At 41.0% G+C, this 256150-nt stretch overlaps 3 protein-coding genes across 11 annotated transcripts in view; 2 read left to right on the top strand and 1 right to left on the bottom strand.

The window, feature by feature from the left end:
- LOC120563773 (pleckstrin homology domain-containing family A member 7-like) overlaps window positions 1-120584 on the top strand; it is a 155569-nt gene extending 34985 nt beyond the window's left edge. For 2 of the 4 annotated variants that reach the window (XM_039808177.1, XM_039808178.1), the window contains 24 exons: window positions 46861-46944; window positions 68331-68448; window positions 78924-79028; window positions 81201-81273; window positions 84250-84350; window positions 92999-93180; window positions 95546-96094; window positions 96588-97134; window positions 98299-98382; window positions 101308-101361; window positions 102815-102880; window positions 104370-104450; window positions 105228-105377; window positions 105787-105888; window positions 106360-106471; window positions 106896-107026; window positions 107180-107374; window positions 108569-108665; window positions 109270-109367; window positions 110670-110933; window positions 114302-114475; window positions 115749-115882; window positions 116185-116318; window positions 120073-120584. In XM_039808177.1, coding sequence (XP_039664111.1) covers window positions 46861-46944; window positions 68331-68448; window positions 78924-79028; window positions 81201-81273; window positions 84250-84350; window positions 92999-93180; window positions 95546-96094; window positions 96588-97134; window positions 98299-98382; window positions 101308-101361; window positions 102815-102880; window positions 104370-104450; window positions 105228-105377; window positions 105787-105888; window positions 106360-106471; window positions 106896-107026; window positions 107180-107374; window positions 108569-108665; window positions 109270-109367; window positions 110670-110933; window positions 114302-114475; window positions 115749-115882; window positions 116185-116318; window positions 120073-120095 — 3658 coding nt within the window. In that variant the 3' untranslated portion in view covers window positions 120096-120584. Of the gene's footprint in view, window positions 1-7704; window positions 8073-34181; window positions 34201-46860; window positions 46945-68330; window positions 68449-78923; window positions 79029-81200; window positions 81274-84249; window positions 84351-92998; window positions 93181-95545; window positions 96095-96587; window positions 97135-98298; window positions 98383-101307; window positions 101362-102814; window positions 102881-104369; window positions 104451-105227; window positions 105378-105786; window positions 105889-106359; window positions 106472-106895; window positions 107027-107179; window positions 107375-108568; window positions 108666-109269; window positions 109368-110669; window positions 110934-114301; window positions 114476-115748; window positions 115883-116184; window positions 116319-120072 lie in introns of those variants that run through there. The other 2 variants (XM_039808179.1, XM_039808180.1) reach the window with 2 other exon arrangements.
- A 7995-nt stretch (window positions 120585-128579) lies between these two features.
- Window positions 128580-133118, bottom strand: c8h11orf58 (chromosome 8 C11orf58 homolog). The gene is made up of 5 exons (XM_039808049.1): window positions 132934-133118; window positions 131348-131431; window positions 131125-131185; window positions 130793-130902; window positions 128580-129208 (listed from the first exon to the last, which is right to left on the bottom strand). The coding sequence occupies exons 1-5, from the start codon at window positions 132985-132987 to the stop codon at window positions 128990-128992; spliced, it is 528 nt and encodes a 175-aa protein (XP_039663983.1). The 5' UTR covers window positions 132988-133118; the 3' UTR covers window positions 128580-128989.
- A 1841-nt stretch (window positions 133119-134959) lies between these two features.
- Window positions 134960-249688, top strand: LOC120563691 (transcription factor SOX-6-like). Of its 6 annotated transcripts, none has more exons than XM_039808046.1 (17): window positions 134960-135287; window positions 152176-152245; window positions 175245-175466; window positions 178308-178518; window positions 195689-195712; window positions 196504-196593; window positions 206871-207043; window positions 209112-209180; window positions 217556-217676; window positions 218945-219027; window positions 227615-227761; window positions 229662-229839; window positions 232153-232361; window positions 240407-240515; window positions 241678-241848; window positions 244119-244332; window positions 246536-249688. In XM_039808046.1, exons 3-17 carry the CDS (start codon window positions 175248-175250, stop codon window positions 246879-246881), a joined length of 2364 nt encoding a protein of 787 aa, XP_039663980.1. In that variant the 5' UTR covers window positions 134960-135287; window positions 152176-152245; window positions 175245-175247; the 3' UTR covers window positions 246882-249688. The 6 variants fall into 6 exon arrangements, with proteins under 6 accessions (XP_039663980.1, XP_039663977.1, XP_039663981.1 ...); XM_039808043.1 differs by having other exon boundaries at window positions 227612-227761; XM_039808044.1 differs by lacking the exon at window positions 134960-135287 and adding an exon at window positions 136538-136844 and having other exon boundaries at window positions 227612-227761.
- Window positions 249689-256150: the final 6462 nt, after the last annotated feature.

Raw genomic sequence — 256150 nt, 5'->3', positions numbered from 1 at the left:
CTATTTACTGCCAAATCTTTCAACAGGATCATTAGTTTCATTCTGTGTGGTGGATTTTGCATGCCTTGCATACCAATAGATTGTGTGTGTGTGTGTGTGTGTGTGTGTGTGTGTGTGTGTGTCTGTGGCTTGTAGTTAGTACTGCCATTAATCTAGAGCTGAACAAGACATATTTTTAAAATGAAAATTGCAGTGTGAAAGAGCAAATTTTCAAATTGCGGTTTTAGATGGCAGGTGTTCATTTCTACCTGTTGAAATGATTTCTGTCGGCAAATTACGTAGGTCAAGTGAAGCCAGTTAAGTTGGTCACACTACAAACTACAACTCTGGTTAGTATGCTTTATGCATGCTGGTGTGGGGACCTAAAACCTGGCCGATGATGGTTTCCTCAAGATTCAAGACTCTTGGGTAACTCCATCACTAAAAAAAAAAAAAAAAAAGAGTGTCTTTTGCTGTTAGAAATAATCTTTCTTCAGATAAACGATCTAGTGGACCCAACCATGGCAGTTTCAGATCACTAATTAGCTGCTAACTAGCTAGGTAGTTATCAAGTTTGACTCAATAACGGAGAGCTGGTAGATAGTGAGCAGTAGTGGGCAGTGTTGGGAAGGATACTTTCAAAACATATTTCGTTACAGAATACAGAATACATGCCCACAAATGTAATTTGTAACATATTCCGTTACTTACTCAATCTGAGTAACGTATTCTGAATACTTGGATTACTTCAGGATTACTTCCACATTGAATTGCGTTTTATAAGTGTAGGAACGCAGCTATCACATCCAGCTTACTAAACAGGCCTATAATGGTGTGTTCTTTTTATTCCAACTAGCTGAATGTGTACCTGAACAAGCAGATAATTGTATTGGTAGTCCCGAACTGCATACTACAAAAATCTAACCGCAGTCTTGCTACCACGAGCTAATTTTAGCTAACGTTAGTTAGCATGTCAAACGGGGCTAGTCAGTCTTTAAACGGCTCTGGAGCTAGTAAATCAGCACGTAGGAGAATGTAAAGTCGCACGTCAATGTTAAAATAGCAAGGTGACCAGTAAAACTACAGCAGACGACTACACCTGGCTAATTAAAAAAATAGCTTACTTTAAGATGCTTCTTCAGGTTGGAGGTGGAGTAATTTGGACGCTGAAAGGAGGTTGGTTGCACTGCACAGTTATATTTCATTCTTTGAAATTTCCAAGATAGAAACGTATTCCTACCCTGGCTCTGTCATGCCGGTTCCGACTCCATTGTGACTGATCACGCAAATAGCTATTTTTTTCGATTTCATATCGGGGCTTCTGGAAAATGCATAGAGTTGCCTTAATTTATTCAGAGTGAATAAACTCGTGAAACAGATAAGTATCGTCATGTAATCCATTGACTTCAACAATGTAACTGTATTCTAAATACCAACTATTTAAATTGTAACTGTAACGGAATACAGTTACTCATAATTTGTATTCTGAATACGTAACGCCGTTACATGTATTCCGTTACTCCCCAACACTGGTAGTGGGAATCTCACTGTTGCAGTTTAAATTCTTTAACCTAAAAGCTCTGAAACGGGGCCTTTTTAGAAGATGCCTGTCCTGTTAGTCGGTGAAGCTAACATTAGCTCAAACTGCTAAAGTATAGAGCTGTCAACTGTCATCAGTCAAATGTCATCAGTCAGATATCAAAGCTTTTTCATAATCACATATGACTCAACAGCAGGTTGCCGTTATTACCGTATGTGGACAACTATGTAGCCAATTAGATTATTATAGAAATTATTGATGACAATTTGTGAATTGAAAATAGGAAGGCACATATTTTCCCCAAACCATTCTGCTCTACTTTACCCCGTCTGGTCCATTAATGACATGTGGCATTCAGGGCAGTAGCTAAAATATCTAAAATATGTTTTCTCATTTTCTCTTCATATTCTTTTGATTTGATTATGCAAAGACATGCGCTTCAGGCTGTGGGAATCTCAGTTTGACTCCTGTTGTTCAGCACCAAGGCATGCCTTGAAGAAAGTGTCTTTGCTTTCCTCTTAAATCTGGGTCTGATCCAAAATATAAAAGAATTCTTCTAATTGTGGTATCATTTTCTAGCTCGTGAGATGGAGAGATGCGAGGCCTCAAGGCATGATGAAAGGAAGCTCAGGGGAGATGTATTAATAGTTGTGTGTGTGTGTGTGTGTGTGTGTGTGTGTGTGAAGATTGAAGAATCTGGATCAAAAAAACCCTAGGGATATACACACACACACACACACACACACACATGGATACACAGTCGTAATTGCGTCATTCAAGCTCGCAAAGCTTCTCCCAAGACAGATAAGCACGCTCTTAAATGATGTGAGCGAGATGATCCTCGTACACATTTAAATGGGTATAGGAAGCTCCCTCGACGGACTCTTGAAAAGACTTTGTTTTGACAAATTTTTCACATCTAATCCGTCTGTTTTTCATCTTGAGACAGCTTGCAACTGGTGATTTTGAATTGCCGATTCTCCCTGATTTCCGACCAGCTGTACGATTGATCAAGTCCTCCGGAGAAAACTTAATATGGAGTGACACCAGGCAGTGACTGAACACAGGCGAGGTGGAGGAAATGAGGGATCTAGAGATTGCGAGAATGTGTCTGATATTAGAACGAGAGAAAGTGTGTGCGTGGGAGAAAGCGCCAAAAAAAAAAAAAAAAAGAGGCCAAAATTGAACATGCACTTGGCAACTTTTGAATATGGTTGTAATTGTCAAATTTTTGCTGACCTAAACTAATTGTCATATTCTTAGCAACTGGGACGGGTAGTAATAAGGCTTACTGAGGTATATCTTAATCTAAAAGAGATGGAAAGGGTGCAGGTGAGTGTTGTTTTCAAGGATTTTCAGAAACATGGGCTCAGATGTGACCTCGACAGAAGGCAAAAGGAGATTGAAGTGTGTTAGGTGTGTGTGTGTGTGTGTGGGGGCTATGAAAGGGTTTAGGCTGTAAAAGTCTGATAAGCCGAAACACAGGCCAAATCACACTCCTGCCATCTCACCCACTGACACAATGATTCAACACAGCTGTCAATGGCCTGCAAGACGTCAACCGCTGTGTGTGTGTGTGTGTGTGTGTGTGTGTGTGTGTGTGTGTGTGTGTGTGTGTGTGTGTGTGTGTGTGTGTGCTGTACGTCCATATATATTTGTGTATTTGTACAATAATGGCCATCTGTGTGTGTGTGTGTCTCTCATCTGCACATGGATATATTCGTGAATGCGTATGCAAAAATCTTTTCATTTCTACCTTACATCTGTGCGTCAGTGAGGCTGTGCAGAAGATAGTCCACCTCTCGTGTTTGTGTGTTTGTGCGGGGGTGGATAGGCGAGCAAAGGTGCAGCCAGTCCACCTGCCTCTTCAAACAAGGAGAGTAAAGACAGAGACAGAGGATGAAGAAAGGGAAGGAGCCGGGTCCCCTGTGTTTCCCATCCCTGATTAGATTGTGCTGGAATTAAATTTCCCAACAAAAACAAACAGCAAGAGACAGACAGGCCCACCTCCTTCCCTCCCACCGCCTCTGTTCTTTTTATGTCTCCCAATTCCTCGCCACCTACCTCTCCTCCCTCCCTCCCTCCCTCCCTCCCTCCCTCCCCACCACTCTTTTTCCTTCTTTTTTTTATCTCTTTCTTCGCTCTCACCAAGGCAAAGAAGCCTGATGTAACCAGCCAATTAAACCACAGATGAGGAAGTTTCTTCAGGCTGTGTGAATAGATTCAAGTCTGTATGATGTCAGAGGTCACCAGGAAGGCATGCGCGACTCCTCACACAACACATTTCTTTTTGGAGAAATGTGTCTGATCGGGTTTAAAACCCAAATATGTTCTGTTTACTGTCAGATATGACAAAAAAGGCAGCCATTTCTAACATTTGAGAAGCAAAACCCAGAGACCATTTTTTTTTTTTTTATTAAACACAATTAGTTGATTATCAAATTACAGTAGTTGCTGAATATCTTTCTGTCTATCAACTAATCAACTAATCATTTCAGCACTAGAAGCAACTTCTACCAAAGAGTAAAATGTGAGTTCAAACAACAAGCTCAGGTGAAAGAAAAGTTACCCTGTTAATCATTTCATGACTCCTACTGTAGCTCGGTAGCCACTTTGTAAAGGGACTCTGGCTTTTTGTGTTCTTTACCAGTAATTGCTTGTCACATTAATACATTAATCGTGATGATGTGAATTTATCCTGTTCTTGTCACTTTAACTTCTGTGTGGTTTGAATTCCTAAAATAAAATTAAAATATCTCAAGTGAAAGCTTCAAATGCAGCAGGACCTCGCTACCTCAGTAAATCTGTTCTCTGTTCCATTAAATTAGTTGAATTCTGCCTGGAGTGGACACTTATCAGAACTGCCAGTTGCTTTTTGATAGCCGGGGAAAGTTTGTTTAGTGGGTGATAAACGCCATAAACAAACGTGACCAAACATTCCCTATCTGCGTTGGTGTTTTTTCCCATGGCCGATCAGAAACCGGCTCTTGCAAATGTGAATGTCGCAGCCTTGTGAAATGAGCTTCCTCTCGTTAGGATGAGCGATTTTCACTTCACACGGGACAGTGATGCAAGATGATAGTAAGAGCGTCATAACAGCGTGTAAAATGTCATAAATGAATGAGTATACACAGCCCAATCGGTGAACATTTTCCTCTCCATGTATTATCTGATGTCCACCTCCTGCACCAATAAACAACTTTTTTTTTAATCAACTTGTCAGGGTTGGGGAAGTGAAAATCCCTTTAGTGAATACAAAAAGAAAACAAGTACTCATGAGCTAATCCAGCTCCCTGTGGGAACTCGCTTTTTACATCAGATTACACATCTGTCTGGAGTTTTGACCCGAAGCTGTCATTTTGCCAGCTTGGCGGCTGTGTCACCAGCCTTTCCCCGGGTGCATTGGAGTCACCCTTACAGCCGGGGCACGCCTGCTGCCCTGCTTAGTAGGGCAGTGGAGTAGTCCAGCTCGCCTGGGAGACCGCACATCTCTGTTTAGCTGCCTGCACAGAGGTGACCTCTCACCTGCAGGCTCCATGTGCTGATTGGGAGGTTTGAGTCAGACTGTGGGCTGCTGCTGTGAATAACCTGCTGTTCACTAAAAAAAACACTGTCTGTGTCTGATTTTAGCTCTCCTTTCCATGGGCGATTTTAGATCCTTTTTAGGGGGGCTCAAGCCCCCCCCCCCCTCCTTTCTTTTTTTTAATCAATTTTGGTGCTTCAAGTGAGAGTTTGCGAACCCGTCTGTTAGTGACAGAGGACAAACAATTACAGGTTCAAAGGGCTTGAAACAGGTTTAATATCCTGTGTCGCCGATGCTATGCACCTGTAACCCAGTCAAGGAAAAGGGTCAACAGAAACATAGTGTTGGCCAATCAGAGGAGGTTGTGCCATACTCCTGCCTTTTGCTGAGTCTCTATCTGATCTGTCAGAGGGAGAGCAGGAGTCCGGTTGGAAAGTTTAACCTTGGTAGTCCCCAGAGAAGAAGTTGGTAATTTCATAGCGCAGATTAGAATCCAAATTGAAACGTAACCAACTATCTCTTGGTAGTCCCGCGGACGTACAGGAAAATGAGAGGGGATCGCTCTTTTGCGGCCGTTGCTCCCAGGCTGTGGAATAGTTTACCTCCTTATATTAGGGAATGTTCCTCTCTTATAGAGTTTAAACGACATTTGAAAGCTTACTTTTTCACTCTGGCTTTTGATCATCTATGAGTGCTGTGTTAATGATGTGATAGGATTTTAGTAGTATTTACTAGTGGCAAGGTCCAGAATTTAAATGTTTGAAGATTGTTTTATTTTATTTCTTGTACAGCACTGTGGTCAACTTTTGTTGTATTAATATGTGCTTTATAAATAAATTGAACATAAAATTGCTGAATGTTAGAACATTGTGTCAAATCGGTCATTATCACTGTGACTTATAAAGTGTCAGGTTTAGTTCCATCATAGTGTTAATAGTGTAAAAAAGTTGTTCAATAGCTAGCTCAGAGATTATCGGCTAATTAATTTACTGATTTAGCAGGGGTAGTTAACACTTTTGCATGCACTGTGTCACATTCTCATTAGGGGCTGAGCCCCCCTAAAGGTGTGATCCTGGAATTGCCCCTGCTCCTTTCTGTTTATCTTTCTCATCCCATCAGTCCTTTCTATAACTTTTCTCACTTGTATTACTTCAGTCTCTTAATCTTTCAGCTTTTTCCACGGGGGCTGTGTTTACATGCACTCAATAATGTCCTATGTATATATCCAAAGCGGAAATCATTCATTGATAAAAGCAAGAATGCCAAGCGTTATCAAGTTCCAGCCTCTTAATTGTGAGGAGTTGACGTAGTGATAGTGAAATAAATGAATGTTTTTGGACTTTAAACCGTTGGTTGGACAGATCATACAAACTATTATACAAATACATAACTTCAGACAAAACTCCTTGGCAAATATAAAACTGAAATTTCATGGAATTGTTTAAACGGTAACATAATATAATGATATTATCACATATGATTCCATTGAAAGAGCGTGAATAACAAAACCCAACCATCGTGACATTATTAAGCTCGAGAGAACACGCTCGATCTCAGCCCAGCCCTACCCCTTCACGAATTATTCATACAGTTCCTCAAGAAATACTTTAATGTACGGTATATACATATTCTTTCAGGCCTCTGTTTATATAAAACCAGAGTATTCTACATACTTCCTTGTGACTACAAAACCATAGTTAACTACAATCGTAATTGTCCTGGCAAAGCTGAGGTAAAGGAGTTTACATGGGCTGTGTCAGGTTTGCATTCAGGTCTGAAATTACACCGTAATCACATTTTGTGTGTGCATGTAAACACATCAGGGTCTCTCATTCCACACACACTCTCTCTCTCTCTCTCTCTCTCTCTCTCTCTCTCTCTCTCTCTCCTCCCTCCTTCCCTCTCGTCCTCTCATCGGTGTGTATCCTGCCAGACAAGCATGAGGCGGGAAAAGGAATGCAGCTCCACTCTGTTTACCTCTTCCTCGTTTTCACGCTCTCTCGCTCCTGATACATTCGCTGTCTCTCTCTCTGCCACCCCCCTCTTCTCTCTCTCTTTCTCTCTCTCGTTTTCTGCGAGTATGCTCAGTCATTCAGCGCCGTGCACCGCTGTTGTTTCGTGAGGGTGGAGAGCCGGTGGGAAGCCTGTGATTGGGGAAATAAGCGCCTGTGCCGGAGTCGGCTACCTCAGAGACAAACTAGGTACAGCGGAGGAATGCAGGGGCTGTGGATTTTAACCTGCTCATGTTAAGAAGAGAGGGATTTGTGGGGCCTGTGAACTTTGGAGAGAATGCACTGCACGTGTGAAAGACATAAACAGAGCATCAGGGATTGCTGGAGAAACGGAGGTCTCTGAATTCTTATCTTGGACACCATCTGATAGATCTGCACCTGAGAGGTCGAAAAACCCTGCGAGTGCGAGTTAAATCATTGTGATGTGAGTTGGAGACACATATTACGCATGATTTAACAGGCAAAAAGATACAGCTCAGCAAGGTTAACCTCAAAGACATCTGTTATACATGTTTTCACCTGAGACCCGAGGGAAATGACTGTCTCAAGGCAGGAATAAAGGAGTAACCTGTGATGTCAGACTTCACCTGGGGCAGTCGTCTGAGACTCTGCTGAAAAGCTGTGGGGAGAGGGGGGGCGAAGGGGGGGGCAGCAGCAGACTTCATATCCAGGTGTGTAAACCACACCGGACTTGACTCACCTGACATCATCCCTTCTCTGTTTTGAGTTCAGCCCCTCACCTCATCTTCTCAGTAATCCCTGCTCTCCCAACTCGCCGCCACCTCTCGTTTCCTCCCCACGGAGCCACTCGAGGAGCGAGAGTAGCGACGCTGATTAATGTGACTCCCAGCAGCCCGCGTCTGATTCCACGGCACCAGAAATAGAAAGCCGAAAGTAACAGCGGCGGCACTTGTGAACTGTCATCACGTCGGAACAAGAGAAGCACCATGTGGAATCAATCTGGATACTGCAGTCACATACCTCACCATGGATATCCCTTCTACCACGCACCCTGCAGGTACGCTATCACAAACTGTGCGTAACTCGTATAAGTCGCTTACTTTTGCTTATAGGTCTCGAGTCTCCTGAAGTTTTCACCGTTTTTGCACATTGTGTCTGTGTATTTACCACGTTTACCATGCCGATGAAAGTGATTCGACCTGCTGTTTTTTTTTGTTTTTTTTGCCATTCGGGACAGTTGTTGGTCCAGTGAGGCTGATTTTGATGCATCCTCGTTCGTTATTAAGTAAGCCAAGGTGTTCTTATTCTTTCCCAAAGCAGAGGTTGTGACCAAACCGGTTTGTCAGGAATGTTTGTTTGGTGAACACTTCAACAGAACCAGGAAACTGGTTTTTCCTGTGCAGAATGATAGCAGGTAGTGAATAGGCAGGTTTACTGGTCAATGGGACAATATAGTGGCAGACAGGAGTGCTGAACTAAGCTGTGATCATGTTTCCCCCCCCAAACAAAACACCCCTACAGTAAGTGCGTTTTTTTTTTTTTTTTTTTTTTTTTTTTTTCCCCTCCCCCCTGTCGTCCCCCCCCATTAATGACATCACTACATTTATCACAAGGTTTCAGATATGACCCACTCTCAAATGAACACCATCAATCCTCATTCCCTGAGGGGAGAACAGACCCCTGCCTACGCCTCTTTTTCTGTCGGATTCTGTAATAGTCTCTAGCCTCAAAAGGCTGCTGGAGCTCAACCACCAGAATACTGATTACCCATCACTAGTTATTTATGAAATCCCTTTGTGGTTCATGAGACCATATCTTAAAAATGAATTGCATAATAAATGATAAACATATACCATGCTAACTGTACTTCCTGCTAGTGTGAACGTAGTGCACATGCATTATAAAAGCTTAGTAGTTGTAGATATATATATTTTTTGTCTTTATCTGTCCATGTTGTGCACATAGTTAATGAGAATTTGCTATTGCACTAGCAGCAAAAAGCAGGAACGGTAGGGGTGGTCTGCACCGGGGGGGGGCCAGAGGGATTTAGCTGATGAGTGAGTCATACCTCAGACCACTGGGCAGGTCAATGACCTGTCAGATCAGCCAGTTAGAGAGAGAGACCGAGAGACCGAGAGAGACAGAACACAGGAATCCAGGAAATAGCCCTGAGCTCCAAAACAAACTCCCCATCGCTATTCACTCCCACTCTACTCTCTTATAATGAAGTACTCTGACTCACACTATGAATATTCCACCTGTAATCACCTCATGTGTTCAAGTCAAATTTGACATTTTGCTGCATGATTGCAATGTTCGACATGCTTAAGATGCAGGAGAAACAAACTGCATAGCTGCAGTAGATTTACTCAGCGTTTTATTTATCTTCTATTTCAGTTCTTATTTTTTGTTAACAAATCAACGTCCTCCTCTGTGCTTCAATGCCGTTTGTGCCCTGTATCCCATCTTCTCATCTCAATTTTTAATCCTCTTTTTGGATTTACAGTCCTCTGAGGGATTTTCTGTTCACCTGCACATGCCTCAATAATGGGAGATTGACTGCTTTGTAAAATCTTAAAGTTAACACCTAGATCTCACTGACAAAAGAGGGATCATAAGGGGAGCATTTTGCAGGATACGAGGAAGCGGACAGCACTGAAATTAGATCTTTGCTTTTCCTTGGAGGACAAAGCGATAAGGCTTCAATATTGCATTTGTCACTCCAATAAAATAATAAAATGCTCTTACCATTTAATTCATGAGCCTCCTTCTGAACTGTCAAATGGCTGCTCATGTATTTCCAACTGCTTTTTTTAATAATAAAGGCTAAAAATGAAAACCGCACATCACATAAGAGAGATAAAGGCATTGGCATTATAATGTGGCTCGTTCTTTGAACTCAGTGAAAGTTCAGCGATACTTTGCCGAGGTCGCTCTGGTTAATGATTCCCTCACCTGTCAACAGGCAAACTGCCAGACTCCGCCACCATTCCTCTGCTTGAGCCAATGTGTTTACATTCAAATGAAAAGGTGCTCATTCGCTGTTTGAGGAAGTCCTTAGCCAGACACCGTTGTTTGGTCCATTAATCCAGCATAAGCCAGCAGCGTCAGTCAACCGTGGAGGCTTAAGGTGAGCGTGAAGGCTTAATGAGGGCCTGCATGTGATTGCCTCAGAGTATTGATTGTATTTGTGTGTGTGTGTGTGTGTGTGTGTGTTTGCGGGTATTGCGTGGAGGGCTAGTAATTGAGTGTCGTGTTTTCTGACTGGGCGTATTTTACGTGTTCTACGTATTGATGAAAGGTGTCGATAGGCTGAACGTATTTGACAAGTGCAAGAAATGAATGAGTTAGAGATACGTTTGTAAATACGTTAGACAGAGATAGTGTGTATTTATGTAGCATCATACAGTATATTGCGTCATATTACAGAGAGTTTTCATCGGATAGATCCCGAATGAATAAAAGAGAGTGACGGGGAGTGAAATGTGACAAAGGTCATGACAAATTAAAATTCACAACACTGCATGTGCTGAGTTACCCAGACATCCCAGAGGTGTGAACCTATGTGCACTTAACTGCATATGCGGATTTTACTTTCAATATTGTGTGTGTGTGTGTGTGTGTGTGTGTGTGTGTGCGCGCGCCTGTGCCCGTGCAGGTCTGTCAGCCACACGAGACAGGGGTGATTTGGGCTGGTAGCCCAGCGGGGTGAATGGAGCAGATTGTCTGAAAGCCTTTAGCTCATCCCGACACACACACACACACACACACACACACACACACACACACACACACACACACACACACACACACACACACACACACACACACACACACACACACACACCTATACATACATAGGCACAGTCTTTTTACAAAAACTCATAATTGACTTTAACACAAGAGCCACCTCAACCTTTCTCAGATATTTGGCTAGATAGATGGCAAAGTGTTTAATCTCCCGCTAATCTCTAAACGTGGACTGATTAATGTGTGTGACAAATTAAACCCAGCAAGAAAATCTATTACAGTGGTGGCGCTATCATGCCATGTCATTTTGTATTAGGTAACTAAATACATTGGCGTAAAAAGGATTTCTTGCTGGTAAAGGAATAAAAATGAGCTTTTCAGTGTTAAACCTCATCTGAAGTCAACGCAGAAATAACTGTGAGGAGAGTGTGATAGGTAATAACTGTAAAAGGAAGGACACTGTAATAGTATGAGAGGTTTTAAGGTGAGTGAGTAGCAAAAATATACAGACTGCTGACATCTTTAGAGGCAAGAAACTTAATTGACAGACATTTAAGAAGATAATGCTCCTGACAGTTAATAAAATGTCTTGTGAAATTATAATCAATGCTCCTGATCATTTGGAGAACTCGTTTTTGCATTTCAGTCTCTTCACATATTTTTTTTTTTTTTTTAATTGTGAATAAATATTAACATGTGAATGCAGCTGCTCTTTATTACAGGCCAAAGTATGGTACAGTAGGAGATTGAGGGGAGTATTTGACTGTGATATTGTTGTGTAAAATGGCACCGTTTTTAATAAGAGAACAACTGAATACATAGCCTGAAGCAGTATACATGTTGGCACCATTCAGCCAGGCATTAGAGAGTGTGCCAACTTTCAATTGCCAACCTAGCCTGACAAGCCAGACCCACATCAAGATGTTGGCTCTGGGAACTCGCTATTGGCAGGGCTCAATCCGAGGGGCGGGATAAACGGTTGTCTTTCAAATTCCCTCTGCGCTCATAGCCAACCAAAGCAATGCTAGTTGATAGATTACATTTTTGCCGTATCCGGTCGGCAAAACTCCAAACCAATCTTCCTTTTTTAAGAATGACTTCAGTGCTTAACTCCAAGGCTTCCAGAGTCGCGGCTAAAGCCTTTTCGAAAGACCGCTGTTCGCCAGCAGCAGCAGCAGCCATCTTCTTTGTTTTGAAGTAGCAGGGAATTCACGCGGAACTGTCGCAACTCTGCCGTCCTTATGTTAAGCCCGCCCACCGACTCTATACACGATGTGATTGGCCTGACCAGAATTTGTTTTTTCCAGCTCGCAAGCCAACGGAGAGATGCTAGACTGACCCTGGCTGAAAATTACATTTGCTGCCGCTAGGGTGCGTCTAGATTTCTAGGCTATTGCCAACCAGCATAAACTGAAAACAGGACAGTTGAGTGTTGGAGCATAGATAATGTTGGGACAAAGAAAGAGGAAATGACCCCTGCATACAGATTCCAGTACCTGGGAAGAAGATACAACTAATCTTAGATGCTAAAATGAACCAAAAATCTTATTAAATGTGTCTTAAAGTTGAATAACCACCCTGGTACACACACACACACGCTTGAATGCATTGGGTATTTTTTTTTTTTTTTTTTATTAAAACAAAGACTTGCACAGGAAATGTGCAAAGAAAAGGGCACAGTATAGTACAAGCTTCTGACCAAGCATCTCTCCAGGAGAGTGTCATTCAGTCTCTGTAGCTTTCCCCTCCTTCTACTGAGTGTTGACACTCGGCTTGCGGCTTGATGTTTGATGCGTCTGACACTTTGACAAAATGAATTCCCTACAAGTCACTCTCAGGGAGGGTGCCCTCATGTCACAAAGTGCCGGGCTGTCGCAGCAGCAGACTTGGATGAGGATTGCACTAAACACTAAAGAGAGAAAGAGAGCTGTCATGGCTGTGGTTTCTTCCACATTGTGGTTTGTCTGCGGCAGGGGTGATGTGGTAAAGGGATGGTGGGTTAACTGTTGATGTCAGTCAGTTTTCACTGCAGAGTCAGAAACCAACGGAAAGCAGTAATCCTGGTTAGTCAAACATACACTGATCAGAGATGCTCACAAGTCTCCGACTAGTCAAGTATCAATTCTTTGAGCTAGAGTCCACATATTTTGCATTAAGCACTTCTTTTGTTTGAGCCTTTTTGTAGAAAGTTTTTAAAGCCAAAGCTTATGATGAATGGCTCAGCAGCTGCCGGTGCGGTCAACATGTTTGTTGTCCTCTGTCACGTGTGGCCGCGTGCAGCAGATACGTTCCGTATTACTCCGGTTTTACACTGGGAATGTCTGTGCTGCGTTCCAGCAGCGTTATGGTTTTGTTCCGTCCTCCGCCACGCGCCGTACCACATCGGGAGCGTTTCAGAACCGGAGCGTCTTCCCTGCCCGACTCGCAGATTATATTGTCGATGTTAATTTATTTATATAGCACGTTTAAAAACAACTGAGGTTGACCAAAGTGCATTACAAGGTAAACTACAACAATAACACAGTAATTGAATACACAGTATATCACAAAGAAAAATAATAATTATAAACAAATAAAAGGTAATAATATCTTTTTTTTTTCTTAACTGGAAGGAAAGGCCAAAGAAAAAAGATGTGTTTTCAACAGCGATTTGAAGTGTTTGAGAGTGGGGGCGGTTCTAATATGAAATGGTAAACTGTTCCACAAGTTAGGGGCGGCTACAGCAAAGGCTCCACCACCTCTGGTGATGAGCCTGGCTTTTGGCACATCCAGGAGGAGCAGATTGGCGGATCTCAGCACTCTTGCTGGAGTGTGAGCATGAAGGAGCTCGGTCAGGTAAGGCGACGCCAACCCTTGGACAGATTTAAAAGTTAACCGTAAGATTTTAAAACCAATCCTGTAACGAACAGGTTAGGAAGGCAGGAAGTGAGCATTGTCTCGACTTTGTACTTTACAGAACAATGTTGTTTCCTAAAAATAAAGATTGTTCACGACTTCCGCATCTCGAGTCAAGTCAGAAGTCACTGTGTGTGCAACTTCAGTGCGTCTCGAGTCCGAGTCTCAAACTCGAGTCCCCATCTCTGATACTCATATCAAAAAATATTATCAACATCTTGATATGACCACACCAACAATGCATTCAATGCAAAGAATTAGGTGATTCCGATCAGTATATTATTAGATTGTGAATTTACAGAATGATGTTTTACATCAGTTTCACAATGTGGATTTAACAGCCTCTCTTTGGGAACAGTCTGAAAAATGTCATTTTTCCTTCCCCAGAAAGGCGTTCTAGTTTCATGGTATCATGTTGTTTTTGTTGGATGAAAAGCAGGTTGTTAACATTTCAGCGACTTCCTTGTTTGTTTGCATTTTTCATGTCTCAGCCTATAGGGGAACAATGCAAACTCTGAATTCAAATGAAAGAATAAAAGACATTGCTGACATTTTTGTAATGTCAGAAATGTTCCTGTGCTTATTAGCCACCAGATTGACAAAATGTATCTACAATATATTGTGCTTGGCCGGGATGGTAAATTAGTATGATGTCCAACACTAAAAGCTCATTTCCCATTCTTAGATGGGATACTGTGCCCAAATGTCAGCCTTTTTATAATTCTAGATGTGTCCCTGTCTCAACCTGCCTAACTCATGACAAGTGGGAGGAAATACAAACAAGCCAAGTTTGTTTTCTCTACATAGCAGCCGGCCATGAAGAGTTCATTGAAGGTTTGGTGGCTAAATCCAGCCCAGAAAGCTGTTGGTGGCGAGTGTAATCTGTGTTTTTTTAACGTTGGTTTCATCACATGCAGTGTGTGTGTGTGTGTGTGTGTGTGTGTGTGTGTGTGTGTGTGTGTGTGTGTGTGGTTGCACGCGCTGTGGCAGGAGTGAGAGGATCAGGGCTGGGAGGATAAAAGGCAGTCTGAATATTGCAAGATGAGAAGATATCTCTATCATCCAATTAAATTGCACCTAAAATCTTGCTGGATATGGGATCATTAGAGTCAAACGGTGCAGAGACCGGACAGTAGCCTAGAGCAACTCTCAAAGGCTGCTGACTTCAAAGGCCTCACCTCTGTTTGATTTTTGGCCAAATCGGAGAGGAGGCGAGATGCTGAGCATTGTTGGGGGAAGTTTGGGTTTCTGTACGGGCCTCGGAAGGTTGGAGAGAGTCAGAACCACTGACTGTATGTTGTCAAGAGCAATATCGGTGCATCCGGATTTTGTCCTCGTCTCAGTGAATGTCTGTGTTGTGTAATAAGCATACAGTAGCAGTAGTATGGATTGTTTAACAGCACTACTGGATACACAACATTTACTTCCATTAGTACATCTCTACAATAGTTTCTACAAGAAAAGCCAATAGTAACAATTAGTGGTGAGGAACCTAACTGCAGAGTATAAGCATGAATGAGGAAAGTGGGCCTTGCATTTGAGGGAAAGGTAGATACATTTACTTTAAACAGATAAAAACCAAATCTGTATACAGCATCTATTCAACCCTCTATAACTGTGTGTTATGTAGGAACTGACACATTGCAGCCTTATATTATTTTTTGATCAAAAGTGTAATTTCCACAGGGAAAGGGGGGTGCATGTGCCCCATCACTCAAAATCCTATTTTTGTCCCAGTCACTTGTACAGTTTCAGTTAGATTTACTCTCTTAAATATATTTAAGCTATATCCTCTTACTGTCCAGCCGTCATCATCCAGATGAGAGAAAAGATTAGGTGAAAAAAAAAAGAGTCGTCTAAGATTATTGTGTGCAAAAACGTGATTGGAGGTAAGGTTAGAGTATTCAGATCAGTTACACTGCATTTGTGTTAGGCTCGTTAATTTGGAAAGCTTGATACAACACATTTCATAATATTTGTTCTTTTTTAGATTAATATAAATATGAATATTAATTTTTTTGTCTTTTCTTAGGGACTTCAGATTTTGATTTGAGCAGCTATATAAACTTAAAACGTGCACATCAATGATGTTTGTGTATGCTATGTTTTTTGTAATGTTAGAACAATGAATATTGGTTGATATATTGTAATTAGATTTTAATTCTTAAATGTTACTTTTGGTATCATTCTCAAAAATCCAGTATCAGTTTTGCTTTAGTTTGCATTAGGGATGAACTGATCCCTAACCTGATCTCTTGATACTAATTCCAGTGCCTAAGCTCAGAATATTACTGTAGCAAATACTGAGTTCCAATTTGAAATTTCTTCTTTTTTTTCTTTTGAAAAATGTAAAATCTTTGTTTTATTGTGGGAAAATTCAATTGTATCACGTCATAGATAACACGACTTAAGCTAGGTTTATGGTAGCCGCGGTGTTCCCGGCGCCAGGGGCGCGCACCATACAATGACGTCACCACAGCTGTCGTTTCCAGCGCAAAGGACCCCAAGCTGTCGCGCCGCGTGGTTGTGCAACTCTGAATTTTTGTAACTACGACTCTGTAACATTTTTTGTGGAAAAAATGCCTTGGTTACCTTATTTCAAGCCATTCTAGCGTGGTATGGAAAGCTTACAACAAGCTAAGCAGTTTGAATCTGATTGGCTAACAGCTAGCTAATGAATAGTAATGAGCTCAGGCAGTATGATGTCAGACTGACCAGCTTTTGTAATTGGCCTGATTTCTCCGCTTATTTCTTTTCAATGGCTAGAGCTGACAGAGGAGGTAGCAGTTAATTTTCACATTCACAACATAACACAAACACATATGGACCTAACATATTTCAAAAAATGCAAGTAAAAACGGTTTTGTGTGGCAGGGCACCTTTAACAGACAACAGTCAAGTTAGTGATTAAAGTAGATAAATGTCATCTTTCACGGTACGTCTGTGTTTTAACATGGATGTGTTTACTACAGTTGCCAGGCAGCCTGCTTTGATTGGCAGATTATTTTGTCTGTACGCCCTCTGGTGTTTCAGAGAGTACTGCAACGAACATAAACGTCTCTGTGTATGCTCGTAGCGCGCGCACCGTCGACGGCAGACCGCGCACGGTGTTGCTTATGTACATTTTATTCATTTTGTTGAAGAAGGTTTATGAAATGTGGTTGTTGCAAATTTATAACATCACTGACTCAGTTGTCATGTCTGGCCCACACCTGCAAATTTGAATAAGATCTTAAATTGCACCAATACCGATCCAGTGTATTTAATTGGTGCATTATAATTCATTTGTTGTCAGTATCTAAGAGAGGTCTGTAGTCATTTGGAGTCTGGATGCACATTTATCCTGTCCAAAGGCCATTAGGTTGCAGGACAGGAGCTTACTTCATATTTAGATTCATATTAGGATGATAATGTGTTGATGCACTCAGGGGAAGTTATACCAAAGTGTATGGTTTCTTTCTACTGTAATTATCTTATTAAAGAGAGAATGGTGTTTACCAGACACTGTTAATGTAAATGGAGTCCACAGAGTCTACAGTCTCTCTGCAGGTTTTAAGTACTGTAGCAGTTTTATCAGTGATGTGGGCCGGGGGAAGAAACAACCCCTTACTTCCATTCCAGAGCTGGATGTGCAGCCTGCTCCCCATTCTCCATCTGTCTTGCCAGTCTCTCAGGTCTCACATTACGCCCCAGCTGGCTCAGTTCAGTGGGCTGCACAACTCTAATCCCTGTCTAATCTGAGACGGCTTTGTGTGTAATCAAAGCATCCACTGTACATGTATGAAGAGGTGGGACTGTGCGTGAAGAAAAAAAAAAAAAAGGAACACAGACAGGACACACTATATGGTTCCCATCAAAACCCACAGTCTGTGGCTGGTTAGCTCAGCTGGTAGAGCAGGCACGCTTATTAGAGGTTTATTCCTCGACGCAGAAGGTCCAGGGCTAGAGTCCGACCTGTGACTGTTTCCTGCATGTCTTCCCCCGCTCTCTCCCCCCTTTCATATCTGAGCTGTCCTATCCATTAAAGGCGGAAATGCAGTCAGATTGGTGTTGTCTTGCAGGATATGCATGCAGACATTTAAACCCCAGTCCAGACCTGGTGTACGTTGTTTATGCCACACATGTTGGTGCTGTCCACTACTCAACATTAAACAGCACTGACTGAAGTGCAATCGATATTTTTAGCATAGCAACCGTAGTAGGACAAATGGGACAACCCCAAACACATTTCCATTGCATGTATTTCACTGCCCACATTGGCAACTCCAAACAAGAAGAAACTCTGTCTCGCTTAAGTCTCAGTGGACTCAGCGAGGGAAGCGTGGGCCGGAGCAGAACCAGAGTAATTCTCTTCAGTGTCAGTGGGTAGACCGGATTCCTCTCTCCACCTCCTAATGAGGCATAAAGTGCCATTGTATACCTGAGTTTTGCCACAGAGGTCCAAACTTTTAATATTTCAGCATCAGTTGCTCCTATTGTAAAAATAAGTTTGGGCAAGAAGCAAATGTGCAGCTTGAGATTCAAAGCAGGGATGGATGTCATTTTTAGTGCCTGCATTTATCTGCCTGCTCTGATCTGGAACTTTTTTGTTTATAGGCACATTTATATTTGCATCTTGGGTAATAAATGCAGCTGCAGCTCTGTGTATCCCTCGTGGGGGAGGAAGTGTTCACATCTTTGAAACCAAGGTTCAGTGAAGTGATGGATGCTGCTGTAGTGGCCAGTCCTCGCAATACAGATCTAACGCTGATGAAAGTATGAATTTCTGAGTTAGTTTTCCTTTGGAGATTTTGTTAAAACATGCCTTTTGGGATTTTAAACTCCCAAATCTGTTGGTTCAAATTTGGGTTGTAGTCTATAATTCACCACTGCTCTGTTTTCTCAAACCAGTCCAGCTGAGTGAGGCTAGACTCTTATGTTTGTTCATCACATCTTGTCAGTAGAACTTGGCTTGAGGCTAGTTTTACTTTAAATGTGCCCAGCTGACTATAGGCTGTGGACTGAAATACCCTAAATGTTACCAGAGTGACTGTTAAACAAGCATAAGCGTTGAAATCAGCCTTACTCACCATTCTCTAATACTCTGCCATGTACAATTGTTCTGTCATTTGGAGATTTATTTCCAATTGTGTTTCTTCCTCCTCCTTCCTCTCCTCCCACTGTGAGCCACAAAGATTGTCTGGAGAGTAATGTCGTCTGCCTGGGCTGCACAGCACAAGCACGTCCGCAGCACAAGACCAACAGCTGCCAGTCCTTCGTCCGTGTCTCGGTTCAGAAACGTTTGGACAGAGCTCACAGCCCAATAGTCAACGAAGGGCTTAAAGTGTAAATCAATGCTTTGGTTTGCAGTTGCGTATGGAAAGTATGGGTGAATCACGGGTTAGGCATGAGTAGTAGCAGGTGTAGACATGGAAGCATATTTATCCATCTCACAGACATCAAATGGACAGAGCTAGTTCAGGCAATGAACTAGAGTTGTGCTGCTAAATGTTTTATTGACATGTTGTTGCTCTCAGCTTATCCACAGACACTTATACAATAAGGGGCTCTTTTATGCTGTCATGCTCAGTTTATGCCAGCAGATAGTCACTGTGACAGATGGGTGATTGTAGAGTCAGACATTTGTTCTGCAATATGCTGTGACTCGGACAAAATACTTGCTAGACCACACACGGGGGCCCGACCAATCATGGCTTGCTGTCTTTCACGACTTGCACGATGTACATATGTGATGGGGTGGGGCCGCCACGCTTTCACCTTACAGCACCTATGAATATTAACAAATGTAATCATGTTTTTTTATGAGTGTGAGTGAACCTGGAACTTTTCATCGTCACTTGGCAATGAAGGTAGGGAAGACTTTTCTGTGTTTCCCACAGATTAGAAAGCAATTTGTGGCAGGGGGAGAATAAATTTCGCCAGCTGTCTTCTCTCCTTTATGGAGACAGACGCTGTGTGGACGGTGGGCTCGATAGTGTTTTAAGCCTCCAACGTCGCCTTCCAGGCAGCTAACCCTCAACTTAACCCTGACTATAACCATATCCACGCTGCCTGGAAGGCGATGTTGGGGGCTAAAAACACCAAACACCGCACGGTGGGAGGAGCTGTGGGTGTGTGTATGTGAGCGAGACACGAGCGACAGAGAGACGGAGGAGAGCAGGGAAAGGAAATGCAGTGGAACATGTTTTAAATAGCGTTTAAAAAAAAAAAAAATTAATAACGCAATGTGCTGCGGCCGGTGTTGATAGTGTGGCGCACCGCCACACATTAGTCTATGTGTGGGAAACACTGCTTTTTCCTTCCCAGTTTGTATGACACCTGAGATATTATTTGTTCCTGTAACGCCCCATGTCTGTTGGTCTTTTGCTGGCTGTCCAAAACTGGGAAGACGGTTTTTATTAATCTTGTACATTTTGTCATTTTTATGCTCAGATATGGGCGCTCTTTACAGTGTCTACATGGCTTAAGCTGCTGCTGCATTGCTGTTATCACTGCTGCTCACATATAACATTTAATCAGCCCACCCAAGCATCCACCTTCAGATTGTAATTCATCTCGAAGGGGTTGTGATTTCTTATCATCACTCTATGCAGATCTAACTTGATGCTGTGGGGAAACTGTTCCAACTTCCCAGTGGGTTGGAGCTAAATGTCTTATTGTATGTGTATAGTATTGTATGTATTCAGTTTGTTCATATTTGTGTTACCACTTTTAATCGCCTAAATTAGCGCGGTATATCACCTCAAACGTGGGAGCCAGTGGTTTGATGCAGTCGTACTAAATATCCCGGGGTCCTGCGGCGTCAGATCAGGGTGCAATTTGGTGTTGCAGCGTGGCATTTAGAAACATTTCCTCAACTGAATCAATAAGATGCTCGTCAGACCGCCTCAAGTGGAAAACGTCTGTGTGTTTGTGTGGGCGTGGTCGTGCCTGTCTCCTTGTGACTGTGCTGTATTTTTTATTTATTTTTTTCTCCCTCTACCACTTTGTCATTGCATCTTAAGCTGTATAATCTAGGCATTTCTTTTTCTCGGTCTATTTATAGAAAATCTGGTAAAATAGATGGATCAAAACTGCCCCTAAAGATATATGTGAATACATGCAAATGAGGAAATCTTAGCAGATTGCCATCATCTCTCAATTTCTTCACCTCTCTGTCTGTGAGTGCAGTTGGTCTTATTAGGAGTCCACACCCCTTGGTTCTTTTCTGTCACGTCATTGGTTCCTAACGGGCAAACGGGCCTCTTAGATCCTGTAGATATAACTGTTAACTGTATAACTGTTTATTTCTGGCATCGTTACTCAATCTCTTTGTCTTTCAACTGAATTTTCTGAGCAGATTTCTAACCCACATCAGTGTCTAGTGATTCCACAAGAAACTCAGTGGTTACAGTACGTTTGTTTGGAAACGGTGTAGCCTTGTATTTACAAAAACCTTTGAATGTTGCCTTTCAGTGTAATTAAGAAACATATGGAATCTCCTGACGTGTTGACATTGCAGTCAGTGACCAGGTATGGATTGCCAGTGATGCTGTCACTAGGGCCGGGTGATATGGTTGGCAACAACAACATCACAAGACTGATAATATTTTCTGATTCATGTTGATATATGTCATGATATAGAAAAAGAATGCAAAATCACAATCAACATCATCATCTATCAGGGCAGTATTTTGCCTTTTATATGATGTAGATAGTAAAGATACAGACTACAGAAATGCAGGGAGAGAGAGGGAGAAGACATGCAACAAATATCCTTAGCTGGAGTCAAACTGGAGATGTTTATATGGTATGCATTTAACCACTCGGCATTGTTATACATTACATCAGGCAAAACAAAACCTCCAATAACTCTTTTGGTTAGTGTTTACAACAGAGTTTTGTAAAACAATATGGCTCCAGTGAAAGACTATAAAAGATATAGGGCCCTATCTTGCACTCAGCGCAATTGCCTTTGTACACCGACGCATCTATCATTCCTATTTTGCACCCGACGCACAGCGGACTTTTCCCTCCACAGACGCACGTCGGTAAATTAGGGAATGTATTTGCGCTCCCGGGGGCGGTTCAGCAAAAAGAGGAGGCGTGTTCAGGCGCAAACGTTACGTGGTCCTATTTTGCAGTTTCAGAAAACAATTCTGCCACTGACCAGGAAAAACCTGGTCTAAAGTCAGTAGCGCGTTATTCAGATGCTATTTTAGGGACGAATGCTTGACCATAATGTAGTGTGTGCACAACGCGCATACACTTCTCTCATCTACAGCAATTATGTATGGTTTTAAAAAATGGGAACTAGTTCCCATTTTTGAAAACCATACATAATTACAAAGAAAAATATTACTGAAAATGCGCTTCAGGTGTTTGGATAGGTCAGGAGGCACTTACAGTCCTCAAAAAGTCGCAGCATTCTTTGTGGCTTGTTGTGTTTTACACATTTCCATGAATCATGGATGTGTTGATGACATAAATGAGGAAATTAGAGGACTTAAGGAGACGTGATGTTGAACTACGGTGGGATTGGACACTCCGGCGGAATATGGTGAATCTGGAGTAATCCGCGATGCGATCCTGGTGTAGCGGATGGATGGAGATAGAGTGGGGGGAGGAGGAAGGTGCAGGTGGTGCGTTTGGAGGCCCACGCTCCATTGCTGCAGCAATCCTCTCCAGACTTGAGGAGATGCGCCCGAGAGGCCGCAGCAACATCGCCACCCGGCCAAGACGGGCATTTATTACTTTGCCGCATCCCGGACAGCTCCCGCTGGCGCGCGCCAGGCAAATCCGCCGTCATAATAGCAATCCGCCATGGAACAATACGCCTGCTCTTAAAGGGAATGTGAGATGACGCTCTGATTGGTTATTTTCACGTTACGCCCAAACCACACCTAGCTACTTCAGACCAACCCATTTAAGATTTGCGTCGGGCGCAAGAGTCATTTATCCTGCCGGTATAATAGCAACAGCGCCCGAGATCCGCCCACAAAGATACTTGCGTTTGGCGTTTCACACTTGCGTTTCAGATCGTTAAAATAGGGCCCATAGAATTATTGCCCTGGCCAAGCTCACACCTTCATTCTTATAGTGAAAAAAACCCGAGGTTAACTGTAAATAACTGTGTGTATTTATGGTTTAATAAAAAAAAAAAAAAAAAAAAAAAAAAAAAAAAAAAAAAAAAAAAAAAACCTTCCAAAAAAAAAAAAAAAAAAAAAAAAAAAAAAAAAAAAACAAAAAACCCAAACCAAAAAAAAAACAAAAAAAAAATTTTTTTTAAAGCATTTATTTGTAAAGAAAAAATAAAAAAAAATGAAAAAAAAAGAGAAAAAAAAAAAAAAATTTTTTTCCCAAAAAAAGAAGGGGGGATTTATAATAAAAAAAAAAAAAAAAAAAAAAGAGAAAAAAAAAACCCAAAAAATATTTTTTTTTATAACTTATATATTTGAAGGTGTTTAACCTTGTTAGACCTACTCATGTACACATTTTGTCAATAAAGTGTGTTCTCTTTCAGAAATATAGCACCATGTTTCCAGTATTCCAATATGTTTTGGTTAGTTCATTATTTAAACTGTTTGCTATCTTCTTTTGTTCTTTCTTTCTTGCCAGCTTTGATTCGACTCCCGTTGAGACACACAAACACCACACACACCCACACACACACACACACACACACACACACACACACACACACACACACACACACACACACACACACACACACACACACACACACACACACACACTCCCTCTCTAAGACGGGGCCCGTCAGGAAACTGTGAAGTGTTTTGAATGTGAATGCAGCATAGACTTGTCTCCCATTAGCATGCCAGGCTGTCAATCTCCACGCCAAGTCCCTCGCTGTCCGGCTAAAAGCTGCACTTTTGTCGTACATACACACACACACACACACACAGACACACACACACACAGACACACACACACACACACACACACACACTCTCTCTCTCTCTCTCTCTCTCTCTTTCTCCTTCAGAAGATGTGTTGCTTGCCTACCATAAAATCCCACTGCTATTTGGCAATATTTATTGCAGTGGACAAGAGTGGGGGCTTATTTAAAGCCAAAGATGGCCTCATCTCGATGTTGCCATAGCAACAAAATGTCCCAAAGCAGTCTCTTGAATGCTGGGGAGTGGGGGTGGGAGTTTGCCTCTCCTTTGTGGCATTACCAGTAGCAACAGAGGTGGACGCCATTCAGTCTGCTGTCTCTGATTGGTTGTGATGGACATCTCTATTACACCATCATCCCTCTACCAACCTCCCAAAATACAGCCTCAATCAAGACAGAACGGCTCATCAGGGCTGAAGAATTCCAATCCTGCTACTTGATGGAGCTGCAATTAACTGTCAGGGCTGCTTTATAACCCGTGTGTCTGTCTTGGGAGCGTCGTGGTGTGAGGCGGGGAGGGATGAAGCAGCAGCTGCTGTGAGGGGACATGATCTGGGACAGCGTCACAACATTTAGAAGAGGTGACAATGAGTACGTTTACTACCCTAATTCCGAAAAAGACGATATTCCGGCTAAGCAGTTTACATGGCTAATGAAAGTAAGTATTCCACTAATATTCCCGTTTACATGTCGCCGTGCAAAACAGGATTTTTTCAAAGTTTACCAGCGGCGGCGGACTAGCTGGACCGTGCGAACACAGCGTCCCTCTTTCATTCCTTCAACCAGCTTCTTGAAAAGGTCGTCGTAGCGATGTGTGCGCATATCCCTAAACCTGTTGATATCCAAGTCTTTGATAATGTTTAAAAGTAGCTGTGTTTCTCCTTATCGGGTCGGCAGCCTTGCAAACTGTTGGCTGGTTGGTTTGTGTACAGAAACCATAGCAACGCACAGAGCTGACCATAAGCCTGCAGTGAAAACCCCAATTAAGACTCATATTCCAGGGCGGCCTCTAGGTCACCCAGTAAGAGCGTTCGCCCCATGTTGGCTGAGTCCTTTGCAGCGGCGCGGGTTCGACTCCGGCCCGCTGCCCTTTTCTGCGTGTCATCCCCCATCTCTCCCCCTTTCCTGTCTATTCACTGTCACTCTATAATAAAAAGGGAAAAGCCCCAAATAATAATAATAAAAAAAAAAAAGACTCCTATTCCGAATGCGCTCTATACATGTTCAAACAATGCCTCTAAAACCCAAATAATACCAGAATATCCCACATGTCTTATTCGGAAAAAGGCCTTATTCGGAATATCCAACCGGAATATGCTGTTTACATAACCTGTATCAAATTCGGAATATTGTCATATTCTTAATAATAGTGGAATATTGGTGTGCATGTAAACGTACTGAATGATGAAGATGAAATAAAGGGCAGGGTTTTGCCCAGAATACAATCTTAAATTCTGACAAACAAAGCTTTGTAAAAGCCGGATGTTCTGGGAAAAAATGATGAGTGCTCAGACCAAGGCAGTGAGAAAGAGAAAAAGCAGACTTTAAATCAGAGAGTGGGATGAAATAGAGAGGAAACGCACAAAGCATAAGAGCGTAAGTGGTAACGGTTTCTGATAGAGAGGAGAGAGGAGGTATGGTAGGACAAGAAAGGTCATGAGCTGGACTCATGGCTGTGAGGTTGTGTGTAGCTGAGCCAAATCGGGGTGGAAGCTCTATAAATAGTCCTATACATGTACTTTTGAGCGGCACAAAGGTTGACGTTCCTGGAATCAATGAAAATATGATCTCCTCAGAGAGAAGGGCGACAGTGACTCATGTGGCACAAGAGATTTAATTGATGTGGTTTAAGAGTGAACGCAATTTGCTATTTTAAACTGAGCATCACAGAGCCTTGGCAAAACTTTTATATTAATTTACTTGTGATTTTTCATGGAGCTTTTTGCATTTTATTTTATAGAAGGCAGTGGGGAGAGGGATATGAAAACATGAAATAAATGCCCTCCAGCTGAAATCAAACCGTCGCATATACATGGTATACATCTGGACCTACCCCGAAACATACATGTACAATGTAACTTTATTCTCGACAAAAGTGTATTTGGATATGTGCATACGGATATCAAATGGTGCTTTTCATCAGTATTGTAATAAGACAGTGTCAAGTTGTCAGTTTGTCAGCTAGAGTACGTACATTGTATCTGGCCAGTGATTGGTTGTGTCGGGCTGATCACCGTGTAATGTTTTCAGCTAGTAGTAGTAAAGCAATACATATCTATTAAACGAGCAATCTTAACTCAAGGTCTTAATAGAGCTTTCCACTCTATTGTGTTTTCGCCCACAGATTACGTTTGTGCATTTGCCATGGAAGTAGATGTTCAAACAGCTCTAGGACCTATAATCCATGTTGATTTAGAAGCTGAGCTTGCACTTTATTGGTTTAGTTTCCAAGATCAAGAATGACCCATCTTCCTATTCACCAGTAGAAGTCAAAACAGCTCCAGTTTTTCCAGTTTCCATATCTGTTACTCATAAGTGAAAACTATTCCTAATACATCTCATCTGTTGAACTATATAAAAAAAAAACGTGCACAGTAAAAACCTCTGAATATTTTCAATACTAAATGTTTACTTTTATATCTCTATTTCCTTTCTCTTTCTTTATCCTATAATACATATTTTAATCTCCATATTGACTTGAATTAATTTACTATTTAACCTTCCTTTGTTGAAGTTAAGGGCACTGACTCTAACAAAACGTACACATCTCACTTGGATGATCATTTGTGGGATGCAATCCATTTGTCAGTCATATGCCATCTCCTCTCCCGCTTCAGTTATGTTATCGAACGTTCCATTTTTTTTTTTGTCGACGGCCTATTTGCGTTCAGCTCCACCGGTCCTGCTCTGTTTACTCTGAGCCCTCTGTTTGTATGAACAGAGGAATTGTTGCATGTCCACACCGCTGTCAGGACAGACAGGATGAGAGATGGTGGACGTAGATATTGTACAGCAGAGCAACTGCTACCTGTCGCTCTGTCAGGGGGATTGATGGCTCAGATTGTGTCCTTAACAAGCCGTTAGTTGCAGATCAGCACTCCAGGGTGATCAAAGTAAATGAAACGGCTCTTCAGTTTAATGATGGTGATGTTTTAAATGGCTAATAAACTGCATTAGCTTGAGATGTTCTGCTACCATTTATATAATATTTTTACTGAACTTTGAACCTTGGCTGCAGAATATTACAGAATACCTATTTTGTGACAACAGATTTTTTTGATGTAATTGATGGATTGCCATGAAATTTTGTGCAGACTTTCATGATTCAAAGAAGACGAATCCTGATGACTTTGGTGAGCCTCTGACTTTTAGTTTAGCGCCACCAGCAGGTCAAAGGTTTTATTTATCCTGTGAAATGGCTCAATATTAACTTGATTAATTAGCACTAAAGCATTCACGGTTCCCAGACAATGTATCCTAATGTCTTTGGTGATCCGATTTTTCCTCTAGCCCCACCACGAGGTTGACATTTGTGATTTGGGGTTAAATGTCTCGAAGTATTGGATAGATTTTCATGAAACTTGTTGGTTTAGACATTCATGTTCCCCTCAGGATGAATTGTAATAACTTTGTTGTTCTCATACTCATACGTCATCAGGTCAAACTTTAAATATGACCAAATACCTGCAAACCTAATAACATTCTCATCAGCCTTATCTGTACTTTGTGTTTGGTGCTAATAAGCAAATGTTGGATGGTAATCATGGTAAAATTTAGACAAATTAAAACCATTATACCAACTAAACCACAGCCTGTTAGCGTGGTCATTTTTAGCATGTTAGCATGCTGACATTAGCATTTAGCTCAAAGCACCATTGTACTTTAATGCAGCCTCACAGAGCTGCTAGCATTGATATATACATATACTCTTATGTTTCATCTCATAGCCCTTAAATTGCCTCCTTGAGTACTCTACTTGCCTTCCTTCCTCGCGTCCTAGTCCCTATCACCGAGGAGGCACGGGAGAGACGCGAGGATATCATGGGAGGAGAGAGTCGACTGTAATCGGGTGATGACTCAGAAATGATGTTGGGAGACTTCAAAGATGACGACCAATCCGATGAATTCAAATCAAATGCAGCTTTATTCAAACAGTGAACAAACTCTCATGACAGTGAGACAACCGTGAGCATACAGACGTGTCTGCCCAAGGATGGCCAACCTGCACGTCAAAATGGATCCCTTTTAAACTCTTTTTGTGCTCCCACAGCCTAAGATATCTCTGTCAGTGCACAAGTTTACTCTTAAACTGAACCTTTTATGGCAGATGCTCCTAATAGAGTCTCACATTCCTGTCTATTCCTGTGGGTGAAGGTTGTCCCCAGACTAACCTTCTTGTGTAGTACCTTACATACAAGATATGAAATACATTTGAAACATGTATGCTGAAATATCCAACCTATCAGTCAACGAGCAGATGTGTTTTTGGAGGGGTGAGACATCCTTTCCTCTAAAGCGTCACATGAATTTGTCAGCTGTTTGGGCGGCGTTAGCAACTCCTTCAGCTGCACGGCTTCAGGGAAGGCTGCTCTCGTGTATCCTCGCCTATAGCTCCTCGATGATCCCTCCTCGATGCTCACTCCTTGGGTCAGAAATAAGATCTTTGTGACGGACCTTCACCGAGTAGGGACAGAACATCTTCCGGTTCAGCCGAGGACCGAGGAGTCGATGAGCTATCAAATAAGGGCCATGAGATGCAGCCTTAGTCTTGTTTCATAGGAAGGACACATGGTTATCTTTTTGTAGTGAGGCAGGAAACAAGAGTTGGACTTGTTTGTCTTCAGGATGGATTCTCAAGTTTGAGTTTAATTTAACTTTAGTGCAAGCATTACCCCCTCGAAGTGTCCTTCAAGTCCCAGCCCGCTGCAGCAGAGCTCCTCTGTACTGGTGAGAATTTCCCAACAGGGGTCAATAAAGTATCACGTTATATTATTAACCCTGCTCATCGTAGGCAGAAATGCTGTAGCTATGAGGCTCGCAAACAACTGCTTAAGTTACACCAGTGACACATTTTTCCTCACTTTACCTCGATGATGTTGACCCGCACCCACGTACAGTAGCCCTACCGCCGCTGAAGAGCAGCCACTAGATGGGATACATGTTAATATGCTGATCATGTTAACTTTGCACTTACTTCCTACATTCTTGTCCTCTATTACTCTACAATACTCATTCTCGCCCAGCAACTGATGGCTTTGTCTACAAAACTCTGAAAAGTTTGCAATTATAAAATGCATAGAAATAGCTTCTTTTGCAACACATTCTGTGCCCCCTAAATAGCCTCCCCAAATCCTCCCTCTCTCAAGCAGCTTCTCAATCTGTTCACAATGAATCTTATTTGCTGCGAAGGCACAAACTGCAGTGTGAAGGCTAATTTTTAGTCAGTGCAGGCACTTCCGTAATGAGCCTAAGCATTATTCACTCCTCTACATGCTCTTCTGAATCAGGGCTCCATTCCACTGCCATTCCTGTTTATGCTAATGCAAAATATTTTCATTATCTCTGCAATAAGACATTTAACAGGCTCCCTGCTCCTCAGCCCAGTGAAGAGTGCCTATAATTAGAGTCAGTCAGGCGCTGAGGCAGGGGGCCAAAGCATCACAGCTGATTTGAATATGGACAAGTGTCGAACAAGCAGTGATCTGAGTCCCGTAGAGCTATCAGGAAATGCTCCTGCATGAGGTCTGGATAATTACAATGGGCTTATTCTCATAGTACAATGAATGTTGAAGAATGAGCCCTCGGGACTGTGATGTAAGGTTACTGACTACGTAGTAACATAAATGCATAATGGATCACTCTAGTGAATGCAGATGTCACCTTACTGGCATTTACACAGCTTTAATATTGCAGCCACATTTTTAAATGTTAAATTAGTGTGTTTCAAAGGTCCCATATTTGAAAAGTGAGATTTAATTTCTTTTTTATACTTATTTATATTATAAAGCAGGTCAAGGTGCTACATAAATACTGTGAAAGTATCACAACGCTCAATCCACAGAAATGCAGACAGCCCATATTCAGAAACTGTGCCTTTTAAATGAGCTGTCAGGACTTCTGTGTAGTTGTGAGATCACAACTATACTCTATATAGGTATATAGTGCCGCTACAGTGTCGTTACAGTCATTCCCCGACTGCAGTGATAGTGCAGAGACGCAAAGAGCCAATCATCTGACCATCTGACCAATCAAAGCAGACTGGGCTTTTTCAGGAGGAGGTCTTAAAGAGACGGGCGCTAAAACAGAGCGTTTCAGACAGCAGGTGAATACATGTATATTCAGACGGACAGTATGAGAAAAACATTGTGTTTTTTGAACATTAAAGCATGTAAACATGTTCTAGTAGAGACTCAAAATGCAAGTACAAACCTGAAAATGAGCAGAATATGCGACCTTTTAAAGGAAAAACATTGAGACACAAGAGCTGCAGTAGTCCTAGTCCTTGACCTGCCAATGTCATTAGTTTTGCAGATGGTATAAACAAATAAACATCAAAACTAATTTCAACCTATTACTGGTTTTAGATGATTTACACAAGTTATTTCAATTCATCCTGAAGGGGAAGAGGAATTCCTGCACCAAATTTCATGGCAATCTATCCAACAGTCTTCAGCCATAGCACCAGTAGGGCAACAAGGTTGGTTGTTTGCTGCAGCCATCTTTATGCAAAAATAGCGCTCGCATTCAGTGCGGAGGACAATAGAAACCACATCTGTTCACCTTGAAAACAGATGATTATAATCAGAGTTTGCAAAGTGAGATTCAGAATTTGACCGAGACATACACCGATGTCTTGCAGATACAGTATGTGAAAATAAATGTAAGTTTGCAGCTTTAACAAAACACCTGAGAGACAGTAACACTGTACAGCTGAGACCTGCGACGACCGCAGCCTTGATGCATTGATATTTTGAGTTTGAGAGATATTTTTCTGCAACCATGAGGTGAAAATTAAAGCTTTTGCGTAACGTTTTGATATTAATGAACGTCCGTTACATTCAAGCCATTGCCAAATGCTACAAAGCTAATTAAGACTATCAGCTCCACACAACTCTCTCTGTATTTCTCAGCATGGCTATGTTCAGAAGATTGTGGCGTCCGGCGACTTTCGCGCGCAGAAGCTCGAGTGAATATAATTCGATCTTCTGAAGAGTCCATGTTTTTTAAATCCACCGTGTCCTCCTTGGCTACTAGCAACTGCCTGGAAGAGAGGTTTGGGTGGTGACAGTTTTGTTGTCATTACTTAGAATTCCTCATGGGGGCGACAGATACTATGCACTAGAGCTTTAAACTGGCTTGTTAACAGTTTTCATTGAAGGTAATGGCCACTGCTCGCTCCAAGCTTGTTCACCCATTGCAGGTTGAGAGGTTTTTAATAATGAATACTGATAATCTTACAAATCCATTTTGGGCGATGCTGGAGAGCAAACGGAAAGATTTTCTTTTTCACAGATTTATCCGAACATTCAAACTGTCAATGAATTTTATTTCCAATTCTGCTAACTAGTTTCTTTTTAACTGCTCTACTGTTTAGTGTGCAGTAAACCGATCAAACAAATGAGCTGCCCATAGCTAATATTAGCATAGCAGCACTATAAAAATGTCATATAGCGCCAGGGCTCGTTTTTGTCACCGTATGCTGCGTTGGAGTTGCATTTGTGGTGTTGCTGATGGGCCTGCTGTGCTTCTCTTGCTGCATCACTGTGAAGTCTTTCCCTATTGTGGGCGATGTATTGGTGAAGTGTTTATGTTGTGAGACAAGTGCTACAACGACAACACGGGTGAGAGCTGTTCAGTGGAGGCTGAGTGTTTTTCTACCGCTTTGACTTTGGCTGTTGACAAGTTTAGAGATTGAGGGGAGGGACCATGTTCCCTGACTATCATCACTATCAGTACTAAAAGGTACGCACACAAGTTTAACTTTATTATCGTGGAGTAATAGGGATTATTCTGACCTTTTATGGAACAAATGAGTTTCCATCCTGCCTGTGGATTTTAATTTAACGCCCGCTTCTTTTTCTTTGTATTCCAGGACCTATTTTAAATAATATCTTGTAAGTGTGTTTAATGAAACTACTGGCCGTAATATGATTGAATTTGCCAAATGCACATCACGCTGTCCATATCATTTGTAGCTGAAGTGTTTCATGATTAAACTTCAATAAACATTTTATTAGCAATGTAGTGCACAATTGCTCACTTTTACGGTCACTCATGAAGAAGTCATAAACTCAAAAAACACTGAAGTTGTGTCATCTAATAAATGTTTACGGGCAATCTAATTTCGAGTTAATTCCAAATAAAAACAGGTCGTAAAATTGGTTTGCTTGATAGTTTTGTATTGATCTCATCTATTATTTCTACTGTAAGAGGAATCACATTAAATTTTTATGTAGTAGCATTTGAAATATTGCCAAATATTGAATGACCGCCCTGAAAATGCAACTAATTTTTAAGATTTATTCCCCTAATATGTTGAGTTAACACGGTCGTTCTGCCTTTAAGCTCTATCTTGAGACCTCTAGACTGCACCTTTTTATTTTTTCATTTTTTCATAACAATTGCTTCAGAGAACCAATAGTTAGTTAGTTAGTTAGTTAGTTTATTTCAATCACATAGATACACATCACATACATAATATAAATGGTAAAAAACAAAACAAAGTCTCACCTTAATTCATACGGTGTCATGTTAACTCGTTTCTAATCAAGGTGTAGGTTGAAGCATTTGCTTGTTACACCTACCCTTTTTACATTCTATTTTATTTATATTTTGTTCTTAGGTCCCTCAGAATATAATCAATCTTATTAAATGTATTGTTATTCGTTTCTGTATGTTATATACATATTGCATATTAACACACATATTACGTGCAGAAGATATGAAACAAAACACAATAAACAAAACAAAATACATTCCCATTCATATACACATTGCCATACGTGCATCAATAGACTTTTGTCAGTGTATCAGTTGTCAGTATTTTGTCTTTTCAGTGCTTTAAACGTGTGGCGAGTAATTAGCAGCAATGGAACTGGCAATATTTGGGTTAATTAACTTACTGATACACTTCCTTGTAGTGTGTCCACAGAAATATGGCTATATATCCCTTTTAAATACTTTGTTATCCAATAGAAAATTGCGGTTTCGTAGATGGCCCTGTTGGGCATGTGGCGCTTATGTGTGTCTGGGCCGATGCAGCAGGGTCTCTCCATGCCAGTGATGTCAGTGATTCTGGTGTCCGCCTCAGTTATTACTGGCACCGTGCTGTTCCCAGTCTGCCAGCAGTGTTGAGTGACTGCCTCGGCTCTGTCAGTCCCACCTCATCCCCTCTGTGCTGCTGGAGATGCTCTTTATTTTTACTGGGTCACGCTGAAACCAGAGACGAGGGGAGCTGCCTGGCAACATAAAAGTGCCGTGATGTAATGAGCAAAATTATGCTTCGTGCATCAGCTCTTAAGACGTTGAGGTCATTACACCGGGTTGTAGCAGGGCCACTACACCTACACTTCCTGTCTGAACAATAAACAATGGGTGTGACAAAGGGAGCCAGGTGAGTGGGAGATGAGGCAGGGATGAGCTAAAGAGCAAGCTGTAAGCACTCTAAGTAGTCCTCCTTGTGTCGAAATACTGGATCCTGTTGTATATAGAAAAATCATATTTGATGCATTGTATCTTTTTCTGGTAACTACATTGGCACAACCCTCCAGCCTTACTCTAAAAGCCTTGCACAATTTGTGATGAAGCACCTTGAAAGCTCAGCCGTCACCACTAAAAAGGAAATGTGGCACCAAAGACTAGCATTATGGTTTGTGCCTATCAGCCTGATAGTCTGAAGTGTGACACAAGGGTTTCGTAATAACCCACATTACAATGATTTTGGTGCCAGTGGGCACCCTGGTAGCATTCAGCTCACACTCTGCCACAATGGCAGATACATTTCTGGTTTTTACTACTTAACCTGACAAAAACTCTGTGGGCTTTTATACACCTTCATTTAATCAAACAAGGGGACAATTCTGATTGCTTTCTAGCCTGAGTGGGAGTGAGGAACGGAGTGATGGAGAGAGTGTGAGAGAGATGGACTGTGAGAAAGTCAAACAAAAGAGGCTGTTTGTGTTTGTGATGTTTGCTGGATGTGTGGGTGGGTGGGTGGGTGGGTGGGTAGGTGGTAGTGTATGGCTGTGAAACCTGAACAAGACACGGTGGCAGCAGCATGGAGCTGAACCAAATGTGTCACCGCCTCATGTTCACTGGGCCAAGGAAGGAATTTGCTGGCAGCGGCGGCCTGCTCGGAATTCAGCAGGCCGACTGTGTGTGTGTGTGTGTGTGTGTGTGTGTGTGTGTGTGTGTGTGTGTGTGCGCGCCTGTGTGCGTGTTTGAGTTTGTGTGTTTGTAGTGGTCAGATTGTATTCCATCTCTTAACCCCCTGGCCAGTTATAGGACTAAGCTAGCATGCTGGTGCTCCCTCCTCCTTCAGGAAGACAGGAAGAGCGTGCGGTTCACGCAGCGTTCGCCCACATTCTCATGCTCGGAGGGGAGCAAAATTAATGAAGCTGCAGCAGTGACCTTGTGGACACAGGTAAACAAAAACTAATAGAGAAAACAGTCTGGGATTTTCTGCTTTTCTTTCTGCTTATGCTAAGGAAACTTTCTGCATTTTTGGTCCTAGTTTTATTTTTGCAGTGGCAGAACAAGGTGGAAGTGGGCTCTAATGTGACAGCAGCAGCACTGAGCTGCTGGCAGGGCTGCTCTGTCCCTACTGCTAGCCACCAACAGAGCAACACAAAGTGTCTCGCAGGTGTTTCTTGGACTGATAGCATGCTTGAAAGCTCTGCAACTTTTAAGTCTATATTGTATTGTATCTCTCTGTATGGCTGCAGCCCAGCTTTGTCTTGGTCAGGATAGTGAGCTCTTCAGTTTGCTGTAGCACTGTGGTCCTCCAGAGCCAAAGACTAAAGGAAGCCAGAGACCATCCACTTCTTTATAGTAATATTTCAAACTGGTCAGAGTGGGATGATAAGGTTCTGTTTTTGCTAAATAACCTGTAAAGTATTTATATATATATATAATTTGTTGATTAGTTAAATACTCTGTGTAGAGTCAAGTCAACTTTATTGTCAATTCTGCAATATGTGCCAGACATACAGAGCAACTGAAAATACATTTCTCTCCGATCCATGGTGCATAAAGGACACGTACAACAAATATAATATAAAAGATAAGAAATATATACAAATAAGATAAAGAAAGATAAGTAATATGTACAAATAAGATAAATAAAGATAAGTAATACAATACAGTAATACAGTAATACATAAATAGAGCAAATGTAAGGAAAAATCAAAACTAAAGATGGGGTCGGCAGCGCAGCAGCTAAATGATGAGCTTCTCACTAAATCACATTTCTTTCTGTTATTTAGAACAGGGCGCAGATGCTTCTTTTGGCAAAGCATTAGTTTTGGTATTGCATGCTTTCCTCCTCTGAGCCAACAGTGGCTGTCTAAAATGACTAAATCACATTTGTCATGTCATTTTATTTAAATTTCTTTACACAAATTTTGGTCAGTATGTCTAAGCATTGTGAAATTATTGAATGACATTATTGAAATAAAATGTTCAAATCCGGGCGCCAGGGTTACTCACCTGGTAGAGCATGTGCCCATGTACAGAGGCTCAGTCCTCGACGCAGTGGCCACAGGTTCGGTTCCGACCTGCATCCCTTTGCTGCATGCCATTCCCCCTCTCTCTCTCCCCCTTTCATGTCTAAGCTGTCCTATCCAATAAAGGCCTAAAATGCAAAAAAAGAAATCATCTTTAAAAAAAAAAGTTCAAATCCTCAGATCTGTAATCAGTGGTTTAATCTATCATAACCCTTTTTGTATAAAAAAAGAGTTATGATTATCAGTTTGCATGGACTGATGACTAATAATTAAATATAGTGCACTATTCTGGTGTGCCATATCAGTTTATAGGCAGACATTTATACTGCTGAAAGTCTGTGTTTATGTCATGTAAATCTCTATAATAATTAGACAATACATTCATTACACAAAATGCAGCGATGTATTCAATTTACAATAATGTGAGAATAGCAAGCAATTAGTCACAATCTGTATCGCTGTGACCAGGAAATTTTTTCGCTTTCATTTACTTTGCGTTAAATAACCAGTCCTTCCAGAAAAATGCAGAGTTTTTTTGTGATTGTTGCGGGCAAAAATCCTTGATTATTCGACACATTTTCTTAAAAAATGCGATGGAATATGCAGGATACTTATGCGATGAAATTGCGGGAACTTGCAAAAACAGCGGTTTGATGAAAAAGAGAAAAAAAAATGATTCCCCCAACACCCTGCTTTTCGATGATGTTCACGTCGTGTAATTACGTCACTTCGTGACGTTCCCATGGCAACAGGGGGAAATGGCTGCTCTTGTGTGAAGTAAACGCAACATTTTTCAACTTTCTCCTAAGATATATGTGACTTTTTTGCAACGAAAATGCTGGGATTATGAAATCATGCAAGTCCCGCGGACTATTTTGCGCGGAAATCGGCAAGTTATGCGGCGAAAGTGCGGCGTATTTGAAGAAATGCGGCCCCTGCATAAATTTGCGGACTTTGGCTGATTATGCATTGAATTATGCGATCGCATAATCGCGTTTTTTCCTGAGGGACTGAATAACTAATCAATTATCGGCTAGTTGTTTAGCATTAAGACAGAGATTTGAGAATCTTAACAAGAAATATTTCTAGCTTCAAGTTCATGCTGTTGGTGAAAGCTGGAGGCTGAACACATCATCAGGAAGCTCTTCTGACTTTCAGTGGCTGTTAAATAATCAGAGCAGCGGTGCCAGCGGCCCACTCTGCAGGCTGCCAAAAATCAACCGTGATAATGTTTTAACCTACTTTTGTCCTGCAGCCAAATCAGATCCCTTTTGCAGCTGTGGCATTGTGCAAATTTTTATTTAAACATTAGGCCATGCACCAATGTGTCATTTAGTTATTGGCAGAGGGGTGTGTGTGTGTGTGTGTGTGTGTGTGTGTGTGTGTGTGTGTGTGTGTGTGTGTGTGTGTGTGTGTGTGTGTGTGTGTATGTGTCTATTATCAAATTAGTGACAGGAAATGACTGGTGCTGGTCTGTGCTCCCTCCAATAGATTTTAAATTACTTTCTTTACAAAGAGCACATTTTGTGGCCTCCCCATTTGAATCGATTTAGAGTCCAGCCCGCGTTAAACTGGACAAATGTAGAGATTTTTGCAGTGTTGGGTCATTTTGCCAAGAAGAGAAGAGTAATTTGGTACTCGGTCTTCTGCTTTTGACTTGAAAAGGTAACATAGTGTAGTGTTCAAAATAACTCAAAGAATTTTTAATACTGGTGATATTTGCTCACCTACTGTACAGTGCAGTAACATTTTAATATAGTATTATACTCAACTTGTATTTGACTAGGATACACACACAAACATTCATACACAGTGACCTACCTTTTTATGAAACACGCACATCCTCACCCACACATACTGTAAATGCAAGCATCTATGCGCTCTCTCTCTCTCTCTCTCTCTCTCTCTCTCTCTCTCTCTCTCTCTCTCTCTCTCTCTCTCTCTCTCTCTCTCTCTCTGTGCCTGACACACACACACACACAGACAGACACACACACACCATACAGAACAGTGTGCTCTGAATGGCAATGACCTTGCTGTGTTTCCCCATACTGCACCGGCAGCAGTCCTCCTCTAGCCCTCCCTCGCTGCACTTCAAACACATTTCATCTGGAAAAACCCTTTAAATAGACGTGACCTTTGACTGAGAGAACACTCACTCGCCAAATCATTTAGAAACACACTGTCTGCTACACATCTGTTAAAACACAGGCAGTGTGTTTGGTGGCAAACGATACAAAGACAAATTCCTGTTATTTATTGGAGATAAGAGTTGCGGGCAAAACCAACAGAAACATCAGTCACAGTCAGTCGGAAGTGTGGCTTATCGGTGACGATGACACATTGATCAGTCCAGCATCGATTAAAAGACATGTCTGAGTGCCATGTGTAGCATTTTAACTGCAGTAAATCATTACCACGTTAACGTTATTAACTGAACACAAAACAGATGAGAAGCCTGGCAGCCTCAGTCAGCCTCCTGTACAGTATACTGTGTCTGATCTAATGTAATCAGCTGGGTTGCTTTATGGCCAAACACATGCTATTGACTTCTTTTGGAAATTGAGTTGGTTTACCTTGCTCTTGTTATTAAGAGCTTCCCCTGGCTCTCATCTTGCATGCTCTTCAACATACATAAATAAATCCAAGTACATATTTGCTAATAACAACATCCTGATTGTATCAAAAAGCAACATTGTTTCCTTAATGCAGCTGCGACTGATTTTTGGGACCCCTTTGAACCTGAAATGCATTATTGAATTTGTTAAAGTGTGTTGTTGTTGGGTGCAAATAGTTTGTAGCAAAAGCTTGCTGAAAGTATTTAGAGAATGCGGCAGGTAATATGAGATTTATTCTCTTCCTGCTCCTCGTCAGTCTGTGTATACAGTACATTTGTTGTTGGGTGGTGATGGCGCAGTGGATATGACACCTGTCTTTGGTGTGGGAGATCTGGGTTCAGTGCCCACTGCGATACATCAACCAAGTGTGTCCCTGAGCAAGACACTTAACCCCTAGTTGCTCCAGAGGGCTGTTACCTCTGACATATGTAGCAATTGTAAGTCGCTTTGGATTAAAGTGTCCGCTGAAGGACACATAATGTAATGTTTGTTATATGACGGTGTACATTTTGTATTAATTTCTGTGTTGGAAGTGTACACCTAAACGACCAAGGAACAAATCTCTACTGCTCTCACTATGGGTGTAAGTGCGTAGCTATGCAGTAAGCTTACACAACAATAAATGTTGAAGACAGTGGGTCACCTTTGAGGTTTTAGCTACAAACAATTATAAAACAGTGAATTTTGTGTGTTTAAACTACAGATAGATAGTGAATACAAATCAGAAAAAGATGAGATGCCATAAAGAAGAGCTCGACCAAAGGTAATGTACCTTAAGTGTGAGTTACAGACTGCAATCATATTTGTTCACGTTTGTGTATTCATGTCCTAAACATTTAAATGAATTTGAATTTAAATTATGGCAATTATAAATCCAAATTTAATTCACTATGGAGCACCTTTTTAAAGCCAAAAAAAACAACAAAGTTTAAACTACATCACAAAAGTGGACTAAACATCATTTGAAATCAAGTCCAATTGTTCTTTCCTCCTCCAAAAAACAATTATATTGCTCATTTAGGTAATCAGGTTATCAATAGGTAATTACAAAGATCAACGACAGCCAATCATGACTCAGTGCGGTGACAAAGTAAATGTCTGAAAAAATCCCCCACTTTGTTTAATGTCTGACTACTATAATAAAGGTACGGGCACAATTTCACACAGGTTCTAAAGGGGCGTTGATCATCAAAGATATGGCCATTTTTTTCTTTGGCACGAGGACAAAAAGTAAGAAAGACCTTTAGACTTTAAATTGGTTTCAGAGCTGCGATTAATGATTTATTTTTGTTTTTGATTAATCAAAATAAATCAAATTATTTTTCCGATTAGTTGACAACTTTTTGTAGTCTATAAAATGTCAGAAAATAGTGAAAGTGTCCACCACAATTCCCCAGAAACCAAGGTGATGTTGTGAAGATATTACATTCATATATATATATATATATATATACTGCTAATGAAATTTGTTGGTGATTACATTTCAGTCAGTCGATTAATCATTGGCTACAAGGACAAACAGGAGTAAAGCAACTGGAGTTCCTTGAGAGACACAGTGACACCCAAGTCATATGACACAGCAGGTGCGGTGTGTGCGCTGTACGCCAGATAGAGAGAGAGAGAGAGAGAGAGAGAGAGATCATGTGTGATCATGTGTGTTTGCATGAGAGGTGCTATGTGCTGCTGTCATGGACAGCGGCGTGTTTACGTAACCCCGGAGGTTTACCACCCGTCCTTCATAAATGTCATGTGGATATCGACCGGGGCAGCAAAGTCAAACGCAGAGGCACAGAGCTTACCCGCTGACAGCAGGTCAGTGGTCAAGATTGTCTTGTAAGAGGAAAATTCAGTTCAATTCCCCTAATGTCATGCCTGCCTTTGAATAGGAAACAAAGTGTGCTTCAGCTGCAGGGGAGCTGGTCTGATAAATGGAGATCAATCAAGAGGATAACAAAATTACAAAAAAATGACTAAACTGGCTTGAAAGGCAGAGTGGTCTTTGAATGTTTTTCCTCAGATAACAAAGGAATGAACCATTTTGTCTGAACAGCTTGTTTGGGTTTCTGTGTTTGGTAAAAAATAAGGATCGACCGATACTGGTTTTTCTTTTTTTTAATTTAGATTAATTTTTGGGGCTTTTTTCCCCCTTTATTAGATAGTGACAGTGGATAGACAGGAAAAGGGGAGAGAGATGGGGGATGACACGCAGCAAAGGGCCGCAGGTCGGATTCGAACCCGCGCCGCTGCTCAGCCTACTGGGTGTGCACGCTCTTCCTGGGTGAGCTAGAAGCCGCCCTGATACTGTTTTTTTCTAAGGCCAATACCGATTATTAGTAGTTGATGAAACCGATAACTGATATTTGGAACCAATATGCATTGACAGTAAAAATGAAAATCTTTAAGTCAAACTGAAGATTTTGTAATGTTACAAACTCCAACGCAAAACTTAGTTTAAAGGCTTTAAGCAATTATTTAATAGATTAGAAACTTTCAACATAATACCCAGTAAGAGATAGTCAGATGGTGTTGTGGGCGGGACATTAAGTCAGACTCAGTGGTGAGTGAAAGCGAAGCAGACGGACAGACACAGAGCTGTAGCGGAGCCAAAGGTAATTAATCAATTAACTTTATCGGTTTTCAAGCAAATAAAACGCTGATTCAGATAGTTTGCTAAAAAATGTCCCGGTAAACGGCCATGGACGATAATGGGTCTATCCCTAATAAACAGTATCAAAAACAAGGTTTGATATTTTAAAAAAATTGTAAGGATAATAACTTAATACCCGAGAACAACACATTTTCTTTTATGAAATGGAATAGAGAGTTTTCAGAAAACAATTGAGTCATCACTGCCCGCTGCAGGTAAACACCACACCTTTCATGGAAAGCTAAACGCATAGTGTCAGCATCAAGTAGGCATTTTATTCAGTGGGAGTTGGGCCTTTTTTTTTTGGGAGATAGCTCTTTTAATGATATAGTTGTTATGTAAGTCACTCATGGCTGGAGAGCTACCAGGGGACGGTGGAGTCGTGCCTCAGTTGTCCTTGGAGATTAAAGTTTACGGGACAACACAATTGTTTGGATGAGTGGAACACATTTTTACAGCTGCACTGTATGCTTTTAGCTGCTGCTGTGTTGCAGGTGCGCTTATGGCTCACGGTAGCCACACTAAGCTACAGTAAACTCATTTGAGGTGTAATACACGATGAGCACTATGAAAGGCTGAGCAGAAGCTTTGAATTCAAAGCCTTCAAGCACTCAGCTGACCCATATGGGCTACATTTTGAATGCCTTTTTAAAGTTTTTGTTTGCGTACAATGAGTTCATACAAACTTCATCTGTACCCTTGTATCACAGCGCTCGCCGTGTGAAATGAGATAATGTAGCATATTAGCACTCAAGGCACTCCGACCCACAAAACCACATAAGAGGACATGTCAAAATAAACATGCTACTACAGAAGTTTTTGGCATAAAAACAAACAAAATTTCTTTCTGTTTTCTGGAAACTTTATATGAGTCAGCAATTATATATACGTACATTAATTGCAATTAGCAACGTATATATAATTATAATTATATTATATATAATTATATTATATATAATTAGCAATTATATATACGTATATAGCAATTATATATACGTACACAAGCTGTGGAATCCATGCCAGACTACATCAGACACCATGACTCAATTACTGACTAAAAAACAGACTTAAAAAATATCTCTTCAAAATGGCTTATGGACTGACTGACCGACCAACTTTTATTTGTATTTTTATTTTCATGAGATGGCTATAATTTTAACGACCTTTTTTGTTTGTGACCTTGGGTGAAATGAAAGGCGCTTTGAATAAAATGTATTATTATTTTATTATTATTATAAAGGGAAAATCAATCAATGTGTTAGCAGATAATCAGGGACATTTGTTATTATGTGTTTGATGAAACCTGATTTCATAATTGGTCAGGATTGTAGAACCCAGCCTTGTGAAACATAACCCTTCCTACAACTGCATCAGCTGTTTGGTGTGTAGCCTACTGTAGTAACGCAAGCAGCAAGAATTCTCCTGCACCAGATGCATAATATTTAAAATGGAGACAAAAAAATGTATTAGCTTAACATTTTTATTTGGATGGCATGTGGCAGCTTGTTGATAAGTGGCCATGGTAAAAGCTGGATAATATATTTTATCCCTTACATATAACGTCACTTTATTCCATGTTTTTTTTTTTTATGTAATAAGGATCAGGTGTTGTAGCTGCATTAACCTTTTTTTTGGCCTCATGGAAGCAGAATCTAAAGCTAGCTGAAATCACGTTTGACATATTGCGGCCTTGTAAAATTGATATAGTTACTGTGTGACAACCACAAAAGGGTTTTTCAGAGCTTGTTCCGCCAAAATCAGCCCTCTGCTGTGGCTGTTCTGTGTGTGACTGTTAAACAAACCAAATAGGTCACTCCAAGTAGAAACCCTATGATCTTTGAATCTGAGCAACTGACACAAACAAAGTGATATTTATGTTTTAGACACTGATACTTTTATGTCACCCACCACTTCTACTGAAACAGCACTATTCTCACTGGGGGAAAATAGCTACGAAAAATAGACAATGGACTCAGAGATGCAGGGTACATTGTGATTTTTTTTTTTTAAGGGCATTGTTAAAAGGGTGCTTTATAAAGCTTTTAGCGCTACCTTCAGCATTCCCTTTACAGCTCAGGTCATCGTTGCCTCAGCTCGACTGAAATGACACCATCACGTCTATTATATCTTGCACTATTTTGAACCTCGTTGCAGAAGGAAATCACAGCCGCTGATAAACAATCTCTCAGGACACTGACACACTGTTCCCAATCATGGTCTGTGAGCAATCAGACACGGATTTATCAGTTAGCCAGGAGAAGTGCTTCACGTATCAGCTGAGGAATAAACAAGCCTTTGTGTGATTTCGCGCATTCGATATCCAAATTTACTGCAAGGCTCACTGACAGGTTTTGAGGTGTCCTCAGCGGTCATAAATAGCTCTTTACCATTTAACAGTGTGGCAAGGTAATCAGTTTACAGGTTTAACATATTGCATTCAATTTCATAAGCTCTCTATGAATACTGCATGCATCTATTAGTTCTTACACATTTGTGTGAATGAGAGAATGTCTTACGGCTGTCATCATGGCATAATAAACATTATTTCTTAACATGTTTATCATGTGTTTGATTTATTATATTAACCCGAACATTTTGTTCAATATTTGTTTATACAAAAGTGTTTTGAGCTTGCTTTGCGTCACACATTCACACTTGGAAGTTGTAGATTATTGTTGTCCTCAGGAGCAGTGCAAAAGAAGTGCCTCACAGAATGACACTGTTTATAGTGGAATGGATTGACATTAACATATTAAACCATTAATCTAATAATGATGTATTAATCCTGTTAGCATCATTTCCTACTAATGCACTTATGTAACATTTTCCTGCCAATTCTATTCAATTTTTTTTAATGTTAGCCTTTTGCACTATCTACCAAAAAAGACCTCTTCCATACATATTCATACCCTTTTAAAAATGTATCAACATAGATCAATGTGTGAATTTTTCAGTTTTCTTATTATTTTAAATGATTTTTATACCACCAAAAACCGGCCCTTTCTTAAAAAAGAAAACAAAAGGGTTCCAGTATGAACTCTTATGTTCTTGCTTCAGTGGTTTACCTTTAACAGGTTGTAAGCACTTTTCAGATCTGTAACCATGATGCTACATATACATAATATCACCTTCATCGACACAGCTGTTTATCGGTAACACAGCGCTGAGCCGTTGAGCATCGGCTGTGGAATTTGTTGCAAGGAGAGTTTCTCAGTCATAACTCATGGCTCAGAGGCCTGTCAGGACGATCAGGTTTTTTCTTTTCATGCTACAAGTGATTGATTATAATTCCATCCTATTCAGACAATTATTAAATCTTAGAGCGCCTCCGACTCGACTTCAGGGCTATTTGTTATGTCTAAACAGTGAGCGCATCCCCCTGAGGGTTGCTACTATCTAGAGCACTGGGTGTTTTTGTCCTCTAACACACACTCTGGCAGCATGACGCATGTGTATTGGGAACAAAGGTCCTCCATTGCTCCTAAACTTCCACTTTTGCATTTCACTCTAGAGATTTTTTATGGCCAGCTGTCTGACATTCATGTGTAAATGTGAGTACAGTCCCCTGTGGGTCACCGTAGGTGATTCGTCAGGGTTTATGAAAACTATAAATTCTTGGCATTATGCTCCGGATGTTGTTTTTTTTTTCTTGGTACCTAACAATCGAACGCACAGCCTGCAGCATTTGAGAATGTTGACAGCCAGCAGTAGGAGAAAAGGCCAAACTCCTCCAAAGCACAGCAGAAACTAGAATGAATACAACCTGTATAGTCACTGTACAGTTGGCAAATCACTTCTGTGAATATTACTGGATTTTTCATGTTGTTAGTCTAAACCTTGTTTTCTAAGACACATTTCTGCTGTTTCTTTGATTTATGTTCTGTATGTCTTTTGAATGGCATCCATGCAGCAAACCATCAAGTGTTGAGCTGCAGCTCCTCTTCTTTATTCCTATGGGTGACGTCAAGCAACTTTAACGCACCCGCAAAGCATCCCGGGAAGGCGGCACTGCATCTGAAAAAATGCTGCGCGCCAAGAAGCTGGCCGATGCCCGTCTTTATGCAAATGAATCCGTTGAACGAAACGCGACTAATCCAGTAGAAGTAGACGAAAATCTTTCAAACTAACCTTTGTCGATCTGAAATGAAGACCGATTCACCAACTGCACGGCCTATTTCTCGCTTAAAATGTTTTCAGAAACATGTTCCGGTGAACTATTTTCGTAAAATATGAGATTGTATTCTGTCTGAGCCACCATGACAGTCAGTTGAAATTCTCGAGCAGCCAGGCCCACGTGACGCGTTTTTTCCAACACGGATGTATTACGTCGCGACACCATGCTTCAGTCGCACCAAATTCCACATAAGGAGGCATGTTGGGGTGGTGGATTGTTCAACAACAGGTCTTTGAGATCGGGGTTCAAGTCCTGTTGAAAATAAAAGTAAACACACTTTTTTTTTTTTTTTTTTACTTTACGGAACAAACGGAACTACGTCACGTTCTGCGTCACGTGCGGAACCGGAAGTCAAGTAATATAACAAATGTCCATGATTTTAACCCAAACCATGATATTTTTATATAATCATTATAATATAATAATATTTTTATTTTATGTTTTTGTACCTAAACCTAACGAGGACGGAAAACACTCCTGTGGGTCAAATTCGCTGCCACCGCTAGGGGAGCTAATTTATGAAACGCTTCTATGGGTCTTTTAGAGGGTAGAAATGCACAACCTATATCGTCATATGGTTTGGAGGAATTGTTGGTCTCCTGCTGTGAGCTAATAATGGCATTGTATTTCGCTGTTATGGAGCCCGCTGCTGTCGTGTCATTGGGTCTCCTGGGAAACCTTGTAGTCCTTTAGGGGTTGATCTTCTGCTACGTCAAGCAGGAATCTGTACAGCATGAGTAATGTGAGCTGCTACAGAATGGAAACGTGTGTAACGGTAAGGTTTCTGAACCTTTACACACATGGGGTGTGTTTGCCGAGTGTGCATGGTGTTTCTCGATCAGTGTTGTGCCTCTATTGGAGACTGCTAAGCAGCTCTACTGGAGCCCTTCAGGGGCAAGAACGTTAGTCCCAGTTTAGTGTGGCAAATTCTGTGGCAAACTGCATGCAGCACTGACGCTATTCTTATATGTTTGCGAGGCCTTGTTGTCCCTGCATATACAAGTATTGATTATTATTGTGAATACATTATTCTCTACTACTATCTAAAGGGTGTATATTTATTGAATTGGCAGGAGAAGTTTACTTGGTGGCATATTTTGGCAACCAAAAGTTCAGTCATGTGATGATTATGATGTATGCTCCTATATTTTAGCACCAAACTACGGGTTATTTTCACTATGTGTTTTTCCTTGTAAGTTCTGTAGAATGTTAGAAAATTGTGAAAGATGTCCATCACGGTGACGTCTTCAGGTTCCTTTTTTTTCTCTTCTTTTTTTTCAAACAACAGTCCAACATCCAAAGATATGCAATTTACAGTGATGTAAAATAAAGAAATACGTATGAAGTGGATTGATTCATTGTTTCAGCACTATTATATTCATAATCCAGCTAGGATTAGTTAGGCAGTTTGCAAAATGATATTTTGAAAATGTGTCATGTTGTTGGACAAGGACAAGGAAGCATACCTTTGTTTTTGATATGTGCTGTCACATTTTATAGCAGCAGGTGACCCTTTATTTAGTCCAATTACCTCTTTGGTCATTAACTTCATAGCTGTTCAAACATCAATATAACACAGCAGCCATTGTCAACTGTCTGTTTTGAAGGTGTCAAGCTCCTGTTCAACTGGAGAACAGTAGACACACACACACACACACACACACACACACACACACACACACACACACACACACACAGTGACCCTCCATGCCACCCCGTGTTGTTTACCCTGTCAAATGCTTTTACACTCTGGTTGAGGCTTAGAATGACTGACTGAGTGTATAACTGATGGAGGCCCAGGCCTGCCCTGTCTAACATTTTGTGCTGAGGCCAACACTTTGGTCCACACAGGCTGCACAGGACGGTTTGGGTGGGGTGAGTGGGTGGGGTGGGGTGGGCATCCCGCAGCCACCCCTCACATTCTACACAGGGCTGGGAAAGTCAGGGACACAGGCCCATCGGGGTGGAGGGGTTGGACAGAGCTTCTGAGCACTCTACTCCTCTGGGGAATGATCGGCTCGTGTCCGCTGTACTTGTAAACACAGTGGGGGTGAAAATCCAGGGTGATACCCTCACAGTGTTTGCAGTGCAGCCACAGTTGCTAATTTTGTCTCCTCTTCTCCTTCCTCTGTCCCTTCAGTCATAGCCAGAGGACCACGGCGTTTCACCATCCTGTGACCGGACAGATTTCTCCAGAGAACATGGATTTTATCCTGCAAGAACAGTGAGTAATTGAGTTTGTTACTTCTCTGCAGCCCCATACATACCAACAACAATAAAAGAAAAACGTACCTGTTGAAGTACAAAAATGGTCTGATGTCAGATGCTTTGTGATGCATTGACTTTCTCCAGCTGTTTTGATATATATCAACACTAAAATTGGGCGAGTGAGTTGAATGCCACGCTGTGAGCTTGTTATTTGATCACTTTCTTTAAAGTGATGAAATGATACCGAAAATGAGGCTTATCTGAAAGGATTGAAAGAAAATCCTTTTCTACTCTTGTAGATATGACTGCTTTAAGGTTTGATATAGTGTCATTTATGGTTGCCTAAACATTCTACTTTGAAAATATCGTACCCCCTTCTTTACTGAGTGGGTATATTGCAAGTTTCAAGACAAGTTCAGGGTTGTTTTAAGTGAAGATGTGTGGACCTTTCATTTCACTGCTTTTTAAATGAAGGAAGTGAAAGGAGAAAATCTTTTTAGATTTTTCAAGGGCATCCAGTGCTGTCGGAGTGTTCTTACTGTCTGGTAATGCTAAAGCAGGAGTCTGTAAAATGTTGCTCTCTTCCTGTTTGGACCATTACAGTTGGAAAGTGCAGCTGAATGAACTTTTAGTTGCATCGTCTTTTCTTTTTCACTTATCACATATTTGTTAAATATGAAGCTACATCTAGCAGGTGGTATAACAACATCTAGCTTAGCTTAGTATAACAACTTTGGCAGCGAGAAAAAAAACCTCATGGAAATGTCAAGACTCCATGAGGTCACTATTCCCGGCCAATAAATACAACAAGTTGTCGCTTTTACACATCATTTTGTGTATGCATTCGTCTTTATGCTAAGCTCATCGGCTGCTGGCTGTAGTTCATGATTAGTGAAGCAGAGTAGGTACAACTTCACCTACTTTCAAGGTGCATGGAGAAGGGAAAAAGAGAAAGTGAAGATGTTAAACTCCAGCAGCACTTAACGTCTGCACATCAACTTTATTGTTAGACCGTGTTTCGGCTTGTTGCCTTCATCAGGGTCATGATTAGTGGGCAGATATGAGAGTGGTATCCATCTTCTCATGTGTCTCTCAACAAGAGAGCGAATACGTGTATTTCCCAAAATGTTGAATCCTAAAGTAGAGGTGTGTGTGAGTGTTTTTTGGTGCCAATCTATGTCCATGAATGTAGTAGAAAATATTGACAGTTTATATTTTAACCAGAATGTGTTACTGTGAGTGCAACTCAACTCTCGCAGCAAGACGCTGAGTTCAGGCGACCCATCTGCCTGCAAAAGCATCTAGTAGCTGGGTTGTATTGGCTGGCAACAGGGGTGGGTCAATAAGTGAGTGAGTGACGTAAAAGTCGCATGATTTATGATATGACTGTTCAGACTGAGGTCAAATTTTATTTTTAAAGAAATTGGATGTGTATCTGATTTAGGATTACATAAGAAAGTGGCCCATATCTGAATAAAAAATATTAGATTCCATGTGGTTCGTGCTGTTCACTGTTACAACAGACATACAACAGAGTCCATAGACTTTATAATATCAATGGACAAAGCATCCGGTTCGTAGCCTGACAAGCCACACCCACATCAAGATGTTGGGTCTGGGAACTCACCATTGGCAGGGCTCAATCCGAGGGGCGGGATAAACGGTTGTCTTTCAAATTCCCTCTGCACGTAATAGGATAGCGCTACAATCAGGCAGAGCAACGAAGAAGGTACCGAAGCTAGTTGATAGATTAAACTTTTGCCGTATCCGGTCGGCAAAACTCTGAACACATCTTCCTTTTTTAAGAATGATTTCTGTGCCGTTCTTTGTTCTTTTCTCAAAGAAAAGCTTAACTCCAAGTCTTCCAGAAGACCGCTGTTCCCGGCAGCAGCAGCCATAAGCCCGCCCACCGACTCTATACACGATGTGATTGGCCTGACCAGAGTTTGGTTTGCAGAGTGCGTAGATCCCCCTGGCTGCAAATTAAATTTGCTGCCGCTAGGGTGCGTCTAGATTTCTAGGCTATCCAGTTTGGCGAAGTGCTGCAAATGCGGAAGTGCCTTAAACCTGCATTCTATCTGAATTCCAGCAGGGGGCGACACGTGCGGTTGCAAAAGGAGGTCGGTTTCTGTAGAAGTCTATGAGAAAGTGACCCACTTCTCACTTGATTGATTACCTCAGTAAACATCTTCATAATGAGTTTATGGTCTCAATCGCTAGTTTTAAGTCTTCTGCACAGAACTTTTTTTTTTTTTTTTAATTATGGTCTCGTTGATTTTAAAATCGGCGATAAAGCAGGGGGCGTTTTAGGGCGTGGCTATGATGTGATTGCCAGTGAAAGTGTGTAACGTAACGTAACGTAGAGTGTAAGCAGCTCCTCCTCCACTCTTCCCTCTCGTCTAAAATCGTCATATCCGCATCCAGGATGGCTGCGCCCATAACGGCAAACTCGACGACTCATAGCAGATCCCCACAAACCAGTGGGTGACGTCACACATGCTCTTTCCATTAATATTATACAATCTATGTCTTAGTCACGTATGAGCAAAATAATTTGGGCCACTTTTGCCTGCAGTTGGAACGTAGCCTAAGAGACCCGGTAAGTGCAGGTGTCTGTGGAATTAAAAGGTCAGAGTGCTTACTCATGCCTGTTGAGGAGACATTGCACTCTAAAGGCTTTGTGTGGGCAAAGGTTTGCTGCCAGTGGCTAAACCCGACACCAGACTTTCACCACAATAGAGACAGTCTCTAAGGTCTCAGTTACAATAGATGGGATGCTATTTCCTTTTCCTTTTCTCTTGCTGCCTCAAATTGGGATTTAGGTCAATAAGGCTGGTGAATTTTGCATAAATACATCCTCTAGCCTGAATATAGTGGGTGTGTGCCTTTGTCAACGCTGTAAGAAAAATAACGCCACGTCTTGCCCCTGGCATGGTTTGGGTTTGGGTGAAATATAACTCAAATAATCGCAGAGAAATATTCGACAGTGTTCCCATGTTTTCAGTACTGTAGTCCACTGTCTAGGAACAGACTGCAGCTCTGTATGTTCCAGCCCTTCTTCCATTTCTCTCAGCTATTCAAAACTACCTGCATATACCCCAGGGAGGAGAATTTGAATGTCAGCTTGCAGAATACATTTGGCGAGAGTGTGAAACGCTCAAAAAACACAATTGAATTCATTCCTTTGCAGCCGTCACGGTGCTATTGAACATTTAGCTATCATTGCTGTAGGAATGGAAGGGTCAGAAAATGTTTTCTATGATACAAAAATAACAAACAACAAGAAAATGGTGTATTTTTCTGTGACCCTCACATTTTGGGTCTTAAAGCTGCATATTGTTGTCAAAGTATGATTATTGCTTTTTTTTATAGGTGATAGTTAGTCTGGCTTACCGGATGTACAGTGCGGGTATACAGTAAAGTCTGACATCCTTCACGTCTCTCGCAAAAAAGAAGAAAGTTGTGAATGCAGATTATTGTATTAGTTAGAGAGTATATTACTCATTATAAAAATTGTACATATTAAAGGAACACGCCGACTTATTGGGAATGTAGCTTATTCACCGTAACCCCCAGAGTAAGACAAGTCGATACATACCCTTCTCATCTCTGTGCGTGCTGTAACTGTACGTACACACTGCCGCCGACTTGAGCTGCAAAGAAGCTCTGGCCGCCCTGTCGAGGACGCTTGTCAAAAAGTACGGGGAAACTTATTGACGCTTTGGCCGCTCTGACGTAGCAGCATTCTTCGATCATGTTCAACACACGATTGAAGAAAAAGCACAAGCAGCCGCTGCCCGGCCAGTACACTGACTCTAGAAACCTTTTATAAATTACATATATAAGGACAGAATTTGTATCGTTTGTTGGTCGCGGCGGTGTCTGTTAGCAGTTAGCCCGCTTGTTAGCCGCTGAACTGCAGCAGAATGCAGGCAGAGCAAGCAGCCGCCAGCTGTTGACCCGTGCAGGACTTCACCGTGAGCGGACTGTTTAGAGACCATGTGACCGGCAGGTAACGTTTACTGGTCCCTATACGCAAACAACGTCATATCATAAATAATAGGGGAACCCAGCAACGGCGATTATGAGATTTTCCTCCATTTTCATGGAACTAATGTCTTGGTAGGAACAAAAGTTTACATCGAATGTTTCTCTGGGATCAGCCAGCGAGGAGTCTATATTCGATTGTTGCTGCGTTTGCGCTGCTTGCCGCTGCTTGCGCTGAACGATCATAGCTATTACCATAAAGTTGCAAAGTTCAACTTTCTGTTGACCCAAAACGCCACAGTTTGCGGCTCCTTGCAGCTGAGAGAAGCAGCTTCCTTTGAAAATGATGAGGTTTTTGGCGTGGGGTGTTAACGTCAGTCTGGCTCCAGCATAGAGCCCAGACGCGCAGTCTGCCTACTCTCAGACTTGGAGAATATAGTTCCCCGGTTTGTTTATGGTTAGAAGATGGCTGTGTCTCATGTTACGTTGTTTTTTGTACACGCTGTCACTCTACAAATCACAACATGTAAATAGGAACATGTTGGTGTTATTTTGTCACTTATTCGGAGCAGTAGGATTACTGGAACCATTCACCTGCCTGTTCTGTGATGGGCTGATGCCGCTGGCGCCATCAGACAGCCTTACAGCACGCACGGAGATGAGAAGGGTATGTATCGACTTGTCTAACTCTGGCGGTTACGGTGAATAAGCTAAATTCCCAATAAGTCGGCGTGTTCCTTTAAGTACTAAATATATTCACCCATCAGCTCCCCCACTAGCCAGGCTTTCTCAGGGTTACAGTCTGCTTTCGATGCCCTCCAGAACTCTTTTATTGATTTAAAACTTGTTCTGAACTCCAAAAAGGACACAATATACTGTATACAGTATGGATTTCACAAGTACTCAAACATTGATAATCCTACATTAATCCATGCCCTCCGATTGGGGGATTTAATTAATACAGGACACAGTGTTATAACTGAAGAATTTGCTTGGACAGCAGATTTCTCCATAACTCATGTTTAACACTCTTTAGTAGAAAATCTAAAAGGAGATATCCTGTATGTGCTCATGCTGCCACTGGTGTAGACCAGCTTCCAGAACTCTCCACCCCACAACAAGTTAAACCCTTATTCCGTATTCCTATCAGGACGTTTGGCTTTCTGTTACTCAAATAATATCTCTGATTGTTGTAATCAGTGTGTGTGTGTGTGTGTGTGTGTGTGTGTGTGTGTGTGTGTGTGTGTGTGTGTGTGTGTGTGTGTGTGTGTGTGTGTGTGTTGTGTGTGTGTTGTTTGAGTGATGGTTGTTTTGTGTGACTGCCTTGTCCTGCTGTAATCTTGTGTGTGTGTGTGTGTATATATATATATATATATATATATATATATATATATATATATATATATATATATATATATATATATATATATATATATATATATTGTAATTTGTTCTCAGGTATAAACTGAATAAATCCTGAATAAATAAAGCTCAATACAGTTGTTTTCACTTATTCTGGCTGATTAGCCCCATGTGGGTGTGTAGGCCTTTAACAATATAATTGTCTATTTGCAATTTTTTTTCGTAACTGCGGTTTCTTTGTTTAACCGCAATTAATTGCTAACATTAGCTAAGGTCCGGAAAACTATATAATACTGCACTATTGTTAGTTTTATGTTCATTTAAGAAAAGAATACAATGTTTTTATGATAATAAAGAGGCGTGGTTTACTTCATAGGCTGTGTACCTGTGTTATTACATTCTCCTGTTATTACATTATCCTGGTCACATAACAGTGACATAACCAAAAGATGTATCCTGGAATTCATTCAAAACTTTAATTTGTTTGAAAAAGTAATAAATAAATAAACTTTTTTTTTCAATTTGACTGAAAGAATCAATAATATTGACAATTAATTGTACAGCAAAATTTGGAATTGTTACAGGCCTAGGTGTGTGTGTGTGTGTGCACACCGTGAGACAATTGTACATGTCTTTTGTGTGTATGGAGTTTGGTGACTTACAGTAGCATAGCTTCACCCCTCTAAAACCTCACGAAAGGTCTTATCAGCCAGAATAAGTGAAAACTTGTGCGTGGGTGTGCAGGGCCTTGTAACACTGAACACGTACAGCATATCCAGTCACAAAATAGCTCATAATCCGCGAGGGTCACACACAGGAGGCTTTCATGTGACTCTCCTTCAACTTTTACTTCACCTTCCATCTGGATCTGAAACCCCACAGCTCCATAAGTGGGAGACTGTGAGGCTTTCCCCCTCGAGCTCATGGACCTGAGATCAGTGCTGTTAACCTCCTGGCTTGGAATTGAAGATGTCGTTCACTCAGCCGCAGAACTTCAGCTGATATTTAAAGGACTCTGCCCTGCAGTAATATTTCTAATTTGACTAAATTAAACTGTTATTGAGTCAGGGGAATATGCTGAGGACTCCTCAATTGTAATGAATGAGTTTTGATCATTCACAAGTTGTAGCTTATTGTTTTTCATTACTGTTTAGATACATGGTCTGTATCGATGACGTTTCATATCCGGGATTGTTCCGCGGGATGTCCCTCATTTCGGCCAGATGTCCGTCACCTTCCTCTTTCTTTGTGTTGGCGTTCTAAACTCCGGTGGATTTGTGAGGACTATGGTTAACTGCTCCTCAGATCTCTGCAGGGTAAATCCAGACAGCTAGCTAGACTATCTGTCCAATCTGAATTTTCTGTCGCACGACTAAAACAACTTTTGAACATACATACCTAAACAAGTTCCTTCCCGAGGCTATTTTGCAGAGGCGCCGTTGCTATATATGTATATATATATTGTTAATTGAATTATCCGGTATTCAGGATGTGCTTTAATGACAGTGTCAATATAATAACTCATACATTTTGGCTCCACTGTTGGCTACATAACAGTTTTTGGAAACAAAACAGAAAATTCTACAAGTCAGAGAGCACAGGTGCGTGGATGTTTTTTGTCTTAAGACTCGAATCTTTTAGAGTTAATTAGCTCGTAAGATTTTGATTTAGAACAACAAGAGACCCTTCAATGATTTCAATCTTTTCTGCTTTGAGTTCCCCACTCATACCTCAGTTAAAGGATGGTTTAGCTCTTGGTGAACAATTACTCAAATATTTTTAGGTACTGTAGGTTCCCTATTTGAAAGTTATTATACTGGCAATCTTTTTTTACATTTTAATTATCATGTAAGTTTTCCAGCACAAATTTGACTAATTCAGTGAAGAGCAATTAGCTTTTGTAGCTGCTAATGTAATGAAGAAACACATTAAAATGTAATGACGTTTCACTGCACAGGCTCCATTTCTAGCAGCCTATTTTTTTCATTTCACCTCTTCTTCATTTTTCTGTTTCTGTCACCATCTCATTCTTTTCCATTTCCTGTTCCCTCTAATTCCATTTGTCCTACCCGATCACTTTTTTCTGGCTGTTTGCCTTTCCTCTGTCTTCCCCATTCTTCATATTATCTGTCATCACTCTTTTTCTCAGAACTCTGCTTGTTTCATTCTCTCTTTCTCTTTCTTCTTTTTATTTGAACTATTTTATTATATTTATCTCATTTTCTGTCTTTTTCCTTTACCGCCTCTACATGTAGACGCTTTTATCTCTCTTCTTTCTTTAGACCTGCATCTTGCTGTCTTTTGTATCATTTTTAATTTAATTAATTTTAAATTTAATTTAACTGTCACTTCAGAGAATGTATAAGAGATAAACATAAAAAACAAAGACTTCAAAAATTGATTAAAATAACATGAATTATGCTAAATAAATTCCAGTAAATGTGTAGGATGGATGCTCTGGTGTAATCATTTCTAATTTTGTGGCAGATTCCAATGTATCTGGCTGCCAGAAAAGCTATACTACCATACTTTTTTTATTATTATTATTATTTTTTTAATCTTTAGCATTTAAAGTCTGTCTCGGTGAAACATTTCTGTCAGCCTCTCCTGTCTGGCCGTGAACACAGATACACAGCTCCCTGTGTCTTCTATATCCTCCGGTTGGTCAGCCCGACTCCTTACTGTCATTTGTTTTTCTTCTACTTCTGCACTTTGCATCACTCAAACCCCTCTCTTGCTTTACTGTCACTTTTACACCTCCCCCCCGCCCCTCATTATCTCTTGCTCATTTTAGTCTATCTCTCCATTCTAGACAAGGAGGAACCAGGTTACATTTTTCCTGGCTATGTTCTGCTGGATCTGTCATATTAGCAGCTGCGTAGGCGTGAAGCAGGCTTGTCCAAGCTGCTATGATAATGTGTCTGTGCAACACACACACACACACACACACACACACACACACACACACTGCACTTCAGCCATTGGTGTGTGTGTGTGTGTATACCTGTGCTTGTGAAAATAGATGGTGAGTCCTGCACTAGATAAAAGTGGTTAGAGGATGTACAGAATACTTGCATTATTTTGTGCTTCAGTGTAATTTCACAGTGATACACTCGAGGACATTCTTTGCAGAGATTATGCAAGGCACATCTGAGCACAATCAGCCAGCATTGAACTTCATACTCGGTAAAGAACGTCCTCGAGGGTAATACATTATGGCTTTGGAAGACCGGTTAAACCCACATGTGAATATTGACTAAAGACGCTTCATGAAAAAAGTGCCAGAAGAAAAATAAAGATTGTTAACGAATCCCCTTGTCACTTGCTATGAATCAGAATTTATCAGACTGAAAATACAGTACTTGTTTAATGGAGATGTTGAACAAGCTGTATTGGGGTACAAAATCTATGCTTGTTTTTTTAAGTTAAAACCTTTGGGTTACCTTGGGTAACACATCAGCACTTGGGCCTTTTTATGAAGTTCTCTTGGTTTTTATTTTTAAAACAGAATCTCCCATGGTGTGATTATCTTCAGACAAAGCTACGTACTTGGACCAAAAAAAGTTATGTAAGCTTGTTTTTAAGAAGCCTAACTACTGCACTGTAAAAATAAAATGCAATTAAAAGTCTCTCATCATCACCACGATCACGACGAGGACGAAGAAAGGTCTAATCAGCCAGAATCGTGACGATGCCTTCCAAAAACTAAGTACGACACATGTCCGTATTAAAGGAATAGTTTGGCATTTTACACGAAATTACTTATTCGCTTTCATGCTGAGATTTGGATCAGATCAATTCAACTCTCATGTGTCTGTGTTAAATATAGTGCTGGAGCCTTAGCTTGGAATAAAGACTGGAAGCAGGAAGAATCAGCTAGCCTGGCTCATTGTGTACAAACACCTTTAAAGCTCACTCATTAAGAAATAATATCTCATTTGATTTGTCTGTACATTTTACAGATGTAAAAACAACAATTTGTGGTTGCATAATTCAGAGATTTCTTTGGCGGACAACAGACGGGCACATTGTTTTTGTCACCATGATGTTGCCAGGCAACCGGTGGAGATGCTACTCTGAAATGCTTTGTGGACGGATAAACACAAAATAGTTAGAGCGCTTGTTTTTTCTGTTTGTGGACAGATTAAACTAAATGCGATGATAAGTGAGCTTTTGAGGTGCTTCTAGGCAGAGTTTGTTTAACTTTTGAGTCAGCCAGGCTAGCTGTTTCCCCCCGTTTACAGTCTTGTGCTAAGCTAGGCTAATGGCCTCCTGACTCTAGCTCTATAGTTAATGCACAGACATATGGCTGGTATCTATATTCTCAACTCTCTGCAAGAAATCAAATAAAATGTCAACAACTATTTCTTTTAAGATGAAATTTGAATTTGAGTGCTATTTTGTTAAAAAGACTGGTGGTCTTGATTGGCTCCTCCCATTGAGGAATTACTGATTTTGTTCTTAAAAGACAGATCTGTAGCTAGGATTTTAGCCATGTCAAGGTCCACTATATTTGTGTCCATTAATTAAAACGTTTAATAAGACGGGATTGCTAAAGCCTAGTTCTTTTTTCCAATGGCCTTGTGTGTGTTATTGCTATCGGGCTTTAGTTTAATACTTTAAATAGCTTTTCACGACTTTCTCATCATCCTTGCCTGTGTCTTCTCATTCATAATGGTGGAATGATAATGCTAGGGTTATAGTTACATGTTTGGTTGTAAATATTCATGAAATTCCTCTCATCTAATTGCAATGTACGGTTCAAAACAAAGATTATGTAATTACCATTAATGTATGTAGTAGGCTGGGATAATATACCCACCTTTTTTTTTTTTTAAGCTGTGAACACTAATTATCCAATTACCATCGCACCACTGCAAACGATACAAGGGAACCGATTTCAGCTGCGGCCCCCAGGTGCTATCCAAAACATCCACTGTGGTGCTATTTAAGGATTCTGTGAGCCTGCACGAAGCTCTTGAGGTTTTCACTCTCTTTTGTAACCTGTAATATTCCTCCAAGGATGGAGTCTTGGCTCAACTGAGCTGCTCTTTTTCACCTTCACATTCGTATGCTTACGCACACATTCGTACCTTTTACTGTCAGGCACTGAGCTTCAGCTGGAGCAGAGCTAACCTTTTGGATTACTGCCCTGTTGAGGCCACATGCTGGCACACAAGTTGTGGAGTTCACTTGGGCTCGTACTCTGGTACATATCTGTCATCTCCAGGCTTCTATTTTCATTTGATGTCAACGTCAACTTCGATGGAGGCATCGGCTCGCAGGCCATCAAAGCCGAGTTGAAACTCCATCTGAGAGCGTTATTAGCAACAGGGTGTGGCGTGTATGGCGGCCAGCGTCAGCGGGCCTGCTCACCAGGGGTTATCACGGATTATAGTGGCTAAAGTGTCAGGACTTCACAGCTCCTAGGAGTACCTTATCAGCTCTTATTTTGGCAGCATGAGCGATGGAATGACTTCCTTGGCCGCCGATGTCTGGGTTTCAGTATGTGTCTGCATCTTAAGTCTCATCGCACCTCGCCTGTCTGTCGTTCTTCCTGTCATCAGCTCTAGGGTAATGGAAAACGCAACTAGTGGATTTTAATTGTTGTGTTTTTTTCTCCATTTCATTCCCATACTTGTTGTGTTATCACAGGCTTTATCAGTAATCCTAAAAAAAAGTACCCAGACTTTTTAATTAAATTTGTTACACAACATGATACAAATCTCTCATATCCTGATAGGCATGCACTAGTGTTGGTTTCAAGACTAATTTTAAAAGCAATATCCTATTTCTCTCATGAAGTATTATATTGTTTAATCTATCCATGGTCATTTTTGTATTTTAAACTCCCATTTTACTGGTTACACTTGCAACTACATTTCTTTGTCAACTTGTTAACTATACTTGTCATGCTCTGCAGGACAAATAAAAGCTTAAATTTGCTGAAACAGAGCACGCATTGGTGAAAGCTTCCCCTCTAAAAATGGAGGTAAACAGAATTCCTGGCTGTCACTTGGCATGCCTTTCCCTTTGTCACGTGTGTTTCTCCTAACTATTCTGCCATGGTGATCTTAATGTTCTGCAGATCTTTTTCCGTTCTCTCTCCTGTATTCCACATAGTTTTTTATTTTATTTTTGTCTCTGACCCTTCCCCTGCTCATTGATATGGGATCCGGTGATTTAAGAGAAGCTACACCAGCAATGTGATGAGTGAACACATGGTGCACCAGGGGGGCGGCATGGCAATGCTTTGGTTGACTGTTGTTGCCATAGCAGCAGTGTGGAATTGAAGGGGGGGTAGGTAGATAGTATGTGTGTTCTCATTCTCTCTAATTTTGAGTATCTAAAACATAGTTAATATTGATTGATTTAGCTTCTTGCTTTTCTATCTTACAGTGGTAACAACAGTTAATTAATAAACTGTAAAATAAAATAAAGATGAGGATATTAATATAAATCTCACAATTGCATGCATGAAGACTTGAAGCAGGGGGAAATTGGTCGCCATTTTCTCTTCAAAAATAAGTAAACACATAAATAAAACCCCTCCAAAACTTCTGAAGCTGGCTTGTTGCTTATTTAGGTAATTAGGTACACTTGTACAACTTGATGAAATCCAATACAACTGATGTGCCATGAGGTCTACTTTTATGATGCCTATAATGTTTTGGGTTTGTTTGTCATAGAGGTCAGCAATGTTGTACTGGTCTACATTATATTCAGAGGGGTTTCTATGTTGTGCCCTTTCATGTATGTTAATGGGAAGGCCAAAGAAATTTCCTCTAAACATGATGTGGTCCAATACAATGTTGGAATCTCGAAGATCTCCATTTATTTCTCTTTTGAGGCACCTATGGTGATAAGCGGTATTTGCAGGCGTGTTTTTGGATTTCACTTGGAAAAACAGTATGCCGCTCCACACATAAGCGAGTTAAAAAAGGCGCGTCTGTTGCATTAGCTCCGCCTACCCTCTCTGGCAGACCAACCACTGCTGGGTGATGGAAAACACGTTGTTAACTGTGTGCATCTTTTTGTGAGAATGTTGCCACGGACAGCTAGTTCTTAAATCTACGAGAATATTACTTTAACTATCTCAGTAATGAACTTATAATTTAAAAAACACATTTCCAGCAAAAAGTAAACATTATAAACTTCTTAAAGGTAGAATTTGTGGCAAAGCTGCTGCATTGAAATAAGTGCAAAATGTTGAACCTTTCCTTTAATACACAAAACTTTGACAACTGTGACACTCAAATCAACACGCAGCTAGTTTTAAAAATATAGAAAATCACAAAACAGTTGACAAGCAAAGAAGACAGACATCAATGAAAGGCGTTGCTGCCCGCATGCAGCGTAAGACACTTTAGGCCCATTAGAGTCATGGAGGAAGATCTCACTGACTGATTTGTTAAGGCCGAAGTGTCAGGGAAACAAAGTTTGAGGAGATGCAGTCGGTGGATTTATTTGGAGACCCGTAATTGCAAGCAGTATTCCTTTTGAAATGGGGACACTGGCTATCCTTACCGACATACAGTGTTTAAAAGAAGGTTTCAAGTTTTTGTCTTGACTTATAATTGGGTGTAAATTGGGTTCAACAATGTGTCAGTGCTTCAATAATGATCTCCACTCTGTTTGAGGGAAGAGTACCTGTGTTTTTCTCTTAGATATTTGATTGTACATTTCTGAGTATTTTTGGTCTGCAGAATCTAAGCTATACGGTGAGAGACTGGCTGTGTTTAAATGTCAGCTGTGCCTAAGTGGGCGGCCGTTGTGTTGATTTGTGACATATTGTGTTGCAGCTGTATGTATGTGGTTGTGGGAGTTTGTCAAAAGCTTTTAAGCGTCTTACGTGACTTTTTCCGGTTTTCTTGTGAGAGGTATCATTTTAAGGCAGGAAAATGTCAGAATCCTTACGACAATTACTTCCCCTCTGTGATTAAATCTCCTTCGTGGCCTCTTTGTTCTCAACATGGCTGCCTTTTACTCCCACAGACATATCAAGAGGAAGCGAAACGCTTTCCTGCTTATGATCAGCCGATGAATGCCCTCCAGCCCATTCTGTAGTTTCACTTTTGACTCATGGCCAATATTGCTGAGTGGGATTAATATGCAGTAGGCTACCCTTTACATCTGGGTTCCTGCCCTGTCATACTCTCACGGGGCTGCTAAGTGCCCGTCTTAAGTGTTGTTCCTTGGGTATTATTTGCGTCCTCTTTTCTTTTTTTTTCTTCTCCACACAATAATTTGTACACGTCAGAGATGGAGAACAAGAATTATATTTCAGGCAAGCTAGACAGAAAATGGCACGTTTGCATTCACTGAAAGATTTTTCACAGAAGCTGAACGTCGTTTGTTTTTGAGCCGTCATTCCTGATATTTGGTCCCATGTTTCCATGTATGTTTTTATACATATACATATATTTTTTTGATGAGCTGTGAGTGTGAGGCTTTCAGAGTTTATCTTTAAGCCTCTAGCTTTTGAAGTCACTTCAAAGGATTGACTGTGGGTTGGGGGTGAAACAACAGCCCAGTGCATTTTGGGTAGATGAGTTGATTCTTCTCATCAATTCATCACTCAGTGAAGTGTTATTTACTCCAGTGATCTAGTATTGTACTTATAATAAAGTTGGGGCACTTAACAAGAGACAAATAATTGTCAAAATTGAAGCGGCTAACTTTTATAGGCCAACCTTGAAATACCCACACCCTACACCTGGGGTTGGGGTGTGAAGGTGGTGTAATGAAATATGCTAATAATTTGTGTTATGGGAATGGTAGTAGGATCCAGTGTTTTTGAAGCTTAACCTAGACTGGAAGTCAGGATATCTCGACCTGTGCTACTTTGATTTTGGACAGTTTTTTTTTTTATGAATCTGCCTATTGTGAGTTCAGTACTAAATCACTAGAGTAGCCTTTTTTATGATACATTTTTTATTATTTTTATATTTTTAACATACAACATACAGAACAAATAAATGCATTCAAACAAGAACCAAAACCCTCTCCCACCCCTCACCATCTGCGGTCTCGAGGAAAACAAAACAAACCAATATACAAAAAACAGAAATCCCACCTTGCCTAGTCACTCCTCTACTTCTTGTGATGCTGAGGTCATTAGGACTGATACCTGTGCTGCTGTGTTTTTCCATAGGTCTATAGTCGATGATTTGGCTTTGTTATTCCTTGCTGTAGAGAGCTCGAGCATAACTATGTCCAGAAAATACGCCAACCACTGTTTTATACAAAGCGAGTGGGGGGGGGGCAGCGCTGAGTTATCATTTTCTTGGTAGATTTGTCATTAAGTAACAAAACAATCGGGTCAGTAGGAAGTCATCATCCTATCACATCAGATAATACTGATGTTGTTTTATTCCAGAACTCATGTACCTGTTCACACTCCCAGACCATGTGCATTAAGGTTCCAGTTTGTTCAGGTTGACAGAATAGTGTGCAATAGGGAGTAGGAATGGCTTTAGAGATGTATCTCTTCTGAGGAGTCCAATATGTCCTATGACATATGTTGAAGTGGATCTGGTGATTTGGGTTCTTGGAGCAATGGGAAATGTTGTCCCAAACTGTCTCCCAATTAATTACGTTCCCCTCAGGGCTCAGCTCTCGCTCCCATTTCTTTACTATTGGGAGTTCTCCTACGGACTAGAGTAGCCTTTTGATAACACTTCAGGATGAAAACTCATTTGTATCTTTCATTACTCTTCAAACCACAAAACTCCAGTTTGTAAAGCATTTGTAATTTTAAGTCTCAAGCCCAAGCTCAGATAAAACTGGTGAAATAATGAGTTCATATTAGAGATTAGAAAAGCTCCTCCACAGGCACAGAAGATATTATACAAAAGTTTTCCCCCGCTGGGTATTACAGTTCTCCTTGTGACGAGTAAACTGAAATCAGTGAAGTGCCCCTTTTTTAAATGTAAAAGGTGTAAGGTGCTGACGGTGGCTTTGAAGATGCAACAGGAATATACAGTAGCACTTTCTAAAGAAAGGAGTGGTGTCATTTGTCTGTTTGCCAATAACTCTCAGCTATGAGCAATGAAACCTGCTTCTCTGCTGCTTGCATTGTTGTGTGCAGCGGATGCAGCCAAGCTCAATGATCGGCATGTTTCATTTGTAATTAATTTGTGTATTACATGGCTTTGTTGACACCGTTAATTCTGATTGGCCAGTGGCTTCTGAGGATTGTGAGGTGTCTTATTCCGGAATAACAGATTGCTGTTGCATAAAGAAGAATAACCGGTGACGCCACATGCCAAAATATTGTTACTATGTGTGACACGTAGACAAAAAACAAACGCTGCAAATTAGTTTAAATTGGGATTAACTTGTGTGGTTGTGCTAATACTCTTAAGGTCAGAATTGTTGATGTAATGGAATGTTTTAAGTTTAAATAAAAAGACCAACTGGGAAAATCTTGGCCGGAAAATGAAGCGAATAAAGCTTTTGCCCCCTCAGCTACTACAGTCAGCGTGCCCTTGAGCAAAACACCTCAATAAAAGCTGCTCCATGTATGGTTTAAAACTTACTGTATGTATTATTGAGTGCTTTCATGCAGTGTTACAAGCTGGGGAATTATTGTTACTGGAATTTGGATATGTACAAAATATGTCGATGAACAGTAACTCCTTGTTGATTCCCCGTGTTGGAGCATTTGTTGTTACATGGACTTCAGTCAGCCCTAAAGCCCACTTCAGACCAAAGAATCGCGACGAGGCGAGTTGAAACTTGCAACTACTAGCAGCGCCCCGGTCTGCAGCGTTCTAAAACCGTCCAGTTCACGCCAATGTGATGTATGTTGCGGTGTATCATCCCCAATGGAACGACTCTTTGTACCTCTGTTCTAACTTCAGACTTCCACTTCCTTTTTGTGGCTTAATATATCATTTGTTGCATCTAAATATGAATGTGGATAACGTTAGTGATAGGGCAAGACTGGGTTGGCTAGTGAGCTGCTTGCTAAAGTTCCATTTCTAGTGATGACTCTGATTCACGGCTTTGTCCCAGGCGCTCCCTCTTTTCAGTCGTTCTCTAACTCGCTCGACCGTACGTGCTTTCGGGCGCACGTTAAGCCCATAGTTGAGCCATTTCGACCAGTTAACAGTTTGTAACATAGAAATAAAATGGATTATGGATATTTTATTTTCATTTTACATTCTAAAACCAGCCTCTATCCAGGCACCACTATCAGCTGGCTTGAGTCGAGGTGAGACGGGCCTGTTCAGACCGCTGCAACTTTTCTCTCCCTCCCTCCAGGAGTTTTGTTGCGTACAGATTAATTCACAGAAAAGAGAAGGGTATACCTGTCTCTAGCCCTCCTGAGTGAGTTTGGCCTTCACTAGAAGGCCAAATTGTACCCCTAAAGACTCAGGAGCTCCTCTCTGATCGGTTTCACTTGAGAGAAGTAAGTTGAACTCCTATAGAAAGTGAGGTAACAGACTCCCAGTATAATCTGTGTCCTTTATGGCCGATAGAAGACTTGAGCCTTGTGTGCTTCACTGCAGAGAAAGTGAATATTTCAGCGAAGAAATCAAAGGCTCAGTCTTTTACTTCATTTCCCCTTCCATTTCAGTCTCTATTACCTCTCTCTGCTGATTTCTTTCAACAAGAAGGTTACAACCACTCTTTCTGTCTCTTGCTCTTCAGTCACTTTTACCTTTCAACTGCTTCTTTGCAAAAGTTTGCATATCAAAAAGATTCCACACAATCCCCCAAATGTCACACACAAAAACAGATGCTTTTGTAAAGAATTTCCTATTGTACACTGAAGGCAAAGTGTTATTATTGGTCAGTTGAGTGCTTCAGTTTTGTTGCACAAAAAGCCAAGTGCCTGTCCATGCTTTTAAATGATAACATTAGCTCATAATCAGAAAATGACTTTCCCTGACACTAAGGATTTTTCAAAATCAGTTCTATTTAAAATTGTTCCGGTGAATGCATTATTTTGTCTTTTGAGTTTGATGAAAATGCATCTAATTTACATTTAATAGTTCCTGACCTTTCAAAAGTTTGCATGAAATTCTCTTGACAGCAAAAAGATAACAGAGCTAATGTCTCCCTCTGTCTCTCTCTCTCTCTCTCTCTCTCTCTCTCTCTCTCCCCCTCTCTCAACCCTCCCACATCACATCTGAGAGATTTACATTATGCATGTGTAGATAGAAGTTGGTAATGTACTGAGACTGGTGGCTGTGTTGGTGTGTTAGAGTGCAGCCTGCAACATGGAGGGCAGAGAAGAGAGTGCATTCAGTCGGCTGATTTGTATGAGAGAAAAAAAGAGAGAAATACAGGAGGATGGCTGCAACAGAAAAACAAAATCTTCACAAGATAAAAAGTGAGACAAAGATGAATTAAGAAAAAGTGAAAAAGTGATGGATTGTAGAAATATGTGTTAATCAAACAAACTAGAGCATCATTTGTTCCCTAAAACAGCAGTTTGTGTTCACGTCTGTGGATTTATTTGAAAAGCTAGAGGGTTGTGTGTCAGAGAGGAATATAGTCCGAGGTAATTAGTTTGGATTTTCAGATGGAAGAATGCATTACAACAGCCAGTGTTTTCCCTTCTGAAACTAATCAGACAGATTTACACGCACACACACACTCCGCCTGGTGTCAACCCGTTGACAATAAAACATCCAGCGTGGAACATCTCATCTGTCGCACCACAATAAGACAGCAGCAATAACAGGGCTGTCATCATGCAAAGAGATACTCAGAGTGTAGCCAGCAAGCAGGCAGTCACGTTGTGTTGGGATTTGTGTGTATGTGTGTTGTGTGTGTGTGTGTGTGTGTGTGTATGTGTATACAAAAAAAATTAACCTTTAGATTTAATATTTAGATCTCATTCACAGTAAACGATATGGAGAAAATCAAATATCACGATATGTTTGACCAAATACCTCGATATCGATACCTCAACGATATTGTAGTGTTGACTATCGATGCTTTCACAAAATATTTACACAATGAGATGTTTGATAAATAATCATCAGTAATGTGGATATAATGACTAAGTGGGGAAAAGGCAAATAATAGAACAGCTTGAACAGTCTGGTAGGTTCAGAAAAATACATCACTTTACTGTAATGCAGCCTTTAAAACCAGGAAAAGACAACACTTGCCATATTACGATATTACGATATCCAAAATCTAAGACAATATCTAGTCTCATATCACGATATAGATATAATATAGATATATTGCCCAGCTCTAGTATCAGTGCAGCATATTCGTCATCATTCTTTAATCTTTATTAGGATCCTCCGTAGCTTCCACTAAGTTGTTGCTAGTCTTTTCAGGGTTACACATAAAAAATGAAAAATAAAACTGGGCCGCAATTTAAAATTCACATAAATTGGACAAGCAAAGGGCTAGTACGTATCAAGGGTAAACTAAATTGACTGATTTTGCAAATGAAAAGGACAAACAATAAGAGGAAGCTCTACTCAAAGCTCCATAGGTATTGGTAACTTATTGGTAAACCTGTAAAATACACAGTTTGTATTGATTAACAAACATAAGCAGCACTCCGTAGTTGTTAAAGCTGTGGAGCTGTGTTTGGTAATGAACTGGAAAAGCCTTGTGCTCTTCCTGTATCCTTGACAACTGATAAAACATAGCCATCCAAAACATGCCGCTTGTCTTAAAAATGGAGAAGAACATGACCTCCAGTGAATGCTGCTGGAAAAGACTGCAGACAAGAGGATGTGTTCATATTGTATTGTAGCAGGTTCACAAATGTGTTTAAGGTGAAGTGTGTTAGACATCGCCGTGAGCTGTGCAAGTCAATTAATGTATGAATTAGGGCTTGGCAATATTTCGATATTGATAGTATGAATGGAAAACACCTGTTGAGAAGCAATTTTAAGATCAAGCAAGCGGCTCAGACTAAAATAAGAACCCTGAACAGAAAGATTTAAAGCCTGAACTCAGACCCGTGTTTCCGTCTGGTTCTTTATGCTGGCACTATTATACAGTTTTCAGAAAAGTCTGGGTGTCAGTGTGGAAATCACTTTGTTGTTATTGAATAGTTTGTTTTGTGGAGTGACTCATTCATTCATTCACAGTCCTTTTATTATAGATGACGTAAGTCTATAGCGCTGATAGTTCAGCCCGGTCTGGACTCGTACTGTTTTATTGTTGTCATGTTCGGTATGGAATAGGTATCTCACTGACTGGGTTACTATCCACATAAATTACATGTCGCTGCTTTGGTCTTCAGTTGGTTGAAAAAGTTACGTGATCCTTTTTGCTTATAAAATCTTAACTGTTGGATAACCTTAAATTGCATGGAGGTCAGTCTGGAAAAAAAAGGTTGTTATGTACTGTACTAGATACAGAAACGTTAACATTCAGGAGTTGACAGGTTTTCCCACAGCAATGACAACATGAAGAACATCTCTGACCTGGATTTTTGGATTCACAGGAATCAAAAATCCAAATATACCAGCCACTGACATTGTTTCACCAGCCAATTTGAAATCTATGGATAAAATAGACATTAAAATGGGTGCTGCTGCCTGTCAATGAGGCCATTCAGGTGGATCAGCTTGTTTACTGCCATCATTTGAGGTTATGAGGTCAAATCTCTTCTAGAAATAAGGAATTCTGGGATGTCCTGTTGACCCAGCGTTCCCCTGTGATGTATCTGGTTTGAGCATGGACTCTTATCACATGTCAAACCTCCCTGTAAATGTCCATATTTTCGGACAAAACGAAATACAGATTACATCCAATACAAATAAGTAGAAAAACAAATCCTTTTTAAAGCATCGAACATAATTCCAAAAACTTTGTGACTGTATTATTTAGTTTATAGCGGGAATAAGAACTGGTACTAATTTATCTTCTTGAAGTAGACCGTTACATAACACAGTCTGCTGCTGTGTGCACTTTTTATTTTTCTGCTGTGAATCTGGTTGGTAAGTCTATTTATCAACTTCCTGTTGTGAAACGGTCATGTAAGGTAATAGGACTGCGCTAACCTGAGGGTACAAAAGGAAAATAGATCTCGTACACACACACACACACACACACACACACACACACACACACACACAAACAAATGAGGGACTTTATTCATTGCCCTCCAAGGCTTGTCAGGTGGAGAAAGTGCGAAAATTTAGGACATCCTGTCCTCACGTTATTCAGCAACCTCAGTGTCAGATGTTAGCTGTCAATGACACACACACACACACACACACACGCACACACACAGAATGTGGCATTCTCTATCCTGATATTTCCTCGTCACACTTCAGCACACCTCACCCATCCTTCCCACCACGATGTCTTATTTATTTTACATACTTTGTTACTTTACTTGAGTCTTTTACATACATAACAAACGATGATAATGAGATGTAGTTCACACATTGTACAGTAATAACAAAAATGACAAGAAACCATTTGTAAGGAGTCAGAAGGTCAGACTGAGATTTCACCAACAATAGAGAAGCAGATGAATAGCAGATGATTGTGAAACACAAATGGAAACGCATTTAGAGCCACACATACAGTAAATGAGCACAAGCGATCATTCTCTCTCTCTCTTTCTCTAATTTTCTAAATAATAGACTGTCAAATAAAGGGGAATTAAGGCAGAATCAGAGTCACCCTGCTGTAGTGCTTCGTTATAGACTAGGCACCCAGCCCTTACAGGAAAAAAGTGTGAGGCACTGACCAGTAAAATCTCTTCAAAAACACCCAGAGGAGTGTGGCCGGGTTGGCTCAGCTGGTAGAGCAGGTGCACATATACATAGTCTTCTTCATATGAATGTCTTCCTCCTCTCTCTCCCCTTTCTCACCTAGCTGTCATGTTCATTAAAGGCGGAAATGCCCAAAAAAATCATCTTTCAAACACCCAGAGGATGTACTGTATATAAACACCATGTCAGGTTATAAAAAAAGGTGTGTTTACCCTTTCTCTCTGTGTGTGTGTGTGTGTGTGTGTGTGTGTGTGTGTGTGTGTGTGTGTGTGTGTGTGTGTGTGTGTGTGTGTGTGTGTGTGTGTGTGTGTGTGTGTGTGTGTGTGTTCTTGTCCAGGCCGCAGGGTGCTTCCATGATGTCAAAACCCATGGGTGAGCAGCTCTCGAGCACCACCGTCAGCGAGGCCTCCACTGCCATCACCTCCTCCACTGTGGACACCACCTCTGCCTCCAAGGTCAGTCTGTGTGTGTGTGTGTTTGTATGTGTGTGTTTGTGTGTGTTTGTGCGTGTGAGTGCGTGTGTGTGTGTCTGAGTATCATTTTGCGGTGGTTGTATCTAAATTAATGTCATGTCCTGTGACACTGCATTAACATAGTATTATGTGCATATCTGTTTTTCTTAAACGTGCAATAACTGTTTTTTATATGCTGCCGTTCAATATGTGCAATATTAGATAGATAGATAGATAGATAGATAGATAGATAGATTTTTATTGATCCCAAAAAATGGGAAATAACGGTGTTGCAGCAGCAAAATATCAGACACACAGCACACATACAGAGTATACATTAAATAATAGGAAACAATATGCAAGAAATTATAATTGAATACTACACGAGCAATATTTAAAATATATACAATTTGGAAATAAAATGTACAACTGTTTAAATAGATATAGATAAACTTAATGTGCAAGTTGGGGAGAAAAATATTTATGCTGCTGTCAAACTCCTTTTTTTAGTGTCATCCTTTAATGTTAAAATAACACTCGGTAGCATTTGTATTAATTTATTTTTTAAATATTTGTTTTTAGTTAAAGCAGTATTTATGAGCCAGTGGAACAGAATTTCATTCACATGTGCACTCTGTATGTACAGTTGAATGACAATAAAAAGCTATCTATCTATCTATCTATCTATCGATCTATCTATCTATCTATCTATCTATCTATCTATCTATCTATCTATCTATCTATCTATCTAGTCATAGCATGTTGAGAACAACCATGTTTAAGTATGATTGACCCTGTTGGGAAAAGATGCATCTATCATTTTGATAATGTAATGTGAATTGTAGCACTGTGCTCGGTTTGCTTTCAAATCACTGTATCCATTATTTTATAAACCAGTATTTTTCTACCAAATCAACATTTAATTTAGTTTCAATTTGATTTGCCACCTCACATGAAACCGTATTGCTCACTACTTTCCCTTTGATACTTGCAGTTTATTCTGGTGTATTTTAATAAGTCTTAATTTGAATGAAATTAAATCTAAAGTATTCTTCTATTGGAAAACTCTCTGAAGCTGCATATGATCATATGACCATGGCTTTTCCCCAGCGATGAAAATGACAAAATGGACTCAGGTTTTAGATTCTTTAAAGGTAGAATGTGTTCCCCTCAAGTAGTAAATACAGAGTGAGTTTCAGTTTGTTTTGGAAGATTTTGGTCCACTACGAGTACTTCTCCATAATTCAGCCCTGTCACACAGACCACTGTCACGTAGTTGTTGCTGTATACCCAAGTAACCTAGAATGGTTACAAGAGCACACTTAAAACACTGTATCTGTGTCCAGAGAGTAATGTAAGCTAGGACGTCACAGCAGAAGCTGTTGAGCTGGATATAAAGATGTCAGTAATAGGGCAAACATTTAGCATCTTGGTTAAACCCAGGAAAAATGACTTTGACACTTAATCAGTTGTCAAACGTTGCATAAACCCTGGAGTTTTTCATTTATTCATCAGAGGTAATCTTTTTCACTTCTTGCCTTTTTTTTTGTCTAACCCTGGCCGTAATGAAAACCTCTAAAACCCTTCGCTCTGTCTTTGATAGATCAGCTTCCTCCTCCTGTTTTCTTCCATTAAGAAATAACTAGTTTGTAGGAGAAGAAATACACACAGTGCAGACGCCTGCACGAACTGACATTCTGCTCAGCAGAATGTTAACATTAATTGTTGTGATGGGTGAAGTCAAATGGACTAATGCAGTAACTGTTAAATGTTAAACAGAGTGTCTGTTTCTTATGAGCCAGAGGACAGCGAGAGATGTTTAGACTCCTTTGACAGTCTCTCTGTCCTAAGGCTGACAGGTGCGCTTTGGCCATCAGGCTCCCTAGACTGTGGGAAGTCATGCCTGAGGCATTTAGGCAAGCACACAATATCACCTTCACAGAAAAAAAGTGATTTGCACTGTGAAAGTCTAGTATTCCTTTTAACATTTATTTCTTGATTTTGCTCCTATTTAACCACAATATGCTGAAATGATCATGTCCAACTATCTTTTCCTACTCTCCTCTTTTAGATGAGATCTACAGTATATGTCTAAAATATTAGCAGTAATAGTAGTATTGGTAGTAGTAGTAGTAGTAGTAGTCGTCATAGTCGTATTAGCAGTACTAGAGAGCCATTTCTGGCCGTTTACGGACCTGGTTAGCAGCAGTTTCTCCATAATTCACAAGAGCACACTTAAAACACTTGCAAAGATTAGAGCTGTATCTGTGTCCAGAGAGTAATGTAAACTAGAACGTCACAGCAGAAGCTGTTGAGCTGGATATAAAGATGTCAGTAATAGGGCAAACATTTAGCATCTTGGTTAAACCCAGGAAAAATGACAGAGGCTAAATGGACTTTGACTTTGACACTTCACAATCAGTTGTCAAACATTGCATAAGGTTTTTCATTTATTTCATCAGAGGTCATCTTTTTCACTTCTTGCTCTTTTTTTTGTCCACCCCTGGACGTAAAGTCTTGCATTCATTTTAACATTTATTTCTTGATCTTGCTCTTATTTAACCACAATATGCTGAAATGATTATGTCAACCTATCGTTTCCTACTCTCCTCTTTCAGATGAGATCTACAGTATATGTATCAAATATTAGCAGTGATAGTAGTAGTATTAGTAGTTGTCGTAGTCATATTGGCAGTATTGGGGAGCCATTTCCGGCCACTTAAGGACCCGGTTAGCAGCAGTTTTTAGCTGACTCATGCCAGCTGTGGATAATGATGGATGGGGGTTTAGAGGTCTTCTGCGGTTGACCAAGATCCATGACAGGCCCGCAGGAATGAAAACATGGGGCTTAATTGGAGAGAGAGGTGGAGGTGGAGGGTTGGTGGCAGTGTTCTAGCTTGACTAAAGCAGGATTCAGAGCCTGGCGGGTAGATGGGAAGTAATTACAGCTGACTGCTACCTGTCTGTCTTACAGGAAGGGGTACAGAAGGGCAGTGTTACTGTAAAAGGCTGCACTGTTTAAGACGTTTCATTTAGTGAACTCTGTATTTTTTTCCGGCACTTAACAACTACCAACTTGTCACTGCAGCATTAAAGTAACTACTACACTCCAGCCTGACTAGTACTCCTTTATATTTATTTTTTTATTATTTACAACATACAGATAATTACAAATGTAAGAAACTCCAATGATATCTTATACCACGCCCAAGTAATAAACCTTACATTTTTAGCCTTGGTAGAGGCGTAGCTCTAGGGATCGCAATGTCTGTCTGACTGTTGCTCTTTGTCCCCCACAGGATCCTTTATAATCACTTGGCTTGAGCTCATGAACTTTTAATCTAGGTCAAAATTTCAGGTGGTCCAATACTTTGGTGTATGACGAAATACCTGCAAAAGCCTCAGCTGCACTTTGTGTTTTAGTGCTGTTTAGCAACTGTTAGCATGCTAACACATACATGGTGGTAAACATGGTAAACATACCTGCTAAACACCAACATGTTAGCATTGTCATTGTGCATGTCAGAATGCAGATGTTAGCATTTAGCTCAACACACCGCTGTGCCCAAGTACAGCCTCACAGAGCCGCCAGCATGGCTGTAGACTCTTGTTATATACTTTTTAAATGATAAATAGAGTTTGGTTGAAATCTGATTTAAACTGTTCATTAGTAATAAAGGAAAATCCTATTCTTTGTTCTTCTCTTTTGCCTTTTCTCTGGCCTTGTACTGTATCTGTATATATTAGGGATTTTTATGGCTACATTCACATTGCAGGTCTTCATGCTGAATTCTAAAATGCGGTTCATGCCAGATTTGCTTTACATCACTGCTCTTATCTATTTTAGAGTACCAATCACACACGTACCGGTATGAACTGAAAGGGCTGTCGGAAAGACGTGTGAAGAGTCCAAATAAAACAAGACACAATTACATTTGTTTCTGGATGTCCTTCAAGCTGTCATTGGCTCAGGCAGTGTGCTGTTGCCGCCAAAATTACGGAATTCGTTCAAGTGATTCAGCATAAGCAATGCCGACGAATTCCAATTTCAGCTTCCAAATGCAGATCTCACGGAGGTTACATTCCTTGCGATCTATTCATTTTATTCCCTTTTCCTTGGCTCTTCACTCTTTCTCCCACTCACTTTTCTTTCTTTCAGTCCATATCTTCCGCTCACTTGCACACGTGCACATATACACAGCTCCACGGTGGCGTGAAATCTCATCGTGCCCCATCAACAGGTGCCGCAGGACTAAGATTGAACATGTGTCATCGGGTGCGGTACAGAGATGACAGGGCATCTATCACGACGGCCCGTCGCCATTTCCACACCCCGTGTTTCCTGGCTTGCAGCCCTCCCAGGTGCTCTGGCTCATCACCCCTGCCATCAAACAGCAGGAAAATAGTGCGGAGGCCTCATTCTGACAAGAAAAAACTCTTAACAAAAGAATCTTGTCTCAGAGGAAAGATGAGTCATTTGTGTCCGCCTTGCATAGCACACCAACGTCAAGAAATGAATCCACTTTTTGAATCAGTCACGTCCGTTCTGACTCTGGCAAAACATCAGAGGAAGCGTCGAGACAGAAAGCATCCCATTTCTCTTGCGAGTTACGCGTCAAAATTCTCCTTTGAGTACTTGTGTTCTCTGTCGCTGGATGAATACTTAGTGATGTTGTGTTCATAACCAGTATGCACAACTTTTCTGGGATTTATCAAAGTCAATGTCATTTAGGAGTTTCTGTCATTTCTCGGTTTGCAGTTATGGATTTATGCAGCTTTATGTTGCTCGTCAGTTCCCTGCCTCGGTATTTGAAAATAGCTCTCTTTGCTCTTTCATATTAAGTGCAACTTTGAGAACGAAAACCAAGCACATACCAAAATGAATGATTAGCCTGTGTTGAAGTGTGTCACTAAAAGGTGTATGATTTGAGTTACTGTATTAACTGGAAAAAAAGTAAAATTGGAAACTGGGACTGACACTCCCCCTTAACTACTGCCATTAAAGTTAACATGCCTACCTCCTATTGCAGTAATTTACTTGATTTTGAACAATAGACAATATTAAAACCTAAAACATAATCCTGTGGCGGTTTTTCTGTTAGGTAAGCATGCAAGCTTTCCCACTAACACCAAGCTTTAGATTCACAGAGTCAAACATGGTGACTCAAGTGGAAAGCTGGTGGAGATCAGCAGTAGAGACTATTTGTTCTGTGCCGCTCACATTTAAAAGTCTATTGCTTAAGGAATATTGCTTTCTGTTCCTGACTCTGACCTTTAAAGTCTTGCATCAGGTTGTTTAAAATCTCTTGAAATGCCTGAAAAGGTCCAGACTGAAATAGCTCGACAACTATTAGATAGATTGCCATGTAATTTGGTACAGACATTCATGGTCACAGAGGATGAGTCCTAATGACTTAAACCAACAGTTAAAAAGTTTCACAGTGAAATATGTCAACATCTACTATGCAAGTTATCAAGGGTAATGTACTAGGGCTGCAAGTTATTTCATTACTGATTAATCTGTAAATTTTTTACAATTAACTATTTAGTGTATACAGTTTCATAAAATAGTAAAAAATACCCATCACAATCTCCAAGTGCCTACATTAAGTGTGTTTCTATCCACCTGTTTTTATGTGCTTCTTCAACTTGAAAAGAAATGTTTAAATATCGCAAATCGTTTCATCACTAAAAGTAACCCAGATTGACTCTTGGGAGCCACCACGTTCAACTACACTAAAATGCCGTTAACCACTGAACAAATCGACTTGAACAGATTGGGATTAGGTGTCTAGTGTAAAAACACCTCAGCCATATTTTCTAAAGGGAGGGGAAAGCACTACTCTTGTTTAATTACCTCAGCCTTTCAGATCGTTCTTGTCTGCCTAGGGATTTGAACCGGCAGCCTTCAGGTCTTAGACTGGTCTCTGTAGGCTTTTTAGGTTGTCTGATCGTGTGCCATTAATGTAACAAGTAGCTGCTGTACAACCTGAGTCGCTCACCTACAAGACAGAGTGCTACTTTGCAGCAGGGACCACAGCCTTTTCCACAGAATTACCCTCGGCCTAAAAATAGACCACCGCATCGCACGCACACACAAACACATTTGCAGACACACACTCGCAGCCAGAGAGCAACACATTAAACATGCATGGACGTACACATACTGTTTATTACAGATAAGGGAATCCAACGTGACAGATTTGGAGTTGCTCTGCGTCTTTGCATCATGCTTGGCCAACCAGCCTCCCTCTAATTAGCGAGTGGGTTTGCTGTTTCCCAGCGCTGCTGCTGCCAGTCCATATACACACTCATGCAGCCGTCACACCAAATCTTAAATTATAATAGCTGTGTGACGAAGGTGCCAGGGTATTGTGTGTGTGTGTGTGTGTGTGTGTGTGTGTGTGTGTGTGTGTGTGTGTGTGTGTGTGTGTGTGTGTGTGTGTGTGTGTGTGTGTGTGTGTGTGTGTGTGTGTGTGTGTGTGTGAGAAGTGCCATGGGGAGTAGTCTATCTTCTGAGGTTTCAGAATAGAGAATGGTGTAATGAGATTTCATGAATATGTGCACAGTGTATAAGTATGTTTGCTCGCTTATACAACAGGCTCGCACACACAAACACAATAAGAATGTGGAGCGGGCGCCCATCTGTGGGGGTTTGCTCCTCGACGCAGCGGGCCCGGTTGGCTCCGACCTGCGGCTCCCCTTCCATGTCTTCTGCTGTCCTATCAAAATAAAGGCTGAAAATGCCCAAAACATAATAATAAAAAAAATGCATGAATGTTATGGTTTGCTGAGAGAGACATCCAGCCCCCATGCACTTTTTTTATGTGGGTAGTGAAAGATGAATTGACGTCAGTGCCTCAAATGAACATTAATACAGTTGGCTCAATTATAGCTTAATGGGCTGGAACCGTAGTACATACCACTGAAGAGTTAAACACTGCTAATAGACCTCAGCTGGGCTGCTTAAGTCAAACTGCTCAGGTGGTTACTTACTATATATTTCACCTATTTTTGTATTTAGCATATTGACTGACCCTTTTAAAGGCCCTATTTTCTGACATTTTGTACATTCAACAATTACTTTATCCATAAATAAAATCAGCAGATGAATCAATGACAAAAATAATTGTTAGTTCCAGACTGAGTGGCTGGAAGATGGCACAGGAATCTGGTTTTAACTAGTGAGGGGGGAAATTATAGTCAAGTCATTGAAAAATGGAATGGATGGATGAAAATGGAAATTGGGTTACTCAGAATAAAGTCTTGCATTTCCAGGTCTATTTTCCATTGTGGCATCTGAAAAAACTTTTACTGTTAAATCAACAGTTTTCAGCAGAGATGTAGTTTGAGTCCATCTGTATGCACATATCTGTCCAAGTTGTTTAGAACTTTTTAATAAGTTTACAACTACTGTCAAATAAGTTCCAATCCACCGGCCAGTTGGTAGCTTTCTGTGTGAAGTGTGCATGTGTTTCCTGCACAGGTTGTTTCTGCTTTGGGTTCGGATGTTTTTGGTCACAGTAATCAAATCAGCTACATGCATGACAAGGGATGTCAGAATAGTAAAACGAAAAGTAAATTTTTTCACTACACTTCCTCTCTGTCTGGCCTTGTTTCAAAGTCTGTCCCCCTTTGAATGACGTGTCCCTCCTGTAAGAATGGTGCAGTACCCGTTGCCGCTCACACATCAACAGAAATCAATGCCCAGCGACCTCTAATTACCACTTGTGGCAGCAGAAGCAGCTGAGGCAACAACTCCGTTATTACATAATCTCCAGCTCCGGTCTTGTAGATGGGCCCCTAGTTGATATCTTTTTATTTTTGAAGGCCTTCATTATTTCAATTATATTATGCTTACACAGTGCATTCACTAAATGACTTAGTGCTTTATACAAACCAAATCATACACAATGCACAGACAGTTGGAGAGACTGGGGCCCACTTTGTATTTTTGCTTCTGGGCCTCCAAATATTATTAATCCAGCCCTGCTGTGTGCTGCACGGGATAAGCAGGTATTTCCTGTTGAACTAATGTAAAATACTTGAATATATAGTTTAACAACATCTATAATATCATTGAAACACAAGTTTGAATATTGCAGCAACAGAAAAATTATAAGAGCATCAGATCTCTGCAACGGATGCAGAGATTTAGGATTTTAGGACACTTTAAATATAGAATGCAAAAACGAGTTGACCTTGTCATAGTTGAATACCGACAGTTCGGTGGGTAAAATAGGACATACATACCTCAAAGTTCCATTGACATCCCTTTTCTATTGCAAATCTCACAAGTTGAAACTGCCGCTGAAAACGGGCGAATCTCAACAAAGCTCAAAGTTTACGTCAACTCAGTGGCTGTACCTTATTTGGCTCCGGTCTGTACCTTTGTCACGCCCCAAAATTTACATACAGACAACTGGTCTGAGACCAGATGGTGTTGTGAATGTAGGTCGCACAGATCTCAGAAACTTTATGCATTGTTCTTCTGCTATTTCATTACTAAATTCACTTCTGAGACTTTTTTTTTAATCAATTATGTAGAGCTCAAATATGGGCAGTTTTACGAAAATGTATGGCTATTTGCAAATTTGGTCCGACTGTGTCGGAGTTCAGAAGCTCCACAGTCTGACGTGACAGCCGGCCGGTGCCTGCCAGGGTTGCTGGCTTGCCGCCCGGCCCGTCCACCTTCACAGACCCCGCTGTGAGCTGGCTGGAGCTCTATCAGGAGACTCGTGGACAAGAGGTGTTTAGTTTTCCGATCGTTTGTTTAAATAACTCAACACGCATATCCATTATAAGATTAACTGGAACCTGTGGTTTTTAGAAGTTATAATGCTCGACAAGAGATTGCGGGCGTAACGAGCACACTGACCGCGGCCACGGAGCAGGCAAAGGAGAGGGAGAGCAGCGACTGACGGGGCAGAAAGATACCCGTCTCTGTTTGACAGTCTTGTAAATAAATTATAACATGTATATTAGAGCTGTCATTCTTCCTCTATAACACCATTTGAATTTCATTTGTTATTTTTTTAATATTCGAATAATATTCAGTAGATACTGCATACCGTAGTCGTCTACAGTATGCAGTAGGCGATTTGGAAAACGGCCACAGTGTGTAAGGAGCTTGTGTTTTACTGTCCCAGCACACTGGGGTCTGGCAGATAGAAAGTTTCTCACAACTACAACAACTTTTTTTTTTTTTTAAAAGAAAGCCTCATATTTCCTGGATTCTGTGTGTGTGTGTGTGTGTGTGTGTGTGTGTGTGTGTGTGTGTGTGTGTTGTGTGTCGCTTGTTGTAAACCAACCCAGCTCATCATATTCTGAGCATACCATATAAGATCTTTTTAGGTTGTAAGGTTGCATTAGGGCGCATAGAACAGAACCTGGGCCATTTTCAGCCCAACCAATGTTACATACCCTATTAGGAGACCTTAAGGAACAGTGTGAAATACCCTATATAATCATTCTATTACCCCTTTAACATACACTGGCTATTATGGGGACAGACCATTTCCCCAGTTTCTACTACAAACCTTGACTTCTTTATGCAGGAAAAGTTGCTTTATCTTATCTGATACAATGTCCTCTGGGGGCCGCTCAATGCAGCCACAGTCTGTTACTGCTGAAACTGAAACAATTGGGAGTAATTGCCTCACTCTCTATGATTGTAGCCGCTCAGGTTCACTGCCCAGACTTTCCAGCAGGTGTCTGTCTGGCAGTCGAAACCAGTGACCTGCACTGTTCTAATTTCCTACCTGATAGTCTATAGAGGCTTTGTCAATGTCATGGCAACCATGGCTGGCACTGTAATGGAGGTCCAATGGAAAATTGGCTGTACTCAAATAATGGCTGTAATTATGTAACAACTGGGGCAGAAAAAGGTCCCCGAAAAGAGATAATCATGGTGCGTGTGTGTGTGTGTGTGTGTGTGTGAAGGTCCATTCAGTAATGTATTAAATCAGACTCAATAGTCTGATGAGGCACAGGCGGCCTTTTTCCAAATATGCGTTACTGTGCCACACTGAACCGTCTCACTTTCCGGTCCCAGCCTTTTTAACCACAGTTCTGCTACGGAGAATAAATGTTCTTGTTAATGTTGTTAATTAACCAAGCTAATATAGCTCTGAAGATGCCAATGTTGAGATGCAACAACTAGCCACACAACTTTGCTGCTGAGCAAATTGTTTGGTCAGCTAATTAACAAGCTGGCAATGTTAATGCTCAACAGCTGATTAATACGTAAACAACAAACAGCTGATTAATACATAACAAAATGATCTCAGTCACCTGTACGTATGCAATCCATATTCCTTTGATCTGTTTGGTTGAAGTGCCATGGGGAGTAGTCTTTCTTCTGAATGCAATGACATTGTTGAGCATGTGTAACATTGTCAGCCATTGCTGTGGACTTTAATCATGTCTTTTTACATCTCATTAAAAGCCTTCTGTACTTGTATGTGTGTATGTTTCAGGGCTCCCGGTCCAGTGGCAAGGTGCACAGCTTTGGGAAGAGAGAGCAGGCCATTAAAAGGAATCCTAATGTCCCTGTGGTGGTCCGAGGATGGCTGTACAAACAGGTCAGGACACCCACACACACACACTGACTGAAACACACTCCTTCTAATACACACAAATCAAGACTGCGTTCGCTGACGGACAACATTGAAATAAGGTCATAGGTTATAAGCATAAGGATAATCAAATTAAGAGATGTTGTGTAGGCCTACCACATACATGGCAAGGTGTGGAGGTCTGGTGTGTTGCCAGTCTGACAGCCAGCGAAGGCAGGTTGAGGCCTTGTTGAACTGCCTCCTGGCTACCAAAACTTGCTTTTGGGAAGCAGAATGTCACCTCTAGTGCGGAGGAATCACCAGCTATATAACCAAACTCTTCTCTTATGGCTTTTTCCTTATTCTTTTTTGCTAAATTTGCACAAAGATAGCCACACAGATATACAACAGTGTAACAGTATCAACATGACATATTTAGGTTTTGGGTTAAAAACAGGAGGGAAACTCTAGGTATTATAATGTAAATTAGGGGTGGGAATCACCAGAGGCCTCACGATACGATATCATCACGATATTTATGTCACGATACGATATTATTGCGATTTTAAACATATTGCAGTAATCTGTGATATATTGCAATTTATTACCTTTTTTACAACTTCAAATTTTTCAAGATTACAAATGATGTCCCCAAAAGGAAACTTTGTCAACATCTGTTTTATCTAAACAGATACTGTACATTTCTCTCTTTGTTCATCTCAGTTCAATTTTGTTGCTGCAAAATGGGATTGTCAAGCAGACAAACTGACCAACACATATATAACAATAGGTCGATACTTGGCGTCTTTGTATCGATACAGTATTACCACGGAAAATATTGTGATACTATGCTGTAAAAATAAAATAAAATAATGTAAAAAGGTGCCTTCATTAAATGAGCAAGGGCCGCAATGAACTGTTATTTTCATTATCAGATTAATCAACACATTAAATAATTGTTCTATAAAATGTCAGAAAATAGAGAAGAAATCTCCATCCCAACTTCTAAAAGCCCGGGGTGACATCTTCATGTCTTATTTTGTCTGACCAACCATCCAGAACCCAAATATATTCAGTTTACAGAGACCTAAAACAGAGAAACGCTCACATTTGACAAAAGCTGGAACCAGAGAACAATGACTTAAGTGGTTAACTGATTAACAAATTAGTTGCAGATTAATTTTCTGTCAAACGAATTGATAATTGATTATCAACTAGTTTCGAACTCTAAATTGAGCTTCACTTCATTGCATTAAAAATGAATAGGATAGTTCTTTAAACAGCCTGTTGTTTTTTAGCTAATTTAGTCTCGAGATGTTTGTGTCTCTTTTATTCCTTACAGGGATGAGTTCCAGCTTCAGCCTGTATGGTCCTGCAACATTTCCTCTAGTAGCCTACTTTCATTTTTTTCTTCTTGATTTATGCCTTTTGCTCTGGCAATATAGAGCACCTGCTGTTGATCACAAACAGGCTATTACCGGAGACTGAGTATTTGAAGTTATACTTAAAATATCTGTAGTTGGCATCGTCCCACTGGAAAACACTTGGTCCCAGTACAAGACAAACAGTGAGTGATGTTACTTACGAAGCAATTACACTTTAATGACCACACACAGAGGCCCATACTCACCAATACACACAGGCACAGGCAGGAATATGCACACATCTAAATGCAAAGCCACAGACGCTCATATGCACATCATGCAGTCTATTTGTGCAGTGCAATTATGTTTTAATTAGAAAAAAACACTTTTAAATGCAGACAGGGGAACATAAATGTACACGTATTTACACACACACAGACACACACTATCACAGGAGGCCATTTACTCCCTCACATGCCCACACACGGGGGTTACAAAGGAGCTGCATGTATCTGTGTTTGTGGTGATTTCATCCCTTCTGGATCTCCTCTTCTCTTCAAACGGCACCATTTTCAGCCAGGGAACATAAAAGACGAAGCGGGCAGTAAAGCAGCCGTGGCAGGCCCAGCGAGCCAGTGAACGAGGACAAATGATCACTCCCTTCCTCCCCCCCTCTCTCTCTCTCTCCGCTGTCCCTCGCTACTCGCTACTCTCCCTTTCATATTTAGGACATCTGTCTACTCTTTCTTGTTATCTCCTCCAATTTGGGCTACTTTCTGTCTCATTATTCATTCATTCATTACTTACAGTCTTTACCCCTTCTTTGTCCCTGCAGGACAGCTCTGGGATGCGGCTTTGGAAGAGGAAGTGGTTCGTCTTGGCTGATTTCTGTCTGTTCTACTACAAAGGTGAGTGTCTGTGTGTAATGTCGACTGGAACTATCACATGGAGAAAATGGTTAAAATTCCTACTTGCTACCTGTTCCACCCCGTGCCTCTTTGTGTCTCCCGCTCCCCCACAATCACGCATTCAGGTAAGGACAAAGTAGCAAAAACACATACACATTCAATTCGTTGAATCAAGACCTCCCAGATAGTCTAAACAAAACCCGAATGTTATGAGTTTCACACGGGTAGGATCTATTGAATGGCTTTTGAATTAGACTGGATTGTATCCTGCAGGTGTCTTGGTGGTGTGTGAAAAATGATGAAGCACCTGAGTTCACAAAAGTTTGCTTCCATAAAAGTAGAATTCGCTGTCGAGTAATCTTACACTCATTAGCACCTATCTAGTGTTGCAAGACAAATCGGTTTAACATGTTTCTAAGGCTGCATTCCCACCAAATCAGGTCATTAGAATGTGGGTAGTGTGTTTAGGCTGCGGCGGTGGGGACTTGAGGGGATGCTGGGGGGGGGATGCAGGGACGCAGGTCCTGATGCAAAACTTGAAACTTTTGGGAGAAACGCAACCCGACATCACGCTGCGGTGGCCAATCACGTAACCTACCAGCGATCAGACAAAACCCAATGGAGTGAGGAACACAATGGAGACACAAATGGACCATTTACTGTAAGTGACAACCACACACCACAGCACAAACCTGCGCTAATCGCAGCAACGCCTGATTTGGTGTAAATGCAGCCTAATAAAGACTTTTTGCCATTCCAAAAACTAAATCACACAAATATATGTATATATCCTTTACTCTTTCTTTTGCTTTAAATTGAGGGAAATACAGACTACCAGAGGAAAATATTTGTCTTTGGAGGATAAAAATAAATATACAGCTTTCAACAAAAAAGGTTTGAACAAAGTTCAAATGTTTGTATTGGACTCTCGTGGTGCTGGATTTGAAATGAACTGCAGCTGACAAAAGAGCCAGTGATTCAATCTGGGCGGGCATTAATCTGATCTTTCTCGGTGAGTTACTGGGCTCAAACGCATGGAGAGATATGGACACACAGTCAGCTACATCACACTCCATCACCTTCCCTCCCTCACCATCTGTCTCCATGCCCTGGCTGTCTTTATCTGCCTCTCCACGCCTTTCTTTTCATCTCCATATTCTTAACCGAACCTTTTGGGACACGCTCCTCTGCCTCCTCGCCTCGAAGGGTGAAATCAATTCTCTGTCGTTTCTTTTTCTCTTTTTTTCTCCATCTTTTTCTCTCAGTTCAAAGGTTTCTCCTCTCGACATGAAAACACTTTATCTGCAGCACCACTCATCCTCTCTGTGCATCCCTGGTTATTACACAAACGACAAAACCTCCCATCTCTCGCTTTCTTTTTTTTCTTCATTATTAGCTTTATTTGTGTATGTGTAGTCTATCGATGACTATTATTGACTCTTTCAATTTATTGTTTCAGCCATCTTTTAAGTAAAAAAAGCAACATATTCTCTGACTTCAGCTTCTCAAATGTGAGAATCCTGTTTTCTTTGTCATATACAATAGTAACCCAAGTTTCTCCGGGGTTTTGGACTTATGGCCAGAAAGAAAAACAAGTCGGTTGTGGACTAATGATCTCAGTATTTCTAAAATCCTTGATCCATCCCTGGTTTCTTCCTCTTCTCTCTTTTACAGCCCTGTACAGCATACCTCACCCTCTATTCTTAGACCCTAAATCCTCATAAGAAAATTAATATTTAACGAGGGACAACATTTTGCCAATATGCTGTTTGGATGCTATCTAATTTCACTTGCCACCGCTTTGGTCTGCTCAGTGTGTGTGTGGGTGTGGGTGTGGGTGGTTGTGTGTGTGTGTGTGTGTGTGTGTGTGTGTGTGTGTGTGTGTGTGTGTGTGTGTGTGTGTGTGTGTGTGTGTGTGTGTGTGTGTGTGTGTGTGTGTGTGTGTGTGTGTGTGTGTGTGTGTGAGACAGACTGGACAAAGTAGATAAAAAGACACCGTCTCGCCCACCATTTAGGGAATGTCTCCTTCAAAGGTCCTTGAATTATTTTTAACCAATTTCCCTTTAATCCACCGTGCCGCCTTATCACCTCCCAGGCCAAACACCCACACAAACGCACAGGTGGCGTGCACACATATTTTCATACCATTACAAAATTGTACCATGTGGTAATCATTGTGTACACACACACACACACACACGCACACGCACGATGCACATACACATACACATTCTAGCACGCTGTCACAATGTTCAGTGGATAACACAATCCTGGTAGATATTTATTCATAGATGTGTGAAAAAAATTATTTATTGTTTTTTTTTTTTTTTTGTGAAATTTGTAGAAGAAAAAATTAGGAATAGTGGGGGAAAAAAAAAAAATTTTAAAAAAGTAATAAAAAAAAAAAAAAAAAAAAAAAAAAAAAAAAAAAAAAAAAAAAAAAAAAATATATATGTATATGTGTGTGTGTGTGTGTGTGTGTGTGTGTGTGTGTGTGTGTGTGTGTGTGTGTGTGTGTGTGTGTGTGTGTGTGTGTGTGTGTGTGTGTGTGCTTGCTTGCTTGCTTGCTTGCGTGCGTGTGTGTGTGTTTACTATGATCTCAGTATATGAACCGGATGGGGCAGAGGAATGGCGGCTGGCTGCCAGTTGGACCAGGCAAGCTTCAACTGATACTGGGATACCAGAGTGGTCATTTACTGTTTGGCACAACACCGTGGTATGAATGACGGCACACAAGTGTGTTTATGTGAGTGTGTGTGTGAGTGTTATGATACCGGTGGCAGGCAGAGATGAAATTAGTGGGTGATGAGTGCTATTTAATCTCTTGCTCTTTCCTTTCCTCCATATCTCTCGCTCCTTTTCTCACCTTCCTCACCCTGGTTATCTACTCCCTCCCTTCCTCTCCCTCATTCGTCCCGGCATCTCTCTTTCTCATTCTCTCTCTCTCTCTCTCTCTCTCTCTCTCTCTCTCTCCAGACAGCAGAGAGGAATTGGTCCTGGGCAGTATTCCTCTGCCCAGCTATGTCATTTCACCCGTGGGACCTGAGGACCACATAAGCCGCAAGTATGCCTTCAAGGTATGCCTCTCTTTGTTCTACACACTAGTCTGTGCTGACTCATATCTTTGATTCACTTTCTCTGATGTGATAGTTTTAGTTTTTTTTGTTTTGGTGTGTGTGTGTGTGTGTGTGTGTGTGTGTGTGTGTGTGTGTGTGTGTGTGTGTGTGTGTGTGTGTGTGTGTGGTGTAGCCACCTATTTCAGCTTTTGGATTGAAAACAAAACAAGGAATGATTCCCTCTGAAACGAAGAAGTAATGCAGCGCAGTTTGATTGCTACAAGCTCATGAAACCTCAATTCGAACCAAATACACTTGAAGGTCAAGCTAGAATAGGAATAAAAAAAATGTGTCAAATTGGAACTGTGTTTTTCTGTTTATCTCACAGCATGAACGTTTCTGTATCCTGCACACTTTAAAGTTGATTTGATGCCGTTGAGACTTTTGAACATGGTGCATTGAGTACTTCCAGATTCAGGAAACTCGAAAACAATATTTTAAATACTCAGGCCTTATTCACACTTAAGGCACATATGCTAAAACTGTAACCCCTCATGCTATTTAAAGCACGTTTCATTAGATTCCACCAAGTGGTTTATATTGTTAATGACAGAGAGGTTAAATAGAAATAATACTAAAAACTACTTTTTACAACAGAATACTACCATAACACCAGTTGCACTGTATGTCGACCTGCAGGTTTGGTGGCCCGCAGATATTTGCCCCCGAGCTTTATTGTCAAGCATCATTTTTGAGTTATATATATTTTGTGTATTCATCTCTTTTGAACAAACATATCTGTATGTGTGCCTTTGAACACACATGTTTCTGAGAGCCTTTTATAACTGGGCTCACAGCAATGACGATCAGTTAAATGGATTTTTTTATATTCCTTCTCATTCATAAAATATAATAGTTTTTAGCAGTAACCTAATTGATATTGCCATTATGGGCAAAAAAAAAAATGGAAATACCTATATTGAGTTTTTTGAATGGCAGTGAATAAAACAGATCAACATCTTCCTACAATTATAGCCCTGCCTACCCTCCCACCCAGCCACTCCTCCGCTTTGTGCAGCACTCACCACCTGTTGTAGCGATGTCTCTTACCACTGAATGTCTGTCAGTGTCTTTATTGAGACAGACAAGCTGCTCTGGAATGGAATGAAGCTTCTCCATTCCCTGAGGCAGTGAAGTCTTTTGTTTGAAGTCAAGAGGCAGACAAACCTCACAACAGCCACAACTGAGTTTGCCCTCATGTGCAATTAGGCTTTCACTTTATTCATAGATTAAAAAATGTGTATGCACACAAGTTTTTCAGGCCCCACAGGCAGCCATTTGTTTTTTTGTCATCAGCAAGTCATCAAGTTTGATTTAACTTTTGACCTGGTTTATTACATAAAGTGACATGTTTGCGTAGGCCATAGTTTGATAGCTGCAGCAGTCTAACCATGCTCCCTGATCTATCATTGAGTAGGACACATATCCCCCGATCTTCTCACTGCTTAAAGGTCCTTTGGATAATAATGTGGACTTAGTGTCTGAGTCTTCAAATACGTAAATATTCGCTAATGTCAACGACTGAGTCGCTGCAAACTGGACAAGCTGGGTATGTTCCAACGGACCTAGAGAGAAAAAAATCAACAAGCACATTCAGAGATGGTCAGATATTCCCCCACGCTTTTCCCCCTGTGGATCCCAACATTAGATCAGGCGAGCCACAGATTCCGTTATCATCAGTGGAAGAAGAATAGTGATAAAAGGTGGCAAATTGTAGAGCTCTGGCAACATTCAGATACTCAAAGGATCCATGTGTGTGCCATGCTGGAAACGGGCAGCAAATTCAGCAATAAACCAGGTAACAAGCTCTCTGAAGCCGCACGACAGAAAGGGCCTTGGTCCAATGTATTATAATCAGTGGGAGAAAGCTAAGACATGGGTCAGGTGCACCATGATCCAGGAGGAAGTGAAGGAGGATTCAAGAAGATCAAAAGCAGTTGGGCTAGGCATGCAGGGGTCCTGGACTATGTGGGAGCTACTCAGTAGGAAGGTAACCTGGGCAGAGTTATGGAGATTAGATGCTTTCCACTTCATATTCCTGCTGCTGTCAGTATGTGACACTCTTTCCTCAGCACACTTTCACACATGGGGGCTGGCTGTAAACTCTGCAGCAGCAACGGGACGCTAGCGCACATACTGACAGGGTGCAAAACAAGGCTAACCCAGGGCCGGTAGAGATGGCGTCATGACAAAGTCTCGCTGGTCTTAGATGAAATATTGCAGATATAGCCAGTGAATTTAGAGGTTATTACAGTAGACCATGCCTCAGAAGGGAACCAAGCCAGGCACGTCCCACAGGCCAAAACCCGCCAAACTGCCAATGGCAGGATGGTGGGCAAAGGTCTTTGGAGATGAAGGTTGATGTCGGATGGAAGCTGCAGTTTCCAGATGTGGTCCATACCTCCCTACGTCTACACATTGTGTTGTGGATCCCAGAAGACAAGAAGATAATACAGGTGGAGCTTCCAGTGCCATAGGAGGAGGGTTGTAAAGCGGCACTTGAGAGGATTGCTTCAAAGGGGCGTCACGTTTTAGGGTCGAAACGCTCTATGAAAGTTACTGCCTGGGGAGCTAGGTAACTGGAGAGAGCACCAACTGGTGTATGCTACAAGCCCAGTGGGCATTAGAAAGTTGCTGAACATTGTTAGAACCGGGAGTGTGGACTATGTAGCTTCCTGGCTATGATATAAGTCAAAATATAGTAGTCAGTTTCTCCTCAAAGAGGGAAAATATTTTTTTCACAGTCCATTAAATGTTATAGCATGCTGAAGTCGCACGTCTTTCACATGAGTTACCTTGTAAAAAGGGTGTGTTGTCATGATATTTTTATTAATAGGTTTGATAAAAGTAACATAATTATTATAAACTAATAACTGGTCAAAGCAGGTTCAAACTCCTATTTCAAATCATTTAAAATGCTGCTAAACCCAGGTCTGTAACCCACACCAGTGGGATCGGGTGGGTATTATTTGATGGTGTTTTGGTGTGTGAATGCTGCACCCATTGACCATCACCTCGACCTATACACAACATGACGCCAAAAATGAAACCTTCAAGCTTCGACGACCCTTCCTCCCTCCACCCCCCTTTCCCCTATTCACTGAATCCTCTTCCCTCTCTTGTTCCCATTGGTTGGCTGCCCGACTGGGACTTCCCTCTCTCCCTGTGAGTGTGTCGCGTCGCCCAGTGACAGTCCGCCCATAAATAGGTATTCTACCCTCTCTCTAGCTCTCACTTTGCCAGATGTCAACGTTATATATCTTTGTTGTCTGCCGTTGGTGTGGCTTTTTTGGGTCCAAACCTGACCGAATATACAGCAGCCTTGTATATTCCTCTGTTGGTTTTTGATGCATGTTTTGAGAATAACCTGTCCTTTTGGCTGACGTGGTTGTGTTGTGTTTTTATTTCAGTGTTCTCTGTATTATTTAATTCCCCCTCAGTCTTTTTCCCCCTTCTATCCTCTCTCTCTCTCTCTTTCTCCCACCCCATCCTCGTTATCGCAATATGAGTCTTTGTATTTGGCTTATCTGGTGTGGGGCTTATCGTTCATCTATGTGCCGCTCTCGCTGTCTCCTCCATCTGTCACATCTACTGTACCAGCATGCAGTTTTCTGATGGCGTGGAGAAAAAACTTTATTTGGAACTCAAGTCACCTCACGCTACTTTTCCAGAAATGAAGAGCGAAAAAACAATGTACCGTAGGAGATCTTTCACAGTAGATGCAGACTATGCAACTCATCAGTCACAAAAAATGTTTGTTTTTTCAAAGCAGCAGCTGCTTAATGGAACTTTGAAATAGAGAAACATGTTATACTCTAACTTCCGTATATACAGGCATATTTTCTTAAAGCCGGCATTATTTAAAACCGAGACACCCACAAGCAATTGTTGTTTCCATTTGGATGTTTCAGTGTAAATTAAATTTCCACAGTTGCAAGTTTAGGAGAACGTACCTTATCTGTAGCTTTGTGGTGCTCTGGTTGCTGAGGCTTATCTTTATGAGCACAATGACTCTTTAAATAGCACCCTGACAAAGTGTGTGCGTGTGTGTTTGTCTGGGGCTGTCCACAGGAAAAGGGCCGACACTATTGTAGGCCTTTCTGAGCGCAAGTCGTGAGTGATTTTTTTTTTTCTTTTCAGTTTGTTGAAAAAGAGAGGCTGAAGGAGAGAGAACACAGAAAGGGAAGGAAAATGATTAGGGCTGGAGAATAAAAAGGGAATAAAGAGAGGAAGCGATAGGTGGAGAGGAAGGAAGTCACAACGGCTAGACGCGGTGAAATAGATGGCGAGAGGGACTTTTTCGTATTTTTCCATTAAGCGTCGTTAAACAATTTAGTGGAGAAAACAAATAATCGGGAACACCCTTAAAACACCCACACAGACACAAACCACAAAGAGAAAAATGAGGCTTAGCTGTGTATGAATTCAGTGTGTAGGTGTATCGGTCACGCACTCAGAGCTGAATGACCCACTCAGCATTCCTGCTAAAGAGAGGCAGGGTCTCTCAGTGTTATTTTAGACCACTGGTGGTGGGTGTTGGAGTTTGGCTCTATCGTGTGTTTGTGTGTGTGTGTGTGTGTGTGTCCTGATGTAACTAAAATAGGGAAGAATCAAAGCTGGTGATTATGAGATTGCAATCGACTGGGCTTTTAAATGTGTGTATGGTCTGGTGGAGGTCACGGGTGTGTACTGTACTTTGTGACATTGTCGGCAACGTGTCGTGGATTTTGGAATAAGGGTAACAATTAGAGGTAGTCTTTGGTTAAAGTTTTTGTGATTCAGCTTAGGGTTTGGATTTAGTTTAGTCAACATATTACAGTACAAGTGTGTGTCTGTTTCTCTGTACTGTGTGTGTTCACCGCACATGCATGCCGATATCTCTGCACGTGCCCGAAACATCTGACTAGCGGCGCAGTCCTCTGTTTCTCATCAAGAGGCCTGTCCCATTGTAGCTATGAGAGTCTGTCAGAATGTTGATGGGGAGTGAGCAGACATGTTTTGACAGCTGCTTCCTGAGGATGCCGTTATTCCTTTCGTCAAGACTTTCAGGGTGTTTTTGGATGTATTCGTTTTTTAAGATGAATGTTTGCTGAGTAGTTTCCATGCCTGTTTCCTCTCCTCTAAACACATCTTCATGCCTGACTATGACAGGCTGACTGAGCCCTGTGCGTGACCACATCTGTTGTTTTCCTGGGTAGGTAACATTACTCCAGCTGATTTAAGTGATCAGAAAGCCTTCAGGGAGACAGGGTCAGAATTACAAATCACATCTACTCATCAAATGCCAAGATCCCGCTGAGGGAGAACGCCTTTTTGTTCGCAGTGTACCAAATTGTAGATATATTTTGATATATTATGATACCTTTTAATTATGTTATATGCTGTTTTACAGTATGATTAGAGCTTTCACAGTAGTTACAGTGTACTGTAATATTCCAATACAGATGCACATCTGTACAGCCCTGAATGATGATCAGAAACCACAGACCAAGTTCATTAGGATCCAGGTTTCTGCTCAGTCAGCACATCTAATGTGGAATTAATTTGCATGAGAGGAAAATAATGTGAACTAGCTGGTAGAAACGAATATCAGCACCACTGTAGCCCTAACAAAACCACTAACCTCTTTGTCGATTATGTGGTATTGTAGTCATTTAAAGGCACTAAATGAAGCATTTTACCATCACTGAAGAGCTATTGCACAAGGTTATTAGGACTTGAATGGATCAAGTGAGCGGTGCAATCAACTCCCAGATCTTTATAATGTACCAGGATCAGCATCGAGTACATACTTGAGCATGGTGAGTAAGGAAATTATAGTTAGAGTAATTTTATTTGTGCACAGCAGTAGCCACTGAAATGAGCTTGTTTGAGCAGCCAGACGGCAGTGGTCTCAGAGGGCAGCTGTTAGGGAACCTGGAAGGGATGCAGGAATGGGAGCATTTCTGTTTGTTTGTGTACATGTCTGTTGTGTGCTGGGGTTTATTCAGACGTTATAGTATCAGAGATAGAACAGCAGGGGGCGGACAGTCTTTGTTTGCATTATTCATGAACGTGTTTAGCATGTACATTATACTACACGGGTGGGTGTGGTGTTTTGTGTGTTTCCGACTGTCATCGCGCTGCGCACGAGAAGCCGAATTGCTGCGGAATCGCATCTTATTTCATCACAATATAAAGAAATAAAGAAATTACAGTGAAATGTTTGCAAGCCGCTGCAGAACCCACCACACACTTGTTATTCTGCATTTATTATTCAGTGAATGAATTAGGGTAGGGAATATTTAGCGTTTAATTACTTTTCATATGCATGCATCTGTTGTTGAGTGGGTGCTCTCATTTGTCTTCCGATCCCAGCCACCGAAACACTGAATGAAGGAAGGAAGGAAGGAAGGAAAGGGCAAAGTGGGACATTTATAGATCTGTGCTGTCCTCAGTGTAGTGCAACTCACTTTAAAAGGGCCTCTAATAACCCCACTTTCACAGCAAGGACATCTTTATCAAGGATAAAGAACACTTGATGTACTGTTCCTTTGATTTCTTGGCCATTTCTGTGGTTTGATGGTGTGTTTTCTTATCCCTGTGGATAGCTAGCCAATTATAATATCATCATTATCATCATGTTGAGATATTTTTAGCACAGCCAAAAAACGAGTCCAGTCACAGGAAGATTTTCTGCCTATACGAATTATCAAACAGTGAACGTCTTGGCGTCAGCCTCTCAAGGACTTCTGTCTGGACTCGCGTACATTCAAAGGCAGAAATCCATAGTTGGAGGAGCCGAGATACCAACGTCTGCACTGATGGTAGTCTCAATAGACCGGAAGGCATTGCAGCCAGAAACATGTTGATTTTTTAAAGAAAGAAGCAGTTCTCATTTCCCGTCGGCTGGAGGAAAAAAAAACTCTTCTAACTTCCTGCAGTTACTGTGCTATCGCTAGTATTACTGCTCTCTCAAACTACACAAAGTGAATAACCTTTTGAATATAACTACTTTTCATGTGGTCTCTGGGATGCAGAGGAAGGCACTCTAGATGTATGAAATTGTTGAGAGAAAGTAGGTAGGCCTACTTAAAATGGTAAGTTAAAGCTGCGTCACCAATTTTTTGTCACTTGGCGGCAGCAGAACAAGCTGTAAACATGGAAATATTACCTTATGAAGTGGTATAGTGAAAGTGTTAGCAAACAGTTGCTTATATACACATTTCTACGAGACAAGGAGCAACCTTAACATTCATTTGAAGACATGTTTCTGGCCACCTGATGAAAATAAGTCCAATATTTAGTGTCTTTTTAGCTCTGTTATGGTCTATGTTCAGTCTATGTAGTTACTAAATTGGCAGTTTGGTGCTTGTCAGGAAGTTTATGCTGGGTTATTATGAGCTCTTCTGCTAAAAGCGGCAGCCTGCTGCAGCTGGAAACGAGGTTGATGGGTGCTGCAAAACAATGAGCTTAAAACGAAAAGTTGCGGAATCAGGGGATAATTCTCCGTGGATTTGTCACTATGAACGACCCTGCCTGTATGAAAAAAAAACAGTAATGATATTTGCATAATTTCCAATGTACCATCCACATACAGCTATCTAGTACATTTGTTCATAAATAATTTTTAATAGTATTTTGACCTTTATGTTTTCAATATTGTACGTTATATTTTTTTTTTTTCTTTTATTTTTTTGTTTTTTACTGTTACCACTTTACTGCGGGTCAAACTAATTACATAATATTTAATGTATATAATTTTGTGTATACAGTTTACAATATAGTAGTAATTATAAATTGTTGGCGGCTTGTGTGAACATCCACATCCCATTTTTTCAGTATTTTATATATAGTTTAGTATAGTTTATAGATTCTTTTGATATTCTACACACTGTATTTGGCTCCATCGCAATGATGAAATGGGGCAGATGTGCTCTCGACTGTCACACACCAACAACAGTGTATTAGATCAATGACCAATAGCCCGTTTTACTGTGCATACAAAGACATATTAATCTTAAATTTGAGTATGCCTGTCATGAGCTCAGCACTTAAATCACAAACTACAATTAGCTTTTGATGGTGTCTAATCAGGCTTGCCTTTCACACAGCCTCTTTGCAGTGCTGCTTTTCCATGCCAGACCACTAACAGTAACTGATGTTACTTTCTTATTTTGCGACATATACCGCTGAGAAATATACAAAAGCTATTATAACGTTACTCTTTATGTGTGTAAACTGTTATTTGCCCTATGTCCTTAGTAGGTTTTCTAAGCTGTAATAGCAGGAAAAAGACAGGTTTGTGAGGAAACTTTGGGGTCCTTTTTTCTGACACTCACATTTTCTATTCTATTCTCCATTGCACCGAAGAATCTTTCCTCTCATTGGTCAAAGGTTGTGGCTTTGTTGGTCGTAACTGGCTGGCATTTTTGTCTCTGTATTTCTTTTGTGTGGTCCCCTTCATTGCCTCTCTCTTTATCAATCGATGCTTATGTGGCCCTTGATGTTGTTTCTCTTGTTGGACAGCATGATATCTCCCTGTCTCTTTGACTAAAGCTGATGCTCTCAGCTGATCTCTCTGTCTCTCTGACCGCGACACTGACCTAGCCTCTTGTCTCTTCCCATAGGCTAGCCACACTGGTATGCGCTCGTACATTTACAAGCAGAGCTCTGTGATTGGCTCGCAGGCGGAGCACACCGGGATGCGGACATATTACTTCAGCGCTGACACCCAGGAGGACATGAACACCTGGCTGATGGCCATGAACCAAGCCACGCTGATGCAGAATCACAGCAACACACTCATCAGGTAGAGCCACACACACACACACACACACACACACACACACACACACACACACACACACACACACACCCACTCTGATGCAGAACCACAGCAACACATTCATCAAGTAGAGCTACACACACACACACACACACACACACACACACACACACACACACACACACACACACACACACACACACACACACACACAGTACATGTTATTGAACTAACTGAACACACATCGTGCACCTTACCTTGCCCTAAACCAGGCAGCTGTAGAACGCTGTACATTCAGTCACTTACCTATTTAATAAAACACTTTTTTTTCCCCAGAACAATAAGTTCCAGATCTTTACTTTTTCTGTTTCTACTGTTGAGCATTGATTTTTCCACCTTACAGCATGAGCTCCCCCTTGTGTTTGTTGCCTGTATTTTGATTTCTACGTTCCTTTTGTCACCTTTTGTATTTTTTTATTGAGATATAAAGTTGATTAATGTCCCAACTCTAATTGGGATTACACTAGGAATCACTAGTGTAGGCCTGACTGAAACACATACAGTACACAAACTTACACATACTCTAATTCAGTCAAATATATACAGACACCTAACATACACATACATTCACTACCTTCAGATGTTCTTCTTCCATCAGTCCATCTTTGGTGCCATGCGTATTTTACAGTGCTGTGGCGATTTTGTACTACACTTCCCAGAGATCACCTGTTAATCAAGTTCAACTGCTACAACTTAGTTTAGGCCTTTGTCCTGTGTTTATAAAATAAATGTAGTTTTGACATTAAACTTCATTGATTCAGTAGCTATCCAGTTAATGAGGTTTCTGACATATTGTAAAATGTTCATTCATATTATTATTTTTTTTACTCTTAATCATGTTTAAACCCCCTAATATTCTTACAGCAGATGTTCTAAAATTTCGAATTTTATTTATAAACAATGCAGTGTGGAATATATTATTATACACTGTATTGTTTATAAATACTTGCTGTTTGCGATAGCTACAGTTGTTCTATCCTATAAATACATATTTCCTAGAAAGTGTTGCCATTTGTGTTGTCTCTTTTTGTCACTATAAACGATTCATGTTAAAACATCTCACTCGGCTGTTTACAGCTTTAACAGCTCTGTGCCAGTCCCCAAACTATAGCATATGAGCGTAGTGTATTTTTTTTAACGTCTGCCTGCTTTCACAGAATACATTCTGGTGTTGTGAAATGCTGCTTTTGAACAAGCAGCCGCTTTCTCCATGTATTATTCATATGTTAACGGGGGGAGGTGGCACAGATCAAATACATCCCATCATTCATTGGCAGCCTCAGACACCCACAACTCGTTCATTTTTTGTGTTTGGAAGGGGAAATCCCACAAGACTACACTAGTTGCTAATGAATGACAGAATTGTTAACTGAAGACACTTCCACTTTTTTAGTATTTTCTTATTGAACAAACTGTAACAGTGTTTCTATTTGCTGGCATGTTGCACGTCTTTTTTAAGAGTTTGGATACTTTTACAATATGCAAACACATTTTCTTACATTTATTGTACAGTGATGGGATGCATTGCTAACAACAAACTACTCTTAAACTAAAAAAGAATGCCTTCTATGCCTCATTTAGATTAGATTGATAGATAATGTATTGGTCCCAAGGGAAATGTAGGATTCAACACAATCTAATAGGGACTAACCAGTCATCATAGTGCTAATTTATATTGAATATCTTCAGATACCAGCTGCTGTCAGGCAGCATGTCGGCACCTGTTTAATTCATTTTCTTAAAGTAAACTTTGGTGTGCGGTTCATTGAATTTCAGAGAACTGAACATTTATCTTGTCACAGGGGATTTAATTAAAAATGAGTTTAAATCTAGCTTTGCTTGTCATCTGCCCTGCTTTAAAACGGCCTGTCCCTAAAGTTTGGGATGAGGCTAAAAGTTTCTCTTTTAAGTGACAGTCGAAAACAGTAACCTGAAATGGTGGAACACGTTGTCCAGGGCATATCAGGGAAGTAAAAGCCACTGAAATCCCTTTGAGAGGTTTAAGAAAAGCAATCCGGCTGTCAGCTATAGTTATTCATCTGGTTCTCTTGTGTAGCGTGGGTATAATCAAAAATTTCAAAGTTAAGAGTTGGGTGCCAGACAGGAGAATAAACATTATCCTCCCCATGTCATTTTACTTTCTGTTCTCCTCCCTGCTGCTTTTGTTAGTTTTTCCTCTTCCCCCAGCTCACACATGTCTGATTTATCCCCTCGCCTTCCTTTCCTGTCTCACTCAGGATTGAAACTCTCACAACGTTGAAGAGAAAGTTATGAGTGTCAAAAGGCTAACACTCATCCAGGCTTTTCCTGTAATCTCTACTCTCCACAGACCATCTGACAAGTTCGAGACGTTTAACACGTCGCAGCTGCAGGCTGTCCCGCAGACGAACCACGTAAACAACCACAAGAGCGCAGACTCTGAGAACATCAGACCCATCATCCACGAGGTTTTCCTGGAGCCCATTCACCGTGATGCAGATGAACGCTGCAGCTTCCACAAAGATTCTCCTGCCACCACCATGTCGGAGCAGCCCGTAGGAAGCACAGCGCTGGAAATGGATACACACACGTCCCTCCCCTCCAACCCTGCGTCCTCTGCCCACCCACTGTTGGACCACATGTCGGCCTCAGCGCCTGTGTCCAGGGTTCCGTCCCGGGCACCGTCTCGAGCCGCCTCGACGCTGCCCTCCAGCGTTTGCACGAGGAACGGCCTCGTCTCCACGCCCAGCCCCATCCTGGAGCCCAACGGGATCGCAGCGGGGACGTACCAGAGGGCCCCAGCCCCGCCCCCTGCTGACACACACAAGCTGGTGCGCAGGAGAAGTGCTCTGGAGCAAGTGGAGCAGTGGGTCAAAGTGCAGAAGGCTGACAACAAAGGGTTGGTCTTTATAATATTTATAGTCTTATTTTGTGAAAATACTAATTTCTTTGTTGTATGTAAATACACACGATTACAAACATATTTGATTATTTAATGTTTACTGAGTATGCAGCATACAGACATGGTAAAATGACACCAAAAGTATAAGTATAGTGTACAGTTCCCTCTTGTGAAATTTGCTTGCAGATTGAACATGTATGTGAATACCAACCTGCCATGAACATATCAGGTCTGCACAGCGCAGTGTTTTATTTCTGAACTCAGAGAATCAATTTAAAAGATATAGAGCTTGTTATTGTTAAGAAATAGTATAATATATCAAACAATTTCCCCATGTGTAGCTCAAGAAATTCAATTTGTTTAGACAGCTTTTTTTTCTTATTTAATCCTTAAATAAAATTCTAAGTAAGATTAGATTAATATATAGATATTCTGTTCATTGGGTATGAAAAAAAACATAGTTTTGTGTCCTGCTGTTCTTACTCAACAGCCCCCCATCCAGAGAAAACACCCTCCCTCGACGCACGCCCCCAACCCAGCACAAGTTCACCTCCATAGATGCATATCAGACCCTGCCAAAGACTCCTCGCCAGAGCCCCACGCCTGCCCGACTCGGCGAGTACAAGTACGCCCAGGACCGCCTCAGCCACTTCCGCCTCGCCCCCGACTCAGGGCCCAACACCGTCTGGCAGCTGTACGAGTGGCAGCAGCGCCACCAGTACCGTCACGGCAGCCCCACGGCGCCACTCTACACCCCGGCCCCGGACTACCCATTTGGCCCACGCCCCCCATCCACTGTGCCTCTCTCCTCCTCAGCACCCAGGTCCGAAGGACCGCCCCGCTGTGTGTCGGTGCCACCTTCAGCTGCAGACATCCCTCCACCAGGGCCGCCGCCTGGCTCCAGCAGAACCCTGTCGCCCACACGGAGGCCGCACACACCAGCTGAACGGGTGACAGTCAGGCCCGTGGGTGATAGATCGGTGGTGGACATCCCCTTCGCTGTTTCCCCCCGCAGGACCAAATCTCAGATGCTTAAGGTAAAATAATGTCTGGTAAAGACAGTCAATCTTGCATGCTTGTTGCAAACAACATACGGTGTAACTAACTGAAACATAACTCCCATTTATTTTAAAGGCAATTCTGTATTGCATTGTACACAACTATTTTACTGCCCACGCATGGTCTGGGATGCTTCATACCAAAAGGACAAGAAATGAAAGAAAAATCTGTTATTAACAGTAGAGATCAGCTTTCTCTGGACACAGTGTTTTTGTATTCTATTGTACTTACTGTGTACAGAGGGTTTCATTGGCAAATTAGACAGTTCTCAATCAAGGGAATGAGATTAAACTTTCAGTTAAGCGGAACAGGCCGGGGTTTTTGGCATCAAATTTACATTATGCACATTAACCTCACACTCTTATCCAAGTCACTGTATTCTGTTGATTGTATGAAAGTGATCCATCTTGTGATCCATCTTGCCTGTTTGTGCTCTTACCAGATATCGAGTGCAAAATATCAAATGGAATAGTTTCTCATCCAGAACAGTGTCAGTCATTCTGACAGTGTGGGGCGGATGTTGGAACTGTGCTCCACTGAACAGAATAATTGTTTCAGTGTCTTGGGGCACAATGGCAGACATATCCTTAAGGCATTCAGTCTGTTAAATTACCTCAACTGGATCAGCAGTCAGTCAAAAAGTCAGTCAAACTGTTAACTTGAACCTACATTGAAGATGTATACATACTATTTAATATACAATACACCGTATTTAGTATATACAGTATATAAAGACATTTTTCACATGTATTCAAACTGAGAAAGGATTAGCAGCTCCATTAGTATTTGCATATGACATTTTAGAAATTGAGGGAGAAAACACAAATATGAAAATGTACGCCCACTCTCCCACAACCACAAACCACGTAATTTTGCCCAGAGCTAATAAAGAATTCAGTGTTTTGTTATCACGGTCATGTGAAACAGTGTATCCTCTTATGATAGCAGATTCTTCATAATTCCAATTATTTGGTGTTGTAAATGACATTCAATTAGGTTCTTTAATTTTATTTTTTAAACTTCAGTGAATGTATGTACAGTATGTATGTACAGTATGTATGTATGTATGTATGTATGTATGTATGTATGTATGTATGTATGTACTGTATGTATGTATGTAAAATGTGTTTATGTGTTGTCAGGGTGCTACTATCGAGAGACGGTCAATGCCTCCATCTGGCTACATCACACACACAGTCAGTGCACCCAGCCTTCATGGCAAAACGGTACGTCTTACACATTTAAACAAAAACTAATTCACTGCATTGCAAATATTAATATTTGAACAAACGTGACAGTAGACATGGATTTAATTTAACACTATTTGGAACTTGGAGCAGAAGCTTTGAACGCTCTACAGGCCTGTATTGGAAGTGATGTGTAATTCCCTCTCGCAGTCTAGTTCCAGAGCCCAGTAACGTTTCTCACAGTGTGTTCACGCTGTCAGACACTTAAGAAATCAGTCACAAGAAGAGCGTTTATTCTTCGCTACAACAAAATGTTAACACATCTCAATTAGCCTTTTGTCGGCACAGGCCAGTTGGCTGTAGCTGAACATTTGGGAGACATTGCCTGTCATCTACAGTGCGTTGCTGTGAGTTCTGCCTTTTGTTTCGACACCATTAATCCTCCTTAATTAAGCTGCTGTTTTGCTTGTTCAATTTGGCCACCAGCCATGCAGTCGCACAAAAAAAGTGGCTACTGGTGCTGTGAATGCAAGTTTGCTTTTTTAACACAAGTTTCATTGAAGTTTGGTGTGGTCAGTTTTAATGCCAGATTTAATGTCCTGTGGTGCCCGACAGCCCGAGGAGCTCACCCTGCTCCTCATTCAGCTGCGTCGGCATCAGGCCAAGATGGCCTCCGCACGTCAGCACGCGTTCACCCAGCTGCAGAGGCTCAACGGTCCCAAAGAGTCCTACCACCACAACCCCTTCCTCACTACTACTACCACCACTAGCACCAGCCCCCTCCTCAGCTCCGGCCCCTCTCCGGTGTCCCACCTCAGAGATGTGGGCCTCTCAGCTCCCCTGGGCCATTGCAACAGCCAGGTGGGGGCTCCCCGCGGCATGTCAGCCTGCCCGCCCCTCATTCTACCACGGGCTGGTAGAGGTTGCCACTAAACATATTGCAAAGCTGCTTTACACTTAAATTGTTATTTTTCTTTCTGTTTTTTTTATACATATAACTCATATAATTTGTACTCTGAATTTTCAACATTTTTAATTGAGAAAAGTAATAGACCTTTTTCACGGCAGACATGTTGACATGTCATAGTAGGAGAAGCACAGGTGTATTCAAAACCATTACTGATGGCTGCATTCCACTTAGGAGAGGTCCTGGTATTGTGCATGCTGACTCACTGAAATATCTTACTGGGACACTTGGTGGAATTGAGCCATTGTTAAGGTTATCAATTTCAGATGTGCTTTTCCTCCTATGACAAGTCCAAATGTCTGGTCCATTATTTGTGTCCATTATTCTTTGTTATTCTGTGTTCTTTGGGTGATACTGTTGGTCAATTTGTCTGTGCGTCAATCTGTCTGTCCAACACTTTGGTCCAGAGTGAAATATTTGATCAGATGATGAGTTCTAATCATTTTGAGGAGACCCTTACAATTCAAATGTGTCCAACACTTTGATTTTTAACAAGAGTTAGTGAAAAGTAATTTCTGGTTTTGCTGTGGTGGTAATCTTAGTCCTCAGAGGATGGATTCTAATGACATCTAACCTCCTGGCACTTCTCTCCTGCCACTGTCAGCTCAGGTTGTGAAGTACAGAAGATAATTCAAAATATGCTAGATTGATTTGTACAATATAAAAATAAGTAACATTTCAAGTCATTCCAGTGAAAGCAGTTAAATTCCTCAACTGTAACAGTTAAGCGACTTTTTTTGTGCATCGTCTTGCATTATCCCAATCTTGCCTAGTCTTTGGGTGCTGGATGATTGCGATCTCACATTAGCAACAAATCAAAATTCGTACACAAAACCAGCAATTGTGCTGCCTAATACCACATCAAATATATCATAACCCTTAAATTCAAAACTGATCTGACATGCCTGTTATACCTTAAAACCACTATGTGTAGAATTTAAAACATTCCGACTTTGGTGCCCCCCACTCACCCCCATCATCCCACCACCACCCCCACCACCACAGTGCAATGGATCTGACCAACAACAACTGTTGATTGTCTCATTTTTCTGCAAACACAATGTCATCACAAATATGCTATAATCACATAAACATTTTAGGGTAGAGTCCGGCGTAGGGTCCGTGTCTCCACGTACCAACGTAAGTAGCCACGGCGTAGATTTGACGCAGAAGAATAAATCACGCTTTAGGCCATCCTGTAACTCCCAGTTGATCCTGCTCTTGGCAGTCCCCGACTGTAAATACAAGTCTAAATGTAAAATAGTGCTGAAAAATAACCTATCCCAGGATAGATAAGCGCTAACTAAAACACAAAGGTTAACGCAACAGCAGCATCATTAGCCAAGTCTCAGTACATCAGTGGCAACCTCTACCCAAAAGCTGCCCTGCTTTAGTGGTGTGACATTGGGCATGGTTAATCTGTGAGTGCTGGCCCTGCTGCCGTCATAGAACCATCCACCTCTTTTTTTCCATGTGCTATTCTTGGCTGGTCCGTTTCCATATCGTGCTTCCAGTGATACTGTCCATGAGCATGTTGTGCTTCGAACTTTTCGACGTCCACAAAGCCATCCCATGCTTGGGCTGACCGCCGACTGGCTGTGGATGTGTTGGTCAATTTGGTTTTCTGATACGTGAATCTTTTTATTTTCGGCAGTTTGTTGTGATGAGTGATGTGAGTTGAATTAAAGCTGAATTCAGCAATGTTTCAAATATCAGCTGCTTCTAATGGATCTGGTTTGTGCTGGTGTTTTGTAAAATAAATGTGTGTGTGTGTGTGTGTGTGTGTGTGTGTGTGTGTGTGTGTGTGTGTGTGTGTGTGTGTGTGTGTGTGTGTGTGTGTGTGTGTGTGTGTGTGTGTGTGTGTGTGTGTGATAGTTGTGATGCATGTTGGCACAGACACAACAGCTTCTTTAGATTCAGAGGCCCCAGATAGTGAATTATGTAATTCCTGTCAACACAAATCAATAATCCACACTCCCATGTTTGTCACCCTCTAGGCTGATGACACCTATCTGCAGCTGAAGAAGGACTTGGAGTATTTGGACCTAAAGGTGAGATCAGAGTTTGTCCCCTGATCCCTGTCAGTTATTTTAACTTATCTTCTGCTTTAGTTCAAGTGTTCTATTTCTGCTGTGCCTTTTCTGGTTTGGAATTCCTGTAGCTCAAACTAAAACTCTTGGTGTTTCTTACTGACGACCACTTCTAACACTCTGGCCACGAATAGAGATGTTCAGGCATCTTGTGTTGGACAAAATATGTCCCCAGTAAACTTCTAACTCTTCTCACGAAAGCAGCTGCCATTTTGTGACTGCAGCTCTGTGTCTTTGTGATTTTAACTCCCAGATCAGAGCTTTAGAGCCCCTGATCCTCGCAGTTCACAGTTTACTACTGCACTGCACTGCTGGGCCTCTCAGGCCTCTAATGAACGTAAGCTGTATGTGTGTGTGTGTGTGTGTGTGTGTGTGTGTGTGTGTGTGTGTGTGTCTGTATCTGTATCCAGTATATGTACTTTATAAACAGATATAATGTTGTATGTAGTGCGTCTGTGACTGTGCGTGTGCACATTTATGCTTATGCATGTTTCTCCAATGTTAGGGAGGCACGTGTCCAGTCTTTACATGAGTGTGTGTGTGCGTTCACATGTTTAGAGAGTCTTTGTTCTAGAAAGACCATCCCATTGCTTACAGCACTGCATTTACAGCTTGAATGGCATCAAATGTCTTATCTCCACGTGATCCCGTCTCCCCGTCTCTCCCCCCCCCCCCATGTGGTGATGTTGACGATGCTGTTGAATAGTGGGCATGGGATGGCTCGGCAGTGCATGGATTGTGGCTGTGGCCCGGTGGTTGATAAGCCAGCTGCTTCTACCATCGTCTCTGAAACGCTGCACCTCCTTGACAAGAACACAGGGCTCTACTGTGTCATGTCTCTATTTTATTCCAAAAAAAGGAGCAAAAAGGAACTCCGAAACTAATCATTCCCAAGCACAAGAAAGAGCTGTTATTAGTGAAACGTGTTGATTTTCTCATTGTTAAATCTGCCCGTGCTCTATATTATTATTTTTTCTTTCAGCGCAAGTGTTTCAGTAACCCCAGTAAAACCCAACGTAAGCACCTGAACTCAGGCAGTCCAGGGTGTGTTGCGAAAACAAATAATTCCCTGTTTACGAACAAAATACGGCAACTGTTTTGTATGGCGGGGACACAATGCACTGTATAGAGGTTTTATGGATAAATCAATTTGTGCAGGGCTTCAAAGTGTCCATAGTCATTGTGTTCTTCATGGCAAGAGCTGATTTTGTGTGCCAAAATTCACTCATATTGTCATATACACGAGGCAAAGAGAATGTGCCACAGACAGTCTGTCTCAGCCTCCTGCTACCGTAGTCTGTAGCTGGTCTCTGTGTTCTGTATCTCCTGTATTTCAGCACCATTGTACCACGGTTCAGACACTTTGTTTTACCATACAACTAACATCTGGAAATGGTGATTTTGCTATTTCTAGGTAGCTGGAAGTCAGACACTGAGGGAGTCAGGGAAACCTGTCAAGGTTGCAGAAAGTGATGTGGATGTAAGTACGAGCTCAATAACTTCTCAAAATGTTGGCTGAATGAAATACAGACCACTTCCATTTCGGACGCTGTCAAGGAGGCTATGCTTTCATTCCTGTTTGTCTGTCAGTAAGTATCTAAAGAAAAAAGTAAGACATCTAAAGAATGTCATTGAATGTCAATTCAATTAAATTTAGTGGAAAGTGAAGCTGTTAGCCAAGGAAATGTAGGACATTTTCATCATCTCATCATATACTGTACTAAAACGTCTGCACATGTATCCAACAGTTTTCTATTACTGTATGTAGATTAAAATACATATTAAAGCAACCAGTGTTGGGAGTAACGGCGTTTAAGTATAACAGCGTTAATAACGGCATTATTTTTTCAGTAACAGAGTAATCTAATTAATTACTTTTCCCATCGTTGCAACGCCGTTATCGTTACTACAATTTGGTTGAATGAAGCGCGAGGTGTCAGGCTTTGGCTACACATCAGCTGCCGGGAGAGACAATTCCACGTCCAACCTGTAGGGGGACCGAAGCGGGAAAAGTTACCTAGTGTTGCTTTAACATGCAGTTTAAACATTTCTATTTATTTGCATTAACATAATAAAAGTTATTTTTCTTATTTGGGAGAAAAGAAAGGGTATGTCATCAACAAACAGCATGCACACAGTGTAAACAGGTAAATGCCTTAACTCCTTGAGTTTGATAATCCAAACAATTCCCTGCGGTTTTTCAAACAGTCTTATTTCTCCTGTGAAAGTATTTCTCACTCACTCACTTCCACACGCAGCAGTTTAAACGATTTATGCGAGTGTTGTCTGCGATGAATATTTGATTAGATCCAACTTCAACATCACAGTTGGAGACAACAACAGGATTAATAATGCATTTGATTGAATATAAAAGCTACTGTCGAGTGCACAAATGTGAACGGATAAGCGCTTTGTTCACATCAAGCTGTTCAGTCACAACCTCACTACAGGAATGTTGTGTTGTTGTTTTACCGCAGGATGATAAAGTGATCCAACCTTTGCCTCCAAGTTTGCTGAGTTTAATCGGGGATTAATTAACGAGGCTCAGAGCCTCCCTGACACTGTAATTAAAAGTGTCAGGTGGGTCGCACCCACTTTGTGTAATGGGCTCACTCACAGTAATTACACCCGTATGAGACCAGGCGAGCTACAGCACTGTGCATATTAAGTGTTACTAACCCGCATGCATGCATTCAAAAACATTTCAAACGAGATACATACATGCACATAAACACATGTACAAACGCATTATCTACTCACAAACACACACTGAGATGTGTGTTCTTGTACAAACACTGATTCAACCACAGCTGCAGAGACCAAGTTGTAATTAAGTAAATGGGCCACTTCATTACCAGAGGTCAACACACAGACACAAGCTTTAGTGCTTTATCTGTGAGTGTACAGTTCCTACAATGCACCTCCTCTCTCTCTCCCCCGCCCACTCAGCTCTGTGTGTCCCCCTGCAGGTGAAGTTGAGTCGGTTGTGTGAGCAGGACAAGATCCTCAAGGATCTGGAGGCGAGGATCAGCTCCCTGAAGGAGGACAAGGTACACACTCTGCCCGTCGTATAGGACCTCAGTCAGTCTGATGAGTCCACAGGCACAAAATCTACATGATGGTGACACATTCAATACCAGAGCTGCTGTCAGTTGCACTATACAGTGGAGTTTGATAACAGAGGGTGATTCAGCTCTCAAAGAGTAGATCGCAGTACGCATCAGTGGGTTTAATCAGTTTATCAGAATCCAAAAGGATTTCTTTCTTGAGTCAATATTTAAGTCGTAGAGGAACTTCTTTTGAAGGAGAGTCTGGGATTTTGATTGCTCAGACTCTAACTCTCGATATCTTGACTGGTAAAGCTAGTATGGCTATCACCAGGGCTTTAAATTAACTTTTTTAATCACCAGTCAACATGGTTGGTACATTTTTAAAGATACCTGCCATTCAAATTTTTCACTAGCCAATTTTTTTTCCCCAGGGAAAATAAAACAGATTATGAGTGCTGCCGAATCCATTTAAGCATCCATGTTTCTTAAAAAGTATGTGTTTGGGTTAATGATTGGTAGATAAAATATAAAAATGTACATTTACTTTACTCTCGAATATTTCCAAGTTTTATTTTTCCTCACTAACTTTACTCTTTCATTTCAGCTCCTCTGGTTTGTTTCGCGCAGTTCTATTCGTTTGCCAAGCCAAACACACACGCAAATTTCTTGCCGGAAAACAGACCAATCTAGAAACACTGACTTGTCCGATCGTTTCTGCAGCCTGACGATTTTAACTTTTTGGTTGACCTTCTGCTGCATGACTCCTCCCCCATTCAGGACAAGCTGGAGAGTGTACTGGATGTGTCCCACCGGCAGATGGAGCAGTACCTGGAGCAGCCGGCCCACGCCCACAAGATAGCCTACCAGCAGAGGCTTCTGCAGGAAGATCTGGTCTCCATCAGGGCCCAAATATCACGCCTCTCCACTGTGTGTATGCCAGTGTCTATGTGCTTTTTTTATTTTGCACAATATACTGTATGTATAGTCTTGGGAAATAGGGTGGTAATCTATCACAATATTTATTAGGATATTTAGCTAAAATCACAATGGCAAATGTATGCAAAATCTCATATGACTGCATGATTTTGTCTAATTATAAAGTGTTAGATTAGTACATATATGTCTCTGGCATGCATGTGGGTTTGTATGCATACAACTACTTTTGCAGGTGCTATGTGTGTGTGTGTGTGTGTGTGTGTGTGTGTATGTATATATACATATAGATATCGCTATGAGGACACATCAATTTCTATACGTGTATCTTGCAAACGGTGTACTTTAAGACTCTGCTGTATATACAGTAGAAGTTAAGACTTGGTGTGTTTGTGTGATGCAGGAGATGGCCCACGCCTGGGAGGAATACGTCAGGCTGGAGAGATCAATGGAGCAGTTGAGGATGGCGCTGCAGGCACACATGAACCACAGCGCCACCCCTCAGGTGAGACCTGGTACTGCAGCTCAGAGCAGGTTCACCTCCAATCTGCCAGCACTAATTTGTCAGTTCAGCATCTAGTTTTTCTCATATTTAATTACTGTATCTGTGGCTTTTAAACACTCTCTATTTAGTTTCTTCCCAAATCCTCCAGATAATTTGGAATCTTACATCTATCTTCCAGATCCTCTTTTCTTATGTCAACAATTCTCTCCTCAGTTCTTACATCACAAGTTAATTGACAGGACTTTTTTTTTAATAAATTACCAAATCTGTGACATTGAAAACCAAGTTGAACCAAACCAGAAGTGAACAAATAACTTGAATGGAGTCAAATGTGTGTGTGTGTGTGTGTGTGTGTGTGTGTGTGTGTGTGTGTGTGTGTGTGTGTGTGTGTGTGTGTGTGTGTGTGTGTGTGTGTGTGTGTGTGTGTGTGTGCGTGCGTGCGTGCGTGCGTCGCGGCGTGTCAAACTGTAGCAAGAGAAAACTGAGATGAAGCGCGAGCTGTGGAGGATCGAGGACGTGATGGGGGGGCTGAGTGCCAGCAAAGCCAACTACAAGATCACCATTGACTCTGTCCAGAACCCAGGTTGGTAACCACAGCAACCAACCCGGCAAATGCCACTGTTTTTAGAAAAACTGCAGTTTGTTTACAGTTGACATCAAAACGGGAAAAGATGGAAAGCAAATTTTTACGATGAAGTACAGGTCGTCACTCGTTAACCATTAACAGAGCAGTGACATATTAACGTAATGTATAGGCTACTAAAGATTCTCAGTACAGTTGGTGTTGTCCACATAGCGTGGTATATTGCAGTATTGTAGGTAATGCATTCTCTGCGGTTACACTAATCATTTCATCTCAGTTTAGAAATCAGCTTCTAAATTGGCGATTGTGTACTTGTGGCTGCATTCATTGAAAATCTGTTTCTACATGTCGGTTTTTCTACACTTCTCTGCTTACATTTAAAAGCTAAACCTTGAATTCTCTGTGTGTTCACACCCCCCACCAGAGAGGAAATTAGTGCCTTCGGTGTCAGACCCGGCAGTGCCTTCTCAAAGCATAGAGGTCCAGCCTCCTCCTCGCAGCTCCATCCCCAGCATCCTCTCCCATACTTTGCCTCACAGCACCGTGCCAAAGTGGGTGAGTGTCACCCTTCTGCTTAAAAAATACTACAATACTTATACAGAGCAGAGTGTACTTCATATTAAGGAATTATTGCTGTATTTAGTCTGATTGTGTTTAAAAGTTCTACGTCTAAGATACTAAATCCTTTTCTGCCTGGTTGCTGTCCAGGCAGAGGACACCGCCCCACCCAGGCCACCACTGCCTCGTCTCTACGACTACGAGGAGACGCCCCCTGTGGTGCCACCTCTACCCAAAGAGGCCTCGGTCATCCGCCACACGTCAGTGCGTGGGCTGAAACGCCAATCAGATGAGAGGAAGAGGGACAGGGAGGGCGGGCAGTATGTTGTCAATGGAGACTGTAAGGTATGCTGTCTGTTAGAAAAAAACATCTCCTTACTGTTGTCTTAGTGGGAATGAAGACTTGTAAATGCAGTTTGGGTGATTTTTTTATTATTATTATTTTTGGGCTTTTCCGCCTTTAATGGATAGGACAGCTAGGTGAGAAAGGGGGGAGAGAGAGAGGGGGAAGACATGCAGGAAATTGACACAGGTCGGACTTGAACACTGGACCTCTGCGTCGAGGCATAAGCCTCTCAGTATACGTGTGCCTGCTCTACCCACTGAGCCAACCCGGCCACAGTTTGGGTGATTTTAATGGCCCAATCCCAAAGTGAGCCCTGCGGACTAAGGACTAAAGACTCACAGACTTATTGATCTCAGGTGCTAAGTGAGTGAGTGTGTGAGGCCACATGGGCTCAGATAGGTATAAATGGGATTGGGACAGCACTTCACAATATCACATGTTACCTTGGCGACGTTTAATAACAAAGATGTTGCTGACACTTGCCTTTTTGGGAATTTTCATTTTAAGTTTGTTCCTTTCCACACGGCCAAGGCACAGGAGACGGCTGCCTGACTCCAAATTTTTTCAAACCCTTGTTTTACAAGCTGGACAACAGGTTGGTCTGTGTTCCATGGTCGTGGGTCGTGCTGTTGTTTACCTTTGTAATTTCCGGATTTCCCTATGGTCTCCGCGGTAAACGTCACAACGCTTTGAACTGTGGGTAATTCCCTTTGGTGAAGTCTGCATCGACGCAGACTCACGGAAAGGCCTCGGTAAGTGTGTACTCAAACCCTCACGCCCTTTGAAATTCGACATCGGGACAACCCTAAGCCCTTACGAATTTCACGAGAACGCGCACCAAAGCCCGTGAGTCTGCGATTGGGCCATTGTTTCATTTCAAATTGAGATGTTCTCTAAATTGTTGTTTTAAGTAAGCAAGTAAAGTTTATTGATATAGCAGTTTTCACAGATAAAAATCACAAAGTGTTTTACAATAAAATGAAATACAATAAATAAAAGAACACAAAGTTAAACCAAGATCCATGAAATCAGACAGCCATAAAAACCCTTGTCTAACTAAAAGCCTGTTCAAATAACAGTCCGTTCAAATAACAACAGTTTTTTTTTTAAAGAATCAACAGAATTTGCCAGAACGCCAAAAACCGGCCAACCGTCTACATACTGTGTTTGTGTCTAACCTTTTCTGGTTTCAGACTGACTTGCGGTCGTACCTGAGTGAACCAGAGCTGCCAGGACTGAGCCAACACAGCACCGGGTCTGACGTTGAATACCAGTATTTCCAGAGCAAAGGTATCTGAACAGTAACACGTAAAATACATTTAACAGAAAAGACAGACCTTTATTAGACCATTTTTTTTTCATAGCTAGTGATTTCCCAGCAGAGTATGCTTACCAACTATCACTCTTGCATACCATTATACCATAATATTTTTTTACCTTGAGGAAAAAAATACTAAGCAAGCTTTAATTAAATTGATGAATATGCATAGAAAAGTGTATTTGTGTTCAGAAAGACACATTTTCATTAGAAATCCAATCTCTTCAAACTGGAAGATTCATCAGTTGAAACGTGGAAAATGTAATAGAATGTATTGTCACGCACAAGAGGAGCCTAATGTTTCAAAGAGATGGTTATTTATTGGAAGGTTTTTAAAAATTCTTCTAAATCCCTTAATGTTTAGCATTTAAGTTGAGGAATTTATTTTACCAGTGTTGAAACATTGCATAGTACGTTTTTTTTTGCCTTACCTAAAATTCATTCATTTTCCCTTATGGAGATTTTTTTTTTTTTGCATTCGGTCATTGTGTTTTCATTGTTTGACCTAACTGCTTTTTTTCACTTTGCAAATGAAATCAAACTGCTGCTGATCCTCGTCTTGTTGTTCTCAACTAGGTCTGCCAGGCCCCTCCTCTCGACTGAACCAGTCCAACTCCATCTCCATCGCGTCCTATGTTACCCTAAGGAGAGGCCCCGGGAGCTCCGCAGCCAGGGTGAGTCAAAATAACAACATCGTAGACATTAAAAGAATGGACACAGCGACTCCGTATATTTTGACGGAGACCAGCGAAGTCACTTTTCCGGTGATGTCTGAGCGTTACTGCGCAGCCTCAAACTGAGCTTGAAGACGTAGATGTGACGTGAGCAACCTGTCGTTGGAAGTTGTAAGTCTTCTGGTAGCTGTGCCAAGAGAAATCTCAATCATTCCCAATCTTGCAGAGACGGAGAGCGTAGGTATATGTAAGGAGATAACATAGGCACAGGCTAATTATTGATCACTAACATGCTAGTTAACATTAGTAATTAAAATTAAACGGCTAATGTAAGTCGAAACTGCCTGCGAGCTTCTCCTGACTATACGGTAATTCCTCTGCTATGCAACAGAAAGTTTACACAATCGTTATCTTATTTTTACAAAAACGTCTGCTACGGAGCCATACTGTGAGATACAAGGTAATGGAGCCTTTTATACATTGTCGTGTTTATTTAGAAATAAACAATGGACAAACAGAGTCTTTAAACATTCAGATGTTAAGTTATTCGATGTCAAAGTGACGCCAAAATGAATGGGAGTTAATGGGATGTTAACGGGAGGTGATGGCTTGTTAGCCTACAATCTCCCCGTAGGAGGTACACTTTTCAGATGCACGCTTAACTCCTTGAACAACATGTGCAGATACCTGCAATCAGCTGGAGAAATTCAGTGTATCTCAGTGTGGCTGTTGTTGGAAATGTTGTGTTAATCGTTTAATGGCAAGTTTAGGGTTTTAAATGTGAGGCCCGACCACACTGAAAGATCCCATAACATTCAACCCTAAGGAGAACTTCCTCATGTGTACCAGTGTTGTAGACAATACCCACAAATTGCTGTATAGCATGTTCGTTATGTGTGTTAGCCTCAGTCTGTTCATTTTGATATTTATGCAGAACAAATGTTAGGTACAGGTAGCATTTGATATGCAAGTTGTAGACTTTGTGTAGGAGTGTGTGCTACAGTTAGTCTTTGTATTTGTATCCAGGCAAATATGCCAATTTGTTGTATTGTGTGGTGTTTAAAATCTGTCACTTTCATTATTGCTTTTTCTTTTTATCATTTTGTTTAAACTTGTCTTCCACTATACCATTTCACTGTCCATACTCCTCCGTCTTTCATTCTCCTTTCTTACTTTCTGGTCCACTTTTACCTCAATTGTTCAGTTCTGAACTCTCTGTCCCTCACTAACCATCCATCCCCTCTCTCATTTCCATCCCGTTCAAATCTCCATTTTATCTTTCTTCCTTCCCTCTCTCACCAGGAGAGACCCAAGAGTGCCTTGGAGCGTCTGTCCTCCCCTACAGAAGCCCTGCAGCTCCCGAGCAGCCAGCCTCGAGGGCGAATGACTGCGGAGGAGCAGCTGGAGCGGATGAAGCGCCACCAGAAGGCGCTGGTTCGCGAGCGCAAGAGGAACCTCAGCCAGGGCGAACGCTCCGGCGCGGGCCTCTCCACCTCCACTGTCCCCACCCAGCGCTCCTCGTCCTCCTCCAGACTGCCCTCCAGCACCTCAGATCCTCCGGTCTCCGTACGTTACCCCCCACCCCCGCACAGCAGCAGTAGACACAGGGAGCCCCACCTTCACCACCACTGCTGCTATGCCACCCTCCAGCCCCCAACCACACACTAACCTAGCAGGAATGCTAACACACTAGCACTCTCTGCCTTGTGTAAACCAGTGGTTGTTAACTTTAGCACTAACAAGCTAAAGGGCAGGACTGACTATGGCTGGCTAGCTAGCTTGGTTAATGCTTTAAGAACAATGGGAGACAAAACAAGCAAAGGCATTTGAGGGAATGCTGGGCTAGCTTTGGACTGGGACAGTTTATATTTTTAAAGGTTCAGGGGTTAAAGTGAACCTTGTTACCACTGCCCCCTGGTGGGACCTCACTGACACAATTCTGAATGTAAATCCACTGAGAAAAGGAGGGAAAGGAAGGCATCACTCTGCCTTCCTTTCTCTGTTTTTATCACCAGAAAGTAGAGAGAAGAGCCCATTTATGTACATCTACATACCGTGTACTTGTACACTTTTATTTATTTACTGAGGGATATTTTCAGTATACAGTTGTACAGTTATATTTTGTAGAAATTTGGTATATAGAGCATATAGAGGAGTGGGGGGAATGTTGGAAAAAGAAAAAGTATTCAGGTTGATGAAGAAAGATGCAATGCGAGTGGCACAAATCATGCTCACACCTCCCTGCTTTTTTTTTTCTTTAAATGAAATCCAAGTGCCTTGTTTTGCTGACAATGTTTTTGCCTTTGTCCCAAATTGACCTCCTTAATCAACATTGTAATTAATGGTGGTTTGTTTTAAAGCATGCGTCTCCACTTCAGAATCATGAAAACGAAGCGAGAGCTAGCTTTAATGTTGCTTTGTCTGTGTAATAGCAGAATTCAGACGGGAAGATGTTTTAACCCCTAAAGGAATACTTTGACATTTAAACTAAATCTAGTTTTGCCCCTGGTTTCAGTATGGAATGCTAACAATGCTAACATGCCTGGGTGAATAAAGTGATACAGTAAGTAATTCTAAATGTCAAAGTCTTCCATTAAGATAACGTGATGCATTATAACTACTAGATTGCAATTATGATTACAGACTAACACACTCATAACCAGACTGCTGTGAGATCTGCCTGTAATCAGACTACATTTCCCATAAATCCTTGAATTCAAATTCCCCTGTAACAGTGAGCAATACACAGTCTGTAATCCTCTGCTATGACGTCTCACCTCTTTTCAGTGCATATAACCATAAACGCCAGAGCATATTTTATTTTCTCTACTCCACCAGCATAAAACATGTTTACACCATTTTATATTTGAATTAACATCCTCATTAATACAGCCTTTTTATTGTGCAGATTACAATTCATTTTAGCATTTGACAGTGGTTGATTGCATTGCCACAATTAAAGTTGGGAAGAGAATCTGTACTCATATCTGAGGACTTTTAAGTGGCCTATGCTGTGCCGATTTATGCATCATAAATATACAGGACAGGTTCAAGCAACAGGGCTGAAATGCAAGAAAAAGATAAGAATATGTATCAACAAGGAGCGGACAACTTTTGTCATGGGAAAGTTTGTGTGGAAAGTAAGAAAGGGACAGTACAGTGGCCATATTGGACACCTTGTGTTAAACAGATTTCAATGTGAAAATAGTGAAAAATAACAAAAAAAAAATCCCCAGATACCAAATCTATTGTTTCATCAGACCAACAGATCCATGTGCTTGTCATACCGTTTTAATTCTCTATGGCGTGGCTGTCCACTCCTTGTTTTTCTGACAAGTATTGCTCTCGAAAGCTTATCTGCCCCATTGCTTTTATCCTTCCACAGCTCGGTACAATATATCAGATCAAAGTGAAAAGAGTTACAGGAGGTTGCTCGGTTGAAGAGTAGAAATATAGTAGAGAACTTAGAGAAGTGAACTGCTAATCAAAACCTAATTCTGTTATTGAGAAGCAAACGCACAGCTCTTCCCTTTTCTTTTCTATCGTGTAGAGATCTGCACTTGACAATAAAGAGTTTCTTGCTTCTCAACCTCCTCCTGGCTGTGTTCTTCCTAATCTGTCGGGGGTTTGATGAATCTGTGTCTGCATGGTTTTTCTTTCTCTCTATCCTTTTGTGTGTGATTGATTCTCCTGAGCACAACAAAGCATGGGATGCAGTGTTTCCCAGAGCATGTGAACACACCAACAGATCAGACCGCGCCGCAGGCTACTGGAGTGGGAAGGATGCATGCATGGCTTTGATGCTCCTTGGATGATTACTCACAAGTAACACACACACACACACACACACACCAGAGACCAAGAGTCATAGGAATATTTTTGTAGATGCAAAAGTGCTGGTGTACATAAGAGAGAAGGATGTGGTATGTGTGTAATTACAGCTTCCAGAAACACAGACTGATCATCTGCCTGAGTCTTCTCTGTGGCAAAGACACTAAACATAATCCTTTCAAATCCCTGGACTAAACTTCTTGCTATAATTATTCCTGGTTGCACAAAAATGTTAAAATTCACATTTGTCTCCCTTTCAGTTTAGCGTTTGCCTCCCTCTACCTGAGGCACACCAAGATATAGTGTAGAAATGACCTTGGTAACCATAGCGGAGACACCCCCCTTTCATTTTACAACCGTGCTATTGCCAATGCTAGTTTAGCATTTCCCCATAAAGAGATCCTCACTACCCTCCTTTGCTCTTCCTGCCACTGTTCCATGTGGGTTTGTCTTTTCTTTCACTTTATTGAAGAGTGTAAACATAATTTGTGTTAACCTTTACAGATCTATAAACAAAATACAGGGCTGCAACTATCGTGATTATCTGTTCATCTGCACTGCAGGTTATTTTCTCAATCTTTTGCTCTGGAAAATTGTCTCCCCCTGACTTCTTCAAAGTGGTTGTTTTGTCTGATCCAACAACCAAAGATACTACATTTACTATCATAGAAGACATAGGACAACCAGTATTCAAAGTATTTTCCGATTTGACAAGCTGAACCTGTACATTTTATTTTAATCAACTAATAGTTTTTGCTCTACAAAAGTGCAAAACTTTAAAGGCTTTAGCTATGTAGGCTGATGTAGATCTAATGTTGACACTTGGTGCTATAAAGTAATCAAGTAGATATTTTACACACATTTCCCTGGATATTACACACTGTCTACATAAAAATCTGGTTAATTTGTGGCAATAATATCAATGGCTCATAATCAATTTTCCTAATAATATTAAACATCCAACAACTTGTACACATGTCCTAAAACACTGAGGTTTTGTGATGAATTTATATTTACTTTAACTTTACTTAAGACTTAAATGATAGCGGCAAATCTGTTTCTCTCAGTCATCGGGCTAGCTGTAATCAGGACTCTGTTTCTAGGTGTTTGACTGTCGGGAGGAGCGACTTGCTGCAGAGGGTCAGAGCGATGAAGGGTGGAATCAAGCGAAAGAGAGAGGGAGGAGCCAATCAGAAGAGTGGGTGACGGCTACAGCCACGCGCATACAAGAGGTGGATGTGGAGCCTCTCGACTATGACCTGGATATCAGCCGAGAGGTAGACAACATCAGTCGTGGAAAATACGAGTGGCAGGGCAGCGAGAGGCAGTTCAGTGAGGACACAAAAAGATACTAACCCTCTCACCGCTCCACTGTTCTGATCCATCGGGTTAAATCTGCACTTTACAGTTTATCTCGGACACCATCCGTGAGCTTTCATAACATAAATGAATGGGTGTAGGCTATGTGTGCATTATTCTCGCTCTCTACTTCCAGTCCTATTTGTCAGATGTAAAAAAAAAAAAAAAAAAGGATGCAAAGAATATCTTTCTTCATGAAATTGGCTGACCAAGTATATTTTATCTATTACATGTATTTCCAGCATGACAAGATGTACAGTACATGAAAGACTGATCGAACTGAAGGGGGAAATCATAACCCTCAGACCCTCCGTCTGTTTGACAAGGCCTGTAACTCCGAACACAGCAATTTGCCTTTCACATCAGGTGTTTAAACAGACCATTTTTCAATCAGCAGCATTTTTTAAAATGCAACATGTGGTACGGCCAGAACTTCTATTAGAGCATCTGCATTTCACTGCATGAAAGTTTATAAAGTTCAATGAAATTAGATTTTAAAGCTTTAGTGCGTAACTTTTTGATATTAATAAACGTCCGTTACATTCAAGCCATTGCCAAATGAGTTGCTACAAAGCTAATTAAGACTATCAGCTCCACACAACTCTCTCTGGATTTCTCAGTATGGCTATGTTCAGAAGATTGTGGCGTCCGGCGACATTCCTGCGCAGAAACTCAAGTGAAGATAATTACCTCTTCTGAAGAGTCCATCATGTTATCTTAAGAAGGGGGGGGGGGGGCTTATATCAGGTAGACACACCGACAGTGTTGTTGTCATTACTTAGAATTCCTCATGGGGGAGACAGAAACTATGCACTATAGCTTTTAAAGCATAATTTACAAAATGCCAGGTTAGGTATATTGTGAATGGGGAACGGTGCATTTTATACTGACTTTATAAAGGACATGTAATGATTTTGAATTATGAGAAAAGCTTATATTCCTTCTTGATTTTTAGTTTTTTGCTTTCCCATCTCTTAAATTCATGCTAGATTTTTCACAAAGGTTTTAACTTTAGTTTCAGCTCCTCCCTATTAATGTAGCAATAACACCTGAGAGGGAAGTTTTAACTGTCGTTATGGAAAATGTACCAAATATTACTAAGCAAATTACTTAAAACTGGAGAAAACTGTCCATGGCGTTCCCTAAATTATGGGACTTTAAGACTGACTAACCGTCTCTCCAACATTGCAGCTGTCCAAACCGCGAAAAGTTCCCATACCAGAGCGCTACGTCGAGTCTGACCCTGATGAGCCTCCGAGTCCAGAGGAGCTGGAGGAACGCTCCCGCCGGGCCGAGCGCATCAGGAACCTCCTGGCCAAATCTAGGTACACCGCACTCAAATAATGAGACTGGAGTTGGGGTGATACTGTTCCTGTTTTTGGGCTATTTACTTTAAGTATGTAGTTTTAGTATGCCAAGAAAGGATGTTTGGAGTTAAAGATTCTGTTTCTGCTCATAGAGACAAATGCACTGATATACAGTGAGTTCCAAATGTCTGCCATGGGTGTAAGTATAATACAGATCTAACTGTATCCCAGGTGGAAATGAAGGCCTAAATGGTAATGCATACTAGTCGGTGTGCTGTTCGTGAATCCCTTGGTTTATAGTGTTTGTGTCTTTTCAACAGTTATCAGAACATACAGCCGTCTGCACCTCTGGACTTCGGTGAGCTGGACTCGGCTCTACAGCAGCAGGAGAGGATCATGAACGTGTCCCACGCGCTGGCCTCCGAGGCCTCGCGCAAGAGCAAACTGGTCGCAGGTTAGTGTACTCACACCTTAACCCTTGTGTTGGACAAAACAAGGGTTAATACAGTCCCTTAGTGCTTTTTTTTGTACAGCATTTTGGTCAGCTTAAGCTGTGTTTAAATGTGCTCTAGAAACAAACTTGACTTGCTTACTTTACAAGAGACAGGGTTTAGAGAGCAATTCTCAACAAAGTAAACGGAAGTACATAACCCTTGTGCAACACAAGGGAACATAATGCATCCCCTAGCCCTTAAAGGGGTGATAGAATGATTATATAGGGTATTTCACACTGTTCCTTATTGTCTCCTAATGGGGTATGTAACATTGGTTGGGCTGAAAATGGCCTGGTTGATATTTTATTGGCCCTTATGCATCCCTGTGTTTTGGCCCTATTGGTAACAAGAGCTTTTCTTCCAAATATGGTATGGTCATGAATATTTAGATGAGCTGCGCGCTGATTGGTTGAGCGACTTGCCATACGCACATATTAGAGACACCGCGCTGATTGGTTGAGTAATCCCCAATACACATACATTAGAGAAGCGACAGAATCTCATATTCCAGACACTGCAATGTTTCATTACCAAATTCACATCTGAGACTTTTTAGCGAGCAAATCAACTATATAAAGCTGAAATATGGACCGTTTTACAAAATTTGATGGCTAATTGGAAATTTGGTAAGACGTGTCGGACTTTAGGAGCTCCACACAGTCTGACGGAAAAAGCGGCAGCCTGCTGGGCTCCATACCCAGGGCAAAGTCACCCTTTGTGGATACTGCACACGGGGCTCCGCCCAGCTGCCGCGATAACTATAATATATTTACGGTTTGAATTTCGTCCACACTTTGATTTTAAGGCATTTTTATGAACGTGAGGTCTTTGTAGGACCGAGCAGCTGCTTGCAATATGTCCCATTCATTACAATGGGGAAATACCGCAGCTACCGCTAGCTACACTGTCGCCATAACTAAATTATATTTACAGTTTGAATTTCGTCCACACCACTTATATAACATCATTCCCCAATGTCTTATAAAGCTAACCGTTGTGTCCGGATTTGATTTTAAGGCATTTTTATGAACGCAGGCGTCTTTGTAGGACCAGCAGCTGCTTGCTATATGTCCCATTCATTACAATGGGGAAATACCGCAGCTAGCTAGCTACACTGTGCCATAACTAATTATATTTACAGTTTGTCACCACTTATACATCATTCCTTTTTAAACGTTGTGTCCGCTTTTTTAAGGCTTTTTATGCGCGTCTTTGTAGACCAGCAGCTGCTTGCTATATGTCCATTCATTACATGGTGCCTAGCTGCTACTGTGCCTAACTAAATTATATTTACAGTTTGAATTTCTTATATAACATCATTACCCAATGTCTTATAAAGCTAACCGTTGTGTCCGATTTGATTTTAAGGCATTTTTATGAACGGCGTCTTTGTAGGACCAGCAGCTGCTTGCTATATGTCCCATTCATTACAATGGGGAAATACCGCAGGTAGCTAGCTACACTGTCGCCATAACTAAATTATATTTACAGTTTGAATTTCGTCACACCACTTATATAACATCATTCCCCAATGTCTTATAAAGCTAACCGTTGTGTCCGATTTGATTTTAAGGCATTTTTATGAACCTGAGGCGTCTTTGTAGGACCAGCAGCTGCTTGCTATATGTCCCATTCATTACAATGGGGAAATACCACAGCTAGCTAGCTACACTGTCGCCATAACTAAATTATATTTACAGTTTGAATTTCGTCACGCCACTTATATAACATCATTCCCCAATGTCTTATAAAGCTAACCGTTGTGTCCAATTTGATTTTAAGGCATTTTTATGAACGCAAGGCGTCTTTGTAGGACGAGCAGCTGCTTGCTATATGTCCCATTCATTACAATGGGGAAATACCGCAGCTTGCTCACTTTCGCTTAACTAAAGTATATTTACAGTTTGAATTTTGTCACGGCATGAATATTACAGGTTCCTCAAGGTCTTACAAAGCTTAGCTAACACTTGTCCGATTTCGGATATCAATTGAATGTATTTTTGTGAATGTCAGAGTTAGGAGGAGGCTAGCTAGCTCTCATTGATGGACTCCATCTCACCGCGGCTCTATCAATGAGACTCGCGGACAAGAGGCTTTATTTCCCCGATTGTTTGTTTAAATAACTCAACACACATACCCATTATAAGATTAACTGGAACCTGCGGGCGGCGTAAAAGATTGGGCGTTAACAAGCTCGCTGACACTGCGCGGTCAGGGGCGCCGATGTAGCAACCCAGGCAGCACCAACACCGGACTAAACTCCGACACACAGTCGGAGAAAATTTGCAATTAGCCATCCTTTTTCGTAAAGCGGCCCATATTTGAGCTTTATATGGTTGATTTCTCGCATAAAAAAGTTTCAGAAGTGAATTTTGTAATGGAATAGCAGAGATCTGCGTGACCTAGCTAGATTCAGAAGACTACCTGATCTCAGGTCAGTTGTGTAGCCTATGTAAATATTGGGGCGTGACTGTTCTCTTAAGGTTCCGGATTTTGAGACGCTTGCGTAAGCAACTCAGCTTTGTTGGGATTCGCCCGTTTTCAGCGGCAGTTTCAAAATATGAGATTTTCATAGTAAAGGGGTGTCAGTGGGACTTTGAGCTTCTATGTATGTCCTATTTACCCACCGAACTGTCGTTATTCAACTATGACAGGGTAAAATCGGTTTTGCATTCTATCACCCCTTTAAACTAAGCATCAACCATCACAGCGAAGGCTTTCTCTAAGCCCGTATCCTCCAATTAATGCTAACCTTTACCCTAAAAGCAAGTCTGCCCTAAAGCCGCCACACTTTGTAGAACTGTCCTGTAAACCTCAAATCCATTCTCACAAAGCTAGGACGGACACACACACACACACACACACACACACACACACACAGAGGAATCATACATTGCTATCTCAGACAGGCAACATGTGATTTGTCCCTGGTGTACAGGGACTGAGTGGCTGCAGCGTCGGTGAGCTCCAGGTACCGGCCATTTCCCTATTTGGGTGGTGTTGATTCATTGTATTGGATGTGTCAGTACATGGCGTTTAGTTTTGGTCAGGAATGTGCACAGATTGTTGACAAAGAGGACTCTAACCCCTAAACATCTTAATGTCATTTTTGTAATGTCATTTTTTGTTCCCCCCCAGTGATTCTAAAAAAAAAGAATATTATATTATAACAGGAAAGATTAATTTGTAAGAACAAAAAAGCTAATGAGTTGAAAATATATTTTACCTTTGAACATTTTGTAGTTTGATTTTTGGAATTTCTTCCCCATTTGTTTCAAGTCTCTGAAACATCTGTGTGCAGTCCTGGTTTATTTGTTTTGGGTGACACGTATCCTAGAGCTGCTTTGGTGAAATGTGGCGGCCTTCTATTTGCAAGTGGCGTTCGCGTGAGTTGTGTGTTTATGAAGGAGGAAAATAAAAATAACTTGATTTAATCCTTGCAGACTATTAACGCACAGTGGTTTGTGCTGCTTCTAGTATTTCACTGCGATATAGAATCACATGGATCAAACACCTGTAAATGAGGTTTTTTTTGCAAATAATATTTGAGACCGTTTCGGATTTTCCAACTTTAAACATTTTCTCTTGAGCTGTTTTTGCTTGTGAAATCTACTGGAAACCTGCGAAATCAAAAATGAATCAACTCTGATGCAAATTAAAGAAGTTTGTACCTCAAAACAAAGTACTGATGTCTTCACTGTGTTTTCTCCTCAGCCAAAGCATCCGCAGAACACTGACCCACAGGAACGACCAGCACAACACCACTGAAGATTTTTTTTTTAAGGGAATGGATCTAATCAATTTTTTAACTAACTGATTTATTTGTAACAAAAAACATTTTTATAACACATTTGGAGTTTTGAAATGGAATCAAGTTCATGCTTCTGCACTTACACACCACAATTAAGCAACAATAATTTATAACACGAGTGAATTGCTTTTTTTTAAATCTGCAATAAGCCGTTTCGTAGTTTGGAATGTATTTTTATGAGTGAATAAAATTTTGAAATGAAAGCCAATGCCAACATGCTTAGACACAATAGGAATGTTTTGACACGAGTCCTTTATTTATTACATTGTTTGGCTTGACATGCTTGTTCAACTTTAACTGGATATTTTCTACATAACAACCATTGTCCTGGCAATCAACTAAAATGCATTGGAAAATATGATTAACGATTACATGTTAAAACTAATTACAGAAAATAAATGTGATAAGTTAATTACTTGGTGTCCATCCTTGAAGGTCAATTTTGTTTCAAAAATATAATTACATTACCATACAATTATAAAAAAAATAAAAAATAAAAAAAAAACATTGGTCATAATGTTAATGAACAGAACATACACAACAGAATGATCTAATGCCACTCATTTTACTCATTTCATTTGAATATTGTTAGCTAGCTAGGTGGAAACAGATATAAAAAATAAAAACCAAGCTACTTTTCATTAAGGTTTCCACCAAATACACACTTAACACATCGAGGAAGAGTTCGGCTAGAAACCTAGTAATAGGAACACTTAGTTGATATAGATGAAATAGCATGTTTGAAACAAGGCCATCTAAAATCTGTTTAGTTTCATCACAATGTTTGCATAATTAGCATTTTCCCCGGCCTTGATTTATTCCATGTATGTTTTATAGGGGTGTCATGATCCTCCAAATCTATGAGGATTCAATTTGACTTTCAATTTACTTTTTTCCAGCTGCCATGCCAATTCCACAATAAGAGCCACTAGATGACAGAAGGGTACTTGACAGTTTCTCAGTTGGTTTGTTTACACAACTCACAGGAAGGAAAAATGGTGATGACTCCGGTGCGGCCACGGTGTCTAGAAAAGTGCAGCTGCAGGCTGTCTGTAGCTAACGTTACGCTGTGTCTTTTACCTACATGCTACTACTGGTAAGCTACACCATGTTTGTTTTTTTTACACACTGTGTGTGCAAGTAGGCGGGGGTGGAGTGAAAAAAATACTGGGAGAAAATTGCAGATCCTGCTTTTGATTTTAATCAAATGATGAATGATTTTCGATTTAAAATCGAAATCGTGACACCCCTAGTATTTAGGGGTATTCTGGCTGGCACAGAGTTAAAGGTCCTATGTAAATGCTCCTTTTTGGATGCTTTTATATAGACCTTAGTGGTCCCCTAATACTGTATCTGAAGTCTCTTTTATATAGACCTTAGTGGTCCCCTAATACAGTATCTGAAGTCTCTTTTATATAGACCTTAGTGGTCCCCTAATACTGTATCTGAAGTCTCTTTTATATAGACCTTAGTGGTCCCCTAATACTGTATCTGAAGTCTCTTTTATATAGACCTTAGTGGTCCCCTAATACTGTATCTGAAGTCTCTTTTATATAGACCTTAGTGGTCCCCTAATACTGTATCTGAAGTCTCTTTTATATAGACCTTAGTGGTCCCCTAGTACTGTATCTGAAGTCTCTTTTATATAGACCTTAGTGGTCCCCTAATACTGTATCTGAAGTCTCTTTTATATAGACCTTAGTGGTCCCCTAATACTATATCTGAAGTCTCTTTTATATAGACCTTAGTGGTCCCCTAATACTGTATCTGAAGTCTCTTTTATATAGACCTTAGTGGTCCCCTAATACTGTATCTGAAGTCTCTTTTATATAGGCCTTAGTGGTCCCCTAATACTGTATCTGAAGTCTCTTTTATATAGACCTTAGTGGTCCCCTAATACTGTATCTGAAGTCTCTTTTATATAGGCCTTAGTTGTCCCCTAGTACTGTATCTGAAGTCTCTTTTATATAGACCTTAGTGGTCCCCTAATACTGTATCTGAAGTCTCTTTTATATAGACCTTAGTGGTCCCCTAATACTATATCTGAAGTCTCTTTTATATAGACCTTAGTGGTCCCCTAATACTGTATCTGAAGTCTCTTTTATATAGACCTTAGTGGTCCCCTAATACTGTATCTGAAGTCTCTTTTATATAGACCTTAGTGGTCCCCTAATACTGTATCTGAAGTCTCTTTTATATAGGCCTTAGTTGTCCCCTAGTACTGTATCTGAAGTCTCTTTTATATAGACCTTAGTGGTCCCCTAATACTGTATCTGAAGTCTCTTTTATATAGACCTTAGTGGTCCCCTAATACTATATCTGAAGTCTCTTTTATATAGACCTTAGTGGTCCCCTAATACTATATCTGAAGTCTCTTTTATATAGGCCTTAGTGGTCCCCTAATACTGTATCTGAAGTCTCTTTCCCGAAATCCAGCCTTGGTGCAGAATTACAGCCACTAGAGCCAGTCCCACAATGAGCTTTCCTTAGGATGTGCCATTTCTGTGTCTGTAGCTTTAAATGCTATTGAAGAGGAGAGGGGGGGGGGGGCAAGATGGAGGATGGCGGTGTGGCTTTGACCAGCTTGCAGCCACGGTTGTAGCTCTATTTCCTCATGGGCGGGCCAAATTCTCTGGGCTGCTGTGGGCGACAAGCAAAGCAGAGAAAGGGGAGGTAACCTTGCTCCTTATGACCTCATAAGGTCCTTATGACCTCATAAGGAGCAAGATTCCAGATCGAGGTTAAATTGGGCCGGAGCACACCGGAGCGCAGCTCCGCCTCCTCAGGTCCACAACACACCCTGCCGGAGCTCAGCTCCGTCTCCTTCAGCATCAAACATTTTGCCGGGGCTTCAGAATGTTTTGAGTGTAGCCCCGAATGTATTTTGAAAAGTTGACTGACAAATATGAAACCAGACGTCGCTTTGTGTCCACTCTCGCTGTAAAAAGCTGTGCAGCTTCAGGTTTATGGACGCGCTCTGCTGTCGACGTGCTGCGGCAGATGTGTCGCGTTTGTGCTCCGTGCATTTCTGCCAGAAGTTTCGGGTTTCCACCTCCGATGTAGAGCAGCGTACAGCCACTCCCCGAAACGTCTCAAACGGCGCTCTGTATTTCAGACGGGGCTCTGTGTCTGTCAGACGCTCTGAGGTCTACCGTATCAGCAGAGCAATCACGTAATGCACAGCAGACTATGGTGCAGGTATAGATTATTTTCTGAAATATAGTGACTTTATTCTTGTAGGCTGATTAGCCTATTTATAACTTGATTTTTCACAAAATATCACAACTCCTCCAAATCTCAGAGAACACAGATGGGATGAGTTATATTTTGAATGTGCACAAAGTTTTGGACATGAGCAGAAATCTTGCTCAAACATCTGAAATATTACAGTCCAGGGGTTTATTAATAAATTAAATGAATAATGTATCACTGAGGTGAATAATTGTCATATGCACATTTACGGATGTTACTTCCCCAACAAAAGATGCAAAAGACGGAAGAATAACTGATGCCTAAGCTACATGTGTGCTGACTCAGATATAATTAGAAAAGTCAATCTAAAGGAGAATAAATAGATGCAGCCTTACTGCAATATTTTCCATTATGTTTTTATATTTGGATTGTAATGTTTCCCTTTACATAAAGATATTTCAGGCATATTTATTCAGAAAAAGATGGAGATAGGTGCATACAAATTCACCAAAATGCAGGAAATGTTTAGTGCTAAAAACATTCTGGGGGTTGACCCCCAAACTCCCACATCATAAGTCAGCACACAAATCTGGAAGCAAAACCTTGGCCTTTGGGTTGCCAGGCCAGTTATGATTAGACCAAATGTTGGTGCCATCTAACAAACTGGAAGCTAAAATGAACATACACTGGCTATTAACAAGCTGGGCAAGCCAATCACTGTTAAGAAGGCTATAATAGTGGTTTCTGATTCTCTTAAATCAACATCATTTTCTTGTTTAAAAAGATGTTTACATATATCCCAACCAATATTTTCAAACATGTTCGATTTCATACATTTTTGGGGGTGAGGTCCCTTGCCTGCCTGTTAACATTAGCCTATAAAAGGTAAAAAATAATAATAAAGTAAGTGAATTGTAAAGTATTTATCTTTGTTTGAATAACTAATCAACCCTTCCTTACACATTAATACTGGAAAAAGAGCCCCTTTGGTGTAAAAACACATTAAGTCATTTTACGGCGCGATTTTGAATGACGACCATTCCCCTTAAATAAGGGCTCCCCCTCCCTGCAAAAGCCAATTTAACCACTGGCTACATGCTAACGGCAGTAAAATATGTCATCTTGGCTGCCAGTGTCGTTAAATTCTCCCCAATTCACATTACTCCTGAAACATTTTCTGTTTATGTAGTATTTCGTTTAAAAGCCTTTATTTTGACTGTAGGAAGTGCTGCTATATTCTATTAGTGTCCACTGCTAAGTATAGTAGCTATATGCTAACAGCAGTAAACATGTAATCTTGGCTACCAATGTTGTTAAATTCTCACTTCTTTTTTTTTTTATTTTGAGAGCCAATTGCACAAAGTAAACGTTAACGTTAATGTCATTATTGGCATGACTGTGATGTGGCTAGGTTAAACCTACAGTGACTCCTTTGCTGTTGGAGTCACAGTAACCTGTGTAGTTAAAAGCTCTTTCTGTGTTGAAATGCAAAAATATACTTTATTTTTTCCAGTAGCAGTGATTATAACACTCAATCTTATTTTCCATTGTTTTACAGAGAATGAAGAAATGGGAATTCATGTAGGCTTTTGTGCAGTTTGCTTCTACCAAAATGCCAAATGAAATGCTTGATATCATAAAAAATGGTTTGTTTAAAAAAACAACTGTGAATTCTTATTTTATAAGTCTTCTCCAACACTCTGTCATGCTTAGAAACTTAACTTAAAAACTTAAATATGGATGAAATACATTTAGATTCAGTGTTCATTAAGTTGTTTTTATTGATAATTATACAGTACATACTGTACTTCTTATTGATTGCGTGTCGGATTGGATGTTGGACTGTGGGAGAACCGGAGACACCCGGAGAAAACCCAAGAGATCACCTCTCTACGAATGGCTGCAGAGTAATAGAAATATACACTCACCTTAAAGATTATTAGGAACACCTGTAAGATTTCTCCTTAATGCAATTATCTAATCAACCAATCACATGGCAGCTGCTTCAATGCATTTAGGGGTGTGGTCCAGGTCTAGACAATCTCCTGAAACCCAAACTGAATGTCAGAATGGGAAAGAAAGGTGATCTAAGAAACTTTGAGCGTGGCATGGTTGTTGGTGCCAGACGGGCTGGTTTGAGTATTTCCCAATCTGCTCAGTTACTGGGATTTTCACGCACAACATATTCTAGGGTTTACAAAGAATGGTCTGAAAAAGTAAAAACATCCAGTATGCGGCAGTCCTGGGGGGCGAAAATGCCTTGTTGATGCTAGAGGTCAGAGGAGAATGGGCCGACTGATTCCAGCTGATAGAAGATCAACTTTGACTCAAATAACCGCTCATTACAACCGAGGTATGCAGCAAAGCATTTGTGAAGCTACAACATGAACAACCTTGATGCGGATGGGCTACACCAGCAGAAGACCCCACTGGGTACCACTCATCTCCACTAAAAATAGGAAAAAGGGGCTACAATGTGCACGAGCTCACCAAAATCGGACCGTTGAAGACTGGAAAAATGTTGCCTGGTCTGACGAGTCTCGGTTTCTGTTGAGACATTCAGATGGTAGAGTCAGAATTTGGCGTAAACAGAATGAGAACATGGATCCGTCATGCCTTGTTACCACTGGGCTGGCTGCTGGTGGTGGTGTAATGGTGTGGGGAATGTTTTCTTGGCACACTTTAGGCCCCGTAGTACCAACTGGGCATCGTTTAAATGCCACAGCCTACCTGAGCATTGTTTCTGACCATGTCCATCCCTTTATGACCACCATGTACCCATCATCTGATGTCTACTTCCAGCAGGATAATGCACCATGTCACAAAGCTTGAATCATTTCAAATTGGTTTCTTGAACATGACAATGAGTTCACTGTACTAAAATGGCCCCCACAGTCACCTGATCTCAACCCAATAGAACATCTTTGGGGTCTGGTGGAACGGGAGCTTCGTGCCCTGGATGTGCATCCCACAAATCTCCATCAACTGCAAGATGCTATCCTATCAATATGGGCCCACATTTCTAGAGAATGCTTCCAGCACCTTGTTGAATCAATGCCACGAAGAATTAAGGCAGTTCTGAAGGCGAAAGGGGGTCAAACACGGTCTTAGTAGGGTGTTCCTAATAATCCTTTAGGTGAGTGTAGAGGGGAAAATAATAATAGGGGGGTAGAGGATGCTGAGGGTCGGTGGGATAGCTCGGAGAATAAATATGGTGGCAAATTGCTGGCAGTTTATTTGAATAGCCTCAAGATTCTTTTCCAGAGAGTTTTTTTTTGTCTTTTTGTTGCCTTTGTCCATGTGCTCCTCTTGACCTTCCCCCCCAAGACATTTTCACCTGGCTATATCCAGTGTTTAGATCTGTTGTGGTATTTATGCAAATTACCATGTACATTAATATGCACCGTTTGCCCAAGTCAACAAACAATTTCAAAAAACTTGTAATATATTTTTTGTTTGTCTTGATGTAAGTAATGAACTCAGTTATTTCCAAGGTGATATCTAAAGGTTAAAAGTTGTACCCTATTCAAGTGAGAAAAAGAAGGAATAGGCATATAAATAGGCTATATTTGGGTCTTTTTTGAAATTTCCCCTAATGGGATTCTTCTGGGCCTTTTTTCCATTACTCAGGACATATTGAGGATACAAAATCAGTTGAGTTTGCTTCTGTTGCAATTTGTTCAACCTTTTTTCATAAAATGACTGGACTATTTCAGATGTTTAATCTATGCTGCCCCAATTAAAGTGAGAACATTCTAGGTAAAATGAAAGTCTAATGTCTCTGTGTTTATATCTTTACATGTTTTCAAAAGTAGGTTGAAGGTGTTGCAGAAGGGTACCTCAGGTTGTAAGTGTTTTGACTGAGCTATTTGCCCCTGTGTGATCTAGGATACAAATACCTGAGTCTTCTTTTTGTTGTTGGTATAATCGTGGCGTGATTTGAAATTGTATTGTCTGATATATATATATATATATATATATATATGTGTGTAATTAATTGATGTTGTGCTCTCTAATTTTGAGTGTGTGAACATTGCAGAAGTGAGAGATTTCACATTGTTCCCTCCCTGTAAACACATATGAACCACACTGTGCAGCTACTGTAATGATAGAGCATGTGGCCTATTTGCTCGCATGCTGAAACTCAGTTTGATTTCAAAAGAAAAAAGTAGTTCTTAAGTGATATTTTAAGATACTGTATATCTTCAGTTTTATTGCACCTTCGGATCAGCAGGCACGTCATACATGTGCTTCAATAACTTAACATTGACAAATCTGATTGGCTTACATTAAAAAGTGCTACTTATGTGACAAGTAGGTTAAACATCACATAGTAAAAAACGGTAGATGAATAGTAGAATGAATAGTTTTTTGTGGGTTTGTATGGTACATATACCCTACTTCAACTTAGTACCATTATCATCATGAGTTAAACTGCAATCAAGATTATGAGTAAAGAAAACTTTGCATAGATAAATAATAAACACTAAATAAAGTAGTTTTGTGTAAACATATTTATTTTAAACATGCAATAAAAAAAATACACAGCCAACAATTGTACTGAATATAATATGCTTACTACTTCATGATTCCCACATCATTTGCGACACGCCAGTGGAAGGGTGCATTGTCATACTGGCCAAAAGGGACTAGCAGCTTTCCCAGGAACAGCTGACGCCACGGTCCTGGAAGATAGCAACGGGCCTCTTCAGTCGCCATCAGTACGGCCTGTTGACGTAGGTTCGGAAAACGGGCATACCATCGGAGTTCACTAAAACGCAATCTACAAAACCTTGGGAGCATTACGCACGATCACACGTGTGGTCAAAAGGTTGCGGAAAACTGGGAACATTCTTTAGAAATCCCGACTATTGCGAGGAACGTTGCGACGACAAATTTCACCCTAACTTCACCCTGCTTCACGCAAATTTTTCTTGCGTAAGAGGTTTTATAAATGAGGCCCCAGGATTTGTGGATTTCTTTTCTGCCATCCTTCTCTGCAGATCCTCCGAAGCGCCGTCAGCTTGGATGTCGGTGGACAGTTCAGGTTCTCCTCCCCATATCGGTGTCTCTGAGCTCTGCAGGCAGACAGTTAGGTTTTGCTCTGATGTCTTACATAGAAACCACCTCCTTTGTCTGCATGCCACTGTAGTTTTAGTGTTAAAAACAGCAAATGTTACTTTTCTTTTTATTGGTTTTCAAACACCAAGATGTGGAATTGGTAAACTGACACTTTCTTTTATTGGTTTTCAAACAAGAAAATGTACAATGTGTATACCAATCATGCTGAATGGCAAGCAATTCTGTTTCAACCAACACAATTTGTGGCAAATGCAGTGACTGTTAAAAAGTTTTCAACGAAATAAAAATAGGACTATTTGCCATCTTAATTTGATATACCGCCACTTAACCAAAAGCTGGCATATTAGCCTGCAGACATAATTCTTTGACAACTTTGATGCACTCCAGGATGTCGCCCAATGATGAGTACTTGTGTAGAGAATCCATTTCTACACAGTAAAAAAGGACTACAATGATGGGTGATCGCCTACAGTTAAACAAATAACGTCAAAATTTACAAATTTGAGATTACAAAAACTAATTCCTCCCAGCACATCCCCCTCAGCCCTACGCTGACTTCACAAAGGCCGTTTTGCAGCCGTGTTTCCGTTCTTCCTCACTACTGTCTGAGCTGGCCTCGTACTGGTCTGAGGTCTGCTCCTTTGGGCTGGGATCGCTGCCTTCGTCCTGCGCGTTTGCGGGTTCCTCTTCGCTGGTTGACTCCTCTGGCTCTGTTGCTTTTGTCTGACTGTCCACTGGTGGGGAGGGCAACAACTCTGGCTCAGGCTGTGGGTCAGGAAGAAAAAGATGAGTTTTTAAGAGGATTTGATTTTTTGTTATATGTTAAAATACTAAAGTGGAAACAAATGTCCCTGGATTTTGGTGAATATTTAGCCTTGGGCTAAAGGACAGTTACATTTTGGTAGTGATCCTGGTGGATTTGAGCACTATAAAGTCTTTGAGAAACGACTATGAAATTAAAAGAGAAAGTGATGTCACCTTGAAAATGTGTTCAGTGTTGGCAGAAGTTTGTCTTTTTGTTTGAGTAGTACTTACATAAGAAACAATGACAGTGCGTGTGTGCTTTTTGCCCGCTACACCCTGCTCTGCATACACAGCTCAACATTTTAAAGACAACACAAAAGACGAGGGTGCGTTGCCTCTAACTGGGTGAGACACAAAGAAAACTAAGAAGTGGCATTGAAGGATGGACGCAATACTTTGGCCACATCATCATCCCCATTACTGTCCTGTACCATATGAACTCTCTGGACCCTCGAGGATCATCTAGTCGAGGTGGAGAAGCAGCACGTGTAAGACTTTCCCCAACTTTGACTCAAAACCTTAAGCATTCATTATTATCCCCCTTGTGGTTACATCCTGAAACTACCTTCTATTTTCAGCTTTTCATTTTTAGAATAGTTTCTTTTTAGTTTTACTGTCTTTGTATGAAATATTCTCCATAAACGAACTTACTTTGCATCACAGGATTTATTGGAATTCTATATTGTGATTACTAGTAATGCAATATATATACAGTTTCTCATGAAAAGTAAGAAGGCGCAGAAAGTTAGTTTAATAGCTTTAAACAGGGCTGGCCAATATATCAATATTATATCGATATTGTGATATGAGACTAGATATTGTCTTCGATTTTTGATATCATATAATGGCAATATGGCATAACTGTCTTTTCCTGGTTTGAAAGGCTGCATTACAGTAAAGTGATGTCATTTTCTGAACTCACCAGACAGTTCTAGCTGTTCTTTTATTTGCCTCTTACCACTTAATCATTATATCCACATTCCCGAGGATTATGTATCACTAGTGTCATGGTGTAAATGTTTTGTGAAAGCACCAATTGTCAACCTTACAATATTGTTGCAATATCGATAATTAGGTATCTCGTGATATTTGATTTTCTCCATATCGCCCAGCTCTATCTTTGAATCATTAAAAAAAAAAAAAAAAAACATTTAGCACAATATTTCTGAGAGTTTAAAAGAGAAGGAAACCACTGTAGAGGAAGAGGTTCCGGTGAAATGAAAGTACAGTATGTAATAAACTACAAGTCCCTACAGTCAAACCAGTCTGAAATTGAATACTGTGTTCAATCACGGATGATGGAATATGTAAATATTATGGAGATCTAAGGAAGATGTATTGATGGCCATTGTTTCATTAGAAAACTACAGAAAAAAACAAGTTGGTTAAGTACTAACCAGTCAGCAGTCTAAGCACCCCTCAGTGGTACAACTAATAAAAGGTTGTTTTATGTCTGGCCAAATAAATCAAAGAGCTGATTTTAAATGTATTTCTAAAATCTCGCTGTTGGCTGGCCCCTCTTCAGGCCCTGAATGACCTCCTCACCTCGCTGAAACCCAGGCCACAGTGTCTCCGGTTCCGGCCTGACAGCTTCCCGTCCATGCTCTGCTGGTACTGCATCTCTAGCTGCTGGTTCATCTGCCTATCTTCCTGCCCTGCAGAGGAGACACCGGTCACAGCAGGCACACCCAGCCATTTCAGGCCTATCCATGCATGGATAGATCTGAGTGGCGGATGTATCGTGGGGAAGCCAGGTTAATTGCATTGGGCATAAAGATGAGGCAGCATGGGCAAGTGGCAAAGGAACAGTAGTTTGGACATGTCTTACATTGGCAGAAGAAATACACAATTTACAAACGCTAAATAAAGACGCTTACCACTGCGGAAGTGGGATGTCGACTTGTGGTCGCCAATGACGAGGCGTCCGGTGGGTTCTTTCTGGAAAACAGAAAACGATCCCATTTTATATCAGTTGTAGAGTGACAATGATAAGCAAAACGAGGCATGTATGTTGTCTTTTATCTTTATGCTATGCACTACAGGCCTATAATGAAGTGAACTGAAAGTATACTGAAGTGATCAACAACAAACAAAGCAAACCTTGCTAGCGCCCATCAAACGTAAAAACTTTTGCTTCCTTTCATTGCTTCCCAGATCAGCTGATGCCCACTGAGTAGGCCCATCCTGTCGAGGAAAAAACATTGGTAGCATGTGGATTCATGCACTCAACAAGAGCAGACTTCCATTAAAACACATAATACGATGGTATGGATGATAATAATCACATCATTTACACAATGACTGTTTTTTTACAAACTACTACTAGAGGTTGGTTTCTAACCAACAGTGCTAGCGGTTCTTTCCCCTCTGAAGACTCACACAAATCGGGTCGAATGAGTGGCACCTTTGAAGCCAGAAGAATCATTCCTGCAGTCTTGGAGGTACGTTTGATGATGTTTACTTTCAGAATTCTCTGTTGAGATTTTGTTGGTCTACTCTAAGTGTCTGAGTGAGCCTTTTGTCTAAGTATAGCAAATGCACACATACAGGATTGTAAAATTCACAGGGGAAAGAAAATCCTAAAAGTTCATAAAATAACAACCTAAATCACAAAGATGACCCCTATACATATGTATAACTAGAGCTGGCCAATATATCGATATTATATCGATATCGTGATATGAGACTAGATATCGTCTTAGATTTTGGATATCATAATATTGTATAAGTGTCGTCTTTTCCTGGTTTTAAAGGCTGCATTACAGTAAAGTGATGTCATTTTCTAAACTTACCAGACTGTTCTATTATTTGCCTTTACCCACTTAGTCATTATATCCATATTATCGATGATTATTTATCAAAAATCTCATTGTGTAAATATTTTGCGAAAGCACCAATAGTCAACACTACAATATCGCTACGGTATCAATATCGAGGTATTTGGTCAAAAATATCGTTATTTGATTTTCTCCATATCGCCCAACCCTATGTATAACTCAACTAGATTTGGGGTAATGTGATTACTTAGGGCCACATAACGTGATTCATTGGAGTTATGTCCGCTGTGTTCTGAGAGAGAAAACAAACATCAAATACTGGCATAATGCAGCCAGACAAATGGATATATATTTGTAATTAGATAATTCCAACACAGAAAGTAGTTTTTTATTCTTTAAATGGTTTAGGACCCACACTCAAAACATTAAGGATGATTTGATCTTTACAACAGCATACCTGTCAACATTTGTGTTCTTTTTATTTATTTTTTTTACACATTAGTGCCACTGCCCAGCATTTGCTTTAATGCAATTTATTTACAATTGAGAATAAACAGTTAGTGGTAAATTAAAAAAGAAGATACTGCTGTGACCTCCAGTCAAGAGACCCTCTATTTTCAACAAAACATTGTCAAACATACTACAAATTTACCCTGGGCCCGTTTATCTAAATCCCATTTGATACAAAATAGCACAATGCATGACACGTTTTATCCAATAAAGTTTCAACTCAACCTAAAAAGGAGAGTAAACTTCGTCCGGCTGCAAACAAAAACGTGTTCAGCTTTCACGGTACAGCTTTCCAAGAATAGCGTTAGCAAACGGGCTAACGTGATGCTAAGCTTACCTAGCCAGGTATGCTATAGCTCTCACCTACGGGTTATGTTGACTTTTTATTAATTTACTCACGTCACTTGGAGACGCTGGTCGTTTTGATCCATGCCTGTTCTCTGGAGAAGTCATTATGAACCAAAGGTTTAGTAAATGTCAACAAAATATCATACCACCTAGCAAATGCTAGCTGGATTTGTCAACAAGCGTCCGTGTCGCCACTTCCGGTTCCGTCTTCTTCTTCGTTTATGTCGCAGTCGGTTACGGCAACTCTTTGCTGCCAGTCACCGGTGGATTGTGTTACTACACACTTATAACAGATAACTGTTAATCAAATTCACAAAGCGAGAAAATCAGTTAGCAAGACTGTCTGCCACTAACAGAATTATATAGCAGATTGAACGAGTATTGAACTGATAGATAGGCCTACATTTAGATTTGGCTGGATCCAGGCAAATTTCCACAGTGAGGCCAACACAATTAAACAATTGTGTTCACATCACGACGTCAAAGTACAGAGAAGTCCGCAGAAGTGTCGAAGGAAAACAGGTAAACTACTTCTAGCAAACCACAAACAAGGGGATTATATATTTTTTTATTAATAGGCCTGCGTAATTACATAGAGGTCAACCAATTGGCCTAATACAATTCTTAATTTGGCCAATGTTTGACTGTCCTTGTAAACGTCAAGAGGCAATTATAAGGGGGGCTCCAGGGAATTTAATCATCTGTGATTTTAAACACAATTAATGACCATCTCTGAAGCAATTAAAGATTTTTGTGATGGAACTAGCCATGTGTTTTCTCAAAGGATAGGAGTTTGGTTTTAGAGGAATGCACATTATTGCAACTATATACCTCAACTGAGGATCTTCTAATGATGGAATTCCGAGATTATATCTCAGTGGCTGATCCAATAGCCGGCATGGCACCATAATTTAAATTTGGAGCATAATTAAATCAAATCTTGAAGCTGGATGTGTTGCTTTTCTACAGCCTATTCTCAATTAATTACATTTAGCCAATCCATTTCCAAAAGCCGTCACGGTGAGGGGTCATGGACATGCACAGTGTAAAATGTACCCTCTATTGGGTGACCTGCAGTCAAACCGCCAAAAGGTGGCGTAAGAGTAATAAAGAAACAGCCCAGAGGCGCTCACACACCTCTGACAGGACGCTAAAATTACATTTCTGCACCACACCATCGTCGAGATATTAAACGAGACGTTTTGGGGGCTTGTAATCCCATTTAATAAGATAAACACGTTTTATATACTTAATAAAGGTGAGCCCAGACTCCTTCCTAATTAATATAATATTTTCAATAAACTGCAGTTTTTTTCTCAGCAAAATGAAGAACAATCAAAATTTCAACACTTTACAGTATCAGGTGTCCTTCACATAAGACGCGACAGGACATTTTCGAAAAATAGGAGATTTAGGCCATTTTTCAATCACAGACTTGGATCTTAAATTGTATTCCCAAGTAGACCGTGGACATGTGTTGTTGTTTTAAAAATGATAAACGACCACTAGTGAGACGTTTCCCAATTACATATGCAAAATATCAGCACAAAGAAAACTTACTTCAACTGTCCACAAATACGCTAATTTGTTTATTAACAGGCCAAACATATGCGTTGTTTGTTTTTCAATTCGATTTCTGAAACAGAAAATGTTGGTTAGAACAATGTGGCTTCAGTCAAATAAAAGCAATAAAAGTTCATTTAATTTATTCAATTTGTGTTCAAAGTGACAGAGAGCAGGGGAGCAGGGGATCCAAGAGCAGGGGATCAGTAGGCGCATGCACGCACACACACACACGCACGTGCGCGCGCACGCGCAGATGTAACCTAAAGAGAAAGGGACACAGAGATGAGCGGAAAAGTTACAATGAAGAATAGGGGAGAGAAATAAAATGTAAACTGTTTTACATTAATGAACAAAACACTTGAAGAAAGTGAGACAGAGACACACGGAGACCGACAGACAGAGAGAGAGAGAGAGAGAGAGAGAGAGAGAGAGAGAGAGAGAGAGAGAGAGAGAGAGAGAGAGGAGAAAAAAAAAAGGGTTATCCTGCCTCGGCCTCTTTACCCGACACTGCCCCGCACTCTCACTTAACCTCCACATAGTACCGGACGGGAAATAACTTCAAATATTTTTTTTTTTTTAAAGATCCTTCTCATTCTCCCCTCTGACGACGACGCCCAAGTGTTTTCTTCTACTTTGTGATCCTCTGCGGAGCGCAAACAGAGGAGTTACCAAAGTCCCAGACACGCTCCAGCGATGGTGACTTTACGCACGGGATTGGAAGGCTGTTTGAACTGACTGCTCTTGTTTTGGTCTCAACGCTGCTACTCTTTATCATCGCCCCATAACAATCCTCCAGTGTTGCCAGGAACACGCAGCGTATGCCCAATAAGTGAATCCAGGTAAGAGTAAGTCCTGTTGCGTCAGTGTGGACCGGCTCGTGCTCTCTGGGCTGCTTGTTTTGAACGTCGGTGCGCACTCTGCTTATCTCTGCCTCACAACAAACAGCGATGACAGCAGCACATTCACAGTCTGCCTCAGTGTCTTTAAACCTGAAGTTGGACCGTGATTAGACTCGCTCGACCCTACATAACCTCCAAAAATTAACTCACAGAATACTTACTTTATTTTATTATTATTTTTTTTTTTTTTATTTTGAGAAAAGTTTCTTATTAAGGTGTTGTGGAAAAAAAAACCACACTATTCTGTAGAGTAATTTGTGGATGTTATAACTTATTCAAAATGAGACCAATTCTAAAAACAAAACAAAAAAACAAACAAAAAAAAACCCGCATTAAGGTAACAAAGTTCATGATAAAACAATAACCAATTATAATAACCACTATCACGAGTTGATTGTCAGTTATTGTTATGTTATTGCTATGTTGTTTAGTTGTACTCTATGACACGAATACAGATTATTATAAATATTGGGTTTCCCTTATAATATCCAATATTAAGCTTATAATAAGCACACTAAAACCGTGAGGTTGTCAGATGGTTGTCATTTCGCACCACTGTCATCCACTGAGACTCATCTTAGAGCAGGCGATGACGAAATCTGTAACATTAAATCTGTGCTCATACAAACCACACAAAATGTGCAAAAGTGTATGACTTCCAAACATGCTAATCAATGCATGTCTATCCTTTTCTCTAGTAGCTGTTAGGTGTTTACTCCAAATTAAATATTCAAGCTTCATTTCAGCCATAAAAGATGCAACTCTGTTTTGCAAGTAAAGCAGAGGCTACAACTTCAGTTTACGCACTGTCCACTCCAGCCCTGTCATGCGTACTATTAACAGACATGGTTCAGCGGTTCTGTAGCACCAGAAAATGGTTCTATAGGCTCAGAACACGTTAAGAGACATTTAGAAAGAGTCTCTGAAGCACCACGCGCAAAAAAAGAAGCTTTGCATAAAATCGCTTGTGACTAATTAAATACTTTTTAAGAGCATTTTTTTTTTTTTTAAAGCACTTTTATAATTTAGTTTCATAATTTAGTTTCAAGAAATCCGAGGACTCCTAAAGTCATCCCATTCAGACCCGCTGGAGTCTGAGGGATGATACTTTCAGTAGTTTCCTCTTCGGCCACACAGCGGTAGCCTTCTGTCCACAATCGTGGACGCTCTGCCGGACGGGCTGTGCGCGTCCCCGGCTCCACGGCACCTCTACAGACGCACATTTCAGCCCGCAGTGGATCTGTGGTGCCTTGTGTTTCCTGCACATGTACTGGGATATAATAGAGAGAAATATAGTCTGGATGGGGAGAAAAAGTGGGGAGTCTTTAGGGCCGAAGTTAACTTTCTCTCCCGGAGGTCACGGCGCCTGACCCTAGAAGAATGCGTGAGTCATAAATTAAAATAGACTCGGAGCCCTAACACAGATCCATTGGGAGACAATACCGAGGGAAAACAGAACAGTGTGCCAGCACGGCGAGAGAGTTGAGAAATTAATCTGTAAGTTTCTTTTCTTTTCTTTTTTTTTTTACTTTTATTTCCAGTGCGATCATTGTCTTTCTTTATGTTAGATCGTTAAAAGTTTGGACCGTGCGTCTTAACGGGTGCTAAAAAAAAGTGTCAATTCCACTTGCCAGTTGTGCAGTGACAGCGCTGGTTATGTATAAAGTTAACTGTGCGGGTGTGAACTTGAGCCATGCATGCAGGGACAGCTTTTTTTTGTCCGGAGTGAAGAGTCTGCAGCTCGGACAGTCAGCCCGGTCTGTCAGGTCGGTCTCCTGCATGTGTGAGAGTTTAATTTGCCCTGAGTTCACGGTGAGGATGTGACAGGGGGTACAGGAGGACAAGACGCACGACAACGGCCTGGAAAAGACTGATAGAGTCACTTCAGGGTGTTCCCCAATACTTAGAGCCACACTACACCTCTCAGATAAGCCGCTGCTCGCATGCAGATAAGGAGCTTTTAGAGAAACAGAGCGAAAGAGAGATCACACATACTTGACAAAACGAATGAGTCTGAAAAGCGCTAAAAGAGGAAACGCGCAATTGTTTCTGAGATTTGTGAAGCTATATCTTCATCGCTTGTCATCCTCGGAGTTTTGCGCAATTTCCCAGCATCGGCTCTAATTGTTTTACGCATCCACGTTTTTGTTTGCACATCAAATCACTCTATTCAGAGCTATAATTGCCCGGCTTGACAGAGCCTCCAGTTGCCAGTTTGGACCTGCCCGCACCCGCCTGCAGTAAATCACAATTTCCAACAAGTTGTTTAATTGTTTGGACTCTGGTGGAACAATTTATAGAGCAGCAACCCCCCTCTCTTGTAAGTGAGAGTGTCTGTCTGAAAAACAATCCGAGCAAGGGGGGGGGTTGGGGGAGGGGGGGTCGCCGAAGTTGATCTCCTATGGCATTTTGTTTTGAGCAGGTGCTGCGGGTTGAAGTTCCCTCATAAGGTAAAGTGGCATTAGAGTGTCCAAATGGCAGACTTATATATAGGCTGCCAATTCAGCACATTGTCCCGGGCTGCATGGTTAAGCTCTCTCCGCTGTCTGAGGGAGACCTGCAGCTTTTTTTCTTTTTCTCTTTCTTCTTCTGTGGGGATCCGCGCTGACAACTGGCGGACAAGGCTGAATACAGCGGCCGGTCACCGTGTGGTCCACTAGGAGCCTGTCAGCAACATGAAATCTCTATTATCAACCGTGCGTAAAATGCCCCTTTATTTCTGTGGCACATTTGAATTATTCTCCACCTGTGATATAATATAAATAATTTACAAGATTATTATTTTTTTCATTCGGTAAAACATCAGGTTCCATTCTCTGAATAATATGTATATATATTTTTTTTGCTCAGTTCATTTTCGGGCCTGTTGCCTCACAGAAAAATATTTTTATTTAATTTTCAGATTTTCATTTGATATAGGTATCTCTCTCTCTCACACACACACTCAGATTGTGCTTATGTTATTTTCCAGCATCAGCACACGTTTGACTTATTCAAAATCACTATCATTTATTAAAAATTCCACTCTGAAAATATCAATTTATTTTTCTTTGCCTCCAATGGTAAGCCCTATAAATGTGCACGTCGCTGCGAATGTGATGCAAAGCCAACCTCAGGATCTAATTCTCGTTCTTAGAAATCCATCCATTGCTCACACGTTTTTCTAATATGTCACATATATTTGGTGGACTCTGGGAGGCCTTTTTCTCTGGTGTGGCCCAGAGGGACTCTCACGTGGCAGAGAGATGGCACAAGCTGGAGAGACTAAAAAGAAAGAGATTTGACGGCTGAGAGGGTGAGATGAAGGGAGGGATTGAAGAGAGGAGGTGGAGGAATGCTCTGAATTTTGAGATTCTGACTGCAAGTTTGCCATTTATAAGACATCCACAACACCCTGATATGCAAAAGGAGTCATAGCTAAAGACAATTTTAGGAAGGGTCCTCATGTTGAAACCCTTTAGCTTTACTGTTATTTTATCGAGCTGAACGCCCATCTTCCATCTGACCATGGTGTTGCAGATTTCAATGTTTCCACATGCTTGCTTTTTTGAAGATGTCATTCACCTTCATCGAAAAAAACAAAAAAAACATCGCTCCATCATTTTAAGCCTGTGGCCCATCCGGAGAGTCCTAATTATTTGTTGTCGGGCTCTTTGAAAAAGACACCAGCCCCTAAATTGGACATGTGTTGTACAAACACAAATTAAACATTTATCCCTAAGTATTTCTCCCTGGGTCCTAAGTGCATATTAGTAAGCCTATACTTATCTCTGGCCCAACGGCACACCCAAATTGCAGTGTTGCTGCTGAAAAAGAAAGGTTGAGGCCCCGGAGAATGAGCACTTGAAGCACGCTGGCAGATGCCCATAAGTTTGTCAACCACAATGCAAGCTTAGGTGTGTGTGAACATACAGTGTGTGTGTGTGTGTGTGTGTGTGTGTTCTATTTATGTGTGCATGTTTATGAATTCATCTTTGTGATTGTGGACACTGTCAAATGTTCCTCTGTTTGTGACACTATGTGCGCTCATGTGCATATTGACTTTTTACCCAGTGTGTTTTTGCATGTGTAAGTGTGTTATAGGTGTGTTTGTGCGCGTGTGTGTGTGTGCACACACGAGACTACTATGTATGTACATGCACGTCCTTGTGCACAGTTAGGCGTGTATAATACAAAAGAATTTCTATGTGTGTCTTGTGATGTGTCCTTGTCATGTGTATCTATGCACCTTCATGTATGTATTTGTTGTTGTGTGTGTGTGTGTGTGTGTGTGTGTGGTTTGTGTTTGTGTGTGTAAGTGTGTGTGCCCTGCTGGGTAGGCATACTTCTCTGTGGATCCTCCCTCCTCTGTTCTCCACCACCACATAACCTTGGAAACAGCTTCCTCATTTTCCCCCCAGAGCGGAGAATAACGAGGGGCCGCGTTCATTCTCCTTTCTCGTCTCTTTCAATAGCCGGGCTAACCTTTCCTCTCTGCCGCTGATCCTCCAGCACCTGCTCCCCACCATCCAATTTCAAAACTCAGAATAAGACCTTACCTGACACACCAGCCCATAATGACAACAGCAGTCCCTCCACACAGACACACACTCGCTCTTCCTTCCTCTTCATTTCACATCTTAACATACAGTATTTAGGCGACATCTTTGTTCAGCATCCTGGGCGTGTCCTCGTCATGTTCAGAGCAGCTCATATTTTTGGGCGTTCTGATCCACAGAGCAGCTCAAGTTCACAAAGTTCATCCTCTTCCTCGGCTCTTTTCTCTCTCTTGCTCTTATTTCTTTAGGCATCAGGGTGTGTGTGTCACCGTTGTCTGACGACTGCAACATGGACAATGGTTATTATGTACCTGCAAACGATTGACTAAGGTTATGGTTTACACAAAAGCCTTTGACAAATGACTGCTGCAGTGTTAACACAGTCACAAACCTGGCGTCCTGCCTAGAGAGAAAATAGCAAGGAGTGGCTTACGCAAATCCACACTGAAGCCACTTCTTTCTTAGATTGTGATTATCGGCTATGAATGTTTCTTTTTTACTTCTGTTTTCCTGCTTGTTTTGCCATTTGTGAACAACTTGGCATGGCAAACTGCAGCATCATTCTCTCGGCTCTCTCACTTTTTCTCAAGTGGAAAAAAGTCACCGTGACACTCTCCAGCAGCACATCACACAGGGCTGCCGTCTCTCTGCGTTGTTGAAAGTAATTTCTGGAAATGTAGGAACTCCGTAAATGAAGTAACATGAAATAATTCCTGGAATGTGCTAAACAAATCCAGCTAGTCATATATGGACATAATAATGCTTAAGTACGTTGGGGAAGCCTGCTCGAGGCTTGTTCCTGCATCCTGAGAGGTCATTTTGACTTTTTGTAAAGAAAACCTAAAAGATGAGCAGCAAAATGACTTGTGCTTTATTCTGTATTTGGTCACATTTACTGAGTCGTTCAGCATTTGAAGCACTCAGTAAACATTTTCAGATGGATCCGACTCTGCTGATAGGACCACATTGAACTGTCCCAAAAAGCCCTTTAGAATAAGACAGAAAAAAGCATATGGATTTAAATTAGTTTCCCAAAATGATATTATAAAAAAGAATCTTTCTTTTTCTTTGGCTTGTGGTGGAATAAAGAGTTAAGGTGCTTTGTGAAGCTGAACCCAGTTATGTATAAGACCAGTGAGTGCAAAGACTGAATTGGAGAAGAGGTCAAACAAGGACTTACTTTTTTGAAATCTTCCAAAATGACACCCAGTTTAACTAATATGCCGAAAAGTCAAATGAAGGTTTTGTGTCTTAAACAAAAAAAATAAAATTAAGATAGAACCTACTTGGTTTGCAAAATGTTGACACTATTCTCTCGATCTGAATGCTGCATGTTGACCTGAGACAAATTATTTTCCCCCAAAGGAAAAAAAAACTTTTAGATTCTCTGATGTTGCTTGCAAAATAGATTTGCAAGTTATTGTTCATTGCTGCGCATGGAAATCCCATCACTGTAACTTTATTATTTCCCTTTAAGAAAGCTGAATCATCGTAAAAAAAGAAGAAGACATAATTCAGACTGTTTTTTTTTTTTCTTCTCTGTTGCACTTGACGGGCGTCTCAGCTTCGCCAGGAGCAGCAGCCAAAACTAAATGTCAAAAAAGGAGTCCTGGAAAAATGTCCACCGTAGTTGATTCGTTGCTAATACGTGGACATCAGTTACAAAAGAAAAGTGTTGTTGCTGTGGTCTATTTTTTTTTGTTTCAGCCAATCACATTGCAGAGTTTTAGTATTTAAAAACAAGACTCCAATAGGGTGACCAGCTGACTGACATTGGTGCTCAAGTGGCTCTTTATCTGCCAGTCAGTAGTTGTGGCCTTGGACTGCTGCAGCAGCAGATGCTTTGGCAATTACAATGCTCCTGATGATTTTACAGAAAAGGGGAATCACATGCGAGCATGTCTGTATGTCCAGGAGCTTGTAGAGCTTTAGTCTTTTTCTCCTCCTTCCACTTCTGTCTCTCCCTGTTTTTTTCTCTCAGTCTGTCTTTTAATACAGATGTGTTTGCCGGGTTTTGCCCTTAACTCTGTTTTTTTTTGTTACTAAACGATTCTTTAGTTATATTCTAAGTAGTCTATATCGACGACGTTTCATTTCCGGGATTGTTCAGGTGCCTTCCTCTTTCTTTGCGTTGTAATTTTAAACTCCGGTGGATTTCTGAGGACTATGGTTAACTGCTCCTCAGATCTCTGCAGGGTAAATCCAGACAGCTAGCTAGACTATCTGTCCATTCTTGAGTTTTCTGTTGCACGACTAAAAGCAACTTTTAAAACCTACACATGTTCCACCAAAACAAGTTCCCTTCCGAGGCTATTTTGCAGCGGCACCGTTGCTCCGTCCGGTGCTTAGCACCGCCCATGACGATTGTGATTGGTTTAAAGAAATGCCAATAAACCAGAGCACGTTTTTTTTCTCCCATCCCGGAATGCTGTGTGGACTAGCCAGACCCTCCTCCGCAGCGCTGTGAAAGAAGGTCTGTTAATGCGAGACTATAGTCTAATAGTAAATGTCCTGAGATGACTCCCAACTTCAATAACAACCGTTCTGTGTGCTTAACAATGCAGGGAGCCAGTATGGGACAGTGGGTGTCATTAGCAAATATCTCCTGGGTTGTTTTGTCCTGCTTAACAACCAGATGGGTGGGGTTGGAGCTATAAGTGCTTGAATGTTTTGACAATTGGAGGATAGTGTTTGAAGATACATTTACTCATCTTTTGTGGGATTCAAAAAACAAATTGTTATGACACATAAACCCCACCCCTCTAGCACTCCCTGCAGGTTAAAACAAACAAAAGAAATTATTTGCACAACCTTTGGATGAACGCTTATTAATGTTGCACGAATCACTCTCAGGTGCTACGCTTGTGAATTTGTTCACCATTTTCTCACTTTAATCTGCTGTTGACACACAAGTTGTTTTCCAGAGCCACAGTAGCACAACACGGCAGGCTTCTTTTTGAACTTCCATCAGAAGTCTGTCTGTCTGTTAAAGGATGGGAAAGATAAAAAGCAAAGTGCTGAAATGTTTGTGGGGAGGGAAAGACCTCCTGCTGCTCCCAAACACGCACACATACACATTCGAAGACACGCAACACATATCATGACCGAGCCGACGGTACAGTCACGTGTAGCTTTCTCAGCTCCGAATTTACAAAGGGGGGACTTTACTCTGCCTTCTTTTGTAGTTGATTCATTTAATTGATATTGGTGCATTGTGTAAACAAGGTTAGATATGTCATTTGAAGTATTTGGAAGATATACCAGCCTGGATAGGAAAATAGTCTGTGTAACCTTCACAATGACAATTGTCTGGGAGACAAGTAATTATGTTTTGTTTGATGTAAGAATTCAAGCATAATGGGAAAAAACATTCCAAGGTACCATTTAAAGGGGCACTCCAGCAATTAAGGATTGTCAGCTAATTAGAATTTAAAAAGTTAGGGGACTTGTGAGGGACAGATCACGAAACAAATTGTCTGAATCGAAGCAGCCGAAGCTCAGATATTCTGACTTAGGTCCAAAACATGTCGCAAGTACGCGAACGCAAATCTCAACCCCTGGCCCAGCTGGGACAAACACACGTCCCCAGTGAACATACAGAACGTTAGGGCTGGGACGATATGCTTTTTGTTTATTACGATTCTAGAGGTATAGCAATTCGATACTATTGAGTATTGCGATTATATATATATATATATATATATATATATATATATATATATATCATGATACATTTCTAAAAACTAATTGTTTGTCAGTCAGTATGACATTAATTTGTAAAGAAATACATAACATGTATTTTCTGCATTTTCTGCTTTCGGTCAGTGGTACCGTATAAACAGAAAATATTTAGGTGAATCACTGGTTTAAAATAAATAAATATTGATTCTACGGAAAGGACACAATTTTAAAAGTCGTCGCAAAAAAATTCACGATACATACGATTTTCAATTGTTTCCCCACCCCTACTGAACGTGCGCTTTTACGCATCGGTGGATATAACAAACGTCAGTCCTCAAGGGGGCGATATAGAGCTAATCAAAGTGTTTCCACAGTAGGAAACAAACAGCGTCTGTGGAAGAATGTGTCCTGAAGAAGGAGGGAAAAAAAGAAAACGATAGAGACGATGGGTGTGTGTCTGAATATATAGGTGACAAAGAAAATATGCCGATGCTTTGGGTGTTCAGCTAGTCTGGCTATCACCATCTTTTAAGATTGAACATTAGTCTGGGGAGTCTGCTCTGTATTTTCTACTGGACAAGAGGCGTGGTCAACGGGCATAGTTCAAATGAGCCTGTACGCAATTGGATAGTCCTTCAACCAATCAGAGCAACGATCCGGGTAACGTACTTTGCAGAGCTGAGCTCCATTCTTTTGGCCACCAGCGGGGCTAGCTGGTAAATTAGGCTTTTACCAAAGCCAGGTCGGTCACAAAGGCCAGGTCAAACACATCCTTCTTTTGTGGGAATTGTTCCAGGGCAAGTTTCTGTTCCGTTTTCAGAGAAAACTTGCCTTTGAAATCTTTTAAAAGGCAATCGTTAAATCGTCACCGTGTTAAATCCGCCAATAGCGCGCCTGGTGGATAAGCCAGTTTGTGATTGGTCCCCGCAGAGTTGTAACGGAAGCAGGATAGAAAAATGTACAGGTTTCCAGCCTGAGCTGCAGGGCGAAATCAAATTGGTGGCAGATCGGGCCGGGGTCTAGTGTTCAGCTAGAGGTTTGTCAAACTGGTCAGCCGTGGTGATTTTGAGCAGACGTGAACCCAACAGCGTGCCCAGCAGCAATGCTCAGACTGCAGCTCGCTCTTGCGTTACAATTTTAAGATGATTTCTTTTCAGATTTAAAACAAGCCTGGCATGATTATACTCTGAGCTCAAGTTTACTTTGTTTTTACAGTTTGACTCTGCTCCTCCCATCTTTAGAAGCGTCACCCTCCTCTAAAAGCAGGCTGGCTAACCTTCACTTTACCACTCGTAGTGGTTTGGAGTAATGGGGCGTGGCAGCAGGGTTCCGAATGCGAGGCCTCCGAAATGACCCTGTGGTAAAGTAGTGAGGGCCAATATAGCGTGGTCCCACCCACCGGAGACCAGATCCAATTGGTCGTCATCCAGCTTGTCTACGCAGGGCGTTGCCATGGTTTCCAGGCCGTAAAGAAGTCTTTAATCGAGCCGTTGTCATCATGAGATGGTGGTGAGTGTTTTGGCTCGCAGTGGAGAGATAGAGGCAACAGTGAAAAAAAAATAGAAACGTACTGCTTGACGGACAGCTCTGAAAGCAAGAAAGACTTTGTGAGATACACACGTCAGGTTCATTCCTTGTGTGACGAAGTTCCCAGGGCTATACAGTGCCTGGGAACGTGTTCACAAAAGATATGCTCCTGACACGTTCCTGTCTATTTTATACATAGTATGCTATGTTCTGTACACGCTGTTGGATTAGCAGAAGTGTGCGGTGTGGTGTTCAGTGATGACGGGTTGTGCAGAGGAGTGGCGCTGGCTCGAGTATCGAGCTGACTGGGCTCAGACCTCAGGTTTCCGCCACGTAATCCAGCACACTCTAGATGGTAGGACGGACGGCCTGCTGACATTTGTGCCAGAAGGTTTCGCATACAAGAATAGGCAAGATACACTTAATGGCAATGGTAGCAGCACTGTGTGTGTGCGTGCGTGTGTGTGTGTGTGTGTGTGTGTGTGTGTGTGTGTGTGTGCTCTTGTGTGAGCCATTTGAAGAGAAATGCACTCCTCATGGGACCCACCTGTTGGGCTATTTCATGTGTCTAATGTTAACTGTTGGGAGAAAACTTTGTTTTACCGTTCAGTCTGAGATGAGACTGCATTGAAACCAGTCAGGTCTATCGTACTACTGTATTGTTAGAGGTAGTTCATTTGTCTTGGCCCGCAGCCGGTGTGTAACAATAAAATGGCCCTTTGCCACAGTCCCTCAAGTCGATGGTTCCCTGTAGGAGGGCCTGCTGTTTCAGGAGGGAAAATCGCTGCCTCAGCAAGCTGTTTAGTCTCATTCTCAAGGAGCTTACACTGTGTGTCCCTGTTTAATATGGGAAACATACGTAGGCTGGCCTGTGATGTCAATTGTTATTTCTGGAGGCCTGCTATAGGAAAAATCTCATTTGCCTTTGTAAAGCACTGTAGTGAAAAGGAGCTTATGTCATAAAGACGCTATTGTGGCTGCTACGGGGCTCGCCGTTTGTGTGTGTGTGTGTGTGTGTGTGTGTGTGTGTGTGTGTGTGTTTTGTGTGTGTCTTTAAGTGCCACTACTTTGACCGACACATTGTGGTTTTCACGTGTGTTGCAGGTTTCAATGCACAATGGTTTCTGTGCCTGTTTGTTTGTGGTGCACACAAATTAAGAATTAAGAGGCGGCCTTTTGTGCTGGACATTTATGAATGAGAGCCGCTATTGTAGCTGCCATAAATTATTACATATTTCTCCTGCCTGCCTCTCTTTGATTTAATGTGCTCTTTGTCATTGTGCAGCTCCATGAGTGGATATGGTGAGGGAGGTGCAAAGATAAGTTACTAATTGGTTATTTATGATATATGGAGGGAGTCATGGTGTGCATCAGCTTGAAGAGAACTAAACATTTTACCAATTAGATTAAATGAAAACGATGTCTTAAAGTAATAATCTCAAAGATTTTCATTTAAATAAATGTCTGGTAAGTCACTGAATGAGGTAACGTGAATGTGATTGAGCCTTTGGACCAAAGTTCCTCCTGTAGAGTTGTTTGTTTCTGTGGCCAAGAGACTGGTACATTTCCAGCTGCAAATGTGTGTATTGTTGACACAGTGTGAGTAGCATTATAAAATGACAGACTGAAAATGCAGCGTAGTGGATATTAGATCAGTGACTGTTGTACTCACTTACTCAGGCTGAATCCCCTGGCAAGAAGTCTGTTTCAGCCTCGGGACAGAGCAGTACAAATGCAAAATAAAGGAAAAAGTCTTGATCCTCAATAAATGTTTGCATCACGATAAATGTTTCTGTGAAATGAAATATTTGCATTAATTCTTTAGAAAAACATGTCTCCTCTGTGCAACAAGTCAGAGCAGTGTGGGGTGGAGGAGTTTGGGTCTGGCAGATCAGATAAACTGTGTGTTTGATTTCTCTTATGAATACAAATTGTAGACATATGTGGGAGGAGAAGATTGAAATAAAACATTTGAAATTTATTGCCACCACAGTTTTTTCCTTCCTTTTTTTTTTTTTTAACCATTCCTGACGACCACCTCCACCATCGCAACAAACCTCCCCTCACGTTCAGCTTCTCCGGAGCAGCAGATTTGTGCGCTGTCCTCTAAATCATTTCCCTCTCTCGCAGATTGCTCCCTGCTGGAATATTGGCCTGACAGCCGTTTTTTTTTCTCTCTTGCTTCCCCAGTGGACTCATTTACATTTATGCACGCAGCAATTAATTACAGGCTGGCGCTGGCCTTGTAAATTAGAGGGAGCCGAGGTCGCCCTCATTATTGCCCCTGACAGTTAAAGCCTTGTTTGGGTCGTGACAAGGTTGACTTCAGTGGAAGCTTAGCAGTGGTTGGCTGCTCTTCATACATCTGAAATCACTTTGCAGCAAATGAAGAAAATTCACTTTCTTGATAAATATGTTATTTTGTACTATTGTTATTTTTTTTTTAAATGGAAACAAAAATATTTTGCAAACCTTAATGTTCTATATTCCAGAAAAAAGCTTTGCAGCCATAGGTCATCATTCCAGGCCTTGTGTTTTGTCTTTAGCGTAATGCCTTCTGTGTGTTTTGGGGTCTTTCATCCAAATACTTTTTTTCTATAGACCCAGGAGTCAGGCAGACGACTTCTCACGGTATTGGCCTTTTCATACGAAGACGCTCCAACTTTTTCCTGCTCCTTCTCTCACAAGGCCTTCCTTTCTTCTCTGTCACGCAGCGATGTGTTTGTGCATACCTTACCAGCTTGACAAAAGAAGGGAGAGATCCTATTCACTTCTGCTTTTGACATTCACCTCTTGTTTTTACAATCTTTCCAAGGCGCGCTGTTAGCACAGTGGAACAGGCTTTGTCTTGAAGAAGCGGGACAATGGCGAGCTCCATAATGTAATCTCCTAAAGGTAGTGAGCAGAGGGCCGAGGTTTAGATGTATGTGCTGGCGCTTGCCCCTACCAACCCTCTCCCTCCCTTCTGCCCTTTACTTTAGCAATATTTCATGTTAACAGCAACTTGAGAGAGAATACGGTCGTCACTTAAGCCTCTCTAATGTTCACCCAGGTCTTTTGTGAAGGGAACACAAAGGCTTTTCACTCATGCAAACATCCCCTTCCCTCATCACACCTATTAAAGGTGTTCTGACTAGCAGTTTGCCCACCCACAAGCATATCTGCAGCCCCGTTCTTTATTTTTTTTTTTTGCAACATAACCACCAAATCTTTATATTGAAACATTATCTTTCCTCCATATTTCCTAAAACCAGCCTAAAACCTCAAAGTTCTGTGCTATGTACACACCACCAATCAAGCACCCTCCGACATCTGACCGTTAACCCAGTATGCCTGTTGGATTGTCAAACAGTGTCCAAAAACCCAACTTCCCACGCCTCTTTAACATCGTAATTGGGGAGGGGGGGATGGCACAAATTAGGGATTAATAAAAAGCATCGACAGAGAATGTAATCAAGACAGCGGTTGTATTTTCTCCAAAACATGAGTACTAAATCAACATATTTTGCGGGAAATAGATTAATATCTGGCAACTCTGATCAAAGTGCAAGCTTTGGGCAAAAACATTAGATAGTGGGAATACTCAGAAGTCTCAAGTTTTCAAGCGAGAAAACACAGGCAAATAACAACACCAAACATTGCTAGGCCTGAACAACATGGCCAGCGGTCCTCAGACAGTCAACGTGTGCTATAAGCTCATCGTTTATGGGTCAAGTGAACCTCATTCTGGTTTAATTGCCCATATGATTAGTTGGAAACCATACTTGTTTCCTGTGATGCAGACATGGAAGTGGCAGCACAGAGCCTCATGTGGTGCTAAGCTCATTGAGGGAGCTTCTGTCTCATAGAGTTCCATTGTTCTTACTCCAGTGTGTCCGCGTCTGCACAAGTGGCATTGACAGCTGCAACAAGACAACATTTGGGACTGTGCATATTTTGTTGCGTGAATGCGTGCATTCATTGTGCAGGTGCAGGCATCGCTCTGAATGTAATGCAGTGTATCTCCTTGTCATGCAACATATCTCTTAGCTCTCTTGTTACTGTCTGTAATGCTATGATGTCACGCCTTGGCTTTTGCCAAAGGCAGGTCTCAGGCCGTTCTTTTTGCTGCGCAAAGTTTCTTTTCCAAACCGGTGCTTTTTTTTTTTTGCCGCTGGCTCAACGGTGTAGTACATGCGCCATTTTACAGCAGTTGAGCCAAAAAGGTAGCTGTTACTTCCTGCAGTTGTCAGGAGGAGCCAGAAATGGCTGTATAGCCTGAGTCCCTTATTTAAGCTCCCCTCAGAGGTGGAGGAGAATGTGTCTCACAATATTTGCAAAATCACACAATTAAATTGAATGGACAGACTCTAGTGTGTGGGCAGTGATATTCAGTTCACGAACCGTGTAAAACAAAACCTTTTACAGCTTACTTTGTTATTAGAGTTTGCTGGGGTCATTCATATAAACAACAGAGTTTTGTAAAACAATAGCACAATATGATCATGTTGTGACGATATGATTTCACTTAAAGCCAAAAGATGACAATAGTGAATCATGCTCCGACACTACTTAGTAAATTCCTTTGTCTCCGCTTGAAAAATTCGGAGGCCTCATTTTTGAAAATAAAAAAAGTTGTCTTTACCTCATATGTAGGGATTTTGCAGCTCACATAGGGTTATTTTGCACATGTAAGAGCTTGAAAATCTACAGGGGCAGGTATTGAAATCTATATTCATGAACTCTTCTGCCACACCCTCAATAAGTGCAATGTAGTTACAATAACTGATAAAACAGCTTATTATTTAAGATTGTGTTATCCTCTTCTTCTGCTGGATCACACCATAATTCTACATTTTAACAAAGTGTAATTCCCCCATTAAATACAGTAGTGTATATAAAGTATTCACATATGTGTACGTGTCAGTGTGTTCAGAAACACATGGACTATTTTGTGCAGAATTAATTTATGTGTATTCCTTTTTGTGTATTCCTGCACACAAGGCTGTTGCTGAGTGTGTGTGTGAGAGAGAGAGAGAGAGAGAGAGAGAGAGAGAGAGAGAGAGAGAGAGAGAGAGAGAGAGAGAGAGAGAGAGAGAGAGAGAGAGAGAGTGTGCGTTTTGCTGCAGCTCTCCTCTACTGGGCAGCCAGCTGTCTCTCTGATTACCCAGGATCCTCCAGGTGTCAGGTCTGCCATCTGCAGATGAGTGGCAGGGTGTATGGAGCGGAGGAATGGAGGGAAGAGAGGGGGGTTAAACAAAAAAAGGAGAGGAAACAGAATAACTGGTTCTGCAGACATCTGGAACGTGTTCAGACGGGTCAGCGAGAGCCGCAGAGTGTGAGCGGTGCTCGATTGAAACGTTGGCTTTTCGAGTACTTGTCTTTTCAGCTTTTATTGGGTAAAACCGCTTTGTCTACAAAAAAGAAAAAGAAAGAAAGAAGTTGCATCTAATGGAAATGTTTTCCATGGTGATTCACACAAGTGTGTTTTTGCCGACTATTTGTTATCATTATTATTATCTCAAGAAATTCTTAGTGTACAAGCCTTTGAGTTGTTCTAGCCAGAATTACCCCTAATTGTGCCCTGAGAGGAAAAATGCATCCAAGAGAGAACCATTTGGTTGATTAAAGACATGAATAAAAGATCATACATGCCCAGTGTTTGCTTTTTTCTTCATTGTTCTCAATTAGCCTCAAATTGTGGAATCAAAGGCGTGTTTATTAGCCTCAAATTGTGGAATCAAAGGCGTGTTTGTATCGCTCTCTTTGTACAAGTTAGATGTTGTGTTGGGGAGCCGTCATGATGCATAGTGTCAGAGAAATGCTGCTGTGGTGTGTTTTGTTGCGTGTCTGTGGGAACCCAGCCTCTCTCCTTAAGTCTCTCCTCATCCACTTCACTTATTTCTTTAATTAACGGCCTCCCACTCTCAATGAAGACTAGCTCCCATCCTCTCTTAATTTGGGGCCCACTCAAGGCGGTCCCAACCTAAACATGGTACCTTTATAGCTCTCCATTGGCAGTTTGACCTCTTTAATGTTATTCATTTTGTTTCCTGTGACCCTTTATTTAGCAAATGTCTGTTTGTAGTGTGTGCTTGTGTGCATGTGAGGCTATGATAAGGGGCTGACCTCAGGTTAGCTCACTGAGTCAGAGTGGTCTATTTAAGCCAGGCAGCCCAGGAATGATTAGCTTGTCCATTTGATGAGAGGGATTCCCCGCTCTCAATTGGAATCAATTTTTGAAAGAAAATATCAAGCATCACTAACTGTGTTAGGACAGATTGCGGCCAATTTTTTTCCGACTTCAAAGCTTCGCTCAAGAATCACGCTGTTTGTCGTTTGCTAGGCTTTGCGTGGCTGCGTGTGTGCCGTTGCTTGTGCAGTGAAAGTGCTGTGTGAGAAACACACTGATCCTCTGTTGGCTCTGCTGTGGACTCCACACAGGGCCTCTGTTCTGTGTCAAACATCCACTACAGAGGGACCTCAGGTGGGTCGAGAGTGCATTCACAGGGCTCCAAAAACAATTTTCAATCCAAATTTTCATACTTTGTCAAACCTCAATTTGTTGGCAGTATGTGAAGAATTTGGTCAGTGTTCATTAAAATGTATCCTGCTGCTTAAGGCAACAACAAACACATGTTCTCACTTACCTCTTGTGGCATGTAGCCATGCAGATAGTTTGGGTTTTACTTGCCTGTAAGATACCTGTCTCTGAGTTTTCTGTCTCTCCCGCTAAACAAATGAATGAAATTTCATTTTTGGTGCTCACAGCATTTAAAAATTGCAACATCTCTTTTTAGAAACAAACCCTGCTATTTCTTTGGTAGAAGCTAGTTATAGTGAAAAGTGTGACTGTAAAATGAAATACCTTCACCTCCATGGTAGTGGGTTAGAGGAGGAAATCTGAGAAACAGATATGGACAAATGATTTAAAACTCTGTAAGTCTCGACCACTAGACAGACGTAAGTGGCAAACATTTTTTGGTTGTTGGATGAAATGTCCCTTTAATTGATGGCGATGGTGATAAACACACTACATGAAAGTAATTGTGAAAGAAACATGGTAATAATCATTTTTCTTTTGTTTTCCTTTTTTTCCCCAGGTGACGTTCATGAATTTTAAAGTCATCCACAAGTGAGAAGAGGCTGTTGGAGTTGAAGTCTCTTATTTCTGTAAGTTTCCCAAATCAGCTGATACAAATCATATTTATTTCCTTGTACTGTAATGCTGCCAGCTTGTGTTGTGCCACTGTTTCCTCAAAGCAGAACTGAGCAACACTTGCTGGTGTTTGAACACACCAAGCTTAGCACCAGTGGCTGTTAGCAGAACGGCAGTCTACTGTGTGTGCGCGCGGCGTGTGTGTGTGTGTGTGTGTGTTAGTCCACGTTAGCTGTCTCTGTTCATGTCCAGCGCCTCTCTGCCCTTCCACCGTCACATACAGAACACTTTTGATTTGTTTCACAGCAAACGCAGACCTCCACTCCAGTTAGTATTCTGCCCTGTGCGCCCTCAATAGCTGCTTTCACTTGGGTGAAGAAAGGGGTCTTTTAAAGACTCTCACAGGCATCACTCCAGGAACCTTTCAGCGCAGGGACCTACAGTGTGCCTTTTAATAGACTTTCTCTCTGTGAGCAATAAAGATTATATCTGGAGTCAAATGGTGCTGTAGGTAACACTAGCCCAAATTAAGCTGGTGCGGTCCCAGTGGCCAATCTTGATGGATTCAGCAGAGGCGGGAGACATATGAAATGTACAATGGGAGAGGTTGGATAAAAAAGAGTGATCTGACCATCTGGCTAATCCCCCTGTTTAAGAATACTTATTAAGGCCCTCTCTAGTGGCCCTTGAGCCGTGTCACGGCTGGGTCAACAAGTGGCCTCACTGACAACTTGCTCGCACATTGGACAGACAACCGTCAGCGTTCTGGTTAGGGTGATAATCTGTGTCCTGCTGGTTGGTCGAGGAGTTCAGTTTCAAAGGCTTGATTTATGGCTCCTGTAAATCGTTTTGTATCACAATCTGGAGCTATGGTTCCCACCCAGGGGGGTCGAGACCCTATTAAGGGGTCACTGATTGATGCAACCTGTGACAAGATTTTACAAGTACACACAGCTTCATTTTAAGGGTTCACAAGTCAAAAACATAGAGAACTGGCGTAATGTCTGGTGACGGCTATTTTGGATGCTTTGGAAGATTATATTTTACTGACTGAATAGCAATAAAATAATAAAAACATCACAGTAATTAATACAGGCATCATACACGCATTTCCTCTGCCTAATTGTGCTGCGTTTGAAGAAAGGAATGGTGTCATTATTGGGGAAAACCGGACCACTTAGGCCACTTTTAATTCCATCAAACTCCCTTAATCTCATCAGTTCATCTGGAAACTCGAAATCACATTATTGTGTCTTTTAACATGCAATTGCTTTTCAAATCTAATTACATGGCGGTAAGATGACAAGTGGACCCTCCTAACAAAATTACAGTCTTTATAGGGTACAGATCGTGTCGTGACAGGACATCTTTGTTTCATAAGACTTTGGAAGGAAATGGCTGCTGCGTGTGGGAGGATTTGCAAAGTCAAGGCCTTGACATATACTGTACATACTGTATCTAATGGTTTTGATCAGAGGAGCTGGGGTGTGTCTATGACTAATGTTTTGGGTGATCTGACATCACTGGTCATTTCACAAAATCAGTTTTGAAACAGGTTCGTATTGGTTACACTGTTTATCGCCAGAGTGTGGAGAACTAGATCCATCTTTTTATTTGTGCATTTAAAATTAGTTTAGAGATAAGGAAAAAAAGATCATAATGTGTATCATCTAATGTGTGTTACTCCAGCATGATATTTATAGATATAGGAATTTTCATCTGAGTTATAAATGCGGAACCTGCAAAGTCCTAGCACAGCGAGAAAAGATTTCAGCCACTTCATGCTTCATGACAGGCCTATTTGCGGAGCTTTGTTGTTACGGATGGTTGCTGTAATGGCAGTCATTTGCAAAGAGTTAGAAAAATTGACCGCACAGCAAGCAGCTATCGGGCTGATTTGTGGTAAGCTAATGAGCTAATGAGCTAATGAACTCACTGAGGTTACCTGTTTGGCTTCCCCAAAAACAATGTCCTTCTCTGCATTTTACTTCAGCTTTGTATGTGAACTTCACTGCGTTACAGTATAACACAAATCAGCGCTGCTAATGGGCAGCGGCTAACAAAATTTAGTGTTGTTTCTCAGTACCTAACCTTATGTTAACAGGGAGCTATTATGTCTTCTTGAGCTTGGACATTTGCTTGATTCATCTAATTTTTCAGAATGCCTTGCAAGTTTGCGTTAACCTTATTTAATGGTGAGAGAACTGAGCTTCAGCGATCTGCTACGGTCACACTTCAAGTCAGCATATTTGCTCATAGATAGAGATAGATAGAGACACTTTATTTATCCCATGCGTGCCAGCTCACCAGCACATGTGCGACAAGTACATATGTTTGTGTGTTATGTATTTAGTTGTTTTCCAGGCTGTGTCTGTATCAATTTATTTGTGTTTGTGCTTGCATGCATGTTTGTGTTTTGCACACTCATGCCTCATCAACATCCCGTCTGAGGCCCATCTGGTTTGCTTTGAAGAGGCTCGTGGAGCTGCAGTGGCCGGAGCTTTAAGGCAGGGCCGGGCCAGCAGCGGTTCCTCCCCACTTACACATAAATCCACGGTGCAAGTAGCTTACCTCTGCCAGAAACAGTATAGACCGACCCTCGTGGCTACTTCCCAAACCACCCAAGCTCATACCCCACTTTCTCTCTTCTATTGCCCTTGAAATGGGGCCTGCTCTAAATATTATCTCCCCCTTTGCTTTATCCCTCCGTTTATCCCTAAGTCGGCAGAGAGAAGAAAGGAGCCGTGGGGCTGAGTCACTTTTTCCCCTCTCTTCTCCTCTCTCCAAAACCACAGGCAGCGGCAGCGGCTTCCTGGAGATGAGCGCTTTTGTCTGTTGTGTGACCGCTGCGGCTTTAGGCAGATCCTCCTCTGATGAGGTAATGCACAGGCTAGATGAGGAGGCAGAGTGAGAAAGGAGGGAGGTGAAGCAGGAGAGCAGCCTCTGGATCTATATTTTAACCTTTGATTTATCCAGGGAAAGGGTACTTTATGGAAATGCGCGCTCCTTTTCAGCAACACCCTGCTTCACATGGAGGCCACTGCACACATTCACACCTACTTGGAGGTGGCCAGTGCAACTGGTTGTCAACTGGAGCCCGCTGGTCTTCTCCACGGCAGCGTCTGCGGGTGCCGTGATGAGTCAACAGTTGGAGGAGGAGAAATCATTATTCCTTCATGTAAAGATTTACCCAGGTGATTTTGTTTTCCAACCAGCAATCATTTTAATAAGCAGAAATATATACTTTGGGGGAATTATGGTGTCAGTTACTTTGAGGGTGAAATGTGCGATCTGATGGCGTGGTGGAGTGAAAAGAGTGAAACATGTTGGCAGGTAGGAAGACAGGAAGAGGGAACACCCCTGCTTTTTTTTTAAAGCTACAATTTCTCCCATCTAGCGGTGAAATTGTATGTGACAACCAACTGAATATTACTTTCTAGCCCCCCCCCATTCCGAGCGCATTTAAACTCCTACGGTGGCCGAACCCGAAATTAGCGACGACTTCTTCCGTGAGTGTTCTTTCCAGTGTAATAATAGTTTTACGTTATTTTGGTACCATGTCATTGCTAACATCAGCTATCAGGTTCCCAAACATATGCAAGCTGATGTTAGTAAAGTATCAGTGCTATCGTTATTCTGTATATTGTACGAGATTAATAATGTAAGGCAATGTTTACAGCGTAGGAGAGAAGCAACGGAGGATTGTGTGTTTAATATATTTCTCTGAGCAGTATGAACAATCATGTCAATGAAACTGAAGTTTACACGCAGCTGTTCTAGCTGTAGCTAGTCTGTGTTACAACTCTATTACGTGAGTTGTCTGCCAGGGAAATCACAACACATCTGATTACGTTTACGTGACAAGGTAGACCATCCTTTTTCATCATTGACGCAAGGAAAATTATCCTAGACGTCGTTCTAGCGTTTTGCACAACCATGCTATAGTTAGCCAAGCAACTATAAAACTTTGAATTTACACAAATAGGCAGAATTACCTGTCGAGAAGAAAGCAGGCAACTTCGGTGTCCCTTTTTAAAATCCTTGCTCCTTATGATCTCTTTCCATCTTGCAAAATCCACTTTGGTCTTGTTGCTTTGCCTGTCGCATTGTCGTTTTAATTCTCTTTTTAACTTCTTTGGCGTCTCCGTTACATGTCCTCGAGAATAGGCGCAATCCTCCATCTTCAACAGGCTTTCAAATCTGCCGGCAGTCGCAAGTAATCTTCTCCCCCTCTTTGGCAGTCATCACAATCAGTGCCAGTGAGTGAAAAGCGCGAAAGGCATGTCCCTCTTTGGCTAATGTATTTTAAAGATGGAGGTGCAACATGGCGGCCGTCATTCGCGTGACTCACTCGTGTGTATTCTGAATGATTCTAAATGGCAGATTCTACGCGTAGGAGAATACTTTGATTAGTTGGTGGAAGTAATTGCCCATGAATGAGCACATATTTGTGAAAGAACAAAGGTTTTTTTTGCTAAGAATCAACTCAAAAAATTATACAATGGATGGATGAATTAAGGTTGCAGCTGCCCTTAAATGTGTCACTGATTTCAAGTTGCTCTGAAACATCTACTTGACTTGATGTGAGTGCGAGAGTGGTTGATGTATGGACAAACGTAATAGACCAGATTATCAAAACGATTCAGAGACATCCTGTCTTCATCAGTTTCCCTCCTCTGCCTGTCAATGTGGTATTCCCTTAACAGTACATAAAACCGACTTCTCACACGACAACCTTTTTTGCTGAAGTATTAACCTTCTGATGAAAAAAAGCGGCTTCAGTGCCTGTCCCGATGCTCCAGAAATAGTACATGACACGCATACCGGCCAGGCCAAGCGAAGGAGTTGGCAGTGGAGTGAACTGTAGTACACGGGGAATTGGCAAGACAGAAGTTGGAGGAGAGCGGGGAAAATATTGAAGTGAAGTGCGAGTAGTAGTAGTGTTTCTTTTTTTTTTTTTTACAGTGACACTGGGCTCTGTTAGGGACGAGTTGTGTTTAATTCCTCTTTAGGACTGTTTGTTATTTTGTGCAACCTACTATGATGAATGACTAGAAACAAATGAAATCTGTAAGACTGTAATTTGAAAAGCTGTAATTTTTGATGCACTTCCATTTGCAATTAAAGGAATACTTTAATACCCCCAAAATGATAATTAGAATATAAATTACTCACCCCGTTAAAGAAAACTTTGTTTTTCTTGCTGCCTCCACGGTGAACAAAGAATCCAAAAACGGAGAAAATTATTATCTCAACCGACGGGTATATTGCGAATAGCGTGCCTGCGTAAGCTTAAGACTGTTTACACGGAAGTCTTTTAAATAGTGAGGTTTTAGGAAAAATGCTTGTCTTTCAGAAATACTGAGGATACGACTGGATAAATGAGACTGTGATTATACTGCGCAAGCTGTCTGAGAGTTTGTACTGTTTTTGATATAGTTTAAATGCGGCCTCCCTTCAATTCATCAAGACTTTTCTCTGTTTATGGATTCTTCGTTCACTGTGGAGGCATGCAAGAATTCAAGGGAACACGTGGTGAGTAATATAAAATACAGGTGATTATTTCACGGGTGAAGTATACCTAAAAGTCTTTCTTAATGCCAGACATCACATCGACAGAAACAATTAAAATGTTTTTATTTTTTTAAATTTTCTTTATTATCCATAATTGTTACAAAATCTGTTAGAATAAACAACATTTTGCAACAATTTTTTACAACATTTCCAGATGTCCAAATCTTGTCATAAACTGAGATGAAGATACTCAATATGTCTTCATAGATAGTGTATAAGGTTTTTAGACAAGTTTCCACTCACAATTGCCAATAAAAAAGTTGGACAGAAACCCAGCTTGTGTGTATCTGCATGTGCGCACACACTGTGAGTGTGTACTCACCGACACTGTGTCAGTGTCTCCACTCGTACATGCTCACATCTTTTTATTCTCATTTCTCCGGTGACAACTGTTATCTGCTCGGACTTCCGGCCTGTTGACGAATGACACCAGACTTGCTGACTTTCAGGATAATTGCTTCCTGTTTTAACTGTCATGTTTCATGGAGGTCAGAGGTCAGGGTCAATATCAGCTGTTGTGCTCAGGGCTACAGGGGACGCCACCTGGTCCTTAGATAATGGTCATCCAGCGCATTATTCTTTCCAAACAAAATGCTTTGACACCTTTTTACATTCTTCCACATGCCATAGCTAGAAAAAAAGAGTGTTATTAAAATGTTATTTTCAGCTGTTTGGCTTCCTTCAACACTTCATTATAAACAGAGGGGTTTTTAAACAGCTCGCGTTTGAATGTTGCCTGTGTAGGTTGAAAGAAGGAAGCTCGGGACACAAAGCACCACCTCTGCAAAAATGTTTCTTCTGCAAAGCTAACACCTGTTCCTGAGGGACTTGTGGGTAGCTTCCCTTTTGTGCACGCCATTCTCCCAACCCTGAGCTCAGCTCTCTACCAAACACCAACATCACATCCTCATAATTACAGTATGCTCATTTCAGTAAAACTCCTGCGTCTCATTTTAAAGCTGCCATCAGCCAAAATTAACTGGCTTTAATGGCTGCTGATTGCATTCCTACACTGGCCGACCCCCTCCTCCTTTTTTAGTGATCTGATAGTTTAAGTACATGCTAGCATAATTGAGGTCTCTTCCTTGATTAGATTTGCACCAGCTTTTAACAAAGCCTGCTCGAACTTAATCCAATGAGGCCCATTGTAGGGAGAGCGGAGGGATGACATCGCTCCTGGTTAGCTTCAAAATCAACCGAGCCGTCGAGCAATTAGAGGCTACGCTGATAAAGAGGCTGGGCAACTAAAACTAATGGCACAATGTTTCTCAAAGCTCACAAGATAACAAGTGGACTATTGAGCAGTAATTCATACCATGAAGTACTTCTCCCCCCCCCCCCACAATAACCTTTTAGAATAGGCTTTGAAATGAAAATAATGAATTTAAGTTCAAAGCTTAGTTTCACTTTCAGTAAAAATGATTTTTAATTACCAATAAGACATGAAGCACCAAAGCAATAATCTTTCCATTCAAAATGATATAAATTAAACACGGTGCCTGGTTTTGATTGGATGTAAATGTTTATTTAGTCAGGTTTATCAAGCAGGGGCCTGTTCTGACATCCAAACAGTTCCTCTCACTATTGCACTAAAGCCCTCACTGCAGCGCTCCATCTCTTCTGCTTTTGTCTGCTCAGCAAATGCACCTGAGTCCGTCTTGATGATGCTGGTGGCGAGGCATGTCAACGTTTTGGAATTTTACCCAGTTACATGAATATCATTCACTCAGCAGACCTGACCCACTGCGACTGGAACACGTAGCCCAGCAGGGTGCAGAGGTATCGGCTTTGGCTGCGTCCTCCGGTGACACCTGCCCGTGATTACAGTTAGAGACTAAACCTCCTCTCCTTCTGACCTGTGTGCCACACACTCAATCCCCTGATCTTCTCCTTTGTTCTCTGTCACCGTCAATTAGTCATGTACCAGTGTGTGTGTGTGTGTGTGTGTGTGTGTGTGTGTGTGTGTGTGTGTGTGTGTTTTTGATAACTCTGCAAACCCTTGGTGTTCTCTCAATGAGCTTCATGAGGTAGTCACCTGAAATGGTTTTCACTTCACAGGTGTGCCTTGTCAGGGTTAATTAGTGGAATTTTTTCCCTTATTAATAAAAAAGCAAAGGGTGGCTACTTTGAGGAATCTAAAATATAAGACATGTTTTCAGTTATTTCACACTTTTTTGTTAAGTACATAATTCCATATGTGTTCATTCATAGTTTTGATGCCTTCAGTGAGAATCTACAATGTAAATAGTCATGAAAATAAAAAGGAAACTCATTGAATGAGAAGGTGTGTCCAAACTTTTGGCCTGTACTGTATATGAGAAATGTGGTGCATCTTTTGAGTGTGCATGGGAAATAGTGGATTGACGGAATGGTTGAACAAGCAATTCCTGGACCTTTTTTTTCACTACTTTCTATAACCCAAATGATTTATCGATTACTATTATTACAAAATAATTCATTGGCAGATGAATCATAATGAATAATGAAAACAATTGTTAGTTTGATAAAAATAAATCCTTGTCCCTCTGCAGAAGGTAACATTCTCACACTGTAACTTTCTAAATTTTGGTGATTGAATTTATGTTATGTTATTGATGTTTTGAATTCTGTTGAAGGACTTTATAGTTCACGCTTATCTGTAAATTGAGAAAATGATATGATAAAAAGGCTAATAAAAGGTTTAGGAAATCATAGTAAAAACTACAACATGCTTACAAGACGGCAAAAACACACTTGAGACAGATTTTACATGTGATGTTTATCATTATGTCACTTTACAGGCATGCATATGTCACTAGACTTGGTTTAATTGATCTCTCCTCTGATCAGATCAGTGTCTAGATTAAGAACAGGAAGGGTTTTGACGGTGACAAGACTCTCTCGCTCTCTGCCTCTCTGTCTGTCTCTTTTTTTTTTTTTTTTTTTTTTTTTTTTTTTTTTTTTTTTTTTTCTTCTTCCCATCTATTCTGTGTCTGTAAACCCTCCTCTATTCTTAACAATAGGATTTTAAACTCACTATAAATAAGCCTGAACAAGTTGGAGCTCACCTGTTCAAGCTGGGACTAATCCAGAACTATTTTTACAGTTACCCTTGAGATTTAATGATCCGGCCCATGACGTGCCAGGGGATGAGCAGGCATGCTGGTATGTTGGAGAAAAAGTGAGAGAAAGAAACATGGTTTTGGATGCGGGCCAAGTTCGTGAAGGGCTGTTTTGGAAAAAGCTGTTGATTGCAGTTTCAGGATGTTTTTGCTTTGCATTTCTGATAAACTCAATCATACGGCTTTGGCAGAACAGGAAAAGTAGGTCAGAAAAAAATGGCTTATTTGCACACATACTGCACAGCACACTCACATGAAAGCATATATGCACCACCTGATCTGGGTCCTGTGTTTACAGGCGGTTGTTGACAGAAGCTGATAAGTGCGCTTTGATTTACAGGGGAAACAATGCTGTATTGTGTGAGCCAGGGACACTTAAGACTGGAGAAACTGTGATATGAACACAAGCCAAATTTATGTGTGCGCGTTCAAGAGGGCAAGCGGCTCCGGAGTATTTTTGTTAAAGCTGTTGGATGAGGCTCCAAAATGCTTGGCTTCCTTTTAAATCCTAGATCACTGGCTGATAATAGAGACACATTTTTTATGCTGTTGCCAATTTGTCGTTAATTAAAAGATGTGCGTTTGGATATAGGCAGTTAAAAGTGCTGCGTACAGGCATTGCTGAAGAAGATATATACAAATGCAAATGATTTATCATCTGGTTGCTATTAATTCAACCTATGGAGTCTTACTCAATAATTAATGTCTATTGGCATATGACCCTATAAGCCATACAGTAAACAATTTGTCTCATAACTATGTATGAGATCTTGTAGTCAGCTAATATATAGCTGAAAGGCCCAGAGACAAGCCCTGGGTCTTAATAAATCAGCTATATCTAATGAACCCCCTAATTGTGATTTACAGCCTGCAAGCACAGTGCTGCGATGGAGAGAGAAATGGCTGAAAAGAGAGAGAGAGAGAGAGAGAGAGAGAGAGAGAGAGAGAGCGCAATCAGAAGACGAGAGTATCCTCGTCCAGCGGAGCAGCAGGCAAAAAAAGAGGCTTTATTAAAAACGCTGCTCCCTTCCAGCAACTGTGAAATTCTTGCGTGAGTCTCATGAGAGGTTTTTCAAGATATGATACTTACTGCGATAAAAATCAGGACAGCTGAACGAGTAACTGTTGCACTCACAGTCCAACCGACAACAGAGAGAAAGGGATATTTATACATTCACTTAAAGTAGTAATCTACCCGTTTTTTCAAGTTTGTCATTTATTCCCTGTGGTGATTTTCGGTGGAAGCAATGCTGTGACTTATGTGTCTTTAGCTGTCGTTTCTGTTTTTGGTGCTCTGTTTTTGCTCAATTCTTTTCCTATTTATTTCAGACTAACTGAAAACATGCGGCAAATTGCTTCCGAGCCAGGATATTTTTCTCATTAAAGACCTATCAACATCAGCGCCTTAGAACAACAAATGTAAAAGCTTTTATGAACCATCTGTACTATAGAATCTCTACTGTTTTAAAGGCCACTGTGTAATTTTAATTGATAATACTGAGCAGCAAAATACAGTATAACCGATATGAACGTTTTTTTGCCTGATGCACATATGCCAGACTTTCCACTCTTGACGTCAGTCATGTTGGAATAAACAACCCCACCTGAGTCTTATATATTTGCCCTGATTCAAAGGCTTAAGTCCATGTGAATAACGACTGCTGTTATTGGCTGGATTAACACCCTACATGGTTTGAAGTGAGGCCTTGTGCGCCGTGAACAATGTATATTCGCTGTGGGCCAGTAAAGGACAATGGATACCTTGTGTAGTTTAGAGAGGCTCTGACCTCGCAGCACACACTCACACCTCTCAACACTCAAAAATGTGACTGTGTACATGTGTTCTTGTACATGTGTTTTGCTTATGTTCATATTCCAGAGAAAGGTAAAGCATGACTTATTTACTTTCCTCGCTCGTATTTTCTCAGCTAGTATGAACTGGCCACAGAACTGCCTCTTCAACATTTCTACCCGACATGTGTTTATTTAATATAGGCCACTCGTCCATTGTATCAGATGTATCGTAACCACTCACTCATAACTGTTTCAAATCTCCCAGCCTGTTTCCCATAATACACATATACAGCTAAACACACACACACACACTCTATAACAAGTGGCTGCAGCCAGACCAGGGGACACAGGATTGGAAAGGAAAGGATTAGTCAGGATTGTGACAGCTCGACATGCCAGGGGACACTGACATGCCTCCAACTGCCAAACAAGACAACTGCTCCTGGAGAGGAGAAGAAGTTTTCATGGTGCTCCACTGCTGATTCCGCATTGCCTCCCTCACTTCTCCTTCACCGTCTTCACACCGCGTTCAAGTTCAAACTCAAATTCCTGTTTTACATCTCGGCAATTTATTAGACTTTCTCGTCCAGAGTTAATGAAAGGAAGCTCAGTAATGGATAAAACTTAAATTACATTACAGAGTACATAATCATTACCACAATCAGGCCTGACAGTTTATAGAAGATAAGAAGCAGAAGCGTTTTTTTATTCTTTGTTGTTTTAGATACTGGAGATTGCAATAATCAGAGTTCTGATTTGTTTTTCATTGTTTTTTCTTTGTAGTAGTCATCAGTTATTTTTATTGTTAACAGTCAGCAGTTACATCAACTGCCTCCTTAGCAAAATCCTAAAATAAAAGTTACGTATGCCATACGTACTGTAACTCGTATGTCATAAAATATAAGAATATATATAAAATCCATGACATTATGAATTTCATATCTCAGATGGTAAAATTATACAAGCATCATTTTATACTATCGTTGAATTTAAGAATGTCATTTTATGGTGTTGGATAAGGGTGTCACATGAACGCCTGATGTGTTAAAAAATTTAACTATATTCGTCCACATCTCCACTCTTTCCCTTGACATGTCTGTATATGGGACAGAGTTACACACTGCCAAAATGAGTATCAATTAAATCCCGTGTTCTAAACACAGATGACTCGTTAGAACCATCTGTACACATTCTGCATTCAGGTCGGTCAATAATTCAATAAAAATATGTTGTTGCGACCGAATGAAAGTAGCATGCCTCTGAATAATGCAGCCATTTCATGCTAACAAAGCTGAGGAAATCCTCAAAGCTCTTTCTGAGATAGGGAACAAAGCTCATTGTCAGAGGATTGAGAGGCAACTGGGATTACAATGGGGGCATCAAGTGAAACGACTTGTCAGTCCTAATCTGGGATTAGCAGGCTTTTGCGCCTCCTGGGCGCTCTAAAAGCCACCTGTTTGGACACCCCTTGAGATGATGTGACACTCTAGAGCTCTTTGTTTGATTGTAATTCTGTTGTTTACATCAAAGTTTTAAATGAGTTTGTTTTTTCTGTTATGATGATACAATCTAAAATTCATATCTATTCACAAATAATGTTTGCAAATCTACCATTCATTTGAATTTGCTCAAATAAAAGGTATGTATTTATTAATTTAGTTTTTCTGGTCCCTTGCAAGGCCTTGTAGTCCACCATATCTGAACATCTCCTGTCATTACAATATGAGTCTAAATAACAATTAACACAATTGTTCTCCACTTTTGTGTTTTAGAGAGGTTTCGTCCCTCTGTGCCATCATGTCCTCTTAGCTCAACATTAACTGAATGAATTAGTAACATTGCAAAACAGTAAACATGGATGTCTGATGATTGTTCTTAGCTGTGGTGAGACCCTCAAGTCCTATAATGACTTATTGAAGCTCACTTTTCTTCTGCTGCTAGCCTTAGGGCTAATGTAATCACTCTGAAAAATGTGTGAGGGCAGCTGTCGTATCGCCACAGGCTTCTATCATGACTTTCTACTGTTGATGTCACCCTGAAATAGACTTTACTGCCAATGATACTTTTGAAACTTAATTCTTTCGAAAATTAACCCAGTTCGATTGCTTAATCTGATTAATTTCTTTGACGTAAAACACAGTGACATATTTGCTTTCCTTTGGGTACTTTTAAAAAATATCCACTTGCATCTTCTGTTTGGACAAATATTGGGTAAGATCTTTTTATATACAGAGGTACAACTTCAAAAACAGTTAATGTTGTTCATCCTTGGAAAAATCCACAGATTGGTCTATATTCTTAAAATAATTTGATTTCCCCTTGTTTACAACTGCTGTCACCTATGTGGCGAGATTGAAGCACAAGGCTTAAAACTTGTGTAACAAGCTTATTTGCGCATCACAGTGGCATTATGTTCGCGGTCAAAGGTAACTGGTGTAATAATAAGGATAGTAGCTTAAAGTGAGAAGAAGTGGTAGTCCGCTGCTGCTGATAAATAGACTACCACCTGTAAGGTGTGGCAGGCTGTTTGCGCTTTAAGCTGATATAGATCGGAGGTGAAAAGAGGTGAGGGGAAAGAGAGATGATGAAGGGATATAAAAGAAAATGAGTATCTGTGTAGAGATTTAATGCATAAAGAGTGGATGTTGACTGTTCACAGGCGTCAAGATCATTGTTGAAGGAAGTAAAGCCCTCTCTCCGCAAGACATATGAAATATTTTATTACCTACATTTGGCCAAGGTGCACTAGTACATTGTCTATTGCACTAGTACACTGTTAATTTTCATTAGTTATATTTGTCTAAAGACAGATATTTTATCAGATGTATTGTGGATCCAATACTTTGGCATCATGGTTATCATTGCTTTGATACTCTTACTCATATCATAATGTAACGTTTTGAAACCGCTCCTGATTGATTAAGGTATTGTGTCCACCTCTAGCAGATCAACAGTTATTTGTGGGTTCCTCAGGGTTCTAGTCTTAGTGCTCTTCCATTTTTACTAGTTCTGTTTCATTCCTGTTTCCAACCTACATGCTACCTCTGGTAATTTCATTGTTATGCTGAGGAAATAAAAATATTTCTGTCCATAAATCCAACTGTCTCTACTGTTAACTCACTAGAAACCTCTTATGCACACTTTAAGTCTTCACTGTCCAGATTTTAACTGGAAATACAACCAAATAGATAGTGCATGTCTTTAACTATCTATAATTATTTTTTTGTTTTATATATATATATACATATACAGATGCCTTGTTCTGCTTTGGTTTGTTTCTATTAAGTACTGTACAAAGTCTGCTGTTTTATGGGAATAATTCTTCTGTTTATGTAATGACATAGCTACCTGGATAATGTGTTCAACTTAAAGGGCCCTATTTTAACGATCCGAAACGCAAGTATCAAACGTGAAATGCAAGTAGCTTTGTGGGTGGATCTCGGGCGCTGTTGCTATTATACCGGCGGGATTAATGAGTCTTGCGGGATTAATGAGTCTTGCGCCCGACGCAAATCTAAAATTGGTTGGTCTGAACTAGCTAGGTGTGGTTTGGGTGTAAAGTGAAAATAACCAATCAGAGTGTAATCTCACATTCCCTTTAAGATCAGGCACGCTTGTTCCGTGGCGGATTGCTATTATGACTGCGGATTTGCCTGGCGCACGCCAGCGGGAGCTGTCCGGGATGCGGCAAAAGTCTGGAGAGGATTGCTGCAGCCATGGAGCATGGGCCTCCAAACGCACCACCTGCACCTGTTGTGCCCCTTCCTCCTCCCCCCACTCCATCTCTGTCCACCCGCTTCACCAGGAGCGCATCGCGCATTGTCACTCCCGGACCAGATTCCGCCGGAGTGTCCAATTCCGCCATAGTTCAATATCATGTCTCCTTAAGTCCTCTAATATTTCCTCATTTATGTCATCAACACAGCCATGATTCATGGAAATGTGCTTTTTGAGGACTGTACAGTAAAGTGCCTCCTGATCTATCCAAACATTTTCAGCGCATTTTCAGTAATATTTTTCTTTGTAATTATGTATGGTTTGCAAAAATGGGAACTGCTGCGTCTGTGTAGATGAGAGAAGCAAAATGTGTGTGCGTTGTGCACACGCTACATTATGGCCAAGCATGCGCCCCTAAAATAGCATCTGAATAACGCGCTACTGACTTTAGACCAACGCCACTGACTTTAAACCAAGTTTTTCATAGTCTGTGGCGGAATTGTTTTCTGAAGCTGCAAAATAGCACCAGGGAACGTTAGCGCCGGAACACGCCTCCTCTTTTCGCTGAACCGCCCCCGGGAGCGCAAATACATTCCCTAATTTACTGACGTGCGTCTGTGGAGGGAAAAGTCCGCTGTGCGTCGGGTGCAAAATAGGAATGATACATGCGTCGGTGTACAAAGGCAATTGCGCTGAGTGCAAGATAGAATCCTAAGGATCAATAGACAAAATGTCCACACTGACCAGGTCTTCTAACTACTGTGGGCTGGAGGTATTAGACAAACAGTCCTTTTGAGCCACCGAGTGTTGACTTTGGTCTTCAATGGTTTCTTCAATGGTTTACTCTGTATCGTTGCCATGAAGTAGATACATGCATATGTGTACTGTATTTGTGTTAGCTAGGGGTGTGTTCGCATGCCAGGAAAAATAACAAGCACAAGGGAGGGTGTTGGTCAATAAGGGCACTTCTGGATTTCTTGGGGTCTGCGGTTTTGGTCCAGGTCCCTGAACACAGAGACCCGGCATAGTGGTGTGTGTTTACGCCCACTGTACAAATGATGCATTCATAATTTTTTGAGTGTTCCATCATTGGCTTTGATTGAGATTTTCCATCAGCAGGACTAATGGAGACATCAAACCCCATGTTTGCTCTAGGTGTCTGATCTGATGAGAGACAAAATCCCTAAATTGCAATGCTTGTGAGTATTGAATTATATTCTGTTGACACTGGATACAGTGAAAATCTTTCCACATTTTCCTCCATGGAATAAATAGGGAATATGTTTTGACAATTTTATATTTGAAGAGAAATGTTTATTTATGTTATTCAATTTTCATGTCAAATTCATGTTTTAAATGTTATTATATGCCAATGAACAGTACATTTGGTGTTTTATTGATGTATTTGAAGAATACATTCCTATTTAGTGATGCGATTCTGCAACATGACAAATGATTTCCATTAGGTCTTCTGTTCAATAATGCAATCAATCTTGTTGTTTTGCTTTTTTGATGATTGTTGAAAATAGAGACAAACGGCTTTACCTTTCATATAGCCTAACTGTAGAGATTTGGTGTATCTGCATTGCAACTCCCAGGCATCACGTGTCAATCAAACAGCGTTGGCGGTACTGTGATATCTATCGAGTTCTTTTCTTTGTCTGGTCATTGATGGTTAGGGGTTGGCCAAATGGACTAAAATTGTTATCATGGTATATGTAACTTTAATACATTTAATGTTTTTACATTTTTTGAAAATGAAATTGAGAAATTGTTAATAAAATAACCAAATGGCAATGTCTCTTCATGGCTTATACATTGCCAAGACTAACCTAAATACATTAGTTTAGTCAAGTTTTTCACATGATAACTTGCAACTACAATATAGTCTTACTGTTGTAGAATGAAATCACTTAGTTCATTAAGAGTTAATTCAGTTTTAGTCTGTACCCTGCCTGAATGCTGCCTCTGCCCATCCCCTCTGAGTGCCTTGTGATTGTAAATACTTTCTAACGAGGCCAATAGCTCTTCAGTGAAACATTTGATCACACAATGACTTCTGTTTACCTGAGAATTTGGTTGTGATGGCTGATTGATGTACGCACTGTTCTAACCCAACTATCGCGCACAGAGTCTGCCTTCTGCTTGCCTCCCTTCATTGTTTCACTTAAGTCATGAAAAGGATCGAGACTACCTTCAGTTGCAAGCGATAAGCACCTACACTTTTGAAATAGAGCAGCTACTTGTTGGCTTTGCTGGCAACAGAGCTGCCTCTTACAGTGACATCTATGTTAATGGATTGGAATTTCAGAAAACAAAACAGCTTTTCTTGCTATTAAGGCAGTGAAGAAATGGGCTGGTTTGGGGGTGACTGGCCTTGCCATTGAACGTTTCTATTTTGGGCATAAGAGCTGGGACAAGGGAATCTCTGGGAGAAAAACAGGGCAGCGTGTGTGTGTTCGCATTCCACATGTCTGACCTATGACAGTGCCCTTTGTATGCAGCACTCTGCGATGATCTAATGAGAGTCCAGACAGACCCAAGATTTAAGAGCCATTCTCTTACAAGGCCAATTCTCTTATGCTTTTTTTCATTTATTTATCCAGGAAAAGTAACTGAGCACACATGTTCTTTTTAGCAATGCCTTGCTACTAAGTCACACCTGGGAGTTGCCCGGTACAACCACAGACCTTTACTGATGGGCACCAAACAACTTCACTGCAGCAATAAGGTTCAAAAGACCTGAGCATTTAGGAGACAAGGCAACTTTTTTTTTTATCCTCTTCTCCTATTCAAGAGACTAAAAGTCAGGATATCTTGGCCTCTAGTACTTTGATTTTGACCATTTCTTTTAAATCTGCCTCTTCTGAGTTGCTCAGCTTTATGGAAGTGCATCACAAAATCGCTGGAGTGTACCATTAAAGGATAGTCTCATTTATAACAACTTGGATCTTTTATTATTGTAGTTTTGACCATTGTCTCAGTTTGTTATGATGGCATTGTACTCAAAAAAGTAATTGAAATCTACGAACATCGCAACTTTGAATAAAATAAGTTGTGTTGCAACAGTTGCCCCTCTGCTTTTCTTTTTAAACCTTCAGTTTCCTTTTGCTTTTCTTCCATTGTTTTTTTGTTTTGGGCTGTCCAACAGAGAAACAATTCCAAGGAAAGTCCTCAGTTTTCTATCTCCTCCTGTTTTTTCTCTCCTCTCTTTTTTGTCTCTCTTTCTCTTTGGCATTTCCCACTTCCTAAGTTCTATCCAGCTGGGACGGCTGGAGATTTTACACCCAATTGGTCGAGTCGAAGGCCTTTGTCGGAGCCCTTCTCTCGCTCTACAAGTGGCAGAAGGGACCTGGGTTGTGAATGGCGCTTTGTGTACTGTTTTTCTAAGAGGGGGCCCTCTCTCTCCTGCTCTCATCTGTCACAGGTCCCCCTCCGTCCACGCTCCACAATGCCTGATTGTTTCTGCCAAGTCGCCAGGTTCCAGGCCAGATCTGAACAACGCTTTGCTGCCAAATTCCGACCCCGATTTCGTTTTTCTTTCACTCACAAAGGGATTCTAGGTTACTGTCCACGTTTTAGAAGGGGACTCAACTAGCTATCCAGCAGCAACAGTTTGTTTGTTGAATGTGTCTCTGAGCTAAAGGCTGTAAGAATGTAGGCAACAAAGGAGGGAAGGGGACTTAAACCTAAATGCTCAAAGAGAACAGTAAAACTGCTGAGCTTACCTTTATTGTGATTAATTACATTAGGTAACATATATAGTCTTATTCAACTGAGATGTTGGCTTGTGGGATGACCAACCTGACTTCATGCTCATAAAAAAACATGCAGGAAGATGAAAAATTAAAACTCTTCACTCAACAGTGTGCGCTTTGTTTAGTTTTCAAGCAATCTCACCAGTATCACTTTCCAAGAAATATTTCAGATAGGAGAGCTGCTTTCAGGGGAAAGAGCTGATGTTTTTCTAGAGGTCTGACAAAATGAAAAGGCTTTCGCTAAACGTCAAGGTGATGTGTATGAAAAATCAATTTGTTTTTCACATATCATTTCAACATTATCGTTATATTACTGTTTTCTGAGAGTGTTTCCTCGTAGCCAAAGTCATTCTTTTGTTGGTCTCGTTGGGAGAAGGTTGTTCCTTTAGTTATAATCACTCAATTTGTTCCTTACTTCTCATTAGGTACCTGATATTGCAAGGCATAAGAGCTGCGGTCAGAGAAGAAAACGCACATTTACAAAGTATTTTTCATTTTAAGAAATTAAATCAAATAGATATTTTTTCTTAATGCCCATGCATCTTTTTTAGTGCAGTGTAATCCTCTAAAAGGCTGTTTAAACTAATCTGAATAGGAAAAACTTGCGGTTATAATTTTTTTTTTTTGCAAAAGTAGTGATGGCTGTATCTCTCTGTTTTTCTTCATGTCATGACAGAAGCAGCTGCAGGCTGAGGGCAACACATACATGGGCTGGATAGAAGTTCCTCCTTTATTACTTCTGTTTCTTGTGTTGATTTATATTGTTATCGCACAGTACGCAGCAACCCATTATGGTGATACTTGGTAGTTGGTACTTCATTCTGACACTGTGTTATAGTGAATGGAGTCAGTTAAAGTAGTTTTTCATTTACACTCTATCATCAGTTGTTTTCCATCTGATGTTGAAGAAAGTAAAGGCAAAAGTAAGAAGACATGTTTTTTTTTTAACATTATGCACAGTATATTCCTATGTATGTTACTAACACAAAGTATGCCTGACAGACATACAGCTTATAACCTCGCAGCTAAACTAATTAATGTGGTGGAGACGTGGGGACATATGGGTAAGTGGCTGCATGTGTCCGAGCAACATCGTGGCGGCTAACCCTCACAGAAAGGTGAACTGGGACTCAGTTGCCTGCTTGTCTGTTAACGGGAAATGATTGGTTAACGAGGGTCGACTGCTGGTCAGAAAAATCAATCAATCAAAAGTATAGCATCCCTAATGCCCATCATTTTACATTACAACTTTTGAAGGTAGCACCGAATATGTGAACAGTGAAGACAGTGAAGAATTCATTTTATAATCTACTGTAATTTGGTTAAACTGTGCAAAAACAGAGATCAACAATTTTAGCAGAAAATACAGTTTTCTGTATTGAAAAAAAAATCCTCACAATTTATCCTAAAACTGACAAGTGATTAAAAAAAAAAAAAAGACCGTAGCTCCTTAACTCATCCCACAACAATAAATTGGTAGAGCTTAACCTTTGCCGTGTTAGTTAAACAATGGAGTCATCTAAACACTGGCAATGTGATTGTATGCCTGATGACGAGTGCATGAAGATCTGTTTTCCTGCCCCAACCAATCACAAAAGGCCTTGTGGCATGCTTACCAACAAACCCCCGCACTGTTGCATGATGATACCATATCAGTGGCAGCGAGTTATGGGGCTGGGCATTCCTGGCCATATGAGACACCAGTTCCAAGAAACTAACTCTTAAGCTCCCTCATAAACACAGCACCAGCAATATTGTCAGCTAAATATAGGTTCTCCTCTGCCTTCTCCGTGCCCGGCTCCCCATCGCTCTCTCATTGCTCCAGTGTGGATCGCAGGAGTTGATCATGGATTAGTAACTTGCTGTTTGCTGGTTGTCCGGGGTCTTATAATCTTATGTACTCATACCGCTGTGTGAAACAACCAAGGTCTGGAGAAATTTAAACCTCAGGTTGACAGGTGTCACTATCCCAATCAGTCAAATTCAGTAGGTGGAGCAAGGCTCTGATGGCAAGTTGTAAAAATTTGTAAAAGTAAAAATAATTTAGACTTCACCTATAGACTTTATGACTGTGACTATTTGTTATCATTCACTTGATGAGTTTGTGGTATTGTGTATGTGTATGTGGCTTTTGATTGTTTTGTCAGAAAAATAAATAAAATAATGTTCATTACCTAAACTGGCAGAGGTCAGGCTGCAGAGGTCTATTGGCTGGTGCAGTCTTGGTGCTGAATTCTGAAGAACATTTTTTTTTTTGGTGAGCATTAACCCCTGACGGAATTATCTAGTTTTTACGATGCTAAATGTTCCAGTTTCTTCTCCAGCTAGTGGCTAAGTTAGACTGTTTGGTGCTTGCCAGCTAGCTTACAATGGGGTTTTAGAGCTGAAAACAGCTGCCTGCTGCGTCTGAAAATGACACTGATGAGAGTGAATGAAGTTTTTAAAAGACACTAAAATGTTCGTTAGAGTAGAGTCATAACTATCCGTGGGTTTTTCCTCAGGATAAGCCTTTCACATACAGTCATTTGATCCATAATTTATATAAAAAAATATTGATTATAGCAGTTTCAATTTAGCTTGTGCTCTTAGCTGGACCAATTTACAGTGAGGTAACGATAGATTAATCTTCAATTCTCTTATTTCCCTAATTTCTTCGGGAACATTGTAAAGGTCAGAATCACAGTAATCCAGAGATCCTAAAAAGATGATTATAGAAAGAGATTTTTTTTTACATTGAGCTTGAAAAGGGAGAAAAAATTGGGATTTATTTTCGGTAAAATCAGAGTAAATTAGGCAAGTATTGCAGTTGGTTTCCAAACTACAGAAGAAAGTGATGTAAGTTACGAGGGTGTACTATTAATGGTTGTCCAGCATCTTCAGGTCAGAGTTGAGTGAGTCTCAGTTTTCATAGCTGCCACACTATCCAGCCCTCCTCTGATTTAACCTGCATAACCGAGTCACTGGAAGCTGCATTCTGACACAAGTAGTAAAACATGACATGCACAGACGTCATGTCCCTCAGAATCACTTCAGGATAGTCAAACCTACATGATAAGCTCTTTCACATAACACAACACACTCAGATATACTGTACATCCAGATACACATGTATTAATGGGTCTTTGCTTGCACACACTTTTCCTGCTTTATTGATGTTTTTTCCCCACACATTTTCTCCATCTGTTCATCCTCTTTCTCTCATTCTATCTCATATTGACGTTTGGTTTCAGTCTGCTATCTTTCTCTTATCAACTCCCTCTGTAAATTATGTATTTTCACCTTTTGCTGCCTCCCCACGCATGCACTCTGCAGCTGTGCTCTTTCCCTTCAGACATATGAGTGAGGGTCAGATTTACGTTCAAGGGCACACAGGAGGCTGCATATTTCAGAGATGGACAGCCTGCTGTGATTTACTGACCGCTAACACGGAAGTGGCAATCTGTTTTACTTCACAGAAGTTGTGTGTATGTGTGTGCTCGTGGGTGACTGGTGTGCTCTGGTTTTCAGGAATCAGAAGAAAACAGTCTGACGTCCTTTCTGCTGGCATTTGCATTGTCAGTTTTCACCTAGTGATTTTGTGTGGACATGTGTGTTATTACTTACAATGACCAATTAGCCACATAAGGACAACACAATGTGGAAAATCCTTTAAAAGTGGGCTTGTGTTTAGATTTAAAAAGATTTTTTAGGGCTGAGATTAGGCTACACGAGAGGAGGGTTAAGAAATAAATGTGGTCAATGAAGGTCCTCATAAGTATAGTGCAACAAAGGGAAGTCATTACAGTAAATTACGTATTAGGCTAATGACTCTCCCAGCCTGAGGCTCACATAAAAAAAAAGAGATTCTTTTCCACTGAAACTCAGTAGCACGGCGTCTGCTTCTTTTTAACAGCTCTGAGGTGATGAGTGGCCTTGATGCTGCTTAATAGATTAATAGATTATCCCCATGGCAGTATGTGCTTAATGTGCATGTGTGGGCAGAACATTCAGCATGAATGTATTGCCGTCATTAAAAGTTGCTCAGAACGAGTGTGTCCGATTAAAAGCCAGAAGTATGATATGTACTTTCAATTGCTCGTGTGTGAGTGAGCTGTAATTACATCGTCAGCCATCATGTGTCTGCATTTTAAATAAAGTTGTGGTTCTGAATGAACTATTCAAATGCGTGGTTATGAAATCTCCACTTTTTGGTGTGTGTGTGTGGCTTCAATATGCAGTCAGGGGTGGACACATTTTTTTGAGTATTGGACATGCTCAAAGAAGAACACCCAACATTTTTTTGGTAGAATTATAGTGATTGCTGATTTACATTAACCCAGCTGCAGCTACGGAAGCTGTTCAAACAGTGTACATTACCATGGGTTACAGTTTATTAAGCGTCATATGGATATGATCCTTGATATTTGAAGCATCTAAGATAATTGTAAAGTCCATCTGTCTATCCAGTTATAGCCTAAAAATGGCATGAACACACTTTAAAAAAAACAAAAAAACATTTGCAACTATTTGTCGAACATCCTCAGAAAGTGAAAATAATAATAATAAATAAAGCACTTAAAATACAATTAATAAAAATTTACTGAAACAGTAGAACCAGCACAGGCACTAACACAAACTTTGATAAATACACCTAAGCTAATTAAGAAGCATACCTACAATAAATATAGTTAACAATAAATGCTAAAATATGATTTAAGTCAGGTAAATGTTTCCTTTATTTAGACTATAGTTACAGTAAATAAATTAATGTCAAATTAATGCTGTACTCTGATGTACCAAAGTATCATAATCTATGTTCATTGTAAAATGGTAGAGACATAGAGAATGGTATATTTTACTCATTTTATATACAAAAATATTAAACTTTATGTATGGAAAAGGGCTTATTTTTCACTTTGGGAAAGAGTGTTTTAAGTCCTTCTCTTCTCTTCTCTTCTCTTCTCTTCTCCTCTCCTCTCCTCTCCTCTCCCTCTCCTCTCACTAAACTAACCTAAAATGACATGTGGCAATGCACCGGTACAAACTGTGGCCACATAGTTACAGTAAAACCATTTCCTCTTTTCCTTCAGAGAATGATGTCTTCCATGCGAGCAACGCCTCCCTTTCACCCACCATCTGAGGAAGAGGAAGCGATGGGTCAGGACAATGCGGCCTGGGCCAGTGAGGAGCGAGAGGGCCCAAAGGAGACACCGTCTCCCTCTTCGCATGACCGACCCCACCCGGACGAGCTACAGCCAATCGGACAGAAGCTGACGGATGCTGAGTGGGAGAACGTGGTGCCTGCTGCGATGGTGAGATGGGAATTACGCACAGAGCTAAGAAATTGACCATGTCTTATCTTGAGATATGTTGCTATAACTCAACTCTATAAAACAAATGTGGTCAGTGTGTGTACACAATGTACACACACACTCAGGGCACACAACTCATAAAACACACATGAAATACATGCAGGGGTACACAGGGTGTGCAAATTCTCATGCATTATGATGATTGTGCACAATTGAACACACACACACACACACACACACACACACACACACACACACACACAATATGAAAGTACGTACACACACTCACTCACGCATGCACGCATGCACGCATGCACGCATGCACGCATGCACGCCGCACGCACGCACGCACGCACGCACGCACGCACGCACGCACACCAGTGGTCCTCTCTGGTCTGTGTGCTGCAGGCAGTGCTGTAGGCAGCCCAGTGAGGCTTCTCCTCTAGAGAGTTATAGCCCTTGGTACATGCCTTGGTACATGCCTTGCTTCTTCTTATCTCCACAGCCTGTTTTTATGTGTGCGTGTGCGTGCGTGTGTGAGAGGGAGTGTGTATTTATGTATGTAGGTACTGTATGTATGTGTCAAGGTGTTAGTTACTTAGCTTCAGGTTCTGTTGGTCCCTAATGGAAGAGGCGTGTTTGACTTCAGCCTTTGAGGAAAGTAGAAAGTTCTGAGAATAAAGTTTCTTTAGGTATCAATGTTGTGCCAGGATACATTTAAAATTTCCCAAACAAAAGTCCTATTCATTTTTAATTGTTTTAAATTTTGGATTGTGGGATTTTACTAAAATATAATTATATTTTCTGTTGTTGTCTTGATATTATACCTCAATTTTATTTTCTCAGCGCATAATCAGAACTTTAAAGGCGATTAAATATAAGAGAAAACTCGACTTCACTTAGCATCAGTGTCAGGGTTCAAAGTTGCCTGAATACTTAAAGCTTGTTAAGTTGTCACATACTGTATACACTCCTAAATATGACTATGCTCTCCTCATGGGTCACCACAGGAGTCTGATAGGAGCCTATAATAAAGAAGTGATTTTAGAAGTTTTTTCTTAGTTTGTTCTAAATTAGAAAAAAATTATGAAAAGGACAAAATAAAGTTTTTGGCCACTGGTTAAAAGAGTAAAAAATAATACTATGGAAGATGTATTCATGTAATGAACGTTCATTAATATAAAAAAGTTACGCACCATTTGTGGGAAAAAAAGTCCATTGTCCAATAAGTGAAGGACAGATTTCTCTTAAATGTGTCTTGCATTACAAAGGTACCCAATGAAAGTTGACGTTATTACACACCATTTTGAAAAGCTATAAAGTCAAGTACATTTTTGATTTAATTGGTCAAATATTTCATTTTCGCATACATGAATAATGCCTTTGTATCTAGAGTGATTGCCTTGCTCAAGGTTAGCTAACATCACAGTGTAGACATGGACGTTGTCTGCTGCAGACTGAATGTGTGACCTTTTGGTTTTTAATATGATCTGGGCCTAATCAGGCCTTTCTGCCTCAATCACGCTGCTCCTAATAAGTCCTTGGTAGCCTTATGCAGCTGAAAAAACACACCTGAACAATCCACGAGTGACACACTATCTCCTAATCCTTATTACAGAGGCATCTTCCGCCTTAAGACAAAGTGAACAACAGGGCCTCCTGGAGTCATTTCAAGGGTGTCTTAAGATCCCGCTGTTACTTAAAGCCCCCTTGTCTTTGAAACATAAGCCTCCTAAAGTTCTTTGAGATCCCCCCACTCTGTAAGGGGAGGAGAAAGCATCCAGAAATAGCCCCGGTGTTAGAACACCTGTGCTACAGTGTCTGTTGTTGGGACAATATGGTCGTCTTGAAGGGCTTATGTATCTTCTTGGTAAATATAGACTCCTTGTGCCTCTCACTTAACTCATAACCCAGCCGAGCAAATAGCAAAGGGGCAGAAACACTCTGGTCATTCAGCACAAACTAGAAAGGCCAATCAATGTAGTTACTACTAAGTTAGCATTACCTCACACAATAAAGTCTATACATGTAGAGCCAACAAGTAGGCTTCTTTGTTGATGTGTGGGACTTTGTGTGCCTGTCAAAACATTGGAAGACTGTAGATCCATAATTATTCCAGGACCATAAAACAATAAATAAAATACCAGAACTTAATTAGAGCTGTATATTGTAATGTTTTTAGGGTAAAAACGACAGAGGTCCAGGCTTTCAGGACTTAATTTGTACTTATCCAAGGTTGCCTTTTTTGTTCGCTGAGGTTCCTAGTATTTCTATGTTGTGGTCATGGCCCTCCTTGCCTTAGTAATGGGTCTTTATTAGAGAGGTGACAGCAGATAGAAGACAGGAAACCAGGAGCGAGATGGGGAATGACTTGCAAGCCAGGTTTCTCGGCCACTCTTTAATTTTTAAAACCCTTCAATTGCAACAAACACTGACATGTATGTGTAATAATAGAATCATAGATTCGAGAGTAGACCCAACCAATTTAAAGAAATGTAATGTGGTGACACCACAGGGCTCCCAATGACAGATACATCAAGTTCTCATGACGCTCTCTCAGTAGCTAAATGCAATCCAAAAATGGACCTTTTTCCGTGTCACGCCAGCAAGCCCATGCCAAAGTAAAGCACCGCTGAGAAAGCATCTGCTAAATCCAAATAATCATTTAAGCATATGCAGTATATAGGTATTAGAGCTGTGGGATGTATTTGTCTGGTCTGAACCAAATAGAAAACAAGTCAATGAAAGGGCACAAGTTCGCAGCTTGCATCAAACCCGCATCAGTGCTGATATATTCCAGAAGTTCTAATCTTGGTTCTCTTATTTGCTGTCTCTTCCCAGGACAATGAAAGCAGTAAAGGCTGCTCAGTCTACTCCTACCGGACTAACTCTACCTCTCCACCCAAGCCAGAGGAGTGTTCCAGGGATCGCGGGGATCCAATGATCAGCCTCGCCTTCGGGACGCCGGAGCGCCGCAAAGGAAGCCTGGCAGACGTGGTGGACACACTGAAACAGAAGAAACTTGTGGAGCTGACCAAGACAGAACAAGACGGTAGGCCAAAGTCTTCAGCTTAATGCGTGTGCATTTGTATGTTTCTTGATATGGTTGGGTCAAACAAACACGACTTTCACCCAGGAGACCCCCATTCGTGCCCAGTGTGAAACCAAGAGTCAACGTTGACTTGTTTTTACGTAACGTACTTATCCTACGTCACGTACTTAACCTGACTTAACTTGCGTAACGTACGTTACTTAAATTACACAACTTAACAACATTTACCACGTTTAAAACAACGGTTTCACATCATGCGGCAGTCGCTTTCCTTGACGTGTAATTGAGAATGCAGTTTAGTTGTAAGCTACAGGAACGTCATTTTTGAGAAGACAGGGTTGGTTGTTGTATGTCAACAGAAATGTAGATGAATTAATACATCCTCAACCGACTAACATAAGGCAGTAAGCTAGAGCATAGACTGAATAGCGGCACATAAACTGCAAGTAAATGTGCTAACAACAGTTAGCAGGCCATACAAACAATGAGAAATCATGGCTATAATTAAAATAAAATTCAGATTTCAGGTTTAACATAATTCTAAAGAATGTCTAACCACTGTCGATTTTCAACAGCGACAGTTTTGCTATGGATATAAACGGACTGAAGGGCTCCTAAACACAGTTAAAGAGCCGAGTTTATTCCCTCACATTTGATAGACAGGATGCTGTTGTCGCTCATTTTCTCTTCACTTACACACAAAGCGAACAGAGAGAACAGGCTTACCTGTATTTTGTTTTCCCTTTCTGAACACATCCTCTCCACTGGATCTTTGAACATCTAAAATTACAACTGACAGATCCTTTTGCTCGTTAGATCACAATATCAATCAGTGAAAACACAGGTTTCCCTTTCTCCTCGGCTCCTCTGATCTACACCACTAACACAGGAAAGCGCTGGAGTCTCCCAGCATGCCTCAGCCTGCCCCTTCTCACCCCACAGCAAGCCAGATCTAAAACCATCTAAGACCCCCTCTTTACTGTTATGTGCACATAGTAATCATGATGATATCAGAGGAGTGCTTTATCTCTCTCATTTAAAGGTTTTACTTTGTTATTGATACAGTAAAGTGGGCCAGAATGGGACAGCCAGAGGCAGAATACAGCACACAGTGTCTTTAGTTGAAAGACAGGTAGCTTCCCCTCTTATCTACAGTACGGAAACCGGTTTGAAAGGAAAAAACTTGTGTGTGAGCGTGTTCAAATGTGTTGTGACATCTTCCTGTCAAATCAAAGGGGACATGGGTGGAAGGAAATGCTGGGGGACAACTTTAAGAGTGTGTCTTATTTTCTTTCTTTTTTTTTCCATCACATGTATAGGTTTCCCATTCTCTCCCATCCAATCCCATCCAGGGCTCGACCCTGCTAAGCTTCTGAATCTCCTTCGTTTTAATCTAATGCCGGTTTCTGCACACAGTCAGTCAGTCAGTTCAAATCAAATGTTCCTGTTTGCTGCAGTTTGTTCTAAAATAATCCATCACAGTGAACAAAAACAAAACATTTTTTTTAGGATTTCTCATTTTTTCTTTATTTAATTGCAAACATTTTCAGATCTCTTATTGGACCGGGGATATTAAGTGCTTTTTAATTGAATGAGCAAAGCAATGCACATCGTACATGTCATATTCAAAAGGTGGTCAACAACATGTTTCCTATTCTTAATCTCCTTTGTAAAAGTGTGTGAGTATGTGTTATATTTATTGTTACCTTGGGAAACAGATTTGGAAGTAAATATAGCAAATAGCACACAAATACTATTTACGTAATGTTAACTGTGGGGCAAAAATGAAGGATTCATGATGGATTCAGATTCTGAAAAAAAGTTGAATTTGAGGTTCCTTTATTGATGATTTGGGGTGCAGCTTCTAGCTTCAAAATAAACACAAAAAATAACTGGAAACCATATAAGAAAACATATATAGAAATAATTTAAAAAGATTTCTTTGGAGTTGGTCCTGTTTAGTGTCTAAAAAAAGACAAGCTCTAGTTGTGCATGAGTACAAAAATGTTCAGCAGCCGATTTTACACGCAGATACATCAGCAGCACCACGGTTCTTTCTTAAGTACAGCCTGAAACATTTCATCCAATGATGCCCAAAGATGACTCAGATTTCCTGCACATTTTTCCTCTACTTTGGAAAATAAGGAAGAAAAAAAAAAAAACAAGCTTGCTATTGACTTCGTCTCTTCCTTTGCTAATTAGCTGCTATCCCTGAGGACTAGTGGCATTGATCCCGCTGCAAACACTCAGCAAAGACAAAGACAAACAAGATAAACATGTGCAATATAACCATGCACACTGAATCATACAGTGTTTAGCATGAATAATAACTCTGCCGTGTAAGTGTTCATGTGAATTGATGTGATCCTTGAAGATGCATTGTAAAAATGTCGTTCATGCACTGCTGTGGTAATGCATTTCATTTTGAGCCTAATGTAAGCCTACATAATGGAGGTTGACAGATTTTTTTCCCCCCAATAATGAGTTTAGTTCAAATGAGAGGAGGTGATCAATAGATGGCTGAGGCTGAATGTTTCATTAGGTAAGTTCTCCTACAGTTCCATTCAAAACTGTTGAGCGATAAACCTACACACCCTTTTTTGTGTTTCTCATTTGTTCATTTTGTTGAAATAATGCTTTTTTCATTTCATCACAACTTGTTCTCCTTCACTATATGATGATGGGATTGCTGTTTCTCTTTCTATCCTTGAACCTTGGAAATCACTTTTGGCCCATTTTTGGAATCCCTTTTCAACAAGCAACCTTGCTCACATGCTGATTTAAAGCTTTGTTGTGTGTCACTGGTAAAGGCAAAGCATTTCAAATTCATAAGCTGTCAGTTTGTTTTGTTTTGTGAAAGGTATGACATGTACACAGGAGTGCAAGGCCAACCTGCTAAATAGGCTTATATAGTGATTCCTGATGTGGCATAGACGGTGACGGATCACTTAAAGTGCTAATATTATGCTTTTTTGGCTTTTCCCCTTACCTTTATTGTTATATATCTTTTTTGTGCATGTTATAGGTTTACAAAGTGAAAAAGCCCAAAGTCCACCCCAAAGGGACTTACCATCTCCAGAAGAAAACACTGTTCACAAACTGCTCCAAACAGCTCTGTTGTAGTCCAGCCTTTAATGATGCTTGCCTAGCTGCTAGTGTGGCACGCCCTCATACTCTGCTTCAGACCGGCTAGTAGTCCTTGCCTAGCTAGTGCGCATTTGTGACTCCCAACAAAGATGGAATAGGAGTGAGAGGCCTCACTCTGTAGCTAAAACAGAGAGCTCAACATGCAGGGTGAAAAGAGGAGCTGCAGCAATGTGCATTACGACAAAAACATGGTGCTTTTTGAAAATTAAACCATGTAAACACATTCTGATAAAACCTCTAAATAGAATTACGAACCTGAAAATGAGCATAATATGAGCACTTTAAAGCTCCACAAGTGTATTGCAAGTTGTTTTTTTCTGACTCTTCAGTGCCACGTGTTCATTAGACTGACACTTTAAACGTGGCCTATCATCACAACTCAAAAGGAAAGAACATTAAAGGCTGAACAATGCCGTCCCTTGCCTTGTCCTCCACCTCCTGCTGAAAAGAGTTCAGTCAGCTGAGCTCTCCCAGGTTAGATTGGCTGTATGATCAAATAGAACAGAGCCTATTAGCCACCGAGCGCTCACTTAGCCTAACATGGCTGACCCCTCTGTGCACTGTAGCCCTGAGCTGAAGTGTGGATGATGTCGTTGTTAGCCTCCGCGCTGCGCTCACCCCCTGTCGGCACGCTGTTAACCGCCCTCTACTCCGAGGAGCCCTAAGTGCCTGTGACAGTTCTAATGAATAGACATCACCTCACTTTGCAATGTAGGAGATTTTTTTTTCACCCAACTGCCGCCTCAGCTTTTAAAAGCTTTATCAAGACGTCTTTGAGATTGTGTATTACCACACAGCTGGTTGCTGCAAATACGTCCTTTCTGCCTTTCAGAACATACAAGCCAAGAGGATGAAGCTCTGACATTTTTTGCGTTCATGTTGAAATGTGCCTGCATTGTGTGAAGGCTTAGACACAAATACTTCATTCAAAAGGTTTTTTCTATATCGTTATAGCAATTAGTACTTATTCAACTGTTAGACTGGTTACTGAATATAATGTTAAAGGCCAGCCTGAGGGAACATCAGAAGAGAAAATGTGGCCAGCAGACATGCTGTGGAATGGAAACACTCCTCCTTCCTCTGTCATTTTGTAGCTTAAAATAAAAGATAGAGAGGATGAGAAATAAAAGGCTGTAATAAACGAGAAATAAGAGAAATAACCTAAACAACAACCCGTCTCTTAACATTGATGGGTGCCTCGTTAGCAATCATTAATCTGAATTCACCTGTCCCTGAGCCCTCAATGCAAAAAGGGAAAAAAGCAGTCAGGAGTGGAATGCCAAACCAAACCATTCTGGGATGCTGCCCGATGGACGTTAAACCCAGTGAAGTGTGCAATCAAGCTCCCTCAGTTGTGATGACTGAATTATCATTATCTGTATTGTTGTGTCTCCCGGGGGCCGACCCACTGTTAACGGGGCCTGGCATGGGCAAGTTGCCCTCGTGCCAACTTCATCAGCCATCTAATGTGCCCAGAGCAGCTCTGGAGCCTGGCAAACACTTAACATCACTCTAATCCCTGCTCACGCCAGAGCCCGTATGAATTACTGTGCAATTCACGTGTTTCATTTGCAAATGAGATCGGGCTCAATTACCACTACACTGTACTGCTGCAAAGAAGCAAAGGGGACACCTGTGTGTGACTAATTTCTGAATTCAACTAAAGTACGTAAACTGGACAAGAGTTATGTGTCAGGAGATATCTTTGACGATATAAGAACAACACATCTGCTGTTGTCTGAGATGAAAGCATGTAGACTGACTGGATACAACAAGGCTTAAAGTCAGGCAGTGTACAACTCATAGATTTGATGCGACATTGCTCTCTTATGATTTTTGTTTTTATGATCACGGGACATTCACAGTGTTGACAGGCAGTCAGAGACTATTTGACAGTTACCCATCAGTCTGACGAGGCGTTGGTCTCCGAGATTTGTCCACAATATAATAAAGAAAATCTCGTACAGATCCCAAAACACACAGTTGTTAAAGGAAAAAAACAGCAGATTTAGTTGCTACCTCAAGGCACACACTATGTATTCATAAAAGCCCAGACTAATGATACTGTTTCATATTTGTGAACACCACCCACTGCCCCTCCCATCATATGGAAATGGCCAACACCGCAACTTCCAATCTGGCATTAGTGGCAACATGATGCATTTCTGGGATCCAACAAACCTGGCTTTCTTTTCATAAGTCACCATGACTGTCTTGAATTGATTAATTTTTGCGGAAACCTGAACTCATAATTAAGTGCAAAACACTAAGCCGTTTTCCATTTTTGTCTGCACAATGCCAGCAATGCACGATTAAAGGGCCTGTTAACATGTTTTCTAAATCAACTTCTTATGATGAGAAATGGGTTCCTATGTCAACTGAAATAAAAAACTTTTTTGTAAAAAAAATAAATAAATAAAAGGACAATATGTTAATCAAAATCGAATGAGAGTTGAGGGGCTCTTCGCTTGTAGTGGCAGACCATTGTCACTCAAATCTGATCAAACACACCCACACAGTCCAGATGAAGCAGATTACCTGAGTTTTAAGGTGTTAAACTCTTTGAATAAATAATTTGAAAAATTATTAAAGTAAGTAATGTAGGGGGGGGGGCTTTAAAACCTTGTAGTTTACTTTTCATAAGGCCGCTTAGAGTCAAAGCCATTTAAGCCATCAAAGCGTCTTAACTATATTTAACAAATAAACTGTACCACAAACTACATGTTAGGTATAATCAATATACGGTAAAGGGAAACACGTTTGCAGTTCACTGACTGTATCCTCCACACCAACACTGCCTTGTGACCTCTGGCAGCTTCTGGTGCAGCAACTGTTTTTATGAGCCTTATCGTTGTACTATGTGTTTAAGCCTGTGTTGTCCAGTTTGGAGGAGTCTGCAATGTGTCTTGAGTTGAGGCCAGGCCAGAGCTGGGCAACCCAATCACCCATATAATGGCTTCCACAGCTGGAAGAGGAGGTCAGAGAGAGGCCAAGCCTTCCTCTAACCCTGCTTCTCTTTAACAATAGAGACATTCTGCCAGGCTTCGCTTTGTTCTCTCTCACTGCTGAAAGCCTGTTTCAACATCTCTGCTGTTACCGCCACTCAAACTGTGGAAAGTATGTCCTCTTCTGGAGGGGGACTAGTTAGTTGGCGAGTTGGGAGTGATGTGTACTAATGTGCATCCTCGACTAGTGTACCTCCGTGTATTCGGCATTAACACCTGTGCAGAGGTGGAAAGAGTACAAACATATTCTACTTAAGTAAAAGTACTATTACTTTGCTGAACTTTTACTTAAGTACAAGTAAAATGACCAGTTAAAAAATCTACTCAGTAAAAGTAAAAAAGTAGCTCATTTAAAGCTGCTAGTTCGGTCTCTCTGGGGAAAAACTGCTTAGACTGCATTAAAAAGCCGTTGCCTTTCTTGCACTTGAAGCCGAAGTGGCCGCTTAAATATGGCCAGGGGTTCACTTCATTTCCTTCGAGTTCAACTTCAGCAGAAATTAACAGGGTTTCCCTTTTAGCTTTGTCTACACCGCTGGTGTCTGACTTGTCTGTCTCCATCCTTCTTGTGATTTTAGTGCCAGTAAACACAAGCTGGCGCTGCCCATCCTGCCCATTATTCACTGCAGTAGTTTTCGGTGCACAATTTTTTCCTTGGATTTTTTTTACTCTGTAACAGATGTGATTTAAAATGCAGTGAAGTACAATACTTGAAACAAAATATACTTAAGCAAAAGTAAAAGTACAGATAAAAAAACAAAAAACTTTAAAAAAATAGAACACAGAAAAAAACTACTCAATTACAGTAACGTGAGTACCGTAATTGTAATTCGTTACTCTCCACTTCTGCACCTGTGCTGCAAATGTTCGGTGACGCCTTACCTGAAATAAAACATTAGCCGTGATGATTCTTTTTCTTATAGGGGAGCAAACTGACCTTTTTTCAATTAGCAGCTTACTAGCCCAGGCCTGTCAGTAACACTGTTTGAAGGTTAAATCATCCGTAGGCTTTTTTAACTAAGCTGCAGATGAAGCTATAGTGCATGACCAAACTTCAAACTTAAGGGAGCCCTGTGTGCCTGACCAGTTTGTGTGTGTGATTGTGTATGTGAGGGCTTATGGATTCATATACTCAGGTGGAAGTAGTTGTGATGACAGCTTAACAGGCGAGTGGGGTCGGCCCCAACAGTTAAGCTTATTGGCTAATTAACAAGGTCTTGGCTCTGGCACTATGTTTGCCTTCCTCTAAGGGATTGGCAGCTTGAGCTGTGATTGTGTGCAGGTATGGGCTTTATCTGTGTTTGTTTGTGCATGTGTTTGTGTGTGTGTGTGTGTGTGTGTGTGTGTGTGTGTGTGTGTGTGTGTGTGTGTGTGTGTGTGTGTGTGTGTGTGTGTGTGTGTGTGTGTGTGTGTGTGTGTGTGTGTGTGTGTGTGTGTGTGTGGATTAGCATTTAGGACACTGGTGTATAAACCACTGTCACAACTTGCCATATTAGGAGCAACAGGGCAACACTGTGTATGTAAAAATGCTGTATGTGTTCCAAACATAAACTTCCTTTTTAATCTACTTTTGTATATGCCTGTGTTTGGTGGTCAGTGCTGCTCTCCTCGGCTCTGCCAACAGGCCGACTCCCCCTGGACAACTTGTGGTTGGTTTCAATCTCGTCCTCTGTAATTGATAGGGATCTCTTTACTAATGATCAGCCACAGCATGTGGGTCTTGACTACAAATACAGTCAGTGGGATATGCCTAGTAGCCCTCTTCTGCTCAGTTTGGCTGCAGGCCAGCCAGCATATGGTACGAGCGCATGCAATGTGGTTTGCCGGAACAGTTTTGAATGTCGTCCAAAAGAATCAGATTAAATAGAGATTTTATCAAGTCCTCCTTTTTTACTAGAATTTCAGTTAAATGCAAAATTGTTCACCTGATAATTTCGCATCTGGCGAAGGCCGACTTGATATAACTGTAGGCTAATGAAAAAACAAGATACTGCCTGTGTCAGCGCCAAGACAGATCATGTTTGATGCCATTGGAGTGTGTTTGACACAGCTCTTCAAAGAGGTTGACTGTGATCAAAACTGTTTGTCTCTATTGAACCGTCACACACACACACATGGCTTTGATATACAGAACGCTGCATCTCTAATTAAGTTGTCCAAAAATGTTGTTTTCTCTGAAACACGAAGGACAAACATCTGCCCAAATTGGTTAAAAACATTCAAGTTGTTAACAACATGATTTGATATTTGAGAATATTTTTAGTATTTTTTGGAAATAAATAGGGATCACTATATTCTATCATTATTTAAAAAAAAAATATCTGTGAATGTATCTGTTTTTATTTTGGATATTAAAACAAAAATATAATAATATTCTAAAATAGAAATACCATTAGCAGCACAAATAATATATCATCATATAAATTCATCTAAAGGACGCTGGTGCATAATCAGAACATCTTTTTTATCCTTTTCACGTTCTAATAGTGGGTGCTTGCCCTAAACTGTAAACCCTGTAAACTGGTGAACATTGTCATCTAGATGCAGGAAACACTGAAAATCAGTTCTAAATGGTCTTCTCTTTAAACATCTGGGTATTTTTCAACAAAAAAACCCCCCCAAAAAGTTAGGCCTAAAAAGTGTTAGTGAAAGTGTACTGATCTCATTTTAAGTCTGAAATCAGGTCAGTTGTAAAAAGTAAAAGTTCCATTGCCACAGATGATATAAAGAACCGATGCTTATTCTCCCTTTCCCATCTCATCCTGCATACATTTCTGATATGGAGGTGTCGGGTTGGGGGGGGGGGCGGTTTCGGTTTCAGACGACCATGTTGGATCTACTTTCCCGTTTTTCCCTCTTGATCAGCTGTGGAGCGGTTGTCGACTCACCGTTGGCCTCCCATGCTGATATTTGGCTCCCTGACCCCCCCATCTCTCCTCTCTGACCTAAACCACAGGGTCCACCCACATCAGCTCCCCCGAGGGCCCGACCCAAAACAACGATTCCATTGTCTCTGAACCACACATCGCGCTGTGTGTACGTCTATGTCGGTGTGTGCTAAGTAGGCTAGGGTTTCATATATCATGCCTAAAGTGGAACCAGAAGCTCGGGTCTTGAACTAGTGTTTTGGAAGCGTGTGTTTGACAAAGAAGCAATTTTGCACCCTGGACGTGAGTATACTCAAGTTCCAGTTGTTTTGTTTTATTTAAAAGTAGAGACATTCAAATTTGTATAATCTAAAACTACACCCATATCTTGATAGCTGAAGAACTATTGAAGCGTGTCCAAGTTTATTAATTTAGTTTTGTTCCATTCAATCGGAATACAAAGATTTCACAAAATAGATTCTCTTTGTATTCAAAGACCCATACAACTTTGCTCTTAGAGAAAAAAAGCTAACAGACCGTTAACTTTATTTTCAAAAAAGAAGAAGAAAAATGAAACCCTGAAAAAATGTGAGAGGAGAAATTAAATAATGCCATTGACCAGTGAATAGATGTTTTTTTACATGTTAAATGTATTAAACCCAAAGTAACCTTGTTGCTGCTGTTGCGGTGCATCATACGCCTAAGCTTGTACCGTTTTTAAAGCTCATAAGTCACTCTTGCTTGATTGTTGTCCACCTCTTACACAAAGAGCTGACGTAAAGAAGTTAAAAAATATCTGAGAAATGTCGGGGCTTTTATTCCTGCTTAAAATGAGTGATAGTTAAGAAATGAAATCAGCCAGTGATAAGATGTGGCGTCCGTCCAAGTGGTGCCAAATCAGCCGAAATCAGGCTTTTTAAAGTCAGCGATTTTTAATTCCTGCAGCTCCGTCAGTGCAGAGTGTAATTGGTGTGACGTAATAACTAACGTGCTTTTCCTAGCATTCAGCCCGTGGACTGCAGTAGTTGTTGATATCAGTGCTGTACAGTAATGCAGGACAGACCTGACCACTCTGGCTGCACAGCCGGGATCAGCAGCTGGGCTTTTCTAGTATTAAACTCACACCTTCAGTAGAAACACTATCCTTTGTCTAATTCAGGGCTGTAGGGTTTCAACTGGGCGCCTTTAGCAGCGCCGCCACATTATATCACATAAAGTACTTACACTTACGCTGCTGGGAGGGAGTAGGCTACTTTGGGAGTATTTTTAACTGTGGTGGCCCCAGTGGGAATCAAAGCCCCACCCAGGCAAAGTTGGGGCCTGACTTAATTCTTTAAGCTGCAGGTGAAGTAAAATATAGTAATTCAGTTTTTGTAAAGGTCAAAGGTCAGCGCAAGGGGTTTAGGTTGTGTGCCATGTAAATGTATACCCATAACCGCTATTAGGTGATCTTCAGGCTGCTTCTGAATTGTGTTTCTTTCTGTCAGAAAAAGGAGACCAAAATGCTGAAATCATTTTCTCAATTGTTTTTTTATAACAAATTCTTAAGTTGAAGGAATATTTTATTGTGACAAAACTATAGATGAGTTGTTGCTGTAGAACGCATTATAAATTAACATGTGTTAAAGCACCGCTTTACCTTTGCTCAGTTCTCTGAGCTTCAGCTTCAGGTCCATCTCTGGTCACTCGACAAATAAAAACAAAGTACTGACATTTTGTAGATGTCATATCAACTGAAATGATGCTTTCAGATGATATACAGGCTGCTTTTGCGTCACAGTTTTCGTCAGGACAAGGAGGTAAAAATGCAACCTTAGTTGCATTAACTCACTCCAGCATGCTCTTGAAAAAATATGGATTTTGATCATCCATTAATTGCTAAAGTCATTTTTGAACAGTTTCCAGCTTTTCCAATTTGAATAATTCTCTTAGTCTTCCATGACAGTGAACTGAATATCTTTGAGTTTTCGACTGTTTAAAAAAACTTAAATTGAAGCATTAAAATGTATCCTATGGGTGCACTCATCATAAATCAAACTGGATTAGAGCATCCGTTTACCATCAAAGTTGTGGTTGCAGTGCACGCAAAGCTAACATATGGCTCCTACAGGTGGCCTGCTCTGTTGGAGTAGGTTGGGCATATCACTAAGCAGCAAAAGCAAAATAATGTGTGTGTGTGTGTGTGTAATTGTGTGAAGGAGATGATGTATGAAAAGAGGGTTACACAGGGCTACTATCCCTCAAAAACCCACCTCCCCCCCCAGCTTCCCTGCTTTCTCAGGCCATGTTCTGTGACAAGAGAGTCTGGGTGTCATCTGACGGATGAAAATAGTGTGTTTGAAATGTACACCGTGCTAACACGCAGCCAGGCTAACCACTCTGCAGTTTAATGATTTTACAATACTGAGGGAGCAGTGATAGGCCATTGAAAGTGTGTGTGTGTGTGTGTGTGTGTGTGTGTGTTGTGTTCAATTAAACGTCTCAGCACTGTGCTGACATTCTTTAATCAGCGTGTGTGGTGTGCATGTATGTTCAAGTGCTTCAGAGTGCACCAGTGTTCTCATATCAGTGTGTGTGTGTGTGTGTGTGTGTGTGTGTGTGTGTGTGTGTGTGTGTGTGTGTGTGTGTGTGTGTGTGTGTGTGTGTGTGTGTGTGTGTGTGTGTGTGTGTGTGTGTGTGTGTGCATGCATGCATTTGTGTATCTTTTTCCTCCTCTTGGCTGGCCTGTCTCCTCATGTTTGGACATATGTTGAGTTTTATTTCACTGAGACATCAATCCTGCTGGCCAGCTGTTAGGACAGCTGCTCTCTCTGTGCCTCTCTTGCTGTATTCACTCTGTCAGCCGCTCTCGCTCTATCTCTCGGAGTCTTTCTTCCTATCTGTCTGTTTCTGTCGATCTGCCTCTCTACCTCTTTTTCTTTACTGTAATATCGCTGTCTTCCTTCCTGTTGGTTTCTGTCTTATTATCCTTTCTGTCTTTTCAGTTGCTCTCTATCCTATTCTTTCTTTCTTTCCTCTCTCTCTGATGCTGTGGGGTCTGCAGCTGAAGTCACACCACTGACATAAATTTGGAAGTGCAAAGTAGCTGTCAGCTTCCATTTACACACATTCAGTAGTGACGTTAAGACACAAAATGTTTTTTTCAGCTGTGGGTGTGTTACACAAACATCAGGCACCCACTAAAACATAGACCTTTGTTATTTTTAACATTAACTAATTTATCAGATTAATGTTTTTTTCTCTTTACCTTGGCGTTTTGACTGCAGACTTACAGTAAGAGTTCCTGAGCTTTGGCAACTGTACATTTTGTGTGTGTGTGTGTGTGTGTGAGAGAGAGAGAGAGAGAGCGCGAGTAAAAGAGATGCTATGTTTCCATCTAAATGTCAAGTGAATTTGAAGGGAACTTTTGAAATGTCATCAAATATAAAATGTGAATTAAATCTACTTCTATAAAGTAAACAAACTGGCTTCTCAAATGTAGACCCACTGCATGTCAGAAAACAAATGGAAAGTTTCTCTCAAGAATTGTTACTGTTCTGTTGCGTATTTAAATTATGGTCAAATTTCACACTTTCCCCTGAAGTCAAACACAGAAAAATATATCTAGCTAATGACCATACAACCACTATGGAGACTTGAAGAAAAGAAACAACATGTCTGATATTTCACAGAGGGTGTGATGACATTTTCTTGACATGTCTAGACATTTCTCAGATGCTGTTCAATGAGATTCAATAAGTAAACATTAAATGACAGACAGCTGGAGAACTTCCGAGGCTTGGATGGACATTCGACTTGCTGTTGAATCCTCAGTTCAAAAAATTGGGCAGCTGCATAGACGTATCGAGTTCTTTGATAACAAGTCAAAGATACAAGCATGTTTAAAAAAACGCAAGGAATAGTTTGACATTTTGGGGAATACACTTTCTGGGCTCAATGACTTTCTGGAGTCTTGTCATCACTGTGAGGTTGCAGCCTGGAAAACTCCAGGAAGTCACTGGCCAAGAAATAGTTCTAGCATGTAAGTTCCCGTAAAACCACAAATTGTAGTTTACATTATGGTTTATGTGTGGATTAAACCACCAAAATAGAATGTGTTAATTAGTGAGCTTTAGAGGTGCTAGTAGGCAGATGTCTTTTTTTACTTTAGCAAGAGCTAAGCTAGCTGTTTCCCCTTGCATCCAGCCTTTAGGCTAAGCATATTTAGCGTGAAAACATGACAGTGGTATTAATCTTCACATTTAACTCTTGGCAACCAAATAAACACATTTCCTAAACTATTTATTGAACTCCCAACTCCCATTTCATCTAGAAAAAGTTTGTTAAAAAACATTCAGTTAGCTAGCTTAAAATCTGTTTGGTGCATTGCTAACAGCTAGTGGAAGCCAGAGATTACACTTGCAGTTACTTGAGCAATTTAAAACAAGTTGACTTTCAGAGTCTGAGTCAATTGAGGATGAATTTGGCAGTTATGGTGACAAATGATAAAGTGTTTTGAATTTGCTACAACTCTGACTTGCACGCTCAAGTTTATTGTATTATTTAGAGCCATCAGCGATACCAAACTGGCAGAAAATGTCATGATTTCTCAAAAATGAAGTTAAGATAAGTAAAGTTGTGGCCAGAACGTAAATCTCGTTACCTATACTACTTATACTATATACCACCACTGTTTAGACTGTTTCTAAGTTGAGTTTATTCAAAACAAAACATGAGAATATACTCCCTCTGTGCTCTATTAAGGACATTACACAAGTTCGTTCCATGAAAAAACTTTTTAATACATGGAAACAGAGAGAGAGTAAAAGACAGAAGGAGGGAAAAAAGAGGGAGACTCAGTCCGAGTGGAAGCCTGTGGCACACTGTGTTGTTCTTGGCAATGGCTGTTTGGGAGTGTTGATGCTTGCCTGACACAGACACACACACACACACACACACACACACACACACACACACACACACACACACACACACACACACACACACACACACACACACACACACACAAACAGTGGGTTGCCTGTGGCTCGTGTAATACACCCAAAACATTGTATCTTGGCAGGTTGGCGTGGGGACAGGTGATAAAACTGTGTTTACCTGAAACACTCGCCAGCTCACTGGCTGCCTCGGCGTTGATTTACTACGACTCTCTCTCTCTCTCTCTCTCTCTCTCTTTTTATCCACTTCTTATCTCCTTCACCTTCCTTCTCTCTCTCCTTTACTTAATTTTATTGCTCACTCGTCCCTTCTCTCTGTCTCTCCTCCCTGTCTTTCCCCGCAGGTGTATTTACAACCAATCTCTGATGTCAGGGCCAAGGGTTAGATAAAGTATCAAGCCCAATACAACAGTTTAAACACTTTTATCATCGGTATCCCATATCATTTACAGTATACAGTATAGGGTTTGGCAAGGGCTTTCTCATTTTGTCCTTACTAATTCTAAAGTAGCTCTCCTCTTTCCTCTTTATTTTCTTATTTCCCTGCCATTTCTAATCTCTCTCTATCATCCTTCCATTCAAGCTCATACAACTCTCTCTACTTACAGAAGATGAATCAAGCATCTTCTGCATCTTGCGCATGAACTCGCCTTCAACTCAAGTCGTCTGTCCTACTTCCCTCTTCTCCTATGTCTCTCCCATTTTTGTCTTTTCATCTACCCTTCTCTCCTCACCCCATTCATCCTCCCTCTCCCTCCTCTTCCTTAAACCATCCATCTTCCGCATTTCTCCTCCACTTGATAAAGGAGTTGGTGTTCGGACAGCGAGGAATTTTTATCCACCCTCCAATCTAAACAGTACTTGATCCCCGACTCGGTCGCGGGGACAGACAGAAAGCCATCTAGGGTAAAACATCTCCCTCTTATCCTCTTTTATTCCTCTCTTCTTGTTCTCTTTTTCTTTTCCTCCCCACTTACACCTCATCCCTGCCATCCCCCACTCTCTATGTCTCTGCGTCTGATCTGTTTATCGGTACGGGGGGTATAAATTGTGCATCAGAGTACACACAAAGTTGACTTATGCAGATGTATCTTGGAGTTACAGGTTGTATCTTCCTCTCTAAGTGCTCCCATAAATTGTGCTCCCTAATTTTGTTTTATAAGAGGCCTGCTAAACGAGAACACATCGGCGCCTTTAGGTCTTGGGATGAGAAAAAAAAAAAAGTTTCTCATCCTGACCCCATGCTCCAGCTTCCCCCTTTACTGGCTGTAAATATCACCCATTGAACCAAATGTACACAAATACATATCCAGTGGAGCCACTTGTCCAATAAATCTATGAAAAATTGGGTGGATTCCATTGTCCTGAGGGTGGGGACATTGTAATTACCTTATTTTGCTGCTATGTGGACCATCTGTCTGGAAATACCCAGTGTTCTTTTGGGAAATCACCATTATTACTGTAGTTTTTAAGTTGTTTCTTTGTCTTGTAGCTAACTGACACCCTCCCTCCCTCGCTGACTTTCCCCCACGTTTACATTAATCCCATGTGATCTGGACGGCTGCATTAGCTTATTTACGGCAATCATAATCCGACTGTAAACATGCAAGGCTTTAATGGGCTCTACAAGGAAGTTATGCCCGGCCTGCGGACGGCATCTCTTGACCACACAATGGGCCCATACGCATAAACATTAAGCCATTCACAATAGGCCATGTGCCCTTATGAATGCCTATAGCGCCTTTTGTCAGGATAAAGGCACCACAAATAAGCTATTGTCTGACTTAACCATTCTAAATCAGGCAAGCCCTTAGGCGCATGTTTTCCACACAGCACCCAAGAATGTGTCCTTTTTATGTGTGCGTGTGTGTGTGTGGGTTCTTTTTGACTTCCTTGGTGACTGAGGCTTCGGCATGAGGCCCTGCGTGACCGTGACACCATCTGTGGCGCATCCGCTGGCACGAAAACCACCAGAGTATACACACAAACCCTGGGCTGTTTAAGGAGTGTGTGGACATGTACAGTATGTACAAGGAAGCAGTTTCACATGCAGACACACTCACACAGGTATTGTGTGGTGGAAAAATTATTATTACTCATTACCCAGCGGAATCCTGTCATTGTTATCTTTTTATGTGACTGTTATTACTGACATACTGTGTAAATTTAAGCAGAATTTGAATGTTGTAGCTGGTTGAGATGGAAATGATTGTGACCACTTTATAAACAGATGGCTATTTTAATGATAATATGGTCGCTGTCGGGTGAAAATGTTATATGTCCAAAAGCGTTTTTCAGGAAATTAAAAATAAAGGCTTAATTTGACAACATTTTATTGAGCTATTTACTTCAGACTAAGTCAGACAAAATCGTCTCGTCGCTGTTTAAATATCTGTAAAATCCACAGACAGAGGGTGACCAATACCATTGATTTATGAAAAAAAAATTAAAATGACAAAATTTGGAGATACAAGGGTTCAGCCCAACAGCAATGACATCATAATGCATCATATATTATAAACTGATATGTTTTTTTTTAATGTAATATCTTACTTTGCAAAGTAACTGGTAACTAAACTGTAGCTGTCAAATAAATGTAGTGGAGCTAAAACTACATTATTTCCTTAAAAGTAACATGAAACGGAAAGAATTCAGTTAAGTACCAACACTGTACTTAAGTAAATATACTTAGTTACATTCCCCCACTGATACCTGACAGCATCCATCCTTCAGTTTGTACATTTCTGTCTTTCTTGTATGGGAAAGTCACACCCAAACACTCATGCTTGCACATGTGCAGATATCTTTCTCTGTTTCTCTCTCTCTCTCTCTCTCTCTCTCTCTCTCTGCTATCCGCCTGATGAAGAATTAAAAAGTTCTCATTGTTTAAGTAAAGTTCACAGCAGGACACCAATTGAACAAGTGAGACCTTATTAATCTTATGGGACCATGTGTCTCTGATGTCGATTATCCTGAGGCTATGAGACACATTGTGAGAGAGAGGACAGCCACAAATAAGACCAGAACAATGCAGACATTCTCAACTGCTCAGCTGGATGGCTGCTGCATATTTTTTTTTTTTTTTTTTAAATGATTCCTTGTCCTCTTCCTTTCTTTTTTTTTTTTTTTTTTGAAATTTAACAATTCATAGAGATGGGTTCTTTTCCCTCTGTCTCTTCTTTTCACTTCTTTTCTTTTCTTGGTGTGTCCGAATCAGATTCAGAAAAGGTTTTATTGCCAAGTAAGTAACCCTTACAAGGAATTTGCCTTGGTGCATGGTGCATACAAAAACATAAACATATTAAAAGGAAACAAACATCACAGTTTGTTTGTGGGCAACCCTAAATTTCCTCAGGCTTCTTTAGTGAACTTACCAAACGGTTTGATCTAATCAGGTGGTACATGCATTGTTTTTGAAAATACAACCCAGAACTTGTTTGTAGTGCTGTCAAACGATTAAAATATTTAATTGCGATTAATCGCATTAATGTCATAGTTAACTCACAATTAATCGCAATTAATCGCACATTTTTATCTATTCTAAATGTCCCATTATTTTTTCTCATTTTAATGCTCTTATCAACATGGGAAAGTGGATCGGCTTGCTTTGTGCTTTTGTCGCCTGGCTTTGATGAGGGGGCGGCGAATTTGCATCAGCTGCCTACCATCTAGCCTACTACTCTTTGGCCGGCTCGCAAGGCCAAACAAGTGTGTGTTTCCGGTCTGGCTAGATCCGGTGTGGTGTTGTAGTTTTTCAACGGTTACTAGTCGTTGCAACAGCATGTGAAAAAAACGACAAAGTTTGCTAGGCCAAAAAGACCGCTAATCTCGCGAAAACAAAAATTGACGCCGTTAAAATGGGTTTGCGTTAACGCCGTTAATAACGCGTTTAACTGACAGCACTACTTTTTGGCCTTTTTTGGTTGAAAATTCATAGACGTCTTTCGCTATGAAATTCTTATTGAGTCTGTGTGTGGTAAGCTGTTTAACAAACATCAAAAGTGAAGGTGATTCTTTTCTGTCTTTTTGTAGAACCGACTTGCATGGAGAGGCTCCTCTCCAAAGATTGGAAGGAGCACGTCGACCGCCTGAACGCCAACGAACTGCTGGGGGAAGTCAGAGGTAAGAGCATCCACACCGAGGCCTGCGTCCACATGTACAACCACAACTGAATCTTTATCCACTTTCACACCCGCAAACAGTGAGATGCCAAGGTTTACTGGATGCAGACAAACTCTCTTTGTGCTTCGCTGTGGCCTTCTGCAACAGGTGGCGCAACAATACATGCTCTGCGAGGGCTGTTAGAGGGAAGAGGAGGTTTGTAAGAAAAAGAAAGAGCAAGAACGAAAAACAAAATCCTTTTTCTTTTTCTTCATTTACAATAAGTCGTACATTTCTGAAACCTGCAGATCCTACGCGATCTGGAGAATGTTCTTTTAAAACAAGCAAATGGCATGTGCACAAGACAAGGACACCATTTTGCCAAAAAAAGAAATTTAAGGGTAAGAAACGGTCAAACATGCTGTAATTCTCTCCTCCGTGTGTATACTTTCAGCGTGTTTCTGCATATGAGAGCAAAAGAGTAAGTGGTCAGCAGGCCTACCTGTCGAGCAGTGAAGGCCAGTTTAGACAGTACACGTTATAATTGTAACTTTGATTAAAGGGTGTGTATGAAAGGAGAGGCTGCACGTTCATGAAGCTATAAATTGCACCAAGGCAAATGTATTCTCGACCTGCTCTGGTATTCAAAAAGTGAAAATAACAGCATTGTGGGGCCGTCCTATGTTAAAAAACATTCAGCAGCTGCAGCAGGAGGGAGAGCAAAGGAGGCATTTTTAACAATTTGACCACAAATGATCATATTTCCTGTCTTACGCTCTTCATTTCTGTATATTTTAAATAAGAGTTGGATCAAAATGTCCCGTGATGCTCACTAGCTAGTAAGTGATAGAATATGATAGAAATTTTGATATCCCTCTAACCTTACTGCTTGGACTGAAATGTGTTACAACATTGTCGTCAATGATTTGCACCCACTAATTGAATAAAAGGGAAATAAAAAATCCTTTATTCCAAATGCCATCAGTATCCTCAACCAAACAAAGTGATAATATCAATATGAGCTGCTATCCTAATGAATTTAAGCATATTTATATATTTTTATTTTTATCTTTTTTATACTCAATTTACTATGTCTGATATGTTGTTTGTATGTTTATTTTTTGTATGTCTGGTGAGCCAAAGAAAAATTTCCACCCCGGTGGACAATAAAGATTTATTCCATTCTATTCTATTCTATAGATGCTGGTATAAAACGGGTAACTTTGGAGAACTGATACATTCACATAGAGGAATGCTTTCCGTACCCCCGAGCTACAGCCAATTGCGTTTGTGTGCCGTAAGAGTAGTCGCTAACGGCTCCGCGGTCGAGCTCCTCTCAGTGAGAGAAACCGTTTGGGATCGACGCCTGTTGAAATGGCAAGCATTTCCTCCGTGGAGAGTGGAAAAAAGGGACGACAGAGAGCCTTCTACAGCAGAACAGCACCGACATTGACTTTCACAACAGGGTCGAGATCTGACTCTCTCTCTCTCTCTCTCTCTCTCTCTCTCTCTCTCTCTCTCTCTCTCTCTCCTTCTTTCCTTCTCTCCTTCTCTCTCTCTTCATATTTACACCCTCCATCTGCACACACACACACGCACGCACGCACGCACGCACACACACACACACACACACACACACACACACACACACAATTTATACATAGAAACTACATGTATATAATCATACTTAAACACCTTTCACATCACTTGCTGTATGTTACCTGATCACTCATCTAGAGACAGCCTGCATTAGGGCGCCAGATAGATACAGAAAAATGTTTTGTAAGAGGCTATTAAACTAATATATTAAGTTGAAAATCCACTTCATAAGACTTTTTTTCATTTGAAAGTCGCTCATATAATTTCCACTTGACTGTCTTCTCTTTACTGAGAAGTAGGATACCTAATCAATATTAAGGTCAAGTGCTGGCTCACTCTTCCCACTAAACTTTCTTTCTTTTTCTGTTATATTTCTATGTATTTTAAATGAAGACATGGACTTTACGATTAAAAAAATCCCTCTTTTGGGGTTATACTGTGAACTGAAAATGAGAAACAAATTGAATAAGCTGTTCAAGGCCATTCAGTATTTGCCTTTTTTGTTTATTTTGTGGTTCATAGCATTATCTCACTTCTCATAGCTCACATTTTGAATCTTTTATTTCCACCACTAACAGACGTCCTGTTATTTGTTCCCTCTCTGAAAATGTTCTCCTTTTTCAAATAAGGGTTCACTCAGCTCATCACCATAGCAGAACTTAGAAAGAAAAGAAAAAACACTCAGCATACTTCATCAGGTCTTCTCTCAAGTCTGATAAAATCCAAGGGGAAAAGGCAACAAAGACAAATGCCGCTTTAAAGGGGGAGAAATGTTATTAAAGTCCCTTGCTGCCCTCAGGTAAGCCCCTCAGGCAGCACGCTGCACAGGGAGTGGCAGACCAGAACGCCACCTGTGGTCTGTATGTCTACCTTTACAAACAGTACATCTTAGTAACTTAACACACCAGTTTTACAGGTGAAGCATGTGTAGAACTTTAAGTTTAAGTTTAATTTGCAACAGCAAATATGTGTTGAGGGAAATGAAATGCCTGCTGGATTACATATTCTATTGACATAATGAGAAAATGTTGTTAATTAATGTAAAAATAGAATACTATAATACTATTATTCGGGTCAATACGATAATTAGGATACAAAAAAGGTAACTGTATTCCGTTAAAGTTACAGAAAAAAAAGACATAATTGGATTACTGCTACATTTAGTAAAAATGGGGATTATTAGCAAGATTTACAAATTTAAAATACATTTTACAAATAAAGAATGACATATATTACTACCATGCGCACCCATTAAAACACTTCACACAACGTAACTCTGTGAGTGAACTATAGGTAACAGTTGCCAATTCACTGGCCTCTAAGGTGAAAAAAACGTCGCCATTATTTTTTGTATTTAAAGCAGGAAAGGGGAACAACATCGCCGTCAGTGCAAGTCATGCCCGTACTTGGTATTGAGGTAATCCAAATGATACTTTAATATTGTGATACTTTGTGATTAGGTTACTGACTACATTTTTCACAGATAATTAGTAATTGTAGTACAGAACATTTGGCACTTGGTTAAGATTAGGAAAAGATCAGGGTCTGGTTTAATACAGAACATTCTCTAATCTAATCTAGTACAGAAAAAGTATCTGCAGTCAATCCAAAAATGTTATTAACATTTAGCTAAAACCCTTTACCCTTCCCTAATCTTTACCAAAATGCTTTTGTTTCCTAAACCTAAACACAGATAAGAGGCTGGGTGCAAATCCTGGATTCTTGTGTCACAGTCCTGCACTTTATATGTCCACCAGTGGAACAGTGTGACACCATTAGCAGGACCGTGTATTGCTTTGTCTGCATGCTTAAACGTACATGCGCATTCCCGTTCACAAGACATACAAAACAGGGAGCCAGTAAACAGAGAACTTTTAACTGACAATATTAATTGTTAACATTTAAGGATCATATTTGAATGGCTAGTAAGATGCAAGATACTGGACTTTTTTTTTATTGTGGTAAATCATGGGGTCAAGCATCTTTTATTCAATGCATGAAATTCAATTTTGCTGATAGTTAAAAGTTAGAATGACATTACTTATTCTTTAAAGCAACACCAAAGATTATTTTGTACCTTAAAATAATGTTTCCAAAATCGTTTCAGTGGTTGATCAACTCATAACAGGGTGAACGGCATTCGCTTTGCGGCCCTCTATCGGCTATAACCGCACAATGCAAGTTTGCCAGATCGGGTAGCGGATCTGTAGTTCGAATGAGACATAAGAAATTACTACGACAGCGGTACTGCACAATTCCGCTTCCAACCTGTAGGGAGACCGAAGAGGAAAAGTGCTTTGGTGTTGCTTTAACTTGTGTGTAAGAAAACTCTGGTATGATCTCAGAGGTCCAGTGGAGGCAACCAGAACCAAGACAGCAGCATGCTTGTCCTATACAGTCCATAAAGTTGGAATGTGCAGTATATCAATTTCTTGTGTGTTAGTTGAAGACACTAATAAAATGCATAAATATAGCACTAAACCAGTAAATGCATGCACATAGAGGATCACACACACACACACACACACACACACACACACACACACACACACACACACACACACACACACACACACACACACACACACACACACACACACACACACACACACACACACACACACACACACACACACACACACACACAGATGTCTCTGTTCGTCCAGCTGCGTTCTGACCAAAGAAACGCTCTGATTGAATTCAAGCGTCTGAGTCTTTTATTTCTGAGTCCCCGTCTAGCTGACCTAAATACTCAAACACAACTGTTGATCTGTGTCTCCTCACAGCAACCTGAACGTATTTGTTCAGTCGCAGTTATTTTCAGGGTAAAGAAAACAGATGACCTCTTCTTTCTTTTTTTTTTTTTTACTCTGAACGTTCAGTAGCGCTCACGAATGCAATTCAACATGCTTGTAATGTATAGCATATATAAGTTGTTGATTATTTGATTTTTTTAATCTTGACTTATGCAGGGTAAGGTTTGTAAGTATTTAAACTACAATGTGCCTCACTGCACACACACACAACTGGGAATGTGCCCAGAGTGACTTCACTCTTAACTGCAACCCACTGTGCGGTGAGGTGGAAAAAAAAAACTAGTGCATCAGCTAGCATTTTGCAAATATTGTCAAGAGGATGCATAATTAAAAGAATACCAGCAACTCTAGGAAATCATGAAAGTTCATGGCTGCTTCCTAGCTTGTATGCATTTACATGTTCATGAATTCATTTCATTCTTTCTGGTGGAGACATATAAGGGTAGGTTGCAGCAATATGGCAGTGATGCATCTACTGATACAAAAAAAAAAGATAAACTAACTGAAATAAAACAGGAAGAGCTGTATTAAACTGTATTTTAAAAAGCATTTCCATTAGCTAATATTAGCAAAACCTTCCAAATCAGCAAATACAAATTATGAAAACATCACACACACTGATCTCCACTTCAAACTGTGTTACCAGAAACTTAGATAACATGTTATGTGTTTACAATAGAGATAAGTGTGCAGATGTTTTGATTCATTTTCCAGCAGCTATTACTGTCACGCCCCTTGATGAAAGTTTTCCACCACAGCCAAGCATGCAACTTTTTAACACATTTGGGCATTATTGAATGTCTTGCTTTCTTTTTTTTTTTACATACAAAGTCAAAAAGCAACAGATGGATAGAAAATGTCTGATTATACTGTCAGGTGCAGAAGCTGGCACATCTGGCAGCAATAATCACACTGACATTCAAGAGTCCCTTAAATCAGGCATCTTACCCATTGCAACTTTTTATGTTCCTACATATGCTACTGACTTCATGGAGAAGTACGCTGTTTACAGTAAACCTGAATGTGTGCAGATTAGATGTGATATCTTTGTACCCAGCTGCCCCGGGTAGATCATGACACTCACTTGTTTTGACAAAACATTTGAAAATGTAGTGACCATGTTTGTCTTGGGGTCTGTGGGCTGATGGGAAGTCAAGTGTCAGTGTGTTTGTTGTGTGGTGACACTGAGGTGAAGGTTTAGTCATCCAGAGGAATGCTGGGAGTTTGGCGCACAGATGAAACATGGTTTGATGGTTTGGCAGAAGGCCAAAGAGTCTGGGCCATTATGAGGTGTGATAATGCAGAATGTGTGATGGTTTGTATGTGTTTGAATGTTTGTATCATGGCATGTGTGTGTAGGGGGAAGGGGCTCATACACGATTTTGTCATATATTGTGTGACTCCATGTAGTTTACATATAATTATAATAAAATGATATATAGTTATAGTTACATTTTAACTGTAAATACAATCAATTCAAATGAATGCAACAAAATACAAGTTTATAAAAAATACACAACGTCCAATTGTATACATGCATGGGTTGGTGGGAGGGTTAGGACAAATCTGGATTACTGACATTGACGTTTATTTGCATTTTCTAAGTACATACTCTACTGTAGCAATGCACTTTTATTACTTTGTGATATTACTAAAATATGTTACAATATAACAAAAAGCTGGATTTGAGTACCATGAATCTAAACATTGTTTAACAAGTAACAAACAAACACCTCATGTGGTAGTAGCAGCTTTGGCATCATGCTTCAGTTTTGGTTCAGAGACAGATCATCTGACCAGAGTGTGAAAACACTTTATGGCTTTGTGTTTTGGCTAGTGCCCTCAGCAGGTGTCGGGAATAATCCTGATGGATGGAATACGGAAAAGGTCTGAGATGATTATTGATGCCAGAAGCGTTGAAGGAACGCAAGATGTCATGTTTGGAATGCATAACCCGTAATCCACAAGGATGAATCATGGAGCTGTAACATGCAGTTGTTGCGATTACACAATATAGGATTTACTTCACTGCAAGGAATGTAGGGGAATAGGAATAAATCTGTTTGTTTGTGTGTGTGTGTGTGTGTGTGTGTGTGTGTGTGTGTGTGTGTGTGTGTGTGTGTGTGTGTGTGTGTGTTAAGACATGACAGCGTTATAAAGTTTCCATCAGTGTTGCAAGACTAAATTGGTCAAAAAAACTTAGGGAGGGGTGAAGAAGGGAGGATTAGAGTGGCAATAAGAGCAGAGAGGATGAGAGAGGAGGTGATGAAGGGAGGAGAAGGGGGGAGATGGCAGAGAGGTGATTGAGAGAGCTGGTGAGAAAAGGAGGGTTGGGGGAGGAGAAAAAGACAGATGAGCAGGTAAAGAGAGCAGAGGAGATGAGTCGTACGGTGGAGGTGATGAGAACAGGAAGAGGAGAAGAGAGAAAAAAGAGAGAAAACTAGAGAGGAAAATAATATAAAGAAACCAAAGGAAAGGAGAGAAGAAAGGTGATGAGAGGAAAACAAAGAGAAGAAAAAGAAGCCAGTGATGAGAGGATAGGAGGAATCATGAGAGGAGAGGAGAGAAAAGAAGAGGACTAAGGGAGTAACCAAAAGAGAGGAGACAAGAAGAGAAAGCAGAGAGGAGAGGAGAGGAGAGGAGAGGAGAGGAGAGGAGAGGAGAGGAGAGGAGGGTGAATCTGGACTTGGAAGTAAAGTTACTGATGGGGAGGTCGTTAGGGGAAAACCAAATGAAGAAAGAATGAAAGCATGTTAAAAAAGAGACAAGAAGAGGAGAATGTTGCCTTTGATACAGGGTGCTGAGGGGTAATTTATGTGTGTGTGTGCGTGTGTGTGTGTGGGGGGCAGTCTGGGGTACAATAGGGGCCTGACAGGGCTACAATAGAGACTCTGTTAGTATGCAGGTAGTGTTGGGGCCACCCCTGCAGTCTCCCTACATGGCCCCAGGGCAAGACCTTACACACACACACACACACACACACACACACACACACACACACACACACACACACACACACACACACACACACACACACACACACACAAACAAGATGAACCGGCATGTGTGTCTGTACCCATTCATACAATAAAGAAAACACATACTGTCACAGAAAAGGAAGAACTTGTCGTCATGTTGGTCATGAGTGATACGCATTCACTAAACAAGAATAATCTCGCAAACACATATAACAACAGTAGCTCCAGGGTCAGGCAGTGTTGTGCTTCCTATAGTGTAGTTGAACTAAATTCCCCATTGTGTTTAAGGGATGTTGCTGGAGAAATGTTTTAACCTTCCTTTACTCAACATGAATTCAATGTAAAATGAGTTTTGACAGACATTTGTGGCTGAAATGTACCCCTCCACCTGCTGGTGCTGCAAAAACAACATGGCCTTTTGGTCTAGGCCCTGATTGGTTATATAGTTGAAATGCAACACAGACAAAAATAATTTGACATGGTTTTATTTTCCAGTCACGAGCAGAAAGGCTTTTAAAGACTTTGTAAGCTTTTAAACGTTTTGCTGATTGTTATCAGTTGTTCATGCTACATAATCGTTGGCTTATTCACCGGCTGCGTGGCTAGCAGCTGACTAGTCACGTCCAATCAGAATAATGCAGGTACACAGTGTGGCTACCATATAACCGCTGTTACCCTGCTGATACGCTCATGCCACATTGTTTTCTGCTGCAGCTCCCTCCATTATCCCTACCTCCCATCATCCACCTTTTATACATTTTTTGGCATTGTTAATTTAACTACGATGTAATATTCGTGGATGTATTTAATTCCTCTTCTAGCAGAATCCTTGTTGCCAATCAGATTCTTTGAGAGCTCCCGCAAAGTGCAAAGCTTTTTTTGTGCCAAATCTAACTGTCACTTAGCTATAAATGATAAATTATCTGACATCTCTGACAGATGACTCAACTTTTCTTTCTTATCTCAATTAGTAATCAGTAGTTACAAATGTCTCTACGTAAAGTAAGAGATGCGCAAGTCCTCCCAACCTGCAGACACCCCAGGCTTGACTCACGGGTTCATTGGTGGGAAGTCGGTGAGGGGTCATCTTCTTGTCGCTGTATTAGCAACTCTCTTGGGAGATAGTGTGAACCTCCACGTGTTAGTTCATCCCAGTGAAGCACTTTGCAGATGACACCCTCCCAAAGCTAACAGTAGAGTTAGCAGTTACAAGAACTTTAGTGCGGAAGGAATTGAGCATATAAAAATTGGTGGGGAAGGTTTTTAAAACGAGTTAAGACATAGGTAGTATGGAGGGCGTTTCAAATTTGACATAGAAAATAACTGCACAGTATGCAGTTACAGTATGAATACTTTGCAGTGACAGTGATAGTGAAATGATGTGAGATGATCCTGATGAAAAAGTAAAGTATATTGACTAAAACCTCCCAAGAATGTCTACATCATAAACCTGACAAAAGCCTGTGACAGCTACTTATTTTCAACCGTTTACTCAAAGTGATTTTATTGTTCTTATGTGCAGACACTAAGTGATAAAAACTGATAGCATGTAGAGACAAGACGGAAGATAATAAGTAGGAAGATGTAAGCCAGATGAGTTATGGGAATTTGGGGATGTTTTATCTAGTTCTTGTTGGCCAAACACATTTGATTTGTTTGTTTTAAGGTTTTTGGAGGCATTTGTTAAAGTTGCTTTGGTTTGGTTACTTAAAGCCAAAAAAGAAAACTTGTTTCAGTCATGGCTCTCTTCAGGAAGTAGCATGTTGAACACACAAAGATTTCTTTATGGCCTTTAATTGAGACGATAGCTCGAAGAAGGGGCGATTCCAGGTTCAGACATTTAGGGGGCTACCAAGGTTAAACTTTCCAACCGCACTCCTGCTCTCCCTCTGACAGATCAGATAGAGACTCAGCAAAAGGCGGGAGTATGGCACAACCTCCTCTGATTGGCCAACACTATGTTTCTGTTGACCCTTTTCCTTGACAGGGTTACTACTGCTGTACACAGGGAACATACTACTACTACTACTGCTATACACAGGGAACATACTACTACTACTGCTGTACACAGGGAACATACTACCACTACTGGGTTACAGGTGCATAGCAGGATGTTAAATCTGTTTCAAGCCCTTTGAACCTGTAATTGTTTGTCCTCTGTCACTAACAGACGAGTTCGCAAACTCTCACTTGAAGCACCAAAATTGATAAAAAATCATTTTTAGGGGGGCTGAGATGAAATTTAGGTGGGCTTCAGCCCCCCTAAAAAGGGTCTAAAATCAGGGGGTCATGTCCCCCCTGTCCCCAGTGGAAATTACGCCAGGTTGTTATGGTGACAACACACATCAGGGCCGTAAAGTGTGTCACACTCACTAGCTTGAGAACTCCGTTTCAGCCTACCGTGCACACTAAGCCGGCGTTTTCCTTTTGTCTGTCTCTTGTTGAAGCAATTAAATCCAACAATCCTCAATTCCTCTTTAGCAGCAAGGCAACAGACATTGCACAAAAAGAAGCCTCTCCATGCTTCGTACTACTCCACTGCTCGTTTTTTGCAAAACCTCAACTCAGTGAGTCTGTGACTTGATGCAAGTCGGCATATATGGAACATTATGCAGAAGTTAGCCTGCTATAAGTCATAGTTCTTTGCAATGGCAACGGTAAGCATAAAAATGGCCACCGCTCTGACTGTTGATACGTTCTACTCTCATTCTATTTCTATGGTTACTACCATTCTCTAGCCAATGAGCATCACATGAAATCTGTCTCTGGCTATAGACCATCATCTTCTACCACTAACTATTTACTGTATCATGTATCTTTTCTTTTAAACAAACATCCAATGTGAGCAGACCTTTCCTGTTTTCGACAGTAAATTATAACCCCTTCTTTTCTTAAACCTGTTCAGGTACACCGGAGTCGCTGGAGGAGAAGGAGCACCAGCTTTCCACCATGATTGGTCAGCTGATCAGTCTGAGGGAGCAGCTCCTCTCGGCCCACGATGAGCAGAAAAAGATGGCCGCCTCACAGCTGGAGAAGCAGAGACAACAGATGGAGCTGGCCAGGCAGCAGCAGGAGCAGGTAGGGAGGGTCTGGATGTGTTGTGGGGAGCGTGCTGTTGTTGGTGTTACTGTAATACTTCATAATTCCCTCAGTCTCATTGAGGTATTAGAACATTTTAGTCACGAACTTGATTGCTGAGATTTGGGGATGCAAGGTCAACAGGGTGAAGAACATGTGCAGTCAGACGATCGGTTGAATAAACTGAATAAACTCTCTTCATAGATTGCATGTCTGTAATAGGTGAGCAGTTCATTTGAAGAGTGATGTTCCCTTTTTTTGTAAATTGTTTAGGCCTATAAAGGTTAAAGAAAGGCCTGTTAAAGAAACATCATTTTGTGAAGCAGAATTGTGAACCTGTTTTCTACACATTTTGTAACCCCTTCGTTTTGTCACACTACCTCCATTGGTTTAGATGGACGGCTGAAATATCATCATAACTGAAAGTAATGACAGCCCAAACTTTCACGATAAGTTGGAACCAAAGTTGTCAAGTAAAAAAAGAAAAAAAAAAAATTCTTTGAATGTGCGTTTGTGTGTATTTGTTATATTTTTGTGTGTGGCTTCAAACGCTGTCGACAAAGTTACAGATGCTGATGCACGTCTTCAGGTGTCAGACGTAGAAAAATGAATGTGTGAAAGAGTGAGAGAGAGAGTGAGAGAGAGAGAGCCTAAGCAGAGAGGTGTTTAGGTGATGTGCTCTTTGTTTTCGCTGTTTGCCGACACGTTACTGTAGGTCGACACACGACAGGCTCTGTTTGGACAAGTCCACACCTCCCATCACAACACATTCCACCTTTCACAGCTTTACAAAGGAGCGGGGAAGATGGAGAGAGTGAAAAGAAAGACAGATTCCAATATCAGCCAGTCATTTGGCTGTTGAGACTTGATAGGATAATGCCCTACAGACAAACCCTGAGAAATCTGCCTTTAATGAAATATGACATGTGTGCAAATGGGGCGCCGCCTCCCATTCAGCAGCCTGTAATTACATTTCAGAATAAATATACTAAACGACTCCTCATGAAAAAAAAAAGAGAGCTAGCTGCTTTACTTTTCTGGCACAGAGTGGGCGGGATCAAATAGTTGACGTGCTGCCCCTTTAAGGATTTTAACCTCACGTGACTGGCCGGTCCCAGCTGCCACTCACTCGCTGAGACTTGTCCCCGTAACATTTGACTTCAGATGTTTTTTATTAGACAATCTTACATCAGAACAACAGAGGAAGATGAGCGTTGATGGGTGTGTGGGGGGGGGTTCCAGAGGCATGCTGGGTGTTGTTGGTTGGCCTAGTAAACATGTCACTCTCACAGATTCAGTGTCAGTTAAGAGATTTGTTCAGAAACTCTCCACTCTGAAAATAAAAATAAAAAATCTTGATCTTGAGTGCAGCACGGCCATTAACCTGTTGAATCTTTTTTATAGCTCACATGCATTCTCTTCTGGTATTTCTCACTCTCTCACTCTCATTGTTTGCGTTTTACCAATTTTTACCACAAAATGACCCAGCAGAATGGTTCGACATTGATTTTTTCCCCCTCAGATTTTATGTTCCTGTTCATCCAAAAGTGGTTTCTTGCAACATCCATATGCTGTTCACCATATGGAGTTTTATTCCTATCTTTATTCAAAAGCACATTATTTCAATTTGACAGCATTTCTCATTGATTTTATGTTCAGATTTTGGAATCATTTCCAAAATCTGAATGTGAAGTCGATGATAAATGCTCTCAAATTGAAAGAATGCACCCTCCATACTCCATAAACTGATGTGGTAAATAAAACAACGTAATGGGGATACACATAATTACACAAAATAACTTCTGTGTGCATGCACCCTTTCTTAAAATAATCCAATTTTTTTAAATTGATATAGTAAAGCAGATTTTCTCCCATTTAAGGAAAAGAAACACAAACATTTGCCAGATTTTCAAAGCAAAACAAAACTTATTCTTCATCTTCTCAGAATTATGGAAGAAATTATAGTTTCATTAACATTTTCTCTCTATCTCTTTGTGTGTGTGTGTGTGTGTGTGTGTGTGTGTGTGTGTGTGTGTGTGTGTGTGTGTGTGTGTGTGTGTGTGCCCAGATTGCCAGACAACAGCAGCAGCTCCTGCAGCAGCAGCACAAGATAAACATTCTCCAACAACAGATCCAGGTTAGTTCTCAACTACCAACTCTCTCACAGACACACACACACACACACACACACACACACACACACACACACACACACACACACACACATACACACACATACACACATGATGTAAATGTACATTTTCCTCTTGTTCCAATATTATTGAGTCATGTGTGATTGGAAAACAACAATAACATGAGAGGTTGTGACTTTTTCTTTACACACATAAACAGATACACACACACACACACACACACACACACACACACACACACACACACACACACACACACACACACACACACACACGGTGACCCAGTAATTGCCCTGGTTATGGCCAGATCATTTACTGTTGCATTGATCAGTCAGCAATCGATATCCCAGCGTCCTCTAGGCTTCCTCCTACTCTCGCTTTCTCCGCTTGTCTATTTATCAACATGTGTTTCCTCTCTTCACTCCGACATGCACTCCTCTCTCTGTCTGTTTCAATCAGACCTTTTATGTTCCTCTCAGCTCACCTTATGCCTCTGCTGTTTCTTGTACCGTGTAAATACTGCAGCTTTCATAAATCGAGCCCATAACAATGAATTGCAAAAAAAAAAAATGCAGACAACATGCAGATAAAATATATCACTTGCTGTTTCATTCACACTTCTTATTTATCCCGGATTCTATTTGTTTCCTTTTTTTCTTCCCTCTCTCATTCCTACATCTGTTACATCGTGCCACCTGATGCACTGAGACTTATGATCTGTGTGCACTCTAGGCTACCGTGTATACATACAAACTCACCAAGAAATTCCCACCAGGTGCGAGCCAAATTCTGGTAAATTTGCGCACTGCGGCTGATGCGGCCATGTGGGAAGTTAACCCAGCTTGTATTTTTTATTTATTTTATTTTTTTTTTTAAGTGGTTGGATTGCTGCTGAATTAAATCGGCTTGTGAGACAATCGCAATCTACCTTCCGCTGTGACTGGTTTAGTCCTGTCCCGTACCCCTTTTACCCCCCACTGGTCCTGAGCTTTGGATCTCCCTGTGCTCCGGAGGTGTGATCTAGTTAACGAGAGCCTGTTTTTTATTCTCTCTTCTTTTTCTTTTCTTTTTTATTACGAGTCCCCACCCCTGGATCTTAATAAAGCTCGGATCGGACTTCATTAGGCCTCCGAGCCCCAGGGGAGAGCGAGACCATAAAAACCAGCTCCTACTCGGATCCTCTTCCACGCTGTGAAGCATGGATACTGTGTCGTGGTTGGTTTTGAGGATGAAGGACATGCAGAAAATAGCTCTTGAGAGCAGCGTGTTATCATGTCGAACTTTAAAAGCATCTGCTGTAAATTCAGGTGAAACATACTCCACATATTCCAATCTGTTTTTCCACACTTCTTTTCTGTGTAGAATTTAAATCAAAATGGGCAGGATTACTTAAATCAGCTGTTTAGTGAAGGTACAGAAATGAATGCACAAAAGAGACCAAATCAAATGATTTGTTTTCATTGAAAAGTTGCTAAATATTATATGCATCACAGCTGGGTGTGCAGCAACGTCTCGTTATTTTTTAAAACAATGGCATTTCTTGGTGAACAAACCCAGTTTAGTAAGAAGCATATGGTCTATCTACTGTACAGAGGTTTATAATTATTATGGCTAAGCTCCAAGGCTTATTCACTGGAGTACGGGCTGTTTACACTATGTCGGATGTGTGTTGGCTTTAAACACACAGGCAGCGCTGCACGGGTCTGTTTCCACTTATCAAATCCAGACCTGAGCTCCTCTCAGGCCAATACTCTGAGGAGCTGACCAAATGCTACTGTTTCAGCTGAAAAAAATAGGCCTTAGTGTGGTAAAGCCATTTTTTAGAGGTGCCGGTTGTTGTTTATATCTTAATTTGAAAAAGTAAATGTTGTCCAGATGGGTAAAATAAGAACCCCCAAAATAGTTTTGCTAGATAAGTGAAACATTAGCAACTCCTTTATGTGTTCAGCGTACACGGCATCATCACGGCAAATAAAGTTAACTGACTTTCAGTGATTAATTAGCATAAATTGTATGGCTTATTATACAGTGTTATCTGTTTCTGATTTATGAACGGAGAAAATAAAATCCCAGTGGGGAGCTGTTTTCAGCCCTTTTTATCCAGTTCTGCCTCTCATTGTTCCTTCTTTCTCCTTTGTCCGTGGATGGTGTCAGTGTGTTTGTCAGTGTGGTGCGATGTTGTAGATTGGGGGTAGTTGCTGTAGTTCAAAGTAACCCAGGTTTCCTGTCATGTGGTTTTAAATGGTGTGGAGTGTCAGCGGGGGATGTCCACGGGTTAAAGAAACGCTTCCGAAGGCCCCATTCTGATAGATATGGTTACACACACACATACAGACACGCATGCACACCCAAACATGTGAAGAAACACACTGAACAGCTGATATTTACACATAAAATGTATATACATGCATGCAAGCTCACATACACACACACACACACACTCACACTCACACACACATATATGTACTTACACATAAACAGGCATCTGATATTACTTAAAGTACAGTCAGCTGATATTACTGCATAAACGCACACATGGACAGTTCATATACATTTCCCTGATCACATACACACAAAAACACACGTACACACATGCAAAAACACACACATATAGGCACACACACATACTTACACACAGGGGTGGTGGGCCCTTTGTGTGCCATAGGCAGAGTGGCCCAGCCCAGCCTGGTGGCTGACAGGCATGTGTCTTTGTTAAGTCAGTTCCTATAATGGCTCTCATATGTGGCCCATTTCCTTCGGGCCCACAAAGGCACAGGCCCTAACCGCACCGCCCAGGCCCTAGCTAACAGGCTAATTAATGACTGCAAAGCCGCACTCCTCCTTCTCCTCCTCCTCCCTCTCTCTGTTCTTCGTTTATAACTCCTCTGTCTCCTCCTTCGCCTGCTCTCCTCCTCTGCTGTCTTTGAGTTCTTGTTGTTTTACGATTGTTTTTACTTTTTAATTTGATCTTGTGTTATCTTCTTCTGCGGATGATGTAGTCAGCAGCCTGTTCCATGTGTAGAATATGCTGTCCCCTGTTGAAACACCATTAGCCCACTGTTATTGGTGTTTACATTGGGACATTCATTCATTACATTCATACTCTTAAGTTTTTGACACAGAATTTACAGTGCGTGACAGCGAAATGGGTTTCAAATGCAGTCATTTATAGTCAAGAAAAATCTGACGTTTATTTCATTCAGTCATAATACAAGAAAATAAAAAAACTTTACAGTATCTTTCTCTCTGTTAATTTCTTCTTTCATCACTGTTAGTCTTCTTATCAATAAAGCAATGCCGAAAGGTGAGGTTGTGAATAATCTGGGTTAAGACAGGCACAAACACAATAATCCACACACACACACACACACACACACACACATACACACACACACACACACACACACACATGCATAAGAACTAATGGAGCAGGCAAATGGCAGTTAGAAAGACAGGCAGCACCTACGTCAGCATATACAGCTTCAGACACAATGACTCGGAAAGCCATGGAAGGCCCATAACGTCGATTGGACTCACCAGCTATGGAGAATGGCTAACTTTTGACTTTACAATGGCTCTCACTCCAGTGTATTAACCTGTGTGCTATGGAAAAATGCTATAAGCATACAGTAATCCTGTGTGCTTCACCTAAAATCACCTCTTCATTGTGCTCACATGGGAGTAGCAAGATGGTGGAAGAACAAACAATGTAATTATGTGTACATATATTGTGTTCTTATAGCTAGATTAAACACAATCTGACAACTATGGGGCAAAGGGACAACAAACTAAAAGAACTCAGACTTGGTTTAGCATTAGCTTATCAAGTTGCTAACATGTTATGCTTTAGCTTGTGTTTAACTAAAAGCTAGATGCTTTCTTCAGTAGCTACTTGTTTAACGCAACACTATGTAACTTTTAGCTGCAGCTGTAGTTCCAATGAGTCAACCTGTAGGGGGACCGAAGCGGGAAAAGTTACATAGTGTTGCTTTAACGTTACTTCATCTTTCTGCTGTTTCAAGCTAAGCAGGTAGCCTTGTTTGAGCTTGTTTGCCGAAAACAGCTGCCTACAGTTTTATATAAGAGCAGTGATACTTGACTATACAGTCACGCTGGTTGGAGAACCAAAGCAATGAACCAAAACTGACTGGAAGCAGCAAGAAAGTGGCAAAAAAACAGCTACCACACAAGTTGAACTGTTTCACAGTTGGCCGTACTTGTGTTTTCAAATTAAACTAAATCAATATCATATCGCTCATTGGATAATTAGTTTAAATAAATATTGTAGTAGACAATAGCAGTTGATTTAGAGAGAAAGAGAGAATTATTTCAGAACAAATAATTGAAAATTTTTTTGCAGGCCTCCATCGTGCCAAATCGTGCTTCCACAGGTCACTCCTTCTCAAACACATTGACATACAGCCACACCACATACACACTCATTGCCCTCTAACCCTGCTGACCGTACACAAGAGGACCATTAATTCTGAGTGTGTGTCTGCATGTGTACACATGTTCCCTGTGCCTAGGTGTGTATGTCGATGTGTCTGGTGGGCAGTTAGAGGAAGGGGGCCTTGTGTTTTCTTAGGGGCTGAGCAGAGCGGGGGCCCCCGCAGCACCACCTTCTCCAGTCCATTCATCCAGCACCCCCCCTCCCCCCTTACCTCCTCCCCCCTCCCCTTGGTAAAAGAAGATCTTTGTGTGTTTGCGCTAGTGAAGCAGCCCCAGTCAGTCCCAGTGTTCCCAAAGGAATACAATGAATGGGAGCATTTTGTCCCACTCTATAACTTCCACCCCACCCACTTCTTTTTTTTTTTTTTTTTTTAGCTATTCGGACAGACAGACTCGTTTTTATTCTTCATTCTTTTTTCTCCGTGTCACAAGACGTGGGACAGCTTGTGTCTGGGTGTGTGTATGGGAAAAGTACCCTGAACTTTGTGTGTGTGTGTGTGTGTGTGTGTGTGTGTGTGTGTGTGTGTGTGTGTGTTTGTGTGTGTGTGTGTGATGAGGGCCTCCCAAGCTATCAGGCTTTTTGGAGTGTGACCTAAACAACCATGTCTGAGGAACCGGTCAGGTGATGAACACATGTAACCGCACGCTTACCGAACAATGCTAACGTGTGTTAGTACACATACATAAACACACACACACACACACACACACACACACACACACACACACACACACACACACACACACACACACACACACACACACACACCACCTAATTGTAACCTTGACCCTAAAACTAAGCCTCAAACAGAACTTTGATTAAGTGAAGACCAAACTAAATATCGGAAAAGTCCTCACAAGGTCTAAAACTCTTGTTCATCCTCATAAATACACAAGACCAAGACCACACATACACACACTGTAAACACTCTTTTCTTTTAAGGGTCCTCAGTTGACTGCATGCATTTTTTTTGAGCCACAACTTTTTTCTAAAGTCAAATTATTTGAGTTCACAAAATATTTCCCTTCCAAAGAAGTAAACTTTAAATTTGTTCTCATAAGGACAGAATATAAACACACAAACACAGGACCGCTCCTCTCAGCAGTTATTGTCATATTGGATATGTTTGCAGTTGCCTGATTTACTGTATGTTCAACATAAGTGTAACATATCTAACGCTACACTTTATGTAGTGCTTGCAAAATAAGAGCATGGAGGTAGGAGCAGTACTCTAAATGGCCATTTTTTTTGCATATAATTAAAAACCTTTTTGATGGCTTTTTCAAATATTTAACATGATGATGATGATGTTTCCTTAACCAGGTAGTTTTAGTTAACCATGCTGTACTTTCCAAGAGAGGATATTGAAGGAATGAAAGAGATGTTGAATCTGGACATTTAAATACATTGCCACTGAGCGTAATTGTGGCATTTTTTAGGAATCATCATCAGAAAGTTCTGTTTTGTGAGTGAGTTGCATACTACTTATTTTTATGATCCATCTATTATTTTTTTTTGATTAGCTGTTTCATCTATCACATGTCAAAAAACAGTGGAGGAAAAAGCCCATCATAAGTCCCCAGAGCCCAAAATAAAAGCTTTAAGTTGATTGTATCGTCTGACCAACAGTCCAAAACACTAAGATATTCAATAAACAATTATTTAAAATGGTGGGAAGCAGTAAATCATCACATATGTGAAGCTGGAACCAGCAGCTTTATGCTTGCTAAATGCTTAAACACGAATAATCGATTGTCAAATTGCTTGTCGATTAATTTTCTCTTCTTCTTCTTCTTCTGATCTTTTCATTGATTGACTTCAGCAAACACATGCAAGTCAAGGATGGTCCTGTTCATCTCTTTCTCTCTCTCTCTCTCTCTCTCTCTCTCTATTTAGTCATGCTCTTTGAACCTCCCTACCACAAACCCGTCCACCCTCTCTCACACACTCCATATACATCCCAGAGGACGGTCATCTAATTCAACCACGTAACCCTGCAGTACAAATGCAAAGAAATACTGTAACCACACAACATGCTGATGCTGTAAATTTAGGCTCAAATGATGAACTGTCCCAGGAGGACAGTGGGAGGGGTCAGGGTGGTTAATGAATTGGTAGTAAAGGAGACAAATGGAGGTAGATGGCATTAAATGGAGGTAAGGAAAGAAATGGAGAAAGAAAGAGAGGTGTCAACACAAGCGTTCATCTGAAAGAGTAACACATTAAAGAAAAAGCAGAAATGAGACGGAGTGATGGGAGGAAGAGCAGAGCGCGACAAGACAAGGTTGAAGAGGAGATGTAAGAAATGGATAACGAACGACAGAAAGACAGACAGAGAGAAAGACAAGAAATGGAGACATGAGAGGGAAAGAGACAAACAATTTGACAAGACAGAAAAAAATAAAGGAAAGCAGAGATGGAAGAGAATGAGACAGTCTAACGAGATATAGAGAAGCCAAGATAATAGTGTGGTTAGCTGAAAATTGATGAAATACAGAGGAGGAAGTAAGAGGATGAATCTTACCTCATCTAAAAATAAATATAATGAGAAGCACAAAAAAGGGAAATAGAAAGCTATAGAGAAGAAGAAAAAATGAGACTGTCAATAATAGAAAAAATAATAAACGTTCAGAAGTGATGAGAGACTGAGAGTTGTTTTCAAAAGAAGAAATAAAATCAGAGGTGGACAGTTGCAGTTGCACGTACAGTTATAACATCCTTGTAAATCTGGCATTAAATAAAAAATATTTCTGTACAGCTAATCCAAAAAGACATTGAGATACAGCAACACAAATGCATTTTTTAACAAAGAATGTCCCCAAAGATTGCCCTCCCCAAAATGTCATTCCTTGTGCTTCTATTTTTTCAGCAAGCATAGACATATGACTGATACAAGCTAGGATAAAAAAACAAGTAATCCTAAATATTTGAAAACACCTCATTTGCATTTCATTTTAATGCCTTTAATAACGTGTGTGAAAATCTGCAAAACGTAATGAGCGAAAAGAAGAAAACAGGAAGCAAAGCAAAACGGAGAGACAGACAGAGAGAAAGACAAGAAAAAGGAGACATGAGAGGGAAAGAGACAAACAATTTACTAGAGAAAAGTACGAGATAAAGGGAGAGATGGAAGGCAAGAGAGTGAGACAGTGCAGTGGTTAAGTACAGCCAGCCCTAATAGATTCCCGCAGGCTCATCTTTGATATGCTCTCCTCGGTTCAAGCCCTCAGCGTCTTAACTCAGTCGAACCCACAGTTTTTAAGAGTCTTTCAAGCCGACATGAAAGGCAGCTGTTAGCCTCTCTGTTGTTTTAAAGGCATTTTGTTTCACATTTTTACACTTGTCTCTCAAGAATGTGCGTCTTTATTTGTTGTTTGTTCTCCGTTCTTTAACTCTTGTCTCTTTAACCCTGCTGAGCAGTTCATCCTTGGAGTGTATGTGTTTGTCTTTTTACTGTATAATGAGCTGTTTGGTTTTTGTCAGCAGAATTAGTAAATCTTGACCATCTCTTTTTTTCCTAATCTTTCCCTCTTAACATTTATTCACTCTTTTCCCTTTTTTTATTTTACAATCATTGTTTTCTTTCTTCTTCACTTCACTCTCTTTTCTCTTTTTGACTTTAAGCCTTTTGCGTTATTTCTTCCTCTATCTTTTCCTTTTTCTTTTATCGCGCGACAGTCGTTTCTTTCTATCCTTTCATTTTTTTCTAGTTTCGATTTTTCTTTTTTGCGTGTGATTTGTGCATGTTTGCAGCATTTGTATAGATAGGAGTGGTTGCGTGTGTTCAGTAAGGTGATTTTTATGACATGTTTCATGTAAGGACTTCAAACATCTCTCTCCTCACTCTCTCTCCTCACTCTCTCTCGCTCTCTCTCTCTGTCAATGTCTCTCTCCTCTCTCTCTTAGGTCCAGGGTCACATGGCTCCTCTGATGATCCCAGTGTTTCCTCACGACCAGCGGTCTCTGGCTGCTGCCGCTGCTGCACAGCAGGGCTTCCTCTTTCCGCCGGGCATGTCCTACAAGCCAGGTATACACACACACACACACACACACACACACACACACACACACACACACACACACACACAACACACACACAAACTGAACATTTGCCCAACATAGATTACACACAACAGCTCTATGACTCTGACAGTTCTCGTTAACTAAATAAGAAAAACAGTAAGTCTCTCTCTCTCAGTCAAATACACACACACACACACACACACACACACACAAACACACACACACACTGGAATCCCAGTCTATGTTAATGAGGTGTGTCAGGTGAGGAATGTTCTGGAAATGAGCGGAGAGATTTACAAGCTCTGCTTGTTCATGTCAGGAACAATACATTGGACACAGCGTGGACTGGAATGTCTCCTTTATGGAGGGCTGAAAGCGTGTCAGTTGCACAACACATCTGCAACATGGAATTTCACACTTTCTCACATAAACACACACACACACACACACACACACACACACACACACAAAAACAAAAACACACTCAAGCATGTTCTCCTGGTACGCTTCGACCGGACACATAAGGATGAAACAGGCAGACAAAACACGTGATTCCCCCAAATCACATGTAAAGGCTTCCATTCATATTGCATGTTTTCAGCAATCCGCAAGGATTTTGTACAAAAAGGCGCGAGAACTCACTTCAGCACACTTCAAGTACACATCTTCTCATTGTAGGATTCGCAGCACCACCTGCTTTCTTCCTCTTTCCTCGTCCTTCACACATTCCTTTCTTCCATGCATTCCTCCAGGTGCTCGCCTGACCCTCCATGCGTCATACTGAATAATCCAGGTTTATTCCTACTGCGTGAGCATACACTCCCACAAGGCCGCAAAGAGAGGCAGAAATGAAGAAAGGGATTAAAAAGCCATTATTCCACACTCTCCTTTGACTTTGGTCTGTTTTCAACAAAGGCTCAGACATGGAAAGCCTTTTAGGAACTAACAGTAGGGGTTCTACACGGCTACTCGTATATATGCATTTCTGAGTGCATCCCAATGAGGGAGCAATGGACTTGAACTCTGATCGCCAGAGTCTCAAGCACCCGTGTGTACCGACAATGGGCGTTAAAAACCTTTGAATACGGCACTTGTGCCCCTTTATGTTTCATTTTCCGTGAATAAAAACATGAGAGCAAGAGAGGAATAAGTAAGGAGACAAAGGGCGAGACAGACAGAGGCTGGCTGAAGGTAAAAAGCAGATTAGTTCTTGAACAGTAATCTGCCTCCCCCCCACCTCTCTCTACAATATGTTTTGTTTTGGTTTTTCAGCAGGTGAGAATTACCCCATGCAGTTCATTCCATCTACAATGGCAGCTGCAGCGGCGTCTGGACTCAGCCCGTTACAACTACAGGTAATACAAAAACACCTTGGGCCCTATTTTAACGATCTAAGCTCACGGCCGTGAAGCGCATGGGCGTTTAGGGCGTGTCCAAATCCACTTTTGCTAGTTTGATGGCGGGAAAAACGGGTCAAAAGGCTTGTACTCAGTGTCTTCATTAATTCATAGGTGTGTTTTGGGCGTAACATGCAATAAACCAACCAGAGTGTCATCTCCCATTCCCTTTTTGTACCTTGGCGCATTGCTATTATGATGGCGTATTTGCACCGTAATATTTTTTGTGCTGCTGAGCTTCCCTGTGTGTGTGTAACAAGCATAGTGTGCGTGCGCCTAGGCGCATTTTACTAATTTGCTGTTAAAATAACAATGAAATGCTGCGCTATTGACTTTAGACCAGGTTTTTGTCGGTCAGTGGCGCGATCACTTCCCGCTGCCCCAAGCTAGCAATACACCAAGAATGCACCTGAACACACCTCCCTGTAAGAGCAGCACGCCCATGGGTGCAAAGATGGGCGCAGGTGCTTTTGCTATTTAAACGACGTGGGCGCTGGACGGGAAATTGACAACTGCGTCGGTCTTAAACTAGCAAAGACACTTGCGTCGGGCTTTGTGCCGTGCCGGGTGCAAGATAGGGCCCCTTGTCTCCTGAAATTTTATCAAAAATCACCCATCACGTTCTCATACCTAAACTACAGAATAGGTTGTTTGCCAATGAATCCCAAAATGACATATATGTCTGTTGGGGAGTACTAGCAACAGGCGCACGTTGTTAAATGGACGCAGTATTAAACATTTGGTTACCGTTGTGAATTGAAACAGAACTACTTGGTTAGATTTCGGAAAAGATCGTGGTTTTGGTTAAAATAAGTATGTTTTCTTATGTACAAAGTAACTTCCGAACCCGACCAAACCCCCCAAAGATCTTCAGCTCTAGTGCGGAGGTTGGTGGGCGTTTGTCTGTTTGTGCATGAGATATGCTTCAGTTTCACCTGCATTCATTTCTGAACTCATAAAAACTTTGCACCCAGGAAATAACGACTTTAAAAAAAAAAAAATTTGAAAAACTTTTTCACATTTAGCCATGATTAAAACCTCAAATTGCCTTTGTTCTTATCTAATCCTAAATTGTTTTACTTGCTTAAACTTAAACTTAAACGGGAAATCTTGTGTCATTATCCTTTTCCAGTGTTGTAAAAAAAATAAGCGGTTACATAATTTTGGAATTGGAGATTGTGTCAGAATAAAGCAAACTAAAGAAGTGCCTCTTCAATATCTGTGACGAAAACTTGAGTGAGTGTTTCACAACCAAATAAACAACTGTAGCAGAAACCAAGTTTCAGAGCAGCAGCAGGAACAGAGACCCGGCTACAAGGGAAGGGTTTTTACACTGAGAAGGTACATATTGATCTAATTCTAAGGGTGTAACCAGCAGATAAAATAAAACAAGACGGTAAAGATAAGGAACATTGGCAAAATACTATAAGTGAAACTCCTACTTGTTCCAACCTCGCCCTGAGTTCAAGTGTGTTAAAAAACCACCTGCAACATTTTCATAAAATAAAAACACTTTTCAGTGCTTAATATCCATTGCCCACTCAACTACACAAGTGTGAATTAATCTATACCTGGTGCATGAGCTCCTATATTGTGTAAATGAGATCTAGAGGCCAAGGCTATTATGAAACCTGCTGAGTCTCTGGTAGATTTTACATGGAAAAAAACATCAGGCAACAGTTATAAAAAAAAAAGATTAGCTGTTTTGCACAAGAAATTATTGCTGTCATGACTGGAACAACTAAAAATCAAATAAATGAATGCGTCCCTATGTGATTCTCCGGAAAGTGTCGATCCAAAAATACCAAATGATAAGAAATGATAATTTGCCTGCTACGTTATTATTTCCTGACGTTGGTTCTTTGTACAACTAACCAATAGTCTCAGCTGCTCCATGTTACAGTACGGTATATGTTCATTAATACCTCCGACACATCCATAAGAGCAAAAACAAAATGGAGCTTTTTTTTTTTTTTCAATAAAACAACATGATGCATTTGTTAAAGAATAAGCTCTACGGGCCGACGCTAGCGTGCTAGCCCGCTTATCTGCTGCCTGTCAGCTGTGTCAGACAAAAGCTGTTATGATGAATCACAGAGGAATTCTGCCCCACCAGCACAACACCTGGCCCCAATGGCAATTCATCAAATCATTTATTGCTGCTTGACACTTGTGGTTTGAGAACAGTAGTTATCCATAATGGTTATCATAGAACATATTTGCAAAGAAAAAAAAAAAAGTGAAACAAATACGAGAAAAAGAAAAATGAAAACGCTACTCCCTAAAGGCGGTTTTGGAATTTCACCACACGACCCCCATCCACCCTGCTGCTTTATCTACTCTCATTGAAGAGAACAAAAGCCCTCAAAAGCTTTTTCACTGGCGAACAACATTGCTTCATCGTGTCAGTCATTACCATGGCGTGTCTTTTGGATTTTTACAAGAATCCTTGTCTCAGTTTACTCAATTTGTATTGTGGTTTTCGCTTATCGAGGCCCTCATTAGCTGCTATTGACTTAGCGAAGCGCCGTGCTGCGCCGAGGGGAGCGGCGGCACAGTCTATCTCCACTCCTGGCTTGGAAATGATCAAAAGAGTCTCTTACCTCTCACTTCATGCTTCACTCGTGGGTGAAGCATGAATGATGTCGGAGAGCGAGTGAAACTCATTCACATTTAAACACTGCATGAGATGTGGAGAATGAGAGGCATAGAGGAACCTGAATGAAAGAGGAAGCTTCTCATCACAGCGCTGGCTAAAAATCGAGTATAGGAGACTGGGAGAAGGAGGAAGACAGGGAGCGTGGGGAAGTGTTCATGAGAGGAAAAAAAAAAAAAAGGGTGATTATCTGAGGAATTTTTGTGAGACGGAGGCGCTGGCTTTCAGCACATGTTTGGACATTGTTTTGACAACAATGCCTATGCCAAAAGCAATCATGATGAGATTTATGAGTTGTACTTGTTTAGATATGTATCTTCATCACTCTTTGTACTATGGTAGCCTACAGTAGCGCTTCTCGAGGGGATGGATACAATAAAAACACCTGCATAGCCCTGCAATTAATGTTTACTTTGTGAAGTTGATGTGCTTTAAATGAATCAACATGTCACCTTAACCCCTATGTACCTATACAGACACGTATCATTCTGTATGCGATGCATTTTTTTTGGAGTGTCTTTGCTGTGTGCGAGCTGCTTTCTTTGTGTGTCGAAAAATTCAACAACTACAGGCTTTCCCCCAAGGACATTAATGAGCCATTTGCCTTTATTTTTCCCAACTGAAAAAAGGTTCAGTTTTTTCCAACATTGCAGAATATTGGTTTGATTGATTGCCATACAGCGAACATATGTGTATTGTTTTGTTTTGTTAGATTGCTTGATTCATTATCATTATTATTTAGGTATTTATGTTTAAATGTTTCAGAATTTCAATGTTTTGTGCCCGCGGATCCTGTCGAAAATGAGATGGTGCATCTCAAGTGGTTTGTCCTCTAATTCATTATTTATTTTTAAATAAAAACTAAATTCCATGTCTTCTCAAATGTGATCAATTCAGTTACTGTAGTAGTAGTAACTCATTACAGACATGGCCTTTGCTGTGTAGGTGAGACAGTCTGAACTAATGTGAATCTGATATGAGATTTACACCCAAACTGATGAGTAGAACAGAACCATGCCACACTATCTTTAGCCCTTTGGCCTACATATAGCCATTGTGGTTATGCAGTAGTTCCACAGCGTATTTCTCTCTTTCTCAGCTTTATGGGCTCTCCCTTTTTGTAGGTGAGGCATAGGCGGAATTTACAGAAAAATCATTTGCACCATAAATGGATGCAAAAAAGACACACATTGCTGCAGAAAAATTCCCCAGAATGCAGAAAATGAAGTGTTTGACGTTCAAAACTCAATCTCAATCTCAACCCCCCCAATGTTGTACCCAAAGTTGGATGTGGGCAGTATTTTTTAAATCTCACAATTATTGTGAGTGCATGTTTTTTTTTTTCTTAGCCTTGCTGACTTGCTGCTAACTTCTTGTGTCTCCACTCATCACTTATTTATCACTCATGAGAACTTTGTCTGACCTTTGCCTCCAGCCTTGACCCTTTGACTCTTGAATGTAGCTTGTCATGTTGGTGAACTTTGGCGAATTGCACTGTTGCACTCAATAAGAGACTTACAGTATGGAATGTGCATCATAGGGTGAGGTATGGTGTAATTTATGTAGTTTCATGCATTCACGAGTCATTAATCATCATTTGTTATCTATACAATGTGTCTTTTCCTTCCATGCTTGTTTAGCAAATGACTGGGCCTTTTGGTGAGTCAGTCCGTTGGGATTTAAACGAGGCACTACAGTAAAGGCATTAGTGGTGTCTCGACATTACAGTCCAGTGCACACACTGAGATCTTGTCTGTTTTTAAGTGTCTTTAAGTCATTAGTCTCAGTTACCCTACACTTCACAAAACTCAAGTGTGTGAAACTATGCATTAGCCTATAAAAAAAGGCATTGTAAATATACAATTACACCATGTTAGTTCTACGTTTGCAATCTCCTCTGCTTGCTACATACAGTACTGTAGTCAAGTACACACCAGCTGGCATCAAACCCTTTTAATGCCAGATCTGTGCTCAAAACAGATGGACAGATGTTGTAGCCAGACTCATCCAGATGTTTCGTAGTTCTGCCCCGTAGCAAGCCTTCAGACAGCTGGCTGGCACTGATGGTCAAGCGGGCGTAGGCTGGCGTACAGAGAGAGCATATTCTCAGGCAGTGAAAATAAACCTGCACAAAATACAAGAGGTTTGCCGTATCTCTGAATCATTGGAGAAGACAGTAAAGGTTCAGAAAGTAACAGCAATAATCATTTCCTTTGTTTTATGCCTTGATCAATTGAAGAAACCTATTAAATCTCAAGCAGGATGACAAATAACAAACAGGCAATATTTAGCAAAAGCTGTCCTATTGTGCTTGACCCATCATAGCCTGACCTAAAAGTTGTGATAGCACAATGTCGTGCTAACGGCGTGGGAACTTCATCGGGACAATTGTTTCCAGAGCCTCGGAGTAGACCCCTTCACAAACAGTGGATTCCTGCTGAAGAAAGGCCCCCTTTGTCGCGGCTAATGCGAGTGAAATACAGTTGCTTAGCAGACATTCTTGTTGAAATCATAAGACATCTCTTGCTGTTTGTCTCTATGTTCTGCCTATTACTGTTTCTGTGTCTGAGGCATGGAGACCACGGTGAGGAACAAACTTTTGTGCCACAAAGTCATGATTTCTGCCCTGTTGCCAACACACAGTGATTATGGCAGAATGGCTTTCTTTGTCATAGAATGAGTACAATGATTGGAGGGCATTCAATTTGGTTTGTCTGGGACTTAAAAAACAAAGTATCTATTCCGTAAAAGAGAACTGGAAGTGAGATAATGGCTGGCTTTATGCAGCCTGCCACTCTGTGTATCTCTTTCACTGTCTTGGATGCAGCTAACCCTCCAAGTGCAATATTTAGCCTCCGTCCTCCGTGTGGGCCAGCTCAGTGGCAGTCGATCCATTTCACCCTCCTCCTCCCCTTGCAAACCTGCTGAAAAAGACAAAACCTCATTTGTTTTGTGTACTGCTGAGATCGATAGCAGCTCAACACTAAAAGAGGCCATCTAAAGGGATTCTCTACTCAGTCCTAATGGGACGGGCCCGTCTGAGCACGGAGGAGGCTGTTGGCAGGCTGCAATACAGCAGTCCGGATAGTGCTGCCCACATCCAAGACCACAACGACATCACCTTCTCTCTATGCTAAAGTCGACTATTAAAATCTCTGCTAATGTTTATGAGGGCCAAAATTGACAGACTAATCTTTGGATTTCAGTTAAATTAGCACTAATGTCCAAAGGCCAGTCAGATAGTCTGGACAGCTACGGAGTGGTTCGAGGCCCTCTTTGTCAATTTGTAATTTAGGAAATTGCGGCATTGTCTTCCCTTGGGGGTTGGCTGAATGGCGAGAGCTCTGGTTGGGGTTGTTTATGCAGCACATTGGCCTCCCCAGACACCAATCAATCTCAGATTGTCTTTAAGAAACAGAGAAAAAAACAAGGTACAAGCTCCTATTCTCAGTCTTCTGTTTGTTCAACAGTACCCTCATCTTATTTGGAATCGCTGACGGAATCGCTGCTAACAGCACAATTCCAGCGAGTGCGTTTGTGTGTATGTGCGTGCGAGCGTTTGTGCAGGCACGAGTGTGAGACGCTAACTGTGTGTTTTACCTCAAAGACTCGTGTTTCTGCCCCAGCCCCCTGCTCCCCTTAGAGCTGTAAGAATATCAGGCATCACCAGAAGTAACTCTGCGGTCAGCTTGATTGACGCGAGAGGCCTCACCACCAGCCATTCAAGGCACATTCTTACGGGGATCTCATATCGCCAGGGGTTGGCCCGAGCACTCCTGGTGCCTTCCAAGGAAAATAAGCGGCGTGACATCAGGGCTTTGTTTCAACGGCGAGGCCCCTTCTGTTTGTGTTTAATATCGCTCCGAGAGAAGTGGAAAGAGGGCCAGCCAATTTCTCTGGCCCCAACTGCTGAGCCTGGAGCTTCGGCGGTGAAGCGACGGTGGTCTTGTGTGTCTGCAGCGCAACACTCTCTATCCCTCTCGCTCTCTCTCTCTCTCTCTCTCTCTCTCTCTCTCTCTCTATCAAGCACGCCTTGCTTTTGGATCTCTGGTCCCAGGAGGCTTTGCAGTTTTGACTATGGGGAAATCAGATCTCACAACACTGGGGGCCGTTTAGGCCGAGGGCTTCTGAGTAAAAACAGAGAGAAAGAAACAGAGATGGAGATGGTGGAGAAGATTTGACGAGCGATTTTGGAACAAAACAGAGACAGAGGAAAAAGAGAGAGAGTCAGAGGGAGATCAAAAGAGAGGACAAAAGAAATACAGATACGTAGAACGAGGTGGAGAGTATAGATGAGGTGAGCGTAACGAAAGAGAGGAAAGAAAGAAAGAGAGGAGGGAGTCTAAGTGAAGGCCAGGCACGTCTGGGTGGTTTTTCCTGAGGACAGGCTCTTTGATACTGCAGCACTCACACTCCAATGCATTTAGACAGGGGTTGACAGTGGTTTAAGGCAGCGGTTTGTCTGGCTAGCTAGCTTTGATTTAGACGATCCTGGACTGGGCCGAGTATTTGACTCTTTGATTTTTGTTGGACGGAAAATTGGTACAGTTTTTTTTTGCCACATTTAATGTTTTCGTCCAATCCTGAAGGCAGATGGCTTATACTTCCCAAGTCTTTTTTTTAAGTTTTCTATTATTTTTACATTACTTTCAAGTGTTTTTCAATTGACTCATGACCAAGATGTAATTGCAGTATGACTGCACCTACTTAAACATGATTGTCCACTTTTTGTCTTTTGGATTAAAGTTAGTGAAGAAACTTGATTTTTTTGAACTGTTAGTTCAAAATTACAAAAGTACTAACCAAATGTGACCAAGTGTTTTTGAGACTCATAAATCATTGTTTGCAATCCTATATATTTTTTTACTATTACCATTTACAATTAAAGTACACCTCCACCTAACGCTAGCATGCTACCTCGTTCTCAATAGCAAAGCACTGCTACAACACACACAAGTTCACCATAATCTACAAAAGAACTACTTACATGTGCGCCCTCATTTAGAAGTCTCCCAGCTAATCCTGCCTTGTAACTGACCGAAGTTGGAGAAACAGGCTTTCTTTTACTGTCTATGGAGCTAGCTAGCTGACATGATCTACGATCTGAGCTACTGCGCATGTGCGAGTGCAATCAAAGATAGTACAGAAGAAGAAGAAGAAGAAAAGAGGTCTCACTCTGTAGCTACAACAGAAACCAGGTGAAAAGAGGATCTGCAGCAGTGAGAGAGAGCTGTGCAGAACAACAAAAAAGATGGTGTTTTTTTAAATGAAACCATGTAAACCTATTCCCGGTACAACCTTAAAATACAGTTATGAACCTGAAAATGAGCATAATATGGGCGCTTTAAATAGTCCGAATAACAACAAAAACATATGCTTCTTTCCATTGTGGTTCACATTGTTTTTTGAAAAAATATTGTTGTTAGCAACACTGTGCCAGGCATTGTCTAAAAAGCTAATTTCCATACTTGCGCGTTCATATTTGTGCAGAACCAAGTCATATATATATCCAATTTTATAGATTAATAGTCAATATTAAACTTGAGGAGGATTCAAGCTAAACATTCAACAGTTTCTTCACCTATTGTCTGGATTTATTTTGACATGCAAATTGATGCACAAGCTGCTCCCAGCATCTGTTGAAAGAATAAGTGTCAGAGATTTATTTGAAATTATTCTGGAATGCCTCCCTGATAAATACTCACCCCCTCAAACAAATCTTCCACTTTTTTGGGACATTATGTCAACTTCAGCTCTAGGTGTGTGTGTGGGGGGGGGGCACAGAAAAAGAGAGGAGAGAGAATGAAAGAGGGAAGCCACTGACTAGCTGCTGGCGAGCAATGTTAATAGCCTGTCGGTTTTGCTGGCTTCTTCCCTTTTATGCAGCAGCTGTATGCCGCCCAACTGGCAAGCATGCAGATCTCACCAGGATCCAAGATGGCTCCCCTCCCACAGGCTCCCAACTCCTCCGGTCCCCTTTCCCCCTCCGCCATGAAGAGCGAGAAGCAAGCATCCAGTCCTGTCGCTCACATTAAGGTGAGTCCATTGTGGCAAATGTTGTAGAATAGCAGAATTGTTCAAATGATTCTACAGGATGGACACATTTGTGATTGATAATATTGCAATTTCAGGAGACAGACCAATAAGCAGTAGACAAAGACAACAGCACTTTGTTGACTATTTTCAAGAAACGAGCAACTGGGAATTAGACAAATGTATAAGGGCTACGTATTGTGCAAGTAACAAACATCATAAGTCAGAGGAAAGAGTGAGTTCAGAATATGTATGATAGGAAAACAGGAATAAGATGAAGAATAATGATGATGATGATGATGATGATCAGTTCAAGTAAAAGTGAGAGGCTGGAAATTTGGAAGTTGTTGAAACAACAAACTGTGCATGGCCTTATACTGTTCTCCGACTATTAGAAACAGCTTATTTAAAAGTCACACACTGATTCACACACACAAACGCGCACACTCACAAACTGAAACTGGCGCTGGCTGCTGTTTGGCAGGAACCCAGACCCCTTCACTGGAGAGAGCGTACGCCTCATCTTTACCCGACGACGAGGCAGTAATGGAAGCCATGTGTGTGTGTGGGGCACAGCTGCAACCGGCGTCACAATAGACCGGCGTCAGAGCTCACCGCATTCAAACAGTAGTGCTGTGCCCTCCAAAGTCCCCAGCCTCCGCTAACCCCGCACATGCTCAGCCCACCCCCCAATTTTGGCATGCCACCCGCAGCCTAACCCCTCCTCCCCCCCCCCAAGATGGTCCTAAACTCCTTTCATTCTCAACACTTCCCTCAGCTGAAGCTCAGCTCCAAATTAGATCCACGTTCATTAAGTGTTTGCTGCCAGCAGTCAGGCCGTGTTGACGTGCGTTACATACACCACTTTTCCTCTTCCAGGGGATTCCTTGTGTGGATCAATGTGGTCGTGCACCTCCGATTAGAAATAGAGGAATTGCACAAAGGTGCCATTGTTTGGATAAGAAGGTACACTGCGACTTATTTTCCCTGTCAGGTTCACAGAGGTTAGCAGTGGAATTCATTTATTGAAGGACAAAAACCTGACAGGGATGACTGGTCAGTCAATGGCAGCATCACTTAGTTACTGAAGGTACTTCAAGGGATACTTTGGACAAAATTAAAAAAATCTGTGGCTGTGGTTATCTCAAATTAAGTCAATTTCACTTCCAAAGGTGACCCATTTCGACAGCAGAAACAAATAGTTTTGCCAAAACATTTCTTAATACACGGCTGTGTCACACCATATACCATCCAAAGCTTCTAGTGTATTTAAAAATATAAATGTTGGTGAACTGACAATTGCTTGGCACATACTGTGCCTATGTATGTGTTCAATGCATCCTTTCCGGCATAAAACATTTGCAAAGTTGATCTTTGGAAGACTTCTTATACCTACATTGTTTATATCCATGTTGACTTGCTAGCAGTATTTTTCTTCTTTGCCTTTGTTGCTGCATTACTACTTTTCTTGTTGCTTTACTGTACAGGGTTCATACGTTTCGAAACAACCTGGAAAAGTCATGGAATTTTTGTCAAATGTCATTAATAAATGTATTTTCACGTCGTCTTAACCTCAACATTCTATTCGGGGAGCGATACGAATCCCACTATGAACCACATAAATTGTCATTCATTTTCTAGTTACTGAGGGTAAACTTTAACACATATTTTTATTCTTATTGTATAATGTCGACTGACATTTTCAGGAACACATATTCATGGAAATTTGCCAAAACGTCATGGAAAAGTATTGGTTAAAATGCGTATGAACCCTGACTGTACTCGAATGTCATTTAGTGGAATAGCATGAAAACCATTGGCAGGACTCAATAGGGCTGCTTTAAGTTAAATTCTGATACAGATCCTGATCCATCGGACACTGTTGCGTCCATTCTACCAACAGGAGGAAGGATCCACACAGCCATTGAACCTCTCAGCCAGACCCAAGACAACTGAGCTGCTTCGCTCCCCGACGTCCCCGACACAGAGTCTGTTCTCCGGAAACAAGACCAGCCCTACAGGCATGGGCAAGGGCCGCATCCCAAGCCCCATCGCCAACATGGGCAGGAACACCTCTCTGGGTAGGTAACAAACACATACATGCATCTTTCTTTCCTTTACCACTGGGTAGACGTGATGGGCCACCTAGCCTATAGCCTGCCTACAGTAAATACATTAGAATTGGCTTTACTGACAAGTTCAATAAGAATCACACTGTCTTAATGCTGCTTCACAATGCCAAGAAAAAACTCTGACACACTCGACACATACATGCTGCCTGTCTCACACACTAACAAACACTCAGACACTTTCTGTATTTGTTCACATCTGTACTGTACATCCATCCAGAGTAAACATGTCCTAATTCCAGTGTAAAATTATGTCTACCCCTCAACCGGAAAAACAAAAACATCACCCACCCAAACACCTCCCTCCTCCCCGCCACACACAGACAAACCAAGCAGCGTCGCATGCGCCTGATAGACTGCAGACACCTCAACCCCACGAGGAGACCTGTGCATGTATTTGTGTGTGTGTGTGTGTGTGTTTGTGTTTTACAGGAGTCCAAAGCCCTGTATTTAGCCCCAATGAAAACCCCAGCAGCGGAAGCAGTGAAACCCAGCACACGTTATTTGGTTTTTAAGAGCTTCCTCACATCATTGTCTGCCCGTGCTAGACCTTTTATGCCCCTACCTCTGCTATCTGTTATTAAGGCCAATCTAAACCCTCTCATTATATCCCCCCCCAGAAAACAATTTCGCCAGCTCCTCTGGAGTGGCTTTGAGGACGCGACGCTTGTGTTCCCTGCAAAGTTATTTTTTGCCCATTTTAACGGCCACCCAAGCATACAGTGCTTCCTACTTGTCTGCTAATTAAACGAGTAGGGCGACGGAAACTTTGCATCCTTTTTCGTTTTTTTTTTCTCTTTCTTATTCTTCAAATGTGCATCGGTTTCAAAAGTGTGAAGCATGGCACATAAACAAGGAGGAGGAGGCTCTCGTGTTTAGACACAAGTCGACTGGAAAACAACTTTAGCGACATTTGGCACCCATAAAGAGTTTGGAAAGATTCCATTTTCAAACAGATGTTTATAATATTATTTCGTAAGAATTATATTGCAGCCATTCAGAATTTTTGGTTCTCAGCACTCACGCTTTGTTTTCAAAGCCTCATAGTGTTCATTAAGTCACATGAAACCACACACACAAACCAAACTGGGTTCTTCAAGGGTTACAGTGGTTCAACAGCATCCATGTCTGGTTTGTTTAAAAACTGACAAATAAAGAATACTTGCAAATCAGAATTTAGGAAGCAGTTGCTTTTAACTCTTTGAAAATGGCAGACTTAGTGCAGTATTAAACTTATTCACAATGGTGCCATATACAGTAGAACTTTTCTGACAGGTTATCTGTGATGGCACACGTCTTAAGAACCATTTCCTGGTACTTATTGTCTGAAGACTGTACGGGGCTTCCGAAGAAATGGGTAAACTCATAACATAACGTGGCTTTATAGTCCCCATACCTGACCTGCTTGGTCAAGTTTATTAGATGACTAAAAGCCCTGAAAACCTATTCTCATCTTTAGTATGAGAGATAGGGTCCAATAATAACAGTTTCCTGCCAAAGGTGGAATGATTTTTGCCATTTCACATCAGAGTTTCTTATTTGTGGGTTCCTCTGTCCTCTTCTCACTAGTTTGAAGTGGCTGAGAAAAAGTGATATCATATTCAATTGTACGCCAATCAAAACTTTTAAATCAGAATCTGGTGGCAATTGCAGGGTTGTTGCTCATGTTGCCAGGCTATTGTCAGATCAAACTACTCAATCTAACTACTTTACTACTTTATACGTAAAGGTACAGTTAGCAAAGCTGCGCAAAGATTGTTGATATTTGAACTCAACTGCCCAACATTCATATTTGAGGTTGATGACAAATCGATTACTGTCATAGTTAAAGGAATACGCCACCGTTTGTTGAAATAGGGCTTATCACGGTCTACCCTGGCTGTAGATAGGTGGGCCAACGCATTTTTTGTCTCAGTGCAAGTAATTAGTTTTTTTGTCTTTTGTTGGCTCACTTTTACTCACAACATGCTAACTGGCAACATAGGATTCCATTCATTACGCTAAGCTAACTAGCGGCGGCGCTGCCGGTGTTGCACCGGCCTAAAACAATGCATGTACAAAAAATGCGTTGGCCCACCTATCTACAGCTAGGGGAGACCGTGATAAGCCCTATTTCAACAAACAGTGGCGTATCCCTTTAAAGGAAGACAGAAATGAATCCACAAATGAACAGCTTGTTGTATTGAAGCCACACGCTCTAGGCTCTCCTGTCCTGCCAGTCAAAGTGACAGACAGTTGTCCCTCTCTCCTGTCCTCCCATCCCAGACATCCTGTCCAGCCTCAACTCCACAGTGCTGTTTGGGGACCAGGATGCGGTGATGAAGGCCATCCAAGAGGCCAGGAGCATGAGGGAGCAGATCCAGAGGGAGCAGCTCCACCACCAGCAACAGCAGCAGCAGCAGCAGCCGGGACACCACAGTCTGGAGGCCAAACTGTCGGCCCTCAGCAGCATGAGCCTCAACAACGGCAACAAGGTTAGAGGAGACAGACAGACAGTGCTGGAATGTAACTAAGTACATTTACTCAAGTATCATACTTAAGTACAAATTTGAGGTACTTGTAGTTTACTCGAGTCTATTCTTTTCATGCCATTTTCTACTTCTACTCCGCTACATTTCAGAGAGAAATATAGTACTTTTTACTCCACTACATTAATCTGACAGCTTCAGTTATAGTTACTTTACAAATTAAGATTTTTGCACACAAAACACATGTAGTTTATAAAATACAATGTTTCATTATAAATTAAACTACCCAACAATAAAACGGCCTACAAGTCCAGCTGAAATGATTAGCCAATTGAACACTTTGAAAGAACTGTTTTGATCGTTACCAGTCTCTAAAATGTGAGGATTTTTCTGCATTTAGTACTTTTACTTATAATACTTCAAGTACATTTTCCTGATGATTACGTACGTACTTTTACATAAGTAACATTTTTGAATGCAGGACTTTTAACAGATTATTTTTGAATGCAGGACTTTTAACTGATTATTTTTTCAGTGTGATATTAGCACTTTTACTTAAGTAAAGGATCCGAATACTTGTTCCACTGCTGCAGACAGAATCACGTGTGGCTACACTAGAGGATTCACAGACACAGTTGACTGATAAGGTCTGTAGAAATCACATGGTCTTAATGCGGTTTTCAAAGGCATTTTCTTTCATGTGAAGCAAGAATTCTGATTGAACCACTGCACACACACGTAAACTACATACACGCAAGGACACACATATTGTACAGTTCATGTGACACACACCAACAGGGGGGAAAGTGACATTTTCCAAGTACTGTACTTTTTTTAAGGTACAATTTCCAGGCACTGGCACTTGTTTCTTGGACTTTTTCTCTCCACTATTTGTCAACTATAGTTACTATTTACTTTGCAGATTAATATTTTACATACAAAACATTTAGATTTAAAATATGATGCATATTATGAATTATAGCACTCAACAGTGTATTCAAAAATTGCTCCACCAAGACCAGATACAACTGTAACATGCTTTTTAAATGTTAATGTATTATTTTACATAATAAGTATATTTACTTTTGATACTAGATGTACATGTATATGTTGCTGACAACACTTTTTGCACTTTCACTTAACTGTGCAGGAACAACTCAGCAACACTTATCGCTTTGCTCCAAGAGTCTGCACTTTATTCAATAAACATATTTTGACCATTTTCATTTACCAACCTTTAAAGAAACGTGTACCTCCAACACAGACATTTCAAAGTAAATGTACCCATCAAAATGTCATATAAACAATAGAAACTATCACACTGACACAACAATCACATTAAACACCTGCTAAATAAGTACAAAAAGTATACAGCTCTAGCTTATTACATAAGCATTCAAATGATAAAAAAAAAAAGCCTTGTTACGTTTCCTAAAAAATATCACCCCTTCTTGGTCCCATTTACTTGAGCACCTGGGCAGTACACTCTTACTACATATTTATTACATATAAGTAAACTTTTGAATGCTGGACCTTTACTTTTACAATGTGGTATCACTACTTGTCCTTCAGTTAAAGATGTGGACACATCTTCTAAAACGGCCCACAGCTGGAGGAGCATGCAGAGTAATGTGGCGAGGAGAAAAAGGGAAGAGGATCTCTTTTGCATTTATACAGCGTTCAGGTCCACGTGATATTCTCTCTTGCTTTTTCGCGCGCACACACACACGCACGCACGCACACGCGCACACGCGCACACGCGAACACCCACACACACCCACACACACACACACACACAGGCACACGGGCACACACAGACACAAATCTCCCACTCCAAACTCCTCGCTCCAGTGTCTTATTTTCTCCATTGGCCGAGTGTTCAAGGTCTCTGCTCAGCTTGTGCACAAGTCTGAAGAATATTCATGGATGATATTTGCTGTTGTTTGGCTCGAGCTGCAGCTCTTGAGGACTTCTCTTTTCTTCTCTCATCTCCACGGCCACCCAGAAGCCAACAGCTTTGAAGAGGGAGCAGCTGGGCCAATGACAAGTGATGGTTTTGGCGTGTGTGTGTGTGTGTGTGTGTGTTGTGTGTGTGTGTGTGTGTGTGTGTGTGTCCCTGGCTTGACTGAGACTGAGTGGGTGTTTTTTGGGAGAAGAGATGGTGTTAACATTAATGTGTGTGTGTGTGTGTGTGTGTGTGTGTGTGTGTGTGTGTGTGTGTGTGTGTGTGTGTGTGTGTGTGTGTGTGTGTGTGTGTGTGTGTGTGTGTGTGTGTGTGTGTGTTAGTGTGTGTGTGTGTGTGTGTGTGTGTGTGTATAATGGAGTCCAGCTCTCCACTTGCCCTAGAGGGGTGGGGATCCCGGCCTCGAGGTTTTAGCCCAATTAAAGGGCCTTTCTCGGGTGAAGGGACATCCCCCCTCCATGTGGGAGACAGGGCCTTTGTACCATGATCTTATATCCAGAGGGACATCCATATTCCAAAACATCTTCAATCAGTCTGATCAGCCAATCACAGATTCCAGGGATCAGACATTCCGTAATATAGGAGACATGATTAGACCGGCTCTCCTGCGCAATTGATCCCATGTTGCTTGCAAGGATGAGGAAAAGGAGGAGGAGAGGAACTCATGAATATTTTAGGGGTGGAGACTTTGAACCCAACAACCCCAAGTAGGTCATGATTGGTGCACTCCAAGGATAGGCTGTTTTGAATTTTTTTGGACTTGTTTGCCTTGCATCTTCAGGAGGAAAACATCCAACATTTGGCAAAATATATCTCCGCTGTACTTATCCTCATTCCCAAGTTGATTTTTTTTTTTTTATAAGTCATTATGCTAGTAAACACTAAGAAACTCATATATATAAATTATACAACAGCCTATACTAATAAATAGTTTATTACGATTTAATTTGAGTCGTTTGCTACAGGTCTGGTGAAGAATCCCACAAATGTTTCCAAATAAGTTCAGTTTTGTACAAAGTTAACTTCGAAATGATCGCAGATGAAGGTGAGTGTATTGCAGGGAGAGCCCTGTGTGCTTCTTAAGTTCTATATTTTCCGACTTTATAAGAACAAAACCCAAAGCAATGCAGTAATTTGGTTTATAGCTCCATGCCTCCTAATAAAAAGCTCATTTGGAAACTCTCAAAGTAATTGTTTCCGGTTTGAGGACGACAGCAGGCCTTGGTGTTTGTTGTCAGTTTGTTATTCGTTACCTAAGAACAGCAGCTCAAAGACTCTCTCTTAGCTTTAAACACATCGTTTTTTCTTTGGTACGGAGACCTTTTTTTTTGTGTGTGTTTTTTTTCTTCTTTCTAAAGTACTCAAAGGCTTTGCTTTGTCTTAAACAATTCATGGATGGAACTTGCTGGATACTGAGAGTGTGACTCACCCGCTCCACCTCGGGAGGCAGCGAGACCAGCTCTTTTTCTTTACCTTGGATTTGTGTGTTGTTTTTGGTTCGTTGAATAAATTTGTTGCTCAAATCCTCTGCTTAGAAACTTTGAGGCTCTGGCCAAGCCTTTTTGTTTTATCACATTGTACGAGCGCAGCATATCAGGCTTCTCTGGAGGGAATGAGGCAACTGGTAAATGGTATTTCAGTGTAATATTGAATGTTGAGCTATTTATTGCCTGCGCTGATTCAACACAAATGGAGTCGACGCGGTGACGTCTGAGTGTGTGTGTGTGTGTGTGTGTGTGTGTGTGTGTGTTTGTGTTTTTTTTCGCTTTATGTTTGTGTATTTTTGTCCAACAGCATTAATTTCAAGCATCGACGACATAGACATTTCCCTAAGAGCTGAAAGTGATCCTGCGCTCCTTGTGTGTGTGTGTGTGTGTGTGTGTGTGTGTGTGTGTGTGTGTGTGTGTGTGTGTGTGTGTGTGTCTGTGTCTGTGTCTGTGTCCTGGCCCTGCACTGGCCTTGGCCATGTTAATGTCATTATAGCTGGTGTACAGACGAGAGGCCTGGCCAGTTAGTGGCATTGTTGAGTATCACCTTACGCTTACGTTGCTTCCAGCTGGCCTGCGGCTGCCAAAGCCTCACTGAAATAGCCACTATGTATGACTGTTTGTGTGTGTGTGTGTGTGTTTAAGCTTGTGCACTTTTTTTTCCATCTAAACAGCCACAAAACACTCCCTAAACCCACTTAAAGGAAAACACCAAGTTTTTGAAAGATTTGCACAATACTCAGCTGACATGTTTTGGATGAAAACACCAAAATCAACCATATGTCCCCAGTAGATTGTTCACTAAGGCTCTAACTCATGCGAATATACTGTAAAGTGAGAACATGTAGAAGTTCTAAGGCTGCATGGTACAGCTCTGCACAGGAGCTTTGTAAAGTTGACATGAAATATGATAGAAAAATAATACACTGCTTTGAACCACGAGTGACTACTTTTCCTGTTTCCATAAGAGGTGAACACAGTAGGTGATGGCAGACTGAGTGCAGGTAAATCTACAGGCCACATAAGAAGGAACACAAACCGTTTTTTTTTTTATCGCTTCAAGATCTGTTTTCTCACTTTGGATGATGCTGGGTATGGAAACAATCACTCGACTTTGAATGATGGGGACACGTGGATGTTTTTGGTATCTGTGCTCACATAATTTAACAGTTAGGTTGATCCCTCAGCAGCCATACAAAAGTGGGTTAAGAGTTTGGACACTTTTGCCAGAAAAATCTGTGAGAAATTAGGCAAAACCCTTCACAAGATGAAAAGAAAGCAATTCATGTAAATGAATGGAGATGACGCAACACAAAATTTCAATGGCAAAAATGTGAAGGTTGAAACGACTGAAGTATACGGCTCCATGTCAATACAAAATCTGCCATCAGATTTCATATTGAACAGAAGTTATGTTGTCCTTACCCGATAGTTTCAAATCATATTTTTTTGTAACAATTAAATAGTTTGAGTTTGTCACAAATTATATTTTATTGTATTTTATACAGGCACATTCCTCTCAGATTTATTCTTAACTTTTGCACAGTTTTGAAATTTCCCAGATCTCTAAATCTGAGGGTCTTTAAGTAGTAATAAGGCCCATAATAGAGAAATGTATTTTGTCTGTACCCGGTTGAATAGAGTTGGTCGGCATGCTTGCAGTTTCTGTTGGTAGAGCAGAATGAGTCTGGAGGGAGGCGAGGAGGGAGGAAATGGTTGTATAGAAGTTTATATTGGCTCTGCTGGTGAGTTTGGTCTTTGTAGGAAGCGCGCCTGTTAAACCGACAGCTTACACGGTTCCAAGTCTTGATTAAAGGTCACCGTAATGTTGCTGTATTTGAAGCCTGAATGATATACATTATAATAATGTATACTACAAAGCTGAGTCTGGCACCTGCAAATAGACTGTTGAGTGTCTACCTCTTTGGGGTTGGAGCCTCAAGGGGAGGAGGGCTGCTGCCGGTGGTGTTAAAGGCTATGAATAGGAGGAATGGTGAAAAGGAGAAGAAGTGGAGGGGAGGGTAGGGGAGGGGAGGGGGAGAAAAAAAAACAGAACAGGGCTGAGTGACAGCTCTATCGGCACACAGAGAAGTCTGAAGAAGGAACGAGAGCAAAAGAGATGAAGGAAATAGGAAGAGAGAGGGAACGCCGGGAGGGGGACTGAGGAGGTTGCCAAACTTGATTGGTCCGGGAGGAGACAGTAAACGGTTGCGGGTCAGCTGGAGGCAGGCTGTGCTGGCGGTAGGCGAGTTGTAACTGTGGTAATGAGCTCAATACGGTGTGGATTAAAAAAAAAAAAAAAAACAGTGATGTTTGGAGTGTTACCCTGGCAACGCTGGAGAGACGCAAACGCCAAGAAGAGGGGAGACCAGGCGGAACAAAAAGAGTCGGTGTCTCTTAAATTTAGTAATATACATATATTGGGCTGTAGAGCCAGTGAAAGCATTAGTGTGTTTAAATTTTTTTTTAAAGTGAATGTTGCGCTCCTTTTCCCAACTGTTTTTTATTATATATGTTTAAAGTATTCATAATATATGTTGTTTTTATTTGTTGTTTGTATATCTGGAGTGGTAAATAATTTCCCCCTGGGATTATTAAAGTATTTCTGATTCTGATTCTGATCTGATTAACTTAGAATTTTAATTAGTTGTCAATCTCAATCCTCTGCTTAGTTTAATTTATCTTTGCCCCTGCGCATGTCCTTCATTGTGTTTAATTTATTTAGTCTTTGATTCGTCACCTTGTCTGCTTCGAAGTCCAGTGTCACTCTTTTTACTCCAATTCAGACCTGCGTTAAATAGTAATTTGATATCAAGTACGTGCATGATGGGTGGGATTTACTGGCTCAAAACCATTCAGATACACACAAATACTGTTTTTCCTGAAAAGTGTGCTTCCTCTTCACTGGGACTGCCTGAATATCAGGACTCCTCGGACTGCTTTTAACCAGATAATCCCTCTGTGATGAAGACAAAAGCATTTAAAGGAGCACAATCCAATCGTGTACACAATACAAATGGAGTCTCATGAAAGAGAAAGTTATGAACGAAAAAAGTCTGTAATGCTGCTCCAAAAGGCAGCCGTCCAGTATCAAACCAGCAGGCGCACAGGCCAAACCTATTTCAATCTTGACTAAACAAAGCAAAGACAGCTCCTTATTGCATTTGCCACAAGAACTTTCAAGTCGACCAAAAGTAGACCAACCACAGGGAATATTTGCAAATTTTTACCCAGGTCTGCTGTTAATCTGTTTTTTGGATCAGTCTACCTCTATTGATGCTGTCCTAGTCCATTTTCCAGATCCCTAACTCTACTGTGCGTTACTTTTCCATTGGTCTCCTCCCATTTACCAGGAACATTCATACGTCTCTAACTACTTAGGATGTTTATACATGTTGCTCTGTGGTGCATCTGACACTACACTAGTTAAATCTACACCAACGTTTAATGTTTAGAGCACCAAACTCAAACTTCCCGAAGTCTGAAAGCATCATCATGAGCAATGGCCGCTTTCCCCAGGCTATTGTTTAGCACCACAAGCCTTATTCTTGTCTCTGGTTTAGTTTTCCAGTCCTGTTCCTTTTGCTTTTGCTCTCTCTATCTGCCTCTGTCCTCTGCCCTCTTTCTTTCTTTTCTTTAGTCCTTTGTTAGGCGGTTGCTTCCTGCGGTGAGCATGGCACTGCCCAGGCACATGTTCTGTGGTGGGCCTGATTACAGCCCTGCCGTAGTGCTGACATTGGCCCGCGTCGACTCATATATAAACACACACACACACACACAAACACACACACACACACACACACACACACACACACACACACACACACACACATACACGCCGGCCCCTAAGTTCCACCAACTCTGCCAGCGGCTACCGCGGCATGACTTCACCCGGCAACCATTCCTTGCGTCAAACAAAATGCCTCTGTCACCAGAAAAAGGAGGAGAGCCGAGAGGGAGGAAGGGAGGGAAGGCAGGGGAGAAGAGAAGAGAGGAGAGGAGAGGAGGAGTGTGGATGTGCGGTAGCTGTGTGGAGGGTTCAATGTTTTCCACCCCAGTTTGGGAGCGTGGTGGGGTAATTTTAGCTGGAAGGTCCCAAGGCAGGCTGCTTGTGGAAGTTATTTGTCTCCGAAGTCAAGTTGCAGGCACAAGGCAGAATCAGAGAGAGTGCTTGATGATGGGAGGATGAGGAAGGTGATTAGCTCGTCTGTTAGCTTATCGCGTTACAAACGTCATGACTCATTTTTCTCAGATACTGTGAAAAAAGTAGTGAAGCTGCATCGAAATAAATTGCTCATATTTGGGGGCTGTGCTGGACTTCCCTCAATGCCAACTCAACCCAGCTATTACTGTAGTTTTTATTGGCATTACCATCACAGTCATCTCTAGTGACCCAATTTAAAAGATGCCAGGCATACACAGGGACTTCATCCAGACATTAAATAATAAGAACTGAATTGCAATTGAAAACTTAAAAGAATTTGTTTTATTTTGGGCACAACTCGCGTCACGTTTCTCAAATTTCAGCAGTGCTGCGGCCACATCGCATTCATTTGCAGCTTGCTTCGAATAACCTCTGGTATTTTTTTCTTGTGTTGCAGGAGCGGCTGCATTATGAGTCGCTGAGCCAGCACCTGGGGAAGCTCGGGGAGGATGCTGGGAAGATGGTCCATCGAGTCATTGACCTGACGAGACCAGAAGATCTGGATGGTAAGCACCTCCGCTGCCTATCTCCTTGTAGTTTTTGTGCCATATTCTTCTTCCATTTGTCATCTTTTTCTAGCACTCTTCTTTTGGTTTGTTGAATTGGACTTTTTTTGCCTACTTTTCTGACTCTTGCACTCCTTATGCTGGTTCCTAATGATCTTCAGAAATGTGTACAGATGCACAAAAGACATGAGAGAATGGAAAGGCTAGAGGGATATATAAGAAAGGAGTTGCAATAGTTTTGAGAAGCAGACTCTCAGTTAGAAGCGGTCACATCCTGTTCAGACTAAATTGATACCAGTGACCCTTAACTCTGTAACTTAGAAGAGGCCCTACTTCTGGTGGTCTGCCTTTTTACAAATCCACAATAAAGAAGAAGGCATCTTCCAGAAGGCCAGAACATGCAGGTATTCAGGGAATACAAATATTTATTGTGCTCCTCAGGAAGCTACGGTGAAGGACACCCTAAACAGCTAAACAGAGTGTTCAATGTCAACATTTTTGACTCTTGAAATTGTTTACACTGTTATTCCTGCAAGTACATGACACAAGGCTGAATTATCCTCCTTTTTTCTCCACAACAAGTGTTTGTGACACAAGATCCCACCCAGTACAAGTATGCAAACAAAAGCAGGTGAAGACAGACAACAAGTCTGTTGTGGCTAAGGGTCGATGAAGTTCACTGCCAATAAGAATTCTCAATTTTTTTTATGAATGATAACAACACTTCATGTACTGTGCATTGCATACAGTTAGCAGATGCTGAGTTGGTGCTAAAGTTGCTGTTTTTTCCCCCTCCCAACCCACCTGTTACTCATAAAGCACCACTGTTTACAGGAGATGAGGAGGTCTCATTGTGGTTTAGTTTAGAATCAGAGGACTAAACACAGCAGCAAAGGCACTGAGATACTATCAGGCAGAAGCGAGCTGTGTATAGCTCATGTGTGTCTGTGTGAGCATGTTGAGGGCATCCCAGCAAGACCCCCATCAGACTTTTGTTACACTTTTGTTATACTTTTGTTATACAGTACATCCTCTCCCAAGGACGAAGGGCTAAAGAAACTAACAGGAAGTGCTCATCCATATCCGAGCAATATCCTGCATTTCAAGCGTAAAGGAATGAAAGATAAATGTGTCAGTGATGTATCTCCTTTGTGTCACATAGGGAGTAATATCACAGAGGCGCGAGTGTTCAGGGAGGCGCGTGGCAGGAACAACGCAGAGCCCCACATCAAGAGGCCCATGAACGCCTTCATGGTGTGGGCCAAAGACGAGAGGAGAAAGATCCTGCAGACCTTCCCTGACATGCATAACTCCAACATCAGCAAGATTCTAGGTGAGATTTTATGGATTTAACTTTGAAAGGGGAGAGAACCCTCAATGCTAAACCTAAACTCCTACAAATTCCAGGCCTGAACCTTGTACTGTAAATTCTGCTTTTGGAGGATTGTCCTCATTTTTATCTCCTTGTGATAACTTGTTCATATGTAGTTGGGGTGAATTATTAATTTTTCTCCCAGAAAAATGTATCAGTGTTTGTGTTGCATATTAGTAAATGAGAGAAAATAGGATAAACGTTTATTTGCATGTGCCACCCATTTTCCTCTCGACTTTCTGTTACTGGAAGCATTTTCTGAGCTGTGTTTTCCTTGCGAGGACCTCATGTACTAAAAACTGCGGCAATCAGTTTCTTTCTATCTTTTCGATGCGTGGGGGCAAAAAAATCCAGGTGGATATCAGTTCAAGCCAAATCCGTGAATTTTTTGTGAAAATTGGTAAAAAATTGCTGTGTCTCAACATCTTACATTTGTGGCTTAAAAAGTAATTTTACCTCCTTCCACCATCTTGTTCAAAGACACACTGCAATTGACAGTAGATGGTCCTTAAACCTGTACATTTTTCTTCAGGTCAGCCTCTCCGCTCATTAGGGTTACTCTGCCTCTATATTCTACGGTTCATAGGGTCTATTACCAGCAGGCTGCGGACTATAAGAAGGACTAGTGTGCTTTTAACCCTGGAACACTTCACACACAGAGCTCCACTGTGTCAGCCTGACTAGTGTGATGGATGCATTCCGTTATAAAGTAGCCGTGTTGATACTAACGTCCTTCGACACAGATAGCCATTCACACGGTGCTGAGCATAACGGTTGTTCGCGAAATGTTCTGAAGACCTCCACTGTCCGATGCAGGGCTCCGGTGAGCTCAAGGGTTGCTGAATGTGAATGCTTCTCTGGAGCAACATTAACAAATTGCTTTTTCTTAGGTGGGTCTGTGTTCCTGACTTGAAGCTTTGAATGGGCTCTGATAGAGCGACGCTTTTGTGTTTTGACGAGTGCTTCCGGCAATTATATCGTGTGCCGTTTGTGCAAAGATTTCACTGAGAGAATCTAAATTGAAGTTGGATATGTATTTCCCGTATTACAATGAATTGTCATAGTGAAATTATTTGATTAAAGGTTGTTTATCGTCCTATGTGAATAGTAAGATCCTGTTTCCAGGAAGTATTAAGAAATGACATTTTTTTTTTCCAGTAATCCATCAATCCTCTGTGGCAATATAAGAAACAAAAAGGCAGAATTTAAAGTGCACAATTGTGTATGTGTATATGACTGCATGTGTACAATGCATGTCTCTCCAACATAATAACACAGCTGGACTTTGGGGAGTGGGTGGCAGGCTTAAAAAAAAGTCTCTTTCCTGTGTCACCAAAGTACAAAAGTAGTTTGTGATAAACCTAGATAAACAGAGAAGCGAGGCGGAGAGTGTATAATCAGTTATCAGAGTGCTTCGCAGATGTGCTGCGTTCCTGCGGTAATGGCCATGTCCACTTGTTCAGAAGGTCCTCTTACCGGAGGGAAATAAGAAGTACACAATGTATCATTCTTCTTCAGCCAAAAGAGAGCCAAATGTAATCCACTCCTGATTTTGAACAGCCTCCTTGGTTAAAGACTTTATTGTGTCTGTTCACATGACAACATCCAACCTTAAGAAACCACCAGAGATGTGGACGTTTTTATGTACTTTGTATGATTGATTTAATGTGCAGCTGAAGTGACAGTATGTTAGCCATGTCTGATCACCGATTCAGTTCTCATTACGTCTATTTCAAAACAAACTCTGTGCTCAACCAGCCCAATTGAAACAATTCAGAGAAGCACGTCAAAACCTTTTTTGTCACTCCCTAAAGTCCTTAAATTTAAGGAAGTTTAGATTATGTCACTCCCTAAAATTCTGCATATTTTGTCAATTCAGTTAAATTTTATTCATATCATCAAATCATAACAAGAGTTATCACAAGACACTTTACAGATAGAGTAGGTCTAGACCACACTATAATTTACAAAGACCCAACAATTCCCCCAAGAGCAAGCATTTAGTGCAACAGTGGCGAGGAAAAACTTCCTTTTAGGCAGAAACCTCAGGCTCTTGGTGGGCGGGCATCTGCCGCTGCTGGTTGGGACACAGAGACACAGATACAGATATGCTTCCTTAAGTCTGTTATGTTGATTTCCTAAGATACATGTATGTTTTATGACAAAGCTAAATAAAACTAAAACAAAACAGAAAGAATGGACGAGAAAAAAATCTCAATCATTTTCTCCAGGCTCTCGCTGGAAAGCAATGACCAACCAGGAGAAGCAGCCGTACTATGAGGAGCAGGCCCGTTTGAGCAAGATCCATTTGGAGAAATATCCCAACTACAAGTACAAGCCGCGGCCCAAGAGAACCTGCATCATCGACGGCAAGAAGCTGCGCATTGGAGAGTACAAGCAGATGATGCGGTCACGGCGTCAGGAGATGAGGCAGTTCTTTGTCGGGTGAGTACCACGGGTACTAGTGGTTGTATGGGTGGTTTGAAAGAAAGCTGCAGTGAATCCTTTGTCTTGAAGATAAAGAAGATGTTCAAAGTAACTCAATTTGAATGACTGCGCAATGTCTCATGTACAGCTTGCAATGGAATTACAAGAATTTGTTTTACAAGGTGTAATTCCACAGAAACAGCTTGCCCAATCACTGCATTACGTACAATGTTAGAAGGAGAAAGTTCTGCACATCTCTAAAGAGACGTCATTGTGCATTGACAGCCACAAGCCTTGGATCACACATAGACTTTTTGTCTTGCTGTTGCACCTCTGACCTTTCAGTTCAGTTGGCTCTTTAATACACATGCCATCCTGCTAGCCACCTTGGCCTGAATAGAGGTAAAAAGAATAAGCTAGAGGAAATATAAAACCAAATGTAATTCACAAAAGGAAGTTATGGAGCATTTCAATCAGAAATGTATTTCAATTAAGTTGTTTCCTAGCACTTTATACAGTATGATGTATTTCTTTTCTTAATGTTTCACAGCATATAATATAAATATTCTTAACTACATCCATTTGCTAGAGGTTTGTGGGGTGACCATCAAGGTTTATGGACCATTCATGAAAGGTTTCAAGGTATCTGCAAAACCCTTTAAACCTTCGCTGAAGAGCATTATATATTTTGTAGTCAGTGCAGAGAGGGGAAAAACAGTGGCATTGTCTTAATAGGAACCAGCCATGGATGTGTTTAAAGCCATCACAGTGGCCTGTGCTTGAGATGGATTTACCAGAGGCCAAGGCTTTGAATAGGAGCGATTTTTAATAGCTTGTCATTTATTAAATTAGGACAATGCTGGGCGCTTGCGGGCAGTGAAATTGGACACAGACAGACATAGTGGAATATGAAATATAAGCAGATGTTTGAGAGGGAACGAGAGCGAGGCAGACGTCACGGGCTGAATGCCACATTTACTGTGTGTGGTCAAGTAAATACATATAAAAAAGGCCTGGTCTTTCAATCAAATCAAATAGCTACTGGGAGCCAGTACACAACCAGTTGCTGGCACATTCCATATGACTAAACCAGTGTTGTTTTAAAGCGTTTAATGTGAAAATGAGAGCGTACGTCGGTAATTGTTTCAGGAGACAGAGGAAGGAAAACTGTTAGGTGAGAAAAGTGACAGCAATTTTCCTGCTTTATGTGGCTCATTTGAGGAGCCAGAGGGCCTGTTTGAGTGATGTGCATTTACCCTCATTCCATCTACTGTATATCTTAGCAGGTTATTTAGCCGATGCTACTGTGAGCTGGCAGGGAGAGCTCCGTGTTAGGACATGCCCGACCGTTGCTGTTTAACTTAAGTGGCCTCAGAATTAATGTTTTGTTCAAAGCACTTTGTTCACAGGAGGTTATAATGAATTAGTATCTGATCAAACGCCAATCTGTCCACCATCTACAGTAACCAGTTGACAAGTTAACTGTTGCTATGTCGAAAGATTTTTTTTAGGGTTAGGGTTTGTTTGTTTTTAGCCATGTTTGTTGTCCACCACTTTTTTTTCTCAGACTGAAATGTCTCAACAACTATCAAATGGATTGCTATGATATTTTGTACTAGACATTCATGTTCCCCAGAGGATGAATCGTACTGATGTAAAGCGATCCCCTGAAGTTTCCTCTAACGCCACCATGAGGTTGACATTTGTGGTTTTGCGCGAAAAGTATAGTAAACAACTATCAGATGGATTGCCATGACATTTAGCAGACATATCTCTTCAGGAGGAATTGTTATAACTTTGGTGGTCCCCTTGCGCCATCATCAGGTCAAAATTTAAGTTTGTAAAATACTTTAGTTTATGTCAAAATACCTGCAAAACTGATGACAATCACATTAGCCTATGCTGTACTTTGTGTTTAATGCTAATTAGCAACGGATAACATGTTAAACGCCATATACCTCCTAAACATCAGCATGTTAGCATTGTCATTGTGAGCTTGTATGTAGCATGCTGACATTAGCCTTTAGCTCGGAAGACCGCTGTGTAGCCTCCCAGTCTTTTCTGTCTTATATGTGTTCATTTCTGTACTTTTCCATGATATTTTATGTATTCTTATTCCATGTTGTGTCATGTATATCAAGGCTTTTTTTTTATTGTTTATTAAGAAACCTTTGCTTAATAACTTCTTTTTTTATCTTCTCTTCTTTCTTTGTTTTCTCAGGCCTCAGCCACAGATTCCTCTCGGCAACGGCCCCGGCGGAGTTGGAGTTTACCCAGGTGCCATAACCATGGCAACGGCAGCCACACAATCCCCACACCTGACCTCAGACTGCTCAAGCAACTCAGCCAGCCCTGAACCCGCCATCCCTGTCATTCAGAGCACGTACGGGATGAAGTCCGAGCCTGGCGGCGGAGGCAACAACGGTGGCAGGGTCAGAGCCTTGGATCTGCCCAGCGACCCCACCAACGGAGACGACGACATGGACATGTACGAGGACTTTGAGGACGAGCCCAAGTCAGACTATAGCAGCGACCACGAGACACGAGAGGCCGTCAGTGCCAACTGAGTGTGCTCAGGGTGTCCAGTTGTAAAAAAAAAAAAAGAGAGAAAATAAATCCTCTGTTACACTCAGAGACACTTTTTAAAAACAGTTTATTATAGAGACCTTCAGGCAAACTTTCAGGACATGTTGCGCCATGCACTGAGCATGCCCAGACAGGATTCAAACTCAGCGGACATGCTCAGGAAGTTCTTCGGCAGTATCTCGATGGAGGTCCATTTGAAGGAGAGGGCTGATGGAAAAAAAAAAGTGTGACCCAAGAAAACAAGCTAAACAGACACCTGGACATCCAACTGACATTAACCTTTAGTTTCCTACACTTTGACAATCTTAACAGGAGCAGATAAGAGTTAGAGGAGAGAGAGAGAGCGAGAGCGAGCGAATGGGACGATGGACAAATGAGCGACAAACACATTGCTGTGTGGTTTGTAAAGAGCATGCATGGATTTTGAAGCATCAGGAATTGGTCTTCAACAGCTATTTGGTCTTAAATGTTTAAGGAGTGATTTAGTTTCTATCATTATGTATTTACTTTTCTGTGTTTTTTTTTTGTTCAATAGACTTTTTTTCTGACAGGTCACTGCCTGTACAAACTCTGGACTGTCAGAACTTGAAATTTGAAAAGTTTTAATATAAATCCTAGCTATTGTAATCTTATAGTCTTACTTTTGTTTCTTACGAATACAGTGCATCTACATCTTGTTTTCTGACAAACTGCTTACATTACATTACTGTTATTTTTTTTTTTATATATATATCCCAGCTCAGGTATGATGTGCCAGCTTGTGAATGTGTTTTTTGGTTTTGTTTGTTTTCATACAAAAAGAGTGGTAGGACTTTTCCGACTGTCAATGAAATAAAGGGAGCAACATCCCTTATATCACATTATTATTATTATTATTATTATTATTATTATTATTATTATTATTATTATTATTAAAATAATAATAAGTAAGTAAGTAAGTACCCAGGCATTGTACATTGATTTTCTTCAAATGTGCCAAACCTACATTCACATTCACTCGGGATGTTGTAGTCTTAACTTCCAATGCTGCAAAAAAGTCTTATACAATCAGCTTTTTCTATCTGATGAGATGAGTTTCTACTCGGTAACTGCTGGCTCCCCTCCTGGCCCAATCACAGGCAAAGCTCAGGGAGGATGTGTTTTCATCACGCTTGCTCAGTCACACACACACACACACACACACACACACACACACACACACACACACACACACACACACACACACACACACACACACACACACACACACACACACACACACACACACACACACACACACTTCGATCTTTGGCAGTCCCTCCAGCTTTCAGATGTAGTTACAGTAGAAGAGTCTGTTCTTCAATTCCACTGCATTGGTGCTTTCATGAACCACATTGCCCATAGTTCCTTTAGGCCAAACACTTAGCACATTGTGCTGTTAAGTGCAGTACGGTGTAACCAAACGCCGCCATTTAGCATTTGAGTTTGTACCTTTCAATCTGGCCAAAGGTAGAGACGTGTTTCGGCTTAATTTCTGCTGAGACACTTTTAAGAGTTCTTTTAAGTCTTAAAAGTGTACCGATAGCTCTGTTCATTCAGCGTCATAGGAAAGGGGATGAGCAGTGTTAGAATGACCCTTCTGTAGGATAAAAGTTCCTAATATTCTGGATCCCTTCACTGTATTTTGAATTGTGTTTTGATGCGGTACAAAATGTTACTATTTTTATTAGCCTGTTTATATTTGTAAATGTCTTCTCAGCATCATGTGGGAAAGATACACCAAACTTGTGTTTTAAAAAAAAAAGAAGAATTTATATAGTTGCAAAAAATGGGTTTAAGAGGTCTGTTATTTCAAAAAGGGTACATTTTTTCTACGTTGCATGTATATTTTGAAGACAAGTAAATTATTAAGAGAAGAATAGAGGAGGAAAAGTGCATAGTTCTCAATCAGCTTCTCAGTCAGCCATCAGTCAGAGCAAAGTTTTTCCACAGTCTGAACCAAGATGTTCCTCTTTCGTCTTGGTGCGGCACAGTGGTCAGCACCATGCTGGGTGTGCACTCTTTTTCCTCTATTTTACTCGAATGTCACATTCTTTCTCTCTAGACACATAATATTTTTTCTTTGTCTCTTTCAACACACATTTTGAACATTTTGAACACCTGTGACCTCGGATGGTTTCTGGGTGCTCTGTTCAGCTGTCAGCTGTTTCACACGTCTTCATGAATCCATAGTTCTGACCATATCTGGCAGTTTTTACTTGCTTCACAAGCTGGGACTGAACATTGGTTTTTGCTTGCATCACGGTAAAAAAAAAAAGAAAAAGCCTCATGCATAGACATTTCTGTTAGTGTCATACGCATCCTAAGCACTGGATATAAATTCTATGTTTTTTTTTGTTTTTTTAGTATTGACTAATGTGAAGTTGTTGTTTGGTTTTCAACATGATAAATTAGAACAGTCAAAGGTCATTATAGGAAGCCTCTTACATGCCAGGCACAAGTAAATTTCCATTTCTTTAGAAACATTTCATTATTTGAAGCAAGTTTTGTCGCCGCAGCTCTAGTGCCGCCTGAAGGGGTCACATCGCCTCTCATCTCTTTAAAACCTCATGCTCTTGTCAGTTGTGCCCGGCAGAAGCAGAACACAAGTTTCCTGGTCACATACATTTTGTGATGAGTATTGTATTTGAAATTCAATTGTGCGTTTTAACATTTCATTGTATTTATTAGCCATCGTTGGCTCTAAAAAGTGTCAGTACAACTTGGTGAGAAAGACAATCAAAAAAAAATAAAAGAAATAAAAAGTAAAGACGTGAGATTTTTCCTTACAAGTCTGTCCCTTCATCATGGCTTTTCAAGTGCTTCCTTGACTTTAGTGGGAAGACAAGATATTGCATATTTTGTATAACTGTTCATTTGCAGATAAACATTCATACTGTGTTATGCATATGAAAGCACTGTGCACATGTTACAGGTAGTGCTGCATGAATTTTTATTTCCATTAGCTAGTGCTCTCAGGCATCTAATAATTTCCAACACAAGGCTTTATGTTTCCAAAGTCGAGCTATTCCACTTGGTCTATATTTTGGTGGCCCATTACAGTAAATGTGGCCTATTGTTCCATTGAGTGTGTGTGTGTGTGTGTATGTGTGTGAGGTAACGCCACACATTCTGACTGAGCTGGGGTGTAAACGCCACGGCGCCGGTGCTCGCTGCAGCCAATCCCAGCATTTCAGAGAGAGAAACAGAGGGCTCAGCCATATGCAGCCACATCATAAATCTAATTGTAATTCCCAAATCAACTGTAGCGTCACCCTGCGAGGGGCGCCGGCAAGTTTGTCACACACTCCTTTGTGTGTGTGTGTGCGTGTGTGTGCGCTATAGCCTTTAGTTGGGAGGTTGTTTGAAATCATACTTGTGCTGTTGCCATGCTAATCTCGTTAAATAAGTCATCATAATATACATTTCCTTTTTTCCTTTCTGCAGGAAAGAACATCTAGCTGTTTGCAAGTTGACAGATTGTTTCTGTGTGTGCACATTTTTGTCAGTGTATGTAAAGCTTTCAGCACCTTAAACAAAGGAGAGCGTAGTTCATTACAGCGCAGTCATAGTTTCCTAACTTGATACATACGCTCATATACGTATATACAAACTTCATTTATCCCAGGAGGAAACGGATGTAATCCACCATTTAGTTTGCATGATTTTGACAGTTGTTAAAACTACCGGTAGCTAAATGTAAAGAGATTAACACTCAACACAAAAATATTAAAGAAAACTCAAATGGACCTGCTGTATTAATAATTTTAAGAATTTGTGTGCATTGAGTATGAGAGCTGGGTGGTGTTTGCTACGTCTGAAAAAAAGTTGAGAGACTAGTTTTCTATGGTAATTTAATTGATGTCCCAATGAGGTGCCAGCATATACAAATACTCTGCCTAAATAAAAAAAATATGTTTTTTACAACAAAAAAAACATTTAAATTTGAATGACTAATTCTGAAATTACTCCTTTAATTTAAATATTGTTAATTCCCAACTTTTATCAGCCAGACACAAGATGTCTCCTACTTCACTGGAAAGTCCATCCTTAGTGTATGTGCACTATAGGTTTCAACTTTCCACATCACACTGGTATAAGCTGCATATTGGACCACTGGACCACTAGTTGTGATGTCACAAATTCGTGTTGGTATGAACACGTCTCAAACTGAGAGCAGAATGTGAAAACATCCTTCTTTCAAACTCTGCTCTTACATTACTCTGCACATAGAAGGTCAAACAACACCACGGGAGTTTAAAGCGGATATTTGTGAAGATTGACAGCTTGCCCAGTTACCGTGCCAAGTGTTCTTCTTCAGTGAGGGAGAAACTGACATGGTGATGATGAACTGAGCAGTGATTACATAGACTTTGACTGCACCTTCCTTTTCTTGTGGGTTTGGTGTCTGTGGTGATGATGAGGCATAATGATACACTTTCTTCATGAAAGGCTTGTCTCGAATGGGCCCTCTCGGCAAATTCACTTTTTGATTTTTAAGAACCACCTTGAAGAGTACAGAAAACAAGGTCCTTTCTTTTTTCCCTTTCTTGTCCTCACCGATCAGTCCTTTCAGATCAAGAGAATTATAAATTGTTATTACGAAGGAGGAGCCCCCTTCAGACGTGTTGGATAGGCTTTTACAATGAGGCATCAAAGCACCCTGTTTTGATCATGGTGGCTCCACTACTCATTAAAGCGCACAGAATGACCATCCTCTTTGAGCCAAGAGCTTACGATGCTTAGTCATTCAAATGCTTTTGATTTAATAGGGGAATGAATGACCCTCGCTCTTTCATTGAGCTGACCATGTTCCACAATGAGCACTGTTTGAGTCATTTTGCAGGTAAAAAGTTGTCCACATTTAATTGAAGAGTGAACATTTGTTTTAGACTTTCAGGTTACGTACAACTTTGACATGAAAAGACAGGTTTAATTGAAATGTTACCTGAAGTCAAGAGTAAGTTCATTGAAAGGTTAGGATTAATTGCGGTCAGACACACCGTCATTTATTTTCTTATGAAAGAATATATATATATAAATTGCATTTTAGTTCATTTGTTTGATTCAAGATGTTCTTTCCCTCAAATATTCTTATGTGAACATAAAAAAAAAGTTTATTCAACACACACATGCATGCTGTACCAGACATCTATTCTCTGGTAGGTCTTTTCTGGGAAACAAGATCTAAAGCCTACAGCCATGCTAGCGACTCAGCATGTTGAATGCTTATATTTGCTAATTAGCAATAAACACAAAATACAGCTAGGGCTGATGGCATTAGTTTTGCAAGTATATGTCAGAAACCAAAGCAATGATGGTGCTAGATAAAAAAAAAAAAAAAAAGCAGGCGATCAACAAAGTCATTACAATTCATCCCAAGGGGAACATGAACGTCTGTACCAAATTTCATGGCAATCCATCTAATAGTTGTTGAGACGTTTCATTAAAAACCACAAATGTTAACCTCATGATGACACGCAAGAAAAAGTCAGTAAGAATCATCCTCTGGGGAACATGAAGGTCTACAAAGGCTGACAGACAGACCAACTTTGATATATCTTAAGTCATAACACTAGTGTAGCTAAAAGTACTCTGAAACAATGAAGTGATAGACTTTATATTTCCAACCGCATTAATGGTTGTCCCTACAGAATATGGACAATATGAACTGGGTAATTACAAATTAATCCAAATGAATGAAGAACATCGGCGTTTGTTTTTAGATGCTCACAAATTGAAAAGGTGGTAGGATTTATATAATAGAGAAAGACGGATAGAAAGAATAGAAAGTTTTTAAGTGTTTTCAATATTCTAAGAAACTTTTTGAAAGTGTAGTGTAAAGCTTTTCCTTGAATACATTGTTTGACCGTTTGTAGCAAATGAAAATTGATGACAATTATAAATTGGGGGTGTTATTAGAATTCCAAGGGTCAGCAGCCTTGGGAGGCCTTCAGCAAAAAAGCTAAATGCAATATTTGAATAAATGAGGGTTAAAAAAAAAAAAGCCTTTGAAAGGAGATGCTTTAGTTGTGTTTGAGTTTCAATGTCTTTTAAACATTGCATACAGGCCTATACTTCTTTTTTAACTATTATAAGTAAAAGAAAAAAATCTACAGCTCTTTTTTGGATTGGCAGTGGACAAAAGGCCATTTTTTCCTTTTTGAGGCAAAGTCCTTGGGTCTTTTTAAGTGCATTAGTCCGCTAATTAAATATTATATGTTTAACGAAAAATGCACTTTGAAAGCAACTGGATTGTTTGACTCAAAGACATCGCTGCAGCCTTGATGAGTGGAACTGTGTGCGACCATGAGAAGGTAAAGAACGTCATTGTTGCGAGCCCTCCCCTCATTTCACCCACCATAATCCTTTCTACAATCACATTCCCTTTTGTGCTTCCCTCGCAGATAAAGATGCGAGACACAGTTATGCAGAAGAGGGCACTCCTTGACATATCCAAGCATGTGGCCTCCATTTTGCACAGTCTGATGTGTTTGTTTCATTGACATACACACGAACCTATTGATCGCTATTTAAAATGGTGTGAAGCTCTACAGGCGATCGTTGGTTTTACAAGACAAACTCAACAGCCTTGGGTTAAAACAACGATGTTAGCTAAAACTGTTAAAGTGTCACACTTGAATGTATCTCCATTCCATGCAAGTAGGAGGCAAACATGATGTAAGATGTCAACACATTCAAATTTAAACACATATTCTGTTTTTCACATTTGAATCTAAGATTACTTGGTCACTTCCCCTTTACACTGCCCCAACTGGTCTGGAAAGTTTTAACCTCTCAACCTTTAATGCTCTCGCTAATGATATTCCAACCCTTTCTCATTCGAACTCGCGAAAATACTTTAACGTTTGGACAGTGGCTGTCAGTGGCTGTCACGCGTCTAAGCGAAGGCAAAAGGCGTCCTTCAGCATGTTTGTATAACGCGCGCGCGGGGTACACAGGGTTTGCTGCAGTAGCTGTAAGGCCTATATTCCGCGGGAGTTATTATTGGGGTGTCGGTGGGTCAAACACAGGACTTGAGACCGGGACCTTGTCCCATGAGACCGTGATTCGTGGTCCCGCTTTGTCACGCTTCCTAAAGTCGCTTTTTAACCGTCCCTGTTATTCCCGCGTGGTCACCGAAACGTAAACCCACCCATGATTTTTTACTAAACTCAACCGGTCATGTTTGATTGACTTCTTTACCTGGCATATTTTGGGAATATCCATAAAAGCTGCAGAATGTTTCTCTTTAAAACACTTTCTGTGTGAATTTTCAGATTGTGTTCTCTCAGTTTCTCTTCCATGGATAATGTTCAATACTAATATGTTACGGAGGAAACATGATGATGCATAGATTATGTTGACTGTATTGTCATTTTAATGCACTTTCTTTTTATGTTGCCATTTCCAAACGCCAGGGACAAATAGATGAAAATTACGCCTGCTGAGCTAAATCTGGCTCATTTACCGTTGCTTTGCTGTTGATTAATAAGCATTGTCCCTGTTAAATGAATAAATAACTCATTCAACTGCTTAAGTCAAGAATAAACATTCAATCTCAATTTTTGAAGCCAAATGGATGAGAAGTCCATACTGCTCGGAAAATGAAACTTTTAGCATACAAGCAATATTCTGATGAAGGTAATGCCATATGACCCATATTGGACGCCAGGTAGAGACATTGTTCAACTTTACTTTAAATGTTTTTCACTTTGTTTTTCCCTCCAGTATCTGCTCCTGGCATCTAAAGTGCGCATTAAGGGCTTCATGATTATGTTTGGGCAACTCAAAGCACTTGGTGAAGGTCCTGGAAATATTGTGGTAATGGCAAATACATCCAAGGCTAGGCAACCAAAGCATTTGGTTACATTTTGAGAAAGGTTGTGGTCTTGGTTCAATTTTGAAAAGTCAATGCAGATTTGAAGGATTAGAGAGTCGAACTAATGAGCATTTTATGCTCTGCCATCCACCCTCCATCGTCTCCACAAACTTTCACTGTAGTATTACAAGGTTCAACCCAGTCACACGGCAGTTCGTGAAATGGTCACGTAATTGAATCTATTGATTTATGTACACGGACACGTTTATCTCGTTTTTTCGTGTGATGGTCAGCACGTTTTTTAAAGGTGCCCTGCCATCGCATTTCATTACTTTGTGGTAATGTCTGAAGTTCTACAATGGACTCTGTACATTTTTTGTGGAAAAAATGCCTTGGTTACCTTGTTTCAAGCCATTTGAGCGGTATAGAAAGATTGCAGGAAGACTCAGCTCGATTTGTGCCAGTTCTCATTAATATTCAACGAGCTGGGCTGATCTCTGATTGGCTAACAGCTAGCCAATGAGAGCCTTGCTATCAGCATCCTTTTACCCAGCGCAACTGGGTGAGCTCATGAATTGAGCTCAGGCAACATCAAGTCAGACTGACCAGCTTTTGCAATTGGCCTGATTTCTTTTCTTTTCAGTGGCTAGAGCTGACAGAGGAGGTAGCAGTTCATATTCACATTTACTACATAACACAAACAAATATGGACCTAACATATTTAAAAAATACAAGTAAAAACGTTTTTGTGTGGCAGGGCACCTTTAAACTAATGTATTAAAAGTGGCTATGGTAGAGAGTAGTATGAAAGGCCGAAAATCCGGCTAGGGAGGTTGGTTGGGGTGGTGGATGGGTCAAACAACATAGGACTTTCACCCAGGAGTCCGGGATGGTGTCCCGCTGTCACGTTCTTAAACCGAATCATCCCGTTCTTCTTTTCCTAAACCCAACCGCCACACCCCGCCAAAGAATTTTTGCGTGTTCATTTCACCCGCCGAATCACAGAAAGAATCGTGCGTGTGATCATGAAACCCAACTGACAGAAAGAATCGTGCTGTGATCACAAAAGATGCTTCCCATTGAAATACATCAGTTTAAAAAAGGTGGGACCATCATGAAAAAAAAAGATAAACGTGTCCGTGTACACAAATCAATAGATAAAAATTTTGTGACCATTTCACGAACTGCCATGAACTGTGTTGCAAGGTTGCACCACTTTTGCTTAAAGCAACCTGTTCAGTGGACATAATCCAGGTGGCAATTTCTACACAGAATGTATTTGGTAATGCAAATTTGTTGTGTCTAAACCAGTGGTGGAAGAAGTATTCAAATCCTTTACTTAAGTTAAAGTACTAATATCACACTGTAAAAATACTTTGTTACAAGTAAAAGTCCTGCATTGAAAATATT

The sequence above is a fragment of the Perca fluviatilis genome, chromosome 8 (assembly GCF_010015445.1).
Source record: "Perca fluviatilis chromosome 8, GENO_Pfluv_1.0, whole genome shotgun sequence".
Classification (NCBI taxonomy): Eukaryota; Metazoa; Chordata; class Actinopteri; order Perciformes; family Percidae; genus Perca; species Perca fluviatilis.
This window is presented reverse-complemented; position numbering and strand designations above follow the sequence as displayed.

Excerpts from the sequence above, each read along its gene's own strand:
- c8h11orf58 (XM_039808049.1), bottom strand. The coding sequence starts at position 132,987 with ATGACTTCTCCAGAGAACAGGCATGGATCAAAACGACCAGCGTCTCCA. Across the intron at positions 131,432-132,933 it reads GACCAGCGTCTCCAAGTGAC|GATGGGCCTACTCAGTGGGC; the intron begins GTGAGTAAATTA and ends TTTCCTCGACAG. Across the intron at positions 130,903-131,124 it reads GACATCCCACTTCCGCAGTG|GGCAGGAAGATAGGCAGATG; the intron begins GTAAGCGTCTTT and ends TCTCCTCTGCAG.
- LOC120563691 (XM_039808043.1), top strand. The coding sequence starts at position 175,248 with ATGATGTCTTCCATGCGAGCAACGCCTCCCTTTCACCCACCATCTGAG. Across the intron at positions 178,519-195,688 it reads GACCAAGACAGAACAAGACG|ATTCAGAAAAGGTTTTATTG; the intron begins GTAGGCCAAAGT and ends TGTCCGAATCAG. Across the intron at positions 241,849-244,118 it reads CAACATCAGCAAGATTCTAG|GCTCTCGCTGGAAAGCAATG; the intron begins GTGAGATTTTAT and ends CATTTTCTCCAG.